The sequence below is a fragment of the Lissotriton vulgaris genome, chromosome 1_1 (assembly GCF_964263255.1).
Source record: "Lissotriton vulgaris chromosome 1_1, aLisVul1.2, whole genome shotgun sequence".
Taxonomy (NCBI): domain Eukaryota; kingdom Metazoa; phylum Chordata; class Amphibia; order Caudata; family Salamandridae; genus Lissotriton; species Lissotriton vulgaris.
This window is the reverse complement of record NC_141685.1, coordinates 1,406,771,904-1,407,060,261: the sequence shown is the minus strand read 5'-3', so window position 1 is coordinate 1,407,060,261 and position 288,358 is coordinate 1,406,771,904. Positions and strand designations below refer to the sequence as shown.

General features: G+C 46.4%; 2 protein-coding genes across 3 annotated transcripts in view; both read right to left on the bottom strand.

Moving 5' to 3' along the window:
• Positions 1–114,747: 114,747 nt before the first annotated feature.
• On the bottom strand, positions 114,748–261,683 carry LOC147750600 (uncharacterized). Of its 2 annotated transcripts, XM_086967146.1 has the most exons (10): positions 261,143–261,683; positions 259,307–259,444; positions 238,867–239,015; positions 225,490–225,627; positions 222,345–222,482; positions 205,100–205,237; positions 188,863–189,000; positions 132,407–132,529; positions 115,396–115,493; positions 114,748–114,845 (listed from the first exon to the last, which is right to left on the bottom strand). In XM_086967146.1, exons 3-9 carry the CDS (start codon positions 238,942–238,944, stop codon positions 115,416–115,418), a joined length of 831 nt encoding a protein of 276 aa, XP_086823272.1. In that variant the 5' UTR covers positions 238,945–239,015; positions 259,307–259,444; positions 261,143–261,683; the 3' UTR covers positions 114,748–114,845; positions 115,396–115,415. The 2 variants fall into 2 exon arrangements, with proteins under 2 accessions (XP_086823272.1, XP_086823278.1); XM_086967152.1 differs by lacking the exons at positions 114,748–114,845; positions 115,396–115,493; positions 132,407–132,529; positions 188,863–189,000 and adding an exon at positions 200,031–200,727.
• Positions 261,684–269,183: 7,500 nt separating this feature from the next.
• LOC147750599 (band 4.1-like protein 2) overlaps positions 269,184–288,358 on the bottom strand; it is a 627,758-nt gene continuing 608,583 nt past the window's right edge. Inside the window, exons 10-11 of the mRNA XM_086929700.1 lie at positions 270,960–271,132; positions 269,184–269,371 (exon numbers count right to left, since the gene is read on the bottom strand). Of these exons, the coding sequence (XP_086785826.1) occupies positions 269,184–269,371; positions 270,960–271,132 (361 nt within the window). The remainder of the gene's footprint in view (positions 269,372–270,959; positions 271,133–288,358) is intronic.

Genomic DNA, 288,358 nt, shown 5'->3' with positions numbered 1-288,358 from the left:
CTTGAGACGCATACCCCGGATGCACCCAGAAGAAGTGTGGGCGGTGGATGGGAAACCCTTAAAGTCTGGGAAGATCACTGAACAAACAGAAGAAGTGTTGTTGGTGATAGACTTACCCGAAGGGGAACACCAGGACAGGTTAACCCTAAACATAATCGAGGCTCCACAATATGAGGTGATTCTGGGCATGCCCTGGCTATCCTACCATAACCCAGATATTGATTGGAAAGAGAAGAAATTGAGGTTTCTTTCACCTGTATGTCAGGAACATATGTCAGCACATCCGGTTACTCAGGCTAGAGAGCTGTCTATTCCTTTTCAGGTGGCTACTGCGGCCGAAAAGGAGGTTTTATTACCTAGTGCATATCAGTCGTTTGCGGATGTATTTAGCGAACAGTTGGCTAATGAACTACCACCCCATCGTTCATACGACTGTTGCATTGATATGGTGGAAGGAGCCCTGATGCCCTCCTGTCGTGTGTATGCTTTATCTGTGCCCGAAACTACTCACCTCAAAGAGTATCTAACTCATTATCAAGCTATAGGTTTCATCCGCCCTTCCAAGTCCCCTGCAGCCTCTCCTTTATTTTTCATAGCGAAAGCTAATGGTGAATTGAGGGCTTGTGTTGATTACAGAATGCTGAACAAAAACACTGTCCGTAACCGGTACCCTCTTCCCCTTATTCCGGTGCTGTTAGATCATGTAAGGAAGGCCTGCATTTACACAAAGTTAGATCTTCGGGGGGCGTATCACCTTGTGAGAATGAGGGAGGGCGATGAATGGAAGACGGCCTTTAAAACATGCTATGGGTTGTTCGAATATACTGTTATGCCATTTGGATTGTGTAACGCCCCGGCCGCTTTCCAATACTTCCTGAATGATGTTTTGAGGGATCTGGTAGACATCAGTGTGGTTGTTTACATTGATGATATCTTGATATATTCTTGTAATGTAGGGATTCCTCACGACCATGTGTCACAGGTCCTACAGAGATTGAGAGAGAACAATCTGTTCTGCAAGCTTAGTAAATGTGAGTTTGGAGTAACCACTGTGGAGTTCCTGGGGGTCATGCTATGTCCAGAGGGGTTGCAAATAGCAGAGAGAAAGGTGCAAGCAGTACAATCCTGGCCCACACCGAAAACAGTGAAAGAAGTCCAATGTTTCCTGGGTTTTGCGAACTATTACAGGAGGTTTATTGATGGCTTTTCGCGCATTGCTGCGCCTCTTTCTCGATTACTAAGAAAAGGGGTGGTGTACGGTTGGTCGCAAGAAGCAGAGCATGCTTTCACTCATCTCAAGAGGGCGTTTGTCACCGCGCCCATTTTGGCTCATCCACAACCTGAATTGCCGTATATTGTGGAGGCTGATGCCTCGGATGAGGCAGTTGGGGCTATTTTGTCTCAGAGACATGTGCAAACAGGTCAACTCCATCCAGTAGCGTACCTCTCCAAAAAACTGAGCCAAGCCGAGAAAAACTACACCATAGCAGAAAAAGAACTACTTGCTATTAAAAAGGCCTTCCAGGAGTGGCGACAGTATTTATGGGGGGCCATACATCCAGTGACTGTGTTCTCGGACCACCGTAATCTGCAATACATGCGAACAGCTAGACATCTGTCGCAGAGACAGATGCGGTGGATGCTGTTTTTTGCGGAGTACAATTTTTTGATAACCTTCCGCCCAGGTGCCGAAAACAGGAAGGCGGATACTCTGTCACGCTTGGGTGATACATTGGAGGTAAAGGCCGATCCTCCAATGGATGCCATCATTGAACCTAGTAAAGTGATCTGTGTTCTTAATGCTGATGTCTTCCTAGAGACAATCAAGGGACAAAAGACCGAGGCTGCCTGGAGGTCATGGAGTAGCAAAGACACCAGACGATCCCTCGTCCGTGGTCTGCCCTTCGTAGAAAACAAACTATTTTTGCCTACCATGGAAAGCAGGAAAAAGGCTTTTGAGTGGTGTCACTCTTCACCAATGTCAGGTCATCAAGGCATAAAGAAATCAGTGCTCTTGGTTCAAAGACAGTTCTGGTGGGATACCTTGTCCAGAGACGTAACACTTTGGGTGGGTCAGTGTGAGGAGTGTGCACGGGCCAAGACATTGCAGAGTCAGAGCAAGGGAAAACTTATGCCATTGCCCACCCCAAAGAAACCATGGCAGAGTATCAGTATGGACTTTATCACAGGGTTGCCTTCTGATCATGGACATACAGCTGTGCTAGTGGTGGTAGACAGCCTCACGAAAATGGGACATTTTATACCATGTAGGAACCTCCCCACGGCTGGTCAAACAGCACAGCTGCTTTTGTCTAATGTCTTCCGTTTCCATTGGATTCCTGAAGTCATCATTTCAGACAGGGGACCTCAGTTCATTGCGAGCTTTTGGAAGTCGTGGTGTTTGGCGTTGAAGATCAAAGCCTCTTTGTCAACCAGTTTCCATCCCCAGACAGATGGTCAGACTGAAAGGCTCAATCAGACATTGAAGAAATATCTACGATGCTATGCTACTGAGGCTCATGATTCCTGGGTGTCCCTGTTGTGGCTAGCTGAATTTGCCTATAATAATGCCTGGCATAGTTCGTTGGGGGTGTCCCCTTTCTATGCTAATTACGGATTCGATGCCCGGGCCTTGCCTATCACCATTCCTGAAGAAGTGGGTAATCAACCTTCGGTGTTGGGTTCGGTCCAACGTTTGCATGCGGTCCAAAAGAAAGTGTCCAAACATTTGGTTCGAGCCAAACAAGAGTACAAGAAATGGGCTGATAAGCATCGAGGTGTGGGTCCTGTTTACCAGGTGGGGGACAGGGTGTGGTTGTCCACCAAAAACATCAGGTTCAAACTCCGTTCGGTGTTCCATCCTAAATATATTGGTCCGTACGTTGTTGTGAAACAGGTGAACCCTGTGGCGTATAAACTGAAACTTCCAGCCTCGCTTCGAATCCACCCGGTTTTTCACTGTAGTTTGTTGAAACCGGCCTTGTCTGCTCGACGGAGGGCTCCTCCTCCAGTGCTGTGCAACGATGGACTGGAGTATGTGGTACGCTGCATAAAAGACTCTAAACGTCGCAGAGGCACATTGTGGTACTTGGTGGCCTGGAAGGGTTACTCGGCTGAGGACGACTCCTGGGAGCCATCTACGAATGTGCATGCTCCTGTTGCTGTTAGGTCATTTCACCGAAGACATCCTGCCAAGCCGGGGCCTAGGAGGCGCTAGGAGGGAGGGCATACTGTCAGGTTCCTGCAGCACCGCGCCTACCCAATCTTTAGGGAACTACATCTACCATGATCCTTGTAGGGAGGAAGTATAAGGGAGGTGTTTCCAGGAAGAGAGTTGCTCGTAATTTTGTGTCCTTTCTTTGTGTTTTCGAGTTCCTGGGAGAAGACGGCGTCTATCGAGCTGCTTCAGAGTTTTGTGAAGTGAGAGCGCTGATCACGATTTCCCGGCATTGAGGTATTGCAACATTGTATCAGCTGGGAGCCCTGTCCGGGCGCTTGCCGGCTTTGCAACATTGTATCAGCTGGGAGCCCTGTCCGGGCGCTTGCCGGCTTTGTAACATTGTATCAGCTGGGAGCCCTGTCCGGGCGCCGGCATTGTAACATTGTATCAGCTGGGAGCCCTGTTCACGGGCGCTTGCCAGCATTGTGAGAATTGCTACTTTGTTTCCTTGGCTAAGGAAAGCACCGTCTTGTGTGTGCCATTTCCAAACCCGGCTCTACTGGGTTTTCTGTTCCCGGAGCTTGGCGGCGGCTGCTGCAAGTTACCGTGGAAGGATCATTTCTTGTCCTGCAATGTCCGGAGTAGAGTGGTATTCCACTACCTACTGCCGGCTAGTTGTTTTTGTTTGATCTGAATCAGATTCTAATAGCGGAGCGTGGTGGTGGTCGCAACCACACACTGCCGTTATATGGTTTAAAAGACTCTTGTTACTACATAAGTGTACACCAACGTATCGCATCTTTTGGGCTTAAAGATATCATATGCGAATTTAAGGGACAGTACTGTGCTTAATGGAGTGACAACGTGGGGGATTATACCACAAACTCTTTTAGAATAAATCCGGATGATAGACTTGTGCATTATCTCAAAGACTAATTTAGAGGAACAAGTCATTTTACCCGGGGGGGGTCTATTACAAAGGTTCTTTCTCCGCATAACACGGTGTGTATTACAAAGGGTACACTGCTGCTAGATCTTACACCTGTGTGTTATATGTTATGATAACCATTGTGTTTCCTTTCAGGAAGTTGAACTGATATCTCATTTAGACTTGTTGGAGGAAAGTGCACAGCCCTGCAAGGTATTCAGAGTTTGAGAGAGTATTACTGAGAGTAGCCTTGATATTTGATTGGTGTTATAAACGTATGCTCTGTCGTTTCAGATCCCTTGTCCCTGCTGACCCCTTCCCGTCCCCGGTCTCTTTTCATTATTTATCCCTCGCCTGATGGTTCGAACCCCCTGTGTACACATTCAGGGTGTTGGTAACATCAGGAGGTGGACCCCTTTGTTCATCAATCGGATTCTGCGGAGCAGGCCCTGACAATATACACATCCGAGCACTACTGATGTGCTATCTAGCGTGCCCCTTACTAATATGTACCGACCCTGATCATCTACCCTCCTTTCCACCTCCAAGAACGGTGTACCATATCTAATCCATATTGTCGCCCCTCTAGAGAAGGCGGAATATGTTGTGGTCAGAATTGTACCCCTCCATTTCTTTCTCATCTTGACAGCCTCCAAGGCAGTGAGGTGGGATTCCTGAAGAAAAGCAATCTGCGCATGGTGGCGTAACAAAAAGGCATGTATTCTGTGTCGCTTCTGAACTGCCCCCAGCCCTCTCACGTTCCAGGTCGTGATTCTATACTTACCCACTGTGTCAGCCATATTCATATGTGCTCCTGTGTTGTAACCTCAGCCGCTCACTGGCTTGAACCCTATATGACCGCCGCCAGGAGACTACCCACCCCACACCCCAAACACAAAAAAGAACCATAACGGCACAGCCTATGAACCATGCTGAGCCCAACAGTTGAACAAATGTCAAAAAGTCTGAGTGTCCAGTGCATTCGCCATCGGGGGGATGGCCGAGCACCATTGCAGTCTCTACCTTCAGCCCATCGGGCTCCGCCAGCTCTACAGCAGCTGTCGTGGGGCAATGTTACCAATGTTTAGAGGGGGACATAAATCTTGAGTCGCCCATACCTTACTTACATCGTAAATGTGATTGTGCCCTTAACATGTATAACAACCGGATACATTCTTAGGTTGCAGGGAGGCCCACTTGCGCAACCTCTACCTCCCTCCCCAGGACCACCATCGGTAACATAACAGCATAAAGGTAAATCAAATGAAAAATACAATACGGTTCATAGGCCTTTCAGCTGCTTCCGGTCAGGTCTTCCCCCCCACAGTTGTCCATCACAGCATCTGCAGTGCGGGGCGTGACATTGGGAAACAGTAGTACACTGTGGTCCGAATCAGAGTGGACCGTACTGTCCTCAGAGTCCGTTAATATCTTCTTGGGGTCCTCTCTGAACGTGCCTGCCACCATCAAAGCATCCAGTTGTTTCTCCTTTTGTTGTGTCTTCGATGGTCCACGTCGCCTTCCGCCTCGTCGCCGTTTGGGGGGCTCCGCCCCATTCCTGTCCTGTGTGCCACTCGAACCTATGGCATCCAGTTCTTGCGAGGGTCCCTGGCTTCCGTCTATGCCCATCACCTTCAGCCATTCCTCAGCATCCGTAGGACTTTTGAAGAAGTGCGTTTTCCTGTCATGTATGATTTTAAACACGCCGGGAACAGCAGTGCGTACTTGAGGTTGGCTGTTTGCAGTTTCTTTTTTACCTCTAGGTAGGAGGAGCGTTGCTTTTGGACCATGTTGGTGTAGTCCGGGTAGAGAGAGATTTTGTGATTGTCGAACTGGATAAGGGACTTCTCTCGTGCCTTTTGCAGCAGAACGTCTCTGTCCCGGTAATTCAAAAGTCGCACTATCAGTGGGCGAGGGGGTCGTCCAGGGCTAGGTCTGCCCGTCGGGATCCTATGCGCTCTCTCCACGCAGAAGTGTGGTAATGGGCCTTCTTCCGCTACATGATCCCGAAACCATTGTTCCATAAAGTCCGCAGCCTGTGGCCCCTCACATCGCTCCGGAAGGCCTATGACGCGAATGTTATTCCGGCGATTACGGCCCTCCGCATCCTCCACCCGGTCCATGAGAGAGGCCACCTGTGTCTGGAGCTGTTGGATGGAGACTGTGTGTTCTGCCACAGTTGGCGTGATCTCGCCGATGGACAGGCCCTGGTCCTTCACTCTGTCCGCCAGTTTACCATGGTCCGCCCTCAGTAGGGATAGGTTAGTCGTCAGGGTGCCCATCTGTTGTTCCAGGACCGCTCTGGAGTCCCTGATTTCCTTCAGGATAATGTCCAGCTTGTCTACCTGAGGACCCTCCACTTGGCTCTCTGCCAAGGGCTGCCGCCGCGTCCCGTCCTTGATGGCTGGTGGCAATGTGGCGTTCGCCGTCAGTCCTCCGGAGCTCTCCGCCATCTTCACCCCCTTACGGACTATTATTGCGACAGTTCTAGTCCCCAGCAAGGGGGCCTGTGGGTCTCCCTGTGTCCGGTCCCCGGGTCAGGCTCTCCCCCAGCAACTCTCCGCCAGATAGGGTACAGGCGGTGGCGCGCAGTCCAAGTGTCAGCAGGGTGGGTGGATTCCACAGGAGGTCCACCGACTTCCCACGCACTCACCGTCGGGGGTTGCCTTGGTGCTGCACGGCTGCAACGCACCTCGTCCTGCGCGCCCTTTGAAAATTTGGGCATGGAGGAATATGGGAGCTCTCCCGGCGTCTCCCTCTGCCAATGCGCAAGTCACAGGAAGATCTGAGTCTCACCGACACGCCGTCCCCGCTCGGGGGGGGGTCCCGCAGGCTGTCCCTAGCGCAGACACGTCTTCAAGGTGGACCCCGGTCTCCTCCGGGCCACGTATAGCACCAGCACACAATCCACGGGAGAGCCCCAGGCAGCCTCCCGGTACCGGGAATTCAAGGAACAGTCCAGTGCCAATGGGGGGGGGGGGGGGGGGGGGTGTGTAACATGAAGAGGGGGCCTCTTCACAGCCAGGGCCGATCTTTCAGTGCCACACAACGGTCACCTCCTGCACCTCGGGATGCCGGTCTCCAGTACTCCACTCGGCCGGTCTCCTCCGCGTAGCCTGCAGCGCAGCCCTTCCTCCAGCAACGTCCGCACCCTCCTCGGCCTCAGCGCCTACTCACCGCCTCCAGTGGGGTCTGCGATGGCCTCCGAGCACGTCCCGGGTCCTCCGGGGCCGCCTGTGCGACCGTGGTTCCGGGCCTCGAGGCACTTCCGGTGGCCTCAGTCGCAAGCCGGGCGACCTCTCTCTTCACTTTGGGCCCCGGCTTCCGATGTCACATCACCGCTGTGGGCCGCACCGCTGATAGCTCAGTGTTGCGGGCCGGCTCCGCGCTCACACGCCGTATTCTAAGGCAGCAGGGTCTAGGATCACACTTCCGATCCTCCAAGTGGTCACCCCAGGGGTCTCCGAGGCTATTGTGTCAGGATTTTGCCCCGATCAGCGCCGGAGCTTTAGCGGCACGCGTCCGAGCTCATGGCCTGCAAGCCACGCCCCCCATTGGGGGATACTTGTACGCATGTCATTTCACTTGAGGCTGAAGCTAATCACTGTCCTCATTGTACTTTCTCACTTATGCCTTCTGAGCCTCTTCCCTTACACATGAGTGAAGTTAAATCCTTTTCCCTCCTACATCTCAACTGCCGATCCCTGCCCAAGCATGCAAGCGAAATCTATCTGCTGCTTGAAGACAGATGTCCTTATGTTCTCTTTCTTACAGAGACCTGGACCAATATGGCTTCTGATCCTGATGTAGTCCAAGCTCTTCCAACTAACTACACCATGGTCAGACAGGATCGAGATTGTGGTGTGGGGAGGGGGAATTGCCATTATATTTAAAACTATTTATAGTTGTAGATCGACTAAATGCCCTCTGTCAGACTGCGAGAGCTTCTCCTTTGCCATTGACTTCTCTCCCACCTGTACTCTCTCTGGAATCCTTCTATATCGCCCTCCAGGGGGACATGCTAATTTTTGTAATGGTCTTCCAGGTTTTGCTGTAAATCTGGCTAGCTCTGCCCCCAATTTTTCAATTCTTGGTGATTTTAACATTCTCCTGGACGATCGAGGCTCCTCCTATTTGCGAGATTTTGTAGCAGGCCTTGAAGCCTTTCAATTCAGACAAATTGTAACTGGTCCCACCCACAAATTTGGTCACTTGCTCTATCCTTTTTTACTAATCTTGACAACATCACTTTTAAGGAGACCATTTTAGTACCTTGGTCAGACCATTCACTACTATCTTTTGTCTGGACCCCCCATGATTTGCCACAACTCTCTACAAAATCTAAAAAACTGGGTCGGACCTGGTCTAAACTTTCAGTGGAGGAATGGGCAATCAATCTTAATAATTCCATCCCCTTATCTTGCCCTAACCCCATTAAGGCCAACGATGATTTCAACAGCTGGCTGGAATCCTCTTTGGATCTTATCCTTCCTAAGAAAGAATTCTGTCATCGAGCTGGGCTCAACAAGAAAGCTTGGTATACTCCTGATCTCAGAATGCTCAAACAATCCTGCAAGCAGTCCGAACGGAAATGGAGGAAGGATTTCTCTGATTCCAGTAGGGCGGACTATAGAGCTGCACTTAGGTTGTACAAAAGCAGAATAAAGGCGGCTCAATCCAGCTACTACCAGGAAAAGATTGGGTCGGCCTCTAACCTTTAAATCCCTTATTACCCCTCCTAGCTCTCTTCCTGACCCAACGAACGCACAAAAGCGCTGTGATGAGATCGCTAATTTTTTTGCCACTAAGGTCTCTAATATTTATTCTCTATTTCCTCAATTGGAGGTTGATATAGAACCATCTCCTCCCCTCCCATATGCCAGGCTGGAGGTTTTCGCCTCCCTCTCTCTATCTGATGCACTGCGTCTCCTAGAAAATCTTAACTCCGGATCTCCGGCCGATGTCGCGCCCCCTTCCACTCTTAAATCTGTCCCTGAGATTGTCTCCCCAGTTATCCAGGATGTAATTAACTCCTCTCTTGCGGCCGGAGTGGTTCCTCCGCTTTGGAAGCAAGCAAGAATCAAAGCACTTTTAAAATAGCCAAATTTAGATCCGGGGGACTGGGCTAGCTATCGCCCAATCTCTTTATTACCAGGCATTAGCAAATTGACCGAAAAACATGTAAACTCTATACTGGCTGCCTATGTTGAGAATAATAATGCTCTACACCCCACTCAGACTGGATTTCGTAGTAAACAGGGCACGGAGACGGCCCTCCTTGCTGTGGTGGAAGAGGCGAAGAAAATTGGGACACCGGAGGCTGCACTGCTATTATTTTGTTAGATCTCAGCGCAGCCTTCTATACAGTAAATCACTGCATCCTGATTCAAAGACTGAGGGATGTGGGAGTGGCGGGGACTGCCCTTAAGTGGTTGCAGTCCTTTCTCACCGATATATCTTTCATGGTCTTTGAGGAGGAAGCTCTTTCACAACAGACCCCCCTACAGTATGGCGTCCCCCAGGGATCTTCTTTAAGCCCCACAATGTTCAACATCTACATGCGGCCCCAGGCAGACATTGTGCTTCCTTGGGGGGTCCAGCTGGCCATGTATGCTGACGATACCCAGTTGGTGGTGTCGCTCAGCCAAAGTGACACGAGTGATAAGAATCTGACCTCGTGTCTGACCAAAGTAGCTTAGTGGATGGATCTGTCCTTCCTTAAATTGAATGGATCCAAGACTGAAGTTATGATACTTGGACATGCAGCTCCCCCTAACTTGGACCCTTGGTGGCCTAATTGTCTCGGCCCACCCCCTTTGCCCAAGAAACAAATTAAGAGTTTGGGTGTATGGTTGGACTCCAATCTGAGTCTCTCTGTACAGTTACGCAAAGTGGCCGCTACCAGCTACGGCCTGATCAGACTGATGAGGAAGATTCTGCCACTCCTTCCCTTTGATGCTAGACGGCTGCTGGTGCAGGCCCTTATTCTGTCACGGCTTGATTATGCCAATGCGGTCTACTTGGGTGCTCCACAGGGGACTATCAATGTCCTACAAGTGGTCCAGAATTGTGCTGCCGACTTCTTATGAATGTCCAGAGGCGCGTTTCAGCTAGGTCTGCACTCTGTCCCCATGGATGCGCCAGTTAATGTGCGCAACAGTGCGCCACAGCTCCGCCACCCATGGTGCGCCGCATTTATAATGCGGCGCACCATGGAGCAAAAATGACACAGATGCATGACGCATCTGTGCCGGAAATGTGGCGCATTGCTGGAGTTGCGTCGCAAGCGCGACGCAGCTCCAGCAAGGCTCGGGGGAGCCCCATCTACACAATGCTGCATCAAGACCTACGCCTGCTTCAAGCAGGCGCAGGGTTTTGACGCAGCATTGGCCTGAAAGTGACTGAGTGAAATCTCATAGATTTCACTCAGCCACTTTCAGGAGGCGTTCCTGCGCAGGAACGCCCCCCCCTGCGCAGGAACGCCTCCTTATGGCGCAGGGCTTTACAACGTGACGCATCTCCTAGATGCGTCACGTTGTAAATAGGGTGCATTGTTTGCGCCGCAGTTGCGTCAAATTGCGGCACAAGGGCATCATAAATCTGCCCCCAAGTTAATTGCCTTTATCCCCATTTGCGTCAGGAAGTAAATGTGCTTTTATACACTGCATGTTCTCTCAGTTACTTCTGTTACATAGTGCTTTACACGGGAGCAGTAGGTATTATCTAGTTTACCTGTCCTTGATGTTACAAACCCGAGAAGAATAAAGGCTTTCTTGGTGATTATGGGTGTCATACTTGTACTCTAGAGGTCCCCACAGAAATCAAGGGAGATCAAGTAACCAACTTATTCGCCACTTTGATCCAAAGCAGTGGGAAAACTAAGTTGTCGGGGTGAGGAGACTGTAAAACAAAACAAGTGCTGGCAGGATTTTCGATCACACAAACAGAGCAGGGGTGGCTTTGGAGGGGAAATGTCTCGTCAGGCAGAAGTCTACAGTAAACAGTAGTGCCTGAGCCCCGAAATATGACTGTATTGCGACGCAGTCAATGCGAGCCTTTCCCTTGTGGACATGCGAATGGTTTCCACGCACATTCCTCCTACTAAAGAACTCCGTTGCTCTGTGTAAATAAATAGAAAAAAAACCGGTGGCTGCACGCTTTTTTTTCTATTTATTTACTTTTGTTACAATCCCGGCACCCGCCCTTTAGCTTTTAACATCTTAAGCTAAAGCGCGGGTGCCACACTTGCTACATAAGTGCACAAACATTAAAAAAAGCAATTATTTTTCTGTTTATTTACTTTTGAAGCAATCGTGGCACCCACGCTTTAGCTTCAGATGTTCAAAGCAGGAGCACCGAGCAGCAATTGTAAAAATAAAACATAAATAAACACAATGAAAGGCATGCAGCCGGGTTTGGTCGACAAATGACAAAAATAAAATGTGGCCGCCATTATTCTTGCCAGACGTACCGCATTAAATAGATAAAAAAAAAATAATAATGCACAGCGGGACAGCGTGTTCTGCACGCAACAGCAGGCACAACAACGCTATTTAAGAAAATAGTGCTTGGAGGCTGTAATTAAAACCTGCAGAGTAACAACATGTTGAACAGGGTGTATCCTCATGGGAGGTTACAAGAAGAGGCAAGGCGGTATCGAGGAGGGACTAATATGCCTGTTGGCAAATGAAAAGCCACCACTTACAAAAGACAGGGACAAGAGCCAATTAAAAAGAGGAGCGGAAAGTGGACGGAGCTTCATGTCCTAACCTGACAACAGCATGTCTCGAAGAGACAGAGCAAACACTGTCTTGGCGGGACCTAAAAAACTACTAAGCATGTTGAGGTAGGGAACACAATTAATTTTATTATTTTTTACTGTTCATGACCACCAGGTGGCCATGAGCGCTGTTTGTACATTGTTCATCCCCATGATCACATCAAAAATCTTGATTACTGCTTGCTAACCGATTTTGAAATCAAAATCTTCTGAAGAGACAATATGGTTGGTATGACCTGTAGTAAAATAAAACAGGATCCTAATAACAACAGAATCGAGAGTCTTAGAGTTCAACAATCAGAACAGGCATTTTGACAGTCTGGGCACAATTTAAGCCTGAATGGCAACTAGCAAGCTTTGTCTAAACAGTCTGAAAACAGAACTTCTTGTGGGGCTCCGTCGAACGAGAGAAACATATGTGATTGTGTTGAATACCAACACAAAAGTGTTATAATAACTTGACTCTAACAAAAGTAAACGAGCATTGCAATGCAATAGGTCTCTCGTTTGTAAAAGTTAAAGCTACTGGCGTTATAAATTATAATTTTTTTTGTTCTTTTTTTTGGTTTATAGTGGAGTGGGTATTTAACAAAAAAAAACTTCCTTGTGCATCAAGTAGTTTTCATGCAAAAATAAAAATTTCAAGATAACTCTAGCTCATCGTAAAGTAGCACGGAGGGTCAATGTGCCTGCTGCACAGAACATGTACCATGCAGATCACCATGGCGGGTGGATGGTTGGCGGTCGGAAAGACTAACTGCCACTCATCTGACAGGCTCCTTGAGCCCGCCGATGCGCCAGAAGGAAATCCAAGCCCTACAATGGTAGCGGCGACTACCTGGCACTGCCATAAAGATTAGTATATCCCTTTCTGCCCGCCTTTTCATGGCAGTTGACTGGCAATGAAAAGGCAGCAGGAAAGTTACTTTGGGGGTCTCCTTTACTAATGTCCCTACGCTGTGGGGTTTGGGGGGCACCTATGGTGCCCCCCTACATATCCCTGCACCATGTGCCTGGCAACACATGGTGCCTGTCACATAGTGCAGGGATATGTAAAGTGTCCCCTTTTTGCATTGCGGCATGTGCTGCATCCAGCAGCACCCGCTGCAATGTAAAAGATAGGCATTGTGACAGCCGTGGTGGCGTTTGCATCCTAATGCCTCTGGCAGGACTGTCGTCAGGCTGTCGAGCGGTCCCGTTTTGATAGGGTGACGGTCGGACGAAAGTCAGACAGCAGTCCTAATCAGCCCGAGAGTGAGTGAAGTATGAGTAGCACTATTATAAAATGAAATGTACGTCAGAGAGAGGCTATGGAGAGATGTGGTGCACTGTTGTAGAGTGGTAGTGAGGGAATTCATGGAAAAGGAGGATATGGGGAGGAGAGCGCCAAAGAAGATTGTAGTGGCTGCCACAAGCTCTCAAGCTGGACCGGACTGGGAGTGTTAGTGCCCCCTCTATCCAAAGTACAGGTCTAGTGGTGCCGCTGAACCCCATCTATTGATCCAGGGCCTGGTGTGGTGCAGTAATGTGTAACATCAGAAAAAAATGACAGAATCAGAAAGCTATGTGATGGGGAGAAGGTAAGTTGCATGAGGGAAAAGAAGAAAAGAGAGATGTGATTAGAAGAACGTGGGGCTATAGTGGAAGAGGTGGGAGGGGAGACAGACAGTGTGGTGTGAGGGGAAAGTGTTCGGATGATTGTTAAATGGGACTAAGGTAAAACTGCAAGATGAGAGGGGCAAAGAGACAGATCAGGAGATGTGACAGAATATAAAGCAGCAGGAGACAACACGAAAAGAAGGCAGAGAGGTGAGAGAATTGAAAGGGGCAGGAGACAGCAAAAACTGAAGGAGGAGAGGTGGCACAGAGAATGTTAAAGTGCAGGATGAGAGGCAAGAAGAAGGGAGAAGGGTGCACAGGTAATCAGGAAACAGAGACTGATGAGTCATTAAGTGACCAGTCCAGACTGAAGTCAGAGGTGACTAGGCTTGAGGGAGAGGTGGCGGTGGGACAGAGGCATGGAGTAGCATAGGTTGTGTAGCTGTACCTTGTGTTACTGAAAGGTATTGAGAGGTTTTTCTTTTGGGGTATTAGGTTAGACACTACGAGGAGGGTCCGGGGGGATTCACTGTCTTGAGCCGCCTGTCCATTATTAGTGTATGAACTGTTAGAGGTACAGGCACTGTCTATATGATAACTTGGAAAGGAATGACCACACCAGGTCACTCCTTCGGTGGTGCTGAAAGTCTGGACTAGATTTGAAGCATTGCAGTGCTTTCCATTTTACAGTCAATAAGTCATTCACACCTAAGTGGCTATTATCTAAAGAAGGTTGGGAGTGGCTAAAATATCGTTTTGCGCAATATTAAACACCTCAATTAATAAATGAATAACAACAAGATGGAGTACTTCACTACATCAGGCACACAAACTGCCATCTCCTCATTCGACTTGTTACAATTAAGTTTCACTGTGTTGCAAAGGGAGGCGGTTTTTGTCTCTGTCCACTAGATGGGGTGATAACACTACAGCATGTCTGAAGATATTGTGCCAGCAGCTGGTTGTTGGCTATCAATTGCTGACAACAGCGTCTATAATATAATCATTGCAGTCATTGTTAGGTACACACATGTATATTGTTAGTGTGCATGAGGTGAGGAACAGTGTGCAAACCTGGATGGACGTGGCCAGTTTTAGCACCTTGAAGAATCAGGCATTAAAACTGAAATGTAACTGACAGCTTTATACCCTTACAAAAGAGTATACAATACAACTTTACCACTCACTATATGTTCTATGTTTCATACACAAGTCATAGGTTTATCACCCAGATAGGGCACAGAATGAGGCATTGGCTTTGCCATGTATATGCGCCAATCCCACGAAACATTAACTTGAGTGATTGACAAAATGAATCCTCTCCACACCCTACTACTCTCCATACACATAAATTGTGTTGTCGAATTCTGAAGTTGCTATTTCCATATTAACCTCTGGCAAACTTATGATACAAAAACACAATGGTCCGATCAGGTAGCCCGAAAAAGAAACGTTAGGCCAAACAAATGAACGTATCCTAATTCAGTTTATCTCTCATCTCTTCTAGCTAGCGGATGGAGGTAAATATTTCTTCTAATGATTGGACAGAGTAAACACAACAATATAATTTTTCATCACACACAAAGAAATACACTTAGATGTATGAATTTCAAATTGTATCGCTCATCAATCTTATAAATACATTATTTACATATGGTGGTTGCTCCCAGAAATATGAGAACGTGCTTAGAAAGAGTGCTCATGAGTGAAATTTGAAAACAGAGAAAAGGGAAAACACTCAGGCTGTATTGTTATATTGGTTAACCCTTCTCACAATTGATTTGCTTAATTTGATCTACCTGTAGCTTTACCCTCATAGGGGAGCTTAATAATGCACTGCGGGGTTGCTGAACTCTGGATCAGATTTTCGTTGGCCAAACCGCCAAAAAGGGCATCTGTGCAGCTCTGGTAAGACAGGTCTGAAACTGCCACATTCGCCTGCTTTTCCTTCCTTGCAAGCAAAATCAATGCTACCTTTTTGAAGATGCCTGGTGTAGTGTCGCGCTCTAGTCGTCGCGGGACAACGCAATGACGTAGAGTGCGGTGGCCATTTTGGAGGCGATTCAGCACCGATAGCCGAGCGGTCCAGACGTGTTCCCGGCGCTCTTTAGTGCAATTAAGTAATAAATAACCTATACCCTCCACAGCGTGTGTACTTCATTTGGGGGGTCCCCTCAACATTACAGTGGCGACGAGGCTGGGACCTGGAAGAAAGAAGACACCAGGACCCACCACAGAAAGAAAAAAAAAAACAAGGAAGACACGTCGAACAGAGACCCGGGGGGGGCAGTGCAAGCAGCAAGAGAGCGTGGCAGAGGACAACACCACTACAGGCAAGTACCCAGAGCAGTAGCACTCTAAGAAAATGGGGCAGGGATACTTCATAGAACAAAGAGGAAGGAAGGCAGCCCCATCCCAAGCAGAGCAGACATAGATCCCGGCGGGGGAGGATTAGGCCAACACAATCAATCAATCAATCATTGCCACTTATAAAGCGCGCTACATACCCGTAGGGTCTCAAGGCGCTGGGGGGGGGGGGGGTGCCGCTACTGCTCGAACAGCCAGGTCTTCAGCTTCTTCCTGAAGGAGAGGTGGTCTTGGGTCAGGCGCAGGTCGGTCGGGAGGGAGTTCCAGGTCTTGGCGGCCAGGTAGGAGAAGGACCTTCCTCCTGTAGTCGCTCTTCGGATGCGGGGGACGGCGGCGAGGGCGTGGTTGGCTGATCGGAGGTGGCGTTTGGGAGCGTAGAAGTTGACTCGGCTGTTGAGGTAGCTCGGGCCTTGGTCGTGTAGGGCTTTGTGTGCGTGGGTGAGGAGGCGGAAGGTGATTCTTTTGTTGACGGGGAGCCAGTGAAGGTCTCTCAGATGTTCGGAGATGTGACTGGTTCGTGGGATATCGAGGATGAGTCTGGCTGAGGCGTTCTGGATCCGCTGGAGTCTCTTCTGGAGCTTGGCGGTGGTAGGCACGCCCAAGCACCATAGAAGCATGCCAAAGAGGGAGAAAACTCAGATAGTGGGACCAACCACTGCAGGGAGAAAGGAGAAAACCAGATAGAAATTGCGCCACACCAGGAGCAACGTCACCCACCAAAGCGCCTACTAGATACCCAGGGCCCTGGCGGAACAAGCACAGCACGGAGAGGAGGGTGCCTTGGAGCCCCAACAGAACCTAACGCACCGCAGAAGTACAAACGCGCCGGGCTTTCCCAGGGGAGAGGGAAGAGGCAGCGCCAGAAAGACGCGCCAAAATGTGTGCGCAGGCGTCTTCACTCACGACTCTAATTCCATTCCTACCCAAACCGGGTGAGCCCTTGATGAAGTGGGAGGATTGGAGAGAATATTTTATGAACTACTTAGAAGCCCTAGAGGATGAAAGCGGAGAAACATTTCCCAGCAAGAGGAGGAAGAGGATATCACTGCACAACTTAGGCCCAGAAGGAATCAAAGTTTTCCAGAATCTGGTCCCCACTCCAGGACAGGCCGTGGACGACGACGTGTTTCAGCACGCGATAGAAGACCTAAACAACCATTATAGACCGGCGGTGTGCACGTCCATAGACAGATACAACTTCCAATAGAGGAAACAAGCGATGGGCGAATCCATATACGACTATGTCGCAGCATTAAAGAAACTAGCAATCACGTGCACATTTGGCGCTTTGCAGGATGAGTTTATCAAAGACCAAATAGTCATGCACACGACAAATACAGCAATTCAAGACAAACTATGGGTGAACGGAGACGCTACCCTGAAGGAAGTCATAGCCATGGTGAAAAAGGCAGAACTTTCCAAAAGATGTGCAGACGCAGCAAAGAGAGAGACCACCAGAAGGCCCATGGTAAATAAGGTAGACAAAGCAGAACCACCACAGAGAGGCAAAACGTCGGCAGCGGAAGGGAAGGCGCAAAACAAATGGACTACACGACCCACACAGCCAAAGAAACCGAACAAAGAGGGCACAAACCCGTGCTACAGGTGCGGAAGCTTGGCCCATGCGGCGTACGACAAATGTTGTCCGGCATTCCGAGCGAAGTTCATGTATTGTGGAATCGTAGGAAAAGTGTGTCGCCGCGCCGATGAAGAGACCAAAAGTGAAATACGTGACGCAAAACCTGGGAGTTGAAGAAGAAGGAGGAGTGGATGAAGAAGACAATGTACTGTGCGTTGAAGGACAAGTGCTGGGCATTGACTGCAGACGCTCCAAGAAACCACAATGTGACATGGTTATAGGAGGTGTACCGGTCAAGATGGTAGCAGATTCGGGTTCCCCGTACACCATCATACAACGGACAGTGTGGAACGAAAGCTTCAAACCTAGCCTGGGATCGCACCTTGAGCCCCCAGACATACGCCCTGTTGCGTATACAGGAGAACCCATTCCAATGGTAGGGTATCGAGTCCTGAAGTTTGAGCTCAAAGATCGCAGAGCAGAGTGCAAACTATATGTAGCAGAGCCCGTCTGTTCTCGGTTGGATAGATCAAGGCGACTTGGGCATACAATTGAACCCAGGAGGGGACATGCAAGTCCTGATGACCAGCACAGAGCATCAACCGAACTTTAAAAAGATGAAAGGCGAATTCCCCACAGTGTTCGGAGGAAAAGTGGGTAAACTAACGAAATTCACGCACAGATTAGATCTCAAGGAGGACGCCACGCCAGTTTCCCACAAAGTAAGGAATATACCTATAGCGGTCAGGGACGCAGTACAACAGGAGTTGCAGAGACTGGAAGACAACGGAATCATCGAACTGATAAACTGCTCAGAATGGCTGGCCCCGTCGGCGGTGGCAATGAAACCCAATGGTAAGGTCCGTCTATGCGTGGACTTACGTGAACTGAACAAGTGCATAATTGTGGAGAAATTTCCGTTACCACGGATAGAAGAAATGCTGGCAAAAACAAAGGGGATAAGATGGTTTTCCACCATTGATCTCACTTCAGCCTACCACCAGAAAGGCCTAGACCACACGAGCCGGAAACTGACATCCTTCATAACACCCTTCGGATGCTACCAGTTCCGCCGGATGCCTTTTGGCCTGGAGTCAGCAGCGGCAGTGTTCCAAAAACTAATGCACAAACTGTTCAGAGACATAGAGGGAGTACAGTACTTCCAAGATGATATCTTGGTGATGGGCAAGGATCAAACCGGCCATGACAAAAAGCTGGCAAAGGTGTTGCAAGTCTTGGAAGGAAATGGCCTGACGGCAGAATGGGAAAAGTGCCGGTTCGGAATTACGTCAGTCACCTACCTAGGTCATGAGATCAGTGAGCAGCGCATTACACCCAAACAAGCTAACGTCAAAGCGATATGTGAGGCACCTGTAACCGAAGAACAAAGAGGAAGTGAAGTCATTCTTAGGGATGGCCGAATACTACAGTAAGTTTACGCAGCATTTTCTCACCAAGACGCACCCCCTGCGGCTGCTCATACGAGACAAAACAACATTTACATGGACAGAAGAGGCGCAAGGAGACTTCCAGAAAATCATGGATGACATCAGCAAAGCAGAGGCTCTTCAAGGATATGATCCACAAGGACAGTCCATATTGACTACTGATGCAAGCGAAAAAGGACTGGGGGGCAGTCCTGATGCAAGAAAGGAAGAATGGAGTGATGGCGACTATCAGTTTTGCGTCCAGGCCCCTATCATCAACAGAACAGAAATTCAGTGTAATAGAAAAAGAGATGCTGGCAGCGGTGTGGGCCATGGGGAAATTCCGCCAATTCATTTGGGGCACGAGTTTCCAGCCTAAGACAGACCATAAGCCCCAGGTCAAGGTGCTCACGTCCTGCGGTCACGCCAGCGCTACACCCTGCATCGCCAAGATGACCCTGAAGCTGTTAGACTACAGATATGATGTGGAGTACATCCCAGGAACCAGGAATAAGGTAGCTGATTATCTCAGCCGAGCCTCAGCGATGGAGGAAGCACAGACGAGGACGAAGTCAGAGTGGCTTTTGCAGAAGACCCGGAAAAAGTGATAAGTGGTCAAGAATGGGAACGTGCCTATGAAAATTATCCAGACATCAAAGACATTAAGGAATTCCTGCTACAAGGATGGCTCGAAAAAAAGCATCTCAGAGCAGAACTCAGGAAATTCTTCGAGGTGCGTGAGGAGTTGTCCATCGGAGATCAGGGGACATTCCTGTTTAGAGGGGATAAAGTTGTCCCTCTAGCGTCGTTAATACCGCACCTGCTAGCTGTATTGCATGAAGGACACCTGGGTAACGTGAAAACGAAGATGAGAACCAAACAGGTGTACTGGTGGCCGGCAATGGACATCCAGATCAAAAAGCATGTAAGGGAATGTGACCAGTGCCAGAGATCGGATAAATCTCAAACCCTACTACGGCCATCACTGGGGAAATTCGACAACCCTGCTAACCCTTGGGAGGAGTTGTCTATAGACATTCTTGGGCCAGTGCTGGATGCACAGGGAACCCCGAAGTATGTGTGCGTTCTCATTGATCGGTATTCAAAGTGGCCAGAAGTAGACATACAGGAGGAGATAGACACGGAGACAGTCCTCAGATTCCTTACGGCCACTTTTCTCAGAGAAGGCATACCCTGCTCCATTCTGAGTGACAATAGGCCCCAATTTACATCGGAAAAGTGGTACAAATACACGGAACGAAATGGAATCAAGATAAAACACACATCCATATACCACCCGGCGGGAAATGGTCTAGCCGAAAGGTTTAATCGTGTCATAATGGTTTCCATACAAGCCGCCATAGCAATGGGGAAAGATTGGGAAAAGGAAGTGCGGAGTATGCTGTGGGCCTACCGAATTACACCCACTGGCGCTGCGTACGGTCAATTCCAAATCCTAAGGGAACGTGACCCTTTCACCAAGGACAATCTGGCATGGAAGGAAAAGACAGTTACGAGTAAATGATCACCAGCAGTGGTTCAGAACAACTACAATAAGAGACGCAATGTGAAGGAGACCTCGCTAGAAAGAGGAGAGTGGGTCAGAGTCATACTTGCCCAGTTGAGAAGGAAAGGGGACGGCATGGCATGCCCATGCAAGTAAAGGAGGTGTACGACAGAGCAGCTTTGCTTAGCGATGGAAATGTCTGGTCACAGGATCGCATGTCCAAATGCAACAAGATATTGCAGTGGGCCAGTGAAGAAAGATCAAAGACACAACAGAGCCAAAGCTCACCCACAGACAGCGAGTTACCGCACGGAGGGGAAGAAGACTCAGGAGTAGAAGGAAGAGAAGCTGAGCTCAAAGAAGGAGACAATCCTATCGCAGGGTAACATCAGGAGAAAACTGGCGAGACTACTGAGAGAGTCCCAAGGGAACTGGAAGGAGAATAGCGAGCCTGGCAGAGAGTAACTCGGAGAGTTTCACCTTCACTCTGGTAAGACATACGCGGGCAGGGAGAACAGTAGTAAGGCCTGCCAAATACAGAGACTATGAACTGGGTGAAGAGAAATAACTGTGACCCGAGAGAGAGACTTTGTGGTTTGTTAAATGTTATGTAAAGGAGGGAGATATGTTGTGTCGCGCTCTAATAGTTGCGGGACAACGCGATGGCGTAGAGCGCGGCGGCCATTTTGGAGGCGATTCAGCGCTGATAGCCGAGCGGTCTGGACGTGTTCCCGGCGCTCTCTTAGTGCAATTAAGTAATAAATAACCTAGACCCTCCACAGCGTATGTGCTTCATTTGGGGGATCCGCCCAACATTACACCTGGCTCCACAACGACAGGCGCCATCTTTACTGTCTAACCTTTCTCGCAATTGATGTTCTTATTTTGATTTACCAGTAGATTTGCCCTCATAGGGAAGCCTATAAGTGCATTGCGGGGTTGCTGGACCCTGGTTCTGATTTTTGTAACCCAATAGTTTCACTGAGCCCTTTTAGCTGCCCTACTGTTTCCTCTAACACTCGCTGGAAAGCAATGGCCCAGAGGCACGCCCCTCTGGTATGAAGGAATACTAAACCATTGCAGGCGCACCAAAGGCAAGCCTGTCTGCACTCATCAGTGCAGAGGGTTGCCCCCCTGCTGGTTTTCCACCCCATCCGGTGCTGAGGACACACTGTTCAAGAAATCAGCTGCTCGCCCCCAATAACAAATGTAAGGCCTTTGTCTGCAAGGATACCGGTGCCTTCTCTGTTCACACCAGTACCTTGTGCTGGAAATGCAGAGCTCAAATAATGGCCCTAAGCATGCTGGTCAGTTTAGAGAGGATAAGCAAGCCCCCACTAACCTCCAATGTTCTATGAAATCAAAGCAACATTTTCCCTGGGTGCTGCTTAACACACGCTGTCTGATAAAACACAAACTAGAATTTGCAGATTTTGTTGACAACTACCAGATAGACATAGCGTTCATCATCGAAACCTGGTCCTAGATCTGGTGCTGGCATTACCTCCCAATTACTCAAACTGGACAGACCTCTCAACCATGGGGGTGGGGATGGGCGGGTCGAGTGGTGCTGGAATAGCCATTATTCATCATAATAACCTTAAGGCATCTCCGAGCCTGCCTCCTCCCCAGATTGCGAGGCTCTCCTTTTTAATACGGAACTCTCAAAGTCTCAATCCTTTAACAGACTGTTATTATATCACCCCCGCAGGTCCTAGAAAAAAGTTTATGGCATCTATTAGGTCCCTACTGGAAGCAAGTCTCTACGCTAAAGATCTCACTGTTCAAGGAGACTTCAACTTCCAACTAGAAGACGCCTCCAATCCAGATATGGAAGCTCTAACATATACAATGGACAGTTTTGGCCTACATCAAGACACCCGTACCTTTTCAAAGTGGCTAAAAGTAGCGACCTTTGTCTTGGTTCCAGAGAAAACCTCCCATCCCCACAGAAACAAGCCCACTGCCCCATGATTCTCGTACAATCTCAGATTTTAAAGACAATGCTGCAGAAGACAAGAAAAAAAAGTGGAGAAAGGAATACAAACAAGAGGAAAATGAAAAATATAAACAATGCCTAAATAAATACAAATCTCTCCCCATCAAAGAAAAGTCACCATACTATTTTCTTATTTTACAGAGTTTTATATAGCGAGAATTTGACCCGAAACGGGTATCAGAATGCCTTACATCGCACCAGTTGCATTATATGAGGACCCATTCATTTTTTATGTTAGGCACAGGGAGATTAAATGATTTGCACAGGATCACAGGATGTTCAGCATCATTTCTGAAACTCGTACCCAGTTCCCCAGATTCTAAGTTGACCGCCCTAGCCATTAGGCCAACTCCTCTCCCCTAAACTCAAAAAATCAACATCGCCAAGAACTCTGCTAAAGAACTTTTTCAAGTAGTATCTGAACTAACCTTTGCCCACTGCAAAAGTGTAAGGACAACAGTCAAGCTTTCGGCAACTCTCTTGACAGCTTCTTCTTAGAGAAAGCAGAAGTCATATATAATAAACATAATCTAACAAAAGCAACAGCCACTGTAGCTAACAATATCGATATCCCATGCGTCACCTAGGCCACATTTAAAGAATTCTCTCCTACTAGTCAAGAAGAGACCATGAAGCAAATTCATTCAGCTAAATCTGAGACCTTGTTAAACCCCTGTCCCCCTGAAGTAATGAGAATAGAGGTGAACACCATTGCTAATCATCTCTCAATCATATTCAGCATTATGTTTAAATTAGGATACTTCCCCAAGCAGTGGAAGACAGCTTTGATACTCGCCTCCCTCTCCCAGCCAAAATATTAGAAAAAGCCATGAACCAACAGCTGGCTCTGTTCATACAGAACTGTCTCTATTCATACAGAACATCAAGCTACTGGATCTGACTCATTTCAGCTTCAGAAGCGGACACAGCACGGAAACTGTGATAATCAAAAAGACAGAAGAGGTGAGGGCACCTCTAGACCAGGGAGGATCTGCAGTGCTCTTTCTACTAGACTTATCTGCGGCCTTCGATACGGTTGACCACACATTGATGGTCAACTGCCTGCAATACATTGGAATAGAAGGACCTTCCCTTGCCCTGCTTAGATCGTTCCGCTCTGATCAACAGCAGCTGGTAGCTTTAGATTGTTACAAAAGGGGGTGGTGATGGACGGAGCATCTGAAGGTTCTGAACAAATTGTAACAAATTGTAATTTCCTAAGTTTGAATTTAGTAGTCAGGCTGAATGAAAAATTGTCTAGCAGACGCGACAAAGAATTTTCAATTCTATTAAGGACACGGAGGCGAGGATTATGCTTCTCTTAACTTTACTGACATACACAGCAGCCAATAAAACTTTAAACTGGCATGACCCCGGAAGGACAACCCCCTCCAACAGTCTGCACCAATCACTGCCAAGTCCAACATATAATTGTCCATATCAACCATACGACCTCCTCTTTCTTTGCAAATTCACCATCAGTCCAACAAGACTGGAGGCCAACGAGGCAACCATCGCATCCAACGTTGAGGAAAGTCACCTTCTGCACAACTGCACACAGTCCCAGATCATAGGCTGTTCATCTCAAGTCTGCTTGTGCTGATCACCTGAAACGAGAATATATGTCGTAATGGCCATTCCCAAACTTGGAAATACAATCAAGCCATAAAATCATTCGGGTGGGTACAATACTTTGCATATTCATACAATAATTCAAGAAAAAGACATTTCTGCAAGCCTAGGTGGGATAATCCTCGCCTCCGTGTCCTTATAAAATTGAAAATTCTTTGTCGCGTCTGCTAGACAATTTTTCCTTCTATGTCAGTCCACGGAGGCTCAGATTATGCAGGTTTAAAGTTTCTTCACCACCACCGAGGCCACATCCACAATAGGTTTATGATAAAACGTCTTAAAGGTGGAGTCAGATGACCAATCTGCCGCAGTCATGATATCCTGAAGCCGAGAACCGGCACCAAAAGATTTAGAGGCCATAGCCCCCCTGACAGAATGAGCTCCAAATTTGGAGGTATCAATACCGGCCAGACTCAACAACCAGGTAACCCACCTGGCCAGAGTCGCACTGGCGACTGGGCGGAAAGGTCTCTGCAATGAGATCAACAATTGACCAAAACCAGTCCTAAATTCTCTAGTACAATCCTCATACACTTTTAGACATTTAACCACACATAATTTACTGTGATGAGGAAATGCAGGATAAGAAATGCATTTTGAATGTGTTTTTGTACGCTTCGAGATCGTAAAAGAAACTCCCGAGGGAGTGAATACTCTACCTGACAACTCCAATGCTCGAATGTCCGACACTCGCCTGCATGAGATCAAGCAGAGCAAAATCGTAAGTTTTGCTGAGAGTTGTTTCCGAGACAGACCCTCATTAGCCATCCAAGCCGTTAAAAAACGCAAGATCACTGAAACGTCCCAAAGCTCAGTATACTTGGGTTGAGGGGGATTCACTATACGGATCCCCCTGACCACCTTACACACCAGGGGATGTTCCCCAACAGGTTTGTCCTCTACATGCGGATGTCCCGCCGAAATAGCTGACCGGAAATTATTCACCGAACTATAAGCCATTCCAGATTGTGCCAATTCTGACAAGAAATTCACTATCACAGTGATATCGGATCCCATCGGATCTCCTTGCCGCTCGTTACACCAACCAACCCATCGTCTCCAAGCTGACTCATAACGCTTGTGGGTAGAAGGTGCCCATGCCTGTGATATGAAAAAGAGAGTGTCCTGTGAAACTCCCAGCACTTGCCAGCGGCACCGAAAGTCTCCATGCCATGAGGGACAACCGATCCTGTAGGACCAACGGGTGGCGAAGACCCACCGGGTCCGTAAGAAGGTCCGGAAACGATGAGATCCGCACCGGCGATGCACAGGTGAGACTCATTGCGACTGGGAACCATGCTTGTGCTTTCCAACACGGGGAGATCAAGATCATCACCGCCTCCTGCCTCCGCACTTGAGCCAGAACCCTCGGGATCATGATAAATGGAGGAAACGCATATAGAATGCCCGTCGTCCATGACTGAAGAAAGGCTTCCGAGCTGATCGCCAAAGGATCCGGACGCCAGCTGTAAAACTGGGGCAACTGCCTGTTGAGCCGGGAGGCAAACAGATCTACCACACACGGACCCCATTTGTGGTCCAATGCCCTGAAAATCCTGGGATGCAACCTCCAATCGCTAGCATCCCTCAAATACCGAGTTCCAATCCGCTGTCACGTTGACAGCCCCCGGTATATACTCCGCCGTCACCGAAATTTGATGGGCCAGGCAATAATGCCAAAAGTCCTTGGCTATCTCCGCCAGGAGACGTGACCTGGTGCCTCCTAGACGATTTATATACCGTACCGCGGACACATTGTCCATGCGTAGGAGAATGCAGCATGAAACTTTCTGAGGAGACAGGGTACGAATCGCAAAGGAACCCACCAGGAGTTCCAGGCAATTGATGTGGAAACTCAGCTTTTCGCGGGACCAACGACCCCCCGTCTCCACCGAGCCGCAACGGGCTTCCCAGCCCCAGCGGCTGGCATCCGACTCTATCACCACCTCCGGGGTGGCCGCGAAAATGGCTCTGCCATTCCACGCATCCATATGCTCTAACCACCAGTTCATCTCCGTACGAGCCTTTGCCGAAAGGGAAACCTGCTGGGCATACGTCAGACCCTTGCGCAAGTGCAACGCCTTCAACCGTTGCAGGGCCCTGTAATGTAAAGGGCCCGGAAAAATCGCCTGGATGGAAGAGGCTAGCAGCCCCACCAGGCGCACCAAGGTCTTCAAGGAGATTGTCGGAGAGACAAGCGCCCTCCTCAATTCCTTCCTGATCGCCACTCTCTTCTTGAGAGGCAAGAGCAACTGAGCGTTCACCGAGTCGATCTGGAACCCCAGGAACTCCATCACCTGAGCCGGTCTCAAGATGGACTTCTGTAAATTCAGCAGGAAGCCCAAGTCTTGAAGGAGTTGAATCGTCCATGACAGATGGAGTGACACTATCTCCGACGACTGTCCTAAAATCAGGATATCGTCGAGTAAATAATGAGGCGTACGCCTCTTTCTCTCAACCTCTGTACAATTTGTTTCATCAACTTGGTGAAACACCATGGGGCGGACGACAGCCCAAAGGGCATGGCGCGAAAACTCGAACCACCGGTTGCACCACTGAAACTGTAGGAACCTCCGATGCGGAGGGAAAATGGGTACCGCCAGATAAGCGTCCTCCAAGTCTAGACGCACCATCCAATCCCGAGCTAACAGGATGTCGCGCAGCAATTGTATACCTTCCATTTTGAAGTGTCAATACACAACACAAGCGTTGAAGTCCCTGAGATTTAAGACAAGACGAAAGCCTTGGTCTTTTTTGGGAACCACGAAGACGGTGCTCACAATGCCGTGGGCGTGTAGAACCGTCTCTACCACTGCCCCTTTTTGGATCAAAGCCAGCACCTCTGCGTCGATGAAACTCTGCTCTGGTAGGGAAAAATTACCGGCCAATATCCCTGCTGAATATTGGAGCAAAAATCTTAGAAAGTTTATTGGCGATTGGATCATACAAACAGGGATAAGTGGACCAGGGTCAAACAGGCTTTATCACTGAAAGAGGATGCAGCAACAAAAATGCAGGAGGCTTTTTAACTTTCAATTGATGCCTAGAAGGCCTTTGACAAAGTTCATTAGCCCATCCATGTGGAGTCACTGGATAGGATCAGAGTTGGCCCAAGATTTAAACTTGGATACATATTGGTTTCATTGACTTAGTGGAAAATGTTAGAATTAACAGGATTTTGTACATCCTTTTGGTGTGAGCGGAGGTTTGAGACAGGGGTGTCTGCTATCTCCACTCATCTTTGCTCTGTACAGGAAGCATGTAGAAGAAAGTATTAAACCTCTGGATAACCGGGAGTGCGTTTGGGGAAACAGCATATAAAATAACACTGTATGCGGACAATGTGCTGGTCATGTTGTTAGATACCCGAGCTACATCTTTGCCCTTCTACGCAAACTAGAAATATTTGGACAGACCACCGAGTTTAATATGAACACCCTAAAATCAGAAATAATGAGCATAAACATTCCAAAAGACATGCAAAATGCCTTACAAGATTATTCCAATTAGCCTGGAAACAACAACATAGCCTCTACCTTGGGATAAAAATATGTCCCACTGTTATGTATTATTTTAGCACCCTATTGTAAGTTTCCCGATTCATGCCCATATATACATGTATAAATCACCATATCCTTATATAGGCATAGAAATCATAACCATATTTAGGCATAGCTCATGCAGTTCAAGTACGTCAGGGCTACTTCCACTAGTTCCGAAAATCCACAACGATTTCTTGGAAAACTCAGCATCAGCAGCTAGGGACTTTCCCTTGCTTGAATATTGATTTGTCCAAGAACTCATGGAGTTTTCAAAGAAATGAGACTCTTTGATGATGTTATTATGTCCAACTGTACGTCAAAGTCAGCACCTTCAAGGTATAAATATGCCCACACTCGTCCAAGCAAACACACGGTGGTTTGGAGCAGTTCGACTATCTACTTACCCGACGCGCCCTGCTACAGCAAGTGCCAAAGGAAGCCGACCCTCCAGCAGACGCACTGAGATAGACGCTGTCTTTTCTCCTGCCGAGAAATCCAGCTCCATTGTTTCCAAGCTACCCTTGCGGGTTGTTGGGAAATCGAGTCCTGAGCCTGATCTTCTTCATTCTAAACTAAGGTACGGAGCTGATTAGACCCGTAGAGAAATCTTGAGCAGATTCTCGGCAAAAGAATAATACATTTATGCTACACTTCACTTACTTCTTCCCTCGTACTAAGCTTAGGTTAGGTACACCGGGGTAGGCGTATTTTAGAAGCACCAGTTGAGTACTTTTAGCCTCTGTTATTTATGTATGTATTTATATATGGTTTAGGAACCATACAATGCTCTTACAGTATTATTTTATTCTACTATTTATATTGTATGCATTATATTTTACAACCAGTTTTACGATTGTAGCAGTTCATTTCTTATGCTTGAGAAAGAAGACTGTTCAAGAAATCCTTTTATTGAAAACGCCCGTCTTTCTACTTTCTCTGCACCTCTAGTGAAAGGAAGCATGCACGATTGACTGAGTAAAATATCTATCTATGTTTCCACGGCTCTGAAGATACATTTTATCTTGGGGAAACAAAGTTGTCATGTTTATGCAGTTGTCAGAGACTAATCCCTTCTTGTGAATTCGAGAAAGTTTCTAGTGACCTCTGAGCTAGTTGGCACACACAATTAAGCCTAGTATATTCAATAGAGACCTAGTCGACCTTAGTCCTACGTCTAATCTATAGGATATATTATTCCAATGCGCAGAGCCTATTGGGAATATAGGAACTACACTACACCATCATAAACAAAACAAAAATTCAAACACTGCACTGATTTACTGGAGAGCCCAAAGAGATCTACAGAGTTGACAGATGGGGGGGTTTGACCTGGTTGGAATGCATTGAGGTTGCCGAGATGCCCTTGTGCCAAATGTTCTGCACATGGCACCAACAGTGCCTTTGCAGGCTCCACCGGGCATTCTAGACAAAATACAACGAAATACAGAGCAATTTAAATGAGATGGAATACACCACGTATTGCGAAAAGACATGCTTTTCAAGCATTACATAAGGGGGCCAGGGGATTTCCTTTCTAATAAAGAAATATACTGCTGCACAATTCTGAAACATAGTAGAGTTGCATCACCTCATCTCAGAGAAATGGGTGTTCTTTATTCATTGAGCTACTGCAGGCATTCATGTATTGAGGATTTCCTGCCTGGATAACAAGTAAAGACCCGGGGAACATTTGCCTCCGTCCTACTGAAAACCACAATTGAAATATGAGAAAGGGTGGCTGCTTCCAGGAGTTTAACGACAATCCCTTCCCCAATGACTCCCATAGTAGGTAACTGAGTTTTCGCCCGCAGTGAAAAGGACAGAATACACAGACTGGCAACATGTCAACTGTAAACAAGTGGGAGACACTCATAATACTGAGTGTATTCAATCCTTTGAAAAACTGAAACAGGATTACAGTCTCCAGGAGAAGGAACATTAGCATTATTTGCAGGTCCGGCATTGGGTCACACTCCCCTCACATGAGATGCGGATAACAAGCCAGTAATACATCACAAAACATGATGACAAGCATTTACTGTGTAATATTATGTGTATTTGTAAAACACCTGATCACCCGCAAGGGTTTCCTTGCGCTGAGAAGGGGTGTGTGCCTAGCCCTGCCTATGATTGGTTGGTTAACTGAAAAGCCAGGTCTTCAGCTTCTAGTGAAATTCAAGAAGAGAGAAGGAGCTTCTAATGGGTGGTAGGTTGTTCCACACTTTAGGAGCCAGGTAAGAGAATGCCCATCCTTCACATCTGTGTATGAGTGGAATGTGTGCTAGTAGAAGTCCTGCAGAGTGGAGAAGTCTGGGTGGCTGGTGAAAGGAGAGGCTACTGTTCAAGTAGGTGGGTCCTGAGGTGTGTAGTGCCTTGAATGTGTGTGTGAGGAGCTTGGATTGAGCTTGTTTACATATCGGGAGCCAGTGTAGTTGCCTGAGGTGTAATGTGATGTGAGTTATGTGTGGGAGGTTGAGTATGAGATTGGCTGACGAGTTCTGTATTAATGACTCGCTGTGCGATTTCAGCATAGAGGGTGCTTCCATAGCCCGATATGGTGGTTGCTGTTTGATTGTTTTCCCCATGGATCTTACTATTTGATCAATACGCAGTAAGCATATACATCTTCCACAGTAACCTTTCTCTGTTGTAAAAGAGTATCTCAGGACTATTATGTATGCACTTTATCTCTTAAATCACACGTTACTTTAAGTAATTCTCCCATTCACATGGGACTAACAATACTCATGTGTTATCTTACCCCTCTACCTTCATATCTCTCTCTCGTAGTCTTTGATCTTATGGTGATGGTATGAGTTATTTACTTTTCTCTATTTTCATTTATGTCTACTACTTATGGAGTAATTAAGAAATACATTCTACTTTAAGTTCTTGAGTGTGGTGAAGGTATGTAGTTGATCACTCTATTTTGTTTATCTTGAAACTCAGTGTATTTTATTTGGTTTTAATCTCACTATGAAGGAAACTTTGTGGCTTTCCTGATGAAGTCGTAGTGTGCGCTAAAACGCTTGTAGAACATCCATCTAACAGCCACTGTCTATCTAGTATCTGTTTGTCCATGTTGTATTGAGCATTGTATCAATTAGAAAATCATCTGTTGTTTGTATTTTTTGTTATTGTATGAATTCTTTGTATTGCTTTAAATTGTACTTTATTAATTGATGTCTTTATATACTAAGATTCTAGTATGTCTAAAATCAATTGTTTGTTTGATACATGTTCAGAAATGTTCATTAAAGATATGAATTGTTAAAAAGATCGTCTTTAGTTTACACTGAGTTTACTATATCATGCGCTTTATTGATATGATTTGTTGATTGTTCATGACCTTCAATTGCCTAGCGATTTATCTTCAATTGTATTATTGCCCTACCCTAGGAATCTCAAGTATTCGCAGGGGGTCCTTGCTATCTACACTGACTAGGACCTGAGTGACAGGTTTTCTGGTGTTGTTTGGGAGCCATTTTACAATCTTCCTCAACATCTTGAAGGTGTGGAAGCAGGATGCAATGATGGCGTCAAATGTGCAATCATGTTCAGTTTGCAGTTTATGATTATTCCAAGGTTTCTGGCGTGGGTTCTACATGTGGGTCCTGAGTTTAGCCAGCAAACTGTTGGAGTTCCATGGTGAGGTGTTCTTGATGAAGATCACTACCTTCTTTCTTTTCGGTGTTGAGTTTTCAACCAGTTAGTGACTTGGGTCGTGCCGGCAGTGGACTTGTTTCTTGTGTTGGGGTTTTTGTCCGAAAGGAAATGCATGAGTTGAATGTCATCTGCGTAGGAGAGGATTTTGATGTCATCAGAGTGAATGAGGTTGGCAACAGGGATTATGTATGCATTGAAGAGGGTGGGACCGGAGGGATCATGTATGTGTTGAAGAGGGTGGGGTCTCAGACATTTACAAACTTCTACGGAAGGCTCTGTGCCAGCTTAAGAATGAGAGGCCAGATATACCAGTACATGGATCTCTGCAACAAGCCGCAATGGTAAAAAGGCACTCATAAAAATGGCGCAAGAGGGTCCATAAATGGTATCCTGTGAGACTGGTGGAATGTTGGAGAAAATATAGAGACAGGGCCAGAGTGATCATGTAAATGCACAAAAATACATTGTTATTGGAAGAGGTCCTTGCTTACATCAATACAATATTTAATGCAGACATTCCCCAATTCTTCACCTACATTTAACGGCCTTCTTATTTAGGCTCTCCTTTCTCCTAAGATCTGTAAGGGGCCTCATTATGACCTTATGCGTAGCCAGTGGCGTCACTAGGGTTGGTGTCACCCAGTGCGGGTAACTCATGGTGTCACCCCCTCACGACTTACCGCATGGACCTCCTCTGTCGGAAATGTACGGCGCTAGGTAGACTTGATGTTCTGTCTGCTGTGAAGTCTGGAGTTGGTTGCATAGGGGTGTTCCCTATGCTATGCCAGCATTGAAAGCAGTTAAGGTCCACGAAGGAAGACCGATTAATGCTCCCGGAAACACACACCTTGAACGAATTTTCTAATTTGACCCCCATTGTACTTACAAATTACGAGACAACAGGTGCTGGAAAGACAGCTAGTCGGCCCTGAGAAAGCCTGCTCGCTATAGGCTACAATCTACCCAACAGGTGAAGGCCGCCTCGAAGTGCTGACGCGAGGCGCAGCCGTCCTGTGAAGTGGGGATATGAGAGTGCGTGAAGGGACAGAAAGGAGGCCATGGCGCATGACCTTACCTGGCTTCAAGTAGGAAGCAGTCGAAAAGAAGGCGCTATGATCTATAATTAAATCTTTTAAATAATGCAACCTCAGCTGATTAGATGCGATAATCCTACTTGAAGAAAACTTAAGAACATATGCTGGCTTCCTTTTTTAATGAAATTGTTGAACTGATATGGGGCTGATAGCAAGATTGAGCTTACAACACAATTTATTTAAATGAAAAAGAACCGCAGACGGCTATAGATTCAGGCGATAGGAGTTGGGGAGGGACAAGTCGAAGGAGGGGGGAGTAAAATGTCAATAGGAAGTGAGGGTTAGACCTGAAAATTCCCTCTTCCCAAGCCAAAGCCTTCAAGCTTCAGTCAGTTCAAGACTGAAGTATCACACAGCCAGAAAGAGTGAGCTCCATACCGATGCAGGTTGGTCCCGCTTCCCGGGAGGACCGTGGCAGCCTTTCGGTACTGCATATTACCGGTGAAGCACCGATGCATCTGTCTGTCTGTCAATCTGTCCGCAATGAAGAGCGCAGCAACAACAGGCATGAGACTGCACAGGGACTTACTGTCAAAATGACTCGTTCATATACACAAAGTATTTACAGATTCAAATGGCGTGGTCTCTGAAGCAGGCTAGCAGGACACATGCAAGACGTTTCATCAGCAACGACATTTGTGAAGCTACTTTGGAATATTGGCAAACCCAGGAACCAAAAGCTTCAAGGCGCTGTCTGGCTGCGACTAATGTTTCTGAAATAAAACAGAAGTTTCTCCTAGTAATACAGCTTCTGTCAGGTCTATCAGACCCTCCAGGTCACCCAGTCCCGGCTAAATCTATACTACTATTATAAAAAGAGAACAGACACCTTTTGGCAAGGTAAACTCGGGAACCACAGCGCCAATCCACACACCCAATACATTGTTGTAATCCTCAGGGTGTGTAGATGGACATAGGCTGCATAATATTAAAAAAAACGTAAATTAAAAAATTAAAGTTTAAAAACAAAGTAGTCCCCTAAAACAAGCGCCGGCCGCGATGTAGCGCTAACCACGACCTACACCTGCGTGATGACGACAGGCGGGGAGGAGCGGTGACGAGCGGCGACATTCGGCGAGGAGTGACGTGCGGCGAGGAGTGGCCTCAGGTAAGGCGAGGCGGGAGGCGGGAGCCGGTCCGGGCAATGTCGGTGCGGGCGGGGGCCTGGGAGTAGGGGCTAAGTCCGGAACGGAGGTAAGGCAGAGGCGGGAGGCGGGAGGCGGGCGGGAGGCAGGCAGGCGGGCAGCGGTATACGCAATGTCGGGGCGGGTGCAGGTAAGCGGGGGCGGGTGCGGGCGGGGGGCCCGGCCGAGACGGGACGGGACTAAGCAAATGCTCAAAATGCAGCCCCCAGCCCCCTTCTGCCCCCGGGCAACGCCGGGGCGGGCTGCTAGTTCTCCATAAAGAAGTGTTAGATCTCTTCAGATTGCACAGGGCTTCAATTCCCTGGCTCTGCTCATCGGATCTCCAGGCGCCCTTGTCAGTCAGGGTACTGTAAGTGGTAAAGTAAAGTTATTTATTATGTTATCGAATCAGAAAATTAAAGAGCCCAAAGTAAGAAATGTGCTCCTGTGTGGGTCCGCTTTGTTTGCCTGGCAATAAAGGTTTCCTACAATCTGCGGCAACAGCAGGTTTCCAGGAATACAAACACCTGGGAATCCTGACAGGATAACAGCAGGAAAACAGTTTGCAGCGCAGTAACTGCAGGACTCCAAGTCAATGGGTTCTTTATCAGTCATGGAACAGAAGAAACTCGACCAGGCCCTGAGGTTAAGACAGAAGAACAAGGAGACAGGGCCTGCAGTAACACAGACGGTGGGCATATTAACAATCCTGGCCTGTTAATTGTGCTTTTTACGAACGATGCACTTATAAACTGAAACTTAGGGCCCTGGAACTGGCTGTATTTTACTGAGGAATACTAATCTCTCTAACATACACACATAAAAGAAAGACTATATGTGCGTCAGTCTCCGAGGATGCGCCGCAGCTGTACAACTTCGATACTTTCACATTTTATGGGCGTCTGAGACAGTGTGTATGCAGCAGCGAGTATAAGATTGTGTGCTTTTTTGGTCGACAACTTTTTTTAGTCGCAAAACTGGCTTTCGAACAGATAAGATAAAACATTCTGTTGAATCATACTATCAACAGCAAGTCTCCCTGACGACACACAGAGCGGTGCTCAGAACACAGTAAATCAAAATGAATAAATCGTATGATAGGCCCCTACCGTAGCGTAGGGGTTCTGCAAATCGCCAACCCAGCAGCACCACCCTGCCGAGACAGACTGTCTCTGCTCAGTCCAAGCACGGTGGTGGTGGTGCGCGTCAGAGGAGAACAGCGCGGAGGCTGGCCCAGGGCCGTCATTGGTAGCACTATAAGATTGACGGCCCTGGGACCCACAAACTGGGTACGCTGCGCATCTCACCATCACCACTATGCTAGTTGGTGGTGCTTGCGTGCACTGGCGCCCCCTCCCCCTTAGCTACGCCACTAGAGCTGGTGCATAAGGGCTTACACTGTCAAAAAAGTCCCCGGGTTTGTGTAGACAAGAGTGTGAGCAACCGGTGGCACTGTAGCGAAGAGCAAGCTGTAATTTGGAACTGGTCCACTGAAAAACTGAAGACTGTGCAAGATATTGAAAAATAGGAAACCATGCACCCTCGAGTAAGGCTGCTATAGAGTTGCCTTGTGAGCGAAGAACATTGCAGTCAAGCATTGCAGATCTCCTGCGAGACACTGGTAGCGAGTGTGAACAGCATGAGGAACAAGCTTGCACAGGGAGCGACAGTAAAGGTGAAAGCAGGCAGAGCAGAGGTGAGGTGAGGCTGCAGTGCAGATTGGTGTCACCCCATGTAGGCCATCACAGCACTGTAGAGGGAATACCAGGCACAGGAATATGGGGCATGGCTTCACAGGCATTGAGAGCTACTTGACAATAAAAATCTCTCAAACACCTTGGAGAAACGAGAAGCCCAATTTGAGGGAAATATGGAGGCAGTGCGCTGATTTTCTATCAACAAAATATGGAGAGCTTACCTCTGAATCCTTCACATTACACACACTCATTCAACCCAATGGAGGGATGGCACGCGGAGCAGGTGTGCCACAAAGCCAAATAGGAGAAACAATGGGATGGAATAATTTAATAAAAAGTGCTAAAGACACCGCACATTGCGGTCAAAGATCAGATGTGGGTAGGGAGAAGTGTGGTGGGGGGACATTGATGGGTTTTTCATTATATTTCAGCCTGTGGATGCAGGTAGGAGTATGTGACAACGTAACTTAAAATTTTCAATATAAAGTTTAAATCACAAAAAGCGAGCTATACCTACTGTTACATCTAAGACAAAGTTGCTAGAAGGTCTATTGCAGATTGTCTTGACAGAGTTGAATATTAAAAAAAAAATTGTTTTATGCCTATTGAACATTTGGGACCCCAATGATCTGGATCGATATGGACTAATATGGGCTACCCTGGCCATGACGGTGGCTAAACGAGACATTGCGCAAAAATGGGGAGTACCAGAATTGCCTACAGCGACTAGGTGGAGTAAAAATATGGACATGCTGATGGTTACAGAAAGAGCGGTGTATGTGCTCAGGGCTTGCCCCTGCAAATGGAACAAGGTATGGTCAGCATGGAATATTTATAGAGGAGAAATTTGTGAACCCTTACTGGAAGAAGATGACTTAGACTCTGAAGGGGAGGATGAGTAGATAGCTGGGTGATGGTTTGCTAAAGTTGCTGGATCAGATACTGTGTCGTTCAAAAAAAGATTTACTGAGCGGGATAACATGGAGCATGAGGGGTGGCTGATGGGTCGGTGTGACCGTGGGAATGACTACCTAATTGTGATGACTCTTTTTAGTTTTATGAATTCATGTTAAGATGGTTAATATAATATACAGTGCACAACGGAAGGCCTTTAGAATGTGCTTTAAGAATTGCTTTATGAATACAGGGTTGCGAAAATACGCATTATTGTTTGGAACAGGCTTGCCACATGTACGATTAAACAGTGGATACTATGATCTTAAGATACATGGGTATACGATTAAGAGATAAAAAATTCAAATGTAACCTTGTACTTGCAACTTATGCCTTGATGTCAATAAAGATTTAAAAAAAAAAAAAATTGTTTTAATATTCCTTTACACATTTCTAAAGTAATAAACAATCAATTATTACATGGATGATTGTGCCTTTTGTATTAAATTGGCAAATATATCCAGCTGCAGGTGCTTGCGCAACTATTGTATAATTATATGAAAAATGCTAATGAAGATGAAATATGTAAGTGTTTGTGTATTTTAAAAAAGGGGGTGCCTGGGTCTTATATTGTCTTTGAGGGGAGGCATACCCCCTACCCAAATTAAAAATACATCGACCCCCTCCAAAAAAATAAAGAAAATGAAGCAGGAATGAGAATGTGAAATGAGCTGAGTCATCACTGCTCCAGCTGGGGAGTGCCCCATAATGTGATGTCATAAACAATGCATGGTGAGGGAGAAAGTTAAAGTAACTTTAGGGCACAAGTTATAGCTACTTGAGATAACTATAACTGGTGAGTGGGGCACCAGAGTGCCTGGCTCCAAGATGTGCACTTTTGTGAGGTTCCCTGTGTCAGGCACCTCATCTGAACATTCATCGGTTGCTGGAGTTGCACCTGCGTGCCTCCATGTGTGGGGCTGCTTGGGGCCAGACCGTCCCTAAATTCAGACTGCCACTGGTAGGAGCTACTGGAGACAGCGTGGAAATTGGAGACGCAGCTTGGCCCAAAATGGCACCCCCATATTGCGACTGATGCGGACCGGGCAGAGGAGATCAAACAATAAATGTGGACCCCCAGTGACTGAGGAAGAGGTGGTGATGTAGAGACTGCGGCACCTGGGGCACTTGCGGTAGGTGACAGTTGTCCCCTGTCGGCACTGCTTTAGATGTGACCATCATGGTGAGGCTGCAGGGGGCATTGCACAGATGGTGCTGTTCCAGAAAACACAAGGATGTGTGGCAGGCAGATTGGAGGCAACAAATGGTCTGCACAAGTCCCTGGTGGCAAGGTTATGCTAGCGGGCAGAGCCGTACCTACCATCGCAACAATCTGGCTCACTTCAGGGAGGCTCTGAGGACCTCCAGAGAGTTTCCCACTGCAGTGGGGTTGCTGCACACTAACCATGGACTTGCACTCACCTCCCTAACAGCAGGGCATAGCAGCTGGTCCATGTGGCAGAGAGAATCTGTTGCATCGTGGGTCCTGCACAAGCTCACTATCTGAAACATACAGCGGGAAGGCGAGGCCTGTCCTTCATGTTGACAGGACGACCCTCCGCACCATGGAGCCAGAGGCTTTCAGAACAGTAATCCCTTGCAGTGACCATTAACGAAGGGCTTACAGCTGCTGGCACTGCTCGCTAGACATAGCGAGCAGCCAATAAGAATGATCTCCATGATCACCTCATGGCAACATAAAGGAGAGGAAAAGAGGAACCCCATAATTATGCAAGAGGTACGCACTAAGACCCTGAGGAATATCCCCAATGGCATTGAGCTGCCAAAGATGGGTAAGGGGGGGGCAAGAAGGCCTAAACTCCCCTTTAAATCACTAAAGCCTGGGAAGGGGCAAGGCACAGAGGAACCAGACATTAAGAAAGTCCTGCTACAAATGCAAGCAAGCCTTACGGTCATGGACAGCAAATTAGATATGCTAACCAACAGAGTGGACCAAATGACTAGTAACCTTAATAAGCATGAGAAATGGCTCACAGCAGCTGTAACTCGTGCTTCCACCCTAGAAGGTGACACTTTCGGACATGGGGACAAACTCCAGAACATGGTCAAAATCTTACACGCCATCAAAGCCAAAAATGAAGACCTTCAGGCCTGATCCATGTGCAGTAACTTGTGAATAGTGGGCCTACTAGAATCTATGAATGTATTTAATATGGCAGAATACGTCAAGCCTCTTCTCAAATCACTGTTTGAGCCAGACAACTACTTCCTTCTCATGACAGTAGAGTGGGCACACTGATCACTTAGGCATAGACCCCTTCCTGGGAGCACTGCCTCACTCAAATATTGCCAGGTTGCTAAATTTCAAAGACATAGACACAGTTCTGCACATAGCACATGACAAACAGACACTAACACACAAAGGTAACTCCATCGCAATATTCCCAGAATTTACGATGGCGGTACAGGAGGCGCAACACAAGAATCTGCTCTTGAAATGTAAAATGCAGCAGCCAGGAATCAAAAATGTCATAGTTTATCCTGCCTGCCTCAAAATCAGATATAGGGATAATCCTTACATGTTCCTTCACCTGCAAAGCCCCTCACAATGGGTGAAACAACACTTCCTCACCAACAAGGCAGAATCAGCTAAGAACAGGAACAGGTCAGACAAGAGCTTAAGCAACATGAAATAAAGAATCTGCCTGGACAGATTGGCTCAACATATAAACTGCATGTATCTCAATATAGACATAAACTACCTTAGGGATGCAGGGGGAAACCAGGGTAGATTCAGAACTGAGGAACACTCACATGCCGACAATGAACTGTTGAACAAAAGATGACATGGAGAGTGTTGCAAAAGATAGCCTGCTGGCAAGACAAACAACAAAGTACAATCTAAATGGAACCAGCCGCCCGCTTTCAGAAAGCAATATCTGGTAGGCACCTCCACTTTAAGAGGTGTTGTTTTGCTGGCACACAGGACTCTCCCATTGGTGACCCCCATAGTGTTTGTTATGTCAACCCCCCCAAGGCTGTTTATATGTTATGTCATATTCACAGGTTAAGCCCATGTAGCGAAGCAGCTTATTCCTTACATTGTCCTAGAAAATAACATTTCAGAAGGTGAACTTTTGCACATATTTGCATGCACAACACTATTGAATTAGTTTCTCTGAAACTACTTTGTTTACACATCCAGCTTTGCACAACATTATCACAATGCCTTGAACATCATGTTCTTTACCTCTTTACGCACTGGGTACAAAAGTTGTTCTATCTTAACACAGCACTAGCTACATATCCGTACCATCACAAAACTAGTGCGCACATCACGAAGGCTGCTTTTTATTATAAATAACTAGCAGCCCGTCCCGACGTTCTCCGGGTATGAAATAGAATGTGTCTAATGTGTGTATTTGGCAATGGCAATTTATTTTAAAATCTCACGGTAGAAAACATTTTTTGTTTCATTAGAATCGGGACGGAGAAGGCCCAGCTGCAGCCCTGGTTGATGTTAGCAGGCACGTGTAATTGGTGTAGTGATCCTCCGCCTGAGCCCGGCTACAGCCCTGGTTGATGTTAGCAGGCGCGTGTAATGTCGTTGAATGAGAGACTTATCAGCCGCAGGTAAATCCGTTTAATGAGAGTGTTGAGTGACAGCGAGTAGGAGAGGCTGCAGTAATTGTCCCTGCAGACACGCTCATTTGCGTGTTCCCCCGCTTGAGGCCCAGATGCAGGCCTGTTTGATGTTAGCAGGCGCGTGTTCCCCCGCTTGAGGCCCAGCGGCAGCCCTGGTTGATGTTATCAGGCGCGTGTAATTTCGTTGAATGAGAGAGTTCAGTAACAGCGCGCAGGAGAGGCTACAGTAACGTTACTTACCACGCCTCCAGCTGAACGTGTTTGTCACGCCCCCAGCACATGGCCACAGCAGACGATCTTCTGATTAATGTACGACCCACATGGCATGAAGGGCGGAACGTAGCACACGCCCCCAGCGTTTCTCTGGCCCCCAGCGTGCCCCTTAATGCGGCTCAATTGTGTTCACGTGGCATGAAGGCCGGACACACGCCTCCAGCGTGTCAAGCCCCCAGCGTGTCACGCTCCCAGCGTGCCCCTTGATGCTGCGCAGCAACGTAATTGGTGTTTGTATGTACGACTCACATGGCATGAAGGGCGGACACATGCCCCCAGCGTTTGTCACGCCCCAGCACACGCCCACAGCCCACGATATGATGGCCATACCACACGCCCCCAGCGTTAGTCACGCCCCCAGCCCACGCCCACAGCACAACGCAGACACACCCACAAGGGTCCTACTTTGCTGGCATGGTTCTTTTAAATTTTAAATGTATATGGTGGCTGCCTGCATAGCCTATGTCCTTCTGCTGCAACTTCTCTTTCCAACGCTGTATTGGGTGTTGTGATTGGTGCTGTGGTTACTGAGATTACCCGCCTCAAAGGTTCGGGCTCTCTCTTTAAAACATTAGTATGTACTACATATGTTTTAATTTACTATATGTGAGTATTGATGTATATAAGTGATTATACGTGAGAGTGCGAGAGATTGGAAGAGTTCCTGTATAAATAAGTATGAGTTTCTATAGATGATTTTTTAAGAGAGTAAGTATATGTACGTTTCAGTAAAAGTACGTGTAGTGGTGTGTGTATAGCTGTATATACAAGTAAATGGATGTTTGATAGTTTATTTGCATGTGTGAGTATGTGTGTGAGTAACTGTATGGATGAGTATCGGTGTGTAACAGGATGTATAGGTGTATAAGTACATATGATGAGTGAGTACATGTATGAGTGACTATATAGGACTGTTGGTGAATGAGTGGAAAGTGTATGTAGATTTTGGAATTACTAAATAGGTTGTTCTAACTGGTATTGGTGTCTCCATTTTTTTGAAAATTCTAGTTTCTATTTTTGAAGGTGTGTATCAAAGGTTATATTACGCTGAGAGGAGGTCTGCCACTCTTTCGGTACACAGACAAAATATCGAGATTTAAATATCGATATACAATTATATCGAAGTTTAAATATCGATGGGACAAAATATCGAAGGTAAGTAATATCGACAGTCTTAATATCGATATTAGTATGATATCAGTAATATCGAAGTTTAGATATCGATGTCAATAATATCGAAATAAATAACTTCGATGTTACTAATATCAATTTTTAAATAAATTTAGTGTATATTATATTGTATTTATTATGTTTTATTATTTATTTTTAATGTAATTTAATTAAATATTGTCTTTTACTACTGTAGCGGGTTGTGGGTTTATAGGGGAATAGGGTGGGAAGTAATTTAATTATGTTAAATTAATTATTAATTAGTAGGAATTATTAATAAATTAATTGAGAATTAATTTTTAATTAATTGAGAATTAATTTATTAATTGATAAATATGTTCTGTAGCGGGTTATGGGTTTATAGGGGAATAGGGTGGGAAGTAATTTAATAATAATTAATTAATTAATATATGTTTGTACATATTTTAATTAATAATTAATTGGTAATTAATTTATATTAATTAGTTAATTAATTACTATAATTTTGTACATATTTCCAATTATTAATTAGTTGGTAATTAATTATTATTAATTAGTTAATTACATTAATTAGAGTAATTTTTTTCTATATAATTTTTTGTTATTCTTAATTAATTAATTGGGAAAAATTATATTAATTAATAAATTAAATTAATTACAGCTAGTGTGCTAATATATTTACTTTATTGTTATTGTTAATTAATAATTAATTGGTAATTAAATAATATTAATTATTTTTGGGTAAAGGAGTATTTTTAGGGTTCAGGGTCAGTTTTCAGTTTTGGGGTAAAGGGGTATTTTTAGGGTTCAGGGTCAGTTTTCAGTTCTTGGGTAAAGGGGTATTTTTAGGGTTCAGGGTCAGTTTTCAGTTCTTGGGTAAAGGGGTATTTTTAGGGTTCAGGGTCAGTTTTCAGTTTTTGGGTAAAGGGGTATTTTTAGGGTTCAGGGTCAGTTTTCAGTTCTTGGGTAAAGGGGTATTTTTAGGGTTCAGGGTCAGTTTTCAGTTCTTGGGTAAAGGGGTATTTTTAGGGTTCAGGGTCAGTTTTGGGTTTTTGGGGTACAGGGATATTTTTAGGGTTCAGGGTCAGTTTTGGGTTTTTGGGGTACAGGAAAATTTTTAGGGTTCAGGGTCAGTTTTGGGTTTTTGGGGTACAGGCGTACAGGGTAAAAATAAAAAAAATATACTTTAAATCAATTAAATGAAATAAAAAAAAATACATTAAATTAATAAGTGTTTTATTTATTTTACATGTATATGTATTAGTTTTAATTTTGTTTTAATATTTTTATTTCATATTTGTAAAATTATATGTATTTTAAAATTATTTTTACATTATTATTAATACATTTAAAAAAAGGATATTTTTAATTTCGATATTTTTGTACTACGATATTTTTTTTCGATATTTTTGTACTTACCTTTATGAAGATATGACTCCGATATTTTTGATGTCGATATTTTTGTGCCGATATTTTTGTATTTCGATATTCTGTCTGTCGATATTATGTCAGACATTCCACTCTTTCACAAGGATGATGTCATCAGTGATGTCATTTGAGATGTCATCAGTGATGTCATGAGTGATGTCACTGACCATGTCATGAGTGATGTAATATGTGACATCATCAGCAGTGCATTGCGGGCGCGCGAGTTATAATTAGCTGAACTAACTATAAAGGGGGAATTTCAATTGTTTTATATGAGTGAAATGTCTAGCTAACTATAACATGTGTGAAACCTATGGTTTTTTCAGTGAATTTCTAAGGTTTTTTAAATGCTAATTCCTAACTATAACGTGGCTGAAACCTATGGTTTTTTCAGTGAATTTCAAAGGTTTTTTAAATGCTAATTCCTAAATATAATGTGGCTGAAACCTATGGTTTTTTCAGTGAACTTCAAAGGTTTTGTAAATGATAATTTTTAAATGTATTCATTGTTTTTTTTATACTAATTTACTACATTGCTTTAAAGTATTTATTTTTAGATATTTTTTTTAAATACATACATATTTTTAATATAAATTGAAAAAAAATGTTTTTAAAAATATTGAAATTGCAATTTTTTTAATTTTTTTAAATTTGTTTAAATGTATATGGTGGCCGTCTGCATAGCATATGTCCTTCTGCTGCAACTGCCCTTTCCAACGCTGTATTGGGTGTTGTGATTGGAGCTGTGATCTACTGAGATTACCCGCCTCAAAAGTTTGGGCTCTCTCTTTATAATATTAGTATGGATATGGATAGGAATCCCAATAGATTGGTAGATGATGCACTTCTGCTGACTCTGAAGGTCCCTGCATGCTGAAAAATTACCATGCTGACATTGTGTTAGGGGTGTCCAACTCGAGGCCAAGATGGGGTCCTTCACTCTCTCCTATCAGGTAATGTGGTTGGATCGTCCCTTGGTGGGGTTCTTGGCTTTACACCCATACACACTCTAGGTACACTCAGACAAGGGTCTGCATTGTAGGAGTAAGTTATATTACTGTATTTTGCATATATACCATACATACCATGGTAGAATTGAATCTGCTGTTTCAGTGCTTGTAATCTCCTTTATTTGCTTCTCTCTCCTAATTATTGTAGCACTTGTATTTTATGCAAGAATAATGTTGGTTCAATAAATATATTGTAAATGTCCCACTGTGTATTCCGTATAATTCTTGGGGAGAAATTAAGCATGAGTGACTGAGTGAAAGATCCTGTACTGTTTCTACGATCCCTGAGTGATCAGGGTTGTCATTATCAGTGGCAGGAAGAAAATATGAGAGGTACCCCTTAACAGAAATCAAGGGAAGTATGGTTAACCAACCAATAAAAAGGAGAGATTCCCTTGAGCAAAAGTACAATTTATAAAGCTTTATGGGCAAAAACAATTACAAGATTCACATATGAGAAAAAAGACCACAATTTTTTGATCATACAGTAATTACAAAAGTAGACAATAAAAACCACTTGACACAGATTTAAAACAATAAAACAATTGACATTCAATGTTTACCACCAAGATCAATACGTGAAGACAGAAAACAGTAAGACATTAAACTTGTACAGTACTAAGCGTATATCCAAGCTCTATTTCTGACACCAATGTTATGTACACAACAATACAGTGTATCCACAATGATATCCGAGTCAAGGATTATACTGGAGAATGCGTCGACGCGTTTCGGTGGTTTCTCACAATTCTATCCACCTTTGTCAAGACTATAAATGATATCTGTCGCAGTTCAGGGGTCAATATAATCTCCCTAAAGGATGGATACACAATGAATTAGAGTGGATACATCATGATTCTAAATTGTTACAATTTTTTAACAAAACTATTTCTACAGTTAAGACGGTAACAATACAGAAATAAGTACAGAGTTAATTACATAAATCAAAACCTTCCTAGTACATTACAATTAATAGCACATTTCTGTTTGCAATTGCATGTTGCACTCTAAAGACAATCCGATATAGCCTATGTACCAAGTACCTTTACAAACAATCCCAATTCATTTTCTAATATGCTACAACACTCATTTCAGATGTATGCACTTCTATGTATCTGGGAGCTGACTAGTCCGCTGATTATCAGTGGCAGCCAGAACTGCTCATTCCCTGGTAGGTTAGGGAGGCTTACAGTGGCACTGTGAGCTAGCTGGCCTAAAGGCCAACATATCCTGTGGGGGGTGTCCGAAACCCGGATAGGCACCAAGCCCTTAGTTTATGTTGTCCAAAAAATGCGCAGATCCTACCGATTAGTAGGAACTACACAACAGATCTTTACTTTGTTTTAGTTTTAAAAGGGAAATTCGATGGCAGATTGGGGTGCCTGGTGGGATAGGGAGGGGGTAGTTGGCTACATTGACATGTGCAATACCGGTGGAGCGACACTCGCCCACAAGCTCACACATACAAGAGTAGATATCTGAGCAAAGAACCAAACAGCTCCCTTCAGCTGGAGTCAGCCTTGGCCAAATAACCTGTAATTCACCATAATAGTGGCTCAATCAGATTCCTGACAGAACATTTGTGGATTTAAATAATCTTGAATGGAACAACTGGTACTAACACATCTAGACAGACATATATGATTGGTATAGCCCTATGACAGGAGACACCTGAATGTGGGTGGGATACCCTGATGCTGCCTTAAATGGAACTGCCACAGGCCACTGGCAAATTATTCCACTTATGCCAGAGGGACTGCGATCCTAGTTAAACAAGGAAACCCCTTTCAGCTCATATACGACTAAAATAGTACACATGGCTAATTTAATATAATACATGAACTCATAGGCTGGAAACACACTACTCTCACCAGCAGATATGGACCCCACTTAGATGACCCAGAACTCCTGAACTATGTACTGATCACGCTCTCCCTTCATACTATTGGTCGGAGACTTTAACCTAGTATTAGACAGCTTGACTGCTCCAATGCGTACACTCGCACACTCATATGGTTACCACCACCCTGACGGGCATTATGGAAGAGCGATACTTAGTAGACATCTGGAGGCACAGGTTCCCTGACATCAGAGAAGTGACATGTCTCCACTGCACAAGGGCATGGACATGTCTGGACTTTATCTTGCCTGGCTATGGGCTTCAATTAGTAAATACCGGACAGAGGTATTTATTACACTTTCTGAAACAGCTGCAGGGACTAATACAATCTCTGAAATTGGCATTGCTGGAATATACTAGGGATGTTCCAGTGACAGTGCAGTGATTTATTTCTGTGGATTTGCAGATAACTAAACAGAGAGCGGCCTGTGTCTGAAGGAGGACTCAAACGGTAAAAAAGTAGATGGAAGACTTGGCCTTTTGTAATGAATGATTGGAACTTTACTATACTGTCCATACCAACACTAAAACCCAAGGACATCTACGGTCCACTAAAGGCCTACCTACTAACAAGGAATACATTTATGAAGTGAAAGGGATAATGAGCAGCTCTACAGTTTTGTTGCTGCTACATAGAGACCTTAGAGGGCTGATGTTTATAGGTTGTGAAGGACCATGAAGCGCACAGTGGACGAGATGTATGTTCATTATGCAGAACACATATCAGATGCATAAATGGGGAGAGGAAGAGGGGGCAATCTGGGGGTTCATGTTTATTCCATCATTTTTGATGGATGTACTTTTATAGCAACGTTGCAAGAATAAAACTGCTAATAAAGCACTTTAACTGCTGAATTTCAGTGGTTTTGTTAGTTTAAAATGTTGTTTCAACTGATATTTTCACCTATGATATCCTTTTACCCTTTGTTTTTTTCAGTGAATTATTTACTTGCTTTCCCTGTCTTGAAGCTACTTTTTAGAATTAATACCTTTAGGAATTCACTTTGCAAAAGTGTCTTCCAAAAGAATGTGGTGAAGGTAATGAAATAAGAAATACATTAACATATTGGGAACAATGCAAGATAAAGGCCAGGGTTGTTCTCTTGTGTCAGTAAAAAATTAAGCATGTAAATTAGGGCAAAATGGGATTTGCAGTTTTCTTCCACTGTTTACTCAAGCTTTAGAAAACTCTGGTACATAAAAGTTAGCAACCTTTGTAAATGCATTCAGAACTCAAGATAAAGAGCTCTCCTGGACAGCTCACAAACCGAGTTCCACAGCAATCACAGCATCAAAGTGGCCCTCATTGCATACCACAGACATCAGCGCCATACTCGACCAAGGTGAGACAGCTGCTCTTGTCTTTCTCAACCTCTCCATGTCATTTAAAACTATCTCACACCATACATTTGTCGCCACACTCAACCACATTGGAATCCAGGGAGCAGCACTCAAGTGGATCACCTATTTCTTCACAGGAAGAATCGAATTATTACACCTCCCACCCTTCATCTCCAACCCCAAGAAAATGATCTGTGGACTCCCACAAGGCTCAACAGCCAGCATGGTCAGACTCCCCAGACTCAACATCAATTCTTACATCAACAAAACACTACTCATCCTCTCCCTTTCTGAAGATCCCACCAACACCAGGAGCAACTTCCACAATTAGATGACCAGAGTCGCAGACTGGATGAGTGAAAACTGTCTGAAACTCAACACTGACAAGATCTTTGAAAACAAGAACTCTCCTTAAGACACCTCCCAGTGACTCTCAGAGCTTGGCCTCACAACAACCTCGACAGAAAGCTCTGAATCATCCATGACTGCAAACCTACCATGACTTCACAAGTCAATGCAGTCACAGCCTCCTGCTTCTTCCTCCTTAGAATGCTACGCGAGATCTTCAAGTGGCTACCCAGGACTCAAGGCGCACAATCACCCAGACCCTCGTTACAGCAGACTGGACTACAGCAACACACTCTATGCAGGAATACTAGCAGACCTCCTCCTAAGACTCCAGACCATCAAGAACTACACTGCCAGACTTTTTCTTGACCTCCCTCGACTTATCCACAACACTCCCCACATAACGTAACTGCACTGGCTCACGGTCCAGAAACCTTGCCAGTTCAAGCTCCTCATACACACTCACACATTCAAGGCTCTGCACAACACAGGACCCTCCTACCTCAATCACCACCTTCACTTCCATCAACCCACCAGACACCTTCGCTCTGCCTCTCTCTCTATCTCGTCCAAGTACTACACATACACAGAAGCAGAGGCTGATCCATCTCTAATCTCATGGCCAACTCCTGGAATGACCTCCCTCCCCACATCAGGATCACCACGTCTCTGCTGGAATTCTGAAAGAAGCTGAAGACCTGGCTCTTCGGCTAGCACTCTAGCCCCTCCACCAACCACTGCTAGACTAGATTTTTATCTACCTACCACCTGGATACCCTCACAGGTGATAAACCACCCTCTACCAATTCACTTACATAAGATAACATAACCTAAACATCTAAAATGGTCACAGTAGACAAGTACAGACCATACTATGGAGAAAGTGAAGTACAGAAAAAAATCACGATGGTGTGCCAGATTTATGCACGTTAATAAACTGCACAGCATGAATGAAACAGTGCACTGCCAATGTGGTGCAAGCTGACTTTTGTCATATAACAAAACTGCATTGTCCTCACAACAGAAAAATATCACTTATATTACCACAGAGATAGGTTGCCACTTTTAGCTGGCTATGATGAAAGAAAAGCCAGTTTAGAAACAGGCCTTTAGTGTAGTGCACATTTGAAGATTACATCTCCCAGCTATGAACATTTTGTTTACTCACTAAGAAACAGGTGACAATAAGGTAAAGGTTTACAATGCTGAAAGCAAAATAAGTAGCCCTCTCAAGTGGGTGCCATGAACAACAGAAACACCATACTGCTTTTCCCAGCTTAGTACCCTACACTAACAACGTAACCCAATTACAACACATTTAAAACTTGTTTAAGTAACAAAAGAGCATTTGGGAGGTACAACTTTGAAATTCCAAATACCACACATTTGCTTTCCTTCGATACCCACTGTGTTTGGTGTTTGACATGCGTGGAAGAAATCAGGAAGAAGACATGGACCCAATTGTAAACTTAGGATAAGTTACAGATCTACACCCAATATGCATTATATATTCCATTCATTCATTCGTGATAACTTTATTTTGGTCAATGACCATAAAAGCACAAGCAAAGTATGTACATACAATAAAATACATAAATAGTTAAGAACCAGCAGTTAAAACATTATTAAACAATCAGTTATCCACGAAAAATAGCCATCATTAAAAATTAGTCACAGTTAATCAAAGTGGACCTTCTGCGCCACATACCGTACAAAAAGCGGGAGACCGAGAACACAATAAGGGGGGATGTATCATATTTTAAAATTCTAACGGCTTGAGCACAATGTTTTAGTCCCAGATTTCTACATAGTGGTACCAGCCAGGCTCTCCGGATTACGCTATAAGCAGGGCAAAAAAACAAAACATGGGCAATGTCTTCTTTGCCATTGTTGCAGACAGGGCAGATTCCCTCCTCTTGACCTGCCCATTTGCAGGTCAGTGTCCCAAGTGGCAGGCAGCCATGCCTTAATTGTGTGTATAATTTTCTTGCAGGGTGAGGTTCTATTTGATCCAGAAATTCCTCCCTGCTGGGCACGAGTTTTACCTGCAAAAACTCAGAAGACAACCTGCCCATACTTGGCGAACGGTGCAGCAGACTTAGGTTGTAGTGCCTCAGAGAGGCCAGCAGCACAGTTCTCCTCAGCACTAGACAACTCTCCGCCGGAGTCTCCCATATTTGGGGCATTCCTATTCGAAAGGCAATAGTTTTAATATGGAGCAACCAGGGTATTTTCTTGCTCTTCAACGACCCCCAGACAGCAGCGAACTCAGCTCTATAATCCGCAAGCTCCGGTACTGTCCAGAGCCTTCTCCAGTACAGGAGGGGTCGGGCCGCTAGTAGTTCAGAGATGGGCTCCACACCTAGGTCAAATCTCAAGGGTATGAGCGGGGTGCTTTGGGGTAGTCCAATCAAATTCCTCATAAAGGCCCGTTCAACCCTGAGAAGGCTTGCTGTACTCGAATGTCCCCAAAGTTCTGCACCATAAGTTACAGCAGGTCTAACTTGAACACTGTAGATTTCAAGCGCTGGGGAGACTGGCTTAAATTGCGTTGTCCGCTGGAACTTACCTATGCCCCCTAAAATCTGTGAGAGCTTTAGGGTATATTTGGATACCTGAGGGCCCCAACCAAAGTCCTCAGTCAAAGTGACCCCCAGGTATACAAAAGTTCTCACCCTTTTGAGCGGGATGCCGTTTAATGTGGGGTTAGGGCGAGTGCGTTTCGGGGGACCGAAGATCATAAATTTCGTTTTCTTTAAATTGATCTTGAGTCCCCGTGAGGCGCAGAATGAAACAAAACCGTCCAGAACTCGCTGGATGCCTGTTGATGTTCGCGACAACAATAGGGTGTCGTCTGCGAACATCAGAGCAGGCACTCGACCTGACGCCAACCAAGGGGCGTCGCTATCCCTGACTCTCTCAAGTTCCCCCACCAGGCCATTTATATAGAGACTAAAGAGCGTGGGAGCCAGGGCGCAGCCCTGGCGTACGCCTCTAGTTACAGGGAAACGTGCAGATAGTTCCCCGTTCTTTCCGCACCTCACCCGGGCATAGTTCCCTGCATGAAACCGCTTCAAGACCTCCAATAGATAGGGAGGAAGGCCAAGATCTTTTAAGACCCTCCATAAACTCTCCCTCGGAACAAGGTCGAAAGCGGCCCGCAGGTCTACAAAGACCAGGTAGAGGCTGCCACCCTCGACACTTACGGTCTTCCAGAAAAGGACCTGCAGCCTAAATAGTTGGTCCGTGGTCGAGATCCCTGATCTAAAGCCGGCCTGGAAGGTAGCCATTACTTCATGCTCCTCCGCCCATCCCAGTATTCTATCCAGGAGTATCCGGCCCATCAGTTTCTGGCTAGTGTCCAAGAGACTGATTGGTCTATAATTTGACGGCTCCAAAGGGCACCCCTTCTTGAAAATGGGGACGATCTCGGCCCCCGCCCAGGTGTCAGGTATCTTTGCCCCCAATAAGACCGCATTAAACAATATGGTTAGGTACGGAACCCAAATCTTTGGCTGAGAACGAAAAAGGTCACCCGGTACCCTATCCAGGCCTGGTGCTTTGTTAGGGAGTTGTCTGGTAATTGCAGTCTCCACCTCCTTTGCTGAAATACTCTCGCCACTTCTCGGGGCCATCCTCACCTCAATGTCCCCATGGTCTATCTGATGTTCCATGCCCAAGGCCCCCCGCAGTCGACACTAGTGCGGGGGGCCTCGGGCAGGAGAGACCCAGGAGGGACCTTCTAACTCCGGCATCCCAGACCCATCTAAATGGTCACTGTAGCTGGACACAGGGCTAGTATAGAGTGCAGAGAAATGCACCTCCCACACTGAGGGGGATATTTGGTAGAAGGGTCCCCCCACCATCATTTGTACCGGAATTTACTAATGCCCAGCATAGTTTGGCATCTTTTGTAACAAGGGCACCTCTAAGTTCCTCCCACCTGGCTTCTTCCCACTCTCTTTTGCCCCTGGTCAGCTCCTTTTTATAGATCAGTCTAGCTGCCCTAATGTTCTCTCTATCTTTTGCCTTGATTGCCGCAAGGAGCTCCTTTTTTGAGTTCCTGCATGCATCATTAAACCAGGGGTGAGTTTTTGGAACATGCTTCTTAATTCTACTTAAGGGGTAGAACACATCCCCTAGTACCTCAACTAGCTGTTTATGCGCATCTATTGCCTGCTGCCAGCCAGGCGAGTTACCCATCTGCGCTATAAAGGGGATAGCGAGTTGGTAGATTTTAGCAAGCTTCGAGGTTGAATCTACAAGGTGGGGCCACTTAACCCTCCTTCTGTTATTAGTCAGCGTGAGGGGAAGTGTCATCGTGGCAGGTATGTGGTCAGGAGTGGTTAGTCCAAATGCCCCTGGTTTGAAAGTTACTACCAGGGCATTGTGATCACTGTCCTCTCTTTGAATGACCTTAAATTCTTTCAGCTTGTCCCAGTTTTTAGCATCCACCATTAGGTAATCAATGATGGTTGTTTTGTTTGCCCGATTAAAGGTTGCCATTGCTGGGCGGTCAGGGTCCAGTCTCCCATTGCACGCCCGCAAGGATGTTGCAAGGGAGAAACATTTTATTTGGAGCACAAGAGGTGTCCATGCCCTGACGGGGGCAATATTTGGGTCTGGGATATGCCATAGTGCATCTACCTCGTCTTGGTCACCCAGTTCTAGACTACCCAGAGGTTCAAATTGGCAGTTAAAATCTCCTCCGAGGATTATTGAGATAGAGGGATCTAGCCCTTGAATGAAATAATTCAGGGTTTTAATTGTAGCTGATTCCTGGCCATTCCTAGATGGCCTTGAGTAGGTGTTTATTATTGCTACTGGCGGTTGGCTTGGGGGTTCTATTAAGACACACTGGATGTCCGGGGAATTTGTTTGAATCTGGGTTGCTTGGATTCCCAGGTGAGTTCCTATCCAAATTGATAGCCCGCCCCACGGGCGCCCTCTACCTGTGGATACTGCCAATATATCAAACGTTGCAAAAGTCGCACTCGAGGTCACTTCTAGTGCCCAGGTCTCTTGCATCAGGCAGATATCAAATGCTGCCATAAAGGTGGCCCACTCGGGAGTAAGCAGTTTGTTTTTTAGCCCGGCTATATTCCAGGAAACCAATTTTAGGCATCCTTCTTCTGAGCTTTCTGTTCCTTCGACTTCCCTAATCCCCCTATTGCTAGTCCTTTTCCTTACTATATTGACAACTTTTGGAGCCTCCCTCAACGTTGGTGTCAGGATATTTTCCTCTAGTGCCCCTAAACTTCTATGTACTACATTTGTGGCTTCTGAGGGTGACATTCCTCCTTGACTGAGTCAATCTACATTTTCCAAAACACTGAACCTATTCCAAAGTGGCTGTATCGGGAGTAGTGGACCGTAGGAAGACATGCCCTCCCTAAATACCCCCCCATTTAAAGTTCTATGTGATGTAGGAAAACCCCTCCTGTTATTGTGTGTTAATCTAGGGCGACATGGTTCCAAGCTTGGAGTGGGGTAAAAATACGAGAGGTGCAGAGGACATATTTGCGTGTCTGAACTATAGTGCGGGGCATTACAAATATACCCTACAGCAGAAGCATCCCTAAAATTCAGAATTATCACGTCACCAGCCACTGTTTTAGGGCTCCTCCCAATCCAACCCACTCTTCTGGCTGACAGGATTTCCCCTGAGACGTTCCCCGGGAGGGGTCTATTTACACTAAGCCACTGGATGCACTTGTTTTTCAGCTCAGTCTCCCTTTCTCTTTTCCCCTCAGTTAACGGAGGAACTCCTGCGAGTGCCACCACATAGGATTGGGCTTCGGGGGGTAAGTTAATTGTTGGTGGCTGTCGAGAAAAGGTTCTTGATGTTTGGCTTTGTTTCGGTGGCGGGCTTGTTTTGTTAATTCCCTTATCTCCCTCTTTTGTCTTTGGCATATCTTTCGCTATGGCATTTGCCAAGTTTCCTGCTGCTTGGCAGACCTGCTTCTGAGTGTTGGTCCTTGGCAGGTGTTGTGATGGATCGTGCGTGGATTTTTGGGGAGTTGGTGTAGCTACGACATTAGCGGTCTGTACTAGGGGGTTTTTGCTTTCCACTACTCTAGTTCTTGGGACACTTTGGGATGGAGTATCAATAACATGGGGTGCAGAGTTTCTCACTTGTTTGGCTGCCTCAATTTTCCCTCCCCCCTTTGTATAAGTGGCAGCAATGAGTTTATCAAGTTTTGAAACCAGAGGCTTGAGTTGGGCAACAATAGTCCGCTCCAAGGATGCTTGTAGATCGGCAACCATGTTTGTGACCCAGCATGGTATTCCTAGCGTTGGGCCAGTAGTACTGCTAGTTGGTGTCACAAGGTCATGGGTTGCCAATTTATTATTACCCAATTTATTTAGGATATTTCCTTTCTTTTTCCTCGTGCATGGTTTGCGTACTGCTGTCCTTTTCTCCGGGGAAGGGGAAGACAGGGTGATTGGATGCTCCTGCACGTCTATAGAAGTCTCAACGGGCTTCTGACTGCAGGGCAAGTCTACATATGGTGGCGCCAAAAATGAGCTAGTGTCCAAGACATCAGTCGTGGTAGCTGAGATGTCTCTTCCCGGGTTTTGCATACCTAGTGTTGGGGTTATCGATAGCCTCCTCTCGGTGTTCTCAATAGCATTAACCACAACACCGATAGTCTGTTGCAGCATCTTATCGATAGCCGTCAAAGTTGGTAGGGGTTGTGGTTCGGCTGCCAACTGCTTGGTGTGAGATCGTGTTGCGGGGGTTATGGTTTTATTTCCCCGTTTATTCATTTTGGAAGAGGGATGTTTTGAGGTCAATAGCTGGTAGAATATATCTAACAGTCAGATGCCCCACCTCAGGGGCTCTCACAACGTTGCTAGTGTGCTATATACATCTAAGAACGGGGCGGTAGTCTTCTCTCCCTTTTCTGCACCTACGGGCGCGCTTGCCGGTGGGCGTGTCACCGCCGAGCCTCCTGGGGGCTGTAGTCGCATGGTGGACAGAGCGGCGCTCAGGGAGACTACAGCGGGAAACCAGCGAGAGCCCCCAAATGTCCGCCTTTTCGCTAGAAGCCCCCGCTTGTCAGGAGGCTTCTCTCCCTTTTCTGCGCCTCCGGGCGCACTTGCCGGTGGGCGTGTCACCGCCGAGCCTCCTGGGGGCTCTAGTCTCCTGCCGCGTGGTGGACAGAGCGGCGCTCAGGGAGACTACAGCGGGAAACCAGCGAGAGCCCCCAAATGTCCGCCTTTTCGCTAGAAGCCCCCGCTTGTCAGGAGGCTTCTCTCCCTTTTCTGCACCTCCGCCTCGCTTGCCGGTGGGCGTGTCACCACCGAGCCTCCTGGGGGCTGTAGTCTCCTGCCACGTGGTAGACAGAGCGGCGCTCAGGGAGACTACAGCGGGAAACCAGCGAGAGCCCCCAAATGTCCGCCTTTTCGCTAGAAGCCACCGCTTGTCAGGAGGCTTCTCTCCCTTTTCTGCGCCTCCGGGCGCGCTTGCCGGTGGGCGTGTCACTGCCGAGCCTCCTGGGGGCTGTAGTCTCCTGCCGCCTGGTGGACAGAGCGGTGCTCAGGGAGACTACAGCGGAAAACCAGCGAGAGCCCCCAAATGTCCGCCTTTTCGCTAGAAGCCCCCGTAACGAAATGAAGAGTGTATGACTGGGCCAGCAGCCAGTCTAAAACCGTGTCCGTGTGAACACAACTCCTAGCCAGCATAGGGATACACTCGCGCGCGTTCGTGCACAACTGCACACTTGCAAGCACTATCACACAAAGCGGTATTTGCAATGGAGGCTGGAGCGGCAGCGGGAATAATCCGCGGGTGATCTGTGAGTAGCGGTCAGCACCAGCCGCAGTTCGCAGTTGACAACCACAGCCGTACCAACAATCCACTCCTCTCCCCGCTCTGACATGTTGAACGGAGCCGAGGAGCCGTCCCCTTGCTTCCCTCCACTCGCTTGCACTCCCCGGCACGCTGACCGGGACCGGGACCTGGGGTGGTGTCAGCAACTTACTGCTTCTGTGGTGCGTCGCACATTAGTGAAGCTGAGATGGTCTTTCCTTGTGCCTCGCTAACACAAACCTTTAAAGAGATAGTATATCTGTAGACATAAGATATCGACATTTATATATGAAAGCAACAAGCTAAACCAACAAAACGTCTGAGTTGGAAGATATGTTAGTGAAAGATGCATTAGCACTAGCAGCATGTGTTTGGATAGTGTGAAGTAGGCACTATCCTCAAACATATTTAATTAATCTTTCATCAGGTTTCACTTATCTTGCAAAATCATATCATTGATATGACTCTCACTGTTCTTATAGATATGGCTACTAGGTCTATTATCAACTGGAGGATGGCCGGTACTACTGCACTATACTTGGACATTACTAATAAGCAATTGAGCACTAAGCAGAAAGTCTAAAGCACTGGTGTTTGTCATGCTACTTAGTTTTTTTTTGTTTGAAAATCTTTATTTCGGTTGTGAAACCATAAAAGACAGTAATTCATGTCAACAATAAAAAATGAATTTGGAAAATGAGAATGGTTAAAAAGAATAAAATACATTAATAAAAAGAGAAACATCTTTCAGGATTTATCAATGACCACAGCTATTAAAATACATTTCATTGAAGTTTTAAAAATTGCAGACGAGCCCACCACATTGCAGCAAGAAATCGTGAGGTAGCAAATACTATATGCATGCTAGTATCATGTTTTAAAAGCCTATACACATCTGTACAATGAGTTGCACCAAGATTCTTACATAATTGCCGAAGCTCTCTTCTTCTAATCTTGGACTAGCCTTGGCAAACAAAAAAAAAAGTATTTCTGTTTCCTCGGCTAGACCGCAGGTGGGGCAGGCCAAGGGAGCATCCTTAGACCATTTATAGACAAATGAATGCAGGGGGAGACAGCTGTCTCGAAACTGCAAATAGAGTTTCCTAGCTATGGTTGGATGTATAAAATCCAAGCACGGCTCTAGTTGGTAGATGGCTTTTATATGCATGAACTGGCGGGTCACAGAGCCGATATTGGGGTCTTCTGTAATGTTATCAAGTTTCGACCTCCAGTACCTTGTGGATAAATATGTACGTGTAACCCTGGTATGGGCAGTTAAAGGACTCACCCATAGCTCGGAACAGCCCATCTCATTTAGGCTTTTCTTGAAGTACATAAGCCAGGTAGGCTGAGTACCTCTTGCAATTCGGCTCTATACTCCGCCAGCTCGTTTATTGCCCACAGACGACGCCAATACAGGAGCGGACGCCTTGCAATTTCTTGTGCAATAGGTCTCACCCCCAGATCCATGTCAGGGGCAGCAGAGAGGAGCTTCGCGGAAGCCCTGTCAATGGCCTCAGAAAGTTCTTTTCCGTTTGGGTAATTGGCTCAAGATTCGAATGCCCCCAGAGTTCAGCCCCATAGAGAGCTGAGCTTCTTGCCTGTGTCTTATAGATCTCTATAACCGGACTCAGGGGTTTATGATAAGACTTTCTAGAATGTTTAGCCAGACCCCTAGCTATCTGAATTAATTTCAGATTAGATCTGACCACCTGCGGTTTCCAAGTTATGTTCTCATTTAGAGGTAGTCAAATTATGGTACCCTTTCTAGAGGTACACCGTTCATACAAGGATTGGAGCGAACATTCTTACAGGGGTTAAAAAACATGAATTTTGTTTTTTGTATGTTGATTTCTAAACCCCTATCCCTACAGAATTCGCAGAAGGCATCCAAAATGTTTTGAAAACCCATGGGGGATTTTGAGAGGAGCAAGATGTCGTCTACGAACATCATTGCTGGTACTCTCTTGCTTGCTAGCTTAGGGGCATCAATATTCTGACATTTGTTTATGGCATCCATTAAGCCATTAATTAAGATGCAAAACAGTGTGGGAGCTAACACACATCCTTGCCTCACTTCCCTATCAACCGGTATACGATTAGTGTGTTCCCCATTCTTACCAAATCTAATTTGGGCAAAGGTGCCATAATGTAATTTCCTAAGTAGGGATAAAAGATAACACAGTAGTCCTACCTTATTGAGCACCTTCCATAGAGCCTCTTTGGGAACCAGGTCGAAGGCACTTTTAAGGTCAACGAAGACCAGATACAGGCTACCGCACCCCATCGTTACCACCTTCCAATAGAGGAGCTACAGCCTGGAAATCTGGTCTATCGTTTACATTTTGGCCCTGAACCCCGCCTGTAGGGGGGAAAGGATGTTATTATCCTCCATCCATAGTGTAGGCAGTCCAAAATGATCCTGGCAAACACCTTTTGAGAGATGTCGATCAGACTGATCGGTCTATAGTTGATTGGGAGGAGAAGTGAACCCTTTTTAAATATAGGTATCACCTCTGCACACAACCAAGTCTCGGGAGATCCATCCCTTCCAGAATGGCATTAAAAACTACCCATAAATAAGGGCCCCAAATCTTGGGTTCCGCCCGGTACAGGTCGCCAGAAACATTATCAAGGCCAGCTGCTTTCCCTGGCACTATTTTTCTAGGGATTTATACACTTTCTTCAGGGTGATCTTTGGGGAGTCTGGATCTATTTCTAAAAGAGCTAAAATGTCCTGCCCCTGGCCAATACATTCGTCGGGACATTGAGCATATAGGAGTTTGTAATCGGCTTCCCATTTTTCTGCGGCTATATTGGGCTCAACAGTATCCTGTCCTCTTGCAGTTCATGAGCTCACTATATTCCAGAAAGATTTTAGGTCTTTATTTCCCAGAGCCTGTTTAAGATTTGCCCACTGTTCCTCTCCCCAGGAGATTTTGGCAGCGTTAATGGAGTTTTTATATTCAAGCCTTGTCATTCTTATAGTGGGTCTGCACTTCCATTTTATGACCTCTATCAGGGCACTTTTCGTTTGCCTACAATTGGAATCAAACCAAGATTGGTGTGATTTGTGGGCACCGATCCTACGACTTTCTTTCCAAAAGACGTCTTTCAGTCTCAGGAAAGTTTGGCGGTTAATTTCAGCTACCTTGCTCACATGGGGTACCAAGTTATTGTAGTTCACATACTCTAACATAGCCTCAAGGTCTGGAATGAACTCCCTATATAGTGTAGCCATTTTTTCCTGGGAATTCTCTACCCATGACCACTTCACTCTCCTCCTGTTATTACTGAGGAGGAGAAGCCCATCGTCTTGATCACTATGATCCGGGCTATGATCGGCCCGAGGGGAGATTGCAAAACTTACCATCAGCGCATTATGGTCACTGTCCTCGCGTGGTATGATTCTAAAGTCAGAGGCTAACGACCATATTCTAGTTTCCAGTAATATATAATCTAGGATTGAGGAATGGCCCAACCTATTGTAGGTAAAACTACCTGGGAAGTCCAAGGGAAACCGCCTGTTACAAGCTCTCAGTGAATATCTGAGAGTTAGAGCTTTGATTTGAAGAGCTAAGGGGGACCATGCCCTGATCCGAGGGATATTCGGCTCAGGAATAGCCCATATCGCATCCTCTTCTACACTGTCCGAATCATCAAATTCCAGTAGGGGCTGAAATTGACGGTTCAGATTGCCTCCCAGAATTATCGCAGCATCCACAGGAATATCCGAGAGGAGGTCTTCTAAGTGTGCCAGTACAGGGGACTCCTTGCCCGTCTTGACTGGCCTAGAGTAAATATTAATTAAGAAAAGTTTAAAATTATTAGGAAAGGATAATATTAGGCAAAGGATATCTGGACTATGTGAATCCACTTGCCTAACGTCGCAGTTCAGATGGCATACCACCCAAGTCCTTAGTCCACCTGAAGGCCTACACCTAGTTCCAGCAATGGCAGGGATATAGAATGTTGCGAAGCCTCTACGAACGGGGTGGTCTGTAGCCCATGTTTCCTGAAATAAGCATATATCACAGGAATCTACAAAAACTCCCCATTAGGGATAGTGTAATTTATTTTTAATACCGGCCACATTCCAGGATAGCAACTTGGTTCTAAGGAAGGTGGATCGTTTATCGGCTGGAACCTTCATAGCTAATTACCTCATTGGTGGAACTACAATATCATTTACAGAATTTTGAGTAAAAGGAGGATCAAGGTGGACTGCGTTTTCTACAAAGCTTTAGGCTGAATTTAACAGGCTTGTAGTAATCAGCTCAAATGTAGGTGGGATCTTGCGCGCTACTCTTCCACTATCAATGACGGTCTTCAATTTTCCCGCTGCCCTCTCTGTGTTGGCTTCATGCGTTGCTAACCCAGCGTTACTACACGCGGACCATGGGATCAAAAGTCAGTCCACCTCCTCCAAACTATCAAATCTGTTAAAGAGGGGTAAGTTGAATGGTTGGGGCCGTTGCATGCCTTCCACCTGGCCCCTCCCTGGCCGATATGAAGGCTGCTCTCTAGTGCCGTAACGTGACCCGACCCCTGGTCCACAAGCTAAACCATGATAATAGAAATAAGTGTGGGGAAGAAGTTTGATGGTAGAGCCCCAGTTACTCAGATACACAATTTGTTGTACCAAATAGGAGTTCCTGAAGTTAACAACTACACAGTCCCTACTAATATCTTTAGCCCGGTTGCCAATCCACTTCACCCTCTAGGTTCATCAAAATGTCAGCTGCATTAGGAAAAGAGAACTGGTATTGTCTAGCGAGCAAATGGAGACATTTATTTTTAAGTTCCAAATGAGTTTCTGTTTTATCTTCACCCAATGAAGGCACACCAGCAAGAACTAGTACAAATGGTAAACTTTCAGGGGGCAGGTTAATGGAAGGTAGCTCTTGGCCTCGGTGACCTTGAGGTGTGGGGGCAGATCCCAGAGCTACAGGGGTCTCCTTCCGGCCAACAGGACCATCTACTTTGGCCCCTGTAGTGCGAGCTGTTGTGTTGCTAACGGCTGCTGTCCCCATATCTGCAATATGGGCTATGGAACTTTCCCCTCTACTTTTCTCAGCAGATTTATTTCTCAGACTAGTACACAAAGCTGGAACCATAGTTCTCCCATGTATATTGTCTGGGGGTGGTGGATTTGATTGTATCGAGTCTATGCAGGAGCAGATCTTAGTCATACTGTCTAGACAGGCATGGATTAGGGCAAATTCTTCTTTTAAGAGCCCGCTGATTTGATTAAATAATGAGTTAGAAAATTAGGCATTTCATGCAGGAGGCGACAGATCCATTTGAATTGGTGGTTCCCAGGCATTCTGGTCAGCTCCTACCGACATGGCGGTTCCGTTGTTAATTTTCCTCTTTTTGCCCCCCACATTCTTAGGTTGAGGAGGGTGGTTGGCCAAACTAGAATTAGCGGGAGTTTTGGTGCGCCCTCTATTTCTGGTGGTTGCCTTACAAGTAGTTTCTATGGTTGGAACGGGCGACTTGGACGGAGAGACCTGACTTTGTATACTGTCACCCCTTTCAAGGGGAAGGGAGAGGTTAGATGCTGACAAGACCAAAGGTAGGTCTGGAGTTATAGACAGTCGGCGCTCAGTCTGTTGAATTTCTGTGGCCATCACTTCAATCGCCCTTTGTAACATCCGGTCGATTGATGTCTGAGGAAGAAGTGGAGGGGTGGGACAAGGGGGGGGGGGCATGGCATAAAGCTTTTACAGTTTGTTTACCCATGCTCAACTCTATGATGGCCGCTACATTTGTGGGGGCTTTCTTGATGCTGAGAATAACAACAAGCCCAGGGGGACAACTTAAATTAGCAGAGTAGATAGGGCACTTACAGTTGTGCGGAAGTTCACTCCTGCTTCTTCACTGCCTGGCCCCTGTTCAAAGTCCCTCAGCTCCTGTTACTTTCCTCTGGGCGCAATTTACAAGCCAAGGGAGATGGCCCAGCCTCCTCCGGCCACTGACGGGCAAGGACAGGCCCGCCCGCGCGTGTCCCGCGCTGCGAGAGGGCCGGTCCGGTTATGAGGGCCTATGGCGCCCTCCGGATGCGTCAAGAGCCCTGCACCTCGCAGGGCCCTCTGGGAAGTGTGGGCGAGCCGTTCCCCTCGCGGCTGCTCTGGCGACTCTAGCAACGTGTCAATGGCGTGGCAAGGGCTCTCCGTGGGGTGTGTGCACTGATATTTATTTATTTATTTATTTTCAGAGTTTTGTATAGCGCGAACTGGATCCTTGCAGATATTAGAGCGCTTTACATACATAAGAGAGGAGAGTGCAATACAAAGAACATAGTATAAATGAGCGGCAAACATAGAGTAGAACTTAAAAGCAGTGTGCACATGGGGCGTTATCAGATATCAGAGCGCTATATATACATAAGAGAGAGGAATGCAATACAAAGAACATAGTATAAATGAGCGGCAAACTTAGAGTAGAACATAAAAAGGAATATGTGCATGGAACGTACAGCGACAGGTAGACCAGAGTTTGAGAGGTCATGTACAGCCTTGAGAGATAAGGGGGAGGCAAATAGGCAACCAATACAAGGGTAATTGACGTTCAAGTGAATTGGGCCATAAGGATAGCTTTGACTTCCTTTTTGAAGGAGGCAGTGGATGAGATGAGTCTCGTTTCTGGCGGGAGGGCATTCCAGATCCTGGGGCCATCCCTGAGAAGGAGCGCTTGTATGTTTTTTTCTTGCGGAATCTTTGTGGTTTCAAAAGGAGAGTTTCTGTGCTTCTTGTGGATCTTGAGCATCCTGAGAGTGTCAGTTTCTGAGCAATGTAGCTGGGCATGCTGTGATGTAAGGCTGTGTGCGTAATGCATGCTATTTTCAGGTGTATTCTGGCTTCGAGCGGTAGCCACTTCAGAGATTTTAAGTCCAGAGAGATGTGTGAGCGTTTTTTGGATCCAGTTATGAGCCTTGCTGCAGCGATGATGGAAGCTCTTAAAGGAGCGGTTGTTGAAAGAGGGAGGCCACAAAGGGCAGTGCTGCCATAGTCGATCCGAGGTATGACTAATGCTTAAACTGCAGTTCTGAAGTCTTTGGCTGGGAGGAAGGGTTTCAACTTTCTCAAGATATTTATTTGGTAGTTAGCACCCCTGGTTGCATTGCTAATATGACATTGCATATTGAGGTTGAAGTCGAGGGTGAAACCTAGAGTTTTAGCTGATTCTACAATGATAGGTTGGACATTGAATGCAGTGAGGTGTTTCAGCCAGTCCTGAGCGATGAGGATTTTGGAGGGAGGTGCAATCAGGAGGAATTCTGTTTTTAGAGCATTGAGTTTGAGATGGTTCTCTGCCAGCCATGTTTGTGTGTCCTTGAGTGTTGAATTGAGAAGTTTGAGGTCTTCAGGGGATTGTAGTTTGAGGTAAAGTTGGGTGTCGTCCGCATACATGTGGAATTGAACATTCGACGCCTGAAGCAGTGTGGTGAGTGGCTCCATGACTAGGTTGAACAGGGTCGGTGACAAGGAGGAGCCTTGCGGAACACCTAGTGTAACTGGGACAGGCTTAGACATGTTGTTATTAGTTTTGAACTTCTGCGTCTGGTTATGCAGGAAGGATGTGAACCATTTGAGTACTGTCCCAGAGATACCCATTTTGAGGTTCAACAGATCGAGTAGGTTCTCGTGTTTGACTGTATCGAATGCAGATGACAGGTCGAGTAGAATGAGGAGGCAGGTGCCGTTTTGGTCTAGAATTTGTAGTGCGTCGTCAATTATGTGAGTCATGGCTGACAGTGCTGTGACCTGCCCGGAAGCCGGATTGGTGCTGGTTAAGGAGGTCAAAGTGACTGATGTGTTTAGTCAGTTGTAGGTGAACACATTTTTCTAATAGTTTTGCTAGGGTAGGGATATTGGAGATGGGGCGATAGTTGTTTAGGTCGGAAGGGTCAGCTGTGGGTTTCTTAAGAATGGGTGATACTTGTCCCACTTTGAGGGAGTCTGGTATAGATCCTTGAAGAAGAGAGCTATTAACGATTTTTGTCCAGAATGGTATGAGCCATGGGCTGAGGTCCTTTACGGCATTTGCAGGTAGAGGATCCGAGAGGTGGTTGGAGGGCTTCAGGGTACTGAGGATCTTGCCAATAGATTCTTCCGTGTATGTCTCAAAGGATGCCCAGGTAGCGTTGTTTTTTAGTTTGATGGGTGTTTTACTGCTGGGGTTGGAATAAAGGTTTAGGTCCATGATGAGATCTTTCTTAATGTTGAATGTTTTGAGATTGAAGAATGATGAGAATTCTTCACATGATGGGGGAGTGCTGGTTGGGCTGAGCGCTCGCTGTGGTTCATCTTTGGATTGAGATTTGATTAGCTCAAATAGCTTTTTTGGTCGATTTATTGCTTGGTTTAGTTGATGGCTAAAAAAGTCAGCTTTCGTTTGTTTAATTTTCCTGAAGTAAGCATTTCTTTTTTTCCTCAGAGTCTTGAGGTGCATAGCTGATGGGGTGGATTTCCAGTTGCGTTCAGCTAGTCTCATGTCTCGTCTGTCTTTGTTGAGCAGATCGTCAAAACAAGGCTTTGAGCTTTTGGAGGAGACTCTCTTTAGCTGGAGGGGGGCAACTTCGTCGATTATCGTAGTCATTGAGTTGAGGTAGTGCTCAGTGAGAGCCTGGACGCCGTCGTTGCCAATGGGAGGTATGAGTAAGTTGTAAGTGGAGGAGGGTGAGGAGATGGGATTGAGATTCCTCAGGTCTCTTTTCCATATTTTTGGTTTGGTTGATTGTGCTGGTTGTAGTTTCACCACTTCATTGATGAAGAATGTGATAATGTGGTGGTCTGACCAGTCACAGGGTTGGGTTGAGTCAAGCTGGGTGGCATTATCTTTGGAGATAATGAGGTCAAGGATAGAGCCTTTGTCATGAGTGGGGCTGTTGCAGATTTGGGTTAGGTCTAAGGTGTTGAGGAAGGTTTTGAGGCTGTTAACTACGGAATCGTTGTGATCATTCCAATGAAGGTTGAAGTCACCAAGGAATAGTTGTGTGTTTTGTTGACCCAAATTAGTAGTGATCATGTCCATGAGATGTTCAGTGAAGGTGAAGTTGTCCCCAGGTGGGTGGTAGATAATATGTAGCCAGCATACAGAGTTGCCCTCGCTGTTGACGTCGAGCATACGTGTTCACATGAGGAGAATGTAGGGGAGATGGCTCTGGTTACTGAAAGGCTATTGCGATAGATACATGCTATCCCACCTCCTGTCTTGACAGGCCTGTCTAATCTGATGATGTGATAGTTAGGGGGAACTAGGATGTCGATGATGGGGGAAGATAATTCAGTTAGCCAGGTTTCGGTGAGTATGGAAAGGTCTAGGTCATGTGCGATAATGAGGTCGGCCATGTCAGATGCGTGTCTGGAGGCAGATCTGCAGTTAAGTAGAGTGCATTTGAGCCGTGGGCTAATGAGGGAGGTTGAGGGGTCTCGAGTGAGTGTGATTGTTTTCAGATTGTTAGGGATGGTGCCTCTGGTGTTTTGCGTGGGTGGCCGGTGCGGGTCGGAGAGGATGGTGGGGATGGTAAGGTGAGTGGTGAGTGGTGCACTATTATGAGGGGGGGTATGTGAGGGTTGGTGAGGAAGAAAAGGGTGGGAAAATGCGAGGTGGCTATGTGGGTGGTGGGAGGGGGTTCGTAGGAGTGTAGTAGAACCTGTATGTCATGTTGTGAGAGTGGATTGGTGCATCTGTGAGGTCGGTTGGGAGAAAAGGGGACAGGGATAGAGGTCCAGTGGGGTGGGTTGGGTTTGAGGAGGCGTGTGCGATGGCGGGGGAGCTTGCGGGATGTTACGGTACTCAGAGGGACGGGGAGTCTAAGTTGACGAGAGAACAATAATTTGACGGTTTGAAGCTCGTCTTTGATTTGTTGAAGGGTTGACACGATTTGATCAAGTAGGTAGTTAGGAGCAGTAGTGGTGGGGGTGGGTGGAGGAGAGTTGGAGCAGTTTGATGTGTGGGTGGAAAGGGTGTGGGTGGGGGGATAAAGAGTTGAATGAGAGTTAGATGTGGGGGTGGGTGTAGGAGGAGAAGGAGATGGAGTGGGGGTTTCCCTGGTGGGAAAATGGGTGATGGTCGTGGTGGGGAGAGATGGGGGTGATGAGGTAGGGGAGGGCAGAGAAGGGGAAAGGATGACTAGGGGTAGTTTAGGAGGGGGGAGCTTTGGGTGGTGGGGGAGGGCTGGGAGGAGGCGAGGGGTGAGCAAGGTGTGGATGGGGTGCGTGTCCTGATGTGAGGGGAGGAGAGGGGCTAAGGTGGGAGGGGAGGAGACGGGAGGTGAAGACGGAGGGGGTGAGAGGTGAGGGAGGGGGTGCGTTGGTGTAGGAGGAAGCGGGGTGTGGGGCGTGTGGGTGGTGATAGATAGGAAGGGGCTAGGGCTGGGAGGAGGCAACGGGTGAGCAAGGTGTGGATGGGGTGTGTTTCCTGATGTGAGGGGAGGAGAGGGGCTGATGTGGGAGAGGAGGCGGGGAGGTGAAGACGGAGGGGGTGAAAGGTGAGGGAAGGGGTGCGTTGGTGATGCGAGGGGAGGAGGTGAGTTAGGTGTAGGAGGAAGCGGGGTGTGGGGCGTGTGGGTGGTGATAGATAGGAAGGGACTAGATGCAAGAGGTGGGGGGTGGTAATGGAAGGGGGGGTGATCGGACAGAGGAGGTGTGTATTGTAGGGTGAGCTCGCAGGCTTATGGTTAGCGTTCGGCTGTGTGCAGCCAAGGGTAAGGGGGGACGGGGGAGGGAGGGTGGGGATTAGAGTTGGTGGCGGTGTGCAAGGAGTCAGTGGCGGTGTGCGAGGAGGAGGGCAGCTGGGGGATGAGGGGAGGCGGGGTGGAGAAGGGGCAAGGGGGTGTGTGCTATATGTAGGTGGAGGAGGGTGAAGAAAGGGTGGAGGCTTGAGGCGGAGTGAGGCGGGGAGGGGGTAGAGATGGGGGGTTGATAGTATGAGGAGAGGGGGTGGTAGGGAGGGGGTGGTTAGATGTAGAGAGGGTATGTGTGTTGTGGGGGGCGGTAGAGTTGTTGAGGGTAGCATGCAGCACATTGACTACCCTGTCTTTAATAGTAGGAAAGAAGGTATCGAATAGATTAAGGCTATGATCTGTGGACTGGGTGAGGATAGTGCCATTGTTGTAAATGGTGATGGTTGCTGTCGCTTGGAACGATTGTGATGGGGTAATGGATAAAATAAGACCACGTGCGGACTTCCTTGTGGAAGAGACCGTGAGGAGGGTAAGGAAGGCCTTCCTCCATTGCGCTCCTCGTTTGGTGTAGAAGATGATGTCGGTGGTCATGTGTCCAGTACGGGGTGAGAAATAGGGATCTGCAAAGGGGGTTTCTGGGTGGGTTTTCAGAAGGTTGTGTTTGAAGGTTTTGGCAGATTTTTTCGAGAGTTTAGGGGGAAAGTTGATTATGTATGTGTGGGTGCCGGAGAGTTCCATGGTGGGGAGTAAGGTGTAGGTAAGGTGGATTTCAGGGGAGGGGAAGCAGAGTAGATGAGGGAAAGCAGCTGGAGAGATTGATCTGAGATTGCCTGTAGCAAGGAATGTGGTGGAGAGTGTAAGAGAGGGGTCTGTGGAGAGCTGTCCTTGGGATAAGCAGTATAGGTTAGAGAGGGGCAGTATTCACAGGAGTGAGGGTAGATGCTAAGTGGTAGGTAAACAAAAGAGAGGATGCCAACCGAGAGGATAGTCTAGGAGTAGCCAGAGACTAGTCCAAGATGGCCGACGGTTTGGAGAGGAGAAGGAGGTGACAATATAGTCCTATGTCAGTTACAGTGACAGGTCCTATTTCCGTTGTTATGAGTAGGGAGAGGGTAGGGGGAGTGTGGTCCTATGTCTGTTTTAGTGGAGGGTCCTCTTTCTGTTGTGATGGAGTGGTGGGTTAAGAAGGGGGCTGTGATCGAGCAGAGGCTAGGGGTAGCTGTTGTTTAGGAGCAATAAAGGTTGTTTTATGACTCGGCCATTTTGGGTCGCGGACAAGGGGGGAAAGAAACAAGGCAATTCAGAATAAATAAACTAGGGTGGGCGAAGTAAGCTAATTGTACAGATTTTGTAGAGGTTATGATGCTGGTATAGTTATGGGGACGTTTTGGAAAGCGTCTTAATGTTGCTCTCTGAGGCTTACTTGATTAGTTGGCGTCCTCAATAGACCAGCGAGGGTCCGTTGAACCCGCAAATAGTGCAATCTCTTTGTCAGCTTCCAGTTCGATGCGGCGGAGCGGTCTCGCCGATAGGTGGGATGAGGAGATCCGAACGCTGCCCTGCAGAGTTAGTGGAGCCGGGTTTCGGGCATTAGATGAGCTGCTCTGAGAGACGATGCCCTGTGACGTTTGTGGAGCCTGGCCTGGAGCGGCTAACAGCATCGATCTGTCTCTGTATGCTGTGGGACGCTGCACAGTGAGGTAAGCGATGTCGAGCCCGGGATGTAATTAGGGGCACTCTGTATGTTGCAGCTCCCTTCCTGGTTGGGGGGAGAAACGTGGTGAGCGGGTCCGAGTCGCAAGTACGGTGATGGCGGCGATCTGTGGGGCAGCCGCATCCCTATGTGGAGTCCCTTGAGAGAATCCAAGCTTCAGTCTAGTCCGATAAAGTCCTTGAGCACGACATCTCGTATCGGCTGGTGGCGGAAAGCGATGCAGGCCACAGGCGCAGCCTGCGGTGGGCGTCTTGGAGGAAGATTGCGTGCAAGGAGAGGTAGTTCCAGTCCAATGGCAATATCCACGGGTGATGACCGATGCAGTGTGCTCTGACTAATCCATTCACTCGAGAGTATTCGTCGTTGCAGAGTTCCGTTTCGTGGTGGTGTCACAATTACGGTGATGGCGGCGAACTGTGGTGCAGCCGCTTCTCCATGTAGAGTCCCCTGAGAATCTTAGCTTCAGTTCAGTCTGATATAGTTCTTGGGCACGATATCTCGTATGGGCTGGTGGTGGTAATCGGTGTGGGCATCAAGACGCAGCTTGTGATGGGTGTCGTGGAGGAAGTTTGCGTGCAAGGAGGGGTAGTTCCTGTCCAATGGCGGTATCCACGGGTGATGGTCGATGCAGTGTGCTATAGCTAATCCAGTTACACGCAAGTATTCGTCGTTGCAGCGTTCCGTTTCGTGGTGGTTCTTCATAGGTGGAGACTGTCGCTAAAACGGAGATAAAGACCAAAAGGTGATCCCCAGCGCAGGAGCTCGTCATGGTGCAGCCATCTTGACTTCGTGCCTCTATTCATGTAGACGTTGGGCGTTTCCCTCACGGCAAGTTCTCTTTGTTGAGCATCCTGCGCTGCAGGAGGGCCAGGTCGGTTGTGAGGGCCTCTGGCGCCCTCCGGATGCGTCACGAGCCCTGCGCCTCGCATGGCCCTGGGAAGTGTAGGCGAGCCGAGCCGTTCCCCTCACGGCTGCTCTGGCGACTCTGGCAACGTGTCAATGGCGTGGCAAGGGCTCTCCGTGGGGTGTGTGCACTGATAGACGTTGGCCGTTCCCCTCATAGCAAGTTCTCTCTCCGATTGTTAAGCGTGTTAACTATACGACAAAGACCTTGCATCAAAAGCATGTACAACCTAGGATGGCTTCTGTCATGGCAACAATAAAATTCTAACTTTGTACCTGTCAATGTTGCCACTTTCTAGCCTGTGGTTTTTGCAGGACAAACTTATGGTCTTCTTTGGTATGATGACCTTACAATCCCAAGATAAACTACAGTGCCAGAAAATAACTTTTTATATAAAATCTATGCAAGGCTGTAGACTGGCTTCAGTGTGCTTTGAGTTATGAAATTCACACCCCTTGGAAAGAGATACTACAAATTAAATGCCCACATTTAAAGCTAAACTCAAGTCCTACCTATTAAAGAACCTATTTAACCCCTTGCCTGCTTATGACGGAACCGCTCCGTCATCAGCTGCGGTTGCGCTGTGCTGATGACGGAGCGGTTCCGTCATGGCCCGCCCGGCGCTCCTGCGCGGCGCAAATTCCGCACCTGCGCTGAGCGTTCCATTGAGCGGGCGGGGCCATGACGGAACCGCTCCGTCATGAGCACAGCGCAACCGACGCTGGTGACGGAGCGGTTCCGTCACCAGCATGCGGCCGCCCCGCCCCCTTAGCACTGCGGCGGAATAGCCGCCGCAGTGAAGGGGTTAAGACAAGCAATGTGAGCACACTGTAAAGACAAATGTGATTGAATAGCTGTGCTTCATAAAATGTCTAATATTTCAATTTCACTTCTGTTCTTCATCCACCCCGTCACCTGCTTCAGAAACTTTCAAAATGGCACTTTGTAGTGAAACTGTGATATATCTACAAAAACATATTTGTTACACATTTCAGGACCGCAAAATGTTTATGCACTGCACTACTAACTCAAATTCAAGTGAAGCACTATGACCCAGCAGATGGTTGAGTGAGAAAGGGAGCTTTTTGTATAGCACACACACACTAAAGAGTATCAATTCTTGGGACTCTCAAATTAGGCAAATATAGAAACGTACGTACAGAATAATAAAATTACCGGGTCAGGATCACATGATCTGATTTTGACTTGTAGGAATACACTGATGTATGCCATTGTGTTCTATTTCTGTAAAAAGTTTGGCTCATCTGACTTTTATCTCTATGTTTGATTGAATGAGTTGAGTAGTGTGGGCTTATTGATCTACACTGATAACTTGAGCAAAATAACTTCCAAAATGTTCTCTACTGTTTGAGTTCATTAAGTTGCATTGACTATATGGCCAAATACTTACTTAGAAGGTTATCTTACTGACCTATGCAATCAACTACCATACTATTACATTTGATCTCTAATGTATAATTTCTCATCTTTTGAAGATTAACATTAAAACCAGGGTGCCACTTCATTAGAAAGATGGCATACTGCTGACTGAGTATGTTTATCTTCCCACTAAAGTTAATTACAAACAGATGTACTGTGCATGATCAGAATGTGTATTAGGAAGGGCTTATTAGCAGATCTTAAATGATTTTGTGCCCATCTGTACCAAGTCAGGACTGGATTTCCCAGTTTTACTATTTTCACAAAACCTTTCACTTAGGGAGTTACTGTTAAATTCATTGAATTATCCCACCTAGATGTGCTAATCCTTGCCTTAAAGGTGGTCATTTGAGTTTTTATCATGTTCTGCAGCATATGTTTCATTTATGTCATGATATCACACTGCTCTGTACATGATTTCTACTCTATTAGAAAGCAGTACCATATTCCAATGAAAAAATAATTGAAACATTGGCCACTTGGTAGAAGCTGATTGAGATTTCATTGTATGGAGTATGAATCAATGACATAATAGAGTTCCACTCCAATCTCTTTTGTAAGAAGTGGAAGCATTCAAGATGAAAATAAACACACAGTTGGGTCTTGCATATTGTAACTTTAAATTGATTACCTACAGGGGGCTATTCTCAAGAACGTGTGATAATTATCGCAAAATTAGCTTAACGCAACTCTTCACATCGCAGTCCATTGCGGTAAAATAATGCAGTGTTAACATTGTATTCCCAACACGGCGGTACCATGCAATAGTCTCACTATAACGAGTCAAATGACCGCGTTAAAATTAACGCGACGCAGCTAAAATGCGAAACAAGTAGCAATGAGGCCAACCGCGATACAAAAATCAGCGAAAACCAGCAACAGGCCTGCAATTCCCACACCTCATGCAGGAAAATGCACCAGAAAAGCAGAACAAAATAAAAAGGGAGACAAAAATAAACCTGCATAGCACCATGGATGCACCCGGACCGAGTGCAGAGGTCATGGTGAAACCCACAAGCCCCACAGACCACCAGCAAGGAACCTCAGGGTCGGGGAAGGCCAAGGAGAAGAGGAAGAGGAAGACGGGGTACAGTCCACATAAAAACCGGATCATCGTCACGGAGGTGACCAAACACTACCAACAACTGTTCATCACCCCCGCTGTGTCATTGGCAACACAAATGGAACTATGGCATTCCATCGTGAACAACATGAATGCAGTCGGAGGGTTGAGGAGGTCAATGGAGGAGGTCAAGAAGCGCTGGCATGATGTGAAAAGCCAAACCAAGCAGAAACCAGCTGCTAACAGGAAGGCAGCAACAGCGACTGGAGGTGGGAGTCCTGCGCCACAGGAGGAGCTGGAGGAAATGGTGGCAACTGTCTTCAGTGTGAAGACGGTGCAAGGATTTGGGAGTCCAGACACAGCTCGATATGACATGACACAACATCAACAGGGTGAATAACGACCAGGGACTGGGGGGACGGGGGGACGGGGGGAGATGGGCACAATGGCACACATGCACAATGATATGTAGCACACTGCACACCCACAATTACCCTGGATCATGTCCTTGATCCCCGTGGCACACTGCAGCACACATACAAACACCAAGTAGGCCCCCGTCCACCATGTGCAGAAAGGGGTCCCACCCCCACACATCACCAATCTCACAACCAACACATGCACAATTGCGAAACCCAGAAAAGATGCGTATTTGTGAGCCACAATGACAATGCAACTGACACTACATGACGATCTGCATGGCTGCAGTAAAATCATCATTCAGCATGAGATTGTGCACGCCACAACAATGAAGTGGCTGAGTGTGGACCACATCCGGAAAGGAGCTGGTCACACTCTGACACATCCACATGCACAAACAAACCCTGACGTCAACAATACATCTGCAGACAAACAATGCACAAGAGTACAATAACTGTCCAAGGGGCACAAATGACCCAAGTCGCCAACATCTCAGCACCGTTAAAGCACAAAAGTCAAAGGCACACCGCATCAAAGGGATAAGGGGCAGTAAAATCACAGCTGCAGGGGCGACTCCCCAACAATGCAGCACATGCACATAGCAATAACAGCACATTCACATTGAGGACAATGTGGTACAAAATGCAACACTTACACTGCAGAACAGAGGACACAACTGGGTCCGCTTGTGCGTAGAAACTGGACAATCACATTTGACATAGCAGGAAACTGTGAGATTAAAATGTACGTGTACAACCTCTCATCCGTCATGTAGTCCAGAAGTCCACTGTCCCACATCAAATCGTCAGCTCCTCCCAAACAGTCACAATGTACATAGTCATACAGTCTGTATGTAAAGATGAATAATGTGCCCACATACATGTCACACAATGTCAAAATGCATATCCCATTCACATTGCAGAGTGACAAACAACACCTCCAGCAGAGCAGACCAGACAATTCATCAGTGATGCTGAAGAGGACCTCCACAACTTCGACACCGACGCCCTACAACAGCTCATGGACATCTTAGGCAACCCACCTCCAGGAGCAGAGCAGCCCAGCTGCATCGAGGAGACCCCACCACCTGCACAGACCACATAGCAGGAAGCACCCACCACCACGGCTGGCCACCTGCACCTCACCGAAGCACACATCGCATTCCAAGGCCAGGTGTTAGACTGCCAGCAGGTGGTGGCCGAACAGGTGCGGGCGGGGTTCGACCTCATGCAAGCCGAACTAGATCACATACGTCGGTGTCTAAGTCCCATCAGGAACCACTTACACTCCCCTGCGGAGACCCACACTGCGACAGAGACACATGCATTTGCACATATCCAGTACTGAACCACACCCAGAGCCCGGGGATAATCATTCACACCCCCCCGCTGGACTTGCGTACGGCAGCCCGGTCCACTCCTCTTACGTATTGAGTGGGGGAACAACAAAGCTACATGTCCAAGGTCTTACCCGCTGCCTCGGCTGACATGGTTGCATCTGCTGTATGTTATGTTACTTGTTATGTTACTTAGTTTTTTGAGCGCACAGCTGCCTCAGCGAAGGGGCGTCCCGGCGCTATAACTGAAGAGGCAACATAACTAACAGAATAAAGGAGGTCACAGCACAATGTAATGTTGTAGGGCCCGGGGTCCTCATGCATACATTATGACCACACTGACACAATCAGATAGTTTGTGGAACTGACTATGGGCACGTGCGCCCGGCACCTTTATTGGCAGGGTCACATGTACAGGGACGCCTGTGCTGTGTGTGGGGTGTGCGTAAACCAGCCCTCATGGAGTGGTTGGTGGTGACAACAACTTGAACAGTGATCACTATTAAAGCGGAAACAGAAAACACCAGAATTACAGAAACAACTGTGAAGCATCATGGTGGTAGCTGGAGCAAGTACAGAGGTCACCCAATATGCAATCAGAAGTGTCCGTGAGTTGCAGTGCACTGAGGTTGGGGCACCAGAGCTTAGCGTGCTCATATGAATAAATTGTCTAGGATTGTGACTCTTCGGGATATTCCTGCTGTAGCTGCAGTGGGATATGTTACACCTGCGTCATCTTCCTCATCATTGTTCCAGGTCTCCCACACTGCCTGAGGTGACATTGCTGCTTATGCTGTCAACAGCACAAAATTTCATCAGAAATGGTCCATGAGTTGTGGTGCACTGAGTTAGTGGCACCTGAAGAGCTAAGCAGGGTATCAAGCAGAGGATGGCATCCACGACAGGTGTGAGCAACTCTTATAGTCTGGCAGTAAGACTCTTTCGACTCTGGCAGTTGTTGGTTGGAGGTGGTCCTGGTGGTGGAGGCATGTGCATCCTGCAGTGATGCGACGTCCGGGCAAGCCAGGACTCGATTTGATGTGTGAGCCCTGTGGACAGCAGTTGAGGCCAGAGGCAGCAGACAGCGCAGGTCCACAGACACATGGCGTTGTTGACCCCAAGGCCATCGACCCAGAGGCCATCCAATATTCTATCAGACAGGGTCCATGACTTGAGCTGCACAGAGTTAGTGGCCCCGGATGCACAGCGACCGGCACAGGCACACTGCCACGGGACGGTGATTTGCGGTGCACTGAGGTAGGGCCACACGAGCTGAGCGGGTCCTCGTCGATGTCGAAGGTGAATGTCGTGGAGAGTTGCGGGGGACAGTGGAAGGTGTCCTTCCAGGGCATGAAGCAGAGGGCAGAAACAGGCAGAAAAAGGCAAATGGAGGAGTGGAATGCTGCAGCCTCACTTTTTACCACAAAGTCAGTATCACTTACATGATGATGAAGACAACCCCCGGGACATAGACTCAGATGCCACCAAAGTTCAACCAGAGAGTGTCCATGAATGTCGGAGCACAGACTTAGTGGCACTGGAGCTGAAAGAGGATGCAGTCTGCGATGAGGCCTGTACAATGATATAAACTCTGCCATGAATAAATCAAGACTCAGTTCCAAATGTGTGACCTACTAGGCTGCAGTGTAGGCCGGAGGCAGCGCTCAGCAGGGGCAACAGCCACGTGTCCTTGGCTTGCGAAACACAGAATTAGTGGCACCAGAGCAGTTTTGGTAGTGTTTGATCACCTTCGTAACGATGGTCCTTTTTCCCCCCAGACTGAACCGCATCTTCCTCTTACTCCTCTCCTTGCGTACAATGAAATGTACTCTGCCATTGAGAAATCAAGACTCAGTATCAAATGTGTGACCTACTTGGCCGCAGTATAGGTCAGAGGCAGCGGTCAGCAAGGGACCACAGACCAGTGTGGTTGGAATGCTATGCACAGAGTTGGTGGTACCACATTGAAGGGAGTATAGTTATATAAATGAGGTCATTGACATATGAACTCGGCCATAATGATATCATGACTCAGTTCCAAATGTGTGACCTACTAGACCGCAGTGTAGGCCGGAGGCTGCCAAGGTCGCGGGCCTCGGGCGTGGAGCTTGCACCGGCACGTGGTGGGCCCTCTTTGACACACGCCAGTGTCGGAAGGTAAGCAGTGAGGCCTGGGTGCCAGGGCGGCCAAGGTGGGTCTGAAGACCAGCGGCCTGGGGTGCAGCAGGCACACTGGACTGCACCGCCGCTCAAGGAGTCGGCTTCGTGATGGGGTGAGAGGTGCCGCCCTGGCAGACATGTTGGTCATTCTGGTGATGTCTGTGGTCTGCATAATGCAGTCTGTCCAGCACATCCACGCCACACTTGGCATTGTGTTTCATTCTCATTCATGGGTCACTTGCCTCCTTCGCACATGCCTAGTCCCCACCTCTCCCCACAATCTGCTATTGTGTGGCTGAGGGGCCATGCCGTTGATGGCTTATGTTCATGGCTAGCCCAGGTTACCACAGTAAGTTGCGCTGTCGTGTCTGGTAGGTGGGCATGTTGTTTGGCATGTTGTATGTGAGTTTGTAAGATGTGCATCCCCAGAGTTGTGAGTTGCATGATTGTCGAGTTGAAGTGTGTGGTGTGTTCATTTGGTTCTTGCCAACGAGCAGTGCATTTCCATTGGTGCCATCCTGGAAGCGCTGGTTGATGATGGACTGTCTGAAGATGTAGGAATCATGCACACTACCTGGGTAGTTGGTGACGACATTGGTGAAGAGTCCCCAGTGGTTCACTATTGCCTGCACATTGATGGAAGGCGTCTGCTTTCTGTTGCGGTAATTGTGTGCAGTGTTGGCAGGGGGAACAAGTAGAACATGTGTGCAGTCAATTGCCCCCAACACGTGCGGGAAGTCAGCTATGGCGTAGATGCTTTGCTTGGTCTCCAGCTGTTTCTGAGCAGTGTGGGGGAAGTGAAGGTGCTCGGGTACCAGGATGATGACGGCATCCAGAACAGTTGTGATGAACTTTGATAGGGCTGGCTGTGAGACTCCTCTGACTCTGGCGGTTGTTGGTTGGAAGGTACCAGAGACCGACAAATGCAGCTCGGCCAGCAGCTTTGTCTGAGGTGGGATGTTGGTATTCCGCTGTGTTGGTACCGTCAGCCTGTGGGCAATGATGGTCAGGATGCGGAGGATGGTTGTCCTTTTGAGCCTGTAGTGGCAATGTCATCCTCTGGTGTTAAGTCTGTGAGACTGGTGCATTTCTTGAAGGTCCACTGTCTTGGTCTGCGCTGCCTCTATGGTAGTCCACGGGGGGAGATCCAGGGGGGGGGGGGTTAGCGAGCATGGGGGTGGTGGCGGTGGGTGTTGTGGTCCTCTTGGGTGTCCGAGCTGCATGATCAGTAGCTCCATGGCATCTGTTGTTCTTCTGGTGTGGCTTTGGGCTTGGCTCCATTTTATGGTGCAGGTTGTAGTCCAACTTTACATGAGGTAAGAGCAGGTGTTAAATCCCTGCTGCTAGCAAGCCTTATGGCCTGTTTTGTGATCTTATCGCCGATCTGGCTGGTCGTTGCGGAGTGTTGTTTTCACTGCTTTTTGAAAGGGGAACGCCTACTCTGCATCTCATTAACGTTAGTTGCCGGGGTAATCTGTGGCAATGTTTTTTGCGGCTGCTATCACAGGCACACTGGTGATGTTGGCTGTTAGCACCAACTTGTGAATGGGGTGTTAAATTATCACCACTTTGACTGCGATAAAGTGCTGATAACTCGGCGATAAGTCCTTGAGAATATGCTCCTCAATGTTTAATACAGCTTAGTAGTGTCATTAAAGCTGTTTTTAAGATATTCCAGTTTTGGCTGATTAGAGAATTGCGGCACAAAGAAAATCAAGGGTTGGGCTACAATCATGCAATTTGGCCTGTGGTGTAGCTTAGTCAGTGAGGTTTGTGGTGGGTGAATCTCAAATGTCACAAGTAAAAACAAGTTGTATGCCAATGGAGTAAACTTTACTCTGTCTGTGTGAAACTTCCTGTAATGGCCCAATCAACTGCCATCGGTATACCCTGAAGGTGAGAAACAATACAAAAAAAGAAAAACTACTCATACTATGGGAGAAAAATGGCGTGGGGGTAGTTTTATTATTTTTGGAAAACAAACTCCCACTTTGGGAGTTTGCCATTGTAAAATGAATAACTCTGGAAAAGTTTGACAGCCAGTTTGGTGGGACTGAAAATTGTACTTTCTCTACACTGGCAGGAACCGCCATCATGGCGTTTCCTGTCAGTGCATAGAGATGTCCTCCGGGCGGGAGGACATCTCTGAATTTGACTGGTAGAGTTTGTCACCCTGTCTGCTTTTACTCCACCTGCTAAATCCTAAATCAGGCCCTTTGTCTAAAGTGGCACAGTGTATGGAAAACAACAGTTTGAATTTGTACACTGAGTAATTGCACATGGTTAAGGCTATTTGCAAGCAATCGTCCCATCAGACTTTTCAGTGTCTGATTACATGTAGTATGCCTAGAAAACTGAGGCCGCTGTAGGTTTCCAAGCATACTACTGCTAATCTTAGTGGTTTATAAAAAGTAGTGATTTGCATCCATTCAAGGAGAACTTCTATGTGTGCAGATTTGTTACTTTTCTGGTAAGTCGGTCATTATGGGACATATTTACAAGAAGTGGCATAATGCAGCACAGCAAGCAAAGATGCTGTACTGCATCACCTGAAGAGAGCAGAACAGTGCTATCTCTTCAAAATAATGCTGCAGTTCTGTTTTTTCCATCTGCTGGAGCACTTAGGGCTGCCATTGCACTAACCCAAGCACCCTTAACCCCATGGTGCAGCTGTGTTTGCTCTATGGCCAGGATAGTTCTTTGTTCAGAAAACTATCCTTGGAGGCTTTTTCCTCTTGATTGTGTGCTGCTGTAGGCAACACAAATGGCAAGAGACATTAACAAGGAGAAATAGGAAAATGCTACTTACCAGTATGCATCTGTTCTTGGCATGTAGAGCTGCAGATTCACACACTATGCATAGATCGCCATCTGGTGTTGGGCCTGGATGTTTGCACTTTGTTGTTGTCTTGGAAAAGTCTTTGGAAGTCACAAGATAGGTGACTCCTCCTTTGGACCATAGTGCGCATGGGCATCAGCTCCATCTTCAGATTGCTTTTTTGCCAGTCAGGGAAATGATGGAGTTTTGTGAGAAACAGAAAAGATGCCCATGTATGCTGTATCTAAATAAGATAATACTGGAACAGATAAAGATAGCTGGTGGGCGTGTGGGAGTGTGTAAATCTGCAGCTCTACATGCCAAGAACAGATGCATACTGGTAAGTAGCATTTTTCATTAGACACATATGAGCTGCAGATCACACACTCTGCATAGATTGAATAGCAGTACTCCACCTTAGTGGCGACCACCAGTATCTGTTGCAGTTGTTTGAAATAGTGTTTTGAGTACAGCCTGGCCCACACTAGCGTGTTGCTTTGCTTGCACATCTACACAATAGTGTTTTGTGAATGTGTGCGGTGTAGACCATGTAGCTGCTTTGGAGAGGTCATCTAAGGGAATGTTCCCTAAGAAAGCCATTGAAGCCCCTATTTTTCTGGTAGAGTGGGCTTTAGGGGGAATAGATAATGTACGTTTTGCTTTCTGATAGCAAATTTGTATGCATTTGACAATCCACCTTGCAATTCCAGATTTTGACATGGGGTTGCCTTTATGTGGTGGTGAGAATGATACTAAAAGTTGTTGTGTTTTGCGAAAAGGTTTTGTTCTGTCAATATAATAAAGGAGTGCTCTTTTTACCTCTAGCATATAAAGAGCTCTTTCTGCGACTGTGGTTGCGAGAAAAATATTGGCAACTCTACAGACTGAATGAGATGAAAGGGAGAAATAACTTGAGGAAGGAATATTGGATTTGTTCTGAGAACCACTTTGTTATGATGCAGTTGTAAAAAAGGTTCTTGAATAGTAAGTGCCTGTAGCTCACTGACTCTTCTAAGGGAAGTATTGGCCGAAAGGAAAGCGACTTTCCATGTGAGAAATTGCAATTCGCATTTGTGCAGAGGTTCGAATGGAAGACCCATTAGAACTGTGAGAACAATATTTAAGCTCCACACAGGTGAGAGTGGTACTCTGGGTGACCCTGCTGTTTCTGAACCAGCCGTGAGGGGAACGGCCAAAGAATACTTACTTTTGCGGGAGCCAGCGGGAGCTAGTGGGAGCCTGCCGCAACTCGCTGCCAACACCGCCGCAACCCCCAGCGAGGCCGTGAGGAGAGGAACCCGACCAGGACCACAGTTCCCAGAGTGCTCTGCAGGACGCAGAGCCAGTGATGCTGCTAGAGGGCGCCGGAGACCCTCAAAATCTGCCCGGCACTCACGCGGCGCGGGACGCGCGCAGGTGTGCCCGGGCGAAGCTTGGGCCATGGGCGGGTCCATCCGCGCCCGTCGAAGCCAGGAGAAGGCAGGGCTGGCCCCCCCCTTTTCACCTCACAATTGGCACCCACACGGACCTGGTCAGTGACTGTTATTTGTTGAAGTTTTGTTTTGTACTCCATTTCCTTTTTTTGGGTAATCAGGTCTTGGGACAAAAAGTTAATAATGAGTAAGACCATCCAAAAGGGGGTCTTTGGGACACTTGATGCTTTTCTTCTGAGAGCTGAATCTGTTCTTATAAAGGAGATTGAGCTTACCCAAAGAAGATTGTCTCTTGATCCCCGTAGAGTATCAGCTGGGGCTCCCTTAGTATGTCCCCAAGAGGGGGTGGGTGTATCTGTTGATGTACCACAGCAATTATCCCCTGGGTTTTCTCTTTCATCGTTATCTGTTCCTTCAACTCCAGATAGAGTTCTTACCCCCACTATTCCATCTCCCGATATGATGCTAAGACGTCAGCAGCGCCAAACACAGACAAAGAAGGGAGAGGGTCGAGTTTCACCTCCATCTAAGAAAAGGAAGGCATTTAGGCTCCCCTCCTCTTTGCACCAGGTCAGCAAAGTGGCCAAAACTAAAGGGCCCTCCCGTGGTAAGAAAGGCTGTGCTCAAGAGGCTGTCACACCTAAGATTCCCAGTCCCTTATCTATTTCCCCGACTAGTTTTAATCAGACACCATGTGATATGGAGGATAGGCTTATAGCCAAGTTTGAAGAAAAACTACAGGCAATGCTCGAACCGTTGGCATTAAAATTGGTAGATATTAGCCAAAGATTAACTAATATTGAGTACCAATTACTTTTGCCAAAAGGCAACACTACAAGTTGCCTTACTGCTTCGAATGAAGTTTTGGTTTCTGTAACCACTGTTCCCGTTAGTGCACCTGTTAGTGATAAGGATATGGCTGGGATTAATGTTGTAGAACCCCCGCCCCACCAAATGGGCAACACATCAGCCCCTGACGCAATAGCAACACGTAGGAGAAAAGTACCCGGGAGCAGCATTAATAGTATTGCCCCACAGGGAGGTATGAACAGCCATCATTGTAATGAATTTCTCAATCTACCCCCAGAGTCAATGCCCTATACTATTGTACTTACTAACGTACACCATTTACAATCTGGTGTTGAGGAAAATTGGGTTTCTCTGAGGAACAAGGCCCTCCATTTAATAAATTCCAAAGCAAGGCTGGGTGGTCTTTTATTCGGGGGCTTCAAAATGGCACGCAGAATCGCGTGGATTGGTAAATCAAGGAAAACAAGCAGAGGCGACTCTGTGATGGTCAATTTTGGGTACCCCCACCTACTCAAAACAATCCTTGATATAGCTGGATCAAGGTATTTGAGTGGGGAAGGTATAAACATCTTACCTCTAGGGTTCTTTCACCATGACATACGGTTGTTGAAAAAGTCTAAGGCAGACTGTAACTTTGTAACACATGCTCAGGGGATGTAAGCGTACTCTGTCCCAACCTTTAATAGATTTGAATCATTTCACAACTTGGAGGATATTGACTGACTGGGTCCTGTGATCCCACCTAGCAAAGCCTCCTTACGATGGGTTCAGGAAGGTAGGGGCAGTCGAGTGTTTTACACAAGTAGTAGGGCTAACCAAGTGCCTCACACAAGTAGTTTGGGTACCCCGGCAATACCGGGGGTGAGTTTTAACGATAAGGTTCAACCTTGTACCACCATTGATAATGCTCTACCCACTCTTATGTCAAACTGTGAGCCAGGCCCACTAAAAAGTGTACCGTTGGAGTCTTACGCAGTTCTTAAAATAGCTTCTTGGAATATTGCGGGGCTTGTAAGCAAACTCGCCTCCACTCAATGGATTTCAGTCATTGAGGAACAGGATATCATAATCTTTCAAGAAACCTGGGCAGTGGATCAGGTTTTCTGTGAGGGTTATATTAATTTTTCAAAACCAGCGGTACAGGGTGAAAGGGGCAGACCGAAGGGGGGCTTGACAATTTGGGTCAGGCAGCTCCATTCTTGCAAATTAAAGGAGATTGTCATTGACTCACGGGACATTCTCATTGTTAAGTTATCACATGGCAATTCTCTGGACATTGTACTCATTAATGTTTACTGTAGGGGCCAGCAAGGCGGGAAGGCGTCTGACACAGTAGACCTTCTAGATCTTTTTTTAACACATCACATAGACAATGGTAACATCATAATTGCAGAGGATTTTAACTACGCTTATGCACCACTTGATTGTGAGGATATGAATTTTAGCTTCGAGGAGAATGACCAGTGGTCAATTCCACCCCTGGAACTTCCACCCATAAAAAAGTGGACCAGAGCAGCACTCCAATTAAAAGCTTTCTGCCTGGAACATGGGTTAAGAGCAGCAAATGGTCGCACGAAGTCTGACAAATAAGGGATGCCAACATTTAGCAATGGACATCGTTCTAGTCGCATAGACTATTGTATTATAAATAAGGAACTGTGGCCAGAATTGTTAGATATGATGGTGGTAGCCCGGCCTGAGAGTGACCATAACCCACTCTTAGCTTCCATGCGGGCTATTGTCTCTAATTTTATAGAAGGATGGCCAAATTGTCTAGATTTTGTAGAAGGCCATTTAACCAATGATACCAGACGCCTTAAATGGTGCAAGGTCACTCTTGACCCTGAGAAGCTGCAAGTTATGAGCAACTTAGTTACTTAGTAGCAAATACTATTGTTACCCTTCAGACAGAGGCTGAATTAGGGGTAATCAGGGATAGAGCAGCCCAGACACATGAGCATCTTTTTAATCAACTGAAAAGTTTCTTTATTATAAAAAACAAAAAAGGCCTACTATCATCCACTACCAAGCCGGCAACATGGTATAATTCCAATTGTCGCTCAGCCTATAAATCCTGGCAGCTGCAATCAGGAGCAAGGAACAGGCCTCTATAAGAGAGGAGAGGCAGGCTTATAAGGTAGCAAAATCCAAAGCAAAACAAGACTGGGACGAGGCTCACTGGGCTGAACTTCTCCACGCATGCTCTAGAAGGGACATGATGAGATGTTGGCACCTGGTGAAATTGGGGAGTGGGGATCCTAGTAAAGTTCCCACTAACCATTTGGAACCCGATCAGTGGGTCCGCCACTTCAAAGCCAATTTGCTAACGATCTAGTAGCTCAGGACACCTTTGTCATGCCATCGCCCTCTCCTTCCCTCAGCATCACCAATCGGAAGTAGAATCAGCCCTTCTTCAGGTTCCAAAAGCTAGGGCTGCAGGTCTTGACTGCATTCCTGCAGACCTTTTTGTACAAGACCTGGCATCCTGGGCAACGTATATCCAACTTTTAATGAATACCATTGATGAAGGAGCAGCGATTCACCATTCCTGGGCAGGTGCAGTTATCCTTCCTATTTTTAAAAAGGGGGATTCCTCCCTACAAGGAAACTATAGGCCTATGAGCCTGATTGATTGCATTCAGAAGGTTGTGGTAAGAGTGGTAAGAGTGGTTTTAGGTAGAATGCAGGTATGGATGGACGATTGTCACATCCTTTCAGACTTAAAAGCAGGTTTCCGACGATGTATCTGTGCAGTGGACCAGGTGTTAAGGTTCATCCTCATTTATTGGCGTACTGTTACTTTGGGGAGAGGCTCTATCTAATCAGCTTTCGTGGACCTCAGGTCTGCATTTGACCTAGTTCCGCGTTCCAAGCTGTGGCACAGTCTTTTAAAGTTGGGTATGCCACTGGAAATCTTGGCTTTTGTTGTCAAATTGTACACAGACAACTTCGCCCAGGTTAGGTGGGATAAGCAGGTCACACCACTGACACATTTTTGGTCGAAAAGGGGGTAACGCAGGGGTGCGTCCTCGCACCCACCCTATTTTCCATCTACATAAACGGGGTACTGAAATACTTTGAAAACTGGCCTACCGATGCCCCCAGCCTAGGTGGTAAAAAGATCCCACTCCTAATGTCCGCCGATGACACTCTTATCCTTTCCAAAACAAGACAGGGACTTCAACGTGCCCTGTCAAGATTTGAAGAGTTCTGTGTAGATCATGACTTGGCTGTCAATGTTGACAAAACAAAGTTTATGGTCCTTCAGAACTCCAATAAACACATCAGTGAAGTTAGGATGCAGGAAGGTGCTTTGGAGCAAACTGAGATTTTTTCATATCTAGGAGTAACCTTAGACAAAAAGATGAGCTGGAAGCCTCAAACTGATTGTCTCACAGGGTTCAGAAGCAGGGTGGGCACAGTCGAGCAGTGCTTGAATCTGAAATTAGTGATCGACAAGTATAACCTTGCCCGATCCTCCCCGATTTACCTCACATTCATGGATCTTTTATCCGCATTCGACTTAGTCAATAGGGCTAAATTATGGCCCATTCTTTTGAATTATGGATTGGATGAAACCCTTGTGAATTTTTTGGCTTATCTCCACACCGACCTCAAAGCACAAGTTCGAATAGGGAAGGGTGGGGAAGTCTCCAGCGCAATTAAAGTAGGAAGAGGGGTTAGACAGGGGTGCGTTTTAGCACCCCTGATTTTTATTATTTATATTAATGGACTAAGCAATTGTCTCAAACAGTTGACAGCAGATGTTCCGATGATCAAGGGGCAACCACTACCGGTCCTCCTATATGCTGACGATGCGGTCCTAATGGGCCGCACGCCAAACGCATTACGTCTACTTGTTAAAATCTTTGTACAATATATGGAGGACCTAGACTTGCGCATGAATTTAAAAAAATCCTTTATTATGCCATGTGGCCCTGGGAAACGGAAGTTTAAAACCATACATGTGGGGACCGACAAGTTAGACTCTGTGAGTATGTTCCCATATTTGGGGATGGTTTTTGCTGCGAGCGGCTCGTGGAGTGGGCATTTGGCCCACGCCACGGGCAAGCTCTCAAAAACCATTAATTCCATCCTGAGCTTGCCTCGCCCGAAGAAAATAGATGCCACTATGGCTATTTTAAAGATTTTTAAACTACAGTGCGTACCAGTAGTCACATATGGGGCAGAAGTTTGGGGCCTGGGAAAGTCCCCCAGTATTCAGAGAGAAGAAAATCGCTTCTGTAGAAAAGTCTTGGGTGCCCCAATTTCATCATCTGAATTTATTTGTCATCAGGAATTAAATCTGCCCTATACATGTCATTTTATTAGGTTTAGATCAGCTCTATTCTGGCTTAGAATCTGGAAAAATAGCTCTGCGGCCCTAACTCAGGATATTATTAACGACTGTCTGAGCTGTGATAAAGGATTAGCAATCCCTTGGCTTGCGGGAGTCTTTAAATCCCTGCTCGCTGTGGGCAGGGAAGATCTTTTTTCTGATCCATCTAGAATAGTCCCTAAACATAAAAGTGAGATAAAACAAGCATTATACGCACTTTACAATTCGGAAAGAATGGGAATTGAACTACTCAATCCATCAGTTGTGACCTATATGGGTAACAAATTGAACAGGCAACCGCCCCCACTATATCTTACCCTGCCCATGACCAAATGGGAAAGATCGTTGTTGTTTCGCCTAAGGGCTGGCACGGTACATTTTTTACCATGTTTCCCATTGGGTCTTTATCAGTCATCGCATCTCAAACCTTGCCCTTGTGATAGAATGAGTACACAAAATGATCTGCATTTTCTATTCTTCTGTAAATTTTATATAAAATATATCAAATGGTTTTTATTATCATATTTTAGAAAACGAAGACCCCTTTCTTTAGGGGAATCATATATAATGCTGCTATCTTTGGACACTGATGAATTGGTCTTCCGCACAAGCACTTTTTTGAAATTGACAATTCGCGCCAGGAAAACGATGGAAACCCCATGCAATTTGACATATGATAGCTGTATAATTTAAATTTTTTTTTATTGTAATTTGTTTTACAAAGAGTTTATGGGTCGATTGTAATGTATTGTGTGCTTTTATGAATTTTATGACATTCGAATAAAGGTCTTTTGAACTTTTGAACTTTTGACTGTCTCACAGTAAGACATGCCCAACTCTCAGGTGTGCAGCTTAGGGAGCATAGTCGCTCCTTCACCAAAACCGTAGCTCCAGTATTGCAGATCTATAACTCCAAAATTAGTGCCTCAATCCTGTATGGCTCAGAGTTGTGGGAGCATGTGAATCTGGATTCTTTGGTGGTGGCACAAAACAAATTTGTACGATCATTAACGGGCTTGCGGCAATCAACCCCCCTTATTCCTCTTTATATGCATTTGGGGTGCCACTCCATCCGGGATGTAGCCCGCTATAGATTAGTATCATACTGGAGGAGACTCTGGGTGACTCCCGAACTAGCCAACTACGCATCAGCTGTGTTAGAAATTCGGGACATGGACATGAACAATAAAATTGAGTGGTTTAGGAGTGTCAAAAACATTCTCTGTGAGTTGGGTTTGAATCGGTTGTAGACTTCCCCTGAGGAAAGTCTCTTTCCCAGCAAATCAGAGTTAAAGGCAGCATATTGGCATTTGATCTACTCCCGACAATTTGCAACTTCCAGCAGTCTTACCCTGTCTAGCACCTTCCTACAAATTAAATTTGAACCCAATTATGAACAGTATTGGGATCTAATCACCTCAACTCGCGATAGAAAACTTTTCCACCAGTTTAGAGTGGGAACATTACCCACCAAGGATTTCACTTCTAAGTGGTCTAATTTGTATGCTAATCATAGCAACTGTCCTTTCTGCCCGGACAGGGTTGAAACTGTGGCCCACATATTATTTGCTTGTCCAGCCTATCATAATCCGAGGAGATGCTGGCTGAAACCCGTGTGTTTATCTAAGGGGACCAGAGCCTACAGTGAGGCATACAGACTATTTAAAACTGGAGTGGATTTGTGATTGCTTTAGCCAAGTTCTTGGGCTGAGTGTGGGTGATTTGTTGGTCTACAGGGAGGTATAGGTAAACTTCCTTCCCTTTTAATAACCATTTAACATTTTTGTATATGAATTTTAATGTATGATTGATGCTCCTTTATAAGGAAACTATCCTCCGGGCCGTCATATGGGTGTGTTTTACAGTTGTACTAAATTATTTATTGTTTTAATAATGTGTATTATATGACAAAGTCACAATCATGTGCATCGAGATAGTGTAATGATTACTGATCAATTTAGTCCCTGTGTTTGTACTGTGATGACTTTTGTGATTTTTAAAAAATTGAAATAAAGTTTATAAATTGAAATGGTACTCTGGGTGGAGTTATTCTTTTGAGTCCTTCCATAAAGGCGTTGATGGCTGGGACTCTGAATACTGACAAATGTTGTCTGTTTTGTAAGTAGGCTGCTATAGCAGCAAGGTGTAACCTAATAGATGTGTATGCTAGATTAGACCTTTGGAGATGTAGCAGGTAACCTATGATGTGATGGATTGACACATCTAAGGGATTGATGTTGTTATTGTTGCAGTATATGACAAATCTTCTCCACTTGACTGCATAGCAAGCTCTAGCGGTGGGGCGTCTACCTTCTCTGATAACATTCATACAGTCAGGGGGAAGGTTAAGGTGGCCAAACTCTAAGATCTCAGGAGCCAGATTGCTAGGTTGAGCTGTGCTGGGTGTCTGATCTCTCCATGGTTCTGGGTTAAGAGGCATGGGGAGAGGTGTAGTTTTGGTGCGGGACTATAGACAGTCCCAGTAATGTGGTGTACCAAGGATGTCTGGCCCTTGTTGGAGCAACTAGGATGAGATTCAGTGAGTGTTGCTGCAGTTTGCTCACCACCAGTGGAATGAGTGGGAGAAGCGGAAAAGCATACACACATTTGCCTGACCAACTCATTCATAGTGCATTGCTTTTGGACAATGGCTGTGGATATCTGGCAGCGAAGTTTGGGCATGTGGCGTTTTCGTGTGTGGCGAAGAGATCTATCTCTGGTTGCTCCCCCCCCCCCCCCCCCCGCCCCAAACTGGAAAAATGGTTGAAGAACTTGTGGATGAAGTTCCCATTTGTGAATCTGTTGCGTCTGACGACTTAGCAGACCTACTATGTTGTTCTGGACTCCTGGAACATGTTGGGCTAAGAGAAAAATGTTTTGAGGAATAGCCCATCTTCATATGCTTTGTGCTAGTTAAGAGAGCTGTATGGAGTGTGTACCGCCTTGATTTTGTATGTAGTACATTGCTGTCATACTGTCGTTGCGGACTAGGACAGCTTTGCCTAATATTTGTTTCTGGAATTCCTTTAATGCTAGGAAAATGTCTAGTAATTCCAGGTGATTTATGTGGAACAACTTTTGTTGAGGTGTCCACATTCCTATATAGTGTGATGTAATAGATGAGCTCCCCAGCTGGAGAGCGATGCGTCTGCTGTTAGCACTATCTGGGGAACCGGCTCAATGAACGGCTGCCCTTTTGAAAGGTTTTTGGTGTTCCACCACTGCAGAGAGCGATGGGTGTAGTCATCCACCAACACCAAATCTGTTAGCTGACCTTGAGCTGGGTTCCACTGTTGTGCTAAACATTCCTGTAGGTGACGCATCTGGAGTCTTGTGTGAGGTACTATGAATATGCAAGAGGCCATCATCCCTATCAACTGCATGAACACTCGAGCTGGAAGAGAGTGTTGCGGCTGGAATTTTGTTATGAGGGTTTGCATGCTTGCTCTCCTGGGTGGACTGGGATATGCTAATGCTTTTGAGGTGTGTATTGTGGCACCAAGGCACTGTTGTATGTGGGACTGTAGTAGGTGAGACTTTGCGTGGTTTATGGTAAACCCTAAGTCGTGAAGTAGTTGAATGGTGGCTGAAGTTTGTTATACACACTGGTTGTATGATTTGGCTTTTATGAGCCAGTCATCTAAGTATGGAAAGACGTGAATTTGTTGTCTTCTTAGATGAGCTGCAACTACTGCTAGACATTTGGTGAAGACCCTGGGTGCTGTGGTGACTCCGAATGGGAGTACCTTGAACTGGTAATGCTGACAGTCCACTGAGATATTTCCTGTGAGAGGTGTGAATAGGAAAATGAAAGTAGGCATCCTTGAGATCTAGAGTGGCAAGGAAGTCTCCTTGTGAGAGCAGTGGAAGGACCTGTTGGAAGTGTGACCATGTGAAAATGGTCTGATTGTATGTACAGGTTTAGAGGTCTGAGATCCAAGATGGGTCTGAGAGAACCGTTCTTCTTCGGAATGAGGAAGTAGAGGGACTAAACCCCTGTGTTTTGCTGATGCAGGAATACTGGTTCTATTGCATGTTTTTGTAGGAGGAAAATTACCTCTTTCCTTAACAGGGATAAGATAAGTGTTCTAGAGACATTGGGCGCTGTCTGGGCGGTATGTTTGGGGGGGTAGCGGTGAGTTCTAGACAATAGCCTGATTGAATGATTTGTCCTACCGACTTATCTGCAGTAATGTTGTTTCAGACAGGTAGGAATTGCGTTAATGTTCCCCCGACTGGAGTGGAATGGTTCGGGGGAAGTGGAGGGAAGTCATTGGGTAGGGTTGGAGGTGGCACGAGCATTGTTGGTTTTGCCTCAACCCTTGTTATTATTGCCTCTGTAGCCTCCTCTTTGATAACCTCTGGTAAATGGGGTTTGGGTGGGAGTTTTGTAAGATGTGGAGGGGTTGTCAGAGGAATAACTTCTGGAGGTACCCTTGTAAGAGGAGCGTCGCAAAGAGCGTCTGGGAGCGGATATATGATGTTACAACGCGTACTTTTAGCACGCATACCATTACAACGGATTTTTTACAACGCAGGTCATTTTACAACGGATACCATTACAACGCAATACACTACAACGGACATACAATTACAACGCATACCATTACAACGTAAGTATATAATATTAATATATATTTAAAATAATTTTTTTTGTAATATTTAATTTAATTATTCATTATTTAATTATTAAATAATTATATTAATGAAATTAATTTTAATTTTAGTATTTGTAAATATATATTAAAAATACCCCTGAACCCCAAAACCCAAACCCAGCCCTAAAATCTAAAAATACCCCAAAACCCCAAAACCCATACCCGGCCCAAAAACCTAAAAATACCCCTGTACCCCAAAACCCATACCCAGCCCAAAAACCTAAAAATACCCCTGTACCCCAAAACCCATACCCAGCCCTAAAACCTAAAAATACCCCTGTACCCCAAAACACAAACCCAGCCCTAAAACCTAAAAATACCCCTGTACCCCAAAACCCATACCCAGCCCTAAAACCTAAAAATACCCCTGTACCCCAAAACACATACCCAGCCCTAAAACCTAAAAATACCCCTGTACCCCAAAACACATACCCAGCCCTTTAAAAAAAAAAGATAAACTTACCTATAATAATACTTACGTTGTAATAGTATGTGCGTTGTAATAGTATGTGCGTTGTAGTGTATTGCGTTGTAAAGGTATGCGTTGTAAAATGACTTGCGTTGTAAATGTATGCGTGGTAATGGTATGCGTGGTAAAAAATCCGTGGTAACAGTTACATATCCTGGGAGCTTGCGATTGCAAAGCTCCCATTGATTTAGCTGTGTCGGTATCTTTTTTCATCTTTTTTAGAGATGAATCTACAGCAGGGCCAAAAAGGTGTTGCTCATCCAATGGTTGATTAAGTATTGAAGTTTGCTTGAAATGCGTAGCCATGCATGTCTACGTAGAAGGACTCTTGTGTTAATGGCTTGGGAGGAATGGTCTTGTATTTGTCAGGAAGATGTTGCAATAGGGTCTCTAGTTCATCGTAGTGTGCCCTGTCATATCTAGCCAGCAAAGCCTGTGTGTTGGCCTATCAGGGACTGTCTGGGACTATGTGGGGAACACAGTCAGTGACTTGGGCAAGGACTGGGAACTGGGTAGAAAAACTAACACAGAAAGAGGAGTAGAGCGCAGCCCAGTATCATACAAGAAGTCAGAGGAGAAAAGAGATCCAAATGGGAAGCCTGCAAGAAGGAACAAGATGGCTAAGACTCAGAAAGGAAGGGCACTCATGAGGCAATTTAGCATTCAGAAAAACTACACCAGGACGAATTTGCAAGACATATATATGAAACAACATCTATACTAATATAATAAAGAGAGAGCCCAAACCTTTGAGGCGGGTACTCTCAGGAACCACAGCACCAATCACAACACCCAATACAGCGTTGGAAAGGGCAGTTGCAGCAGAAGGACATAGACTATGCAGACGCCCACCATATACATTTAAAAGGTAAAAGAACTGTGCCAGCAAAGTAGTCCCTTGTGGGCGTGTCTGCGTTGTGCTGTGGGCGTGTGCTGGGGGCGTGACAAACGCTGGGGGCGTGTGGTACGTTCCGCCCTTCATGCCATGTCTCATATCGTGTGCTGGGGCCGTGTGCGTGTGCGGGGCGCGGGATTACGGAAAAAAAGCAAGTGTTGTGCCCAATATTTCATTGTTTTTTCTTCCCAGGTTCTGTACATTCCAGCTCCGGGTGTCCACCCTGCTCCCTTTAAATACCCCTGCACCCCATAATCATAACCCACCCATACTCCTTAAAATACCCCAACACCCTTAAACACTAACCCATCTTAACCCTATAAATATACCCTGTACCCCAAAACCCAAACCTATCCCTAAACCCTAAAACTACCCCTGTACCCCAAAACCCAAACCTAGCCCTGAACCCTATAAATACCCCTGTATCTCAAAACCCAAACCTACCCCTGAACCCTAAAAATACCCCTGTACCCCAAAACCCAAACCAAGCCCTGAACCCTAAAAATACTCCTGTACCCCAAAACCCAAACCTACCCCTGAACCCTAAAATAGCCCTGGACCCCAAAATCCAAACCTAGCCCGGAACCCTTAAAATACCCCTGTACCCCAAAACCCGAACCTACTCCTGAACCCTAAAAATACCCCTGTACCCCAAAACCCAAACCTAGCCCTGAACCATAAAAATAACCCTGTGCCCCAAAACCCAAACCTAGCCCTGAACCCTAAAATACCCCAGTACCCCAAAACCCAAACCTAGCCCTGAACCCTAAAAATACCCCTGTACCCCAAAACCAAAACCTAGCCTGAACCCTTAAAATACCCCTGTACCCCAAAACCAAAACCTACCCCTGAACCCCAAAAATAACCATATACCCCAAAACCCAAACCTAGCCCTGAACCCTAAAAATACCCCTGTACCCCAAAACCCATACCTATGCCTAAACCCTAAAACTACCCCTGTACCCCATAACCCAAACCTATATCTGAACCCTTAAAATACCCAAACACCCCAAAACATATACCTCAGTACCCCAAAACATATACCCATACTTACAATATCCAAACATTAAAAAAAACATGCTTTTATCATTCATGCATTTACAATGAATTTCGTTGTAAATGTATGCGTGGTAAAAGCATATAAAATGTAATGCCATGTGTTATAATGGCATTGCGGAGTCATGGTACTTTCGTAATGAAAGTATGCGGAGTGATGGTATGCGGAAAGAAAGTTGCGGAATAATGGGTGTTTACCCTCCCCCGGTAAGTACATTGGTGGCACGGCGGCCCACATCTCCAGCAACATACTCATATTTTTTCACCACCGATTTGAAAAATGCACAGATCTCTCTCATCTCACCGACATACACTTTTAGACACACCTCCCGGCACAAGTTCTAGAATTGCGAACTTTAGAGCTGGGGAGCTACGTTCGAATCTCGGCATCAGCTCAACATCCTGTGATTCCAGGCAAATCGCTTTGTCTCCCCGTGCCTACCACAAATGAATGTGTTCTTCTGTAATGTAAATTGTGCTCATGCCATGTTGTCGAGCTCGCGCTATATAATAAAATAAAGTAGGGAAACTTGAGTTCACACACTACTGAACGCGCACTCTTAAGTGCATCAGCAGTGCACTGTGAATCGGAGCGTTTCCCAGGCCTGTCACAGATAAGAAATGCTATCAAAACGAAATCCTACAAAACAATATCCTACTGGCCGGCAGCAATTCATACCTGGACAACGTCGGGACGGGCTGCTAGTTACCAATAAAGGGGAGGGTGGGGTAAAGCACCCAGGAGCTCTACATGGTAAGACTGAATCCCAGTAAGTTTCTCACCCACAATCGCTGTTACAGATACTGACTGCAAATACCCACATGTGGGATATGCATGCAAAGGCAGGGTCTGTGGAGCCTATGGTGATATTATAAATGTAACTCAAAGACAATACTCACAGTGAACAAGAAACACCACCTAGGTAGTCAGCTGAGCCCATGGATCCTGGTGATCAAACAGGAACACACAAGGCAGTAACAGCAAGAGGGTAGAACTAAACACAAGCACAATAGACAAGGAGCTAGCAAGGAGGAGTGCTTAACAGGAAAGGTAGGAAATCACAGGCCACACTTGGTAGAAAACAGGTAACAAATATACAAGGCAACATAAGCAAGGCAGCAGAATAGAAAGACCGAAAACCAGTGTCATATGGTTACTGCGTTTCTATATATTGTTTCAAGTTAGCATGAGTTTATTAAATGTTTAAACACCATATTTTGCTTCGGCTTCAGTTTGCACACGACACCTAATTGTTATTGTAGCTTTCAACCTAGATGAAAGATGTGATTTATTTGAGAATAATATGTTATTGCTCTGATATCAGTCGTGCTTGGTACACTTGGTACAACTGTCTGCACACTGAGAACTGCACCCTCTAAGAATAACCTAACACAAGGTTGCTGAAGGCCTGATCCTCGCACCACATTAGACATAACACAAATAATGTTGCTGCCAACATTGGGCTCTACGCGGGTTTAAGATAGAGTTACAGGGAATGAATCAACACACTTGATGCTTCGCATGCAGAGAGCTGGTAGCTGTTGATGTGATCTGCTCCTACTGACCATTAGAGGTATGGGCCCGCCCTGCTAAAAACCCAAATGAGACCTTCTTAGATATAATATAGTATGCTAAATAGGGTGCGCGAAATATAGGTGATACAGAATTTCTATAGATTTTGCATTATATTATGCTATCACCGTTCGCTTATTATGGACTAGTGACTATGCTGATAACTCTGATTTTTATAATATGTATGTTGATATTATATAAGATACTACGTTTGAGAACATTGCATTGAAAAATAAACATTTCAAACTTGCACATGTGTTCTTTGACTCCCCGTTTTGGTTTGTACTGATTATATAACGAAAGAGTGTTCATGTGTTCCACGATACCTGAGGTACCCTAAGTTCATGTTCTGGATTGTCTAAGTCATTGGGAAGTTATCACTACCAATGAGACACTGTAGCTAGCTTGGTAAGGGGATTTCTAAAACTAAGGTGAGTTTTGGGTCACCCTAACTCACCCAGGTTCTAGATCTCTGTGCACAGTTCTGTGGGAGAACGGAAACCCTGCTACATGGCGCCCAACGTTGTTGGCCTTATATCATGACACTTGAGTAGTATATCATTCAAACCTTAACACCTTCATTCCCGTTTCCGGAAAACGGCGGTGTCGGAAAAACCTACCTATTTTTGAAATAGGTCTATTCAGGCTTGAATTTATCTAAAACGGTTTCTTTGAATTACTACCCAGTTGTGCTACAAAGTAATCTTTGTTTTTTTCACTTTCCTGTGCTGACATGGCACAAGCCGTGGACATCCCGCAGCATAGTCGCATTGCGGTGCGTGACCACTTGTGGCTTTTAATGTCCCTGTGGAAGGCTTGGCTGTGGTTCTGGTGGTGAGTGCGGAACATGCTTACCCGTACAAACTGTTTTATTTGTGGGTGACATTTCCGGCAGTGAACGCTAATTCTGGAGTGTTCCATTCTTACACTGCTACAGCTGTACCGGTTGCGTATGCTCCGTACAGGGCACTGGAAGTTCCTATTGATGCTTGGCAGCATGGAGTTTGGTTTGGTGGCGCCCTACCACACGCTTTAACCGCTCCGAGGTTGGGTCCTTTGTCCATTCCGGGCACTAATTGGCCGTCTTTGGCTGGATTCACTCCTCACCCTAATTGCGCCACGTGTAGTGTGGCTGATCTGCGGCAACTTCATGAAGTCGCAGTGTCGGTGATTAGAGCGCTTGTTCATTACACTAGCCGTAATGTTCAGGACGCGGCCCCTAGGGGTGCGCAGCTTCGTGCAGAACAGGCTGGTTTGAAAATCAATCCCGTCATGGTAAATTCCGTGATGGGCAAAAAGCCCCAGGACAAGGATGATTTTCCTTTCTGGCTTGCGGAGAAATTCGGCCAGCTGAAAGCTGTGTTTTGAAACTGATTATACTGTCACCACTTACTCTGTGGGGAAACTGTGTCAGAATTGGTTACAACATTCCACATTAGCTGCAGTTAAACTACATCTGTCTCAGTTAACTGAGAATGTGGATTTAAATGATTTTATAAAAGGCCCGGCTAAGGGTAGATCTAAACGGTGGATTTATGCTGTTTACAATGAAATTTGGAAAGTGTCTCAAATTGAGGCTGCAAAGCGCCTAAGGGCAATTGACCAAGCAAATTTGGAAAAAGTACTTGCAGTGGTCGATAACAGTATTAACACGCTTTCTTCCCGAATTTACACATTAAACAATATTGTTTCTTCTGTTGTTGCAATTGTGCATGATGAAGTGTCCGTATTATATCATGGTCAAAATGAATTGCGTTCTGTTATGCAGTTTGCATGGACCCTACAGACTCTGAAGGCTGGTCGAGTGCCTTGGAGTTATATGAACGTCTCATCACTATTTGCCCCATTTAATTTGACTAACAAGCAGCGCATGCTTTCCATGCGAGATGCATCATTTTCTATGTTACACATTGAGAAGTTAGAATCTTTGCCCTTCTCTGTGGCTGAGGCGGCTGCTGCTACATGGCTTATCCATGGTATTATTACTTTACCATTTGCTCTGTATAAATTTACAAATTGTATGAGCTATATTGCTATAGGGCGATATGAACCACTGGGAAGTGCTTTCCTACATGAGACATGGTCTTTACCATATACATACAGATGTCTGAAAGAAGGAAAGGAAGTGAATCTGAATGGTGAAGAATGCACACAGTCGCCTGACCGTTCACTGATATGCAGGCACATCCAATTGCATGGTTCTTGTAATCAGGACAGGCCAAATTTAGCCTGTGTTTTAAAAGGCACACCGGTTCCTGCAATAGTTCCCACATTCACTTTATTGTCTAACGGTAGTTATTTACTTTTGAACAACGAAATGTGTTGTGGGTTAATGGTCGGTATCGCCTATGTGGTTACTGTATCAGAACGTGTGGTGTGTTGCAAGAACGTGTTATATCCACCCACGCATGGGAATTCAGATGTTTCCATTTGGCTGCGAGTCCCAACCTTGAGAACGGAGTTCAATGGTTTGAGCCGAATAAGAGCCCTATTGTCTCAAAAAGAAGTGGCCCTGAGCTCGGCCCGTGAAACTCATGTCCTTCACATAGCTAACACACGCACAGAGGTGCAGGCGCTTTTAAATACTGATTTGCCGTTTCATTTCTGCGAGCTGGTTCATCAAATCTTTAATGCCTCCTCTACGTCTGGTCTCGCACATTTTTTTAAATTGGTTAGCAGTGGTCTCGTGACTACGTTTGAAAAAGTATTTGGTATTATCCCTGCGTTTTTTCATTCTATATTCGCAAGTTTGTTTGGCGAATTCCCTGTTTTGCTGGCTTTGGCTGCAGGCGTTCTGGTGATATTTTGCTTTATAAAACATGGATGCCCATCCTGCGCAAGAAAACGCTCAGCCCCTACTGATGCTGTTTCGCAACCGGATGCTTGATTACTATGGCACCTTACCGCTTGCGACTTTAAGCACGGCTTTTGGATTATCGTTTAGATTTTCCTATTTCACATGTGTCCAGCCTGTGTTTCATTGCCTGAGCTGTGATTTCGACTGGGCCATTGATTTGTGTCTCTGCTTACCGACTTCTCCTGACGTCGATTTTGATCAGCTGATGAGCCCCGTAGTTGCTCATGAGTTGGTTTGTTCTGGCGAAAGGGTTATGGCCGTGGCAGCGATGCATGGACTAATGGGTCAGTGGGACATATCCGCAGCGGCGCATGACTTTCTGGCACATAGCGTTCTCGAGAACCCACTGAGTTGTCCTCTGATGTTGCTAGAGGATTCGGTGCTGGAGGAGCACGTATGTTCCTTCCCATTACTTAATTGGATGGCTGAACTCTTTTCGGATGATGACAGTGATTTCATGTTGGAAGCTGTGGCTACCTATTTTGCATATTCTATCCACCCATGAGTGGCTTTGGAGACTTTTCACTATTATGGCACGTGACTTTTTAGTAATTCTGAATGGTGCCTTTTCTATTACGAACATTGGACTTTTATATGTTCTGGGCCTATGATTTTATAAATGGCCTCAAGTTCAAGTTTTTTTATATTTTTGTGTGGCCACTATAGGCATTCATACATATTTTGTATTATTGATTTTTATATACATTTACATACATTTAGCTTGGCTCAATATTGTTGAACTCTGCTTTCATGTTTTACCTTTCTTATAGTATTGGCTTAAATTTTTCCTTTTTGACCGTACTCGGATCATTGGGGGGGTGTCATATGGTTACTGCGTTTCTATATATTGTGTTAAGTTAGCATGAGTTTATTAAATGATTAAACACCATATTTTGCTTCGGCTTCAGTTTGCACACGACACCTAATTGTTATTGTAGCTTTCAACCTAGACGAAAGATGTGATTTATTTGAGAATAATATGTTATTGCTCTGATATCAGTCGTGCTTGGTACACTTGGTACAACTGTCTGCACACTGAGAACTGCACCCTCTAAGAATAACCTAACACAAGGTTGCTGAAGGCCTGATCCTCGCACAACATTAGACATAACACAAATAATGTTGCTGCCAACATTGGGCTCTACGCGGGTTTAAGATAGAGTTACAGGGAATGAATCAACACACTTGATGCTTCGCATGCAGAGAGCTGGTAGCTGTTGATGTGATCTGCTCCTACTGACCATTAGAGGTATGGGCCCGCCCTGCTAAAAACCCAAATGAGACCTTCTTAGATATAATATAGTATGCTAAATAGGGTGCGCGAAATATAGGTGATACAGAATTTCTATAGATTTTGCATTATATTATGCTATCACCATTCGCTTATTATGGACTAGTGACTATGCTGATAACTCTGATTTTTATAATATGTATGTTGATATTATAAAAGATACTGCGTTTGAGAACATTGCATTGAAAAATAAACATTTCAAACTTGCACGTGTGTTGTTTGACTCCCCGTTTTGGTTTGTACTGATTATATAACGAAAGAGTGTTCATGTGTTCCACGATACCTGAGGTACCCTAAGTTCATGTTCTGGATTGTCTAAGTCATTGGGAAGTTATCACTACCAATGAGACACTGTAGCTAGCTTGGTAAGGGGATTTCTAAAACTAAGGTGAGTTTTGGGTCACCGTAACTCACCCAGGTTCTAGATCTCTGTGCACAGTTCTGTGGGAGAACGGAAACCCTGCTACACCAGAACTGGAACAAAGGAAATGGGAATAAAGACAGGGACTGGAAAGGGATATACAGACGGGAAGGCTACAAGGGTATACTAGAATAGTGCAGGTTAAGGAATCAAGAAAACAAAGTAGCATAGAAGGCAGCGCTGGGGCAGAAACAAGAATTGAGCTAAAGCTCAGGAGTCTAGGTAGCCCTGCAGGCAGTGCTAGTACAGGAATAGGGAATTACTAAGGCTTTAGGAGTCAAGGTAGCACTGCAGGCAGTGCTAGTTCAGGGAATTAGCTACAGCTCAGGAAACAAGGAGTCAAGATAGCACTGCAAGCAATGCAAATCAGGAAAAAGTAGCCGAAGCCCAGGAACAGGAACAAAGAATAACTATAGCTCGGGAACTCAGAAAACAAGAGCACTGCAGGCAGTGCTAATTCAGGTTCAAGTAATAGCTATAGCTCAGGAACTCAGGAAACAAGGTAGCACTGCAAGCAGTGCTAATTCAGGAGAAGGGAAACTGCTGCAGTTCAGAAACAAGGAATACTAAGGCTCAGGGGTCAAGGTAGCACCGCAGGCAGTGCTAGTTGAGGAGGAGGGAAACTGCTGCAGTTCAGGAACAAGAAATGCTAAGACTCAGGAGCAGGAACTAGATTTGAGCTAAAGCTCAAGAGTCAAGGTAGCACTGCAGGCAGTGCTTTTTCAGGGACAAGGAAAACTGCAGCAGGTCAGGAACAAGTCATAACTAAAGCTCAGAAAATACTGGAAACAAATATAGCAAAAGCTCAGGGAGCACTGGAAACAAGGATCGGTCTCACTGGTAAACAGCTACAATGACCAACACTGGACTGAAGGGAGCTGGGGCTTAAAAGAGCTCTCAGTAATCACATGCATCAGGTGTGAGTAGGCTAGCAGCAGCCAGCCACAGGTGAGCTGAATTCTTCCACCCATCTTTGGCCTGCAGGGGCAGAGACAAAGCAGTGAGCAGGGAATTCTGGGTAATGGAATTTCAGGCATGAGTAGGCTGGCTTCAAGTATAAGCAGACTGGCTTTCACAAACCCCAGCATGGATTGGGAATGGGTGTCAATTCTCAAAAGTGTCCAAATGGCTGGAAGTCAGGATATGCATGCAGGGGAGGGTTTGGAAGCTTATTAGAAGACTTGAAAGTCCCACTATGCAACCCATGGTGGTGGGTACGAGAGCACAGGGAGCGAATCATGACATGGCGATTCGCCATATGTTGGCAACTTGTGACACTGCGCGTTTACCAGAGGCATCCAAGAGTTTTGATTCTTTGTCTGGACGTGGAGCATCCCCTGACGTTTGTGAATTGGCCCTTTTTCTGGCATTGGGGACTACTAAGGAATCCAATGGTATCTGTCCCTTGATGTAAACAGAGTCTGTAGGGGCAGATTTGTATTTCTTTTCTATCCTGGGGTTAAAAACCCTAGCCCTAACAGGATCTTTAAACACCTCAGGTGCATGTTTAGTTACCCCTTTTAATAAGGGGAGAACGAAAGTGGATCTTTGTGTCGTATCAAATGTGTCCATTAAGAAATTCTCCTCCACAAGGTCTGTGTGTAAATCAACCCCGCGGTATTGTGCAGCTCTATGAAAGAGTTGGTTGAAACCCATGGTGTCCTCTGGAGGGGAAGGCCTAGAGGGATTTATGTCCTCTTGTGGTACATTAGGGACATCTGGTGTGTTATAATCATCCCATGGGTCTGGGGTGTAAGGTGGACTGGAATCCCCTAGTGGTTCATTGCCTGCACCATCCCCCTCTTCATCAGAGGTGTCATCATCATCCGGTGGTGGAGAAGGTGGGGTGGAGATGGGGAGTGGTGTGGAGGGGGAGGTAGAGGAGGAGGTGGAGAAGGTATTCTGAGAGAGAGATGTTGCAATGTCTCTCTTCTTTTGTGGAGATGGAGCCGGTAAAGGCGTGTCCATTGTTCTCTTTTTGGAACTAAGAATAAGTTGACCTGTCTTTGGGTCTTTTAGAAGAGTTTTTTTGCTTTGGATCCGGTTAAAAAAGCTCTTCTGATTGAGGTTAGTCTTTGGGCACCGATTTTTCGGTTCCAAAGGCTTGCGAGGATCCGGTTCCGGAGCGGCCTTATGCTCTTTTGGCTTGGAAGCTTGAGTTGTTCTAGCTGGTATAGGAGCTTGTGGAACAGATTGCTTTTTAGGTTCTGAGGATTTTTTCGGCTCCGAAGTCTGAGAGGTAGCCATCTTGGTAAGTGGCTTTTTGCCCAATTCCAATGATTGTTTGCTTGGTGCCGATGACTTTGTGCTCGGTTCCGATGACTTTTTGCTAGGTTCTGATGTTTTTGGAGCGGAGGGGCCCGTGTCAGAAGCTTTTGGTGTTGAGTGTGTCGACATGGAGGCAGTGGTCGGCATGTAAGAGGACGACATTTCTTTTTTTCGGTGCCAGAGTTTGCCTTTCGGCACTGGTGGCAGGCTGACTCGGTCCAGAGTGGCCTGTGGGCTTATTTATGGACTTTTTAGCCGGGCCCGAAGTCGGGGCATGAGAAGTCTTTTGTCGGTGTGCACCTGGGTGTGAAGGTGTCACCGAAGCCTTTTTCGGGGTTGGGGGGAATGGGTCTGGGTCAAGATCACTACTTACGACCCGCTTCCCTGGAGTGATGTCCTCGATGTCGGAGTCCTGGGTCTCGGAGGCGCAGAGAAGGCCTTCTTCAACTCGATCCTGCTATGGTACATGGACGCCCTCTTGGAAGATGTGGTCTGGAATGGATGTCGCGATCGAGCCTAGGTTCTTTGAGCTCGATGATCCCAATTAGTTTTCTTGGAGCGGAAGGAGGCACAAGCTGGTGTTGCGGGGATTCTGCTCATACACAGAACTGTGCACAGAGACCCAGGACCTCAGTGAATTGTGGTGTACCAAAATAATCACCTCAGTACCTAGAACCCCTAACCGACTACCATCAGTGTCTCATTAGCTCTCCATCCTATAGCAAAGTTACCAAGCATTAGACAACCCAGAACATGCGACTTAGGTTACTCTCAGGAATAGTAAGAATCAAGAACACTCTTTCGTTTTTATTCTTATACCAGTCCACAACGTGAGTAATTAGAGACACGGAAAAGTTTAAAATGTTTATTTTAGCCCGGCTGGTGTCTGCTGGAGGGACGGAGAGTGCGCTCCCTGAACTATCCCTTAAAGATGTCATGGACGCCATTGCAGGAATGCGTACCTCCATGGAACAACGCACTGAAGCCATCACGGTGGAGATGACCCTGATCAGAGCGAATCTCGCCAAAACCCACGAAAAAGTCAAACAGTTGGAGATAATTACTCAGAGTCTGGTTGATGACGTCTCGCAGTTACAGTCCGAGGTCCAGGCGCTACACACCTTCAAGAAGTTTGCGGAAAGTAAGCTGGACGAATATGAGGGGCACTCACGGAGAAAAACGTCTGCATAGTAGGTGTTCCGGAAAAATCAGAGGGACAAACGCAGGACCTCTTTGTTGAGGCCCTGGTGATCAACCATCTTCAGCCAAGGGGACTTTCCAAGTTCCTTGTGGTGGAGCGTGCTCATCAAGTCCCGGGAGGTCGGCCAAAACCGGGGGCACCTCCTTGACCCATCTTAGCAAGACTTTTGAATTTCAGAGACCGAGATGTGATATTGCAGCATGCTAGGAACTCACCGCCACTTAAGCTCGAGAACTCAAGGGTTACGTTCCTTCCGGATTTCACCCCAGCCATCCAGAGACAGCAAAGACCTTTTTTGGCTGTTAAAAAAACTTTGAGAGACAAAGGGCTGAAGTATTCTATGCTTTTTCCAGTCAACCTTAGGATAGAGGCAAATGGGAAGACCTGGTGTTTTGATCGTTCAGAGGTGGCAGCGGACTGGCTGGAGTGCTTGAGGGTTGACAGGGAGCACTCCCCACACTGAAGATGGTGACCAACAACATGGGTGCTTTGTTGGTTTGAGAGTAGCTTACTTTTATGATGGGGACTACACAAGCTTTTGAGGTGCAACCACATGCCTGGTAGGAGATATCTCACTGCTGACTTGAGCATATCTATGACGCTAACAGTATATCCTTTCCTGGTGCCCGGGGGCGGTCTCCTCTATTGTGACTGATGTGCTGTATTCTCTGTACTTTGGGGGAGGGGAGGGCGGGTGGGTGGGGTCCCTAATCCCCGCATTTACTTTGTGTTACTAGTTTTGGGGAGCGACAGGCACTCTGAAAAGTTTGTTGATAGGTTGGTTCTTGCCCGAGATGCAGGGAGGCAGGGAGGGGGGTGTTGGGACAGGGTTTAGGGGGTTGGGGTTGTTTTTTATTGTTCTATCGGCTTTAACAATGTGCATGGCTTTGAATATGAGCTCATCTTCATCTGTGATTGTGAGATTCAACACCACTTTAGCACTTCAACATGGAGTCACACTGGACAAAAGTTTCACTTTGCTTAGTTGGAACGTTAATGGGCTAGGGGATAAGGTAAAGGGCACTGTGGTTCTGCAATATATCAAACGGCACTCCCTGGAGGTGGTTCTCCTTCAGGAAACACACCTAGTGGGGAATATGTGCAAATCCCTGAATAGATACAAGCTCTTAGTCCATGCATGCTTTACTAGTAGGTCTCGAGGGGTCTCGAGGGGTAGGAATCATGGCAAAAGTCTCCTTTCCCTTCTCACCCCAATCTACGCAGACCGATGCATGTAGGAGATATATCGCATTCACTGTACAGTGCGAGGGGAGGGCAATGACCCTGGTATCGGTATACGCACCTCCGGAACTGCAAGCACAAACATTCACAGATCTGGGCACACTGCTCTTTTCTTTGCCAGAGGGCATTCTCCTGGTGGGAGGCGACTTCAATGCTGTGCTGTCCGGGGAGCTGGATCGACGGCCCCCACCTGCTATGGGACCCTCAAATAGTTGGCTTCCTGACTTCACTGAGACATTCGAAATGTCTGATGTTTGGAGTGCATTCCACCCTGGGGACAAGCAATACACGTTTCTCTCGGGAGCCCATCACAGCTCTTCCCGCATTGACTACTTACTCTTACCGGCCGCTCAATTACTCCACCTATGAGAGGTCCGCCATTTGGCGAGGGGCATATCTGACCATTCGCCGGTGTGGACCAGGATAGTCCTTGGAGATCACCGAATTGATGTGGTTGCACCGATCAGCCCATGGTATCTCCGTAACCCGTCGGTTCGCAGTTCCTGCAGAAAGCGATTGATTGCTACCTTTGTGAGAACTTTGGTTTGGTGGACTCCTCTCAGACACTCTGGGAGGCATTCAAATCAGTTGTTCGAGGGGCTGCTCTCTCTTTGGTGGCTGGGGTCCGAAGGGAAAACTCTAAGGAGCTTGAAGAGGTTGCGAGAGACATAGCGTGTCTAGAGGTGGAAGTGGGGGGAGGATGTCCCAGATGCAGAGCACGTTTTGTGATTAAAAACAGATGAATATAAGGCCCTTGCCACAGAACGTGCTAAGACCTAGGGAAAGGAGAGAGATGGTAGAGAGTACCAATGGGGAGCCAAAGGAGTGAAACTTATCGCCTGGCTGGATAAAAAGGAGCGAGCTAACCGCCTTGTTCCTGAACTTACAACCGATTTGGGAGCGAGGGTTACGGTCATAGCCGCCGAATTTGCAGCACATTATACTGCTGAATATAAATCAAGGTCATCTTTCGATGAGGCAGATTCGGCTGACCTCCTCAAACATATTGGCCTCCCGTCCATCTCGAAAGATGATCGGAGCTACTTGGACAGTGAGGTGACCAATGATGAAATTGCGCAAGCAATCAGGCTCTCAAGCCGGGTAAGGCGATGGGAACTAATGGGTTACCAATTGAGCTTTACAAAATGTGCCCTGACAAGTTGGCCCCACATCTGTGCGTCATGTTTGAGGATAGCAGAGAGACAGGAGAGCTGCCACCAGACCAAATGCTGGCATCAATCGTAGTCATCTCGAAAGAGGGAAAACCAAGGGACAGGTTCACATCTTACCGACCCAATTCCTTGATTAACGCTGAACCTAAAATACTAGCTAAACTCCTAGCCACCCGTCTTACACGAGTGCTTGGTTCCCTTGTACAACCAGATCAATCAGGCTTTATGCCCCATCAAAACATTACTCTAAATCTGAGGCGGGTGCATGGAGTGACAGAGAGGACTGGAACAATACAGGAGGATGCAGTCATTCTATCTCTAGATGCTTCTATGGCCTTTGACAACATAGAGTGGCCCTACCTGTTTGCAGTACTCTCGAAATTCGGATTTGGCCCTGTTATGTTATGTTATGTTATATGCAGTTTTGTAGCTCGCTCAATTACTACCAGAGTATCCTGGCGCGGATAAATGCAAAGGGCCATAACAAAAGAAAAGAACAGCCTAAAAAGCAAGTTTAAACAGATAAGTTTTCAGAGCTTTTTTAAAGTAAGCAAAATTCGAATTAGACTGAAGGGTCAAAGGAAGAGAATTCCAAGCAATCGCCGCCCTCAATTCATCTCATGGGCCAGGCTCCTTTACTCTGCTCCCCTCGCGCAGGTGGTGGTCAATAACAAACGGTCGGGATCCTTCGTTCTCTGTCGGGGCACTAGACAGGGGTGCCCGTTATCGCCCCTGCTTTTTGCCCTGTCTCTGGAACCTCTGGCCTCCTGGATTTGACGGGATTTGTCTATTCGACGTTTGCGCTGGTCGGCGGAGTGGGAAGATCGGATCTCCCTCTAACCAGACGATATTCTGCTCTACCTTACTTCCCCTGAAAAATCACTCAGATGTGTCTTGGATATCTTCACATCCTTCTGCAGATTCTCAGGCTACTCCATCAACTGGGGAAAATCTCTCTATATTTTATCTGGTAAAACCCCGTGTTTTCCCAGAGATTGTCCAATACAGGTGGTATCTGAGGGCTTCAAATTTTTAGGGATTTTTGTCACAGCTGATGCCCGGCTGCAATATGAAAAAAAAAAAAGTTTATTCTAACAACGTGCTTCAGTTTTATCTTGGTTAAGTTTCAGATAGTTAGCCATTTTTGGACTTCTATTAGGGTGACATTGAGTATTTGTATGTCCGCTATGGAGGAGGTTTTGAGGTAGATCTGGGTGTCGTCGGGGTAGAGATGGAAGGGAATGTTGGCTTTTTTGAGGATGATAGTGAGTGGCTCCATGTAAATGTTGAACAGTGCGGGTGAGAGAACTGAGCCTTGAGGAACGCCTCTGGTTATGGGGTGTAGGTCGGACGTGAAGTTTCGGATTTTTATTCTTTGAGAGCGTTTTTTAGGAAGGAGGTGAACCATTGTAAGACCACCCCTTCTGCTCCCACCCTTTCTCGGAGTACTTTTATGAGTAGATTGTGGTCGACCGTATCAAAAGTCGCCGACAGGTCTAGGAGTATAAGTAGACAACATCGGTCCGAGTCCAGTGATTTGTGGATGTCGTCAATGACATTCACGATGGTAGTCTCGGTGCTGCATCCTTTTCTAAAGCCCGATTGGTGAGGGTCCAGGAGATCATTGTTGTCTATGTGATGGGAAAGTTGTCAGAGAACACATTTTTCTAGTAGTTTTGCCAGGAATGGGAGATTGGAGACCGGTCTGAAATTGTTGAGCTTGTTCGGGTCAGCGCCTGCTTTTTTCAGTAACGGGGTTACCTGACCGATTTTGAGGCAGTCAGGTATGTTTCCTGTTTCCAGGGAACTATATATGATCTCTGACCAGCGTGCCGCTAGAGAGAGTTTGAGATTTTTAGCCAGTTGTGCGGGGAGAGGGTCCTCAATGTGTGATGAAGGCTTGGACCCGATGGTAATTCCATAATTTCAGTTTCAGTGACGGGTTCTAATATTTTCCAGTTATTTGTGGAATGCCTGAGTGGGTTCATGGCATCTATGTCGAGTAGCGGGTCTTCGTTGGGAGGACTGAGGTGATACTTGAGTGACAGCTCAATCTTTGATATTTTTATATTGAAGAAATTGGCAAATTTGTTACAAAGGTCTTTGGAGGCCGGAATTGTGGAAGATGATGGTTTGGATGTTAGTTGTCTGATGATGTTGAAGAGATCTTTTGATCGATTTTTAGCATTGTTGAGTGCACCGCAGAAGAAGGTGAATTTTTCATTTATGGTGTGCTTTTTATAGCTTCTACGTTCCTTTTTGAGTTGTTCTAGGTGTGTAGTCGAAGGTTTACTACGCCAAAGTCGTTCTGTAGCTCTTAGTTGTCTTCTTTCCAGGTTTAGGTCAGTGTTGAACCACGATCTTAATGGGATGGTCTTGGTTCTATTCCATTTCAGGGGAGCTATTTGGTCTAGCATGTCGGTCAGAGCCGCATTGTATTGTGAGGTGAGTTCTGTTGTGGACCAGTCGCCTGCGGTGGAGGAGGGTAGTGTACTTAGCCTTTCATCTAGCACCTCGAGGGGGATCTGTCTCAGGTTTCTCGTCCAGTGGAAATACTTGTTTGTGCTGGGTGATCGATGTGACTTTTAATTGATATGAAAGAGAATGAGATGGTGGTCTGACCAGTCCACAGGGAGGGTACAGTCTATGATGATTGCATCTTCGTGAGCTATGATGGCATTGAGAATTGAGCCTTTGTTGTGTGTTTGTTCGGAAAAGCGTTCGGTCAAATTGTTATTGTGGAGATGCTCATTTAAGGATTGTATCAGAGGGTTGTTTACCTCATTCTAGTGGAGGTTTAGGTCTCCTAAAATTATGTAGTTCGCATCTGATAGTGAGCAGTGTTAGATCAGGTCTGCAAGGTGTTCACCAAATGCTGGAGTGTTGCCGGGTATACAACTGTTACAACGCATTTTTTACAACGTAATACCATTACAACGCATCTTTTACAACGCAAATACTGTTACAATTCATACTTTTATAACAAACTGTTACAACGCTAGTACTTTTACAACGCAGGTACTTTTACAACGCATTTTTTAATAATATGTTTGGATTAAATTGAACTAATTTATATTTATTATAAAAGAGTATTTAATTATTTTATTTAAAAGGTACTATAGTATTAATATTTTTATTATACATTTGTATTATTAATTTAATAATGTATTAAATAGAGTATTAATTTGGGTACTATAGAACTATTTTATATATATTATTCTATTTTATTTTTATTTGAATAATAGTGATTTTATTTAATAAAATTAAAAGGGAAATATAGTAATAATTTAAATTTAATAAATAGCAATTTTTTTATAAAAAATTATTAAATAATAATAATTAATTTATATTTATTATAAATGAGTATTTATTTATTTAATTTAAAGGGTACTTTAGTATTAATTTTTTTTTATTACTTTTATATTATTAAATTTAGAATTAAAAAAGAGTATTTAATTATTTTATTTAGAAGGGTACTATAGTATTAATTTTTAATTAATTAGTATTACTTTTTTTGATTATACATTTGTAGTATTAATTTAATAATTTATTAAATAGAGTATTAATTTGGTTTCTATAAAACTTAATTATTAATTTAATAATTTATTAAATAGAGTATTAATTTGGTTTCTATAAAACTAATTTATATATATTATTCTATTTTATTTTTATTTGAATAATAGTGAATTTACTTAATAACATTTAAAGGGAAATATAGTAATAATTTAAATTTGATAAAAAGTAATTTATTAAAAAAAATATTAAATAAGAATATTAATTAGGGTACTATAGAACTAATTTATATTTATTATAAATGAGTTTTTATTTATTTAATTAAAAGGGTACTTTAGTATTAATTTTTATTTTTTTTATTACTTTTATATTATTAAATTTATTTTATTGAGTATTAATATGTTAACAAAATTTTTTTTAAAAATATATCTCTAAATTATTTTTATTTAATACTTGAGTATTAGTTAAAATTAATGTAAAATTATACACAATTTAAATTATTTAATTATTATATTAATGGATTGAAAATTTATCTAAATTGTTTATTTTTGAAAATTAAATAAAATAATTGAAATAATATTTAGATTAATATATGAATTTTTAGTACATAATTAGCTTGGGATGATTTTTATGTAAAATATACTTTAAAAAAAGTATATTTTATCTATATTAATTAAGGTTCCCACGGTTTCACATTGTTTTCTATGGATAAATTTGTCCTTTATTTATTTCCATGGTTTCTTGTTATGTGTATAGCGGTCCGGATTTACATTAAACGAAAGAACAGGTTTGAATTGGAAAATAAGGGTAATGAAAGAAGAAAACAGGTAAGTAATGAAAGTAGTTAATTTACAAGAATAATGTATATTTTAAGATATAATGTTTATCAAAATAAAAACAAGAAACAAGTGATTAAATAAGTTTAGTTTTAAATTTATTAGTGACAAATATATTGAAAACAACATCGATTTTTTTTATAAATCAATGCATATTTTTGTACATTTTATAATATAAAGAAATAATATATATAAAAAATAACTTTATTACAATATATGTAATATATATAAATGTACAGTAGTCCTTTCTTTATCGTTGCAGCACTTTTTGACGTCATGACGTTTACGTGAGCGTCAGCGGCCTTTTGTGGAGTATCAGAGCAGGAAGCAGCTGGAAGCTGATCTACGTCCAGGTAGGAAACAACTTAAACCTTCTTTTATTAAAATATTGTTAAAAAGATTAACATTTATTGTAAGGAAAGGATAAGTTGAGGTTGCTCGAATAGTAAACAATGTAAAATATGAAGACATGTCGCTACCCGTATTTCTAGAATATGCCTGTGTTGGGTCTCAGGGTGGGGGAAGATCGGAAACTTAAATTTTGGAAGAAATAGTTGTATTTAATGGAGAATAAGTGATTTAGGGCCAGATGTAGGTAGGCGTTTACCGGGTGGTAACGGCCGAATTCGGCCGTTACCGACCGGTAAGAGCAATTTGACATGTAGGTCCCTGTATTTTACAGACTCAGTAAATTTACCGATAGGTAAATTTACCGAGTATGTAAAATACCGAGTCGGTATCATTACGGATTCCGGTAAATTGGTATGTAGGTGGGACTCTTCTGAGTCCCACAAGCAGTACAAAATCGGTATTTTACCATCAAATACTACTTGATGGTAAAATACCGTTTCTGGTGTGCATGCACACCTATGCCATATGACAGGCAGACCTGCCCTTAGGGCAGGTATGCCTGCCACATGGCACCCGAGCCTCTTTTGGGGGTGCCAGAGGGTGTCAAAGTGACACCCCCTGCACCCTTGTGACAGTCGGTATTTTCCGATGTGGTAAATACCGACCGGTAAATGCCCAATCAATCCTATGGGCTTCAAAGCCCATAGGAATGAATGGGCATTAACTGGTCGGTATTTCCCGCATCGGAAAATACCGACTGTTTCCGATTCGGTAATTGCACATCTGCATTTACCTACATCTCGGTACTTTTATTTTCCGACCTCTGAAATACCGAGTCGGTATGACTCGGTATTTAAGAGGTCGGAAAATAAAATGTACCTACATCTGGCCCTTAGAGTTTATGTTTTATAAATTCGAAATCGTTTGGAAAGCAATGTATTATAATGCATTTTTGATCTAATCTAAAGTTTTGCAAAAAGAAGTTTGAGAAAGTTAGTTTCACTTAATTGTTGATAAAACATAAATCGATAGTAAACTTTGATATTTCTAATGTTGTTTTCTTGATTTGTGGAAATGGAATATGATTTTTAGTTTTGAAGTGTTGTCTAATGCGGATAAAAGAGATTATGAAAGGCCGAATTGTTTTTTTTACTCATTTTTTAATAATATGGTGAAGCTTATATTTATGGATTATTTTTGAGTGATAAAATTTTGTAAAAAAAAAACCAATTTTCCTACTTTCTTGTTCGGATGATTATTTAGAGTTGTAAATTAATTGCAAAAAAAGGTTGTACTTGATATTTTTTATTGTAATAATATCAAGAAGTATAAAATGTAATCATTAGATTTGATCTTGTATATTTGTGTATGTTTTTAAAAAAATGTGAATTTATTTTGGTAAAATAAATATTGGATGTGTGGTTATAACAAATTAGAAAAAGATGTTCACTTGTTTTAATTAAACCAAAAAATATAAATAAAATATTTTTTTCAGACTTTTCAAGTTTAGAAACATTTTTGATTTGTAAAAAAATATAGAGCTTTTGTTCAAGCAGATAGTAGATTTTTGGGAACTATGTTTTGAGAAAATATTGCAAATAATTTGCCAATATCGGTAATATCATTAAAATATCAAGTTACTGCTTTAAGAAATAGTTTTATCAACAATTGTAAGGGGTAGACTGAAAAGAAGAAAAGTTTAATCAAAAATGCATTTACAAATTTTGCAAGATAATGTTGAAAAGTTTAGCTATAAATCAAAAAATATTGTTGGCTAATCTTTACAAATTATAGAAAAAAATTATTTTGAAAACCAAAAATTTTTTTTTCATTTTAAGGGGATGATTTTTTAAAAATGTAAATAAATTTTTTTATTAAAAAAATAATAAAAATATAAGATAGGTGACCCAACATATAATTTAGAATTTTTTTACAAAAAAATGTTTATTTTGCCAATTAAAATTAGAGAGGGAGTAAATTTAGAGCAAAGCAGGAAAGTAATGTGTATATGTATTTAAAAATATAGGATGTTAGCAAGATTTTCTAGGTAATCTAGAGCCACACACAACGAAAACTGTTGTATAAGTCCCAATAGTCGTTCTGACATTTCCTTAGTTCTTTGAGTAATCCGTGAGTTTAGACTACCTGTGAGAGTTTGTGAGATTCTCATTTCTTGAAAACCTTGCTCCTTCTTCAAAGTTTCAAGAAATGAGTAGAAATTCGGGTGGGGTTTTCCAATTACATGATTGAAGGAGTTATGCCATCCCTCAATGGCATTATTTGTTTTAGCCTCTCCCTGTAGGCAACTCGAATAACAGTTCCACCACTCCACATGGAAACGTGGCTTCCTCCTGCGACCCGATCTGCCTAGGTGTCCAATCCATGTGTCTTCCATATAATTTAGAATTGGTGCCAATTTATCTTCATTTGTTAAATAATATTCAGATTCTGTAATGGCAGTGTAGTACTCGTCTACACTTTCGGGAGGGACAAAACAAAGAGCTGTTAGTTTTTTTAATTCGACTTGAAGTTTGCTGTCTGTTGAGTATTCTGTAACCAAGGGTGTTTTTTGTAATTTACGCCAGAATGCCTGGGAAAAATGGGAAAAACACCCCTGAATTTGGGTATCCGTGTACATTTTGTTGATGACATTGATCATGCTCAATTCAAAATCCATTATTATTTTCCTAGGGCTTTGGTTAGTTTTAGATTTAATCACAGTTAAAAATTCTGTGTAAGTTGCAGAAGTCTTATCAGGCAGCAAACTATACACTAGGGGAATTACACTATTGTTAATTTTTGCGTGTATAGTATAAAGTTGGCTGAATGGATGGGGGGTGCTTTTAAACGTCCCATCCATCATCCAAATTTCACTACTTTCTAACTTTAAAAGGTTGCGGGGAGTACTAAAAATTAAGATACGCTTTTGAGGGTTTTCATTATCATGCAGAAGGAAAGGTTCATTAGCAAAAGAAATAGTAAGTTCTTGTGGAATAATTATATCAGAAAAGGTATGTGGAGTATTAGTTTGAGTATTACTTGCCTGCTTTTGACGTTGTATAATTCTACGCAAATTATGAATGGTAGGCATATTACTAGCTACATGGGTAGGGACATGCTGAGCAACCTCTCTCAAAATGGATCCTGTGGAATTATTGGAGGTGCTTGCAATTGCTTTCATCTCATTGACTGTTTCTCTTACATCAACTTCCATTGCAGAGGCAGAGTGGTTATGGTCGGTTGTTCCTACAATAATGTCATCGACCGTAACCGCTCTGCCGCTGCAACGGGTTGTAAAGTATTGCACGCATCTCCAATGATTCCTTGGAAAACGTATCCTTTCCTTACAATAAATGTAACCGGCATGATTAAGGAGTCGGTTTCCTTTCCTGGAGTTGATGTATTTAGCGGTAGGATGTATAGACATTTCCTGAAAAGAAAAATAATTGATATTAAAATTTTTGGCAACATTTAATAATTTTATTTTCTGCATAAATAACAAATATGTTGTGTTTAGTATATGATATTTGTGTTGGATTACTGCACAATATACACCTACAATTGCTGGTATCTTTAGTACTGAACCACTATCAAGGATTAAAAATTGTGTTTTATACTTTTACATTTTCAGGTTTTTCCCTACTGTATTAGTACTTTTTTTACTGAAACAATTACTTGGTATATTACTTTAATTCTCTAGACTATCCAGCATTTTGCTAACTGTAGGAGATAGCATGAGTTAAAATAGTAATTTATTTCTCTACACTATCCAGCACTTTCCCTACTGCAGCACTTACTTGGAGCTGGAATAGTAAATTATACCTCTATACTATCCAGCACTTTCCCTACTGCAGCACTTACCCGGAGTTGGAATAGTAATTTATACCTCTATACTATCCAGCACTTTCCCTACTGCAGCACTTACTTGGAGTTGGAATAGTAATTTATACCTCTATATTATCCAGCACTTTCCCTACTGCAGCACTTACCCGGAGTTGGAATAGTAAATTAAACCTCTATTCTATCCAGTACTCTCCCTACTGCAGCACTTACCCGGAGTTGGAATAGTAATTTATACCTCTATACTATCCAGCACTTTCCCTACTGCAGCACTTACCCGGAGTTGGAATAGTAATTTATACCTCTATACTATCCAGCACTTTCCCTACTGCAGCGCTTACCCGGAGTTGGAATAGTAATTTATACCTCTATACTATCCAGCACTTTCCCTACTACAGCACTTACCTGGAGTTGGAATAGTAATTTATACCTCTATACTATCCAGTACTTTCCCTACTGCAGCAATTACCTAGAGTTGGAATAGTAATTTATATCTCTATACTATCCAGCACTTTCCCTACTGCAGCACTTATCTGGAGTTCGAATAGTAATTTATACCTGTAGGCTATCCAGCACTTTCCCTACTGCAGCACTTACCCGGAGTTGGAATAGTAATTTAAACCTCTATACTATCCAGCACTTTCCCTACTGCAGCAATTACCCGGAGTTGGAATAGTAATTTAAACCTCTATACTATCCAGCACTTTTTCTACTGCAGCACTTATCCAGAATTTGAATAGTATTTTATACGTATAGATTCTCCAGCATTTTCCCAACTGTAGCACTTAATTGTGCATTTTTTGTATAGCTACACTTATTTTTAGTTACTTTTAAAAATTAAAAAATTGAATTTCATGGACTATTGTTATGTGTATCAATTGTTATGACTTTTACTTACTTATGAGATTGGCGCTTTTATCACTGGAAAGGTGTAATTGATGTGGATGTTTCCTTTGGTTGTTGTTTTTCTGGATATTGATTTTGGTGGGTAGTACTCTGGAAATAATATATGGAAAAAAATATGTTATTTATGCTTTTTGAAGAATGAGAGACTATTTAAAAGTACAATGTTTACATGATTTTCAATTTTTTATTCATTTTATTGATGTGCACAGATAAGAGTTAGATAATATTTCAATGATGTTGGAATTGTAATTTATACCTCTTTTCTATACAACAGTTTCCCTACTGTAGCACTTACTTGGAGTTGGAATAGTAAATTATACCTCTATACTATCCAGCACTTTCCCTACTGCAGCACTTACCCGGAGTTGGAATAGTAATTTATACCTCTATACTATCCAGCACTTTCCCTACTGCAGCACTTACCCGGAGTTGGAATAGTAATTTATACCTCTATACTATCCAGCACTTTCCCTACTGCAGCACTTACCCGGAGTTGGAATAGTAATTTATACCTCTATACTATCCAGCACTTTCCCTACTACAGCACTTACCTGGAGTTGCAATAGTAATTTATACCTCTATACTATCCAGCACTTTCCCTACTGCAGCAATTATCTGGAGTTGGAATAGTAATTTATATCTCTATACTATCCAGCACTTTCCCTACTGCAGCACTTATCTGGAGTTCGATTAGTAATTTATACCTGTATGCTATCCAGCACTTTCCCTACTGCAGTACTTACCTGAAGTTGGAATAGTAATTTAAACCTCTATACTATCCAGCACTTTCCCTACTGCAGCACTTACTCGGAGTTGAAATAGTAATTTAAACCTCTATACTATCCAGCACTTTTTCTACTGCAGCACTTATCCGGAATTTGAATAGTAATTTATATGTATAGATTCTCCAGCATTTTCCCTACTGTAGCACTTAATTGTGCATTTTTTGTATAGCTACACTTATTTTTAGTTACTTTTAAAAATTAAATATTTGCATTTCATGGACTATTGTTATCTGTATCAATTGTTATGACTTTTACTTACTTATGAGATTGGCGCTTTTTTCACTGGAAAGGTGTAATTGATGTGGATGTTTCCTTTGGTTGTTGTTTTTCTGGATATTGATTTTGGTGGGTAGTATTCTGGAAATAATATATGGAAAGAAATATGTTATTTATGCTTTTTGAAGAATGAGATACTATTTAAAAGCACAATGTTTACATGTTTTTCAATTTATTATTCATTTCATTGATGTGCACTGATAGAGTTAGATAATATTTCAATGATGTTGGAATTGTAATTTATACCTCTATTCTATACAACAGTTTCCCTACTGCAGCACTTAATTGGAGTTGGAATAGTAAATTATACCTCTATACTATCCAGCACTTTCCCGGAGTTGGAATAGTAATTTATACCTCTATACTATCCAGCACTTTCCCTACTGCAGCACTTACTTGGAGTTGGAATAGTAATTTATACCTCTATACTATCCAGCACTTTCCCTACTGCAGCACTTACCTGGAGTTTGGATAGTAAATTAAACCTCTATACTATCTTGCAGTTTCCCTATTGCAGCACTTACCCGGAGTTGGAATAGTCATTTATACCTCTATTTTGTCCATCACTTTTCCTACTGCAGCACTTACCCGGAGTTGGAATAGTAAATTAAACCTCTATACTATCCAGCACTTTCCCTACTGCAGCACTTACCCGGAGTTGGAATAGTAATTTATACCTCTATACTATCCAGCACTTTCCCTACTGCAGCACTTACTTGGAGTTGGAACAGTAATTTATACCTCTATACTATCCAGCACTTTCCCTACTGCAGCACTTACCCGGAGTTGGAATAGTAATTTATACCTCTATACTATCCAGCACTTTCCCTACTGCAGCATTTACCTGGAGTTGGGATAGTAATTTAAACCTCTATACTATCTAGCACTTTCTCTACTGTAGCACTTATCCGGAATTTGAATAGTAATTTATACGTATAGATTCTCCAGCATTTTCCCAACTGTAGCACTTAATTCTACATTTTTTTGTATAGCTACACTTATTTTTAGTTACTTTTAAACATTTTAAATTTGCACTCATGGACTATTGTTATGTGTATCAATTGTTATGAATTTTACTTAATTATGAGATTGGAGCTTTTATCACTGGAAAGATGTAATTAATGTGGATGTTTCCTTTGGTTGTTGTTTTTCTGCATATTGATTTTGGTGGGTAGTACTCTGGAAATAATATATGGAATAAAATATGTTATTTATGCTTTTTGAAGAATGAGAGACTATTTAAAAGCACAATGTTTATATGTTTTTCAATTTATTATGGATTTCATTAATGTGCATTGATAGAGTTTGATAATATTTTTGACATTTTTATAATTAACCTGAACGTTCTGTTTTGTTGCGGCTCAATGATGTTGGAATAGTAATTTATACCTCTATACTATCCAGCACTTTCCCTACTGCAGCACTTACCCGGAGTTGGAATAGTATTTTATACCTTTATAATATCCAGCACTTTCCCTACTGCACCACTTACCCGGAGTTGGAATAGTAATTTAAACCTCTATACTATCCAGCACTTTTTCTACTGCAGCACTTATCCGAAATTTGAATAGTAATTTATATGTATAGATTCTCCAGCATTTTCCCTACTGCAGCACTTAATTGTGCATTTTTTGTATAGCTACACTTATTTTTAGTTACTTTTAAAAATTAAAAATTTGCATTTCATGGACTATTGTTATCTGTTTCAATTGTTATGACTTTTACTTACTTATGAGATTAGCGCTTTTTTCACTGGAAAGGTGTAATTGATGTGGATGTTTCCTTTGGTTGTTGTTTTTCTGGATATTGATTTTGGTGGGTAGTATTCTGGAAATAATATATGGAAGGAAATATGTTATTTATGCTTTTTGAAGAATGAGATACTATTTAAAAGCACAATGTTTACATGTTTTTCAATTTATTATTCATGTCATTGATGTGCACTGATAGAGTTAGATAATATTTCAATGATGTTGGAATTGTAATTTATGCCTCTATTCTATACAACAGTTTCCCTACTGCAGCACTTAATTGGAGTTGGAATAGTAAATTATACCTCTATACTATCCAGCACTTTTCCTACTGCAGCATTTACCTGGAGTTGGAATAGTAATTTATACCTCTATACTATCCAGCACTTTCCCTACTGCAGCACTTACTTGGAGTTGGAATAGTAATTTATACCTCTATACTATCCAGCACTTTCCCTACTGCAGCACTTACCTGGAGTTTGGATAGTAAATTAAACCTCTATACTATCTTGCAGTTTCCCTACTGCAGCACTTACCCGGAGTTGGAATAGTCATTTATACCTCTATTTTGTCCATCACTTTTCCTACTGCAGCACTTACCCGGAGTTGGAATAGTAAATTAAACCTCTATACTATCCAGCACTTTCCCTACTGCAGCACTTACCCAGAGTTGGAATAGTAATTTATACCTCTATACTATCCAGCACTTTCCCTACTGCAGCACTTACTTGGAGTTGGAACAGTAATTTATACCTCTATACTATCCAGCACTTTCCCTACTGCAGCACTTACCCGGAGTTGGAATAGTAATTTATACCTCTATACTATCCAGCACTTTCCCTACTGCAGCATTTACCTGGAGTTGGGATAGTAATTTAAACCTCTATACTATCCAGCACTTTCTCTACTGTAGCACTTATCCGGAATTCGAATAGTAATTTATACGTATAGATTCTCCAGCATTTTCCCAACTGTAGCACTTAATTCTGCATTTTTTGTATAGCTACACTTATTTTTAGTTACTTTTAAAAATTTTAAATTTGCACTCATTTTTTTTTTTTTTAATATATTTTTATTGCAGGAATCAGTAAATCGTTACATTATCGACCAGCATTATATAACAAGCAAGATCAATGAGACACAACCCTCTGTCCTCCCGCCGTAAGTCTCTTACACAGCCATTCAGCCCACACCCTGGGGTCGGGCGGCGAAATTCAATGGGGGCTCAGAAGGATGTCGAGGCTGGTCCGGATGATCCACTGTCCGTCATCTGCTTTTCCAAACAAGCCTATAAACCCAGAAAGAAAAACCCCACCCTCAAAAAATGCTACTAACCAAAGGAAACCCTACCCAACCCCGCCATCAGCGCACGGTAACAACCTCAACAGGATCTACTAATTTAAATTTGCACTCATGGACTATTGTTATGTGTATCAATTGTTATGACTTTTACTTACTTATGAGATTGGAGCTTTTATCACTGGAAAGATGTAATTAATGTGGATGTTTCCTTTGGTTGTTGTTTTTCTGGATATTGATTTTGGTGGGTAGTACTCTGGAAATAATATATGGAAAAAAATATATTATTTATGCTTTTTGAAGAATGAGAGACTATTTAAAAGCACAATATTTATATGTTTTTCAATTTATTATGGATTTCATTAATGTGCATTGATAGAGTTTGATAATATTTTTGACATTTTTATAATTAACCTGAACGTTCTGTTTTGTTGCAGCTCAATGATGTTGGAATAGTAATTTATACCTCTATACTATCCAGCACTTTCTCTACTGCAGCACTTACCCGGAGTTGAAATAGTAATTTATACCTTTATAATATCCAGCACTTTCCCTACTGCACCACTTACCCGGAGTTAGAATAGTAATTTATACCTCTATACTATCCAGCACTTTCCCTACTGCAGCACTTAACCGGAGTTGGAATAGTATTTTATACCTCTATACTATCCAGCACTTTCCCTACTGCAACACTTACCCGGAGTTAGAATAATAATTTATACCTCTATACTATCCAGCACTTTTCCTACTGCAGCACTTACCCGGAGTTGGAATAGTAATTTAAACCTCTAGACTCTCCTGTACTTTAACCTCTGCAGCATTTACCTGGAGTTGAAATAGTAATTTATACCTCTAGACTATCCAGCACTTTCCCCCTGCAGCACTTACTAGGAGATTGACTAGTAATTTATACTTCTAGACTATCCAGTACTTTCCTTACTTCAGCACTTACCCGGAGTTAGAATAGTAATTTAAACCTCTAGACGTTACATTTTCATTATTATGTATTTTTTCGAAATTACCTTTTGATACGAAGCTTGGATGTTTGATTTTTCTTTAAATGGATGAATTTTCTTTTCTGTGTTTAAACCTCGGTTTTCGTATCTAAAACATATAAAAAATATAATATTATTTCTTCTGTTTCTAGTTTACATGTTTTTTAATCTAATTGCTCTATTTCCTCTTCCTTAAAATAATTGTATTTACCTTTTTCTAAAGAAGTCGGGTCACTTTATTCTGTCAGTTATGAAGTGGTATTTTTTTTAGGAGTGATTTTTCTGTCAAAATAATTAAGAACATGTATTTATTAAGTGACTTATTTCGTATACTTCATTTTAAAGTAGTTGTTAAAATTGTGAATAAGTACCTTTTTTTATTATTGAAAAGTACTGTTGGTAGTGTCGAATAGAATATTTTCCGTGGTCACACGTTTTCCTCGACCAAGAAGTGATTTCTTTGACTAATAAATTAAACACATTTTAACCTTATGTTAACCCAAACAAATGTTATTGCGTTATTTTTTTCAAGTTAAGAAAAATAGTTGCATTTAGAAATAAATAGTTTGCGTTTTTTCATAATATGGGTTTCTTTCACGTATATCTGATTCATAATATTCAGGAATATATTTAAAATATAAGTTACATTTTTAAATATTAATTATAATAATTATTAACATTTTTCGAAATTCCGTAGAAATAAACTTTGTTCTTTGTTTTATCGTTTACTATTAATGTTACTCACTTGTTAATCGTTTAATTATTTTGCACTGTTGGTAAAACGGATCTCAAAAGGTGAATAGGTCAGAGGTTCAGATTTGACGTCTGCTCTCTCGGGTAGTTGAGGATCAACTGGTTCTAAAATGGTGTCTGGCTCGTATTTATAAGTTTCGCTTACTGACTCTATTTTATTTTTAAAAATATGCGTTAGAAGTGTTTTTTTTTCTTTGATTGATTTCTCTGTAAACGTTTATTTTAAAAATTAACTCAAAGTTATTTCGTTTGCGTTTATTCTGCCGTTTTGGCATCCATTTTGGATAATGTGTTGTGGTATTAAATCATAAAAATAATAGTAGGACTAATCTATGCAATACTGTCTCAAAATGGCGTCTACTTATCATACCATATCTGGTCGAATTTGTTTTGTGTTAAATATCCTGAAAATAATTGTGTTTAAGTATTTTATTTTTTTTCCATTTTGAAATGTAGTGTGGTAAAATTAGATGATTTTTAGCAGACAGAGTATTAATTTAAATACCCGAGTATTAATTTTCATACTCGAGTGTTATTTTTTTTTTTAAACTTAGTTTTCTTTATAATATGGTAGTTTCTTTCATCATTATTTAATACACTTCCCCACCCAAAACCCCTATTTTCCCTGCATCCCGTGCCAGGTTTTATTGTACAAAAAAAATATATAGAATTATATTTTTTGCGTTGTAATGGTATACGATGTTATTTGTTGCGTTGTAATGGTATTTTTAGTATTAAAATACTATTTTGCGTTGTTATAGTACTCGTTGTTAAAACATGCGTTGTAATAGTATTTGCGTTGTAAAAAATGCGTTGTAATGGTATGCGTTGTAATAGTACGCGTTGTAACGTCATATATCCGTGTTGCCGGGTAGGTGGTAGAGGAGCTGACAGTAAAGCAATTTGTTGTCTGCGGTCTTGATGGTGAAGGTTAGGTATTTCACTGTATTGTATTTGAAAGAGTCAGTTTCTGTTATGGAGATTTTCTTTTTATGAATGATAGCGGTCCCCCCACCTTGCTGGTTTTTTCTGTCCTTGTTTATGATTGAGAATCCCGGCCGTACTAGCATATCGAAGATGGGGGGTGATGATTTGTTTATCCAAGTCTCTGTGATGAAGGTGATGTCAATGTCGTGTGTTAGGATGGTTTCTGCGAGTTGGTTGCATGTTTGTTCGCAGATCTGCCGTTAATGAGCATGCAGTTAGTCGCCCTCTCGTTGTTGTGTTGTTCCCTTGGGGGATCCATAGAAATATTGGCGAGGTACGCTGGCGGTCTCACTGTTCTCGGTGCGCTAAGTTCTCTACCAAGTCCAGTGATTGCTTGGATCCTAGCCATCGGAATGTTAGTGAGGTGAGCTGAAGTCCTAGCCATGGGAATGCTAGTGAGGTGAGCTGAAGGTCTCACTGTTCATGGTGCGGCATATTCTCTGCCAAATCCAGTTATTACTTGTATCACAGAAAAGGGGGCACCAGGTGGAGCAGCTTCACAGGATTCAACGAGATTCCTCGCCTCTTAGCTGGACATTGTGGCGCTCGTCCTTTTGGGTCTATGAGTATGGATTCCAAGGGGTGTAGTCTTCCATCTGAGACGTTTCGCCGTGTGGTGGTCTGTGTGTTTGTTGGTAGTATCTCTGTGTGTAGGGGTGGGCATTGGGTGGTGGAGGTGGGTCATGAAGATAGGATTTTATTAATACCCTGTATGACTATTTCTACCGAAATTCCAGTCGTGCCAATCTTTGGGCTGAACTCATGGAGGTGGGAGTGGGGCGGTTTGGACTCTGTGTGTTCTGAGTCTGGTCATCTCTGGATGGGTGGTGCTTGGTTGGGTTCAGGGATGGGTTGCAACTGCCTCCAAGAGGAAGTCATTGTTCTTATCAGAAAACATTTCAGCCATCCAATTCAGTAATGGAAAGGAACATACATGTTCTTCAATAGCCGGAACCTCTAGCACTATAAGAGGGCAACTTGGGTGTTCTTCGATATAACTGTGTGCCAGGAAGTCATGTGCCGCTGCACATATATTCCAATTCCCTGGGACTCCATGCGCCGCTGCACAGGCCATAATCACGATGCCAGAACATTCCAACTCATGAGCAACTAAGGGACTCATCAGTTGATCATAATCCGGGTTAGGAGACACCGTATTGCAGATACACAAATCCAGAGCCCATTCGAAACAGCAATCCAGGCAATGGAAAACAGGCTGCACACATGTAAAGTACGAAAACCAGAAAGATAATCCATGCACCACACTCAAGGTAGCCAGTGGCAGCGTTCCATAGTATTCAAGCATCCGGTTGCGAAGCTGAAGCAGCTGGGGCAGGTTGTCTAGTGACACATATAGTGCAGCCATTTCTGAGCAAGCAAATTAACAGCAGTACACCGGCAGCCAAGGCGAGAATTAACGGTAAACCACCGAAGAGGCTGGAAAAAATAGAATGAAAAAATGTCGGTATCACACCAAATATAGTTTGGAATGAGGTAACAAGGCCAGAACTTACTACTTTAAAATGTGCGCCATGCCTTGGTCGACGAGGCAGTGAATATAGTGTGAATCGAAGCATCGAAATGCAGGGGGAGATCAGTATTTAAAAGGGCATGCACTTCAGTGCGTGCGTTTGCAACGTGAAGGACAAATGTTTCACGGGAAGAAGTAAGGGCAACTTCTTTTTGTGACAATAGAGCCCTTATTCGACTCATCTTGTTGAACTCTGCTTTCAAGGTCGGAATGGAAGGCCAGATGGAAACTTTGAGCTTCCCATGTGGTGGCGGTAAAAGCACATTCTTACAGCAGACTAAACGTTGGAAGACGGTTACAATGTACGGAATCCCTGCTAGCATACTGCAGCAACCTACATTATTTAAAAGCAAATAGCTACCGTTAGCAAGCAATGTGAAAGTTGGTGTTATTGCTGGGACTGGATTACCCTTTAAAATGCATGCTAAATTTGGGGCGTTCGAGTTGCAGGAGCCATGCAATTGTATGTTCTTGCAAACCAGTAAATGGTCAGGTGTACAAGTGCACTCTTCTCCTTTCAAATAAACCTCTTTACCCTCCCTCAGGCACCTATAGGTAAATGGCAGAGACCACACTTCATGGCGATAGGCACTACCCAATGGTTCATATCTGCCTATGGCATAGTGCTTCATGCATGAACTGAATTCGAAAAGGGGAAAAGGCAACATGATTAACCCATGAATGAGCCAAACAGCTGAATAAAATTTGGCAACAGAAAAAGGTAAAGGTTCCAACTTTTCAATATGCAAAAGTGAATACGCAGCATCCTTCATAGACATAAATTGTTGTTTTTCAGTCAAAATAAACAGTAAAAATAGAGAGGAAGTTTTCATGTAGTCCCATGGAACTTTACCAGCTCTTAAAGTTTGCAAAGTCCAGGCAAACTGCATAATGGAACGTAATTGATTTTGACCATTGTACAAAACAGACACTTCATCTTGACAATATCAACAACAGATGAAATAATATTATCTAATGTGTAAATTCGGGAAGAAAGTGTATTAATGCTATTATGAACAACTGCAAGCACTTTTTCTAAATTGGCCTGATCAATAGCGCTTAATCTAGAAGCAGGTTCAATGTGAGACAGTTTCCAAACTTCATTATAAATAGCATATATGAACTGCCTCCCACCGCGCCCTTAACAAAGTCATTCAAATCAGCATTGTCAGTCAGTTTGGACAAATGACGTTTAACTGACGCTTAAGTGGAATGTTTGAGCCAGTTCTGACATAATTTGCCTACTGAATAGGTAGTGAAAGAATGGTCGCTTTCAAAACGGGGAGCTATTCAAACTTCTGTGTAGCCAGGGCCCGGACCCAGAAAACGATGTTGGCATGAATCTGAACTTTTTTGCCATTTTAACCAACCTTGGTGATCTAAGCTGGAAACATTAAAGAGGAATTTAGTATCAGGGATTGCAATTCATCAATGGACCTATTGGTGTGATTGTACCATGTAGGGTATTCTCCCAAGTCAGGAAAAGAAGGAGCATTTAATTTTTTAGACGTAGCCAATCCAAGCAAGTGATTTGAGAAATAGTCGAATTCAAAAACAACATATGGTTCGGGATGAGACTTGCACGATGCAAAGCCTCAGTGCCTTGCCAGCTTTTAGAACCCCTAAGAGATTTAAGATCTATGGTATCTTTCCACAGCTCATAGCCCCCTATAGCCAATTGATCGATAAAGGACTTTGAATACAGTAATTAAGTGTAGGTGAGTCTAACTTTGGAAGAGAACTTAGCAGTCATCTTAAAATAAAATGCATCAGGATTGGATTGATTAAAATCAGTAAAATAAGTAAACTTTTTAAAAAGAGTTTTTGAGCTGCCTTCAAAGGGAGCTGAATTGTGTGTAATTAACCACTTTTCTAAACGTGTTTGCTTTATGAAGAACGTGATTGCCATAATGGTGGTAGCAGAATAAGTCTGTATAATTGGCTGAGTCCAAGTACAAATCTTCAGCAACAAAAGCAGCATAATATTTCAAATCAGAAAAGAGAGCCTCTAGGGCTTGGACACCCCAATCATCAGAGCTTATGTTTTGTTTCACAACATCCCCCATTGAAACACGAAGTACATTGGGAACATTTATACCCTCTGTAGGACGTGGATTTGAAATTTTAAATCATCCCACACAATCCCATCTAAGACAGGCCAAACTGTGATATTTACAAAAGTCTGGTCTCTCTTCATGATGTGAGACGAGGAGTGGGGTGCCAAAGATCCATCAATTAGCCTAATTGAAGTCCTTTCTTTAACATTATGTCCATTTACTAGACGAAAAAACTAACTATAAATCCAATTACCATGAATAAAAAAATTGAAAAAAGCACCAGCCAAATGTAAGTCCAAGGGGGACTCAAAAAATATCTTTAAACCAAACAGCACAAATAGAGACTTTTTATGGGGACTTTGATGAAGTAGAGTCAGTGTCAAATGAAAAGCGGGACTGGTTTACTGCACTTGTTTGCACATCAGGCAACGACAAATCTGTGGGGTAAGTATACTCAGTATCATCAAGGGGATCACCAGCAGGTGGATTCAATAAAGATTTGTAACTGTATGCATCTCGATAGAAATATCAGGCCTGTTGGTAATTGCCGGAGCCAAAACAGAATTTCTCAGCATTGCTGGACAAGAGACCGCTGGTGTCATACTAAGAAGAATCGGCCACTCGTAGTTTGATATTGTCAATGGAGATGTACATGTTATCCTTGCCACCAGGAAGTGGAGGTAAAATGACTGTTCTTGTGCCCTGCACTCCAAGCACAGGTACTGGTGCATGATATGAGGGGTTGAACTCCTTCTTGTTCTCCACCTTCTCACGGACCAGGTCACAGACTCTGGGTAGCCAGCTAACTACCAGAATCTGAAGTGTAGCATCAGTTGTGGAGGGCAAATGGTCCTTTGCAAGATTGTCACAAGTCTTTTGTAGGTAATGTAATACAGGAGAATGATCATCTACGTCAAAGGGTGTGGCAGAGACCGCCATGTCTAGGCCCTCAAGGTCCGGGACAAACATTTTGATGCCAAAGAGCATTTTGTATGGGATCCGCCCACCCAGAGACCTTCTAGGGAGATTATTAAGTGCACGTTGAACGCTATAGAGATGGGCCAGCCAATTCCTGCCAGTACCCAAAACCCCAGCTGTCAAGGATTGCTTTAAGTCACGGTTCATTCGCTCCACAGGTCTGAATGGAGAGGAAAATTTGACTTGGACCCCCAATGAACCCATGGCATCCTTGTACGCCTTAGAGGCGAACGCTGGACCCTGGTCCGAATGAAGGGTGCCACATGCAAAAACTCCCACAAAACACGCAAATCCCTGATGACAGTTCGGCATCAGCACTTCGTTGTGGCCAGAGCCAATTAAAGCGTGTGCACGAATCCACTGCAACTATGATGTACTTATAAGCAGTATCTGCGGAGAAAGGACCGCAGTGATCTATAAAAACACACCCAAGTGGTTTATTAGATATGTATAACTGTGTTCGGGGCAGGTGCGCAGCAGTTGAAGGTTTTATCTGCTGGCAAATGTCACAATGAAGAACATAATCACGCGTTTGTTTGTACAATGCGCCACCAGTAACGCTGCTGTAAGAGAGATACAGTCGCTGAAACTCCGGCAATCGCCGAGGCCATGCCCTTATGAACTGCTGTTATCAAGGTTTGCCTGCGGTCCGCATTGGGAGTCAATCTATCACCACCATCGTTAATTTTCACATAGGGAACTTTATCAGGACTTAAATGATAAAAGTATTTAGAAGGGAAACCTCCTTTCTCTGTTGCAGCAATGGCTGCCAAGATGTCATCATCAATCTTACTTTTGGAACGTGTAACTGCTGCTACTACATATGTCGCCACTGCTGTCTTGGCTGCTTCATCAGCAAGACTGTTAATACCAACAGCGTGTACCCCCACGCGTTCGTGACCAAGAGTATGAATTAAAAACACAAGTGGCAGCCGTTCTTTAAGCTCCGCCACTCTAACCCATAGCATTTTGTGTTTGATTGTGCTACCTTTTGAATCACGATGGTCATTCTGAGTCTAAAAGAATAAATTGTCATTGTAAGACTGAACACAGTAGTAAGAGTCACTTACAACTAGAGTAGTCACACAAGGGTCAGCGTACTCCAGTGCAAGCACCAAAGCACGTTGCTCTGCCAATTGGGTGGTACAGTCCCCTAATGTTTGTGCATGTACAACATCGAACTTGAACTCTCCATTCACCATAGTACCCACCACTAATGCGCAGACCTCTGAATAAGCATGTTTTGACCCCGTCGCTGGTTGCCCCAAACCGTCAGTGTAAATGATACAATGGAAATCCTCCAGCGGTCACAAGGACAAAGGAGCCGGATGAACAAATTCATACTGCAAGTACTCCTGAGTTTGCAAAGAGGAATCAAAGATAAACGTGACATCCGGAGATGTCAAGGATGTGGCCCATTGTATCCAACATGGATGCAAAGCTTTTGGATTTGGTACACTGGCTTTCGTCACTGCCTCCAGGGCAGGATACGGTGTAACAACCACCATGTGTTTCCTCTGCGACAGCGCTCTTTCCTTTAGAATCGCCATCTGAACTGCAGTCAAAACTTTTTCCACCGTGGAAAAACGCACTTCAGCCGAAGTGTATAACTGCGCCACCCTCATTATAAGTCAGGTACGTGAAACCCACCGTCCCAGACACAATTCTTATTATCAGGTTGGTGTGGTTGTCACAAGTCAGTAAGAACTTTGATTCAAGAAGATCAGCCTGCAAAGATTGCAAGATAGCTGAATGTTAAGGCAGCCAGCAAGATTTGGTACAAGCAGGTTGTATCAAGGCATAAAGCGGCTTGATACGCTGGGAACAATCGGGAATGTAAATACGCCTGCAGTTTAAAAACCCAGCAAAGATTGTAGCTTTTTCAGAGTTGTAGGAGCGCGCAACTGAGCACATTTCTCCAGGAAGTGAGTTGCTAAACCTCGGCCTTCATTGTTGAGTTCACAGCCCAGGAACAACACTGTATACTCTGCAATGTGTGATTTAGCAAAGTTAAATTTGTAACCGAAGTCTGCCAACATACAAATGATACGGTCAACGCAACACAGATGCGGCCATAATTCATCGTCTGTGAGATCAATATCATCAACATACGAGCACGCATCATGGTCGAGTCTCTCTAAAAGAGAGACAATGCGGGAGGCAAAGACACCTGGACTGTTTTTATAGCCCATGGCTGATCTTCTGAACTGTTTTTGTTTGCCGCCACAGGTGAACGCTGTCCATTGACTACTATGTGAGGACAGGTTATGGCTAAAAAAGCCATTGGATATGTCAAGTGTGGTCTTAAACCATTTACACACGAGACTATTCACAAGGGCAGAACTGTGTGTATTCTGTACCGCGCAAGTCTGACAATGAGAGTTTAAATGCAGGTAATCCAAAACCAAATGATACAAGCTATCAGGCTTGCTCACAGGAAAAAGAGGATAATTCATCGATGGCACACATGTTTCAATTACACCTTGATATTACAATTGTTCAAGGATTTCTGCAACGGGAGCTTTCACTTCACGCCGCATGGGATATTGGGGTTGAGGCTGTGGCATAGACCGCAATGGCATCTCATGTCTGGGCGAAAGTTTGTCCCATCCACATTGAGTACGGTACAAAGCCGGTGGCCTTAGCCCACTCTTCTGCAAAATTCAGCGCCTGCTCCTTTGGCACAGTGTGTGCGAAACTAGGGAGGATCACCTCCTCCCCTCTTGGAGCGGCCAGAACGAAGGGCAGGGGACAATCAGACTCTGCTAACAAAATGTCATATGTAGAGGTCAGTTTTTCCCAAAAAATCCCTTTTATTGTACGTTGTATGTCACCTTCAACTAAAAGGGCTACCTCAAATAGTCTGTCAGGGGGAGCCACTCTAGTATCAGCTGTTTCTACAGTGATGAACGTGCCAGTGTCAGTTGTTGTTGTCGCCTTCAGATACGGACGCAGTGCTTGCCGCACTACAGTAATTTCCGCCGCGCTAGCAGCGTTAGCACCCATGTCAGGTTCGGAAGCTGTGTTCTCACTATCTGTGTCATACCTTGCTGTTAAAGCAGCAACTTTCTTCTTCTGGAAACTGGGGGCATTGACGTTGAAAGTCATCCTGCTTGCTTTTACCTTCCATCTGGCGGGGCGGCTCACGACCTTGTGGGGCACCCTGACCTCTGCCGCGTTCTCCTCCACCGGTTTACGAGACCGATGTTTCCTACAAAGAACAGGGAGAACATTGATCAGGAACCTGGAAATGATCAGGTGACTTAAAACTAGTGTGGTTGCGCAAATCATATGTGCGCTCAGTAGACACAGGTATCGGCGAGGTAGGATGCGACCCTTGTTTCTGTTGCTGCTTCCCCTGTTTTTTATTGTTCCAATTCTTCTTAGAAAAAGGGGGACGGTCATCTTTAGTAGACTTCGCCGTCTGAGTTTGTGCTTGAGCTGTTATGTTAGCAAAAGGCTTAACACCCAAACTATTGCAGCTACTGGTCTTATACGCCTGCGCAATGATTTTCGGTAACTGACGGGGTTTATCAGCATCAGGGACATCACGTAAAGCATTAGACACCTGGAAATTCACTGCATCCCCCTTGACATTAGAAAGAACCAGATCGGAAACTACGTCCAACACTCCAACGAGTCTCATTCCCAATTCAACAGCCGCCTCCGGACCGTGTTGATTCAGAACACGCTTGATCACGGAGGGTAGGACAGACATAGACGGGGCCGAAGCACTTAGCGTAGACTGCCCCAAGTACTTTACCCCATGTATCACAATTTGTTACCTCCGGTACTAAGTCTTTCTGCAAATTAATGGTCAGAATCCTGTGTTTTTCAACAGGAGTCATGTTAGGAAATACTGCTTCCAGTTGGTCAAATTTCTCAGCAAGCCAAAAAGGCATATCGTCTTTATCCTGGGGTCGCTTGCCCATAACCCAATTAACCATGACGGGATTAATCTTCATCCCGGCTGGACCAACTGGTTGCGCCGCAGCCCCAGGTGGCCCCACCAGGACGTTGCAGGAAACCTATTGCACTAAAGCCCGATGCACCCCAACTAAGGAGGCGTAGAGTATACGTAACTCAGCTATAGTGACTGTCAGATAACACAGATGAGGTGTAAACTCAGCCAAAACTGGCCAAGTGGTCCTGGAATTGGCAAAGGACCTAACCGAACCGCCGCCACAGAGTGGGGAAGGGCGCCATTAAACCAAACTCGATGCTGCTAAGCAGAAATCGGAATCTCCTGTGTCCCAAATGGCGTATACTCCATGGGCACGGCAGTGTGAGTGTAAATATGAAACATATTGCTAGCTGCATTTACTGAAGGAAAGGTAACCCATGAGTATAAAAGCTCAAAGCACTCACTACAAAAAGAACCGCCAGACCTTCCAAGCGGATGCCAAACATCTGCAAATGATTGCGGACGGCCACCCTGCCATGCGGTGGGATGTCAACATCAGCCATAAGGACACAGAATTGAAAACACAAGTAAATGAACCGTAGCACAAACGGGTTGTAATTCAAACTACAAACCTTTTTAATATATCTATCTTAAATAAACCTATACTTAAACCATATAGGTAGGTTAATCCGTCACCACCGTCAACCGGAAACAGTAGTAAGGGTGTCATGGACTGTTATAAGCACTACTCGAGATCTCAAATATAAGACCACATCGTTAGGTGCGCCATGTTGCGGGGATTCTGCTCATACACAGAACTGTGCACACCTAAGTGAATTGTGGTGTACCAAAAAACTCACCTCAGTACCTAGAACCCCTAACCAACTAGCATCAGTGTCTCATTAGCTTGCTCCTGAACTGACTTGGAAGTGACGGGCTGCAGCAAATTAATTTCAGTTGTTGAGAGCTGACTGCGATAGACTCAACGTTGTAACTACAAACGGCAGAATAATACGATAGGAGATTTTCACCAATTTTTTTAGATATCTTATCTGCCCAATTCCTTTTCTATACATCTATGAAGTCAGGCGAATAAGGACTTCAAACAGGTTATTCTACTAAGAGAGATACAATCATTTTGATTTATGCTGTGTCGCACATTACCACCATATTCAGAATTTTCGTGCTTGAGGGTCTCCCAAGATATGATTTTTTATGTCCTGAGGATGGTCTCGGAAACGCAAGAATAGAGACCGAAACGTCGACGATTGCTTTTTCTACCGGATAATAAATTAGATTGTAAATAGGTAGAAAAGCTTTTGCAATTGTTGTATAGAGAATTTTTATAGATCAATTTATTTGTATGTTCTCTTACAACGTTGTTTATCTATCATGTACCCTTGTAACAAATATTAAATCCGAATACTCTTTCATATACACCCTTTCTCTTGCTCTCTTTTGTCTCAAAAAGATCACTGTTCAGTGACAAACAGAAATTAACTTAAAAAGACATTTGTCACAGTTGTTGTGCATTAACGGCATCAAATATATCAGGTCGTACAATTGTAGATATTTAAAATAATATTCGAAACATTAAGACAATTAAAACCCTTGAAGGTTCAATTACCATAACATGGACTGTTATAAGAACTACTCGAGATCTCAAATATAAGACCACATCGTTAGGTGCGCCATGTTGCGGGGATTCTGCTCATACACAGAACTGTGCACACCTAAGTGAATTGTGGTGTACCAAAAAACTCACCTCAGTACCTAGAACCCCTAACCAACTAGCATCAGTGTCTCATTAGCTCGCCGTCCAATAGCAAAGTTACCAATGATTAGACAACCCAGAACATGCGACTTAGGTTACTCTCAGGAATTGTGGGAATCAAGCACACTCTTTCGTTTTAATTCCCATACCAGTCCACAACGTGAATAATTAGAGACATGGAAAAGTTTAAAATGTTTATTTTAACGACGTGCTCTAAGATGCAGTATTTTTGCTAACATAAGCAGGCATATGATTAAAAATAATACGATCAGGATTGTTACAATTCCATAAAACACAGAGGGAGAAATCATATTATAATGATAGTGGAAACATGTCCTATATTGCCTTGTGTACCAACCTCCTCTGCTAAGAACTAGGTTTTATGATAATAGAAGGTCTCTTAGGCTTGAATGGGGAAGGAACCCCATACCTCCAAGACCAGCAGAAGTGAATCACATCAGGATCAGCATAGTTCTCTTTCCCTGGAAAAGGATTTTCTCCAAGTGCCCTAATCATGCAGGCAGTGCAATAATAAAGGCGCTAGAATTTCAGTTAGCTGCAGCTGTGTGCATATTGTGTCTAGAGCGTGGGCCGAGCAGCCCGAATAACAGCTAACAATGTTATGGTAACCTTGGAGGCTTCTGCACTCACTGTACAGACTAAGGTCACGATGTAAGTCTAGGGATGTTGAAAACAAGCCACTCTCATGTGACGAAATTCACGCAGTCTAAGTTACAACAACAGTTATACGCAGTGTTGTGTGCAAAAGCTGCAAAAAGGTAAAATGGCGTTTAAACTTCTAATAAGCCTATGCTGACATAGCAATGTGTGCAGGCAGGGGCCTGCCTTCACTACACTGGACAGTCTCTGGCTCGTGCTCCGGTGAAAGGCGGATGTTACACACCTCATGAAGATCTGTGTGTGTGGAAACTTGGATCCACATTGAGGACACTTCTTAAATGGAGTCCTTTCCATGAGCCATATATCTTGGCCTAGGTAGACCCGAAGGCCTTCGTCAATGACCGGAATCAAAGTCTTCGGCTTGTAGAGATGAGCGTTGACTAGGGATCGCGATCGAAAACAATACCGGAGAATAGGGTGGTGAATTGCGTCGAAAGTTGGATTGGTAACAGCACCGAACTGGTGCGCTATAAACACAACCGAGCCAAATGGTGGAAAAAAACTATCTGAAGATGGAGCTGATGCCCATGCGCACTATGGTCCAAAGGAGGAGTCGCCAACTTGTGACTTCCAAAGACTTTTCACAGACAACAACAAAGTGCAAACATCCGGGCCCAATACCAGATGGCGACCTATGCACAGTGTGTGATCTGCAGCTCATATGCCTCAAACAAAATATTCCTCCGCTTTATGCTAGTCTCAGGAAGGCGCAAAACTGTGGCACAACCTAAAAATGGGTTTGTGGCAAAATCCATGGGTGAATGCATGGGAACACCGATACATCACTCACGAACACTTTCCTGATGCAAAGTAATGCAAGGCAGTACAATGCAATGTGTTGTACTTCTTTTACTTTTTTTTTTACAAAACCACGCAATCCTATATGTATGTGCTTTATAAATACTAAAAAGGATTTTGTGTCAGGCTGCATCACAAATAACTCCAACACATCTTAGTAAATCTGGCTCTAAATATAATTAAGTTCCTGACCCAAAAAATACAAGTTAAGTCCTTTTGGTGAAATCAGTATGACATGAAAAACCAACACAAACATAGCAGACCCGACTCAAGGCCCCCAGACCTGACTACCAAGACCAGAATGCATTTAGTTGGGGGTGCCACACCCCAAATACCCCCATGAAGCTACACCCCTAAATGTGATTATGTGGGTTAAGCCTGCACCCGACTCGCAGGACAACAATCTACAATTCTGGAGATTAGTCCATGAATGTAAGTGGAGCAAAGAAGGTGGAGGGAAACATTTCAAGTAATCTCGAATGAGGAAATTAATATAGGTGTTCAACACTGCATTATTTTAGGTCTTCTTACAGATAGATTTAGCTGTCTACAAAACACCATAGCATCAAATCTTCAAAGATGCACAAGTTCAGAGAGAAAGAGTTATCCATATTCCGGTTTTTAGCACCCCCCACCATGCCCCTCCCCCGCCCCGCCTTTCTGCCCCACCGCAACTCCCTCCACAGGCCGCGGCTGGTAGAGACATAAGTCCTAAACTTTGTAATCATGCTGCAAGTTTCCATGGAGGTGTAACAAGGTTGAAGTTCAGGTTGGACTATTTCTATTGTGAAGAGTCTAAAATGTATTTGCAAATAGTCCTGTCTTAGGATGAATTAAAAAACAGAAGTTATGCATTCGGCACATTATATACTTGAGTAGAGGGTGTCCAAGGAAATGGGAATCAATTTAGGGGAACTGGGAGGGTTACAGAGGACTATAGGGAGGAACAGTGGGAATAAGCGAAGACTGTTACCACAGTATGTTGAAACTGGTGAAAAGATGAATGGAAAATATAATGTATGGTATAAGATATGCTGAAATTGTTTCTTGATGTATTGTTGGCTGAGCACAATGCAATAAAATTAAGTTTAAAGAAAATAAAAGTTATGCACTCAGGTTAATTGTCTGGTGCTCAGAATAACTGAAGTATTTCCATATAAAACTTTATGCAGAGTCTCTTTAAGTACCCCGTGTACCAGCACCAAACAAAACATGAAGGACCCCAAAGTTACCTGCGATGATTCATAAGGGGTTGTTTCAGTTTCAGTCTGGATTAAAGGAACTTCTTTGGTGCAGATTTCTTCTTTCTGTGAAGTATTGGAAATAGTGACCATCTCGGTTTTCACCACTGGAGGCTGGGTAAAAATGCAGAAAAAAGTTATTGCCCAATACAATGAATGTGACAAAGCCATTTGTTGGGTAATGTCTTCCCTTCCTTTAAAACAGTAGGCAGAAAATAAGTAGTAAAGACACTTCTAGCACCAAACAAAATTTCACGGAGAAGAAAACAAAGCAAAGGAAATGTATTCCAAATTCACATTATTTCCCGAACTGACTACAACACCCCTCCCCCTTCTCTAAAACAAAGCCTAACCTTGATTCTCTTATGGGTAAGTTATCAACTTCCGCAGCAGAAATGAAATGCTGCAGCTCTTAAGTCAACAAGAGAAATGTGGTTTTGAAAAGTCAAAAATTTTATAAGGGCTGCTGACATTTCACTGCACTCACAGCATCACTGCTCTAGGTCAGGTGTTCAACAGTAAAAGGCGGGGGGGGGGGGGGCACTGGCACAGCCGGAGCTGCATTTAGATGTGTCTCCAAAAGAAAGCTGTACTGGATAATAGAAGGTGTGCAAAGTAGAGTGCACACATGTGTATGTGCAATTCCTTAAATAATGCCAACAGGTATATTGCTAGTTGTAAAATTGTTACATTTACAAGGACACAGCACCATTGTAAAAACGTAAAGCAATACTGATTTTAGGATGTTGTAAACCATTTTTTGTAAACCCTTTCTATTGCACATTCTTTGCGTTAATTAATTAAATCAATTGTGTCACATCACTTATGAATGTAATACACTAAGTAAATAAAACGGTGAATGACAGACAAGAAAGGAAGACATGCAGACTGTTTTTAACATTTGGAAAATATGAACAACAAACACAGAGTGAAACAAAAAAAGAAGCATATAAAGACTTCGAGAGAGGGATGACAAAACAAAGTGCGAGCACCAAAAGCCATAATACAGAAATGAGGTGTGGTTCTGGCACAAGTGTTTGCGCTTTTGATTTTCCAAATCTAGGGATGGAGACAAAACCATGAGTGAAGCAGGTACAGTTTACTTGCTCATCATTGGTTTCCATGAAAGAAAAGATCCATATTTTGTGATCACACAAACACATACTGAGTGTCACGATTCAGGCCCGTATAGAGTGACTACAGGTCCCAGAATGCTTGTTCTAGTCATTTTTCGCTCTTTACTCTATCCGCCCGTTTTCTATATTATCCTCCTGAGTGCCTTCCGCGGTGCTTGTCACCTGTGGATAGCCGTACCTTTTGGATTCGGTCTTTCAGGAAGTTTGTGCACGTTGTAGTGTGTTGAGTCTTCGCGGACGGCAGCTGGAGAGATTCTATCCAGGCTGTTCCCTTTGGGCGTTTCCTTTGTCAGGACACAGCGGAGTCAGCTGTGCTGGGAGCCGCGTTGACAGTGAGAGCCGCCGAGGACCCGCGCTGTGAGCGGGTGATACACGCAGTGCTGGGAGCCGCGCTGACAGTGAGAGCTGCCGAGGAGCAGCGCTGTGAGCGGGTGAGACACGCTGTGCTGGGAGCCGCGTTGACAGTGAGAGCCGCCGAGGAGCCGCGCTGTGAGCGGGTGAGACATGCAGTGCTGGGAGCCGCGCTGACAGTGAGAGCCGCCGAGGAGCCGCGCTGTGAGCGGGTGAGACACGCTGTACTGGGAGCCTGGACAACGGTACTCAGAGCTTGCGGCCCTAGATATATATTCTCCCTCTAACTTTGTTCATCAGTACTGAAGCCTAGCGGTTTGCTAGCTAGAGAAGAGTGTTCTGTAACTCTTCCTGTTGTTTTGCAAGACTTGGTATATGGAGGTGTTTTTTGGCATTGGTACACTGCCGAACATTTTGTTTTCCGGAGAGCCGTTGAGAGGCTCGGATTAGTACTCTTTTATATTATTATTTTTGAGTCAGGAACTAACGGATATCTAGAAGGAACATTGGCCTTATTCTTTGAGCTACAAGTCTATTGACATACTGTGGATTACTTGAGAAGCTACTTGTTTCTCTCTGGATATAGGGGTCTTGGGCAGATCCCTGTCTTCTTTTCTTTTACTTTATTTTTTCTATTTTGCCTTCTTTTTTCAGTACGAGTGTGGAAGCCTTATTGTGTAAGTGTATGTCCTCTTATAACATACATAGAAGGGTAGAGTGTTATAGTACAAAGGGTAACTTTCCTGCTCTTGTGTCTCCGTGCAGGTACCTACCTACAACCTCTACGTTTGGCATTTCTCCTGTTGTCAAGTCCTGTAGATGGTTTCTGGCTGCCACTTCTTTTTGTTTTATTTATCTATTTTTTCCCCTTCTCTGGGTGGGGTCCTCATAGGCGAGTGTTGGTCTTACACTCGCCTGTGGTACCGTATCTAGGGTGGAGTGAATCTAGCTTCTGCATCGCTCCTGCTGTACCGGATTCCAAGGTTAGTCAGTCTGGATGTTCATGACACTGAGGAAATTAGAGTTCAGCGAAAGGTTTGTGAGTGTACAGAAGTATAATGGCGCACAACAGGTAGTGGTTGGGTCAAAAGAGATGGTGGTTATGGTTGGTGCAACTTGGTCAGAGAAAACCCTAAACTCTGAAAACCAAAGGTGGAGAGACTCCTCCCTTGTAGTAAAATGTAAGCAAGGTCCAGTGCACACAACGAGTGTGTGTGATATGATTAATCACAGACAAATGACAAGGATGGAGTCGCACAAGCGGCTGATAGCCAGAAACCGGTCCTAGGATGCTTGATTTCAGTCCAGGAAAGACATGGCTTGGCAGTTCGGGCTGGACTGTTCCCATGAGGCACAGGGTCAAGGCTGATTTGCATATGGCTATGTCTGAACTGGGGTGGTGTGGAGTGCAAAAAAACGATGGATTTAGGCCCAGATCTCTGTACTGGGGTGAATGTATGACATTGTTCTGCATTCTGTCCATCAACTGTTGTTTTGCATTTGTCACCCTGAGGGGGATGGGTATGCTCAGACATGAGTCCCATGTTCTCCACACCACTGGAGTCAAGCTATCCTGGCTGAAGATGGCTGATAGCCAGAAACCGGTCCTAGGATGCTTGATTCCGGTCCAGGAAAGACATGGCTTGGCAGTTCGGGCAGGACTGTTCCCATGAGGCACAGGGTCAAGGCTGATTTGCATATGGCCATGTCTGAACTGGGGTGGTGTGGAGTGTAAAAAAACAATGGATTTAGGCCCAGATCTCTGTACTGGGGTGAATGTATGACATTGTTCTGCATTCTGTCCATCTGCTGTTTTTTTTGCTTAGGAGAGGACGTCATGTCAGCGATCTGCTTGTCTCCTAAAAAACGTGCAAGCGTTGCATTGCTTTCTATTGCAACGCATGCACGTTTGGAGATTTCCGTGCGGGAGCCAGCGGCACCATATGCTCACGCTCGCTCCCGTGAGGGAAACACTGGGGAGGCGGCAGGGCGCACAGGGCCATCTGTCTGGTGTCAGGTTTCCTTGCTGCCCGCTGCTTCAATTAATTTCCTGAAGGGCTTGCACATTCCAATGCCGCTTTTTGGTGCTTGACCGCGCTGGTTTTTACAGAGACATTGGTCTCCTTTTATGAGTACAAACACCACGAGGCAGCTATAGTCATGGAAAGAAGGAATTCTTAGCGAATGTACATGTACTGGACGAACACGGACACATTTAAATCTACTATACAGTTTAAACGTACACATGTTGCTCACGCTCGCTCCCACAAGGGAAATGCTTGGGAGTCTGCAGGGCGGACAGGGCATCTGTCTGGTGTCAGATTTCCTTGCCGCCTGCTGCTTTATTTAATTTCCTGAAGGGCTTGCACATTCCAATGCCACTTTTCAGTGCCCGACCACAATGGTTTTTACAGGGACATTGGTCTTTTTCTACGAGTACAAACACCACGAGGCAGCTATAATCATGGAAAGAAGGAATTCTTAGCGAATGTACATGTACTAGACCATGGGCACTCATAGTACGGCCCGCGGGCCAGGGGCGGCCCGGCAAGCCTTCCCTGGCGGCCCGCGGACCTTGCAGACATCCTACCAATGTATTTTTTTTTCTTTTAAAGATTGTCTGCTGCAGCGCGACTCTGAGAGTCTCTACTGCTCTATGGAGGCCAGGGTCGGGCGATTCTCACTTAGCCAGAGTGGAGCTGCAGGGGCCTAAGACGAGGTGGAATACAGCAAAGCCCCATTAGCATGCAAATGGCCTTTAACGACCTGTGAAATGCTTGGGTGCGGCTGTGTGTGTCTGGAAGCTGTCTCACCCGGGGCTGACACACAGGCAGGGTGAGATGACAGAGGGTGACAGAGGGAGGTCGAGGGACAGAGATAGAGGGAGGGATGGAAAGAGAGGGAGACAGGGAGAGAGGGAAAGGGAGGAAAGAGGGAAAGGGAGGGAGAGGGACACAGAGAAAGGGAGACAGAGAAAGGGAGACAGAGGGAGGGCGGCGACAGAGGAGGACGATGGAGAGAGTGAGGGTGACGGAGGGAGTGAGGGTGACGGTGACGGAGGGAGTGAGGGTGACAGAGGGAGTAAGGGTGACGGAGGGAGTGAGGGTAACAGAGGGAGTGAGGGCGACGGAGGGAGTGAGGGCGACAGAGGGAGTGAGGGTGACGGAGGGAGTGAGGGCGACAGAGGGAGTAAGGGTGACAGAGGGAGTAAGGGTGACGGAGGGAGTGAGTGTAACAGAGGGAGTGGGGGCGACGGAGGGAGTGAGGGCGACAGAGGGAGTGAGGGCGACGGAGGGAGTGAGGGCGACAGAGGGAGTGAGGGCGACGGAGGGAGTGAGGGCGACAGAGGGAGTAAGGGCGACGGAGGGAGTTTGGGCGAGGGAGTGTGGGCGAGGGAATGTGGGCGAGGGAATGAGGGCGGGGGAGTGAGGGCGGGAGTGAGAGGGGGAGGGAGTGGGAGGGAGTGAGAGAGAGAGAGAGACAGACAGAGGGAGACAGAGGGAGGGAGGGAGAGAGGGAGGGACAGAGGGAGAGAGGGAGGGAGTGAGGGAGAGAGGGAGTGAGAGAGATAGGGAGTGAGAGAGACAGACAGGGAGGGAGAGAGCGAGGGAGGGAGGGATGGAGGGAGAGAGCGAGAGAGGGAGGGAGGGAGAGAGAGCGAGAGATGGATCGAGGGATGGAGAGAAAGAGGGAATGTAAATGTAAATGTAAATGTACAGGAATTTATATAGCGCAAATCACCGAGCGGTTTCTAAGCGCTTGCTTAGGGAACCCGTCCTGGTATTCCCCTGTGAGATAACCCCGGCAGGGTGTCCGCAAGGTGAAAGCCAGGCATCCCGCCGCGAGGGGCCGTTGTGGAGATTAAGCAAGCTATTGCCCAGAGTCGCAGAGTGTGAACCCGTGAATCGAGTAGGCACCGGAGCGAGAATTGTCGAGTCCATGGACATTTTAGGACTCAAGACCCCGCCGAGCCGGGAATTGAACCCTGCCCCCGGGCTGACCTCTGCTTCCAGGTCTGCCTCCTCTAACCAGTGAGCCACACTTCACCACACGAGCGAGGGAGGGAGAGCGAAGGAGGGAGAGAGAGGGAGCGAGAGAGGGATGGAGGGAGACAGAGCTAGAGAGGGAGGGAGATAGATGTGTGTATGCCTGGTGTGGCGGCGCAGTCGAAGAAGGCATCCGCTGCAGGGACCTGTGATCAACCTCATGGTCATAGGTTTTTTTGTTGATCTAGCCCCGCCCCCCTCCCCCACTGACCCCGCCCCCACCGATGCAGCCCTCGGAAACAAACCACACTGTAAATTTGGCCCTCGAGAGAAAGTTTGTGAGTACCCATGTACTAGATGAACACGGACACATTTAAATCTACTATACAGTTTAAACGTACACATGTTGCTTTATTGCTTTTAATGTAGATCGCTGCGGGCTGGAGGTTGCAATCAGGCAGCCGCTTTTTGAACGCCTTAGCCCCGTGGTTCCCAAACTGTGCGCCGTGGCACCCCGGTGCGCCGTTATGCGTTGCCAGGGGCGCTGCGGCACGATGTGGGAAATTACAGTGGCAGTGCTAGACATTTAGAAATGACACCTGCATAATCGTTATAACTCCGCCACTTTAAGGAAACAGGAATATAAAGAAAGGGTAGTCTGATCTGTAAGCAAAATGCAGAGTGGAGCTGCAGGGGCTCTTTGAAGGGGTGAAACAACAGCAAGGCCTCATTAACATGCAAATGGTCTTTAAAAGACCTGTGAAGTGCTCGAGTGCGACTGCTTGTGTGCCCAGGAGGGCTTATCCACAGGCTGTCACACACAACTAGGGGAGGGAACTGGGGGGGGGGGGGGGGGCTGAAGCCCTTTGAGTTCAGTGGGTGTTGCGCGCCTGAGTCTGAGGGCACAAAGAGAACAGGCATGGAGATAATGGATAGAGGGCACGAAGGGAGCAGACATTGAGGAAAGGGGTAGTCTCAGGGCACGAAGGAAGCAGGCATGGAGGAAAGGGGCATTCTCAGGGCACGAAGGGAGAAGGTATGGAGGGAAGGGGCAGTCTCAGGGCACGAAGGGAGAAGGCATGGAGTAAAGGAGCAATCTCAGGGCACGAAAGGAGCAGGCATGGAGGAAAGGGGCATTCTCAGGGCACGAAGGGAGAAGGTATGGAGGGAAGGGGCAGTCTCAGGGCACGAAGGGAGAAGGCATGGAGTAAAGGAGCAATCTCAGGGCACGAAAGGAGCAGGCATGGAGGAAAGGGGCAGTCTCACAGCACGAAGGGAGCATGCATGGAGGAAAGGGGCAGTCTCAGGGCATGAAGGGAGCAGGCATGGAAGAAAGGGGCAGTCTCAGGGCACGAAGCGAGCAGGCATGGAGGAAAGGGGCAGTCTCAGGGCACGAAGGGAGAAGGCATGGAGGGAAGGGGCACTCTCAGGGCACGAAGGGAGAAGGTATGGTGCAAAGGGGCAGTCTCACAGCACGAAGGGAGCATGCATGGAGGAAAGGGGCAGTCTCAGGCAGTCTCAGGGCATGAAGGGAGAAGGCATGGAGGAAAGGGGCAGTCTCAAGGCATGAAGGGAGCAGGCATGGAGGAAAGTGGCAGTCTCAGGGCACAAAGCGAGAAGGCATGGAGGGAAGGGGCAGTCTCAGGGCACGAAGGGAGAAGGCATGGAGGAAAGGGACAGTCTCAGGCAGTCTCAGGGCACGAAGGGAGACGGCATGGAGGAAAGGGGCAGTCTCAGGGCACAAAGGAAGCAGGCATGGAGGAAAGGGACAGTCTCAGACAGTCTCAGGGCACAAAGGGAGAAGGCATGGAGGAAAGGGGTAGTCTCAGGGCACGAACTGAACAGGCATGGAGGAAAGGGGCAGTCTCAGGGCACGAAGGGAGCAGGCATGGAGGAATGGGGCAGTCTCAGGGCATGAAGGGAGAAGGCATAGAGGGAAGGGGCAGTCTCAGGGCACGAAGGCAGCAGGCATGGATAGAAGGGGGAGTCAGAAGGCACGTATGGGGATGGCATGAACAGAAGTGGTAGTCGGAGGTCACGAAGAAAGGAGGCATGCACAGAAAGGGCAGTCTGAGGGCACGGGGGCAGGCATGGACAGAGGGGGCAGTCAGAGTGCAACAGGAAGTACACCAGAGGTCAGGCTTACATCCCCACCCACCGGTCCACCGGTAAAAAAAATGGGGGGGGGGGAGCCATGGCCAACTGCCAATTAGGTCAAGGGAGCCACGGGTCAAAAAAGTTTGGGAACCACTGCCTTGCTGCAGTCAGGGTCTCAGATCAGTGACACCTCACCTGATGCGCCTTGATTCTCAAAGGTATTTCTTCACAGCACTGCCCATTCCCCCCGCGTCTGCAGTGTAAACTGACTTCCGCGATTTGGGCACACTGGCCTCTTGACATGCTAATGAAGGAATCAAGCATGCGGAGGTAACAGGAGTTGTCCAAGATCACGCAGTGAGAATCAGGGTCCAGTTCTCCGGCCAAGACTTTAGTCACTGGCCCACGTGCTCTCCTCCCCCTGCTTTTGTAGGGAGGTGCACTACATGCCAAATGGCCAGGCTGATGACAGCGCCCAGCCCTGTCACCTTGGGCAAATTTTACACACAGGGCAAATGCCAGCCCATGGCATGACGTGACAGCCAGGCTGTAGGCAGGTAGTGCAGAAAGCACCCAAACACCCCAGGGTGACAAATATCGTGCATGAGACAAAAAAAAGCAATAAAACAAATTGGGCGATCTTCAGACGTAATGCCATCCAATGAGCGAGTAGCTCGCCTTGTATAGCACCAAACGTCAGAGCAGTCCGTGTCAAGCCGCTTTTGCAGCTCTCCATTCCTTCATTCTTTGCTTGAGGGTGGCCATGGGAGCCCGAGTGCTGGCCTTGAAGAGCAGAGCGGCTTTCATCAACGTGACATGGGGTCATGGGTTGTAACTCTCTGCATACCTGTGCTAGCCGTCATCATAATCACTAAAGTTGATGATGAGGATGACAATCATATTATACATAGCGCATGCCACAGACTTTCATCTGTTGGCGCTAATATCACCCTACTCGATGGACATAAGATGTCGACCTCAAAATCATGAAATGCTGTGTCAGCCCTTTTGGGGTGATAGTACGCCTTGCACACAGAGAGGGCTCCTATTGCACACGAGCTGAGGTTTCTATTCCCTGACCCAATTGTTCTCACTTTATCCAAGTTTCAGTGATGAGAACACTAACCCACTGAGCTACCTTCTATTGACATGAGTTTGCAACCTGCCGCTCTTTTAGAAAGTCCTGCGGCCTCAGAAAACATAACACAATGTCTTCGATAATTTTGGGGTACTTACCCTCTACCTGTTGTGAAGTATAACTTCTGTTTGTTTTTCAGCCTTTCCGATTTTGAAACCAGAAGAAACAGAAGCCCATGGCGTCAACACCATTTGTCGAAGATCAAACGGTTGATCAAGAGGAAACCAGGGGTCAGGATTAGCAGCCAAGCCTGCTGCCACCCAGCTGTAGACCAGAGAACCTGACACAGTCTCATTTTTAGGTTTTGCCTAGCCAATGCGTACGAAGTACGCATGCGCTAGGAAAAATCTTATGTTTTGCAGTGGGGAACAGGGACTCGCCCCCTCCTCCCATTGGCTAGCTCCATAATTTTGCAGTGGGGAACAGGGACTCGCCCCCTCCTCCCATTGGCTAGCTCCATAAATGGAGGCTAGCCATTGGGAGACGGCTCTGTCCGTCAATCCCAGACCAGATTCGGGGGCGTTCCCGAGAATTTTTCCCTTTTGGTGACGTCAGCCGAAAGCCTGTTCTCGGGAACGCCCCCGAATCTGGTCCGGCATTGACGGCACCCGTGGTCTCCTCTTCGCCTCTCCTCCCCCGTTCGCCGTGTTGCCTCTTGTAGCGTTTGCAACCAGCGTCTCATTGCAGGCACTTTTGACTTCTCTCCCCACAGGCACTTTTCGCTTCGTTCTCTGCAGGCACTTTGAACTTTCCCATCTGCACTGTGACCCCTACCCCTGCAGACGGCAGTGCCCACCGATGCCTGTAGGCCCGGTGACGCAGGCCTGCCCGCCCCCCCACACGCCGCGGCTACTCACATCGTAGGCTTGGCCGGCACGGCGGGGGTCTTGGTGCTCATGCTCCCCACGTTCAGCCGCGAGGCCCGCAGGAAGTTGAGCTCTCCGTAGGTGATGTCGGTGTCCAGCTTGCAGGTGCGGAGCTCGCTCTTCTCACGCCACTCCATGGAGGCCCTGCGCACAGTGCCAGCCTCTGGCCGCTCCTCTGATGCCCTCCCTCGAGGCGCGGGGCTCCAGGCCCCTCTGCGCCCGGCCTGCCCTGCGCCCCCACCCGCCCGGAGCGGTTTGACACTTAGTTTGGGACATGATGGTCCCCGCACTGAGCGCTTTTGTCTTCTCGCTGTTGTCCAAACATCCCAAGGTTAGGCCGCTTCCTCCGGCTGCCTGCTTCAGTGGTTACTTTCTGTCACTTTACCTCCCCCTCTTTCTCTTCTGTCCTTGTCTGCATGTTACTTCTTTCTCCCTCTTTTCTGTTTTTAATGCTTATTTTCTCCTTCTCTTACTTTCTTTTCCCACCCTCCATGCTTGCTTCTCTTTCATGGTCTTAATTTGCTTTCTTCCTTTCTTATTCCTCACGTTCCATATGCTCCTGAAAGTTTCTTTTAATATTTCCCCCTCCCGCCTTTCTCCCCTTAAGTTACATTTTCTTTGATTGTTGTTTGCCTCTCCTCGTCGGTGCTGGAAATGGGAAAAATGATGCTCCGGGAACTGACAACTTTGTGGTCTGAAAAGGGGTGGACTCACAGAGGCCCCCAGTCAGGAGGGACTGCAGTGTCAGGCGCAGCAGGGAGTCTGTGGACACCCGCCTATCTGAGAGTGCAGGTGCACTATTTGTACACTCTGACCCTTAGTAAACCGACAGCAAGCTAAAAAGCCAGGGACTTAAATCACAAACCGCAGAGATATCTGTGCACCCATCGATCACCGGGAATAAAACTAGTACAATAGCTTAGGGGGCTAATGCACCTGCTGGAGATTAATCAGTGCAATAATTAATTAAAACCAACGCAACATCCGTATATAAGCATGTTTCATATATTTAAAACCTTGGCTAATTTTTCACGCATCACCATGCAGTGGCAGGCCATATCAGTACTAAAAATAAAATTCGGTAGTCAAGCTGCTACACAAGAGAGGTACATTACTATAAGCCCACTGTAGTTTTATTAAAAAGTGCATTATGTCCTTTTTCATTAAAACAGTTATTATATTAAAAGCAAAGCAATCAGTTCACATTTCTGACACGGACCCGCCTGGATTTGAACCTATGACGATTAGGTCGAACACAGGCCCATGCAGTGGACGCATTAGTTCACTGAGCCACCAGACCCAGATAATCATTGAATGTGTATGCTTAGGTCAGCTTTCTGATGATGGTAGACGTTTGAGAATGCTGCTCTCTCATTATTGAGTATTTCTGATTATAGCAGATTTTTGATATTTCAGGATTCTAATTGTGCTGTGTTTATTGTGCATTTCTCGAGCATATTTACTGTTGCGCGATGACTTTTTAAAATGTCACTAAGTAAACTGGAGTATTTATGCAATCCACTGCCTAATTGTCAACTGAGGAACATGGAGTACGGTCACAGTCGTACCATCTCTGCTTGACCACATTAAGTAACCTACAAATACCTTGATGTCACTCTACCTCCATTTTCTCTTTTGCATTTAGTATGAGCCTTTATTGGTCATTATGTCAAGGATTTATCGTTTTCATTGTACTACAGTAAGAAGACATTTTTAAGGTTATGTCAGAATCCAGACAATATGATTTTTACTTGTCGCACATGGGTTTTTCTACGATATTGATTTCCTTAAATTACACATATTTTTGGATATATTTTATTGTGAAAGCACAAAATCGACAATTTTACTTGCATTTTGTTGAATCTGTGACTCGAATGGGAAATGTATTCTTCACGATTGAGTTTTACATTTACAGTGTGGGTTTCTTGGAACATCTATTAATTGCCTCGATAAGTAATGGCTGCTCAAACTATGTGTTAATTTCTGCACAGGTAAACAAAATAGCTTTGAGGGGCTGGTAGAATGGAATAGATGAAAGGGGCTGGTAGAATGGAATAAGGGCGTTCCCTGACACTTCTCTCACTCATTTTTGTTCTCATTCACTCTGAAGCATATACATTCATTCAAGGAGAGGACTAATTGCCAGAATTCCTAGTGCACAGATAGCTTCAGTTTGTAACACAGGACCTGCAGTTCCACTTTTTATACATGGGTTGTGGACCAGGGTCAACGGACTCGATAATTCTCGCCTCGGTGCCTACTCTAACCAGGGATCACACTCGGAAACTCTGGGCATTAAGCTTGCCTCATCTCTACAACGGCCCCCCACAGACGCCGGGGATGCCTGGTTTCACCTTGGAGATACCCAGAAAGGGACCATCTCACAGGGAAAGCCAGGACGAGTTCCCCAGCGGTCTTCAGCGCCAGGATACTCCATGGAGTCACAGTGCGCTTTACAAGTACACCCACATTAACATTAACATGCATGTACACCATGTAGGTGCACCCTGGACTCCACTTTTCCTTAATATGATACTAATTTGTGGTAAGGGAAAATAGTGTTCTAGATAGCAGGGGCATTATAACTGGCCCCTCTAGAATGAGAGTCGGTGAAAGTAGGGATTCAGAAACAACTGGGGTGATGATACGATCTCAAGTGTGACTCTCAGATCGTGGTTGCTAGTTTCTGACACTATCTTGCTGTCTAACTTCTTATACATAATTGTGTTTTGATGCAATGAGGATTAATCTACTCTACCCATTTCGAATTAATCCTCTGCTAGATGTGTGGCCTCTGACTCTCCTCTCTGTGGTCTGTGAGCTGCAGGTCGCAAATACAGTGCTAGACCAGGTGTGACTCTCTTCAGCTGATATTCGTGGCAGATGATTCCCAGACTAGAGTTGGTTTCAAATTTTCCATTGCCTGGTTGGTACATTCTGTCATCTGCTGTGGATAGGAGAATAGTTTAACAATATTTTTCTCAGTTTGGAGATGGGAAATAGTTACAAAATGGCTGAAGCATGTGTGTTTTTCTTTTTGTTTTACCTAGTACAATGCGGGGAGACTGAATTATGGCATGCGTTTTTGCTGGTCATACCCACCCCTGACCCTCGTTGTTGTCCATTTTAGCCTCCTCATAGCTCTGATCAGCAAGTCATTATCCCAATCTTTGGGGCATAATATGGCTATTCCTGCGTTGTATATAGAGAGAGCGGGGTACCTTACCCAGCCTTTCTGTTCTGTATCCATACTTTGTGTGTAAGATTTCCTTCGCTCTGAAGCCAATATAATTCTTAACAGAATACTACAACGATGTGCTATAAAAGGACAGTAAAAATTGGCTTTGGGTCATCTTCTGGGAAAATGGCTGTCACCTACTTGCATGGCAAACCCTGGTCTTGCAGTACAAACTAATACTGGGCTGTCTGTTCTGGGATGGCAAGTCTCACAATTTCGAAAAATAAAGCTTTAACATTTACAATGCCAATAGCTCCAACATTGTCAAAGGCAAAACCATTGCATTGTAAATGCTTGTTATCTTATTCATGCGGCTGGGAGGGGGGGTTGGGGTGGCGTGGTTTGGGAGGAGGTGTGTGTGAGTGTGTGTGTCTGTGTGTGTGTGTGGGGGGGGTGGTGACACGAGTAACACCAGGCTGACCCACAGTTCCAGTTTTTCTTTGACTTGATAACATTTCTAAAGTCTCTATGAAGCGAATTACATTGTTTTGTTTGGGGCGCGGCTCGAGCGGATATGCGGACAGGGCGCAAAGACGATTTTAGTGAACTTGCAGCAATAATGCATTAAATAGTCAGAACAAAAGCAGTGGCGGACACAGCACTCAAAATACCAACCACAGCTAGATATTAATAAATGCCAGTAAGCCAGAGGGAAGTGATATCAGCTTCTAGTCACAGTGCATGAAAACCCTGACCCCCTACAAAATGCTTTACACAAACTTCAAACCACACAATAGCACTTCAAATACCATCTGCTGCTATTATTACCAATCCAAAAGTATTTAATTGACGTTGGAAGGCTGAATGCCTCAATTGACCCAGACAAAACCCACACCAGTGACTTGCAAGTTACTCTAGGATATCTATAGCAAGTGCTCAACCCACTGAGCTATCTCAGGCTTTGCAGAAGCTGGTCTCTGCGTATGGGAGGAAGTGATGGGGCTATTTCCTTCCGCACAAGAACATCTCACCAAGATCACCAAGATCACCAAGATCACAGGCGAGCTTTGAATTAATGGCTGTTTGCTTTTCTTTTGGAAAATGGTACAGGGACGCAGCGAACTGCGGCCCTGCGTGTGCACACCTCACACACCCAGCATAGGTACTCCCGGCCTCCGAAGCCCCACTCCCGCCTATCGCTGCCCATCAATATCTATCCCTGTCCCAATCTACCTCTTTCACCCTACCAGTGTCTGGTACCCTCGCCATCCCACGGTCTCTCTCCCCCGCTCATCCCTGCACATCTGTATCTATCCCTGTCCCAATCTACCCCCTCATCCTACCAGCGATTGACACTCGCAGCCTCCCATGATCTGTCTCTGCCTTTCACTATCATACACTCCACCCAATACCACTCAGTGCCACATAGATATATGTTACATAATTACACTGCGCTCAACGCAACATACACTCCAAATACCACTCAGTGCCACATAATTATATGCTACATAATTACACTACACTCAATGCAACATACACTCCAAATACCACTCAGTGCCACATAATTACACACCACATAATTACACTCTACTGAATGCAACACACACTCCAGACAATACCACTCAGTGCCACATAATTATATGCTACATAATTACACTGCACTCAATGCAACATACACTCCAAACAATACCACTCAGTGCCACATAATTACACACCACACAATTACACTCTACTGAATACAACATACACTCCTCATAATACCACTCAGTGCCACATAATTACACACCACATAATTACACTCTACTCAATGCAACATAAATACACTCCACATAATACCACACAGTGCCACATAATTATATGCTACAAATTTACACTGCACTTAGGTCAACAAACACTCCAAATAATACCACTCAGCCACATAATTACACACCACACAATTACACTCTACTGAATACAACATACCCTCCCCATAATACCACTAAGTGCCACATAATTATATGCTATATAATGACACCGCACTCGATGCAACATACACTCCAAATACCACTCAGTGCCACATAATTACACACCACATAATTACACTCTACTGAATGCAACACACACTCCACACAATACCACGCAGTGCCACATAATTATATGCTACATAATTACACTGCACTCAATGCAACATACACTCCAAATACCACTCGGTGCCACATAATTACACGCCACATAATTAAACTCTACTCAATTCAACATAAATACACGCCACATATTACCACTCAGTGCCATGTAATTACACGCCACATACTTACACTCTACTCAATGCAACATAAATGCACTCCACATATTACAGCACAGTGCCACATAATTATATGCTACATAATTACACTGTATTCAATGCAACATACACTCCAAATAATACCACTCAGTGCCACATAATTACACGCCACACAATTACACTCTACTGAATACAACATGCACTCCCAATAATATCACTCAGTGCCACATAATTACATGCCACATAATTATACTCTACTCAATGCAACATAAATACACTCCACATAATACCACTCAGTGCCATATAATTACACGCCTCATACTTACACTCTACTCAATGCAACATAAATACATTCCACATAATAACTCACAGTGCCACATACTTATATGCCACATAATTACTCTGCACTCAATGTAAGATACACTCCAAGTACCACTCAGAGCCACATAATTACACTCTAATGAATGCAACATACACTCCACACAATACCACTCAGTGCCACATAATTATATGCTACCTAATTACACTGCACTCAATGCAACATACACTCCAAATACCACTCAGTGCCACATAACTACACACCACATAATTAAACGTCACATAATTATACTCTACTGAATGCAACATACACTCCACATGATACCACTTAGTGACACAGAATTATTTGCTACATAATTACACTGCACTCAACGCAACATACACTCCAAATACCACTCAGTGCCACATAATTACAGGCCACATAATTACACTCTACTGAATACAACATACACTCCCAATATTACCACTCAGTGCCACATAATTAAACGCCACATAATAACACTCTTCTCAATGCAACGTAAATACACTCCACATCATACCACTCAGTGCCATATAATTACACTCCTCATACTTACACTCTACTCAATGCAATATAAATACACTCCGCATAATACCACACAGTGCCACATACTTATATGCTACATAATTACACTGCACTCAATGCAACAGACACTCCAAGTGCCACTCAGTGCCATATATTACACACCACATAATTACACTCTACTGAATGCAACATACACTCCACACAATACCACTCAGTGCCACATAATTATATGTTACATAATTACACTGCACTCAATGAAACATACACTCCAAATACCACTCTGTGACACATAATTACACACCACATAATTACACTCTAACGAATGCAACATACACTCCACACAATACCACTCAGTGCCACATAATGATATGCTACATAATTACACTGCACTCAATGCAACATACACTCCAAATACCACTCAGTGCCCCATAATTACACTCTACTGAATGCAACATACACTCCACACAATACCACTCAGTGCCACATAATTATATGCTACATAATTGCACTGTACTCAATGCAACACATACTCCAAATACCACTCAGTGCCCCATAATTACACTCTACTGAATGCAACATACACTCCACACAATACCACTCAGTGCCACATAATTATATGCTACACAATTACACTGCACTTAATGCAAAACGCACTCCACACCATGACACAATTTCACCAAGCATAATTTCACAGAACACCATAGTTCCATGCCACACAATTCAACTCCACACATTTCCAATTCAGACTGCAAAATTACACACCAAACAACATATTTCAACTCCTAAACTCCACAATCCACAACGCACCTCCAATCCACACCATATAGTGTCACCACCTGAGCACCAAACATTATTCACCACCACCACTTTGCATCAGGGCACCACCTAAGCATCATGTCAGTCTGCCCTTGGAATCTGGCATCTGTTGATTCTCCCCTAGTGTCTGTCCGCTGCTCGTGTTCTAATTAAATTACTGTTTTCAAACATCCACTCCCCCGTTATTTATGTACCGCTCCCCCATAACAAAAAAATTATAACAAACAAGCCTGAGAACAGGCAGGAAGTAGTTGCCAGCCGTGCAAGCACAAAAAAAGTAGAAGACAATTTTTATGTTAAAATCTTTTTTTTAATCGGGTTTTTAAGTTGTGTATGATGTTGTCTTGGTTTGTATAAAGGTAACAAAAATGCTTAACACTTTTTATTATAAGTTTTCGACATAATGCACACCAGCCACAATGCTCTACAACACAGTCAAAAGTTCTGACTAAACACATAAGGTCCCAAAGGCGAGACCTATTGGCTATGCCAATGCTTTTTTATACTGGTGAGAGCACGGCAGCTTCCTGAACAAATAAGGTTTTATAAAAAGCATTACATAACAAACAAAAAAAGAAGCAATGAGAAAGCCTAAAGGCTCACAACAGATACTACACTTACTGACTTTGGAAATGCTTGGTTTTAAAGGAACACTGAGGCTGCACCAAGGAGCAAATGGAAGCTGGCTGATGATTAATGGTGCAACTATAAAGGTGTTACTGTTTGACACCCTCCTCACTCTCAACTTACAGCAAGTGTCACACTGGGATCACAATCAGACTAGAGCAACCCCAATAAAAGTGGCCCACATACTGGATAGTCCCTTTCGTGGATCACCATTTGGTTAGTCTCATTGGAATCAGATTTAAACCAATGTTTAGTAAATTAGGCATTTAAAATCTTATAGAGCCGGTAACATTGGTGAAAACTAATAGTACTGCATTTTGGCCAGGCAGGCAAGATGAAATACAATTTTCCAGGAGGGCGAGGAGAAATAAATAGGCTTAAGGGCCACACCATCTGATCTGGCTAGGGTTGCCAGCTTGCTGTTTTTTTTACTGGCACGACCACTATTTTATTGTCCTGGCATGAAAATTAAGAAATCACCCACAGCCAGTATTTTTTCCACTGATCAGAATGTACTCTAAACTGTAAATGTAAGGTGAACGCACTTTAAACGGTGCTCTAAATCTACCTTAATGATTTGTGACATAGTTAAACTGAACAAAGTCAGAAAAGCCATGTTTAAAAGGAATAGGGGCGTTTTTCAATAAAGAGTTATTTTTACGTTTCACGCCCCGGCCTTTGCAGAGTCTTAAAACATGAACAAATAAGTATGTATTTTTTTTAACTTTTATAAAGCATGATCTTGGACCAAAGGCATTGGAGCACTTTACATGAGCACCAGCTACATTATGAAAAATCATGCTCATTAGGTCTCGCCTGGCGAATGCAGCCCGAAGCGCTGTTGTCGCCAGCGAGAAGGATTGTTACGGAGTTGACTCTCATGCGAGACAAGAGATGGGCACGCGCAAGAGACGGACTGCAAATGTGGACGCGCACGTGAACAAGAGATGTTCATGTGGCTCAGCTCGCTCCCTCTCTCCCCCTCCCTCCCTGTCTACGCATCGCGTGCTTTCACTCCCTCCCCACTCTCCCCCCGTCGGCTCCACGGAGAAAGCTTGTTGTTACATGTAGTCCATCACAACATGCTTAGTGCCAAGTGTCCGCCTGTGAACTTAGCCAACGTTGCAAACAGCATCACTTTGCATTTTGGGGTTTACAGTTGCATTTCGCTCGTTAGCCGTGTCCCCAAAAATACCTACCATGCTTAGTACTGTTGGTTAAATGAGGAGTGCCTGATTGTGTCACGCATTAAAAAGGGACCTACCGCCTCCTAGTTAAGAATACAGATTACTTGTCGCAGCACTGGCAGTGTCCTTCTAGAGCAGCTATTTAAGTCACAACATTCATGCAAGGGACGGGTGCACTGCGCAATAATAGTGCAGCTTTGTTTTAGATAGTGCGTCATGCTGCTGTTTCTGTGCGCTATAAATTACAAGTGTCACAATTATTCATTTCTGTTCTTACGCCACCTCATCACTGCATGGCGTGTTTAATGGGTGTAGTTCCATGTGTAGAGTATTTTCGACTGCCTTTTCCTTCGGTGAAAGTACCTTAGTTCTTGGTACTCCACAGAATCAATCTGTGTGGTCTGCGGCAATGGTGGCACTAACCAGGGCTCCCTAACCTGCAACTCCTGCACACGCAGTGGGTCCTGCGGGACGCCTCTGCAGCCAGTGGCAGAGCGAGGATGCTATGGTCCTTTATGCAAGCAAATACAACGGGCACCCACCCACTGTTTAAATAGTGCAGCACAGATATATATGGGTGCAGAGGGCCCTTCTGATCTCTCATCCCGGTGCAACTGTACTTGCTGCGCTATCAATAGCTACACCTCTGCCTTCACTTATGGCTGACAGCTGTCGAGCTGCGATACAGGAGGCAGGAGCAGTACTGACACATAAAGCTGCAGTAACTTTACTTGTAGCATTACCGTCTTACGCCGTATTTTCTAATGTATACATTTTCCTAGCGTGCCAGTAGCTGAGTTAGAACTGTATAATTCGGGGTCCTTCATATACACAGTGCTTCTTACCTCCTTGAACAATGTTTGCACCGCTGTGTAATTTGTTGTAATTCATGGCACAGGGTTGGTCCTCCCCTTTTTCGTGCCAATAGTTGTACATTACATAATGCAGTCCCTATTTACATAACTGCAAAACCACGTGTTCCGTTGGAGGATTTGGCTTTAGTCAGCTGCCTGCTCTGAAAATAGGAGTCCTCTTATTTATTGTGTATCTGTGGTGTCTGAGCCTATACCGCCCCTTTCACCCCAAAAGTAGCTTCTGTACCGTGTTGCCCCTCGATTGTATATTCTTTTGTAAACAAAGCTGTGTTTTAGGATACATGTGTCATAGAGGCCACAGGAGACTGTTTATACAATATTGTTGATACGCTGGTATGCAGCATTTAAGCAATGCAGCATAGCCAGTGGTAGAAGTGGGGGGAAAAAGTAGGGGAACTATGGGCGAGATTTACCCGTGGATTGGGTCAGTGGGCGGAGTCAGAGGTGTGGTAGAGCTAAATATCCCAATTTTTAGCTCTCGCCTGGCATGCGCTGACCTCGCCATGCAAGGGCATTTTGTAATCAATACGGTTTTAGAAGGGGATTTGGAGCCCCACCCCTCTTTTCCATTGGTTTGCGTCAGCGTTTATGTTAAACGCTGGTGCGTGATTTGCAATTGGGCTTCTTTGTTCCCGCAAGCTATCTCTTCACTACACAGATGGTCCGCATTCCCAGTTCTCCACTTCATTATTTCAGTTTAAGGAGCTGCATACGGTGCATCGCTCCTATCCAACATTTTTTTTTATTGTTTCCCACCCTCCTGTTCTTTTTTTGCCCCTAATGCAAGCCGCTTCTAAATGGAAGGTTCGGCACGTGCTGCCAGTGCACTAACTGCGCTGGTGCACAAAAGGCATTCCAACGAGTGTTTTAATGTCCGCTTGGTTACAGAAGATAGGTGTCACTGTAGCGCTTCAGCGAGTACACTGTGCATAGGTTGTGCAAAAATGGTGATAATGTGGCTTTGCGAGCACAGTTGCCGCCTTTGGAACTGCTGAACTCGGTTCTAGTCTTGGCTTGGGCGTAACGTTCTGTGATTCTGGGGAAATCATTTCATCTCCCTTTGTTAAAAAAGAATGTGCAATTAAAAACTGCTGCAGCTTATTCCGTCAGTGCGGCGAGGTAATGGAACAGAGCGATGGTAAGTCCGCAACCATGAAGGAGACCAACATGTCCATGGGTATGTTCAGTCTATAGAATTTGACTTGTCTTCAAAAGTTTACGGCCTCAAGTTGACTGTGAAAGAATGGCCCTGCGCAAGGGCTCAAGACGCTGTGAGCTCTAAAAGTCCTCATGGAGTGTACCAGTTTTTCTGCTCGCCTTGTCATGATATATTGGATCCTTTGTGTGTCTCGTGGCAGCAGGAACTGCCCTGGGTATGTTCCCACTATAAATAGATGGCACAAGGTGCCGGGTGGGCTGCATCCTGTGCGGGTACCATATTTCGGGGTGTGTGGTGGGATCTTAAACCACAGCAAGCCAAACGCTATAACTAGTACATTCCAACCATTCATTTTAACATGGAGTGTGCACAAATTAAAATCAGGGTTTTGGTTAACAAGGTTTCCGCATGTTACTAAATGAGGTAGTGAAGCAAGCATGTTTGGGATAAAATCTGTTTTCACCCACTTTAGTGAATTAAACGGTAAATTATGTAGTTCCGAATAGGGACTTCAATACTGAATATTAACATTTTTATAGCATCATTCTAGCTGGATCCGGTATTCAAGAGCACTACTAAGGGCATTTGCTTGAAAGAGAGAGTTTGAATAGGCGTCATTTTTAAGAACAAAACTATTTCTTAGCGGAGAGCAGTGCTCCTTAGATGTATGTTCTTGTAGAAATATTAATTACCATGTACACTCCAAACTATTTGTTCATCCTCTTCACTTCCCCTTTTAAGGGAAAGTCTGGTGAGAAAAGTAGAACCCAGTGCTCACATACAGTTTTCAAATACTTTTGGGTGCGTTTGCACTCTATACATTTTTTTAAAATGCCCACCATAAGCTGTTGTCTATAAGCAGAACTTATTTCTAAAGAGCATTTGCAATGCAATAGGTCTCGCAATTAGGCGAGTTTGAGCTATTTGCATTCTAAACGGCAATGCCTTTTTGTTTTTGATTTGCTTTTTAAAACATAAATAAAAGGCATTGTCATTTACAATGTCAATAGCTTAAACTTGCGTAAATGCGAGACCTATTGCATTGCAAATGCTTGTTTGTAATCTAGTCCTTGAGAGATTAAATGATTTGCGCACATTGACAGATGTTGAGTCGACGCCCGGACTCGAACCTTGTTCCCTCATTCCAAAGCCAGCAGCTCTGACCTTAAAGCCACATCCTCTTTTTTTGCTCTGGGAAAGGTGGCTGCACAGTGAGGCATATACACCCACCACCCTCCTCCACCAAGGCCCATGGGACACTGGATCCGAGGTGACAACATATGGTCCCCAACAGGCTGCTTCTCTGCCTCAACTTTTCCCCACCAACCATAGCCTCTGGCGATGGCCTGAAAGGGAAGAAATCAAGAAAGGAACACGGCTGCTGCTGCTCCAGGGTGGTTGAGGTGAAGATGGCTCAATGACCAGGAAATCACCTGTATACCCCCCGACCCCCCCAGGTCCCTGCATTCTCCCTCACTGCCCTGCCAACCATGGCCTCAATATGATGGTCGGGAAGAGGTCACGGAATATACTGCTTCGGGGGGGGGGGGGGCGGCCACACGGCAGGCTATGGTGAGAATGGCCCAACGGACAGAGCAACACCTTGTCTGGGTGGGGGGAGGGGGTGGCTAAGGTGAAGATGGCCCAATGACCACATCACCTGCCCCTCCCTGGGGGAAGCTGCTCTACTGTTCCCATTCCCCCGTCTCAATTTGACAGAACAGCAGGGGAGAGAACTCAGCCTCTGGGTTTCTGCACCAGTGCCATGAGGGCCAAGCTGAAGTCTGCTATGGCCAGAACAATACTGAGCTAGCAGCACCGCTGCAAGTCCCTGCCTCGAGAGCCCGCCTACCCATGATGATTGCCCCACATTGCAGTGGCTTGGCTGGGCTGGGTAAGACAGTAAGGCTCTGTCGGTTAGTTGACAGAGGCGCGAAAGAAAACAAGTATTTGCAATGCAATAGGTCTCGCATTAAGAAAGTTTGAGCTATTGGCCTTGTAAATGACAATTTTTTTATTTATGTGTTGGTTTTGAAAATAGTGAAATTAATAGCTTTGTCATTTACAATGCCAATACTTTTATCTTTTGGTTGTGTGAGGGTGAGTGAGAGGGTGTGTGAGGATGAGGGGTTAGGTGAGGGGGTGTGAGGGTGAGGGGGTGGGTGAGGGGGTGTGAGGGTGAGGGGGTGGGTGAGGGGGTGTGAGGGTGAGAGGGTGAGAGGGTGTGTGAGAGGTTGAGGAGGTGTGTGAGGGTGAGTGAGGGTGAGGAGGTATGTGAGGGTGAGTGAGGGTGAGGAGGTGTGTGAGGGTGAGGGGTGAGGGGGTGTGAGGGTGAGGGGGTGTGAGGGTGAGGGGGTGAGGGGGTGTGAGGGGATGTGGGGATGTGAGGGTGAAGGGGTGGGTGAGAGGGTGGGTGAGTGAGGGTGAGGGTGTGTGAGGGTGAGGGTGAAAGGGTGGGTGAGCGTGGGTGAGAGGGTGAGGGGGTGGGAGGGAGGGGGATAGATAGATAGATAGGAGGGCTATCGATATAGATGGAGGGCGATAGATAGAGTGAGGGCGATAGAGTGGTAGAGTGAGCACGGTAGAGTGGTAGAGTGAGCGTGGTAGAGTGAGCGCGGTAGAGTGGTAGAGTGAGGGCAGTAGAGTGAGGGTGGGGGGTGTGTGAGGGTGAGTGAGGGTGAGGGGGTGTGAGGGTGAGGGGATGTGAGGGAGGGTGAGGGGGTGTGAGGGGATGTGGGGATGTGGGGGTGAGGGGGTGTGTGAGGGTGAAGGGGTGGATGAGAGGGTGTGTGAGGGTGAGTGAGGGTAAGGGTGTGTGAGGCTGAAAGGGTGGGTGAGCGTGGGTGAGAGGGTGAGGGGGTGTGAGGGAGTGTGAGGGTGAGGGGGTGTGAGGGGATGTGAGGGTGAGGGGGTGTGAGGATGAGGGGGTGTGAGGGTGAGGGGGTTTAAGAGTGAGGGGGTGTGAGGGTGAGGAGGTGTCTGGGGGTGAGGGTGTGTGAGGGGGGGTGAGGGGATGTGGGGGTGAGGGGGTGTGTGAGGGTGAAGGGGTGGGTGTGAGGGTGTGTGAGGGTGAGATAGAAAAAATCCGAGCGGTAGATACCATGCGTAGCAAATGGTGAATGTAGCGAGTATTATCTACGATATGGGGAACAACCGTGAGTTCTAGGCAACCTGCTCTGAAAGCTGTCACTCGTAAGGGATGTCTCAAAAAGTGAAATCTGAACAGACACTCCGTATTGAAAGATTAGCTGTGCGGCATGGAAAAGCGGTGCCTGCAGTAATGTGTAAATAAACATAATATTCTAAAAACAACGGTAAAAGTGTGACCACTGATTACATGGGTGTGGCATCCGGGGCAGTAGGAAAGGCTTTAGTGCATTGTCATCCTGATACAGTTGGTGGATGCATCAGAAAGAATGGGCAAATGGCATAACAATGTGAAGTCTAAACTAGGAGACCACGGCGCTGATGGTCCCCCCCTTTCGTCATTTTCAGCGGCTATGGAAGACCTCGGTGCTCTGCCTGTTCATCCTGCTAAGGTTTCCCACGTGTTACTATCTTTCGGGGTCCCCAGGGCGGCTGTGGAAGAGGTGTGCTGGCACGTGCACGTCGCATCAGTCCTGGTAGGGGCGGGCAAGTTAGAGCAGCAGGGAGGCGCCGGGCAGATAAATGGCAGCAGAAGCGCTCACCAGGACGCTTGCAATACGGAAGGCTACCAAATTGCCTATTCTCCGGGGGAGTGCGCTAAATGACATTAAATACCTTAACATACTTATTGCCTCAATAGAAGAAGCAGCTGCAAAACACATTTTACCCCTTTCTATGAGAAAAGTGCCACTTGTTACTCTCCTTAAACCAAGAAAACCACCTGCCAGTTATGACTCCTATTGACTGCTTTCAGTAACTAAATACTCGAAAAATGTATTTAAAAAAGAAAAGGTTGATGACCTTCCCCTCAGACCTGGTCCTGCCAAACCAAGCGGGGTTCATCCTGGGATGCTCCACAGTGCATAATCTACATACTCTATTTGCTCCGATACACCAGGTCAACCTAAGTACATATGCAGCGGATGTTTTCCAAGAGGTTTTCAAAGAATTGGATTTGCTTGAGTGGAAATAACTCTATGCCATATTACAACGCTTTGAGGTGTCATGCTCCTTTACAGACAGGAGTTCCACATACTACTCCTGTGGCTCAGAATTAATGATCTTATTTTAGACCAATAAACATTTCTAGAGGCACAAGACAGGCATGTCCCCTGTCCCCTATACTTTTTGGGTTAGTATTAGAGCCACTAACTTCAAAACGACAGCAACAACATTCAACCATCACCCTTAGACACACATCACATACTCTAATCTCACTTTAAAGAGATGGCATGATACTTTCAGTGAGAGAGCCTCAAACTAGATCAATCAGGTATCACAGTTAACTCATACAGGGTCTTTCAGCACCAGATTTCCCCATTATGTGGTGAGAGAGTGCAGTGAAATAATTGGGCATACGAATTAGCCTAGAAAAAAATGCCACAATTATGGATAACTATGGGGTCACCATATCCAAGCTGGAAGACAACATTGACAGATGGGCCAAGCTCCCATTATCCATGGCACAGTGCACTAGACTGATGAAGATGGTAGTACTACCAAAATTACTATATTAATTTATTAATACCTTGATCCTATTCACCAGGTCAATCTTTCAAGCCATGAGGTCACTAATGATTAAATTAGAAGGGCCTGAAAGCAATACAATCTTAAATGTGAAATATTAACACTGCCAACCCATCAGGGTGGGTTCATGGTGCCTGAACTGGAATTATATTAGTTATGCGCACAGAAATATTTCACGTATTATTTGAAACACTGCACTTATCGGTTGAAAAAAGCAACGCATATTAAGCTCCTCTACAGATGATAATTTGTCAACAAGAGTGTCTGCCAGTTAACTTAGACAGGCATAATGGTACGCAAAGTACCTCTCTGAGACAAGTTAAAAACTAAGGACGATCGATCTAATCTATACTCCCCAGAACCAGCGCTGACATGCTACCCTTGTCCTCCACTAATCAGCGATGGTAAAGTAGAGCTAAAGCTAATGAGATTCAACAATGCCAAATGGGATCATCTGTATAAGGCAGGCACGTTTATAGAACCAACCAAAAACATGAGTAGCAATACCCATACAGCGCTAAATTTAATTTTATATTATTGACTCCCAGTTACCCGTAAAGAGCTTAGTCCCACTTTTCCTCAGGAACCGCTCAGCTTCAAACCTCTAGACGGTTGATATCTGCTAAAACACCCAAATATTTAAGAGCTTTCCTGCACAGCTCTCTCCAAGAAGAGGCTCAAATCCACTTCAATTCCAGAGACAAATGGAACACCAAATTGCAGCCCTTAATATCTGAGGAGAAATGGAAATATAACTGCTCACAGACTGGCGTTCCTTCGCCAAATAGTAAGATATATATAGTTGACTTTCGTTACCTTCACAGAGTGTATCAGACTCCTCTGAGTTCATGGAAATGTGGTCTTGGGAACAACTTTTTTTTTTAACTTTATTTTCAGTTTTGTAAAATACAAACATAGATTTGTTGTGATAGTGATTAACGTGATGTGAATTCCGAAATGCGTTCTGAAAAATCAATTAAGTCGTTAAAAAAAACTCTTCTGCATGACTGTAAATTTGGAACTTATCCTTGGGTAGTGGCTGCTAGAAATAAAATTCAGCGACTATGCAGAAATGTAGGCTGTCAGCCTTAGAGTCTGACAGAAGCTACTAATTTACTATTTATTCATTGATTTATTTTGAGTTTTTGAACAGCACTCAAACCACAATTTGTGTTCTCAGAGCACTGGGAAAGTGGGGCGAAACACTGGAAACATAGCATTGAAATGACATGTAAAAGATTCAAGTACAACATATCAAAGAGTAAATCCAGCAGTGGGAGAAATAATATTGGCTCAGAAGATATAAAAGCCTTTAAGATGCTGATTGAGCAATTAACAAGCGGTAGTAAGCGCCTGACTCGCTGTAAATGACTGAGGCGTAACGTTCCGAAGGGAAGTGTCCTGTACCTGAAGTGATCTGCCCAGGAATCTATTTAGCTTAAGGAAGAAAATGGTCAAACAGGCTTGTAGGGTAGGATCCCAAATGCATGGATGGATGATTAGGTACAAAATGTTTCACATGTTATCAGACGCAGAGTCGTACAAAGATCACAGCATTTTTATTTGAGACGAGAAGCCTATGTAGTGATCTTAATGCAGGAGTAGTGTGGTAGTTACACTTCAGGCGCACAGATGAGGTTTGCTGTGTAATTTTGAATTATTTGCAGTTTGTTGTTCAGATGTTCTCGGAGGCCAGTAAAGATGCTGTAGCACAAGAAAGCTACAAAGCTTCAGAGTGGCAGCAACATCCAAGATTAAACTCCAGGTATGCTGTGCTGTGCGGCCAATCACACAAGCACAGTTTTTGCACCGTTGGAGGAGGGACGCGTGCAATAAGGGCTCTGGTGGTGAAGGGATTCTGAAACAACAGCTCTCAACGTTTTCTCACAATGCAAAACCCTGTGCTATACTATTTAACACAGCCCTATTCCCCCCACTAGCCGAACAAAGTGTAACTGGTTGTTTTCCACACCAAAAGATGCATGAGACCATGCCAATAAAAACATTTAGAAGCGGAAAAGAGCCTGCCAGGGTTAGAGGATGCTTTGGTGCATGTGTGTTTGCATGTACATGCCTAAGAAAGAGAGTGAGTGCCTAATGCTCCGTTTCCCTGGCTGAACTCACTGGTGGACAATGGATGCCTGTTATCTGTGGGCACCTTTAGCATCTTGCATTCGCACCTCACAGAGGCAACATTTGTCAAGAAGTGCCTTCACCACAGTCATGATTGTGAAATATTTAGGATATTCTTGGAATAATGTGGTAACCCTTGGGATAATACTAGTCCATGTTTAATGCTTATAGACGATGGCAAACTGCAGGATCCCATGTGTAATGGAGCTCATCTCTGGTATAATGGTGGCTCTTGTATAAACATGGGGATTATTTTTGGCCTATTGTGAACATTTCTTGTCATGATGGTACATATCCAAGGGGTCATGTTGGTTAACTTTGGGGCACTATTGGCATAATGGAACCAGTCTGCATAACTAAGGCCAAGGTATATTTTAGTCAGCCTTGATATGAGGTGGTTCTTCCTGGCATGATACTGGCCCTGGCAAAACAATGCCTACCTACCCAGAGACGTACACTGCATGCATCTCTCTGGCACTGAGACCATCACTGGCATACTGGTGACCCTAGCAATCGGAACCATGTAGTGGGGATCCCTGGCACAATGGAAATCCTGACCTAATTGTGCATCTTTTTGCCATACTGTTGGGACCACTGGCATCATTACTTCCACACCTAGCAAAATGTGGGACATCCCTGGAATGATAGCGCTATGTTTGGAATAGGGTGAGCTTGAAAGGCCTGATTCTGTCAAAAACCTCACATTATGCTGTTCATACTTGGTATTATAGAGCACATCTCTAGTAAACTGGAGGAAATAACAATATGGTGGTAACTCTTGGGATACTGGGTCCACACCCTTGGCATGGGGATGTGTAGTTCTGTAGATTGAGGGTCTATGGTTCGGTGTTCTGAACCCATTCAATAAAGGTCGTCGGAAATAGACGATTTTAATGTCAGCGGACCGCAAATCACGAATGCGGTATGCATGAGTGTTTTCGCATTCATCGATCAATGAGAACACTACGCATTTAGGGTTTTCGTTTGAACCTTCGGGTTCCATTTTGTGAACGGCAGCCATTTTGTGTGGTTGCCCTCACATAGGCCGATGATTACGGCCAAACGAGTCCTTGGGACACGTACACCTTAGCTGACTCCTGAATGACCTGGCCAAACTGACTTTGTTGCCCGAGGCTGACCTCGCTGAGCTAGTTCCTTGTTAGCAGCTGGTCAGATAAAGATCAAAGAGCAGGACGTGCCGAAGTTTATGGTACACTGCATCCACCCCTCTATCTTGCTTCCAATCTGTTTCTGCTCTTTGCTTTATGACATAATCATTGGTTTGGGTTGAGATTTTATGATGGGGTTTGTCCGGCCTGATCGAACAGGATTTTGGAATGTGCTTGGTCATTTTTGGTGGGCTGGACAAATGAAAAATGGGATTGTCATCATTCGATGTGTTTGAAATGTCACATGCTCATTGGTCAGTTCGTATGTAATCAATGCTAGCCTGGAATGTTGCCTGAAGCACAAATTTTGGCATAAAAGACCATGCTCCGCTCAATGAAAGTGTGCAGTCTCTAGCGAACCACCCGTGTTGTGCTTCGTAGACTTCTGTTCCTGTTTGCAGCCAATAAATTTGATCTTTGACGTCATCTAGAAGTGCCCCCTGTCTCTGTGCTCTAAGACAGGTGAACTCAAAGACATCGGGCGTTTTCCCCTGGCGCCGCTGGGTTCTAAAAACCCGGTTCTTCAGTTGGCGCCCCACGTGGGGCTCGACTTCAGCGGTACCGGTCCAAGCCCGAAGATCGTGAGGAGCTTCGTGTGAAAATTCTGGAGGAAGGCCTGCCACGTCATCGACCCCTGTATGTCGTCTGTGGTCCAAAAGTCTTTGCTGCGAGGTTCCCCGCTTTCCGACGGCTACGAAGGACTGCTGACCTGACTGTCGCCCTGTCTTGGAGACATTAGACAATTTGTAAAGCGAGACGATTGACGGGCCTTCTGGTGAGGCCATCGATATTTCAGTTAAGTATGAGTGGAGCGTCTCCTAGTCCTTAGTTTGTTTTGGCATCCCTTTGTGGATCGCTTTGATTTGGTACCTGCAGGCCCCAAAGCCGAGGGACTTGTGTATTCACGAGACTATCGTTTTAGATTTTCCCTTGAAGTTTGAAGCTCGATTAGTGAGCGAGGATGCCTAGTCGTAGCAAATTTAGTACATGGTTTTGTTTCGGCTGTAAAAGGGATTCCCGGTTGGAGGATTCGTGTCCGGTTCGTCCGATTGGAACTCCTACATATGATCTTTACGTGAAGCATGGTGTGGGTCCCATTGGTTATAATGACATCTGGGTAAAATACACGAAGAAAGACGGTGTCCTACAGTGGCCCCGTTATGGTAGCTTTGAAAGTGAAATTCTAGATAATCTTGAAGTGAAACTGTTCAAGAAGAAAGCCCGGCCGGCAATGTTTGACTCTTTCCGCATATGGCGCAAAGAAGCCAAACAGAAAGAAATAAAAATAGCGAAGAAGAATAAAGGAGAGCAAGGATTGTCAATGGTGCAAGCTGCTAAAGCGTTTAGGGATAATGAGGAGGAACAAGAGAGCGAACAGATGCTTAGGGTTAGGAAATTAGCGGTAGATAAGTGCTACCCAGTTTTACTGCTTAAAGAGCAGGAAGAAAAGAAAGAACTTGCGAAAGATTCTTTAATGTCGCATTTATTGAGTTCGCCACCCCCTTATGCACAGAATGCTACGGCCCCACTGCCACCGCCTGTAGTTGTGCACCACCCGGTTGCTTTGCCACCTGCACTTCCTCCACAGCCAGCTCTTCCGTTGGCTCCTATTCCTTTGGCGCAGCCTCCACAGGGGCCGCCATCTTTGCCTCTTTCTTCGTCTACTACTCCTACGCCTGTCTATCATACTCCTTCTGTTTCGACTTTGGATTCTTCTACTATCGTTCCATCTTCTCTTATTCTTTCACCTTCTTCTTCTACAAGACAGAGAATGACCGCTGCAGTTTCTGGTTTCTTTTCTCCTTTGTTGGAACAGTTGGGTATGTCTCCTGTTACGGAGCGCAGACAATCACGTAGTCAGTTACCTGATACAGAAGAACGTGCAACTTTGGATCATTTGGCACATAGATGGATCACGTATGCTTCTCAGTATGATTTAGAGGGCGTTTTAGATGTTTTCCTTCAGTGGGAAGCACCGAAGCAACGATATGTCTTTGAGAGGATGTGTGTGTTCCTCCATGAACAATGGGTTGAAGAAGTAGGTAAAGCTCCTAATGAGTTGTATCGTATACGTTCTGAATTTGCGAAAGGGACCGTTGTGGGTCCTCATGATGTTGGGAGGGTGGTTGCGACTTTATTGTCGTTTCGTAGCGATTCTCCGTCTCAGCGACTGTTTGAACATGATTCGTCGGTTACGGGAGCGGCGCGTCAATATCCGATGCGTGAGGTTCCCCCAGTTTGGAGACATGCTGATCCTTATGCTGTTCCACCTGTTCTCGCACATTTTCAGCGTGTTTGGGTACATGTTCCTTGGAAGCGTGTTGAAGTGTTAGCTATTAAGCAGTCTTTGCCTGATCCACGTAAAAATCCGGCGGGATACTACAAAGAGCTGACACAGACTGTGGGTTTGTGTATCATGAATATGGCAGATATAGATGTGGAAAATTAGACAAATTGATGTACATAAGCAGCGTTCATTTGCCCTTTCCCACTCCTCTCCCTGTAAGCACCATGAATACCGTAAAATATTAACCGCATCACTCCGCCAGTAAAAAGCCCGTGCCCATATGTACATGACAGCCATTTTAGGCACCCTGGCCTTTTGCCCGCTCATTAGAATCACCGGCTTCCCTCCTGCGCGTATTTTGAACACCCCCCCCCCTTCTCACATGCATAGACCATAAAACCCTCTCCCTCTGCGCGACCCTGCTCTGAAAAGCAACCTCCTGCTTGACCCACGAAACCCCTCATTTCCTCTTGAAGAAGTATCCTTCGCCTCAGCTGACATAACCCTCCCCAGCTGTACCTGACTGCCCCCGCTCTCTCATGCACGGGTCATAAGATCTCTCTCTCGCTGTGCAACTCAGTCCTTGGGAGTCACGGCCGCGCCTGCTGACCAACACCGCCTTTCCTTTCATGAATGACCCCTCTGTTGGTTAATCCTCCCTCCATGATTGACTGTCCACACAGGTCCGAGGTCATCGCCTAAGCCAGGAGATACTGTTTACTGCCCCTTATTGTATGGAGTCACTCCTCTTCAAAGGACCCACTATTGATCCTGGCCACCCCACCCCCTGGGCTACGATCAGGCGCACACATCCTAAAAATTGGCGGAACACTCAGCTGCGTGATTACCCTCCCCCCTTATCAGCAGGTCAAGGGTCTTTATTGTGAACATATGTGGGGTAGGATTGACACGAGGATTATGGGGATGTCTTTTCCTTGTTTCACAGTGTCGTGATTGTAATGCCAAGTGTTTTGTAAGGTATAAAAGACGATGTCTCAGCTCACTTGTTAGAGCACCTCCCGAAAGACACTGTGTTTCGTGTCCGAAATGACAGGCTCTCCTCATGAGAAATAAAACTCTGTTCTTGTGATTCCTACTTCCAGCGCCCGTCTCTTTATTTGGTAAATAATCAGAATGGGAACTAAGAGGCGACTTGCGCCAGCAGCCCGGGCATCGATAGTGATATGGGCTCACTTTCCACAATTGGCGTCCCAACGCGGGGCCCATCAGTGACATAAGGTCCAGTAAGAGAGATCCAGACGATGAGGTGAATATCTAAATGATCGGAGTATACCTGCCTTGAGAGGGCCCTCGTCCGGCTGCCGATTGAATGAACTTCACCGATTCTGAACGGACCTCTCTCGAGTGACCTACTGTCCTGACTGGAATCCCACAGGAATGCTGCATAGAGTAAGAGAACGACCGGGCGCTGGAAGGGGAAGACGAAGAACTGTCCGCATGGTCCGGTCCGGGTAAGATTAAGTAGGGTGTTTTTACGCCTGATTGGTAGGGTGGTTTTATCCACCTGATTGATTGATTGATTGTATTGGAATCGGTATTTGAATACTGATATTGTTGTTATTGGTTCATTTAGCTTTGGATGCTACTTGAAATATTGGTTCTCTTCTCGAGAACGAGACATTCTCTGTTTGCAAACAGCAGTGAATAGGAACGTTCGTCCCTCTTTGCAGATAGAGAAGGGTAGGTTATGCCCCTTTATGATTTCGTCAGGCCTACCTTTCTCCCCACTGATTGTTTGAAATCGATTAATAATCGATTGTTGCTCTTTGAGATCTTCCCTGTCTACAAACAGAGATGAATAGAAATATTCTGTCTTCCTTTACAGATAGCGAAGGGCAGGTAATGCAGACGTTTGTCCCCGTTGTAATCCGTCATGCCTGTTTTTCTCCCCACTGATTGATTGATTGACTGGACATTGTTGTTCCAGGAATTGTTTGCTTGAGGTATTTTCTGTTTGCAAACAACGTGGAATAGAAATATTCTGTCTAGTCTTTGCAAGTAGTAAAGGGAGGTTATGCCCCTTTATGATTCGTCAGTCCTACCCACTCCCCACTGATTGACTATTATTTGGGGGTAGCTCACCTGGTCCGCCCAGGAGGCTACCCTAATGGAGGGACACATGCTCCCCACTCATTGACCACTTATTGGAGGTAGCCCATCTGGTCCGTCCAGGAGGCTACTCTAGTAATTGGAGGTACATCATCTGGTCCGTCCAGGATGATACCCTAATGAAGGAACATGTGTTCCCCTTGATTGATAATCTAGTTCCATCCCGGACCATTTATTGGAGGTAACTCATCTGATCCGTCCAGAAGTACCCCTAATGAAAAGGACGCATAAAAATATGAAGTGATCACCGTACCCTGTTAACAGAAACTTTAGCTCGAAACACGCTAAGGAAAAGAAGGAAAAATAAAAAGAAATCGGGCTAAGTCAGTAAACCCCTGATGAGCTTTCGACTTCACTAAAAATAAGAAACATTAGAAACAGTTCGTAATAAGAAATATAAAATGGCGAAAAGTCTGACAGCAAGACAGCCACGAGGTAGCTAGGTTCCGCTGCCTACTCCTGCTCCAAACATGTCTGCCTCATTGCCCACCACGCCCAAATAACGGTCACATGAAATAGATACAAAGCAATAGGTACCTACCCCCATTCCGGAAGCTCCCGAAGTGCAACAGGTCCGCGGTTACGCCCAACCGGAAGGCAAGGCCTCGATGCATGCAGGGCTCGGCTGGCCGCAGTCGGAAGGGGAGGCTGTGGGGCGGACGGCCCGAAAATCGTAATGGTCTCTCCTTTTCCCCTCTTCTGCTGCCCTGCAGGCCACGGGGGGGGGATGTCTTGCCGCAGCCACCGACCCCCGCCCCCTCTCTTGCCTGATCCGACTCTCATCGAAGGCCGAAGCCAAGGCAAGGACGGCGCCGCTTCTTTGCGCAATCATGGCTGCAACTGCACTCGGCCCGGGACAATTGCAGGTAGTCCCGCCACATGTCGACGCCTGAGAGTGACAGGTAGTCCGACCACACGGCCACCCCTGGATAGTTGCATGTATGCCCGCCACATGTCAAAGGGGGGGATGTCTTGCCTCAGCCACCGACCCCCCCCCATCTTCATTGCCTGGCATGGCTGTACCGAAGCGCTGGAGCCGGAGAACGGCGCGGGGTCGCTGGAAGGGGGAGGCGGCGCGAACGAGCCTCCCCCACCTCCCTCCAGGTGGAGGCTTCCAGCGACACCCCAACGCTCCTGCTTAAAGAGGGTCCATATGAAAAAGCGGTCCTTTGCCCGGGACGGGCACACATCCTGTACCTTCTCTCCTCAACTTTGAAGATTCTATGAGAGCCGGGGGGCCCCGACCCCTCCACATGGGCGCCCCCGTCCCCCTCGCCGGGAACCGCGACATCGGCGCACTCCTGCCGTCGCCGACCTCAATCTTGAAATGACTAAAATCCTGCAAAGATACAGACTTGTTCAGTTCCGGTGGGATGCCAGTATGACCCGGTAGGAGAGATCGTTGCTTCCCTCCCCACTTTTTGACTGATGGCTCGTATCGCCAGTCTGTTGCCCTATTATGAAAAACTTTTTGAACTACCAACAGAAGGTTCTGGTCCTATTACGAGTCAGTAGAGACGATCGGACTATACTGGGACCTGCCTGACCTCGCCCAAAATGGCGCCGATCCAAAATGAAATTTTCAGCTCCTTGTTGTATCCTGATTGCTCAAGCCTTAATGTTCTGAGATATGTATGTAGTTGTCTGATCAGTGAAGTGATATAAGTTGGATATTGATTATGTGTTAGGAAAAACGAAGTGATATAGGATGGATATTGATTATGTGTCGAGACAATGAACTGGTATAGGGTGGGTACTAATTATGTGTTGGAAAGCAATGAATTTATACGAAATAGAGTACTGGTGGAATATTTGGACGATGAATTAATGCTAAGTTTTAAACTCACCAAGGTCATTGAAAATTTAACGTTTTTGACATTTATAATGCCTGCTCCCAATGAATTTCGATACGATTTCATTGCACTTGCCGCACTATTTATTATAAAATTAAAGGTTTTTGAAAAGGCAAAGTACAGCTGTAGTGATCGCATTAATGGGTCTCAAATGTGTTTCTACTGTCTCCGATATGAGCAAAATGCAAGCAGCTTTATGAAGGTCGAAGGTTAAGAAGACCAATACTTAGGCTGTTGCATTGTATGCCACAGGCAGCAGAAAAAAAAGTGTTTTAGACGCCCTTAAAAGACACCACAGAAATACCACCTGACCGCCACCCTTGCACGCAACCTAAAGGGGTCACGACCAAGTGACTCATGTAGATACGCAGAACACCAATGATTATCTATCTGACACTACTGGTCCCTCTGGGCTTAAACGCCGAGATCGTAGAGAAATGCACTACGTGGAGATAGGTCGAGTATGTGGTAGGTAAAAACATTTTCGGACTACTGCATGCTGATGTGGTTTGAATGCTGCCCCCACCCCCTTCTTTCTCCTCCCTTCTGCAGGTCGCGTCGGAACACTGGCTGAAGTATGAAAGAGCGATGATCGAACGACCGACGAAAAGGGAGGAAGGGGATCTGAGCATAGTACTTATGTTGATGAGTCTTTAAAAGTCGTAGACTTAGACATGACTGTTCCTCCTTAGAACGTAGCGACTGGGAGGATGGACTGACATAGAAACTTGACGGATACTGTATGACGAAAATTGATTCGAAATAGCACGTTAGATAATGTAACTAGACGTTTGACTAGATAGGGAAAGGACAAAGAAAAGTGATGGGGTAAGGGTTACCAAAGCACCACCCGTCTGGAAAGTTAGAAATGTTGCTGATGTTCAAAATGTACCGCCTCCTTCTCACACTCTTATAGATATAACCAAGCTGTCCGACTGTTCTCCCGATCAATACCTGCCGTTGCCTCAGCCTGGAGAACTTCCCACCAAAGGAAGAAACTGAAAAATGGTTTAAGATCCAACCATGGGTAAATGGCCCGACCAGGTTAATTTCTGATCGGCTGACCGAGGTGTAAGTATTGGCAATTGAGAACGCTCGCAGAAATAACAAGCGAGAGGGAAAAGGAGGGAAAGGTAAAAAGAGCTAAGCACGTAGGTAAATAGGATAGTAAAGATACGCAGGATGTAAAAAATAGATCTTGTTGGCCAATAATCGTTTCCTGTTTGTCGTGAATGTCTTATATATGTAATACATGTACTGTCTTCCTTCGTCTGAGTTTGTGTGTGTATACTGTAGGGGTTTATGTCTTCCCTCTGTTTGCGTCTCTCCGTTACCTGACCCCTGCTGTTCTGTGTTGTGAGCGCACTAAATGACCTATTTTCGTACACGTCTCTCTCCCCCCCCCCCCTTTTTTATCTATCTGTCTCTATCTCTATAGCTCTCTCTCTCTCTCTCTCTCTCCATGTCATACGTGTACCGAATGGCTCGTTTAGATTGCGGACGACTCTCACTCTCTACGAGAGTCCCCCTGTTCCATCTTCCTTTTTATGGTAAAATTGTGCCATGTTGGCACCAGTCTGATTGGATACTTATTGAACGCGAAGGTGTTCAGCGAAATTGACCGAAACCAAAATGATTGTAACTTGCCATATTACTACCTCTCCTTTCTGCAAAATGAATGAACTCGAATTGGCTGAGAAGGAAAGGACAGGCAAGACGACTAAGGTCCCCCAATCTGGCCTTTTATAGGGGAACTATATGTCAATGGCACCTTATTTTTTTAGTTCATCAGAAACGAACGTCAACGTCTAGATTGACCCCCAATGCCCAGATTGCCCCACCCTCTTTGCACCCAAGCGCGAATGCCCGAAGCATCCCCGCCCCACTTGATTGACCCCAGCTGCTGTCCCCGATATAAATATGATGACCATGAGTAACTGTCGTCCATCGAGAAAAACCTGTTTTACCCTGACTCTCGATGATAGCGCCCCCGCCCTGTTTGAAAAGGTTAGCCAGCCTTGAAGGGAAATGTTAGACTGTTAAAGGCTTGGGTTTGAAAGGCAAGTCTCCACTGGAGGTTCCGAAATGTTGAATTTGATGAAATACGCAGTTGATGGGAGTCTTATTTCTCTCCGTTTGTGTTATAAATAGACGATGAATAAACTTGGCATGAACTCAGCAGGAGTGCCGACATATGCACTGCTTGGTAATAGACTTCTGACTGTGACCGATGAGCGTATCTCCCAAGTGCGTAGGATTGAGGGAAGAATTCACATGCATAAATGTCTTCTCCTGCCAGTTCTCTAAAGCTTGTTTTGTACCTATTCAAAGATTTACGATCACCGGAGGAGGAGGGTCGGACGTGACGTACAGCCTGGCTGCAGATCTTGAGACACATGCGACCTCGACCAAAGGTGGAGCTGCAGAGCAACAAGATGCGAGACGAGACAGCAATCTCAAACGTGGAAAATGAAAAATGACGGGCTGCCCTGAAGTCCTTCGTCTGCTAACCCACGTGTGCCTGAAGTCTCCGTCCCCCTTTTTGGGCCCGATTGATGGGCCTGCCTGCTCGTTATCCTTTGCTCCCTTGGTCCCATTGGTGTGTCCCAGGAAATATGACCCCACTCCGCTCTCTCTCCTATCGACTATCTGAACCACACACCCTCTTTTCCATGTGACTTCTTGCCAAAAGGAAAATCAGCATTCAGGTGGGAATAGGGGGTTCCAACGAAACTATAGGTGCCGAGCATGAGGCACCACTAAAAGGATTGGTTAGGGAACAGGACTGTGGTCTAACGGCAGAGGACTGACCGCACCCTGCAACGCGTAAGGATAGATTCGAGCTGGACCTATAGCTCCACCGCCAGTGCTCAACAGCGCCAACTAAAGGACATGGACTAGAGCCTACCAGTGATGGCTCACTGCTAAAAAGACACTGTGACGAAGAGATCTTGTGTATTGAACTGAATTCCGCCCTCAACTACTTGGTCAGAATGTTAATTGGTCACATACTTTGAGAAAGTCAGAGGTATTTATGCTATGTAGTGCGTTCGAAATGTACAAATGCAATTTCCTATGTGCTGCATTCTGCCAATCCCATCAACTGTCCATGATTACATGCCAAATGTTAGTATTGACAAATGCTAGTTCTTCAACGACGCCTGTTTATATGTACCACAATTAATTAGAAAAATGAACTCTGTTATGTAAAAAGGGGCGACTGTGGAAAATTAGACAAATTGATGTACATAAGCAGCGTTCATTTGCCCTTTCCCACTCCTCTCCCTGTAAGCACCATGAATACCGTAAAATATTAACTGCATCACTCCGCCAGTAAAAAGCCCGTGCCCATATGTACATGACAGCCATTTTAGGCACCCTGGCCTTTTGCCCGCTCATTAGAATCACCGGCTTCCCTCCTGCGATTATTTTGAACACCCCCCCCCCCTTCTCACATGCATAGACCATAAAACCCTCTCCCTCTGCGCGACCCTGCTCTGAAAAGCAACCTCCTGCTTGACCCACGAAACCCCCCATTTCCTCTTGAAGAAGTATCCTTCGCCTCAGCTGACATAACCCTCCCCAGCTGTACCTGACTGCCCCCGCTCTCTCATGCACGGGTCATAAGATCTCTCTCTCTCTGTGCAACTCAGTCCTTGGGAGTCACGGCCGCGCCTGCTGACCAACACCGCCTTTCCTTTCATGAATGACCCCTCTGTTGGTAAATCCTCCCTCCATGATTGACTGTCCACACAGGTCCGAGGTCATCGCCTAAGCCAGGAGATACTGTTTACTGCCCCTTATTGTATGGAGTCACTCCTCTTCAAAGGACCCACTATTGATCCTGGCCACCCCAACCCCTGGGCTACGATCAGGCGCACACATCCTAAAAATTGGCGGAACACTCAGCTGCGTGATTACCCTCCCCCCTTATCAGCAGGTCAAGGGTCTTTATTGTGAACATATGTGGGGTAGGATTGACACGAGGATTATGGGGATGTCTTTTCCTTGTTTCACAGTGTCGTGATTGTAATGCCAAGTGTTTTGTAAGGTATAAAAGACGATGTCTCAGCTCACTTGTTAGAGCACCTCCCGAAAGACACTGTGTTTCGTGTCCGAAATGACAGGCTCTCCTCATGAGAAATAAAACTCTGTTCTTGTGATTCCTACTTCCAGCGCCCGTCTCTTTATTTGGTAAATAATCAGAATGGGAACTAAGAGGCGACTTGCGCCAGCAGCCCGGGCATCGATAGTGATATGGGCTCACTTTCCACAATGTGATATGGGCTCACTTTCCACATAGACATGTTGTTTGGGAACGTTGTTCCACAACCTATTTGGGGTAAGATTCGTCACGCAGATCATGCACAAGAATTAGGAGACACATGGGCACATCTTAGAGATGCTGATAATAGACAGGTAGGGGGCGCTAAGCCCGAGGATTTAATTACTGAACTCCCTGGAAGAATTATTACCTATATGAAGACTTTGATGCCCGAGGTGCGTGTCAATCGGGACAAGTTGTCTGCGTGTAAGCAGAAGAAAGATGAAACAGTGTCTGATTTTTTCACACGGTTTGAGGAGACATTTGTTGATCATAGTGGCCAGGATATGGCTACTGAGGGTGGTCAGAGATTGTTAGTCGCCAAATTCGTACATAATTTACTTCCCGAGTTATGCAATAAGCTGAAGGATTCAGAGAGTGCTTGGGCTGTTTCCTCGTCAGCACAGATTTTAGCTACAGCCCAGTACTATGAAAATAGGCATAAAGATGATGTAGAGAAAGCGGATAAGAAAACTAAGGAATTGAAGACTAAAGTTCTTCTACAACAAGCTTATCCACCTCGTACTAATAATCAACGCGATTATCAGCAGAATCAGCAATATTCGAGAAACTCGCAAAGGAACGAGTCTTCTCAACAACGTTTTCAGTATGGGCCTAATCAGTGTGCATATTGCAAAGAAGAGGGCCATTTCAAGAGTAGTTGTCCGGTTTTGTTACAGCGCACGAATGGTGCTTCTGGTGTGAGAGGCCGAAGTGTTCAACAAGCGTTTAGAGGTAGAGGTCGCGGACAGAATATGCGTTCTTTGCCTCCACAGACCTCAATGAATAGTTTTGATCAGCAGCAGGGTTCATCTGGTAAGATAGCACAGTACTATGCAGACGATTACTATGTTGAGGGTGAGGAAGTGGATGGTAATAATTGCTAGGACAGCCATGGACAAAGAGAGGGAGTTGTTTCAGTTCCAGTAGATCAGAGTGGACCATATGTTGAAGTGGTTGCATTGGTGTGTCAGAGCCTTTTCTGTTAGATACTGGTGCTGCGAAGAGTTCTATTATGCACTCTAAACTCTCTGGCGCACCTTTGTCTGGCTTGAAGAATGTTTCGGTAGGCTTTTCTGGCGCCCCGGTTACGAACCCGATTTCTACTCCATTGTCTCTTTCTGTTGGCCCTTGTGAATTCTAAGCACCCCTCATTTTGACTACAGGTTGTGGTGAGAACTTGTTAGGATTGGATTTGTTGAAGAGATTGTATGCGACGTTATATTGTTCTCCGTCAGGAGTACACCTTACATTGGGTAAGAGAGTGATCTCTCTGATGTATTTGTCTAAGGATCAACTTCCATCTGAATTGTCTTCTCTCCCTGATTCTTTGTGGGCTACTGGTCCTAATGACGTTGGTCTCCTGGAGATTCCGCCATATGTTGTGACGTTGAAAACAAATGCTAGGTTACCGCGCATCCCGCAATATCGCATTTCTAGTGATGGCGAAAGGGCACTTAAGGCGATCATCTATGATTTGATAGAGAAAGATGTGATTGAGGAAACAAGAGGTAATGTGTGCAATAGTCCAGTTTTGCCTGTTCTGAAGAGGACTGAATCTTCACAGCCTCCTGTGTATAGATTTGTGATCGATCTTCGTGAAGTGAACAAGATAGTTGTTCCCCAATTTCCCGTTGTACCTGATATTACTGCTTTGTTTACTTTGATCCCGGCTACAGCCACTTGGTTTTCGGTAATTGACTTGAAGAATGCTTTCTTCAGCATCCCGATTGCTGTGGAGAGTAGGGATATCTTTGGATTCTCTTTAGGAGGACAAAGTTTCCGCTTTAAGCGCGCTCCCCAAGGTTATTGCGAGAGTCCATCGATCTATAGTCAGGCTTTGAAGACACAAATTGATTTACTGGTTTTACCAGACGGTGCAGTTCTTATCCAGTACGTCGATGACTTATTAGTTGCTGCTGACCGTGAAGAGATTTGTAGAAAGGCTACTTTGTCGCTGTTGTGCCACTTGTCCGATTTTCATCACAAGATTTCTCTATCAAAATTGCAATATTGTCGACAAGAAGTTACCTATTTAGGTCACCTTTTATTGAAGGAGGGAAGGAAACTGACCCCAGAAAGAATTCCAGCTATTCTTAAAATGAGTGTACCTACGACACAGAGAGAAGTGCGTGCTTTCTTGGGTATTACGTCATATTGTAGACAGTGGATTCCAAATTTTTCGCTTCTTGCGAAACCTTTGTTAGCTCTTACTGTTAAAGATACTCCAAATCCTATTCCTTGGACTGACGAATGTCAGAAGAGTTTTTCAGAATTACGCGATGCATTGTGTTCGGCTCCGGTGTTGGGTACTCCCGACTACAGTAAACCCTTCACACTATGTCCACGAGAGAGAGGGATGTGCATTGCCGGTTTTGACACAACAGTTCGGCGATAGGCAACGTCCATGTGCGTATTTCTCGTCGACTTTGGATCCGGTAGCTAGAGTGTTGCCGAGTTGTTTAAGAGCTACAGCAGCAGCGGCTGTTTCGATTCGACAGTCTGCTGGTTTGGTGATGGACAATAAGCTGATTGTGATGGTTCCACATGCAGTGGATACCTTGTTGAATCGTACCAAGACACAGCACTTAACTAGTGCTCGGTTGTCGGGTTACGAATTGACCTTGTTAGCAAGTCATATACATATAAAAAGATGCAACACGGTGAACCCAGCCACGTTGTTGCCGATTTTAGTTGAGACAGATAATGACGAACAGCATGATTGTTTCCTTAGAACTGAGGAAGAAACGAAAGGGAGGATTGACTGCTCCAGTCAGATAGACTTATGACTCTTCAGAATAGAGTTGCTCTTGATGTCATACTAGCAGACCGAGGTGGAGTATGTAAACTGATTCAATCGAGCTGCTGTGTTTTCATTCCAGACAATACTCCGTTAGTTTTTCAAGCCATTTCCAAACTACATAAGATCTCCGATTCTGTCCATATAGACAAAGGAGATTCGTCATTGATGGGATGGTTCTGGGGATTGATATCCACTTGGGGATGGAAAGTTCTGATGGTCATTGGGATGATCTTAGCTATCCTTTTCCTGTTCTGTCTCTGTGTACAGTGTGCTCCGGCTATATGGGGCCTTTGTGCTACTTCGTGTACAAGGAGACCTGTCCAGAGAGAGTTACGAAGTACTAGGATGATGCTACAGCAACATATCGATGATCTGATGATGATAGACCTAGATTCAGATTAACATGGGTTTGGGTCTGTTGCCTATGTAAGGGCAAAAGGAGGGGCTGTAGTTCCGTAGATTGAGGGTCAATGGTTCCGTGTTCCGAACCCGTTCAATAAAGGTCGTCGGAAATAGACTATTTTTATGTCAGCGGACCGCAAATCACGAATACGGAATGTACGAGTGTTTTCGCATTCATCGATCAATGAGAACAGTACGTATTTCGTTTGAACCTTCGGGTTCCATGTTGTGAACGGCAGCCATTTTGTGTGGTTGCCCTCGATGATTAGGGCCAAACGAGTCCTTGGGACACGTACACCTTAGCTGACTCCTGAATGACCTGGCCAAACTGACTTCGTTGCCCGAGGCTGACCTCGCTGAGCTAGTTCCTTGTTAGCAGCTGGTCAGATAAAGATCAAAGAGCAGGACGTGCCAACGTTTATGGTACACTGCATCCACCCCTCTATCTTGCTTCCAATCTGTTTCTGCTCTTTGCTTTACGACATAATCATTGGTTTGGGTTAAGATTTTATGATGGGGTTTGTCCGGCCTGATCGAACAGGATTTTGGAATGTGCTTGGTCATTTTTGGTGGGCTGGACAAATGAAAAATGGGATTGTCATCATTCGATGTGTTTGAAATGTCACATGCTCATTGGTCAGTTCGTATGTAATCAATGCTAGCCTGGAATGTTGCCTGAAGCACACATTTTGGCATAAAAGACCATGCTCCGCTCAATGAAAGTGTTGCGTCTCTAACGAACCACCCGTGTTGTGCTTCGTAGACTTCTGTTCCTGGTTGCAGCCAATAAATTTGATCTTTGACGTCATCTAGAAGTGTCCCGTGTCTCTGTGCTCTAAGACAGGTGAACTCGAAGACATCGGGCGTTTTCCCCTGGCGCCGCTGGGTTCTAAAAACCCGGTTCTTCAGATGCCCATCCTCAAAATAATGTTGGCCATTCTAGAATATCGCAATCATTTCTGGAATAATGGAGCCCATCTCCACACAATAGTGGCCCTGGCATGATAACTGTTATTATTTGTGTATTGTAAGCATTATTGACCTGATGGCCCCCACCTCACGAATAAAGCTGGCCATACATGGAATCACGGAGCGCATCTCTGGTGTAACGGAAACCATGGCACAATGGTGGAACTTTCAGGCATATTGTAGGTAATCTAGTTTGTGTACATTCTAATTCTAGCCATCCAAGAAACACTGTAGGAATTGGCTCCACAATACCAGGCATAACAGTGGATCTGCACACTTGTGCACCATTCCGGGGATACAACATCTATCCTTGATAGAATCATGGTTATCCCTGGCATAATGGTGGAAATTCCTGTATTATGACAAACATTCCCTACATCTGATGGTGATGCATGGGCAAGAGTGCATCTAAGGCAGAATGTGTTCACATGTGGCTTAAGTGCAGGCAGCTACCGGATGAAAATGTAAACCAGCCCTTCGTAAATGAAATAGTATTTTTTCGTGAAAATTAAAGCGTTTGTTTGGGAGAAATGAGCTTACTTACCCATAATGAAATATTTATTTTTGGAGAGCAAAATGTGGGTGTTTCCTGAAAAAAGCCAGCTGATGTTTAGAAAAAATAGATTTTTGAAATAGATATAAACAGATTTGAATGTTTATTCATGACGAATCTGGGATACTTACAGCTGATGTTGCTTCCTTGGTGCTAAATGGGACCTTCTGCTATGGGTGTTCTTTATTGATTTCACATAGCCCACTTTCACTACCGTTGTTATAGAGGAGTTAATCGTTATATGTTCAATGATAATTTTCATTTGTTAAAATATATGAAATAGGTTTTTACTAAAATTATTGTGAGATAAAATCACTGTAAAAGCTATTATTCTGTCATTTTTGTTTATGTGAACTGTGCTTTGTACCGCCAAGTTACACTATTTATTCACATAAATTTGTATAGAAAAAGTATACACCCTCCTGTTTTGTTTTGCTCATTTTGATTCAATTCTTTGAGATTTTTGCAATTAATTTAAATAATTTATTTAGTTGAGGCCGCAGATTTGGGCTCTCATGATTCTGTGTTAAAAATTCAAACTGAATTGCATTTAAAAAAAATCCCTTGTAGGCACGGTTACCTGACACTTTAAATAAATAAATCCAGTATTTGTAAAGCGCACAGCTACCCGTAGGCGTCCCAGCGGGAAGATTACGCGAGCTATTGCCCAGAGTCACATGGTGCTGGGCTGACCTGCCGCTGGTGCCGGGGAATCGAACTGTGAGCACCAGAGTCCGGCGTCAGTCGCCCTGGCTGCTAGTTTCACCCAAGCCTCCAAGGGTATATTGGGTTGCCCAATATTTTGACTAGTCCTCACTATTAAGAGCATTTTTTTAAAATTCTTTATGAACATAGCTCAATAATCCACATTTTCCCTAAATACTTGCAGTAGTTTACAGTGAGGTTTATACATCTGCAACAGTAGAAAAGCATTTTTATTTTTTGACTGCACATCAACCTTCTCTGCATCTAGGCCGATATTAGGTTAGCATCATGCCCTGCTCTATTATGGGGTCTAAACCATAGATGTGGGGGGCATGGCCAAGATGGCGGCGAGCAGCAGACATCTTGCGAGCTCTGCCAAATAGAGCTGAGAAATAGCGGTTCCAGCGGTTGACTCGGGCTGTTGGTGGCCTGTGGAAGAGGCGGCAGAGGTACAGACAGGAAGGGTTGCCTGGCGGGGTTGGAGGCGCCCGCCCAGCTAACAGATACACTGCGCGATCAAAGCGGCCTCCTGAGTGGCAGTCCCTGTCTCCCACGTGTGTCGGAGTCCCTGGAGAAGTGGCAACAGAGGCCCAGACAAGCAGCAGTGTGAGGTGTGGCCACGGAAACACCGGGCATCTGCTGGCGGGTGGCTGGAGTTGTGGCAAATCCAGAGCGAGCGGAGGAGCAGCGTTGGAGGCGGGTCCTCGGGGGTCGACTGGGCCTCCCTGTCTACCTGAAGCCTTGCTGAAATATACCCCCTGGGCGGGTGGCAATTGCAGTGACCCCCTACGAGCGGCAGAGAGCAGTGAGGCAGCGGGATAGTAGGCAGGCATTGGTAGGAGGTCGGAACTGCAGTGTCCGAGAGGAGGTTTTATGCGGGTTGCGAGGCCCTGGTGGTAGACCGGGCCAGCCCCAGCTACAGAAAGACTGCTTTGGTGTACTCCTTGGGCCTGCGAGGGAAGTGAGGATTTGGGGGCATCCCCCAGAGAGTGGAGGGCGGCCTGGAGTAACCACCCAGACGACTTGCAGGGCTTGCAAGATGGCCCTGAAGAAGGCCCACACTACTACCTAGGCCGCAAATGGCTGTGGTGACCCCGGACTGTTGGCAGAAGGCAGGAAGAGGTCTTGAGTGAGGAGCCAGCATAGAGGGAGAGGGCCCGCCCCAATCACAGGGGGACCGCCCAGGTGTATTCCCTGGACCACGCAAAGAAGTTGTGGACTCCAGGGCGCCCCCAGGAGAGGAGTGCGGTCTGGGACAGCCACCCATACAACTGGCTGTGTGCTGCAGCATGGCCCTGGAGAAGGCCCACATTACTAACTAGGCAGCAAACGTCTGGGGTGACTCTAGACAGTGTCACAAGAGGCAGGAAGAGATTGTAAGCCAGCAGAGCGAAACCAGGGCCCAGGACATGGATCACGTGAATCCAAACAGCAGTGTGTGCTGATGTGCAAAGCACCTCAGTGCCCGGTATACCTGCAACAGCTGTTTTGGGACCTGGAGTTTGGCCACTGCGTCTGGTTACCATATCTTCCATAAAATGATGTCAACTGCTCCAGAAAGGAGACAAACATTATGGACCTTCTACAGAAGCTGGGGGTCAAGAGAGCGGATGGATATGCTGCATATTTGACCCCCACAAACTCGGGAGGGAGACATAGACCTGCCGAACAGGAGAAGTAGGAACCAGTCACCCGCCAATTCCTAGAGCACCTATTCAACACACTGAGAGAGGACTTTGCGGGGCTGAGACAGGAGGTCTCAACTGACCTAAAACAGGTCAGAGCTGACATCAGCGAACTGGGCGATCATGTGGATGTACTGGAGAAGTCCGAGGAAGGCAGGGAAGTAGAGCTCAGCATCCATACATGGGAGGTGTAGTAGTTGCAAGACTGCAATGAGGACTTAAACCCGTGATTAGAAGACTTGGAAAGCAGGTCACTGCGCTCCAATATCCGCATCAAAGAAGTTCCACTTTGTGCAGTTGCCAGAAAACTGAAGGACTTTGTGGTCTGGCTGTTTCACCATGTTGCCCAGGCATTGGGCGATGGGGTAATTGTCCTTGATCCCCGCATCGGGTGGGCAGGCCGGCGTCGAACCCAGCCCATCCACAAAACATACCCACATTCCTCCACTCCGATAGGCAAAAGGAAATCATCATAGCTGCTACTCGTGACAAGGCGAGTATCTAATTTGAAGGCCTACAAGTGGGCATATACCATGACCTCTCCCCCACACACTCCAAAGACACAGAGCCCTGCTACCAGTCACCACCTTCCTACGGGAGCAAGAAGTCCAATACAAATGGAGGCATCCCTTCACATTGCTCTTTGTCTGGAACCAAGAAACGCATGCAGTGAGATCCTGGAAAGAAGCACACGCGGTGCTGGGAATCAACTGAGAGGCCGGAGGGACAAAGGATCGACCACCAGGAGACACAGTGTCGAGAAGGAGACACCGTGCAGGGAAGGATTCAAGCTCACAACTCTCATAAATGGAAAGTCAAAAGGAGCGAGGCGCCCTCATTAAACAGCTGCAAGACAGAGATGGCAGGGGAGAGCACTTGAAGGAATGACTAGGCCCTCGAAGGTGAATGGTCAGACTGCCTGTACCTGCTGGTCACCTGCGGACACCACAAAGACACATGTGATTGGCCACCAAAGGTGGAGCCCGCCCTATACCAAATGTACTTGAACATGGCAGCACACTGCCGTCTGCCATATGGACCCTTGCACCACGGTGCTACATTTGCCCACCTGTGGGCAGGTCTCTCATTTTTTATCTTTCCCTTGCCCACTTACCTTACTCATTTCTTATTCTTCTTCTGTATCTTACGCTTCTTCGACACATTCCTCTCCCAACTAGAGATTGAGAGTTTAAGGGAGTCTTGTGACGTGACAAGATACGTGAACACTACCCGCTTCGCTACAATCCTGTGGGGGACATAAGGGGATCCCTGGCCGCATAATGCAATTGGCCCGGCTTGAAGATTTACACAGTGTACTAGGAGATGCGGCTGGGCAGGCGGGGGGGGGGGGCAATATAAGCAGGGGGCCGTTGCTGACATGTGTGGGAACTACCCCTTCTTCATGGGATTGCCTGGGTGGGGACATCATCTAGGCTGGAATGGGTCCACAGCTTTCCTCACCCATCGGAGGCAGGTGGCTGCTTCCATTAGGGGGACAACAGGAAGAAATAGTCACTCGCTGTTAGAGAGAGGGGGGCCCCCCTATGGCACATTCACTACCGGGGTACACCAATGGCTCCTCTTAGCATCTTGATATTGAGCCTCAATGCCCAAGGCCTTAATTCACCAGTCAAGCGGCGCACACTCCTGACTCAACTTAGGGACCCTCGCTGCAATATATTTTCCTACTGGAAACTCACCTAAAATGTGCGGACTGGAAACGGTTCCAGTCAAAATGGTTCGATCACCAATTTTTCTCTTCTATGTCAGGGAAGAAAGCAGGGGTAGCAATCCTATTTGCAATGCAATTTCCTAGCAAGAAACTGAACACACAGGTAGAAATACCCAGGAGGTTGCTGGCATTGAGGGTGGCAATTGGGGGACACACCTATACACTGGCATCTATATATGGCCCAAATGACTGCCAGGAGACTTTTCTCTGGGAGGCACTGAGTTCGATCCTGGAACCCCAGATGAGAACCTTATAGCAGGGGGTGACTACAACATAGTACAAGACTCTGCACTAGACAGATCCATGCAGAGGTTGGGTCACTCGGGGGTACTTTTGGTTTCAATGAAACAGTGATTGGCAGAGGTAAGGTTGGTGGACGACTGGCGACAGCACAGCCCTATCACCTGGCCATACATGTTCTTTTCAGCGGCACACCAGACCTACGCCTATTTGGCTTTCTTTCTGACAACCCTGAGTGTTACCGTAGGGATACTAAATGTAAATGTAAATGTAATGTAAATGTAAATGTAAATGTAAATGTAAATGTGTAAATGTGCTGGACTTGTAAAGCGCACAGCTGCCCGTAAGCGTCCCGGCGCTTGCTTAGGGAACCCGTCCTGGTATTCCCCTGTGTGAAACCACGGCAGGTTGTCCACAAGGTGAAAGCCAGGCATCCCGCCGCGAGGGGCCGTAGTGGAGATTAAGCAAGCTATTGCCCAGAGTTGCAGAGTGTGACCCCGTGAGTTGAGTAGGCACCAGAGCGAGAATTGTCGAGTCCGTGGAATTTTGAGCCCGAGACCCGCCGAGGCTAGACACTGCCAAAGGCATGGCATCCCTCTCAGATCCTTCCCCTATCACTTGGCAGTTGGAGGGAGACCATCATAGACAGAGGGTGTGGAGACTTAATCACTAACTGCGTACGTATGACGCAAATATCAAGGAGGTGCAAAGGGCCAAGCAAACTTTTTTGGACACTAACAATGTCCTTCTTATCCCTGCTCACTGGCTGTGGGATACTCTGAAAGCCGCATCAGGGGTCAATATCCGGCAATAGCGGCTAAGCTGAACCAGGATAGGACGGATAAACGGGAACAAGTGGAGGGTCAGGTCAAAGAATTTGAAACAGTACATTGCTGCACAGGAGCCATCCAAATCCGCCCCCAACTTACGAACGCCCGCAAAAAATTGAAACCGTTGGACCTTCACCGGGCCAAATACTCACTCTTATGCACTAAACAGCGTTATAATGAAGGGGGAGTAAGGCCGGGAAACTTCTGGCACATCAAATTCGAACCTACATACATAAGAGCCGAATCGCAGAGATTGAGATCTTCTGCAGAGAGAAAATACACGCAGACGATCTCATAGCTCTCGAATTTAAGGAATTGTATTCTGCTCTCTATATCGCTGATCCTCTGGATGAGGGAGCAGCAGCAACATATGTGTCCCAGGCACCAGTAGCCTTAGTCCCGGCTGTGGAGGTGGATAAAATGGATGCAGACGTTTAACCGGATGAAGTGCTACGCGTGATTCAGGGACTCGCGTCGGGTAAGGCGCCCGGGGAAGATGGGTTTTCCTCCGAATTTTATCAAATGTTCACAGCCATTCTGGCTCCACTGCTTATACAACTCTTCAAATCATTCAGCGATAAGGGATTCATTGCTCCCTCCATGCGCATCGCAATAGTTGTGGTCCTGCCTAAGCGGGGCAAGGACCTGAGGAAATGCGCCTCATATCGCCCCATCTCTCTGTTGAATGTTGACCTGAAAATTTTCACTAGAATATTAGCAGCTCGTTTTGGCACCCTACATGCAGGGGCTGGTGGATCAAGACCAGTCCAGATTCATACCGGAAAGCAGTTGTAGCAATGGAACCAGCTGACTGTGTCACCTTCTCAACAAAACCCAACGCTCCCAGAAGTCAGCTCTGCTTCTATCAGAGGACGCCGAGAAGACCTCTGAGCGGGTCCAGTGGCCTTATTTGCGACTGACCATGGCAAGGTTTGGCATGGGGGTACGTTTTTTGTGGTGGGTAAACTGCACCAGAGGCAAAAATTAGCTTGAATGGGCTACGCTCTTGATTCTTTAATATCTTGAGAGGTACCCAACAGGGGTGCCCCTTCTCACTCTAGTTATTCGCTCTATATATGGAGCCCTCTGCAGACCGTATCTGCCAACATGGCGCAATCATGTGGATTCATATGGGGGATAGGGAACATAAAATCTCTCTCTATGCCGACAATGTCATGCTCTTTATCACTCAGCCAATCACCTCCCTGCCTCCCTTCAGGCAGGAGTTCAAAGGATTCAGTATAGTCTCTGGCTTTAAGATTAATATACAAAAGACGCAAGCTCCTAGCCTGACTATTTCCCGCACAGAATTAGAGCACTTAAAGGCAGAGTTCTCTTTTGCGTGGGCTACAGCAGGTATTCTATATCTGGATTTACAGATATTTTCTATCGTTGAGCGTACGGCGCGCGAGAATTATGGTGAACTATTGTCCAATATCCGGACAGAGCTTCAAAACTGGGGATGGGTCACTCTGTCCTGGCTGGGCAAGCTGGCCGCAATAAAGATGATGCTACTCCCCCGCATACTGTACATAATGCAGACCCTGCAGCTACACCACCCACACCCCCAGATTCTGACCAAATTGCAACACTTGTTGGTGGACTTTATCTGGGGTGGAAAGAAGGCCCAAATTGCATGCCCCCAAACATACCTGAAACTGGCGGACAGTGGGCTGCACACTTAGAGCGCTACTATCAAGCAGCTCAGCTTCGGTACATGATAGAATGGTTTAAACAAATGTTGGAAAAGCACTGGTGATTCATTGACCGCACAATAGTGGGAATGCATATGTGAAGAGTGCCCTGGTTCCCTGGACGGCACCGCTCAGTCGGGGTTTACATTTCAGCGGTTCTGAGAGCCATAATTAATGTATGGGGTAGGGTTCAGGTAGACCATGGTCTATCTTCTCCTACGTCCCCCCTGGCCCCCTTGATAGGCCATCCAGAATTTCCCCCCGCTCAGACGGCGCAGGATTACTTGAAATGGCAGGAATCCAACTGTAAAAGTGTGGGTGATATCTTCGACGTAGAGGGGATAATGGACTTTTCCCAATAAGCTGCTAACTATGGCCTATCTAAAACAGCGTACTGGCAGTACTTGGCCTTAAGACACTGAGTCACACAACCACAAATCTGCACACACGCATGCCGTTCCTTAACAAAATTTAGAATGGAAAAGTTAACACAAGCTTAGCACACCGGTTCCCTACCTTCGATAAAACCTTGGGATCCACCTTAAAGTTCATGTCAACTGAATTTAATGAGCTTACATGTCCAAAGTATCTCTGAGTACTTGGACTCACTAGGGACCTCTCAGAAGACCGATAGACAAGACACATGGTGGTAGTTTTGATTGCAGGAAAGACATGCACCACTCCCCCAATACTAAACTAGAATTGGCTTCTTGACACTCCATCGTCCTTACTCTCTCTATTCTACAGCTAGAACCCTCTTACTCCTCCCTATATTTTCCTAAAATGTTTTACTCACTTGCCATTGGATGTAGGTGGCAGCTATTGTTCTGAAAAATTGAATAAAAAGATTTAAACCATTGTGGGGACTCGGGTGGTTTACCAAACAAATCCACAGACAACGGTGTTATAGGGAGGGCTGGTTTTATTGCTTTATACAGTTTTCTCCTTTGAACAGGGACTCGGTAATACGGAAGGGGACTGGCAGCGTCCTCCGTAACCTCTCGTACTAATCCCCGCCTTCTCAACTCCCGATGTCTTCTGGGAGGTGTAGTCCGGGCTTCCGCCGTCGTTGCACGCGGGCCGGTAGATGTCAGCAGAGAAACAGAAAAAGAAAACGGAGACCAATATCAATGGGCTGTCCGAAACAACTAAGACAGGGTGGGGGTTGTGAGGGAACACACGTGCACTCTATAAACCCCGCTATTCGTGAGGTGAAGTGAGGGGAACAGTGGGGATTACGTGCACAGTCCGGGTCAAGGTGGCTTGTCCTGCTTACATCCTGCCCAACCCAGGAAACGAGACCGTACCTGTCCTAGCCACACTTCCCGGGAAGCGTGGCCGGGCGATGCGCCTTCACGTTGGCCTCCTGGCGTGTCGCTGCAGTCTCTCCCCTCCTCCGATCTTTCTCCGGTACTCTTGGCTCCTGGGTCCGCCTGGTCTCTCCCCTTCACTCTCCGCTCCTCGGTCTCTCTCCACTCGGCTCCGTCCTCGCTCCTCCTCCAGTCCTCTCCGTCCTCGCTCCTTCTCCACTCCTCTCCGTCCTCGATCTTCCTCCAGTCCTCTCCGTCCTCGCTCCTTCTCCACTCCGCTCCGCTCCGTCCTCGCTCCTTCTCCGCTCCGCTCCGTCCTCGATCTCCTCACGCCACTCTCCTCCACCTCCGGGTGTAACACACACCTGTGCAGGTTCAGGGCCGGGTTTTACCGATCTGTAGAGGGCGGGTCCCAGGTCCGGGTCCGCCCACTTAGAGCAACATGGGTCCTCAGAATCCGGCATGGGATGGCGTCTGACCACGTCCTCGGTCTTCCAGGAGTCCGTGTGCTGTGTAAAGAGAGGGGACACATGAATAGGCAAACCAGGAGGGCCCGAGTCCGGGTCCCCCTCGTCACAACCATGAACCATAGATGTGATACTTTTAAGTTTAGCACTTTGGCTTAATGCATATTTGTTACTTAGTATGTATACATATGAGCAGACCTTTATTTAATATTTTCACAGTACGAATTGCGTTGTTCTTTTACCCAGGAAAGCAACAACAACAATTACAATCCACATTTGTAAAGCGCGAACAATCACCCCTAAGGGTCTCCAGGCGCTGAGGGCCGTCAGGAAGATTAAGCAAGCAATTGCCCAGAGTCACATGGTGCTGGGCTATTCTGCCGCCGGTGCCGGGGATCGAAACATGATCCCCAGATTCCAGTGTCAGTCGCCCTGGCTGTGGCGCCACACCTGCAGCAGTAAGCTTTAGGATGACCTTAGGTCCATTATTCTCTCTTTGTAAATATCCAGAACTTATTTTGTAAGAGTGCTGGATCGTGGCCCATGTATCACCCTAATTACATTAAAAGAAAACTGATAACCACCATAACATAATGCTAAAGGAAAACATAGGGAAGAACTAAAGAAAACCGATTGAGCACTCAAAAAAGACGATAAATGCACTAAGCTCAAAGAGTTAGCAGCAAGAGAAACAAGCATTTACAATGCAACGGTCTCGCCTTTGCAAACGTTAGAGCTATTGGCATTGTAAATGGCAACATTGTTATTTATGTGTTGGTTTTGAAAACAGATAAATAAATGGCATTATCATTTACAATGCCAATAGCTTCATCTCTCGCAAATGCGAGACCTATTGCATTTTCACCCCAACACACACACAGAGCCACACACACACACACACACAGAGCCACACACACACACACACACAGTCACACACACACACACAGAGCCACACACACACACACAGCCACACACACACAGCTACACACACACACAGCCACATACAGAGCCAAACACACATACAAAGCCACACACACACATATACAGAGCCCCACGCACATACAGAGCCACACACACTCAGAGCCACACACAAACAGAGCCACACACACACAGAGCCACACACACACAGAGCCACACACACACAGAGCCACATGCACAAACACAGCCACACACATAGCCACACACACACAAACAGCCACACACACACACACACAGCCACACACACACACACACACAGCCACACACACGCACTCACAGCCACACACACCTGGGAGGGGAGACATCCTTAACTATACAGCTCATAACCAAGGTACTAAATACACGCATGCTTTATAAACAATAACTGTGCAATTCTGAGTGCACCCATATAGCTTTAGAATACAATATACGACGAACTATGTAAAATAAGACCCTTCTAACTGTAGAAAAATGAAAACATGACACTTGTACAGCATCAAGTACATAAGCTTCACATGATAAATAAATGCACAGGATTAGCACACACTTTGTAAATAAGTGAAATCTCATTATAATCTATAACCTTTATTTCATCAGATGTGCAATGTGTTAGACGTCTGCAGTACCAAAACTATAGCGAATGTACATTATTCTATGATTAATGAGTGTTCATCAAGTATTGCACAAATGTATTTTCTCAGTACCGAATGTACCTAGCCGAATACATGTACATTGGCTTACACATTGTAATTTTGCAGGAAAAAGTACAAACAAACTGCATTTTTTACATTACTATACAGTAGAAAGTATGTGCACATAAATGAGCACACCGGAACTAACTGTAAAGAGCTGAGTAGACACACAACACTTTGTGATGCGCACCAGAGATGCTTAAAACAGATTATACATATCTACACATAATCGTAGCACACTCATTAAAGCAAGCACATCACTAGTTGTACCCCATTGCATACATGCAGAGCGTTTACCGAATGCAACTCCTCGTTTCAGTATAAATGTATTTGATTTAATATCACTACCCCTCCTTGCGTGGTATAACAATACCTCCCTGCCCGACCACCGTAAGCATACCCTTCCAATGTACCTGCTGCAGCCTTCTGTATCCGTGCACTGCCCACCCCCTTTACCTTTGCAGTCACTGCAGACATGCTGCCTTCTCTTCACCCTCAGCAGCCGATGCCCGTAGGGCATGTCCCTGGTGAGGAGCTTTGAGTTCGCACCTCCGGGACTCTTTCCCCTGTTCCTGTATGCGGGGAGCAGAGGGTGAGCTTTCGGGGTCCCCCTCGGTCTCCAGCAGAGCTTGAGAGTGGGGACTGAGAACAGCAACAAACCCGACCAGAAACTAAGGGGGAGGAGGCAGAAAGCATATGCGATGCATTGAAGAGCTGCGGGGCATAGTGGAACGTGCGCCGACCAGGAAGTGAGGGGGAGGAGGCGGAACGCGTAGCCGCCGCAATGCATTGAAGAGCTGCGGGGCATAGTGGAACGTGCGCCGGCTCTCGGACTGGAATCGGAGAGCAGAGAGTAGAGAAGAGGGGGTCCAGAGGAGGAGGACGCAGAGACTCCTTACCTCTCGCCGACAGTGGGAAGCAGATAAATGGCAGGCCAGGACCTGAATACATGCGGTAGGATGAGAATACCATGATTGCTGCCACGGCTAATATAATTAAGAACAAGCGCTCGCCATCTCTAAGCCCCGTCCTTTTCAGACTGGGGGGCGTGTTTTTCTTTCTCCCCTCTTCTCCATTGGCTGGAATGTAAACAACAGGCGTGTTTTAGACTTGTTGTTTACATTCCAGCCAATAGAAAGAGGAGAGAAAGAAACGAAAAAAACACGCCACTCAATCCGAAAAGGACAGGGCTTACAGCGAGAGAATAACGACACTGAGCCCTCTTCTCCAATGGATGGCCGCCGTTTAGGAAGCCAGCCAATGGAGAAGAGGGGCGGGGTTTACCCTCGCTACTAAGAGACATAAAATCTCGCCAGCGAGACTGCGCATGTGAGCAGCCTACGCTAGCCGAGACCTAAAAAGCCTCCAAAACGGAGCCTAAAACAAATTTAGAAAAAGATGTAATTAAATATAATAATATTAAACCTGATATAAAGTAGAAATGAGGCAATAGTGTATAGAAATCCTCTGATATGTAGTAAAATTGGAATCGAAGATAATGCCCTGGGCAGGAAGTCAATAGATCTTTTCTTATCTCTTTTGGTCTTGATAAAGTTCAAACAGGTCACTGGCCCAGATCTAGGGTTTGGCTGATGAATCATTCCATCACAAATGTGAAAGATTACATGTCTGCCTTAACACAAGTGCATCGTATCCTACTGCATTTCTAATACAGCGGACTGTATATCGGTCACGTTATGATGAACCAACCCTTCCGCCAAGCACTCATTCAGGCCAACATTCTTCTAGGATTGTTGCTGAGAAGATACATATGACTCTTCTAACGTGCATATAAATGTATTGGGCAGACAATGATGAAGAATGGTTACATCCTGTTATCAACCCGTCATACCAAAGCCAAACCTCATGATTAGCCAATTGCGCTTAAAGAGCTTTTGCACAAATCATTCAATGCGCTAACTAATAAACCGAGATTTGGGTCAGGTGATATTGTTAACCGAATGCACTAGTTTACAAGATATTAAAATACACCAGTAATAAATGAAACTCAAGTTTGAAACAATATACAGCTGTTAAAGACAAAGCAGTTTCGAAAACATTTGTTTTCAGTTAGTTAGTTTTAACAATCACAATAGGTAATCATTTTAATACCTTGGTCAGTTTTAGTTAACACACTATTAATGGGATTTCAGTATTAAAAAAAAGATTGTTAGAAAAACAATAACATACTTCCACCACACCCCTCTTTACTCCAACATTCAAATATTAGGATGCTAAGATATTTTGTAATCTATCAATACTTTTACACAGTGCCTGTTGAAAGCTGGGTGTTGACATACCCCTGGTGCTTGAACAAACAGCGGTGCAATGCGACGTTTTACCCATTCGAGTGGGCGTTGCTCACGTGAAGACTTCATGAAACTGCGCTTCAGTCCACTAGTGCTAGCCTGATGTTCATCCTGTGTCTTATCCAGATCCTAGCGATGGTCAACATAAGAAAAAAGAAGGACACATCTTCACAACAAATAACACTTCTTTCATTAAAAAGCAAACAAAATCAGCAATGCAAGAAGCCATGCTTCGTCTCGCTGCTAGCCAGGAAATAGGAGCAATGTCAAAATTAAAGCTCACCCAAATACCTAGTTTGTTTTTTTTAAAGAAAAACGTGAATAATCAATATCCTCCCCCTATTCCACCATTTTATTATATACCTTAGAAACTTTGATCTATTCTTAACATTTAAATCAGGAACAAAGAACACCTCCCCCACCCCCACTGTAAATAGAGTCGCGCAGTCCTACAGAAAGCTCACAATGAAACAGGCAAGTTAAGTGAAACCTCTTATGCTCTTATTGTACCTATACTCCAGTTTGTGAAATCGCTCATAAGCATCAACATTGTAAAAAGAGGCATGAGGGACTGGCAGAGGTAGGGTTGGTGGACGGCTGTCGACAGCACAACCCTATCACCCGGCCCTACATGTTCTTTTCAGCGGCACACCAGACCTACGCCCATTTGGATTTCTTTCTGACAACCCGCGTGTTACCGTAGGGATACTAGACACCGCCAAAGGCATGGCATCCCTCTCATATCCTTCCCCTATCACTCTCACTTGGCAGTTGGAGGGAGACCATCATAGACAGAGGGTGTGGAGGCTTAATCACAAACTGCTTAGGTATGCAAAGGGCCATGCAAACTTTTTGGGACACTAACAATGTCCTTCTTACCCCTGCTCACTGGCTGTGGGATACTCTGAAAGCGGTCTTCAGGGGTCAATTCCTGGCAATAGCGTCTAAGCAGAACCAGGATAGGAAGGAGAAACGGGAACAATTGGAGGTGTAGTGTAGTTCCTATATTCCCAATAGGCTCTGTGCACTGGAATAGTATATCCTGTAGTTTAGACGTAGGACTGAAGTCGACTAGGTCTCTACTGAATATACTAGACTTAATTGTGTGTGTGCCAGCTAGCTCAGAGGTCACTAGAAACTTTCCGGAATGAGATTAGTTTCTGACAACCGCTTAAAACATGACAACTTTGTTTCCCAAGAATAAGAAATATATCTCTAGAGGTGCGGAAACAATAGATAGCTATTTCACCTAGTCAATTGTGCATGCTTCGTTTCACCAGAAGTGCAGAGAAATAGAGAGACGGGCGTTTTCAATAAAATATATTTATTGAACAGTCTTCTTTCTCAAGCATAAGAAATGAACTGCTGCAATCGTAATACTTGCGGTAAAGTACAAAGCGTACAGTATGAAGAGTATTATAAAATAATATTGTAAAAGCATGATATGGTTTCTAAGCCATAAAATACCTAAAATGCATAAAATACATACAGTGATAAATAATGACTAAAAGTACTCAACTGGTGCTTCTAAAATACGCCTACCCCGGTGTACCTAACCTAGGTCTAGTACAAGGGAAGAAGTAAGGAAGGTGTAGCCTAGTTTTAGTATTTTTTGCCAAGAATCTAATCCAAGAATTCTCTTAGGGTTTAATCAGCTCCGTACCTTGGTTTTAGAATGTAGGAGGTCTGGTATCTCTCTCTCAGGACTCGATTTCCCAGCAACCCGCAAGAGTAGCCTGGAAACAGCGGAGCTGGATTTCTCGGCTGGAGAAAGTACAGCGTCTCTCAGTGCGTCAGCTGGAGGGTCGGCTTCCTTCGGCACTTGCTGCAGTAGGGCACGTCGGGCAAGTAGATAGTTGAACTGCTCGAAACCACCGAGTGTTTGTTAGGACAAGTGTGGGCATATTTATACCTTGAAGGTGCCGAGTTTGACGTAAGATTGGACATAATAACGTAATTAAAGACTTAATTCTCTGAAAACTCCATGAGTTCTTGGATAAATTAAATTTCATGCAGGGGGAAGTCCCTGACTGCTGAATGCAGGTTTTCCCAAGAAATCGTTGTAGAATTTCGGAACTAGTGGAAGTAGCCAAGCCGTATTAGGACTACTTGAGCTATGTCTTAATATGGTTATGATTTTTATGCCTATATAAGGATACAATATTTTATACCTATATAAGGGCATGAAGGGGGAATGGCTTGGGTGCCGAAGAGAATGGCGGCGTGAGCTCAGAGCTCCGCGCCCGATCCCCGCAATCATCCTGAGAACAGGCGCGACGACACCAGCGGAGGCCCTAGTTTGCAGACCGGAGGCAGCGAGAATCTGAGCCGGAGGGCAGCGGGGCGCCCCGCCCGGAACGGGGCCGAGAGAAGATCTGAGCTCCGCGCCACTGGGGAGCGTCCAGCGGCTGCCGCCTGAAGATCTGAGGGGCGGAGGGCCCGCCATTGAAGAAGTTGGTGGGGGCGCGAGCGGGAAGCAATCACCACCGGAAGCACAGTGCTCACCCAGTCGGGGGTAGAGATACTCCATAGTGCTTCCGAATTGATTCGACCTAGGCCCCCGGGGAAGGCAGAAGAGGGGCTGAGAATATCCTTGGCTGACCCGGGAGGATCGGAGGGTCCGACGGTGTGGCAGTTACCGCCAAGTGGGAAGAAGGACTACGGCAGCTAACTACTGGGGACCCCGCATACGGAGAGAACCAGTCAGCTGGGTCTGGGGGACGGGTGGCACCGGACGAGCCCTGCAGTGCGGTTAAGGGGGAAAGAGATACCTCTGTGAGATCTGGCCGCGACTGGGAAGCCCTTACCCGCGCTCCGGGGCACTGGAGAATACGGTGGGACCAAGAGGGACCGGCATCGGCGTATTCACCACGTTGAGGATAGAGCGGAGAATCTGGGCGAGGCCCAGTACCCAGTGCGACGACCAGGAATAGGGGAGGCCTCGGCTCGGATCATGGACGGCTGAAAGGCCCTGGGACAGCTCAAATAGCAGCTGGGGAGCAGCCCTCCCCGGTGAGACGGCCCCCGCTGGAGCGAAGGTCCTGACCGCGGATAGGTCAGAAGCTACATCCTGAGACCTGCCCTCTGTTGCTGACAAACGCAGTGGCAGACCCTCGAGCAGTAGCGAGTACAGTGATCAAGCCCAGTGCAGTTATACGGAGAGAGTGGGGGCCGGAGGGGGCTTCCCGAGGCTGAGGCGACCACAAACGGGCGGAGGAGGTGGTTTATTGGTGGTGGTAGGCCGTGGGCTCCAGCTTGGTGACAAGATCAAGTCCGAAATTCCCGGTGGCCGGTCAGAGGGGGCACTGGCAGCCCGAGGTGGACTGCTGCCGCGATATCGCGAACGGAAGGTGGCCATTGAGCCTTTCCGGTAGCTGATCGGAGACTTCCGGATACTGTGGCGAGAAGTAGTCTGGCATCATGGTGAAAAACAAGGGGAGAATGGAGGGAGCTGCGACCTCTGATGCTTCAGAGGGAGGCCCTACGGGGCCTTCGGAGCTGCAGCAACTTCAGGACCGCATACTGGAGGCTATTGCGGCAACGAGAGACACTCTGCAGCAAGACATTGCGCAGGTGGTGTCGGGACTGGGTCTCCTGAGAGTTGACCACGACAAACTCAAAGACAGAGTCAAAGGGACCGAGGACACTTTAGGTGAATTAGCCCCAGCCCACAAAAATATGGAGGTGAGGCTCACGGACGCGTTGGGTAGGATACAAATGCTGGAGAGGAGGGCCGAAGATGCGGAAAATAGGAGTCGACGCAGTAATGTCCGAATAGTGGGCGTTCCCGAGAAAACAGAAGGGGAAGATATGGTCGAGTTTCTGGACAATTGGCTTAGGACCACAGTGGCGCCGGAAGGCTTGTCGCCATTCTTCACACTGGAACGAGCTCATCGGGTCCCGGCTAGGCCCCCAAAGCCTGGCCTGCCCCCGAGGCCAATCGTAGCCAAATTGCTGCACTATAAAGACAGGGACCTTCTGCTCCAGAGAGCCCGCAATGTAGGGCCATTTCAGATTGCGAACAGTAAAGTGACACTGTTTCCTGATTACACTTTTGAGACGCAGAGACTACGAGCCTCCTTTTTATCTCTCAAACACGAACTGTGCACTGAGGGCATTCGGTACTCACTGCTCTTTCCAGCTAAGCTCAGATTGGTAATAGATGACAAAACACACTTCTTCACCACATCGGCGGATGCTTGGGCTTGGTAGGAAACATACAAGGCGGGCACGGACGGTGCCAGAGTCCTAGAGGAGAGGGAGCGAGCAAAGACGCAGATACAGAAATCACAGAGGCTGCGTTGGCGAAGACAAGGCTCGCGGAGATCATCAATATCTTAGACGGAGATGGAACGGCAGGCGGCGCTGCAGGCAGTGGAATCACTATCGAGATCAGGTGACTCCCCCTCAAGACAAGGCTCGCACTCGGAGGACATAGTCACGGGATCGGAGACGGAGCATTCAGAAACGCACAGCACCAGGGGCCCGCAGGTGACACCACAAACGTCAGAAGAGATCCTGAATAACTGATACGGAGGGACTGAGCAGAGGGCACTCATGCAGAAAGGAGAATTTAAGAACTGTAAGGTACTGCGGACGGGGGTTGCTGACCGGGATATCAGACCGCTGCTACTGGGGGGTGCGGGGGAGGGCTTGCGTAGCTGCCTTTAGGCCTAAGCCACAACCCGATTGTCCTTAAGGCACTCACGGTTACGACTGTGAACTAGTTGGGGAGTTGTGTGAACTGACTAAGTTTGGATGGGTACTGATAGTTCGATATTGGGGCCTATTCTTGGGGGGGTGGGTAAGGGAAATGTTGGGGTTGCTTTAATTTTCTGGCAAGGGAAGGCTCCGGGACACGAGGGAATCACAATGCCAACCAGTTTGAAGGCTAGTTGGGGGGACACCACCACTCATGATGCAACTGAAGAGTGGAAACTGCTGCGATGTGAGCTATGGGACAATGGCTAATGCACACACATTGCGATGTATAACCTGGAATGTGCGGGGGTTGCACACAATGGCAAGAAGGCACAAGGTACACGCTTATCTGGTCCGCAGGGGGGTGCACATAGCGCTATTACAAGAGACACACCTTACCAAACCAGAGCGGGTAGCACTGCAAAGGAGATGGAGGGGTCAGATTTTCAACACCACTTACTCAGCATTCGCTAGAGGGGCTCTGATATGGGTAAGGGCAGGTACCCCGTTTCAGGCGACCAGGCACATAATAGACCCTGAGAGTAGATACGTGGCAGCGGAGGGCAGACTGCGGGGCAGGGACATAGTACTGTGTAGTATATATGCGCCGAACACTGACCAGATGGCCTTCTTCACGAGACTGTCGGGGACACTGGCACACTTCTTAGCGGGTCCGGTCCTGATTGGGGGAGATTTTAATTCAGTAGCGGACACAATACTAGACAGATCCCATCCACCACTGGGAGACTCCCCGGTACATCGCCTCACGAAGGGAAGATTAGATTGGCAAGAGAGATGGGGTTTGACGGATGCTTGGCGCACACATCACCTGGCTGAGCGAGACTACTCGTACCTCGAGCCTCCATGACCTCCATGTCCGGATTGATGCAATTTTGTGCTCTCGGACTGTAATGCAGACGGTGACACAGACCGAGTACCTCACCAGAACAATTTCAGACCACAACCCCTTGCTGATTAATTTAGACTGGGTAATGGAGGTGTCGCGTGTCCCGACTTGGAGGTTGCGGCCTGAGACACTAGATGATCCATTGTTTCACGTGACGCTAGAGGAGGGCATAACCCAGTACTTCGGGGAAAACGAGGGGTCCACGGATTCCAGAGCGATGGAATGGAACGCCTTTAAGGTGGTAATTAGAGGTCAGTCCATTGGGAAACATGTAGGCGTACGGAAGGTATTATTAGAGGATCTGCAGAAGGTGGATTCTAAGTTGAGAAAAGCAGAGAAAGCACGACCGGGCCACCCGAGCTCCAAGAGGAGGTCAGCTCAGATAAAGAGGCAGTGGCGGTAGAAGTGGAGCGCCTCCGCAGCTTCGATCATAGAGCATACACACTCAGGGCGCATGTTGAGGGGGACAAAGCGGGGACTTTGCTTGCATGGCTAGCCAACCCCACTAAACGTAGCTCCCCGATATTGGCTGTTGAGGGAGAAGGGGGTCACATGAAGTACTCCCAAACGGCGATACTAGACAGCTTTCAGGGATATTACGAGAACCTCTATAGGAGCGCGCTGGTGGGGCAGGGGGACAACATTCAGGCTTTCCTTGCAGACCTACACTTGCCGAAACTAGATCAGGAACAAGCGGATGGCTTAGGAAGGGACATAGAATTAGGGGAGATCAGAGGGGCGGTTAAACAGATGGCTCGCAACAAAACGCCGGGTCTGGATGGGTTGCCCATTGAATTCTACAGCAAATACCTGGATTTGCTAGCGCCGCGGCTACAAACAATATATAATAAGGCCAGGACGACTGGCCACCTGCCCCAATCTATGCGCGAGGCACTGGTGGTACCTCTACTGAAACCTGGGAGGGAAGGCGAAAGCCCGGCCTCTTATAGGCCGTTATCCATGCTAACCACGGACTATACAATATTAAGTGCCATTCTGACAGCGAGGCTCCTACAGCACATGCCCGACCTGGTCCACACAGACCAATCGGGTTTTATCCCTGCACGCAACACGACGGTAAATATAAGGAGACTTACAAGATTAGTCGAAAGTCCCACACGATAGCCCAGACACCCCTGGTCCTGTCGATAGACATAGAGAAGGCGTTTGATAGTCTGGAGTGGGAGTACTTATACGGAGCCATGGAACGCTTTGGCTTGGGAGATGGCTTCATCAAGTGGACGAGAGTCCTGTATGCGGAAGCGGTGGCTAGAGTGAGGATAGGACCCCTCGTTTCACACCAAAATCCGGTGGAACGAGGTACCTGTTAGGGCTGCTCCCTATCCTCCCTACTGTTCGCCTTGGCGATTGAGCCCCTCACGGCTGAGGCCAGGACGGGTAAACACTTTCAGGGCATAGATGGCAGAGGGGGCCAACAATTCATCTCCTTATACGCGGATGACCTTTTATTATTCCTAGAAGACGGCTCACAGGCACTGAAGGGAGCGGAGAGGTTGCTAGAGCGATTTGGTGACCTCTCGGGCTGAAAGTCAACTGGTCCAAAACTTGCTTGTTTCCTCTGAGGCGGGGCGTGATGCGGCCCGACCACCGACCCGAGATTAGATGGGAGCCCACCTGTCTGAAGTATTTAGGAGTCTACATATACCACACAGCGGCAGACCTGCTGGATGGTAATGTGGACCGCTGTATACGATGGGGGACGGGCATATGCAGAGTGGCGCTGGCGTCGCTTCTCCGCCCGAAAGATGAGGGCGGACTGGAGGTCCAAGATTTTGCGCTCTACTATTTAGCTGCTCAAGTGCAGATCCTTACGCAGGAGATAGCGTGAGTATACCGAGGTCCAGAGAATGGGAGAGGCGGGGGCACACCACGCCATGTTCTGGCCTATATCACTTTGCAGCAAAGGATCGCCCTTCGGGATTTGACACTCGAGGAACAGACAATGAACAGGAGATTGGTCACAGTTGCTGAGCTGGGAAGACGCAGGAATACAAGTGGTGGGCGACCTCTACGAGGACGGGGCACTTATCCAATATCAGGAGAAATTTGGGTTGCCAAGAGGGGGGTACTTACTTCATGCTGCAGTGACTAGGGCTATACAATCGCACTGGAAGGGGGACTTGTAGAACCACAGATGACCATGGCCAGTCAGTACATCATGACGGCAGCTGGAACCTACAAGGCGGTAACATGCTTGTACTCCAGAATGCTCAGAGAAAACCTGCCACCACTGACGGTGCTGAAGGAAAAATGGGAAACGGACCTTGCCAGGGAGATTCCCGAGACGACTTGGGCCCAGCTAGTGAGACGAGCTAAGAATAGCACGAGAAATGCGCGCTTTCAACAGATCCACTTTTACGTGCTGCATAGGGCTTACATGACCCCAGGCAAAATCAGGAAGTATTTTGGAGCGGCCGACGCGGCATGTCCAAGATGCGCTTTGGAAGGGGCGGAGCTGGAACATATGCTATGGTCCTGCCCTGACCTCCGGGAATACTGGCGGGCGGTAGGCGACACTTTAAACGAAGTGACGGACAGAACATTGCAGTATGATGTAGCGATATGCCTGCTACACTGGTTTCCACACACGCCTAAAAATAAAACCACAAGCAAATTTATAGACATGGGCCTGATCATAGCTAAAAGAGAAATCACACGACACTGGAAGGTGAGAGTGGGCCCCACACACAGGAGATGGGTCAATGAGTTCTTGAAGTGGGCCGCGTGTGACAGTACGCATCGCTACCAGACGGCTCGCCGTAAACTAGACGATAGAGCATTGGAGACGGCGGCGGCTTGGGAGGCATTGGTCCAAGGCTTGCGAGATAGCACACTACAGGAGGATGAGGGTGACCTGGACAGGAACGAGAACGGCTCCCGCAACACACCGGGGACATCACACATCTAAGCAGACACGGACTCCTGATTGAACCCAAAGATGAGATAGTGGCGAGAACTTCTGAGTAGGTGGTGGACAACGGGAACAAGTGGAGGGTCAGGTCAAAGAATTTGAAACAGTACATTGCTGCACAGGAGCCATCCAAATCCGCCCCCAACTTACGAACGCCCGCAAAAAATTGAAAGCGTTGGACCTTCACCGGCCAAATACTCACTCTTATGCACTAAACAGCGTTATAATGAAGGGGGAGTAAGGCCGGGAAACTTCTGGCACATCAAATTCGAACCTACATACATAAGAGCCGAATCGCAGAGATTGAGATCTTCTGCAGAGAGAAAATACACGCAGACGATCTCATAGCTCTCGAATTTGAGGAATTGTATTCTGCTCTCTATATCGCTGATCCTCTGGATGAGGAAGCAGCAGCAACATATGTGTCCCAGGCACCAGTAGCCTTAGTCCCGGCTGTGGAGGTGGATAAAATGGATGCAGACGTTTAACCGGATGAAGTGCTACGCGTGATTCAGGGACTCGCGTCGGGTAAGGCGCCCGTGGAAGATGGGTTTTCCTCCGAATTTTATCAAATGTTCACAGCCATTTTGGCTCCACTGCTTATACAACTCTTCAAATCATTAAGCGATAAGGGATTCATTGCTCCCTCCATGCGCATCGCAACAGTTGTGGTCCTGCCTAAGCGGGGCAAGGACCTGAGGAAATGCGCCTCATATCGCCCCATCTCTCTGTTGAATGTTGACCTGAAAATTTTCACTAGAATATTAGCAGCTCGTTTTGGCACCCTACATGCAGGGGCTGGGGGATCAAGACCAGTCCAGATTCATACCGGAAAGCAGTTGTAGCGATGGAACCAGCTGACTGTGTCACCTTCTCAACAAAACCCAGCGCTCCCAGAAGTCAGCTCTGCTTCTATCAGAGGACGCCGAGAAGACCTCTGAGTGGGTCCAGTGGCCTTATTTGCGACTGACCATGGCAAGGTTTGGCATGGGGGTACGTTTTTTGTGGTGGGTAAACTGCACCAGAGGCAAAAATTAGCCTGAATGGGCTACGCTCTTGATTCTTTAATATTTTGAGAGGTACCCAACAGGGGTGCCCCTTCTCACTCTAGTTATTCGCTCTATATATGGAGCCCTCTGCAGAGCGTATCTGCCAACATGGCGCAATCATGGGGATTCATATGGGGGATAGAGAACATAAAATCTCTCTCTATGCCGACAATGTCATGCTCTTTATCACTCAGCGAATCACCTCCCTGCCTCCCTTCAGGCAGGAGTTCAAAGGATTCAGGCTAGTCTCTGGCTTTAGGATTAATATACAAAAGACGCAAGCTCCTAGCCTGACTATTTCCCACACAGAATTAGAGCACTTAAAGGCAGAGTTCTCTTTTGTGTGGGCTACAGCAGGTATTCTATATCTGGATTTACAGATATTTTCTATCGTTGAGCGTACGGCGCGCGAGAACTATGGTGCACTATTGTCCAATATCCGGACAGAGCTTCAAAACTGGGGATGGGTCACTCTGTCCTGGCTGGGCAAGCTGGCCGCAATAAAGATGATGCTACTCCCCCGCATACTGTACATAATGCAGACCCTGCAGCTACACCACCCACACCCCCAGATTCTGACCAAATTGCAACACTTGTTGGTGGACTTTATCTGGGGTGGAAAGAAGGCCCAAATTGCGTGCCCCCAAACATACCTTAAACAGACGGACAGTGGGCTGCACACTTAGAGCGCTACTATCAAGCAGCTCAGCTTCAGTACATGATAGAATGGTTTAAACAAATGTTGGAAAAGCACTGGTGATTCATTGACCGCACAATAGTGGGAATGCATATGTGAAGAGTGCCCTGGTTCCCTGGACAGCACCGCTCAGTCGGGGTTTACATTTCAGCGGTTCTGAGAGCCATGATTAATGTATGGGGTAGGGTTCAGGTACACCATGGTCTATCTTCTCCTACGTCCCCCTTGGCCCCCTTGATAGGCCATCCAGAATTTCCCCCCGCTCAGACGGCGCCGGATTACTTGAAATGGCAGGAATCCAACTGTAAAAGTGTGGGTGATATCTTCGACGTAGAGGGGATAATGGACTTTTCCCAATAAGCTGCTAACTATGGCCTATCTAAAACAGCGTACTGGCAGTACTTGGCCTTAAGACACTGAGTCACACAACCACAAATCTGCACACACGCATGCCGTTCCTTAACCAAATATAGAATGGAAAAGATAACACAAGCTTAGCACACCGGTTCCCTCCTTCGATAAAACCTTGGGATCCACCTTAAAGTTCATGTCAACTGAATTTAATGAGCTTACATGTCCAAAGTATCTCTGAGTACTTGGACTCACTAGGGACCTCTCACAAGACCGATAGACACGACACATGCACCACTCCCCCAATACTAAACTAGAATTGGCTTCTTGACACTCCACCGTCCTTACTCTCTCTATTCTACAGCTAGAACCCTCTTATTCCTCCCTATATTTTCCTAAAATGTTTTACTCACTTGCCATTGGATGTAGGTGGCAGCTATTGTTCTGAAAAATTGAATAAAAAGATTTAAACCATTGTGGGGACTCGGGTGGTTTACCAAACAAATCCACAGACAACGGTGTTATAGGTAGGGCTGGTTTTATTGCTTTATACAGTTTTCTCTTTTGAACAGGGACTCGGTATACGGAAGGGGACTGGCAGCATCCTCCGTAACCTCTCGTACTAATCCCCGCCTTCTCAACTCCCGATGTCTTCTGGGAGGTGTAGTCCGGGCTTCCGCCGTCGTTGCACGCGGGCCGGTAGATGTCAGCAGAGAAACAGAAAAAGAAAACGGAGACCAATATCAATGGGCTGTCCGAAACAACTAAGACAGGGTGGGGGTTGTGAGGGAACACACGTGCACTCTATAAACCCCGCTAATCGTGAGGTGAAGTGAGGGGAACAGTGGGGATTACGTGCACAGTCCGGGTCAAGGTGGCTTGTCCCGCTTACATCCTGCCCAACCCAGGAAACGAGACCGTACCTGTCCTAGCCACACTTCCCGGGAAGCGTGGCTGGGCGATGCGCCTTCACGTTGGCCTCCAAGCGTGTCGCTGCAGTCTCTCCCCTCCTCCGATCTTTCTCCGGTACTCTTGGCTCCTGGTACTCTCCTCTACCTCCGGGTGTAACACACACCTGTGCAGGTTCAGGGCCGGGTTTTACCGATCTGTAGAGGGCGGGTCCCAGGTCCGGGTCCGCCCACTTAGAGCAACATGGGTCCTCAGAATCCGGCATGGGATGGCGTCTGACCACGTCCTCGGTCTTCCAGGAGTCCGTGTGCTGTGTAGAGAGAGGGGACACATGAATAGGCAAACCAGGAGGGCACGAGTCCGGGTCCCCCTCGTCACAACCATGAACCATAGATGTGCTACTTTTAAGTTTAGCACTTTGGCTTAATGAATATTTGTTACTTAGTATGTATACATATGAGCAGACCTTTATTTAATATTTTCACAGTACGAATTGCGTTGTTCTTTTACCCAGGAAAGCAACAACAACAATTACAATCCACATTTGTAAAGCGCAAACAATCACCCGTAAGGGTCTCCAGGTGCTGAGGGCCGTCAGGAAGATTAAGCAAGCAATTGCCCAGAGTCACATGGTGCTGGGCTATTCTGCCGCCGGTGCCGGGGTTCGAACCATGATCCCCAGATTCCAGCGTCAGTCGCCCTGGCTGTGGCGCCACACCTGCAGCAGTAAGCTTTAGGATGACCTTAGGTCCATTATTCTCTCTTTGTAAATATCCAGAACTTATTTTGTAAGAGTGCTGGATCGTGGCCCATGTATCACCCTAATTACATTAAAAGAAAACTGATAACCCCCATAACATAATGCTAAAGGAAATCATAGGGAAGAACTAAAGAAAACCGATTGAGCACTCAAAAAAGACGATAAATGCACTAAGCTCAAAGAGTTAGCAGCAAGAGAAACAAGCATTTACAATGCAACGGTCTCGCCTTTGCAAACGTTAGAGCTATTGGCATTGTAAATGGCAACATTGTTATTTATGTGTTGGTTTTGAAAACAGATAAATAAATGGCATTATCATTTACAATGCCAATAGCTTCATCTCTCGCAAATGCGAGACCTATTGCATTTTCACCCCAACACACACACAGAGCCACACACACACACACAGAGACACACACACAGAGACACACACACAGAGCCACACACACACACACAGAGTCACACACACACAGAGTCACACACACACAGCCACACACACACACAGCCACACACACACACAGCCACACACACACACAGCCACATACAGAGCCACACACACATACAAAGCCACACACACACATATACAGAGCCCCACACACACTCAGAGCCACACACAAACAGAGCCACACACACACAGAGAGCCACACACACACAAACAGAGCCACACACACACAGAGAGCCACACACACACAAACAGAGCCACACACACACAGAGAGCCACACACACACAAACAGAGCCACACACACACACACAGAGCCACACACACACAAACAGAGCCCACACACACAGAGAGCCACACACACACACAGAGTCACACACACACAGAGTCACACACACACACACACACACACACAGTCACACACACACACACAGCCACACACACACACACAGCCACACACACAGCCACATACAGAGCCACACACACATACAAAGCCACACACACACATATACAGAGCCCCACGCACACACAGAGCCACACACACAGAGCCACACACACACAGAGCCACACACGCAGAGAGCCACACACACACACAGAGCCACACACACACACAGAGCCACACACACACACAGAGCCACACACACACACAGAGCCACACACACACACAGAGCCACACACACACAGAGCCACATGCACAAACACAGCCACACACATAGCCAGCCACACACATAGCCACACACACACACAGCCACACACACACACACACAGCCACACACACACACACACAGCCACACACACCTGGGAGGGGAGACATCCTTAACTATACAGCTCATAACCAAGGTACTAAATACACGCATGCTTTATAAACAATAACTGTGCAATTCTGAGTGCACCCATATAGCTTTAGAATACAATATACGACGAACTATGTAAAATAAGACCCTTCTAACTGTAGAAAAATGAAAACGTGACACCTGTACAGCATCAAGTACATAAGCTTCACATGATAAATAAATGCACAGGATTAGCACACACTGTGTAAATAAGTGAAATCACATTATAATCTATAACCTTTATTTCATCAGATGTGCAATGTGTTAGACGTCTGCAGTACCAAAACTATAGCGAATGTACATTATTCTATGATTAATGAGTGTTCATCAAGTATTGCACAAATGTATTTTCTCAGTACCGAATGTACCTAGCCGAATACATGTACATTGGCTTACACATTGTAATTTTGCAGGAAAAAGTACAAACAAACTGCATTTTTTACATTACTATACAGTACAAAGGATGTGCACATAAATGAGCACACCGGAACTAACTGTAAAGAGCTGAGTAGACACACAACACTGTGATGCGCACCAGAGATGCTTAAAACAGATTATACATTTCTACACATAATCGTAGCACACTCATTAAAGCAAGCACATCACTAGTTGTACCCCATTGCATACATGCAGAGCGTTTACCGAATGCAACTCCTCGTTCCAGTATAAATGTATTTGATTTAATATCACTACCCCTCCTTGCGTGGTATAACAATACCTCCCTGCCCGACCACCGTAAGCATACCCTTCCAATGTACCTGCTGCAGCCTTCTGTATCCATGCACTGCCCACCCCCTTTACCTTTGCAGTCACTGCAGACATGCTGCCTTCTCTTCACCCTCAGCAGCCGATGCCCGTAGGGCATGTCCCCGGTGAGGAGCTTTGAGTTGGCACCTCCGGGACTCTTTCCCCTGTTCCTGTATGCGGGGAGCAGAGGGTGAGCTTTCGGGGTCCCCCTCGGTCTCCAGCAGAGCTTGAGAGTGGGGACTGAGAACAGCAACAAACCCGACCAGAAACTAAGGGGGAGGAGGCAGAAAGCGTATGCGATGCATTGAAGAGCTGCGGGGCATAGTGGAACGTGCGCCGACCCGACCAGGAAGTGAGGGGGAGGAGGCGGAACGCGTAGCCGCCGCAATGCATTGAAGAGCTGCGGGCATAGTGGAACGTGCGCCGGCTCTCGGACTGGAATCGGAGAGCAGGGAGTAGAGAAGAGGGGGTCCAGAGGAAGAGGACGCAGAGACTCCTTACCTCTCGCCGACAGTGGGAAGCAGATAAATGGCAGGCCGGGACCTGAATACATGCGGTAGGATGAGAATACCATGATTGCTGCCACGGCTAATATAATTAAGAACAAGCTCTCGCCATCTCTAAGCCCCGTCCTTTTCAGACTGGGGGGCGTGTTTTTCTTTCTCCCCTCTTCTCCATTGGCTGGAATGTAAACAACAGGCGTGTTTTAGACTTGTTGTTTACATTCCAGCCAATAGAAAGAGGAGAGAAAGAAACTAAAAAAACACGCCACCCAATCCGAAAAGGACAGGGCTTACAGCGAGAGAATGACGACACTGAGCCCTCTTCTCCAATGGCTGGCCGCCGTTTAGGGAGCCAGCCAATGGAGAAGAGGGGCGGGGTTTACCCTCGCTACTAAGAGACATAAAATCTCGCCAGCGAGACTGCGCATGTGAGCAGCCTACGCTAGCCGAGACCTAAAAAGCCTCCAAAACGGAGCCTAAAACAAATTTAGGAAAAGATGTAATTAAATATAATAATATTAAACCTGATATAAAGTAGAAATGAGGCAATAGTGTATAGAAATCCTCTGATATGTAGTAAAATTGGAATCGAAGATAATGCCCTGGGCAGGAAGTCAATAGATCTTTTCTTATCTCTTTTGGTCTTGATAAAGTTCAAACAGGTCACTGGCCCAGATCTATAGTTTGGCAGATGAATCATTCCATCACAAATGTTAAAGATTACACGTCTGCCTTAACACAAGTGCATCGTATCCTACTGCATTTCTAATAAAGCGGACTGTATATCGGTCACGTTATGATGAACCAACCCTTCCGCCAAGCAGTCATTCAGGCCAACATTCTTCTAGGATTGTTGCTGAGAAGATACATATGACTCTTCTAACGTGCATATAAATGTATTGGGCAGACAATGATGAAGAATGGTTACATCCTGTTATCAACCCGTCATACCAAAGCCAAACTTCATGATTAGCCAATTGCGCTTGAAGAGCTTTTGCACAAATCATTCAATGCGCTAACTAATAAACCGAGATTTGGGTCAGGTGATATTGTTAACCGAATGCACTAGTTTACAAGATATTAAAATACACCAGTAATAGCTGAAACTCAAGTTTGAAACAATATACAGCTGTTAAAGACAAAGCAGTTTCGAAAACATTTGTTTTCAGTTAGTTAGTTTTAACAATCACAATAGGTAATCATTTTAATACCTTGGTCAGTTTTAGTTAACACACTATTAATGGGATTTCAGTATTAAAAAAAAGATTGTTAGAAAAACAATAACATACTTCCACCACACCCCTCTTTACTCCAACATTCAAATATTAGGATGCTAAGATATTTTGTAATCTATCAATACTTTTACACAGTGCCTGTTGAAAGCTGGGTGTTGACATACCCCTGGTGCTTGAACAAACAGCGGTGCAATGCGACGTTTTACCCATTCGAGTGGGCGTTGCTCACGTGAAGACTTCATGAAACTGCGCTTCAGTCCACTAGTGCTAGCCTGATGTTCATCCTGTGTCTTATCCAGATCCTAGCGATGGTCAACATAAGAAAACAGAAGGACAAATCTTCACAACAAATAACACTTCTTTCATTAAAAAGCAAACAAAATCAGCAATGCAAGAAGCCATGCTTCTTCTCGCTGCTAGCCTGGAAATAGGAGCAATGTCAAAATTAAAGCTCACCCAAATACCTAGTTTGTTTTTTTAAAGAAAAACATGAATAATCAATATCCTCCCCCTATCCCACCATTTTATTATATATCTTAGAAACTTTGATCTATTCTTAACATTTAAATCAGGAACAAAGAACCCCTCCCCCACCCCCACTGTAAATAGAGCCGCGCAGTCCTACAGAAAGCTCACAATGAAACAGGCAAGTTAAGTGAAACCTCTTATGCTCTTATTGTACCTATACTCCAGTTCGTGAGATCGCTCATAAGCATCAACATTGTCAAAAGAGGCATGAGGGACTGTCAGAGGTAGGGTTGGTGGACGGCTGTCGACAGCACAACCCTATCACCCGGCCCTACATGTTCTTTTCAGCGGCACACCAGACCTACGCCCATTTGGATTTCTTTCTGACAACCCGCGTGTTACCGTAGGGATACTAGACACCGCCAAAGGCATGGCATCCCTCTCATATCCTTCCCCTATCACTCTCACTTGGCAGTTGGAGGGAGACCATCATAGACGGAGGGTGTGGAGGCTTAATCACAAACTGCTTACGTATGCAAAGGGCCATGCAAACTTTTTGGGACACTAACAATGTCCTTCTTACCCCTGCTCACTGGCTGTGGGATACTCTGAAAGCGGTCATCAGGGGTCAATTCCTGGCAATAAGCTGAACCAGGATAGGAAGGAGAAACAGGAACAATTGGAGGTGTAGTGTAGTTCCTATATTCCCAATAGGCTCTGTGCACTGGAATAGTATATCCTGTAGTTTAGACGTAGGACTGAAGTCGACTAGGTCTCTACTGAATATACTAGACTTAATTGTGTGTGTGCCAGCTAGCTCAGAGGTCACTAGAAACTTTCCGGAATGAGATTAGTTTCTGACAACCGCTTAAAACATGACAACTTTGTTTCCCAAGAATAAGAAATATATCTCTAGAGGTGCGGAAACAATAGATAGCTATTTCACCTAGTCAATTGTGCATGCTTCGTTTCACCAGAAGTGCAGAGAAATAGAGAGACGGGCGTTTTCAATAAAATATATTTATTGAACAGTCTTCTTTCTCAAGCATAAGAAATGAACTGCTGCAATCGTAATACTTGCGGTTTAAGTACAAAGCGTACAGTACGAAGAGTATTATAAAATAATATTGTAAAAGCATGATATGGTTTCTAAGCCATAAAATACCTAAAATGCATAAAATACATACAGTGATAAATAATGACTAAAAGTACTCAACTGGTGCTTCTAAAATACGCCTACCCCGGTGTACCTAACCTAGGTCTAGTACAAGGGAAGAAGTAAGGAAGGTGTAGCCTAGTTTTAGTATTTTTTGCCAAGAATCTAATCCAAGAATTCTCTTAGGGTCTAATCAGCTCCGTACCTTGGTTTTAGAATGTAGGAGGTCTGGTATCTCTCTCTCAGGACTCGATTTCCCAGCAACCCGCAAGAGTAGCCTGGAAACAGCGGAGCTGGATTTCTCGGCTGGAGAAAGTACAGCGTCTCTCAGTGCGTCAGCTGGAGGGTCGGCTTCCTTCGGCACTTGCTGCAGCAGGGCACGTCGGGCAAGTAAATAGTTGAACTGCTCGAAACCACCGTGTGTTTGTTAGGACAAGTGTGGGCATATTTATACCTTGAAGGTGCCGAGTTTGACGTAAGATTGGACATAATAACGTCATTAAAGACTTAATTCTCTGAAAACTCCATGAGTTCTTGGATCAATTAAATTTCATGCAGGTGGAAGTCCCTGACTGCTGAATGCGGGTTTTCCCAAGAAATCGTTGTAGAATTTCGGAACTAGTGGAAGTAGCCAAGCCGTATAAGGACTACTTGAGCTATGTCTTAATATGGTTATGATTTTTATGCCTATGTAAGGATACGATATTTTATACCTATATAAGGGCATGAAGGGGGAATGGCTTGGGTGCCGAAGAGAATGGCGGCGTGAGCTCAGAGATCCGCGCCCGATCCCCGGAATCATCCTGAGAACAGGCGCGACGACACCCGCGGAGGCCCTAGTTTGCAGACCGGAGGCAGCGAGAATCTGAGCCGGAGGGCAGCGGGGCGCCCGGCCCGGAACGGGGCCGAGAGAAGATCTGAGCTCCGCGCCACTGGGGAGCGTCCAGCGGCTGCCGCCTGAAGATCTGAGGGGCGGAGGGCCCGCCCGCCATTGAAGAAGTTGGTGGGGGCGCGAGCGGGAAGCACAGTGCTCACCCAGTCGGGGGTAGAGATACTCCATAGTGCTTCCGAACTGATGCGACCTAGGCCCCCGGGGAAGGCAGAAGAGGGGCTGAGAATATCCTTGGCTGACCCGGGAGGATCGGAGGGTCCGACGGTGTGGCAGTTACCGCCGAGTGGGAAGAAGGACTACGGCAGCTAACTACTGGGGATCCCGCATACGGAGAGAACCGGTCAGCGGGGTCTGGGGGACGGGTGGCACCGGACGAGCCCTGCAGTGCGGTTAAGGGGGAAAGAGATACCTCTGTGAGATCTGACCGCGACTGGGAAGCCCTTACCCACGCTCCGGGGCACTGGAGAATACGGTGGGACCAAGAGGGACCGGCATCGGCGTATTCACCACGTTGAGGATAGAGCGGAGAATCTGGGCGAGGCCCAGTACCCAGTGCGACGACCAGGAATAGGGGAGGCCTCGGCTCGGATCATGGACGGCTGAAAGGCCCTGGGACAGCTCAAATAGCGGCTGGGGAGCAGCCCTCCCCGGTGAGACGGCCCCAGCTGGAGCGAAGGTCCTGACCGCGGATAGGTCAGAAGCTACATCCCGAGACCTGCCCTCTGTTGCTGACAAACGCAGTGGCAGACCCTCGAGCAGTAGTGAGTACAGTGATCAAGCCCAGTGCAGTTATACGGAGAGAGTGGGGGCCGGAGGGGGCTTCCTGAGGCTGAGGCGACCACAAACGGGCGGAGGAGGTGGTCTATTGGTGGAGGGAGGCCGTGGGCTCCAGCTTGGTGACAAGATCAAGTCCGAAATTCCCGGTGGCCGGTCGGAGGGGGCACTGGCAGCCCGAGGTGGACTGCTGCCGCGATATCGCGAACGGAAGGTGGCCATTGAGCCTTTCCAGTAGCTGATCGGAGACTTACGGATACTGTGGCGAGAAGTAGCCTGGCATCATGGTGAAAAACAAGGGGAGAACGGAGGGAGCTGCGACCTCTGATGCTTCAGAGGGAGGCCCTACGGGGCCTTCGGACCTGCAGCAACTTCAGGACCGCATACTGGAGGCTATTGCGGCAACGAGAGACACTCTGCAGCAAGACATTGCGCAGGTGGTGTCGGGACTGGGTCTCCTGAGAGTTGACAGCGACAAACTCAAAGACAGAGTCAAAGGGACCGAGGACACTTTAGGTGAATTAGCCCCAGCCCACAAAAATATGGAGGTGAGGCTCACGGACGCGTTGGGTAGGATACAAATACTGGAGAGGAGGGCCGAAGATGCCGAAAATAGGAGTCGACGCAGTAATGTCCGAATAGTGGGCCTTCCCGAGAAAACAGAAGGGGAAGATATGGTCGAGTTTCTGGACAATTGGCTTAGGATTACGGTGGCGCCGGAAGGCTTGTCGCCATTCTTCACACTGGAACGAGCTCATCGGGTCCCGGCTAGGCCCCCAAAGCCTGGCCTGCCCCCGAGGCCAATCGTAGCCAAATTGCTGCACTATAAAGACAGGGACCTTCTGCTCCAGAGAGCCCGCGATGTAGGGCCATTTCAGATTGGGAACAGTAAAGTGACACTGTTTCCTGATTACACTTTTGAGACGCAGAGACTACGAGCTTCCTTTTTATCTCTCAAACGCGAACTGTGCACTGAGGGCATTCGGTACTCACTGCTCTTTCCAGCTAAGCTCAGATTGGTAATAGATGACAAAACACACTTCTTCACCACATCGGCGGATGCTTGGGCTTGGTGGGAGACATACAAGGCGGGCACGGACGGTGCCAGAGTCCGAGAGGAGAGGGAGCGAGCAAAGACGCAGATACGGAAATCACAGAGGCTGCGTTGGCGAAGACAAGGCTCGAGGAGATCATCGATATCTTAGACGGAGATGGAACGGCAGGCGGCGCTGCAGGCAGTGGAATCGCTATCGAGATCAGGTGACTCCCCCTCAAGACAAGGCTCGCACTCGGAGGACATAGTCACTGGATCGGAGACGGAGCATTCAGAAACGCACAGCACCAGGGGCCCGCAGGTGACACCACAAACGTCAGAAGAGATCCTGAATAACTGATACGGAGGGACTGAGCAGAGGGCACTCATGCAGAAAGGAGAATGTAAGAACTGTAAGGTACTGCGGACGGGGGTTGCTGACCGGGATATCAGACCGCTGCTACTGGGGGGTGAGAGGGAGGGCTTGCGTAGCTGCCTTTAGGCCTAAGCCACAACCCGATTGCCCTTAAGGCACTCACGGTTACGACTGTGAACTAGTTGGGGAGTTGTGTGAATTGACTAAGTTTGGATGGGTACTGATAGTTGGATATTGGGGCCTATTCTGGGGGGGTGGGTAAGGGAAATGTTGGGGTTGCTTTAATTTTCTGGCAAGGGAAGGCTCCGGGACACGAGGGAATCACAATGCCAGCCAGTTCGAAGGCTAGTTGGGGGGACACCACCACTCATGATGCAACTGAAGAGCGGAAACTGCTGCGATGTGAACTATGGGACAATGGCTAATGCACACACATTGCGATGTATAACCTGGAATGTGCGGGGGTTGCACACAATGGCAAGAAGGCACAAGGTACACGCTTATCTGGTCCGCAGGGGGGTGCACATAGCGCTATTACAAGAGGCACACCGTACCAAACCTGAGCGGGTAGCACTGCAAAGGAGATGGAGGTGTCAGATTTTCAACACCACTTACTCAGCATTCGCTAGAGGGGCTCTGATATGGGTAAGGGCAGGTACCCCGTTTCAGGCGACCAGGCACATAATAGACCCTGAGGGTAGATACGTGGCAGTGGAGGGCAGACTGCGGGGCAGGGACATAGTACTGTGTAGTATATATGCGCCGAACACTGACCAGATGGCCTTCTTCACGAGACTGTCGGGGACAATGGCACACTTCTTAGCGGGTCCGGTCCTGATTGGGGGAGATTTTAATTCAGTAGCCGACACAATACTAGACAGATCCCACACACCACTGGGAGACTCCCCCGTACATCGCCTCACGAAGGGTAGATTAGATTGGCAAGAGAGATGGGGTTTGACGGATGCTTGGCGCACACATCACCTGGGTGAGCGAGACTACTCGTACTTCTGGAGCCTCCATGACCTCCATGTCCGGATTGATGCAATTTTGTGCTCTCGGACTGTAATGCAGACGGTGACACAGACCGAGTACCTCACCAGAACAATTTCAGACCACAACCCCTTGCTGATTAATTTAGACTGGGTAATGGAGGTGTCGCGTGTCCCGACTTGGAGGTTGCGGCCTGAGACACTAGATGATCCATTGTTTCACGTGACGCTAGAGGAGGGCATAACCCAGTACTTCGCGGAAAACGAGGGGTCCACGGATTCCAGAGCGATGGAATGGAACGCCTTTAAGGTGGTAATTAGAGGTCAGTGCATTGGGAAACATGTAGGCGTACGGAAGGTATTATTAGAGGATCTGCAGAAGGTGGATTCTAAGCTGAGAAAAGCCGAGAAAGCACGACCGGGCCACCCGAGCTCCAAGAGAAGGTCAGCTTAGATAAAGAGGCAGTGGCGGTAGAAGTGGAGCGCCTCCGCAGCTTCGATCATAGAGCATACACACTCAGGGCGCATGTTGAGGGGGACAAAGCGGGGACTTTGCTTGCATGGCTAGCCAGCCCCACTAAACGTAGCTCCCCGATATTGGCTGTTGAGGGAGAAGGGGTCACATGAAGTACTCCCAAACAGCGATACTAGACAGCTTTCAGGGATATTACGAGAACCTCTATAGGAGCGCGCTGGTGGGGCAGGGGGACAACATTCAGGCTTTCCTTGCAGACCTACACTTGCCGAAACTAGATCAGGAACAAGCGGATGGCTTAGGAAGGGACATATAATTAGGGGAGATCAGAGGGGCGGTTAAACAGATGGCTAGCAACAAAACGCCGAGTCTGGATGGGTTGCCCATTGAATTCTACAGCAAATACCTGGATTTGCTAGCGCCGCGGCTACAAACAATATATAATGAGGCCAGGACGACTGGCCACCTGCCCCAATCTATGCGCGAGGCACTGGTGGTACCTCTACTGAAACCTGGGAGGGAAGGCGAAATCCCGGCCTCTTATAGGCCGTTATCCATGCTAACCACGGACTATAAAATATTAAGTGCCATTCTGGCAGCGAGGCTCCTACAGCACATGCCCGACCTGGTCCACACAGACCAATCGGGTTTTATCCCTGCACGCAACACGATGGTAAATATAAGGAGACTTACAAGATTAGTCGAAAGTCCACACACGGAAGCCCAGACACCCTGGTCCTGTCGATAGACATAGAGAAGGCGTTTGATAGTCTGGAGTGGGAGTACTTATACGGAGCCATGGAACGCTTTGGCTTGGGAGATGGCTTCATGAAGTGGACGAGAGTCCTGTATGCGGAAGCGGTGGCTAGAGTGAGGATAGGACCCCTCGTTTCACACCAATATCTGGTGGAACGAGGTACTAGACAGGGCTGCTCCCTATCCTCCCTACTGTTCGCCTTGGCGATTGAGCCCCTCACGGCTGAGGCCAGGACGGGTAAACACTTTCAGGGCATAGATGGCAGAGGGGGCCAACAATTCATCTCCTTATACGCGGATGACCTTTTATTATTTCTAGAAGACGGCTCACAGGCACTGAAGGGAGCGGAGAGGTTGCTAGAGCGATTTGGTGACCTCTCGGGCTGAAAGTCAACTGGTCCAAAACTTGCTTGTTTCCTCTGAGGCGGGGCGCGATGCGGCCCAACCACCGACCCGAGATTAGACGGGAGCCCACCTGTCTGAAGTATTTAGGAGTCTACATATACCACACAGCGGCAGACCTGCTGGATGGTAATGTGGACAGCTGTATGCGAGCACTGAAAGGTTGTATGGCCTTTTGGGCCACGCTCCCACTGTCAGTCACTGGGCGCATCTCTTTATTGAAAATGATCGCCCTGCCGCGACTCCTGTATTACTTTCGCACCCTCCCTGTCTGGATACCTAGATCCTTCTTTGGCCGACTGAAATCTCAGATGACCTCCTTCATATGGGGGACGGGCATATGCAGAGTGGCGCTGGCGTCGCTTCTCCGCCCGAAAGATGAGGGCGGACTGGAGGTCCCAGATTTTTAACTCTACTATTTAGCTGCTCAATTGCAGATCCTTACGCAGGAGATAGCGAGAGTATACCGAGGTCTAGAGAATGGGAGAGGCGGGGGCACACCACGCCATGTTCTGGCCTATATCACTTTGCAGCAAAGGATCGCCCTTCGGGATTTGACACTCGAGGAACAGACGAGGAACAGGAGATTGGTCACAGTTGCTGAGCTGGGAAGACGCAGGAATACAAGTGGTGGGCGACCTCTACGAGGACGGGGCACTTATCCAATATCAGGAGTTGCAGGAGAAATTTGGGTTGCCAAGAGGGGGGTACTTACTTCATGCTGCAGTGACTAGGGCTATACAATCGCACTGGAAGGGGGGACTTGTAGAACCACAGACGACCATGGCCAGTCAGTACACCATGACGGCAGCTGGAACCTACAAGGCGGTAACATGCTTGTACTCCAGAATGCTCCGAGAAAACCTGCCACCAGTGACGGTGCTGAAGGAAAAATGGGATACGGACCTTGCCAGGGAGATTCCCGAGACGACTTGGGCCCAGCTAGTGAGACGAGCTAAGAATAGCACGAGAAATGCGCGCTTTCAACAGATCCACTTTTACGTGCTGCATAGGGCTTACATGACCCCGGGCAAAATCAGGAAGTATTTTGGAGTGGCCGACGCGGCATGTCCAAGATGCGCTTTGGAAGGGGCGGAGCTGGAACATATGCTATGGTCCTGCCCTGACCTCCGGGAATACTGGCGGGCGGTAGGCGACACTTTAAACGAAGTGACGGACAGAACATTGCAGTATGATGTAGCGATATGCCTGCTACACTGGTTTCCACACACGCCAAAAAATAAAACCACAAGCAAATTTATAGACATGGGCCTGATCATAGCTAAAAGAGAAATCACACGACACTGGAAGGTGAGAGTGGGCCCCACACACAGGAGATGGGTCAATGAGTTCTTGAAGTGGGCCGCGTGTGACAGTACGCATCGCTACCAGACGGCTCGCCGTAAACTAGACGATAGAGCATTGGAGACGGCGGCGGCTTGGGAGGCATTGGTCCAAGGCTTGCGAGATAGCACACTACAGGAACATGAGGGTGACATGGACAGGAACGAGAACGGCTCCCGCAACACACCGGGGACATCATACATCTAAGCAGACACTGACTCCTGATTGAACCCAAAGATGAGATAGTGGCGAGAACTTCTGAGTAGGTGGTGGACACTGGGGAGGGGGGTGGGGAGGGGATGTTGGGAACAGTTAAATGAATATAGAACAATTTAATAGAGGGGAGAAGGAGAAAAGCAGACATGCACATTTCCGAATGGGAGGATTACACCTGATACACCTTGCCAGGCCTCGAGTATTCTTCTATTTGTCGCCGCCTGACCTCCAGGGTGTGGGCCTACAGGCTGTGTGCAGATATGATTGTAGAAGGAAGAATGGAGGAGCTAAGGTGTAATATACATGTGACAATATTTATGCACTAACTGTCTGCAATAAAAATTATTTCAAACAAAAAAAATAAGGGCATGAATCGGAAAAATTACACTAGGGTCCTAAAACGCTATACAACACTATCACCCGGCCCTACATGTCCTTCAGCGGCACACCAGACCTACGCCCATTTGGATTTCTTTCTGACAACCTGCGTGTTACCGTAGGGATACTAGACACCGCCAAAAGCATGGTATCCCTCTCAGATCCTTCCCCTATCACTCTCACTTGGCAGTTGGCGGGAGACCATCATAGACAGAGGGTGTGGAGACTTAATCACAAACTGCTTACGTATGACGCAAATATCAAGGAGGTGCAAAGCGCAATGCAAACATTTTGGGTCACTAACAATGTCCTTTTTACCCCTGCTCACTGACTGCGGGATACTCTGAAAGCGGTCATCAGGGGTCGATTCCTGGCAATAGCGGCTAAGCTGAACCAGGATAGGAAGGATAAACAGGAACAATTGGAGGGTCAGGTCAAAGAATTTGAAACGGTACATCGCTGCACAGGCGCCATCCAAATCCGCCCCCCAACTTACAAATGCCCGCAAAAAATTGAAAGCGGTGGACCTCGACCGGACCAAATACTCACTCTTATGCACTAAACAGCGTTATAATGAAGGGGGAGTAAGGCCGGGAATCTTCTGGCACATCAAATTCGAACCTACATACATAAGAGCCGTATTGCAGAGATTGAGTTCTCCTGCAGAGAGAAAATACACGCAGACGATCTCATAGCTCTCGAATTTGAGGAATTGTATTCTGCTCTCTATACCGTTGATCCGCTGGATGAGGAAGCAGCAGCAGCATATGTGTCCCAGGCATCAGTAGCCTTACTCCCGGCCGTGTAGATGGATAAAATGGATGCAGACGTTTAACCGGATGAAGTGCTACGCGTCATTCAGGGACCTACATCAGATAAGGCGCCCGGGGAATATGGGGTTTCCTCCGAATTTTATAAAATGGTCACACCCACTTTGGCCCCACTGCTTACACAACTCTTCAAATCACTCAGCGATAAGGGATTCATTGCTCCCTCCATGCGCATGGCCACAGTTGTGGTCCTGCCTAAGCGGGACAAGGACCTGAGGAAATGCGCCTCATATCGCCCCATCTCTCTGTTGAATGTTGACCTGAAAATTTTCACTAGCATATTAGCAGCTCGTTTGGCACCCTACATGCAGGGGCTGGTGGATCAGGACCAATCCAGATTCATACCGGAACGCAGTTGTAGCGATGGAACCAGCCGACTGTGTCATCTTCTCGACAAAACCCAGTGCTCCCAGAAGCCGGCTCTGCTTCTATCAGAGGACGCCGAGAAGACCTCTGATCGGGTCCAGTGGCCTTATTTGCGACTGACCATGGCAAGGTTTGGCTTGGGGGTACGTTTTGTGTGATCGGTAGAAAGCACCAGAGGCAAAAATTAGCTTGAATGGGCTATGCACTCGACCCTTTAATATCTTGAGAAGCACCCAACAGGGGTGCCCCTTGTCACTCTTGTTATTCGCTCTATATATGGAGCCCTTTGCAGACCGTATCTGCCTACATGGCGCAATCATGGGGATTCATAGGGGGGACAGGGAACATAACATCTCTCTCTATGCCGACGATGTCATGCTCTTTATCACTCAGTCAATCACATCCCTGCCTCCCCTCAGGCAGGAGTTCGAAGAACTCAGGCTAGTCTCTGGCTTTAAGATTAATATACAAAAGACGCAAGCTCCTAGCCTGACTATTCCCCACGCAGAATTAGAGCACTTAAAGGCAGAGTTCTCTTTTGGGTGGGCTACAGCAGGTATTCCATATCTGGATTTAAAGATATTTTCTATCGTTGAGCGTATGGCGAGCGAGAATTATGGTGCACTATAGTCCAATATCTGGACAGACCTTCAACACTGGAGATGGGTCACCCTGTCCTGGCTGGGCAAACTCGCTGCTATAAAGATAATGCTACTCCCCCGCATACTGTACGTAATGCAGACCCTGCAGCTACACCACCCCGCACCCCACAGATTCTGACCAAATTGCAACACTTGTTGTTGGACTTTATCTGGGGTGGAAAGAAGGCCCGAATTCCGTGCCCCCAAACGTACCTGAAACAGGCAGACGGGGGGCTCCACACTTAGAGTGCTACTATCAAGCAGCTCAACTTCGGTACATGATAGAATGGTTTAAACAAATGTTGGAAAAGCATTGGTGATTCATTGACTGCACAATAGTGGGAATGCATATGTGAAAAGTGCCCTGGTTCCCTAGACGGCACTGCTCGGTCTGGGTTTACATTTCAACAGTTCTGCGAGCCATGATTAATGTATGGGGTAGGGTTCAGGTACATCATGGTCTATCTTCTCCTATGTCCCCCCTGGCTCCCTTGATAGGCCATCCAGAATTTCCCCCCGCCCAGACGTGGCAGGATTACTTGAAATGGCAGGAATCCAACTGTAAAAGGGTGGGTGATATCTTCAACGTAGAGGGGATAATGGACTTTTCCCAATTAGCTGCAAACTATGGCCTATCTAAAACAGTGTACTGGCAGTACTTGGCCTTAAGACACTGAGTCACAAAACCACAAATCTGCGCACGCGCAAGCCGTCTCTTAACAAAATTTAGAATGGAAAAGATAACACAAGCTTAGCACGCCGGCTACCTACCTTCGATAAAACCTTGGGATCGACCTTAAAGTTCTTGTCAACTGAATTTAATGAGCTTACATGTCCAAAGTATCTCTGAGTACTTGGACTCACTCGAGTGCCTCTCACAAGACCGCTAGACACGACACATGGTGGTAGTTTTGATTGCAGGAAAGACATGCACCCCTCCCCCAATACTAAACTAGAATTGGCTTCTTGACACTCCATCATCCTTACTCTCTCTATTCTACAGCTAGAACCCTCTTGCTCCTCCCTATATTTTCCTAAAATGTTTTACTCACTTGCCATTGGATCTACGTGGCGGCTATTGTTCTGAAAAATTGAATAAAAAGATTTAAACTATGGACCATAGATGTGCTACTTTTAAGTTTAACACTTTGGCTTAATGCATATTTGTTACTTAATATGCATACATATGAGCAGACCTTTATTTAATATTTTGACTGTACGAATTGCGTTGTTCTATTAACCAGGAAACCAGTAAGCTTTAGGATTACCTTAGGAAACAACTGTTCTCTCTTTGTAAATATCCGGAACTTATTCTGTAAGAGTGCTGGCTCGTGGCCCATGTATCACCCTAATTACATTAAAATAAAACTAATAACCCCCATAACATAATGCTAAAGGAAAACATAGGCAAGAACTCAAGAAAACCGATTGAGCACTCAAAAAATACGATAAATGCAACAAACTCAAAGAGTTAGCAGCAAGAGAAAAAAGCCTCCAGAATGGAGCCTCAAACAAATTTAGAAAAAGATGTAATTAAATATAATACAATTAAACCAGACCAAATATAAAGTAGAAATGAGGCAATAGTGTATAGAAATCCTCTGATATGTAGTAAAATTGGAATCGAAGATAATGCCCTAGGCAGGAAGTCAATAGATCTTTTCTTATCTCTTTGGTCTTGATAAAGTTCAAACAGGTCACTGGCCCAGATCTAGAGTTTGGCAGATGAATCATTCCATCACAAATGTGAAAGATTACACGTCTGCCTTAACACAAGTGCATCGTATCCTACTGCACTTCTAACACGGTGGACTGTACATCGGTCACGTTATGATGAACCAACCCTTCCGCCAAGCACTCATTCAGGCCAACATTCTTCTAGGATTGTTGCTGAGAAGATACATATGACTCTTCTAACGTGCATATCAATATATGGGGCAGACAATGATGAGGAATGGTTACATCCTGTTATCAACCCGTCATACCAAAGCCAAACTTCATGATTAGCCAATTGCGCTTAAAGAGCTTTTGCACAAATCATTCAATGCGCTAACTAATAAACCGAGATTTGGGTCAGAGGTTATCGGGCTCGTTGGCCCACTTTCTCACAGGACCCCTCCTGCTCGGCGGTGATTTCAATTCGGTAGTGGATGTGGACACCGATCGCTCGCATCCGCCCCTCCCTGACTCTCCGGTCCGCCGTGTGGCTAAAGGGCGTAGGGACTGGCAGATACGGTGGGGTCTGACGGATATTTGGAGAGCGCAACACCCCGACGCTAGAGATTACTCCTATTTTTCGGGCCTACACGAGTTGCACGTTAGGTTGGACGGGTTTCTTGGCTCGACTGAACTGGTTTCAGCGGCGAACCGTTCCGAATACTTGACTAGGACCATCTCGGACCATAACCCCCTTCTGCTGGCCCTTCGCTGGTTTCCGGGGGCGCCGGCGGTGCCCTCCTGGAAGTTACGTCCTGAGATCCTAGAGGACACTGTGTTCAAAGCGGAATTAGGGGATAAGATCGAGGAGTATTTCGCGTCCAACAGGGGCACTGCGAGCTCGAGAGCGCTGGAGTGGGACGCTTTTAAGGTGGTGGTGAGGGGTTATTGCATCACCAAGAAGGTAGGTATGAGGCGGGTTATCCTCGATGACTTAGACGTGGCTGATCGGAGGCTTCGTGAGTTGGAACTCCGCCGCCCCGGGCACCCTGAACTTCAGGGACGCACGGCAGAGGCGAAGGAGGCGGTGGCGGCGGAGGTCGAGCGGCTGCGCTGCTTCGACTACAAGGCCTATACGGTGCGGTCCCTCGCAGAGGGGGATAGATCGAGCGCATTGCTGGCATGGCTGGCTAACCCTACGCGCCAGGCCTCCCTGACGACGTCCATGCGCATGGCGGACGGGACCATGGTGCACACTCAACCGGAGATCCTAGGATGCTACCGGCACTACTACGATCAGCTATATCGCAGTCGTGCTGCCAAAGACCCTGACCTTCTCGAGGACTATCTGAGGCCCCTGGAGCTCCCAACGGTGGAGCCTGACATGGCGAAAGCCCTGGGGTCCGATATTGAACTTGGGGAGATCCGTAGCGCCATTAAAAAGATGGCGCGGAACAAGACCCCGGGTCTGGACGGTCTTCCGGTGGAATTTTACGCGGCCTATGCCGACCTCCTGGCTCCGAGACTGGTGATCGTATACAGAGAGGCGAAGAGGCTTGGCCGACTCCCCGGCTCGATGCGCGAGGCCCTGGTGGTTCCCCTCCTCAAGCCGGGACGGGACTCGGCCGATCCGGCGTCCTACCGTCCCTTATCGATGCTGACGGTCGATTATAAGATTCTGAGCAGCATCTTGGCCTCGAGACTGCTGGGCCACATGAGCTCCCTGGTGCATGAAGACCAGGCTGGGTTCATCCCCAAGCGCAACACGACAATGAACATCCGTAGGTTGTTCCGCTTGCTGGGTGAACCGCTTGTGGATGCTCCGTGCCCGGTGGTCCTATCGGTAGATTTAGAGAAGGCATTTGATAGCCTGGAATGGGACTACCTGCACGCTGTGTTGCGGCGGTTCGGCCTCGGCGAGGGTTTCATCAGATGGACCGCGGTATTGTATACCTCCGTATCGGCCAGGGTTCGAGCGGGTCCGTTAATTTCCTCTCAGTACCCGGTGGAAAGAGGCACGAGACAGGGCTGCTCGTTATCCCCACTTCTCTTCGCGCTGGCGGTGGAGCCTCTGGCACTGCTACTCCGATCGGGGGCTCATTACAATGGCTTCTGGACACCTTCGGGCCCGCACCACATTTCGCTATATGCCGACGACCTGTTGCTCTTCCTTGAGGACCCAGTTGTAGCCCTACGTGGAGCCGCGACGGCGCTCACGGCGTTTGGGGAGGTCTCGGGCCTCCGGGTGAATTGGGCTAAGACATGCCTTTTCCCGGTTCGCAGAGGCACCCCTAGCCCGGCCCTCAATGGAGAGATTAGATGGGAACCTGACTGCTTTAGGTACCTGGGAGTGTATGTCTATCATGAGCCATCTGACCTCCTGGATGGAAACATTACCAGATGCAGTCGAGCGCTGCGGGGTAATATGGACTTCTGGGCTACGCTACCGCTTTCGATGGCAGGGCGGGTCGCTCTCCTCAAAATGGTGGCTCTCCCCCGGTTGCTGTATTATTTCCGGGCGCTACCGGTTTGGGTCCCGCCGGCCACATTTAGGCTCCTACGGTCAATGATAGTCGGATTCCTTTGGGGCTCGGGCCGCCGAAGAGTGGCCCTCAAAACCCTGATGAGGCCGAAGGCCGAGGGTGGGCTCGCGGTGCCGGACTTTGAGAAATACTATCTGGCGGCGCAGCTCCAGACCCTCACCCAGGAGATTGCCAGGGAATTCCGGGGCCCGGAGGACAGGAGAGGTGTGGGGATGGCCAGGCATGTTCTCTCCTTCATAGCCCTACGCCAACGTTTGGCCTTGCAAGACCTGACGCTGGAGGAGAAGACCATTCGCCTGTGTTGGAACCGAGCCCACGCCCGGGGCCAATTGCGAATACCGTATGCCCCTGAAATACCTTTAGGGATGTTGACGGCCTTGCCCCATGGCGGTGATTGGTCACGGTTGGCGGACTGGGAGGACGCGGGACTGCAGTTGGTAGGGGATCTTTATGAGGCTGGGGTGCTCTTGCCCTTTCAGGAGCTCATTGACCGCTTCGAGATTCCCCGCGGAGACTTCTTATTGCATTCGGCCCTGGTCCGAGCAATCCAGGCGCACTGGAAAGGCGGACAGGAGGAGCCTCCTACGTCTCCGGTGTGCCAATACGTCATGATGTCTGCGGGCACGGTGAAGGCGGTCACATGCCTCTACGGTAGACTGATCAATGAAGGGCTGACCCCCCTTACGACATTGAGAACCCGTTGGGAGACAGACATTGGCAAGGAGATCCCGGAAACGACCTGGTCTCACCTCGTGCGGCGGGCTTGGAAGGGGACGCGCCACGCCCGTTTCCAGTTGGTCCACTATTATGTACTCCATCGGGCATACCTGACCCCGGCGAAAATCCAACAGTACTTCGCCACGAGCTCGGCAACCTGCCCCAGATGCCCGGCGCCGGAGGCAGACCTCCTCCATATGTTGTGGGCCTGCCCGGGTTTATCCTCCTACTGGGTGGAAGTGGGGAAGACCCTGACGGAGGTGACGGGGAGACCCCTATCGGTCGATGCTGCGGTGGGACTCTTGCATTGGTTTCCACATACCCCTAAAAACAAAATTTCCAGTAAATTTATTGATTTGGGGCTTCTCTTGGCTAAGCGAGAGGTGACCAGGAACTGGAAGGCACGAGCTGGTCCGTCTGGGAGCAGGTGGCACGGCGAACTCTTGAAGTGGGCGGCGGGAGAAAGCACGTTGCGATACCAACTGGCTGGGAGACAGCATAACGAAAAGGCACAGGAGGCAGCGCTAGAATGGGAGACACTAGTGCAGGCCCTCAGGGACTATTGCGCCCCCAGCGACTCTGATAGCGAGATTGCAGCGCGCCCCGAGTCCCGATAGGCGATTGCGATTTCTATCTCTGATGCTCTCCTCTTGGGTCCTTTCATGAATCCTACTGCGGTTGCTACCATACACTGATGGCGGGGTTGGGTTGGGGAGGGATTATTTTGGAGTTTAGTGTTTTGTGGGAGGGATTTTCTTTTGGGTTTTATGGGCTTGTTTCGAAAAGCAGATGACGGACAGGGGATCATCCGGACCAGCATTGTTTTCCTGCTGAGCCCCCACTGGATTTGGACGCCTGACCTTTGGGTTGTGGGCTGAATGTTTACGTATGACAACATGCTGCGGGGGGCGGGTGGGATGCAGCTCATTGATTTCTTGGTTTTATAATGCTGGTCGTATATGTAACATTTTGCTGATTCCTGCAATAAAAATATATTTCAAAAAAAATAAATAAATAAATAAACCGAGATTTGGGTCAGGTGATATTGTTAACCGAATGCACTAGTTTACAAGATATTAAAATACACCAGTAATAGCTGAAACTCAAGTTTGAAACAATATGCAGCTGTTAAAGACAAAGCAGTTTCGAAAACATTCTTTTCAGTTAGTTAGTTTTAACAATCACAATAGGTAATCATTTTAATACCTTGGTCAGTTTTAGTTAACACACTATTAATGGGATTTCAGTATTAAAAAAAAGATTGTTAGAAAAACAATAACATACTTCCACCACACCCCTCTTTACTCCAACATTCAAATATTAGGATGCTAAGATATTTTGTAATCTATCAATACTTTTACACAGTGCCTGTTGAAAGCTGGGTGTTGACATACCCCTGGTGCTTGAACAAACAGCGGTGCTTTGCGACGTTTTACCCATTCGAGTGGGCGTTGCTCACGTGAAGACTTCATGAAACTGCGCTGCAGTCCACTAGTGCTGGCCTGCTGGTCATCCTGTGTCTTATCCAGATCCTAGCGATGGTCAACATAAGAAAACAGAAGGACAAATCTTCACAACAAATAACACTTCTTTCATTAAAAAGCAAACAAAATCAGCAATGCAAGAAGCCATGCTTTGTCTCGCTGCTAGCCAGGAAATAGGAGCAATGTCGAAATTAAAGCTCACCCAAATACCTAGTTTGTTTTTTTAAAGAAAAACGTGAATAATCAATATCCTCTCCCTATCCCACCATTTTATTATATATCTTAGAAACTTTGATCTATTCTTAACATTTAAATCAGGAACAAAGAACCCCTCCCCCACCCCGACTGTAAATAGAGCCGCGCAGTCCTACAGAAAGCTCACAATGAAACAGGCAAGTTAAGTGAAACCTCTTATGCTCTTATTGTACCTATACTCCAGTTCGTGAGATCGCTCATAAGCATCAACATTGTAAAAAGAGGCATGAGGGACTGTCAGAGGTAGGGTTGGTGGACGGCTGTCGACAGCACAACCCTATCACCCGGCCCTACATGTTCTTTTCAGCGGCACACCAGACCTACGCCCATTTGGATTTCTTTCTGACAACCCGCGTGTTACCGTAGGGATACTAGACACCGCCAAAGGCATGGCATCCCTCTCATATCCTTCCCCTATCACTCTCACTTGGCAGTTGGAGGGAGACCATCATAGACGGAGGGTGTGGAGGCTTAATCACAAACTGCTTACGCATGCAAAGGGCCATGCAAACTTTTTGGGACACTAACAATGTCCTTCTTACCCCTGCTCACTGGCTGTGGAATACTCTGAAAGCGGTCATCAGGGGTCAATTCCTGGCAATAGCGGCTAAGCTGAACCAGGATAGGAAGGAGAAACGGGAACAATTGGAGGTGTAGTGTAGTTCCTATATTCCCAATAGGCTCTGTGCATTGGAATAGTATATCCTGTACTTTAGATGTAGGACTGAAGTCGACTAGGTCTCTACTGAATATACTAGATTTAATTGTGTGTGTGCCAGCTAGCTCAGAGTTCACTAGAAACTTTCCGGAATGAGATTAGTTTCTGACAACCGCTTAAAACATGACAACTTTGTTTCCCAAGAATAAGAAATATATCTCCAGAGGTGCGGAAACAATAGATAGCTATTTCACCTAGTCAATTGTGCATGCTTCGTTTCACCAGAAGTGCAGAGAAATAGAGAGACGGGCGTTTTCAATAAAATATATTTATTGAACAGTCTTCTTTCTCAAGCATAAGAAATGAACTGCTGCAATCGTAATACTCGCGGTAAAGTACAAAGCGTACAGTACGAAGAGTATTATAAAATAATATTGTAAAAGCATGATATGGTTTCTAAGCCATAAAATACCTAAAATGCATAAAATACATACAGTGATAAATAATGACTAAAAGTACTCAACTGGTGCTTCTAAAATACACCTACCCCGGTGTACCTAACCTAGGTCTAGTACAAGGGAAGAAGTAAGGAAGGTGTAGCCTAGTTTTAGTATTTTTTGCCAAGAATCTAATCCAAGAATTCTCTTAGGGTCTAATCAGCTCCGTACCTTGGTTTTAGAATGTAGGAGGTCTGGTATCTCTCTCTCAGGACTCGATTTCCCAACAACCCGCAAGAGTAGCCTGGAAACAGCGGAGCTGGATTTCTCGGCTGGAGAAAGTACAGCGTCTCTCAGTGCGTCAGCTGGAGGGTCGGCTTCCTTCGGCACTTGCTGCAGCAGGGCACGTCGGGCAAGTAGATAGTTGAACTGCTCGAAACCACCGTGTGTTTGTTAGGACAAGTGTGGGCATATTTATACCTTGAAGGTGCCGAGTTTGACGTAAGATTGGACATAATAACGTCATTAAAGACTTAATTCTCTGAAAACTCCATGAGTTCTTGGATAAATTAAATTTCATGCAGGGGGAAGTCCCTGACTGCTGAATGCGGGTTTTCCCAAGAAATCGTTGCAGAATTTCGGAACTAGTGGAAGTAGCCAAGCCGTATTAGGACTACTTGAGCTATGTCTTAATATGGTTATGATTTTTATGCCTATATAAGGATACGATATTTTATACCTATATAAGGGCATGAAGGGGGAATGGCTTGGTGCCGAAGAGAATGGCGGCGTGAGCTCAGAGCTCCGCGCCCGATCCCCGCAATCATCCTGAGAACAGGCGCGACGACACCCGCGGAGGCGCTAGTTTGCAGACCGGAGGCAGCGAGAATCTGAGCCGGAGGGCAGCGGGGCGCCCGGCCCGGAACGGGGGCGAGAGAAGATCTGAGCTCCACGCCACTGGGGAGCGTCCAGCGGCTGCCGCCTGAAGATCTGAGAGGCGGAGGGCCCGCCCGCCATTGAAGAAGTTGGTGGGGGTGCAAGCGGGAAGCGATCAACACCGGAAGCACAGTGCTCACCCAGTCGGGGTAGAGATACTCCATAGTGCTTCCGAATTGATGAGACCTAGGCCCCCGGGGAAGGCAGAAGAGGGGCTGAGAATATCCTTGGCTGACCCGGGAGGATCGGAGAGTCCGACGGCGTGGCAGTTACCGCCGAGTGGGAAGAAGGACTACGGCAGCTAACTACTGGGGACCCCGCATACGGAGAGAACCGGTCAGCGGGGTCTGGGGGACGGGTGGCACCGGACGAGCCCTGCAGTGCGGTTAAGGGGGAAAGAGATACCTCTGTGAGATCCGACCGCGACTGGGAAGCCCTTGCCCGCGCTCCGGGGCACTAGAGAATACGGTGAGACCAAGAGGGACCGGCGTCGGCGTATTCACCACGTTGAGGATAGAGCGGAGAAACATTCTTTTCAGTTAGTTAGTTTTAACAATCACAATAGGTAATCATTTTAATACCTTGGTCAGTTTTAGTTAACACACTATTAATGGGATTTCAGTATTAAAAAAAAGATTGTTAGAAAAACAATAACATACTTCCACCACACCCGTCTTTACTCCAACATTCAAATATTAGGATGCTAAGATATTTTGTAATCTATCAATACTTTTACACAGTGCCTGTTGAAAGCTGGGTGTTGACATACCCCTGGTGCTTGAACAAACAGCGGTGCTTTGCGACGTTTTACCCATTCGAGTGGGCGTTGCTCACGTGAAGACTTCATGAAACTGCGCTGCAGTCCACTAGTGCTGGCCTGCTGGTCATCCTGTGTCTTATCCAGATCCTAGCGATGGTCAACATAAGAAAACAGAAGGACAAATCTTCACAACAAATAACACTTCTTTCATTAAAAAGCAAACAAAATCAGCAATGCAAGAAGCCATGCTTTGTCTCGCTGCTAGCCAGGAAATAGGAGCAATGTCGAAATTAAAGCTCACCCAAATACCTAGTTTGTTTTTTTAAAGAAAAACGTGAATAATCAATATCCTCCCCCTATCCCACCATTTTATTATATATCTTAGAAACTTTGATCTATTCTTAACATTTAAATCAGGAACAAAGAACCCCTCCCCCACCCCGACTGTAAATAGAGCCGCGCAGTCCTACAGAAAGCTCACAATGAAACAGGCAAGTTAAGTGAAACCTCTTATGCTCTTATTGTACCTATACTCCAGTTCGTGAGATCGCTCATAAGCATCAACATTGTAAAAAGAGGCATAAGGGACTGTCAGAGGTAGGGTTGGTGGACGGCTGTCGACAGCACAACCCTATCACCCGGCCCTACATGTTCTTTTCAGCGGCACACCAGACCTACGCCCATTTGGATTTCTTTCTGACAACCCGCGTGTTACCGTAGGGATACTAGACACCGCCAAAGGCATGGCATCCCTCTCATATCCTTCCCCTATCACTCTCACTTGGCAGTTGGAGGGAGACCATCATAGACGGAGGGTGTGGAGGCTTAATCACAAACTGCTTACGCATGCAAAGGGCCATGCAAACTTTTTGGGACACTAACAATGTCCTTCTTACCCCTGCTCACTGGCTGTGGGATACTCTGAAAGCGGTCATCAGGGGTCAATTCCTGGCAATAGCGGCTAAGCTGAACCAGGATAGGAAGGAGAAACGGGAACAATTGGAGGTGTAGTGTAGTTCCTATATTCCCAATAGGCTCTGTGCATTGGAATAGTATATCCTGTACTTTAGACGTAGGACTGAAGTCGACTAGGTCTCTACTGAATATACTAGATTTAATTGTGTGTGTGCCAGCTAGCTCAGAGGTCACTAGAAACTTTCCGGAATGAGATTAGTTTCTGACAACCGCTTAAAACATGACAACTTTGTTTCCCAAGAATAAGAAATATATCTCTAGAGGTGCGGAAACAATAGATAGCTATTTCACCTAGTCAATTGTGCATGCTTCGTTTCACCAGAAGTGCAGAGAAATAGAGAGACTGGCGTTTTCAATAAAATATATTTATTGAACAGTCTTCTTTCTCAAGCATAAGAAATGAACTGCTGCAATCGTAATACTCGCGGTAAAGTACAAAGCGTACAGTACGAAGAGTATTATAAAATAATATTGTAAAAGCATGATATGGTTTCTAAGCCATAAAATACCTAAAATGCATAAAATACATACAGTGATGAATAATGACTAAAAGTACTCAACTGGTGCTTTTAAAATACACCTACCCCGGTGTACCTAACCTAGGTCTAGTACAAGGGAAGAAGTAAGGAAGGTGTAGCCTAGTTTTAGTATTTTTTGCCAAGAATCTAATCCAAGAATTCTCTTAGGGTCTAATCAGCTCCGTACCTTGGTTTTAGAATGTAGGAGGTCTGGTATCTCTCTCTCAGGACTCGATTTCCCAACAACCCGCAAGAGTAGCCTGGAAACAGCGGAGCTGGATTTCTCGGCTGGAGAAAGTACAGCGTCTCTCAGTGCGTCAGCTGGAGGGTCGGCTTCCTTCGGCACTTGCTGCAGCAGGGCACGTCGGGCAAGTAGATAGTTGAACTGCTCGAAACCACCGTGTGTTTGTTAGGACAAGTGTGGGCATATTTATACCTTGAAGGTGCCGAGTTTGACGTAAGATTGGACATAATAACGTCATTAAAGACTTAATTCTCTGAAAACTCCATGAGTTCTTGGATAAATTAAATTTCATGCAGGGGGAAGTCCCCGACTGCTGAATGCGGGTTTTCCCAAGAAATCGTTGCAGAATTTCGGAACTAGTGGAAGTAGCCAAGCCGTATTAGGACTACTTGAGCTATGTCTTAATATGGTTATGATTTTTATGCCTATATAAGGATACGATATTTTATACCTATATAAGGGCATGAAGGGGGAATGGCTTGGTGCCGAAGAGAATGGCGGCGTGAGCTCAGACCTCCGCGCCCGATCCCCGCAATCATCCTGAGAACAGGCGCGACGACACCCGCGGAGGCGTTAGTTTGCAGACCGGAGGCAGCGAGAATCTGAGCCGGAGGGCAGCGGGGCGCCCAGCCCGGAACGGGGGCGAGAGAAGATCTGAGCTCCACGCCACTGGGGAGCGTCCAGCGGCTGCCGCCTGAAGATCTGAGAGGCGGAGGGCCCGCCCGCCATTGAATAAGTTGGTGGGGGTGCGAGCGGGAAGCGATCAACACCGGAAGCACAGTGCTCACCCAGTCGGGGAAGAGATACTCCATAGTGCTTCCGAATTGATGCGACCTAGGCCCCCGGGGAAGGCAGAAGAGGGGCTGAGAATATCCTTGGCTGACCCGGGAGGATCGGAGGGTCCGACGGCGTGGCAGTTACCGCCGAGTGGGAAGAAGGACTACGGCAGCTAACTACTGGGGACCCCGCATACGGAGAGAACCGGTCAGCGGGGTCTGGGGAACGGGTGGCACCGGACGAGCCCTGCAGTGCGGTTAAGGGGGAAAGAGATACCTCTGTGAGATCCGATCGCGACTGGGAAGCCCTTGCCCGCGCTCCGGGGCACTGGAGAATACGGTGAGACCAAGAGGGACCGGCGTCGGCGTATTCACCACGTTGAGGATAGAGCGGAGAATCTGGGGGAGGCCCAGTACCCAGTGCGACGACCAGGAATAGGGGAGGCTTCGGCTCGGATCATGGACGGCTGAAAGGCCCTGGGACAGCTCAAATAGCGGCTGGGGAGCAGCCCTCCCCGGTGAGACGGCCCCAGCTGGAGCGAAGGTCCTGACCGCGGATAGGTCAGAAGCTACATCCTGAGACCTGCCCTCTGTTGCTGACAAACGCAGTGGCAGACCCTCAAGCAGTAGTGAGTACAGTGATCAAGCCCAGTGCAGTTATACGGAGAGAGTGGGGGCCGGAGGGGGCTTCCCGAGGCTGAGGCGACCACAAACGGGCGGAGGAGGTGGTCTATTGGTGGAGGGAGGCCGTGGGCTCCAGCTTGGTGACAAGATCAAGTCCGAAATTCCCGGTGGCCGGTCGGAAGGGGCACTGGCAGCCCGAGGTGGACTGCTGCCGCGATATCGCGAACGGAAGGTGGCCATTGAGCCTTTCCAGTAGCTAATCGGAGACTTACGGATACTGTGGAGAGAAGTAGCCTGGCATCATGGTGAAAAACAAGGGGAGAACGGAGGGAGCTGCGACCTCTGATGCTTCAGAGGGAGGCCCTACAGGGCCTTCGGACCTGCAGCAACTTCAGGACCGCATACTGGAGGCTATTGCGGCAACGAGAGACACTCTGCAGCAAGACATTGCGCAGGTGGTGTCAGGACTGGGTCTCCTGAGAGTTGACCACGACAAACTCAAAGACAGAGTCAAAGGGACCGAGGACACTTTAGGTGAATTAGCCCCAGCCCACAAAAATATGGAGGTGAGGCTCACGGACGCGTTGGGTAGGATACAAATACTGGAGAGGAGTGCCGAAGATGCCGAAAATAGGAGTCGACGCAGTAATGTCCGAATAGTGGGCCTTCCCGAGAAAACAGAAGGGGAAGATATGGTCGAGTTTCTGGACAATTGGCTTAGGACCACGGTGGCGCTGGAAGGCTTGTCGCCATTCTTCACACTGGAACGAGCTCTTCGGGTCCCGGCTAGGTCCCCAAAGCCTGGCCTGCCCCAGAGGCCAATCGTAGCCAAATTCCTGCACTATAAAGACAGGGACCTTCTGCTCCAGAGAGCCCGCGATGTAGGGCCATTTCAGATTGCGAACAGTAAAGTGACACTGTTTCCTGATTACACTTTTGAGACGCAGAGACTACGAGCCTCCTTTTTATCTCTCAAACGCGAACTGTGCACTGAGGGCATTCGGTACTCACTGCTCTTTCCAGCTAAGCTCAGATTGGTAATAGATGACAAAACACACTTCTTCACCACATCGGCAGATGCTTGGGCTTGGTGGGAGACATACAAGGCGGGCACGGACGGTGCCAGAGTCCGAGAGGAGAGGGAGCGAGCAAAGACGCAGATACGGAAATCACAGAGGCTGCGTTGGCGAAGACAAGGCTCGCGGAGATCATCGATATCTTAGACAGAGATGGAACGGCAGGCGGCGCTGCAGGCAGTGGAATCGCTATCGAGTCAGGTGACTCCCCCTCAAGACAAGGCTCGCACTCGGAGGACCTAGTCACGGGATCGGAGACGGAGCATTCAGAAACGCACAGCACCAGGGGCCCGCAGGTGACACCACAAACGTCAGAAGAGATCCAGAATAACTGATACGGAGGGACTGAGCAGAGGGCACTCATGCAGAAAGGAGAATTTTAGAACTGTAAGGTACTGCGGACAGGGGTTGCTGACCGGGATATCAGACCGCTGCTACTGGGGGGTGCGGGGGAGGGCTTGCGTAGCGGCCTAAGGCCTAAGCCACAACCCGATTGCCCTTAAGGCACTCACGGTTACGACTGTGAACTAGTTGGGGAGTTGTGTGAATTGACTAAGTTTGGATGGGTACTGATAGTTCGATATTGGGGCCTATTCTGGGGGGGTGTGTAAGGGAAATGTTGGGGTTGCTTTAATTTTCTGGCAGGGGAAGGCTCCGGGACACGAGGGAATCACAATGCCAGCCAGTTCGAAGGCTAGTTGGGGGGACACCACCACTTATGATGCAACTGAAGAGCGGAAACTCCTGCGATGTGAACTATGGGACAATGGCTAATGCACACACATTGCGATGTATAACCTGGAATGTGCGGGGTTGCACACAATGGCAAGAAGGCACAAGGTACACGCTTATCTGGTCCGCAGGGGGGTGCACATAGCGCTATTACAAGAGACACACCTTACCAAACCAGAGCGGGTAGCACTGCAAAGGAGATGGAGGGGTCAGATTTTCAACACCACTTACTCAGCATTCGCTAGAGGGGCTCTGATATGGGTATGGGCAGGTACCCCGTTTCAGGCGACCAGGCACATAATAGACCCTGAGGGTAGATACGGGGCAGTGGAGGGCAGACTGCGGGGCAGGGACATAGTACTGTGTAGTATATATGCGCCGAACACTGACCAGATGGCCTTCTTCACGAGACTGTCGGGGACACTGGCACACTTCTTAGCGGGTCCGGTCCTGATTGGGGGAGATTTTAATTCAGTAGCGGACACAATACTAGACAGATCCCACCCACCACTGGGAGACTCCCCCGTACATCGCCTTTCGAAGGGTAGATTAGATTGGCAAGAGAGATGGGGTTTGACGGATGCTTGGCGCACACATCACCTGGCTGAGCGAGACTACTCGTACTTCTCGAGCCTCCATGACCTCTATGTCCGGATTGATGCAATTTTGTGCTCTCGGACTGTAATGCAGACGGTGACACAGACCGAGTACCTCACCAGAACAATTTCAGACCACAACCCCTTGCTGATTAATTTAGACTTTAGGTAATGGAGGTGTCGCGTGTCCCGACTTGGAGGTTACGGCCTGAGACACTAGATGATCCATTGTTTCACGTGACGCTAGAGGAGGGCATAACCCAGTACTTCGCGGGAAACGAGGGGTCCACGGATTCCAGAGCGATGGTATGGAACGCCTTTAAGGTGGTAATTAGAGGTCAGTGCATTGGGAAACATGTAGGCGTACGGAAGGTATTATTAGAGGATCTGCAGAAAGTGGATTCTAAGCTGAGAAAAGCCGAGAAAGCACGACCGGGCCACCCGAGCTCCAAGAGGAGGTCAGCTTAGATAAAGAGGCAGTGGCGGTAGAAGTGGAGCGCCTCCGCAGCTTCGATCATAGAGCATACACACTCAGGGCGCATGTTGAGGGGGACAAAGCGGGGACTTTGCTTGCATGGCTAGCCAGCCCCACTAAACGTAGCTCCCCGATATTGGCTGTTGAGGGAGAAGGGGGTCACATGAAGTACTCCCAAACGGCGATACTAGACAGCTTTCAGGGATATTACGAGAACCTCTACAGGAGCGCGCTGGTGGGGCAGGGGGACAACATTCAGGCTTTCCTTGCAGACCTACACTAGCCGAAACTAGATCAGGAATAAGCGGATGGCTTAGGAAGGGACATAGAATTAGGGGAGATCAGAGGGGCGGTTAAACGGATGGCTTGCAACAAAACGCCGGGTCTGGATGGGTTGCCCATTGAATTCTACAGCAAATACCTAGATTTGCTGGCGCCGCGGCTACAAACAATATATAATGAGGCCAGGACGACTGGCCACCTGCCCCAATCTATGGGGGAGGCACTGGTGGTACCTCTACTGAAACCTGGGAGGGAAGGCGAAAGCCAGGCCTCTTATAGGCCGTTATCCATGCTAACCACGGACTATAAAATATTAACTGCCATTCTGGCAGCGAGGCTCCTACAGCACATGCCCGACCTGGTCCACACAGACCAATCGGGTTTTATCCCTGCGCGCAACACAACGGTAAATATAAGGAGACTTACAAGATTAGTCGAAAGTCCACACACGGAAGCCCAGACACCCCATGTCCTGTCGATAGACATAGAGAAGGCGTTTGATAGTCTGGAGTGGGAGTACTTATACGGAGCCATGGAACGCTTTGGCTTGGGAGATGGCTTCATCAAGTGGACGAGAGTCCTGTATGCGGAAGCGGTGGCTAGAGTGAGGATAGGACCCCTCGTTTCACACCAATATCCGGTGGAACGAGGTACCAGACAGGGCTGCTCCCTATCCCCCCTACTGTTCGCCTTGGCGATTGAGCCCCACACGGCTGAGGCCAGGACGGGTAAACACTTTCAGGGCATAGATGGCAGAGGGGGCCAACAATTCATCTCCTTATACGCGGATGACCTTTTATTATTCCTAGAAGACGGCTCACAGGCACTGAAGGGAGCGGAGAGGTTGCTAGAGGGATTTGGTGACCTCTCGGGGCTGAAAGTCAACTGGTCCAAAACTTGCTTGTTTCCTCTGAGGCGGGACGCGATGCGGCCCGACCACCGACCCGAGATTAGACGGGAGCCCACCTGTCTGAAGTATTTAGGAGTTTACATATACCACACAGCGGCAGACCTGCTGGATGGTAATGTGGACCGCTGTATGCGAGCACTGAAAGGTTGTATGGCCTTTTGGGCCACGCTCCCACTGTCAGTCACTGGGTGCATCTCTTTATTGAAAATGATCGCCCTGCCGCGGCTCCTGTATTACTTTCGCACCCTCCCTGTCTGGATACCTAGATCCTTCTTTGGCCGACTGAAATCTCAAATGACCTCCTTCATATGGGGGACGGGCATATGCAGAGTGGCGCTGGCGACGCTTCTCCGCCCGAAAGATGAGGGCGGACTGGAGGTCCCAGATTTTGAGCTCTACTATTTAGCTGCTCAATTGCAGATCTTTACGCAGGAGATAGCGAGAGTATACCGAGGTCCAGAGAATGGGAGAGGCGGGGGCACACCACGCCATGTTCTGGCCTATATCACTTTGCAGCAAAGGATCGCCCTTCGGGATTTGACACTCGAGGAACAGACGAGGAACAGGAGATTGGTCACAGTTTCTGAGCTGGGAAGACGCAGGAATACAAGTGGTGGGAGACCTCTACGAGGACGGGGCACTTATCCAATATCAGGAGTTGCAGGAGAAATTTGGGTTGCCAAGAGGGGGGTACTTACTGCATGCTGCAGTGACTAGGGCTATACAATCGCACTGGAAGGGGGGACTTGTAGAACCACAGACGACCATGGCCAGTCAGTACACCATGACGGCAGCTGGAACCTACAAGGCGGTAACATGCTTGTACTCCAGAATGCTCCAAGAAAACCTGCCACCACTGACGGTGCTGAAGGAAAAATGGGAAACGGACCTTGCCAGGGAGATTCCCGAGACGACTTGGGCCCAGCTAGTGAGACGAGCTAAGAATAGCACGAGAAATGCGCGCTTTCAACAGATCCACTTTTACGTGCTGCATAGGGCTTACATGACCCCGGGCAAAATCAGGAAGTATTTTGGAACGGCCAACGCGGCATGTCCAAGATGCGCTTTGGAAGGGGCGGAGCTGGAAAATATGCTATGGTCCTGCCCTGACCTCCGGGAATACTGGCGGGCGGTAGGCGACACTTTAAACGAAGTGACGGACAGAACATTGCAGTATGATGTAGCGATATGCCTGCTACACTGGTTTCCACACACGCCTAAAAATAAAACCACAAGCAAATTTATAGACATGGGCCTGATCATAGCTAAAAGAGAAATCACACGACACTGGAAGGCGAGAGTGGGCCCCACACACAGGAGATGGGTCAATGAGTTCTTGAAGAGGGCCCCGTGTGACAGTACGCATCACTACCAGACGGCTCGCCGTAAACTAGACGATAGAGCATTGGAGACGGCGGCGGCTTGGGAGGCATTGGTCCAAGGCTTGCGAGATAGCACACTACAGGAGGATGAGGGTGACCTGGACAGGAACGAAAACGGCTCCCGCAACACACCGGGGACATCACACATCTAAGCAGACACTGACTCCTGATTGAACCCAAAGATGAGATAGTGGCGAGAACTTCTGAGTAGGTGGTGGACACTGGGGAGGGGGGGTGGGGAGGGGATGTTGGGAACAGTTAAATAAATATAGGATGATTTAATAGAGGGGAGAAGGAGAAAAGCAGACATGCACAGTTCCGAATGGGAGGATTACACCTGATACACCTTGCCAGGCCTCGAGTTTTCTTCTATTTGTCGCCGCCCGACCTCCAGGGTGTGGGCCTACAGGCTGTGTGCAGATATGATTGGAGAAGGAAGAATGGAGGAGCTAAGGTGTAATATACATGTGACAATATTTATGCACTAACTGTCTGCAATTCAAATTATTAAAAAAAAAAAAATAAGGGCATGAATCGGAAAAATTACACTAGGGTCCTAAAACGCTATACAACACTATCACCCGGCCCTACATGTTCTTTTCAGCGGCACATCAGACCTACGCCCATTTGGATTTCTTTCTGACAACCTGCGTGTTACCGTAGGGATACTAGACACCGCCAAAAGCATGGTATCCCTCTCAGATCCTTCCCCTATCACTCTCACTTGGCAGTTGGCGGGAGACCATCATAGACAGAGGGTGTGGAGACTTAATCACAAACTGCTTACTTATGACGCAAATATCAAGGAGGTGCAAAGGGCAATGCAAACTTTTTGGGACACTAACAATGTCCTTTTTACCCCTGCTCACTGACTGCGGGATACTCTGAAAGCGGTCATCAGGGGTCGATTCCTGGCAATAGCGGCTAAGCTGAACCAGGATAGGAAGGATAAACAGGAACAATTGGAGGGTCAGGTCAAAGAATTTGAAACGGTACATCGCTGCACAGGCGCCATCCAAATCCGCCCCCCAACTTACAAATGCCCGCAAAAAATTGAAACCGTTGGACCTCGACCGGACCAAATACTCACTCTTATGCACTAAACAGCGTTATAATGAAGGGGGAGTAAGGCCGGGAAACTTCTGGCACATCCAATTCGAACCTACATACATAAGAGCCGTATTGCAGAGATTGAGTTCTCCTGCAGAGAGAAAATACACGCAGACTGCTCTCGAATTTGAGGAATTGTATTCTGCTCTCTATACCGTTGATCCTCTGGATGAGGAAGCAGCAGCAGCATATGTGTCCCAGGCATCAGTAGCCTTACTCCCGGCCGTGTAGATGGATAAAATGGATGCAGACATTTAACCGGATGAAGTGCTACGCGTGATTCAGGGACCTGCGTCGGATAAGGCGCCCGGGGAATATGGGTTTTCCTCCGAATTTTATAAAATGTTCACACCCACTTTGGCCCCACTGCTTACACAACTCTTCAAATCACTCAGCGATAAGGGATTCATTGCTCCCTCCATGCGCATGGCCACAGTTGTGGTCCTGCCTAAGCGGGACAAGGACCTGAGGAAATGCGCCTCATATCGCCCCATCTCTCTTTTGAATGTTGACCTGAAAATTTTCACTAGCATATTAGCAGCTCGTTTGGCACCCTACATGCAGGGGCTGGTGGATCAGGACCAGTCCAGATTCATACCGGAACGCAGTTGTAGCGCTGGAACCAGCCGACTGTGTCATCTTCTCGACAAAACCCAGTGCTCCCAGAAGCCGGCTCTGCTTCTATCAGAGGACGCCGAGAAGACCTCTGATCGGGTCCAGTGGCCTTATTTGCGACTGACCATGGCAAGGTTTGGCTTGGGGGTACGTTTTTTGTGGTCGGTAGAAAGCACCAGAGGCAAAAATTAGCTTGAATGGGCTATGCACTCGACCCTTTAATATCTTGAGAAGCACCCAACAGGGGTGCCCCTTGTCACTCTTGTTATTCGCTCTATATATGGAGCCCTTTGCAGACCGTATCTGCCTACATGGCGCAATCATGGGGATTCATATGGGGGACAGGGAACATAACATCTCTCTCTATGCCGACGATGTCATGCTCTTTATCACTCAGTCAATCACATCCCTGCCTCCCCTCAGGCAGGAGTTCGAAGAACTCAGGCTAGTCTCTGGCTTTAAGATTAATATACAAAAGACGCAAGCTCCTAGCCTGACTATTCCCCACGCAGAATTAGAGCACTTAAAGGCAGAGTTCTCTTTTGGGTGGGCTACAGCAGGTATTCTATATCTGGGTTTACAGATATTTTCTATCGTTGAGCGTATGGCGCGCGAGAATTATGGTGCACTATTGTCCAATATCCGGACAGACCTTCAACACTGGAGATGGGTCACCCTGTCCTGGCTGGGCAAACTCGCTGCTATAAAGATGATGCTACTCCCCGCATACTGTACGTAATGCAGACCCTGCAGCTACACCACCCCGCACCCCACAGATTCTGACCAAATTGCAACACTTGTTGGTGGACTTTATCTGGGGTGGAAAGAAGGCCCGAATTCCGTGCCCCCAAACGTACCTGAAACAGGCAGACGGGGGGCTCCACACTTAGAGCGCTACTATCAAGCAGCTCAACTTCGGTACATGATAGAATGGTTTAAACAAATGTTGGAAAAGCATTGGTGATTCATTGACTGCACAATAGTGGGAATGCATATGTGAAAAGTGACCTGGTTCCCTAGACGGCACTGCTCGGTCTGGGTTTACATTTCAACGGTTCTGCGAGCCATGATTAATGTATGGGGTAGGGTTCAGGTACACCATAGTCTATCTTCTCCTATGTCCCCCCTGGTTCCCTTGATAGGCCATCCAGAATTTCCCCCCGCCCAGACGTGGCAGGATTACTTGAAATGGCAGGAATCCAACTGTAAAAGGGTGGGTGATATCTTCAACGTAGAGGGGATAATGGACTTTTCCCAATTAGCTGCTAACTATGGCCTTTCAAAAACAGTGTACTGGCAGTACTTAGCCTTAAGACACTGAGTCACACAACCACAATTCTGCGCACGCGCAAGCCGTCCCTTAACAAAATTTAGAATGGAAAAGATAACACAAGCTTAGCAAGCCGGCTACCTACCTTCGATAAAACCTTGGGATCGACCTTAAAGTTCTTGTCAACTGAATTTAATGAGCTTACATGTCCAAAGTATCTCTGAGTACTTGGACTCACTCGAGTGCCTCTCACAAGACCGCTGGACACGACACATGGTGGTAGTTTTGATTGCAGGAAAGACATGCACCACTCCCCCAATACTAAACTAGAATTGGCTTCTTGACACTCCATCGTCCTTACCCTCGCTATTCTACAGCTAGAACCCTCTTGCTCCTCCCTATATTTTCCTAAAATGTTTTACTCACTTGCCATTGGATGTAGGTGGCGGCTATTGTTCTGAAAAATTGAATAAAAAGATTTAAACTATGAACCATAGATGTGCTACTTTTAAGTTTAACACTTTGGCTTAATGCATATTTGTTACTTAATATGCATACATATGAGCAGACCTTTATTTAATATTTTGACTGTACGAATTGCGTTGTTCTTTTAACCAGGAAACCAGTAAGCTTTAGGATTACCTTAGGAAACAACTGTTCTCTCTTTGTAAATATCCGGAACTTATTCTGTAAGAGTGCTGGCTCCTGGCCCATGTATCACCCTAATTACATTAAAGGAAAACTGATAACCCCCATAACATAATGCTAAAGGAAAACATAGGCAAGAACTCAAGAAAACCGATTGAGCACTCAAAAAAGACGATAAATGCACCAAACTCAAAGAGTTAGCAGCAAGAGAAAAAAGCCTCCAGAATGAAGCCTAAAAAAATTTAGAAAAAGATGTAATTAAATATAATAATATTAAACCTGATATAAAGTAGAAATGAGGCAATAGTGTATAGAAATCCTCTGATATGTAGTAAAATTGGAATCGAAGATAATGCCCTGGGCAGGAAGTCAATAGATCTTTTCTTATCTCTTTTGGTCTTGATAAAGTTCAAACAGGTCACTGGCCCAGATCTAGAGTTTGGCAGATGAATCATTCCATCACAAATGTGAAAGATTACATGTCTGCCTTAACACAAGTGCATCGAATCCTACTGCACTTCTAACACGGTGGACTGTACATCGGTCACGTTATGATGAACCAACCCTTCCGCCAAGCACTCATTCAGGCCAACATTCTTCTATGATTGTTGCTGAGAAGATACATATGACTCTTCTAACGTGCATATAAATGTATTGGGCAGACAATGATGAGGAATGGTTACATCCTGTTATCAACCCGTCATACCAAAGCCAAACCTCATGATTAGCCAATTGCGCTTAAAGAGCTTTTGCACAAATCATTCAATGCGCTAACTAATAAACCGAGATTTGGGTCAGGTGATATTGTTAACCGAATGCACTAGTTTACAAGATATTAAAATACACCAGTAATAGCTGAAACTCAAGTTTGAAACAATATACAGCTGTTAAAGACAAAGCAGTTTCGAAAACATTCTTTTCAGTTAGTTAGTTTTAACAATCAGAATAGGTAATCATTTTAATACCTTGGTCAGTTTTAGTTAACACACTATTAATGGGATTTCAGTATTAAAAAAAAGATTGTTAGAAAAACAATAACATACTTCCACCACACCCCTCTTTACTCCAACATTCAAATATTAGGATGCTAAGATATTTTGTAATCTATCAATACTTTTACACAGTGCCTGTTGAAAGCTGGGTGTTGACATACCCCTGGTGCTTGAACAAACAGCGGTGCAATGCGACGTTTTACCCATTCGAGTGGGCGTTGCTCACGTGAAGACTTCATGAAACTGCGCTTCAGTCCACTAGTGCTAGCCTGATGGTCATCCTGTGTCTTATCCAGATCCTAGAGATGGTCTACATAAGAAAACAGAAGGACAAATCTTCACAACAAATAACACTTCTTTCATTAAAAAGCAAACAAAATCAGCAATGCAAGAAGCCATGCTTTGTCTCGCTGCTAGCCAGGAAATAGGAGCAATGTCGAAATTAAAGCTCACCCAAATACCTAGTTTGTTTTTTTAAAGAAAAACGTGAATAATCAATATCCTCCCCCTATTCCACCATTTTATTATATATCTTAGAAACTTTGATCTATTCTTAACATTTAAATCAGGAACAAAGAACCCCTCCCCCACCCCCACTGTAAATAGAGCCGCGCAATCCTACAGAAAGCTCACAATGAAACAGGCAAGTTAAGTGAAACCTCTTATGCTCTTATTGTACCTATACTCCAGTTCGTGAGATCGCTCATAAGCATCAACATTGTAAAAAGAGGCATGAGGGACTGGCATAGGTAGGGTTGGTGGACGGCTGTCGACAGCACAACCCTATCCCCGGCCCTACATGTTCTTTTCAGCAGCACACCAGACCTACGCCCATTTGGATTTCTTTCTGACAACCCGCGTGTTACCGTAGGGATACTAGACACCGCCAAAGGCATGGCATCCCTCTCATATCCTTCCCCTATCACTCTCACTTGGCAGTTGAAGGGAGACCATCATAGACGGAGGGTGTGGAGGCTTAATCACAAACTGCTTACGTATGCAAAGGGCCATGCAAACTTTTTGGGACACTAACAATGTCCTTCTTACCCCTGCTCACTGGCTGTGGGATACTCTGAAAGCGGTCATCAGGGGTCAATTCCTGGCAATAGCGGCTAAGCTGAACCAGGATAGGAAGGAGAAACGGGAACAATTGGAGGTGTAGTGTAGTTCCTATATTCCCAATAGGCTCTGTGCATTGGAATAGTATATCCTGTAGTTTAGACTTAGGACTGAAGTCGACTAGGTCTCTACTGAATATACTAGACTTAATTGTGTGTGTGCAGCTAGCTCAGAGGTCACTAGAAACTTTCCGGAATGAGATTAGTTTCTGACAACCGCTTAAAACATGACAACTTTGTTTCCCAAGAATAAGAAATATATCTCTAGAGGTGCGGAAACAATAGATAGCTATTTCACCTAGCCAATTGTGCATGCTTCGTTTCACCAAAAGTGCAGAGAAATAGAGAGAGACGGGCGTTTTCAATAAAATATATTTATTGAACAGTCTTCTTTCTCCAGCATAAGAAATGAACTGCTGCATTGTAATACTTGCAGTAAAGTACAAAGCGTACAGTACGAAGAGTATTATAAAATAATATTGTAAAAGCATGATATGGTTTCTAAGCCATAAAATACCTAAAATGCATAAAATACATACAGTGATAAATAATGACTAAAAGTACTCAACTGGTGCTTCTAAAATACGCCTACCCCTGTGTACCTAACCTAGGTCTAGTACAAGGGAAGAAGTAAGGAAGGTGTAGCCTAGTTTTAGTATTTTTTGCCAAGAATCTAATCCAAGAATTCTCTTAGGGTTTAATCAGCTCCGTACCTTGGTTTTAGAATGTAGGAGGTCTGGTATCTCTCTCTCAGGACTCGATTTCCCAGCAACCCGCAAGAGTAGCCTGGAAACAGCGGAGCTGGATTTCTCGGCTGGAGAAAGTACAGCGTCTCTCAGTGCGTCAGCTGGAGGGTCGGCTTCCTTCGGCACTTGCTGCAGCGGGGCACGTCGGGCAATAGTTGAACTGCTCGAAACCACCGTGTGTTTGTTAGGACAAGTGGGGGCATATTTATACCTTGAAGGTGCCGAGTTTGACAGAAGATTGGACATAATAACGTCATTAAAGACTTAATTCTCTGAAAACTCCATGACTTCTTGGATAAATTAAATTTCATGCAGGGGGAAGTCCCTGACTGCTGAATGCGGGTTTTCCCAAGAAACCGTTGTAGAATTTCGGAACTAGTGGAAGTAGCCAAGCCGTATTAGGACTACTTGAGCTATGTCTTAATATGGTTATGATTTTTATGCCTATATAAGGATACGATATTTTATACCTATATAAGGGCATGAAGGGGGAATGGCTTGGGTGCCGAAGAGAATGGCGGCGTGAGCTCAGAGCTCCGCGCCCGATCCCCGCAATCATCCTGAGAACAGGCGCGACGACACCCGCGGAGGCCCTAGTTTGCAGACCGGAGGCAGCGAAAATCTGAGCCGGAGGGCAGCGGGGCGCCCGGCCCGGAACGGGGCCGAGAGAAGATCTGAGCTCCGCGCCACTGGGGAGGGTCCAGCGGCTGCAGCCTGAAGATCTGAGGGGAGGAGGGCCCGCCCGCCATTGAAGAAGTTGGTGGGGGCGCGAGCGGGAAGCGATCACCACCGGAAGCACAGTGCTCACCCAGTCGGGGGTAGAGATACTCCATAGTGCCTCCGAATTGATGCGACCTAGGCCCCCGGGGAAGGCAGAAGAGGGGCTGAGAATATCCTTGGCTGACCCGGGAGGATCGGAGGGTCCGACGGCGTGGCAGTTACCGCCGAGTGGGAAGAAGGACTACGGCAGCTAACTACTGGGGACCCCGCATACGGAGAGAACCGGTCAGCGGGGTCTGGGGGACGGGTGGCACCGGACGAGCCCTGCAGTGCGGTTAAGGGGGAAAGAGATACCTCTGTGAGATCCGACCGCGACTGGGAAGCCCTTGCCCGCGCTCCGGGGCACTGGAGAATACGTTGGGGCCAAGAGGGACCGGCATCGGAGTATTCACCACGTTGAGGATAGAGCAGAGAATCTGGGCGAGGCCCAGTACCCAGTGCGACGACCAGGAATAGGGGAGGCCGCGGCTCGGATCATGGACGGCTGAAAGGCCCTGGGACAGCTCAAATAGCGGCTGGGGAGCAGCCCTCCCCGGTGAGACGGCCCCAGCTGGAGCGAAGGTCCTGACCGCGGATAGGTCGGAAGCTACATCCTGAGACCTGCCCTCTGTTGCTGACAAACGCAGTGGCAGACCCTCGAGCAGTAGTGAGTACAGTGATCAAGCCCAGTGCAGTTATACGGAGAGAGTGGGGGCCGGAGGGGGCTTCCCGAGGCTGAGGCGACCACAAACGGGTGGAGGAGGTGGTCTATTGGTGGAGGGAGGCCGTGGGCTCCAGCTTGGTGACAAGATCAAGTCCGAAATTCCCGGTGGCCGGTCGGAGGGGGCACTGGCAGCCCGAGGTGGACTGCTGCCGCGATATCGCGAACGGAAGGTGGCCATTGAACCTTTCCGGTAGCTGATCGGAGACTTACGGATACTGTGGCGAGAAGTAGCCTGGCATCATGGTGAAAAACAAGGGGAGAACGGAGGGAGCTGCGACCTCTGATGCTTCAGAGGGAGGCCCTACGGGGCCTTCGGACCTGCAGCAACTTCAGGACCGCATACTGAAGGCTATTGCGGCAACGAGAGACGCTCTGCAGCAAGACATTGCGCAGGTGGTGTCGGGACTGGGTCTCCTGAGAGTTGACCACGACAAACTCAAAGACAGAGTCAAAGGGACGAGGACACTTTAGGGGAATTAGCCCCAGCCCACAAAAATATGGAGGTGAGGCTCACGGACGCGTTGGGTAGGATACAAATACTGGAGAGGAGGGCCGAAGATGCCGAAAATAGGAGTCGACGCAGTAATGTCCGAATAGTGGGCCTTCCCGAGAAAACAGAAGGGGAAGATATGGTCGAGTTTCTGGACAATTGGCTTAGGACCACGGTGGCGCCGGAAGGCTTGTCGCCATTCTTCACACTGGAACGAGCTCCAAAGCCTGGCCTGCCCCCGAGGCCAATCGTAGCCAAATTGCTGCACTATAAAGACAGGGACCTTCTGCTCCAGAGAGCCCGCGATGTAGGGCCATTTCAGATTGCGAACAGTAAAGTGACACTGTTTCCTGATTACACTTTTGAGACGCAGAGACTACGAGCCTTCTTTTTATCTCTGAAACGCGAACAGTGCACTGAGGGCATTCGGTACTCACTGCTCTTTCCAGCTAAGCTCAGATTGGTAATAGATGACAAAACACACTTCTTCACCACATCGGCGGATGCTTGGGCTTGGTGGGAGACATACAAGGCGGGCACGGACGGTGCCAGAGTCCGAGAGGAGAGGGAGCGAGCAAAGACGCAGATACGGAAATCACAGAGGCTGCGTTGGCGAAGACAAGGTTCGCGGAGATCATCGATATCTTAGACGGAGATGGAACGGCAGGCGGCGCTGCAGGCAGTGGAATCGCTATCGAGATCAGGTGACTCCCCCTCAAGACAAGGCTCGCACTCGGAGGACCTAGTCACGGGATCGGAGATGGAGCATTCAGAAACGCACAGCACCAGGGGCCCGCAGGTGACACCACAAACGTCAGAAGAGGTCCTGAATAACTGATACGGAGGGACTGAGCAGAGGGCACTCATGCAGAAAGGAGAATTTAAGAACTGTAAGGTACTGCGGACGGGGGTTGCTGACCGGGATATCAGACCGCTGCTACTGGGAGGTGCGGGGGAGGGCTTGTGTAGCTGCCTTTAGGCCTAAGCCACAACCCGTTTGCCCTTAAGGCACTCACGGTTACGACTGTGAACTAGTTGGGGAGTTGTGTGAATTGACTAAGGTTGGATGGGTACTGATAGTTCGATATTGGGGCCTATTCTGGGGGGGGGGGGGGTATGGGAAATGTTGGGGTTGCTTTAATTTTCTGGCAAGGGAAGGCTCCGGGACACAAGGGAATCACAATGCCAGCCAGTTGGAAGGCTAGTTGGGGGGACACCACCACTCATGATGCAACTGAAGAGCGGAAACTGCTGCGATGTGAACTATGGGACAATGGCTAATGCACACACATTGCGATGTATAACCTGGAATGTGCGGGGGTTGCACACAATGGCAAGAAGGCACAAGGTACACGCTTATCTGGTCCGCAGGGGGGTGCACATAGTGCTATTACAAGAGACACACCTTACCAAACCAGAGCAGGTAGCACTGCAAAGGAGATTGAGGGGTCAGATTTTCAACACCACTTACTCAGCATTCGCTAGAGGGGCTCTGATATGGGTAAGGGCAGGTACCCAGTTTCAGGCGACCAGGCACATAATAGACCCTGAGGGTAGATACGTGGCAGTGGAGGGCAGACTGTGGGGCAGGGACATAGTACTGTGTAGTATATATGCGCCGAACACTGACCAGATGGCCTTCTTCACAAGACTGTCGGGGACACTGGCACACTTCTTAGCGGGTCCGGTCCTGATTGGGGGAGATTTTAATTCAGTAGCGGACACAATACTAGACAGATCCCACCCACCACTGGGAGACTCCCCCGTACATCGCCTCACGAAGGGTAGATTAGATTGGCAAGAGAGATGGGGTTTGACGGATGATTGGCGCACACATCACCTGGCTAAGCGAGACTACTCGTACTTCTCGAGCCTCCATGACCTCCATGTCCGGATTGATGCAATTTTGTGCTCTCGGACTGTAATGCAGACGGTGACACAGACCGAGTACCTCACCAGAACAATTTCAGACCACAACCCCTTGCTGATTAATGTAGACTGGGTAATGGAGGTGTCGCGTGTCCCGACTTGGAGGTTGCGGCCTGAGACACTAGATGATCCATTGTTTCACGTGACGCTAGAGGAGGACATAACCCAGTACTTCGTGGAAAACGAGGGGTCCACGGATTCCAGAGCGATGGAATGGAACACCTTTAAGGTGGTAATTAGAGGTCAGTGCATTGGGAAACATGTAGGCGTACGGAAGGTATTATTAGAGGATCTGCAGAAGGTGGATTCTAAGCTGAGAAAAGCCGGGAAAGCACGACCGGGCCACCCCGAGCTCCAAGAGGAGGTCAGCTTAGATAAAAAGGCAGTGGCGGTAGAAGTGGAGCGCCTCCGCAGCTTCGATCATAGAGCACACACACTCAGGGCGCATGTTGAGGGGGACAAAGCGGGGACTTTGCTTGCATGGCTAGCCAACCCCACTAAACGTAGCTCCCCGATAATGGCTGTCGAGGGAGAAGGGGGTCACATGAAGTATTCCCACACGGCGATACTAGACAGCTTTCAGTGATATTACGAGAACCTCTATAGGAGCGCGCTGGTGGGGCAGGGGGACAACATTCAGGCTTTCCTTGCAGACCTACACTTGCCGAAACTAGATCAGGAACAAGCGGATGGCTTAGGAAGGGACATAGAATTAGGGGAGATCAGAGAGGCGGTTAAACGGATGGCTCGCAACAAAACGCCGGGTCTGGATGGGTTGCCCATTGAATTCTACAGCAAATACCTGGATTTGCTAGCGCCGCGGCTACAAACAATATATAATGAGGCCAGGACGACTGGCCACCTGCCCCAATCTATGCGCGAGGCACTGGTGGTACCTCTACTGAAACCTGGGAGGGAAGGTGAAAGCCCGGCCTCTTATAGGCCGTTATCCATGCTAACCACGGACTATAAAATATTAAGTGCCATTCTGGCAGCGAGGCTCCTACAGCACATGCCCGACCTGGTCCACACAGACCAATCGGGTTTTATCCCTGCGCGCAACACGACAGTAAATATAAGGAGACTTACAAGATTAGTCGAAAGTCCACACACGGAAGCCCAGACACCCCTGGTCCTGTCGATAGACATAGAGAAGGCGTTTGATAGTCTGGAGTGGGAGTACTTATACGGAGCCATGGAACGCTTTGGCTTGGGAGATGGCTTCATCAAGTGGACGAGAGTCCTGTATGCGGAAGCGGTGGCTAGAGTGAGGATAGGACCCCTCGTTTCACACCAATATCCGGTGGAACGAGGTACCAGACAGGGCTGCTCCCTATCCCCCCTACTGTTCGCCTTGGCGATTGAGCCCCACACGGCTGAGGCCAGGACGGGTAAACACTTTCAGGGCATAGATGGCAGAGGGGGCCAACAATTCATCTCCTTATACGCGGATGACCTTTTATTATTCCTAGAATACGGCTCACAGGCACTGAAGGGAGCGGAGAGGTTGCTAGAGCGATTTGGTGACCTCTCGGGGCTGAAAGTCAACTGGTCCAAAACTTGCTGGTTTCCTCTGAGGCGGGGCGCGATGCGGCCCGACCACCGACCCGAGATTAGACGGGAGCCCACCTGTCTGAAGTATTTAGGAGTCTACATATACCACACAGCGGCAGACCTGCTGGATGGTAATGTGGGCCGCTGTATGCGAGCACTGAAAGGTTGTATGGCCTTTTGGGCCACGCTCCCACTGTCAGTCACTGGGCGCATCTCTTTATTGAAAATGACCGCCCTGCCGCGGCTCCTGTATTACTTTCGCACCCTCCCTGTCTGGATACCTAGATCCTTCTTTGGCCGACTGAAATCTCAGATGACCTCCTTCATATGGGGGACAAGCATATGCAGAGTGGCGCTGGCGACGCTTCTCCGCCCGAAAGATGAGGGCGGACTGGAGGTCCCAGATTTTGAGCTCTACTATTTAGCTGCTCAATTGCAGATCTTTACGCAGGAGATAGCGAGAGTATACCGAGGTTCAGAGAATGGGAGAGGCGGGGGCACACCACGCCATGTTCTGGCCTATATCACTTTGCAGCAAAGGATCGCCCTTCAGGATTTGACACTCGAGGAACAGACGAGGAACAGGAGATTGGTCACAGTTGCTGAGCTGGGAAGACGCAGGAATACAAGTGGTGGGCGACCTCTACGAGGACGGGGCACTTATCCAATATCAGGAGTTGCAGGAGAAATTTGGGTTGCCAAGAGGGGGGTACTTACTGCATGCTGCAGTGACTAGGGCTATACAATCGCACTGAAGGGGGGACTTGTAGAACCACAGACGACCATGGCCAGTCAGTACACCATGACGGCAGCTGGAACCTACAAGGCTGTAACATGCATGTACTCCAGAATGCTCCGAGAAAACCTGCCACCACTGACGGTGCTGAAGGAAAAATGGGAAACGGACCTTGCCAGGGAGATTCCCGAGACGACTTGGGCCCAGCTAGTGAGACGAGCTAAGAATAGCACGAGAAATGCGCGCTTTCAACAGATCCACTTTTACGTGCTGCATAGGGCTTACATGACCCCGGGCAAAATCAGAAGTATTTTGGAGCGGCCGACGCGGCATGTCCAAGATGCGCTTTGGAAGGGGCGGAGCTGGAACATTAATGCTATGGTCCTGCCCTGACCGGGAATACTGGCGGGCGGTAGGCGACACTTTAATCGAAGTGACGGACAGAATATTGCAGTATGATGTAGCGATATGCCTGCTACACTGGTTTCCACACACGCCTAAAAATAAAACCACAAGCAAATTTATAGACATGGGCCTGATCATAGCTAAAAGAGAAATCACAAGACACTGGAAGGAGAGAGTGGGCCCCACACACAGGATATGGGTCAATGAGTTCTTGAAGTGGGCCGCGTGTGACAGTACGCATCGCTACCAGATGGCTCGCCGTAAACTAGACGATAGAGCATTGGAGACGGCGGCGGCTTGGGAGGCATTGGTCCAAGGCTTGCGAGATAGCACACTACAGGAGGATGAGGGTGACCTGGACAGGAACGAGAATGGCTCCCGCAACACACCGGGGACATCACACATCTAAGCAGACACTGACTCCTGATTAAACCCAAAGATGAGATAGTGGCGAGAACTTCTGAGTAGGTGGTGGACACTGGGGAGGGGGGTGGGGAGGGGATGTTGGGAACAGTTAAATAAATATAGGACGATTTAATAGAGGGGAGAAGGAGAAAAGCAGACATGCACATTTCCGAATGGGAGGATTACACCTGATACACCTTGCCAGGGCTCGAGTATTCTTCTATTTGTCGCCGCCCGACCTCCAGGGTGCGGGCCTACAGGCTGTGTGCAGATATGATTGGAGAAGGAAGAATGGAGGTGCTAAGGTGTAAAATACATGTGACAATATGTATGCACTAACTGTCTGCAATAAAAATTATTTTCAACAAAAAAAATAAGGGCATGAATCGGAAAAATTACACTAGGGTCCTAAAACGCTATACAACACTATCACCCGGCCCTACATGTTCTTTTCAGCGGCACACCAGACCTACGCCCATTTGGATTTCTTTCTGACAACCTGCGTGTTACCGTAGGGATACTAGACACCGCCAAAAGCATGGTATATCTCTCAGATCCTTCCCCTATCACTCTCACTTGGCAGTTGGCGGGAGACCATCATAGACAGAGGGTGTGGAGACTTAATCACAAACTGCTTACGTATGACGCAAATATCAAGGAGGTGCAAAGGGCAATGCAAACTTTTTGGGACACTAACAATGTCCTTTTTACCCCTGCTCACTGACTGCGGGATACTCTGAAAGCGGTCATCAGGGGTCGATTCCTGGCAATAGCGGCTTAGCTGAACCAGGATAGGAAGGATAAACAGGAACAATTGGAGGGTCAGGTCAACGAATTTGAAATGGTACATCGCTGCACAGGCGCCATCCAAATCCGCCCCCCAACTTACAAATGCCCGCAAAAAATTGAAAGCGTTGGACCTCGACCGGACCAAATACTCACTCTTATGCACTAAACAGCGGTATAATGAAGGGGGAGTAAGGCCGGGAAACTTCTGGCACATCAAATTCGAACCTACATACATAAGAGCCGTATTGCAGAGATTGAGTTCTCCTGCAGAGAGAAAATACACGCAGATGTTCTTTGTCAAAAAAATAGATGGCATTTACATGAAGATCTTAGCCACTAAATCCACCTCGAACACTATGAGCACTGCTGATAGCTTGGTCCAGTCTCATTTTAGTTCAATAGGAAATACGACCAGTAAGCTTGAAGTCTTCCCACCAATATCTCTGGAGGAGATAACCACTCTTATCACTCAAACAAAGAGTGGGTGCCCTTCGGATATTATACCAGCACGGGTTATGGCTCTTCTTAGTGATGAGCTGGGTGCAGGTATTCAGCAGGTACTTAACCTTTCTCTGAGCACTGGGGAAGTTCCCCTAGGCTGGAAGCAAGCTTTGGTCAGACCCCTACGTAAAAATAATTCCATTCCCTGGACCGATCTGACAAACCTGAGACCCATCTCCCTCCTCCCTTTTCTAGGGAAGCTCGCCGAGAAGTTTGTAAATCGGCACTTATCTAAATATGTAGAAAGTGCGGGGGGACTTGATCCTTCACAATCGGGGTTCAGACCCAGGCACAGTACTGAGACCGCCTTGCTGTCCGTCGCTGATGATCTCCATATGCTACAGGATAAGGGTTATTCCGTTATCCTGGTGCTTTTAGATCTGTCAGCGGCGTTTGACACTGTGTCACATGATATCATGACCTCCAGACTCATTAACATCGGTCTGGGAGGCAAGGCGCTGGCCTGGCTAAGGAGCTTTTTCATCAAGCGTACTCAGAGAGTCATACTGGGCCATTACCAGTCAGAGGAGGTGGAGATCTCTAAGGGGGTGCCGCAGGGCTCCTGCTTGAGCCCAACGCTTTTTAACATCTATGTGGCACCCCTAGCCAACATCATGAGATCCCACGGGTTCATCCCTGTATCGTATGCAGACGATACTCAACTCCTCTTCCCCTTCAAAATCATGACTCCTGAGGTGCGTAACTCCTTTGCCCAGGGGATGAAAGAGGTGGCTCATTGGATGGCAGCAAACTTCCTTCAGTGTAACGTCTCAAAGACTGAAGTGATGCTTTTTGGAGAAGCCAAACGACTGTGGGCTCCTGACTGGTGGCCTCAAGACCTAGGTCCAGTCCCTGTGCCCAAAGGGGTGGTAAAAGATCTAGGAGTCAAACTGGATCAGGAGCTCGCCCTTAAACATCATACTAATCAAGTGGTAGGCTCCTGTTTCCATGTTATTGGTCTTCTCCGAAGGGTTTTCCCCCTGTTACCTGATTCCACCAGGAAAACTCTAGTTCAGTCGCTTGTGTTGAGCAGACTGGACTATTGTAACGGTTTGCTGTTAGCCGCCAATGAGGGCATCATTAACAAACTCCAAGTCGTGCAGAACACGGCAGCACGCTTGGTTTTGAATGTCCCAGCACGTACACCCTCGAAACCATTGCTGAATCAACTGCATTGGCTCACTGTGAAACAGAGGGTGCTGTTTAAAACGTGCTGCATCATCCATACATGTCTCACTGGTAAAGGTCCTGACTATCTAACTAAAAAATTTGTCCCTTACACCCCCTCGAGAACTCTGAGATCTGGCAATCAAGAGCTGTTATGTGTCCCCAGGTTCTGTAAGACCAGACAAGGAGGAAGGGCTCTGTCCGTAGCAGGACCAAAGCTTTGGAACGATCTTCCTTACGACATTAGAATCTGTAAGGAACATTTTCCTTTTAGGAAAAAATTAAAAACTTTTTTGTTCAACTACTAGTTCCATTTAGGCATTACTTAACCTAGTTAGAGTCGGCCTTGGTCTCAGATGCTGCTAAAAAGGCGCGGAGATACTCCTCAGGGAGTCGATTCCCCGCGCGTTATAAGTATGCAAATAAAATAAAATAAATAAATAAATAAAATAAATAGCTCTCGAATTTGAGGAACTGTATTCTGCTCTCTATTCCGTTGATCCTCTGGATGAGGAAGCAGCAGCAGCATATGTGTCCCAGGCATCAGTAGCCTTACTCCCGGCCGTGTAGATGGATAAAATGGATGCAGACGTTTAACCGGATGAAGTGCTACGCGTGATTCAGGGACCTGCGTCAGATAAGGCGCCCGGGGAATATGGGTTTTCCTCCGAATTTTATAAAATGTTCACACCCACTTTAGCCCCACTGCTTACACAACTCTTCAAATCACTCAGCGATAAGGGATTCATTGCTCCCTCCGTGCGCATGGCCACAGTTGTGGTCCTGCCTAAGCGGGACAAGGACCTGAGGAAATGCGCCTCATATCGCCCCATCTCTCTGTTGAATGTTGACCTGAACATTTTCACTACCATATTAGCAGCTCGTTTGGCACCCTACATGCAGGGGCTGGTGGATCAGGACCAGTCCAGATTCATACCGGAACGCAGTTGTAGCGATGGAACCAGCCGACTGTGTCATCTTCTCGACAAAACCCAGTGCTCCCAGAAGCCGGCTCTGCTTCTATCAGAGGACGCCGAGAAGACCTCTGATCGGGTCCAGTGGCCTTATTTGCGACTGTATTCTAAAAGACGTGAAAACGTCCCCACTAGAAATGGACAAATCAAAGATGTCCAATTGCGAGGAGTAATTACTCAGTTGGGATTAATTATCCGAAAAACAGCAAGCCCTCAATTAGGCGGCAAAGGTACAAGGTATACCATAAATTTCTAATACGAGGCTAAGAGTTAAACTAGACACCCCCTGTACATTGTATTCACAGTTCTTGTTGTGGTATGACACTAGGTTAAAACATGAAAATTTGAAATTAAAAACCTTTTTAAGAAAACCATACATGAATTCAAAGAAGAGAGATGTTTTCCACACTTTGCGTTTTGTAAAAAAACTCTGTTGCACTTTATTATATTACACTAGTTTCTCATTATCACAATAATTTTAAAAACACATGTTATACATTTTATTATAAAAAAAGGATTAAAAAATAAAGAATCAAACAGTTGACGCGGCGTTTCGGTATTTTTTGATAGTAGACCTTCTTCAGGACTGATTCTAAATGAATTTAAAAACACAGAGTTACCATTCTTTTTTTGGTACAAATATAATATACATCTCTCTTCTATCTACAGTGTAGCATCTTCTCTCACATCACATTTCATACTATGTTTTTGTCTTTTGTTGTTGTGTCATTTGGTCTGTCCTACTACAACATACTACTATACATTATGTGTCTACTTCTTCTAGTATCTATTACACATGATATTAATTAAACCTATATGTCTCTCTGCCCCCACATTCCTACACTTGTTACAAAACTAATAAGGTTTACCTTTCCCTTGGACTTCTTGTCCACTGCTGTTAACCACTTATCTGGCTATTCTGCGAGCCTGTGTGTTCGCAGGTTGCAACTTGTAATGTGTAAGGATCTTATTTTATACCTTATTTATAGTAGATGTTGTATCTCCAGTTGAAAATAAAACTCTCTTCCCATGTATGTACTATGGGCTTCGGAATGATGGACCGGTCAAGGCTTATTCACGTTGCGATGTCACTATATCGGATAAATATTTGTTGGTATAGTTGCTTATTTACAATTCTATGCACTCTTTTACGTACTATCTTCAGTATTTATAATCTGATCGAAATACCTTATTAGTTGAAGTGATATTTTCAATAGTTCATTGGGTTGTCGGGTTTATTTGTTCATTCTTCTACCCATCACATTTCTTTCTGTTGTGTGGGGCAAAATATATAAAAAATAGTTTGCGCTGCTTTCAATTCGCTTAGTGTTTGATGTATTTTATAATAATCTATTAATATACCTGTTTGTGTCGCATGGATTTGCAGTATATTTAACCACCAGGAGGAGCCACCGTTTTTATGATTTTCTGGCTGCCGTCTCTTTCCCTGTTTAATTGGGGTGTCGGATATGGTTGCCAAAACTGGTCCGTTTTAAATTCGGTCCGTTCTGTATTATTGGTAAAAGAAAGAAAAAACGAGTGTTTGGTTTTTCTTGTGGTTGTTAGTCTTCCACATAGCGATATTAATTATCCCCTTATTTTTTCAAAAAACGGAGTTTCAAAGGGTTAGAATATAACCTCCCCACCCTCTCTTTACCTCGCTATTGGAGGGAAACGGCCCTAGGCCAGAAATTACATCGCCGCGCTGCTCTTGGTACTATGGCCGACCTCAATTGACATTTCGCTTACCCTTAATCTTTCTGTCGGCCTCCCTGCTCCTTTTTATCCTGGTAGTTAGTCCGTGTGTCCAGTCATCGGATTATCTTGAACTGGAAGGAAACACTGACTATCCGGTTGTTTGCGTTTTTAAGCTAGCCCCTCTCTGATTGGCTCCTCGTGATCTGGTCATTCATTGGTTAAGATGTGACCAATCACTTGCATGTTCCTATGGTGATAGAACGCGTTTCTCTATATTTCCGCGATGTTTTCCCATTCGTTCTTTCGCTACCAACTCTTGTTTGTTATTGGTGCTTACTGCCACGCGTTGTCATGGAGATCTAAATAGCCATTGCAACATTAGTGTACGGAAACGAGTACATAAACGGGGCCACCATAATTATTTGTTGTTTATAGTGTTCCGAATTCCGCATATTTATTGTGCTTTGTGGTTATTTAAATCCTTATTGCTTAGGACCACTACCAAACGGGAAAAGACATAGAATAATTCAGTCGCCACCTATTCAGTAATGGTGTCTCACTCTCCCGTGTTGTCATGGAGATTCAAATAGCCATTTCAACATTGGTTAACGAGGACGAATACATGACGAGGCCCCGAATTTATTATTATTTGTAGTGTGCCACAATTCGCATTTTTATTTCTAGTTACTGGTTATTTAAATCTTCTTTAACTCTATTGTTACTAGGACCCACCATTGAACCGGTAACGGCTTACACCAATCCACTGGTCCTAATCCTCATGCTATAAACTATATGTTAGGAATGCCATTGCATTTGTTGGGCTTCAATTTGGTATTTCCGGCTAAGTGGATGTCTATCAAAACTATAAAATATAAATTGTAAATGGGTCGCTAGCTTGTCATTCGTGGAATGAATCAGTTTATTCATCTCCAATTCATGATGATTACCCATGCCTGTAACACTCTGTTCTTGTTTCATCTTTGAGTGTCTTTGGTCGTGGGTGTTTCTAGACTCTAGGTCGGATGTGCTTCATCTGATAATTTTTTCCCAATCCTCTCTAGAGTTTAGGCCACACCTCACACTATTCAGAGTAGACATATAATATTGCTCCCTACGTTTCCTTTTGTTGTCCTGATTACCACCTCTTATGCTACCTGTTATTTTCTCCAGACCACACCACTTTAGGTCATTAATCGTATGATTGGCTGCCCTCCAATGTTCAGTAAGGGGTGCACCTACTTTGTTTGTTCTTAAGGCTGATCGGTGTTCATTAAGGCGAAGCCTAAATTCCCTGGATGTTTCACCTACATAGGATTTTTTACAGGGGCATTGAATGAGGTAAATTGCATTCTTTGTTCTGCAATTCATGAAATTCTTAATACTTATGGTTCTCTCGTTGACTGTAATTTTATCGCCTTTGATTATACTGGCACAATTGGCACATCCCATGCATGGGTGGGTCCCTGTTGGTAAGGGGTTGCCGTCAATAGTTGTCTGGAGGTTCTTTGGGGTCTCTCCGTATGTATGTACTAAGGAATTTCTTATTGTTCTATTCCTCCTAAATGAGAACATAGGTTTTGGAATTGGGACTAAGGTTTTGTCAGAGATAAGGATCCAATTTCTATTAATAATATTTTTTACTTTATAACTTACTTGAGAAAAATTAGTTACGAACATGATTGGCTGGGAACTATTCTGATTATGGCGTTCTGGATTGAAGATACGCTCTCTGTTGAAATATTTGGCCCGTTTATAGGCATGTTTTATCATCCTTTTCGGGTATCCCCTTTCTACAAATTTAGTTTTTAGATTGGAGGCATGTATTTCATAGTCCTGGATTGACGTACAATTTCTTCTAAGTCGAAGAAATTGCCCGAAAGGGATATTATTTTTCTGTGAGGCCGGATGGTTACTCTCATAGTGTAGCATGCTGTTCCTATCAGATGGTTTGGTGTACAGTTCTACTGATAGACAGCCATCTGTGTGCTTAATGGTAATATCTAAAAATTCTACTGAATGTTTACTTGTGTGTGATGTGAATTTCAAATTCACATCACCCAGGTTAAGCCAGAGTAGAAAATCATTCAAAGTCTCAACTCCGCCTGTCCATATGAAGAAAATATCGTCTATATAACGACCCCATTCCGAGATGTTTTCATGAAATGGGGCCGCTATATTGTAGATGTGTCTATCATCGAATCTGGACACATACAAACATGCCAGGCTGGGGGCACATGTGGCCCACATACTGGTCCCCTTGATCTGTCTATAGAAGTTGTCATTGTACAGAAAAATATTATTTTTGAGGATCACCGTAATACAGTCTATGAGGAAGGTCTGATGGTCAGTAAGTTCTAAGTCATTCCCTCTCAGAATCTCCTACATGATCTCAATGGTGTTGTCCTGGGGAATGTTGGTATATAGTGCTTCAATATCCAGAGTCACTAATACCTGTGTCTCTGGATCGAAGCTTAAACCCTCTATTTTATTAATCATAAATGTAGTGTCCTTCACGTATGCTTTTTGTTGTTGTACTAATGGCTGTAAAAAAACTTCCACGTACTTACTTAATGGTTCAGTTAGGGACCGAATGCACGACACTATAGGCCTCATAGGGGGGTCAGAGATATCTTTATGCACTTTTGGCAAACCATATAGTGCTGGAATTAGGGGTTCTGTATTTCGCATGAAATCAAGTTCCTCGTCACATATGATGTCCTCATCCTTTGCTAATCTTAACATTCTTTCTATGTTGTTCTTCAGGGTGTGCCACTCTTCCCTACTAGATTTTTTATAATGTTCAGTGTTGTTCAAGAGTTTTAGCATTCTGTTGTTATAGTCTTGGCTATCCATTAAAACTACACTACCGCCCTTGTCTGCTGGCTTTAATATTAGAGTATTATCATGTTCCAGGAGTTCTAATGCTTTTTTCTCTTCTTTTGTCAAGTTGAAGGGTGTCCAGTGTTTTTGTTTTAAAAGGTTATCCACACTTTTGTCCACAGATCTTTCAAAGGCTTCTACATCCTTGTGTACCATATTTAAAGAGGGAGTCCATGTTGATTTGTTCTTTAAACCTGATTTATTTTGTCTCTGGTGTTTCTCTTTCCCATCAAAGAAAATTTGAAGCCTAACTTTTCTAAAGAAATTTTGCAAATCTCTCTCTAGAGCATATCGATCTACTGGAGAGCTGATCGCGTACCCTAACCCCTTTTCAAAGAGTTTAATTTCTATTGGGTTTAATTGGTGGCTTGAAAGGTTAATAACTGCTGCTTTTTGGGTTCTAGTTAATCCCACTGTTTCTGGCTCCTGGTACGAGGACGTTGAGGGTTTTGGGCTTGTGCATACTGTGTCTGATGGTTGTAATTGTTTCGACCTCTCCCTCTCCCTCGGGGTGGGCTGAACATCTGATTGCGTTTGTCTAAAAAAGCAAAACCCTCTTTTGATGTTGTTTGATGTTGTTTATTAGTCTCCCCACTTCTATGTTGTTGTTTATCATTTGCTAATTCTCCCTCTGAATCTGTGCTACTATATGAGGAGTCAAAAAACCTCACTCTTCTCTTAGATTGATTTCTGGGTTGGTTTTGCCACTGTCTACGGGGTTGGAAGTGTTCCTTTGGGCGTTCATAAAAATAAGAACTTATTTGCGACTGACCATGGCAAGGTTTGGCTTGGGGGTACATTTTTTGTGGTCGGTAGAAAGCACCAGAGGCAAAAATTAGCTTGAATGGGCTATGCACTCGACCCTTTAATATCTTGAGAAGCACCCAACAGGGGTGCCCCTTGTCACTCTTGTTATTCGCTCTATATATGGAGCCCTTTGCAGACCGTATCTGCCTACATGGCGCAATCATGGGGATTCATATGGGGGACAGGGAACATAACATCTCTCTGTATGCCGACGATGTCATGCTCTTTATCACTCAGTCAATCACATCCCTGCCTCCCCTCAGGCAGGAGTTCGAAGAACTCAGGCTAGTCTCTGGCTTTAAGATTAATATACAAAAGACGCAAGCTCCTAGCCTGACTATTCCCCACGCAGAATTAGAGCACTTAAAGGCAGAGTTCTCTTTTGGGTGGGCTACAGCAGGTATTCTATATCTGGGTTTACAGATATTTTCTATCGTTGAGCGTATGGCGCGCGAGAATTATGGTGCACTATTTTCCAATATCCGGACAGACCTTCAACACTGGAGATGGGTCACCCTGTCCTGGCTGAGCAAACTCGCTGCTATAAAGATGACGCTACTCCCCCGCATACTGTACGTAATGCAGACCCTGCAGCTACACCACCCCGCACCTCACAGATTCTGACCAAATTGCAACACTTGTTGGTGGACTTTATCTGGGGTGGAAAGAAGGCCCGAATTGCGTGCCCCCAAACATACCTGAAACAGGCGGACAGTGGGCTGCACACTTAGAGCGCTACTATCAAGCAGCTCAGCTTCGGTACATGATAGAATGGTTTAAACAAATGTTGGAAAAGCACTGGTGATTCATTGACCGCACAATAGTGGGAATGCATATGTGAAAAGTACCCTGGTTCCCTAGACGGCACTGCTCTGTCTGGGTTTACATTTCAACGGTTCTGCGAGCCATGATTAATGTATGGGGTAGGGTTCAGGTACACCATGGTCTATCTTCTCCTATGTCCCCCCTGGCTCCCTTGATAGGCCATCCAGAATTTCCCCCCGCCCAGATGTGGCAGGATTACTTGAAATGGCAGGAATCCAACTGTAAAAGGGTGGGTGATATCTTCAACGTAGAGGGGATAATGGACTTTTCCCAATTAGCTGCTAACTATGGCCTATCTAAAACAGTGTACTGGCAGTACTTGGCTTTAAGACACTGAGTCACACAACCACAAATCTGCGCACGCGCAAGCCGTCCCTTAGCAAAATTTAGAATGGAAAAGATAACACAAGCTTAGCACGCCGGCTACCTACCTTCGATAAAACCTTGGGATCCACCTTAAAGTTCATGTCAACTGAATTTAATGAGCTTACATGGCCAAAGTATCTCTGAGGACTTGGACTCACTAGAGAACTCTCACAAGACCGCTAGACACGACACATGGTGGTAGTTTTGATTGCAGGAAAGACATGCACCACTCCCCCAATACTAAACTAGAATTGGCTTCTTGACACTCCATCGTCCTTACTCTCTCTATTCTACAGATAGAACTCTCTTACTCCTCCCTATATTTTTCTAAAATGTTTTACTCACTTGCCATTGGATGTAGGTGGCGGCTATTGTTCTGAAAAATTGAATACAAAGATTTAAACTATGAACCATGGATGTGCTACTTTTAAGTTTAACACTTTGGCCTAATGCATATTTGTTACTTAATATGCATACATATGAGCAGACCTTTATTTAATATTTTGACTGTACGCATTGCGTTGTTCTTTTGACCAGGAAACCAGTAAGCTTTAGGATTACCTTAGGAAACAACTGTTCTCTCTTTGTAAATATCCGGAACTTATTCTGTAAGAGTGCTGGCTCGGGGCCCATGTATCACCCTAATTACATTAAAATAAAACTGATAACACCCATAACATAATGCTAAAGGAAAACATAGGCAAGAACTCAAGAAAACCGATTGAGCACTCAAAAAATACGATAAATGCACCAAACTCAAAGAGTTAGCAGCAAGAGACAAAAGCCTCCAGAATGGAGCCTAAAACAAATTTAGAAAAAGATGTCATTAAATATAATACAATTAAACCACACCAAATATAAAGTAGAAATGAGGCAATAGTGTATAGAAATCCTCTGATATGTAGTAAAATTGGAATCGAAGATAATGCCCTGGGCAGGAAGTCAATAGATCTTTTCTTATCTCTTTTGGTCTTGATAAAGTTCAAACAGGTCACTGGCCCAGATCTAGAGTTTGGCAGATGGATCTTTCCATCACAAATGTGAAAGATTTCCCTCTGCATTAACACAAGTGCATCGTATCCTACTGCATTTCTAATACAGCGGACTGTATATCGGTCACGTTATGATGAACCAACCCTTCCGCCAAGCACTCATTCAGGCCAACATTCTTCTAGGATTGTTGCTGAGAAGATACATATGACTCTTCTAACGTGCATATCAATATATGGGGCAGACAATGATGAGGAATGGTTACATCCTGTTATCAACCCGTCATACCAAAGCCAAACCTCATGATTAGCCAATTGCGCTTAAAGAGCTTTTGCACAAATCATTCAATGCGCTAACTAATAAACCGAGATTTGGGTCAGGTGATATTGTTAACCGAATGCACTAGTTTACAAGATATTAAAATACACCAGTAATAGCTGAAACTCAAGTTTGAAACAATATACAGCTGTTAAAGACAAAGCAGTTTCGAAAACATTCTTTTCAGTTAGTTAGTTTTAACAATCACAATAGGTAATCATTTTAATACCTTGGTCAGTTTTAGTTAACACACTATTAATGGGATTTCAGTTTTAAAAAAAATGGATTGTTAGAAAAACAATAACATACTTCCACCACACCCCTCTTTACTCCAACATTCAAATATTAGGATGCTTAAGATATTTTGTAATCTATAAACACTTTCACACAGTGCATGTTGAAAGCTGGGTGTTGACATACCCCTGGTGCTTGAACAAACAGTGGTGCAATGCGACGTTTTACCCATTCGAGTGGGCGTTGCTCACGTGAAGGCTTCATGAAACTGCGCTGCAGTCCACTAGTGCTGGCCTGCTGGTCATCCTGTGTCTTATCCAGATCCTAGCGATGGTCAACGTAAGAAAACAGAAGGACAAATCTTCACAACAAATAACACTTCTTTCATTAAAAAGCAAACAAAATCAGCAATGCAAGAAGCCATGCTTTGTCTCGCTGCTTACCAGGAAATAGGGGCAATGTCAAAATTAAAGCTCACCCAAATACCTCGGTTTTTTTTTAAAGAAAAACGTGAATAATCAATATCCTCCCCCTATCCCACCATTTTATTATATATCTTAGAAACTTTGATCTATTCTTAACATTTAAATCAGGAACAAAGAACCCCTCCCCCACCCCCACTGTAAATAGAGCCGCGCAGTCCCACAGAAAGCTCACAATGAAACAGGCAAGTTAAGTGAAACCTCTTATGCTCTTATTGTACCTATAATCCTGTTCGTGAGATCGCCCATAAGTAGGCTTTCCTGTTTTCAGTTTCTATTTTTGGTAAATTCTGGTGGGGTTTTTTCAGTGTTTTCAATATCTTAAAAAACAGTTGTTATCAGTGGTTACACATTTTCGCCCCACTAAAAACAACTGAAAAATTGTTTTTCCGGAGTTTATGGAACGTTTTGCTTTTATTATTGCTTGCTTTCTGCACTGAAAGAACATGGTATATAGACAATGTACTTATAGTGTATATGAGGTCCAAATAGATTTTTGCAAATTAATCTTATTGTAGTACACCACACAATACTTCTTCAGTGAGTCTTTGGGTCATGTGTGCTCGCTCATTCCTTCCCATGTAAACTTCTGTGAAAAGCACATTGGGCTGAGAACCATCAGCTAAGGGACACAGTTGGGATGACTCTTTCTTTGATGCCACATAAGCACGAAATAATAAATATTTGCGTTTTAGTTCCTGTGCATTAGAAACCAGTGCATCAGAATGGACTAAAAAGTCAATAGCATCCCTCATTAACTCTTAAGATTGTAAAGATGCTTTCAGCATACCATCTAACAAGCGGCAAGGATCTACTACAGGGAATCATTTCAGCTCTGGTATCAATTTTGACAGCACAAAAACAAACCAATTATTAGAAGGGTCAGAGGGGAGGTTTAACCACCCCAACTAGATACATACCCCAATATACAACATTCTTAGCACCAATAGTATCTAGAGGTCAATTGTAAAGCTCAACTGTGGACACAAACCCCAACAGAATACAAATAAAGAAGTGGAAACCCAAAACAATATGCCATATAGTTAAGACTCAAACAGTGGGCAATTGTTCCCATCAGTAACCATTCGGTACCACCCTTTTTAACATAATTTGGGTTCTCCTTGCCCAGGAGACAAGACAACACAACATAGCCTACTGGAGTTTTTTAGGGCTATGTGTAGTGTTTAAATAAATGTGTTAGCAGGAAGGATGGTGTGTTCGAAAATATGGGCCTATTTGTGGTTACTGAATAAGCAGTGCGAAAAGTGAATTAAACAATAAATGTGAGTGCCGAATAAAATTGGATCAGTTGAGTAGATTGTTAATTTTAATGATATCTCTCAAATGTCCAAATTTAAAAATATAGTGAAAATACAGATTTAACATAATATCTGTATGCAGTATTGGTTGACATGTTTCAGCATTTGAGATGGAATAGTTCCAATGCTTTCTTCAGGACCTGTTGGAAACTACTGCTTATAAAGTGAAATTCAAAAACAAAATCACCTGTAATTTTCAGGTTTCATGATCAACCGCATACCATTAGTAGTGGTGATGGCGCTTCACCCCACCTGGCTGCAGCTCAGGTTAGTAGGAGCACCGCTCTTTCCGTCTGTGTCTCCGCACACTCATCTGTGCTGTCTGGGGAGGCCTCCTGTTGTATTCTGCAGAGCGCACATACAAAGAGAGAAAAGCCGCCAGGGATAGTTTCTGTACAGAAAGTGTATCCCTTCCTGCACAAAGAAGTATCCTGACCATAACAAAGACATCCTCATACCATGGCGCAAGACAGCCCTGAGTGTACCAGTGCATGGAGAGAGCAGAATTGTGTGCAAGGTTGAGTAAATCCATGTGCAAGTGGCAGCAGTTATGTGACAAGTTCACACACCTCTTCCTCAGCATTGTCTTTCAGGTCAGTGTCAATAAAGGCGCTCACTGAAGTCACCTTAGGCTCCAGATGGCACAGGGACAGAGCGAGAGGAAGGGAAAGGATCAGGGAGAAAGGGAGGGACCTGTAGAATCCTGCGAGACACGTTCTAGTGTACCGCAGGAAGTTGTCATGCCAGCCGCTCCCTCGGGGGCTGGGCATACTGCACCCCAACACCCATCCATCACGGGTGTCATGAGGGACGTGACCAGGCCCGGACTGGCTGTTGCGGGCACCGGGCAATCCCCCGGTGGGCCGCACGGGTGGGGGCCGGTTTGGGACCACTGGGGCCTGGGGCCGTTTTTGTTACAGGGCCGTTTTGCTGCAAAAACGGCCCTGTAACAAAATCGGCCGAAAACCGGCCCTGGCAGAGAGCGCGGCCGTCCCCCCTCCCCCGCGAGGTGGGGAGGGGGGCCGGCCGAGCACTTTGCCAAGGCCGGTTTTGTTTCCCAGTCCGGTCCTGGACGTGACCTCGCTAATAAAAGGGCCAGGGTGCACGTGCTCGAGGCCAGTTACAGTCAAGTACTACCCTGTGTCTGCGTCAGCTATTTGCCGCCATGTGGGCCTGAGGCCCAACACTACACTGGCGACGAGGCGGGTAGCCAACCACGCACACCTGCCGCTCAGTGCTCTGTCCTCCCTCGCAAGGAGGACACCCGTGACTGCTGGGAAGGTCGGGCTCCACCTCGCCACGCGGCCCTCTGCCCGTAAGGAGGTGACACGGCGCCTGGCTATCGTCCACCCACAGCAGTTCTGGCAAGATAAGTGAGTGGACGAACACCCCGCAGCGGCCTCCTGCACACCGGTGAAAGCGTGAGTCTCCCCACCATGCTTACTGTATGGCCGCCGCCGCACTCAGGCAATCGCCGCCGCAATTAAAGGGCCCACGACCATCTCCGTGCAGCGACCCTGCTACCCCGGAACAAAGCACAGTTCCGCCAACTGCGCACCCCACGTCTGCTGCACAAGGGATGCGCTGCGGCGAACCCAGCTCCGCATGCCACGCCACACACTGCACCGCCCGTCGTTGCCCAGCACGGCGGGACTCACCAGAACAGAGAATACTGCCCCCATTGGTGCCGCCTGAGGGGGAGAAGTAGGTCCTGCGCTGCTGGAGCTGTGAGGCCCGAAGACTCCGAGACAGAGGCGAGAGCACGCAGCCCTGCCACCTCTCGCCGACGGCAGATCCATCTGCCACAACCTCCGCCGGGGAAACAGGAAGAGCGTCAGCGGGACGATGCGTGACTTCAACAAGGCCGCAAAAGAGACTGCCAGTGGAGCGGCCTCCATTTCGGACAAGCAAAGTACAGGCCGACCCTAATCCCTGCACCAAGAAGCTTCCGCAGCGACTTCAGCGGCAGCGAGGGGGAGCGAGAGTATCCACGATACTCAGGAGCAATGGACATACCCCTAGCAATCTGTTTGCAATGCCGGCACAGTCAGGAGCAGCCCGCCATACTGTGGAGGAATGTGTGAAGTAGCGCAAACACCAACCGGGATTGAGACATTCGGCCTCCCAGCACTGCTTGCCCTCTCCCGCACTGCCAGCTCGGATTGAGTGCCATTTCAGTAAGGAGAACCTTGCCTTGGCCTCCGAGGTGCCTGCAGCGTCATCAGGATAACACGAGCAGCAACGCACCTGCCACAATAAGCTGTAAGGACTAACTGCAAAAGTCACTGTTTCTGCGCAGATATTCCCTGAACCCACAACACACGGGGCAAACCCATGAGGAACACCAGCAGCGCTGCATCAGCATGAGCTCCCTGACCCAGGGGGAAGAGGAACGGCCACCGTGAGGAGCCTGCAGCACTGACCAGTTTGCCACCCCGCACCCTGGCCAGCAACCCCTACCTCTCCCCGTGGCAAACCGAGAACAGGATCAGCGGTGCCACCAAACAAACGCATCCTCCACCTACCTTCACTGAAGACTCACAGCACACATCGCAGGCAGGAGCTGCACAGCCCGTACCAAGACCAGAGCAACTGGAGTGCTGCACTGCCACGCAAGGGCAACCCGTGGTACTGCAGCTACACCACCCTAATGCATTGTGAAGGAACTCCTGCAGTGACAGAATGGGGAACTTCGTCATGCCAGGAAGGTCCCGGACCCCTCTTTACAGCAATGCTGACATGAATGGGCCCCACCCCCAGTGGTAAGGCTAATTTGAAAGGAATGTCTAAGCCCACACAAGTGTAAGGAGCAGCCACGTCACCATAGCACCAAGCGAACCACTTAGTGTTCCCAGCTCCACACTGTAGTCACCGACAGTCAGTCACTGAACAGAGCCCTGCACCAGCTCCTCCAGCACGCAAAGCCCACTAGGGCAAGCCACCACAACGGACGCAGCGCCACCTGGTGCCCCCACCCCCAGGCGCAATCCCCTGAAGGACAGAAATACCGCCTGGCCAGAGCAGCCAGCCAGCTGTAACCCGCAACAGTCAACCCAAGCAGCACCATGGATCAAAGGACAGACTCTGACACCACCACCACGTGGAAGATGGCCTGCTCACACCCAGTGATTGTGATGGACCGCACCGGGCACGGCAAGACGCGCCCCCAGAAAAGAATGCTCATAGAGTGGCCCTCTGCACTCTGCATGTGAGGACAGCCAGGATGCCGGTGAAGACAGCAAATGATCCCAAGCTGCGCCCACACAAACCAGCATCATACAGGCAAGAGCACCGCCTGCCACCTCTGCAAAGTACGGGGAGAGACTGACAAACCCCTGCAAGGAACTGCAAGAAACTCAAAAAGCAACGCCAAAGACAACCCCACTAGAAAGAGTGGACAACCAGCCAATACAGCAATATCTCAAGGGAACTACCCCAGCGACAGCGCAAGAAAAGACTGGTGCAGAAAAGCACCACCCGTGGCCACTCAACGCCACCACCGACAGCACTGACATTGCATCATCTGCTCCTCCCAGTGTACAGGCACCCCACAGGCCAGGAAAGCAACCAAGAAGAAAACTGAGCACGCAAAGAGCACGCAAAGCCAGAGGCGCGCAGAAAGTCGCGCCAGGGAACCTGACTGCACAGACAGAACCCAGGAGGCCTCTCCACAAAGAAGCACTGCTGAACGCAGGTAGGAGAACACCCACTTCTCCACCGCCCCAGCGAAGCCCTGCTGTAGGCCGAAGACCACCCACAGTGTCATCCCTCACACTGCCTCAAGACGGAGTTGGCCCTGACCCAAGATTGGTAAGAGCGGAGTCGCACACCGCACGTGGCAGGCCGCCACAGCACCATGCGCTCCACCGAACAGCGACACTCGACCGGACGTCACGTCGCCCGGCAGGCAAGGAGCACGTCACCAAGTGACTAGTCCAGACAAGCACGCCGGAGCGAAGGTAGAAGCCGGCGCCATGACAGTGCCGCCTCGAGGTGCAAGCACAAGCCCTCGAAGAAAAGAAGAAGAGTGACAGCCCTGTCACCCCGAAGACCAGAGGAACATAGGTGGGCTGAACAAGTCAAAGAAGGGAGAAGACCGAGGACTCACGGCCAGCCAAGAGCACACCCTGACACACCAGACAGCCACCAAGGCGGACCGACGTCCCTGGATACAGCCTCATGGGGAAACGAATGTAAGCCGCAGCAAGCGCCAACCGCGTCTCATCCTAACGCTTCCCCAGGAGACCGTCCGTCCCGAGAGTCGGTAGTCTAAGTCAAGCGGCATCCCTGCTCCTGTCCGCAGATGCCAAGGGTGAAGATCAGCACAGAGTGTCTGTCCTCACACTGCCTCCAGATGGAGTCGGCAGTGGCCCCAAACCAGGCAAAAATGGATCCCCACACTCTACGTGTCAAGCCGCGAAAGACACTCCTGCTCAGCAAGGCGAAGACACAAGGCTGCCAAGTCCCTCCGGACATCCAACACTCCCAGCAAGTCGCCACCACCTGTCATCCCGAATCACCACATGACTGGCAACCACCATCACGCCGGCCATCAGCACTTGCGTCAAACAACACCAGTCCCAGAAGATCGGAGGACTGGAGACCTGCACCGTCGCCACAAAAGCCGGCAAAAGAAACCAAAGGCCACCTGTGAACCTGGCCTACCCCGAAACCGTGGCAGCGAAGGCAAGTCTTGGCTAAGACTCATCCACATGTAAGAGTTGTGCGTGCGACTAAGTAGCGGCTCTTAGCGGTCCTGCAGCTGCCCCCAGACGGCACACAAGCACCCCTCAGTGCAGCCCTCCTACAGTCCCGCAGCAACCCCAACAACGGGCCTCCCCAGGTGGGAGAGCAAGAAGAGACTCTGCCTCACCAACAGGTTTCCGGTCACAGCCCAGCCGTTCAACAAGGACAGCCAGCCCAGCCACACCTCTGTAAACTATCTCGAGGGACTCCATCCATCTTTATGACGCAACTGTTAGAACCCACCATGGGCCATCACAGACATCAGCAAATTGGAAACCAGGCAAGGCAGCAAGACATGCCACCGTCAATGAACTGCCGGTATGCAGCGGGCGTCTCCAGGCCAGCGGTCGTGTCCTGAGACCCTCAGGTTAAACTACGGGTGCCCGCCAAGAAGGTTCTGCTGCAAGCCAAGTCACCAATCCAGGTCTGCTGTCGTCCTGCCACCTGACTCTAGAGACTGATGGACCCTGTGGTATCCAGTTAACTATTTTTTTTTAACCCCACAGGTTGGACTAACACGTTGTTTGTTCCTCAATAAAGTTGGGGAGGAATGTAGTATCCTGCGAGACACGTTCTAGTGTCCCGCAGGAAGTTGTCATGCCAGCCACTCCCTCGAGGGCTGGGCACACTGCACCCCCACACCCATCCATCACGGGTGTCATGAGTGACGTGACCCCGCTAATAAAAGGGCCCTGGTGCACGTGCTCGAGGCCAGTTACAGTCCAGTACTACCCTGTGTCTGCATCAGCTATTTGCCGTCATGTGGGCCTGAGGCCCAACACTACAGGACCGTGAAGCAGGGAGGAGAAGCGCGAAGATGAGAAGGAAGGATGGAACGAACGAGGGGGAGGTAAACGGAACATAATGCTGGAGGAAGAAAAGACACACAAACCTCTGGGAGACTAGGGAAACTAATGGAGCCATCATCAGCAAGAAGTAATGGGAACTCGGCAGGAAAACACTTGCAGAAACGGAATAAAAAGAAGCGATAACTGGCATCACTGCAGTTAAACTTAACGCGCTTCTTTCCATGCCCTTCAGAGATGAGATTTGGACACGAGTGGCGTAGGACTGCGAGCGGGTGTGCTACAGGACTGCAAGCAGATGTTTTATAGGACTGCGAGCGGGTGTGCTACAGGACTGCAAGCGGATGTGTTATAGGACTGCGAGCGGGTGTGTTATAGGACTGCGAGCGGGTGTGTTATAGGACTACGAGCGGGTGTGCTACAGGACTGCAAGCGGATGTGTTATAGGACTGCGAGCGGGTGTGTTATAGGACTGCGAGTGGGTGTGTTATAGGACTGCGAGCGGGTGTGCTACAGGACTGCAAGCGGATGTGTTATAGGACTGCGAGCGGGTGTGTTATAGGACTGCGAGCGGGTGTGTTATAGGACTGCGAGCGGGTGTGTTATAGGACTGCGAGCGGGTGTGTTATAGGACTGCGAGCGGGTGTGCTACAGGACTGCAAGCGGATGTGTTATAGGACTGCGAGCGGGTGTGTTAAAGGACTGCGAGCGGGTGTGCTACAGGACTGCGAGCGGATGTGTTATAGGACTGTGAGCGGGTGTGTTATAGGACTGCGAGCGGGTGTGCTACAGGACTGCAAGCGGATGTGTTATAGGACTGCGAGCGGGTGTGTTATAGGACTGCGAGCGGGTGTGTTATAGGACTGCGAGCGGGTGTGTTATAGGACTGCGAGCGGATGTGTTATAGGACTGCGAGCGGATGTGTTATAGGACTGCGAGCGGGTGTGTTATAGGACTGGGAGCGGGTGTGCTACAGGACTGCGAGCGGATGTGTTATAGGACTGCGAGCGGGTGTGTTATAGGACTGCGAGCGGGTGTGCTACAGGACTGCAAGCGGATGTGTTATAGGACTGCGAGCGGGTGTGTTATAGGACTGCGAGCGGGTGTGCTACAGGACTGCACGTGGATGTGTTATTAAAGGCAGCTCGTCGACTGCCACAGGAGCAATTGTTTCATTTGCCTCTTTCCCTTTGCAAAGGAACTCTACGCTGCCTGAGCCAGCTTGCTTCAGCTCCTCGAAGGGGTCTTCCTCAGAAATGTCAGAGAGCATGGCTATCTTTGGGATGGGCGGCAGGTTTCCTGTGCCACAAGGAACACGAAGCATGGGGGGTGGTTGGGAAGATAGACAAGTGGGGTGCTCAAGCAAGTCCTGCCACAGGTGGAGATGAAAACAGAACGAAAAAGAATGCACATATTTAAAAAGGGGTGAAAATGTATGAGTGGAAGGTAAAAAAAAAGAAAGGAGATTGTTAATGCAAACTGGTACACAAAGCTGGGATAGCACTACCAATGATGTCAAACTACCCAACACATTCATACTGATTATTTTCTCGAAGGGGCCACTGCAAGGCATGCTGCGTTTACAGTCAGACACTAGATATGCTCATTGTTGGGATATTGAGAGAAATCTGGCACTTAATAGGCATGGTGATAAAAAAAAGATGGCAGCAGATTCAACACCAACATCTTGCATGCAGAAGGGAAGCATGCACATCACCTTGAAAGCACCCGTTTCCACTCACAACCAAAGGCGAGATTGTGACTGGTATCAGTGGTGTAGGAAACAATAGGGTGTCCATATGTCTACATGTCAGCAATCTATTAATACAGGCCCTTTGGGGGCAGAAATGTCAAGGTCCTTCGAGATGAGTCGGTTGCTTTCAATTTGTCATGCAGACAGCAATGCTGTGTTGCTACAACTAATATATATTATTTTAAATTTTGAAAGCACAATCTATTGAGAATTTTAACAAAAATAACTTCGCTTTTGGAACAATCAAAATGTGAATTCTGAACAAACTGGATATTTCTGTTGCACTATTTACTCTACATTGCAGGAAGCATCAGGAAAAAAGAGTGGCAAAACACGGTTCACTGACAAAGTGCACACACGGACACAATAGAGACAATGCTCAAGAGATTTGGGAAAACCGAATCCCAACTAGGAATTGCCACTTGCATTAGAATTTCACTGTTATTGAATAGAAGCATTTTGGAATAATACTTCTCTTTTTTTCTACCCTATAACTGTTTCATTCTGGAGAAAACGTCAGCAGAGTAGGGGTCGTCGAAGCAACATGGCTCATGAAGGCGAGTGGCAGCCCACGACTGAAAGCCATGATCAGGTGTAATTCAAAGAGGAGGCACCACACAGTATCACTGTCGGTGCTGTGTGTCATAAGACATCAGCAATTCAACCCATGTGCTAACATCACCTCCAGCGAAAAACTGAGCAAGACTTCAAAAACATCTTCATGGCCAAGTTATTTTGGCGCTTTTGAGTCTGTATATTTTTCCAAACATTTAGAAAGCAGCAAGAAGCTGACTAATGGCAAAATACAAAACACATTGTTTTAAAGAATTTTTATGAAATGGACAGACGGCACAAACATGCGATAGCATGCACGTGCTCCACTGCATACCCAAGAGAAAAATACCTTTAGTCACTTCACATGCGGTTCATGGCAAAAAACATGGATTCAGATCTGTCTCATTCTAAGGCAGTCCTGCGCAAACAGCAAAACATCTCAGCTAGCCTTACCCCTGCTTGCCACCAGGAGGTTCCTGTGGCTGTTCCACCTTCAGCACCACCAATGCGAGGGAAATCTTCATGCACAGCTTTGCTAGAGGTAGCCACCTCGCTTATCAGGCTCTGGTCAGTGATGGCACCCATTGCAGCTGATGGGGAGACAACACACATTGACTTCAGCAGGCTCAGTACATACACTGTATGAAACACAGGGCGCGCATGTTGTGGTAACCCTCTGCTCAGATTATCTGAGAGCCATGTTATTGATGATTTTTTCCCCCTTTGCACAGAATATAATCGCTATAAAAGTCAGATTATGTATTTATATATTTTTTTTATATTACATTCTTTTAGGTATTCGCCCCTGAAGAAGGGAACAGGGCTTCCCGAAATGCATCGGGCGACACTTCTTCAGTACTTTGATGTCATTGTGTTATGAAAATAATTATTTTTTCAAAGACAGTTATGTATATAATCATATAAATATATGTATGATCTTCACAAGACTCATTATCAGAAATAACATACACAGATGTTGGGTTTGTGTTGGATTATGATAATATTATGCAGAAACATAGTATTGCTTTGCTTGAAAATCCATGTTGAATAATAAATTCACTGAATGTAAGAGAAGTTGACAGACTATTCATTTTTTAGAGTAGGAAAATATTACTTAAGTTGTTGAGAATTTAAATTCTCTAGGAACAGTGCATCCTGCATGTAGGCTTCGCTTACATTTTCTTATGTTATTCATGAATATGCACACATATGCAGATAAGATACACTGTGTGTATGCGCTGGGCAAATTTACTGCACATGCACATAATTACAAACAGCATATAACGGGTAAGTGTGCAATGGTCCTACTAGAACCCATTAGGCCTGACTGGTTTTTAAAAGCCCATATATGGCACGCCACTTTTAGACTAACCAGTGATCACATGACGCACTGTTGCGTCCTAGAAGGGAAACATCCTTTACAACGAAAGTTTTACCACGCAGTGCCTTTACGACGCAACTATTACAACGCATGTCATTACAACGCATTGTACTGGGGGGCGCTCTAGGATAGGGAATGGATTTAATTTACTATCCAACACCTTCCCTACTATCCATGGGGACTGGAGTTGGAATAGTAAATTAAACTATTCACTATCCAGCACCCCTAAGCGCTATGCGTTGTAACAGCATGCGTTGTACAAACTGAGTTGTAGCAGCATGCATGGTAAAAGCATGCGTTGTACAAACTGAGTTGTAGCAGCATGCGTGGTAAAAGCATGCGTTGTAATGTCATACATCCGTCCTAGAAGTTTACTGAAGGCAAAAAATAGCACATACAAAACCCAAAGTGCACCACATGCTACAGGTACATTGTCGATGTTCAGTTGCATGCACACGTGCCCCAGGCTCCACCTTCTGTTGAATTCATTTGAGCACACTACGCTCCAAACTCTATTAACAAATACAACATTCTCTGAATAGAAATGTCTTCACCCCTATCCATACACCATGCCACATAATTCCATGACACCACTAAACAAGTCCACTCCACACAATCCCAGCACTAACAATTCCAATCCAATCCAACCCACATAACGCTCTTCCACACCACATACTACATCCACTCCACCCCCGAGCTAAAATACATCGGCAAAAAACATTGTCATTTACAACACCAATAACTAGCTCTCACAAATACTAGACCCATTAGCAGTGCCAATGCTCGTTATTACTTACCTCCATCGAGGCTCCTGGAGACATGAATGCTAGAGGTGCGCTCAAAATAGGGGGCCAGCCTGGCTATCCTGGTACTCTCCCATTCCGCCTCTGCCTGAGTGCGGCCTCTGAAGCGGAACTTGGAACCCAAAGTTAGGAACTTGGCTCTCGGAGGTTTATCAGGTGACTTGAGCCTGTGGCAATGACAGACACCAGCCAAGAGGTAAAAATGTGGTAATATAAGGAAACAGAACATTAATAAGAGTATCAGTAACAGGTTACGTCCTATTGACATCCTCCAACTTGGTAAAGCACCTTTAGAAGAGTAATTCATTTTCCACCCTCGCTCATAATAACTTGATTAAAGCTTTCATTAAAGTCAAATAAAATGTTGTGATACTTCGATCAGAATCAGGTGTCTCTTCCAATCTCTGCTTGCCCGAAAACCGTAGAAAACATGCAGTGACAGTCAACGGGACTGCACACTCGAGTCGAGTGCCTTTCATTTGGTAAAATGCTGGATTCTAAATTTCGTAAAGTTGTTCCTCCTTAAAGGTACGTGTTTTCTGGATGCCTTCCATGTAAACCTTTTTTCTATTTACACGGCAAGGTCATAAACAAATGACCCTTCCAGCGACTATGACTCGAAAATAACCCAGCCGATTAGCCATAGAGAACAGTGTCCCATACTAGAGCAAAGAAAGTTTCCATAAGAGGTCACATGTTTTTACATAAATACCTTTAAAATTGCAAAATGTTCACAAACTGTAATAATTAATCAAAATAACGGTTGATTGTGTTTAGGCCCGAGTAACTACCAGTGGCTGAGATTAATTCAGGCATTCCATCCATCACTTTTTTATATACTTTAGTGGGTCACTTTTGTGTATACTTTAGTTGATCATTAACAGGCATCCATCCTATAGCATACAAATTCGATTTTTAGACCACCAAGGTAACCGAACACATTTAAATTGTGATTAACCTGTTCTACATGACAAATATGTTATCAAATTATACCCACTCATGTGCATTATATGCAATATTTGAAATAGAACTAAGAGCAGATTGAATGACTGCTGTTATTTGGAGAACACATGATGCCGGGGAGGTGTTCTACTGAAACATTTCAGCAAAACTTCTGCTTTCCAATCAGTATATGTACAATTCAGAAAAAGCCAGAAGGGTGTGTAAAAAGATTTTTGAGGAGTTGCAAGTTATCATTAGGAGTGCATGGGCTGCTTGCTTACATATACATTTATTTTTCTCCCTGGGCACGGTATGTAGAGCAGGGAAACAAAACCTTATCAAGGGTCTCAATAAACCTCCATCGTTTTTGGGCTTCTAAAATCTTTGATCTTATTAGTCTATCACAATGTCGTTACTGGCTCACTGTGCCCACTAACTGATCATATAAGCTCCTGATTTTTTTATTATCCCATCGCCAAACAATGTTTATCAACTCAATTTTAAGGTAGGCATCTAGTAGCAATGAGGGCTGAATATTTCAAGCAAAAAGATCAGGTAACAATGGGAAAAGGTAGCAAGAACTATGTTGTAATGTACATGTCTTGTACATCCTCCCTGTGTTTTCCACCTGCTGTCCTGCTTGGCCCTTGATGATGTAATTGGAATGTTGGGTGGGTTGTTGAGTAAGCAGATGTCAGTTGGCTTGAGAAGATTTTGTACTTAGATGTCGAATCGTTGTGTTATTTGGCTCTTTGTTTCTTAATTTTCTTAACACTCTCTTTGTGCTTTTACATCTTTGCACTTTTACTTTCTTGTGATTTGTTTTGCATGTTTGCTTATGTTACATTTGTTGATTTTGATAAAAGGGGGATGTGTTGTAATGTACATGTCTTGTACATCCTCCCTGTGATTTCCCCCTGCTGTCCTGCTTGGCCCTTGATGATGTAATTGGAATGTTGGGTGGGTTGTTGAGTAAGCAGATGTCAGTTGGCTTGAAGGGCTGAGCAGTGGAACTGCTCCTGGTGGGGTCTCTTGATTATCTCTAATAAAGTTATGATCCTAAATACAACTGGAGACCATGGATCTTTCTTCATTGTAACAAACTACCTTCAAATTCAGTCGAATAATAAAAGTACAAATGGGAAACCGAGGAATAATTTTGATGCAAGAAACCCAAATGTAAGACAAAAAGCCAATCTTTAAAAAAACACTAGGCATGTTCACAATCTCTATGGCTATGAGTCCACAAAAAAAAGAATATTGAAAAAAACAAAGAAGGTAAAATTGCTGCATACATTTTGTCTACGAAGCAATGATATATTTGTAATAACTAGACATATATTTGATATAGACAGTGTAATTAAAATATAGCATTTTTAATATTTAGAGCAAAACTTAAGCATTTGCAATTCAGGAAAATTGAACCTACTGCATTTCTTACTGTTAAAGAGCCAAATTATAAAACAAGTCTGTCCTTCATGCAATACAAGTGTACTGATGCTGGACAATCCTGATGATTTGTGAACACATCGGAAAACACCGTATTAATGTAGAACAGTGCCATCCCTTAAATGATAGATTTTTAAATGTTGCCTTTAGATTCAGATGATTTTAAAATTGCAGCCCCTAATCAACTGAATACTCAAACAACACTTAATGGCTTCCTATAAATGGTCATGTTGGTAGTAGGGTCTAATTTAGGAATTATTGCATAGTGGTGTCACATACATTGCTTCTGAGTGGCCAATAAATAGAAAATTTGAGCTAAGGGATTTAGTACTGCGAGCAAAAATATAATTGAATTAACAAGCCTGTGGACATATTAGAGTAGACCCAGCTACTACAATTTAGAAGTGATCACAGCAACTGTAAACATTAATCTCATGCCATCATGACCAGTACCCCAGTTCGCTGATTGATAAGATCACAATCTATGGTGACTCTGCACACCCACAGCCAGGACACAATCAGAATGCAAAAAATAGAGAGATCAAAGCAGCAAGCACCTACAATCTGCACCCAGAATCCAGAATGCACATTTGAACAAATATTTCTACAAATGCGTACATACACCTTGCTCAGGCTCAAAATTACTTGATTTAAGAGAGGATTATAGAGCCCATGGCCGTGGGCAACAGGAGTAGATTGATGTGGGGGGTTTAGGCATTAGGCAAAAGATCGAACAACAGACTTTGACAATCATCCTAGCACCCTACCCCCGACTGCATCGAAGAGAATAACCAAGTCTTTTTGTGCCCTTCCTAAACTTCAACAAAGATAAACCAAAGAAAGGCAAGGTGTTCCAAAGTTTTGCTGCAACAATAGAGGAGTCACAGCCATCTATCCATTCTTGCTGTCCTTGAGGCTGTGCCATTTCACGGATCTGAGAGTCTTACCAGAGACTTGCCAGTTAAAAGTTGGCTCAGATTTGCACATGCTGCAATAAGATGACTAAAGTCAATCCAGTTTTCAGACGCTGGTTTTACAGCACCGTTGTCGAACAGACCTATTGCTTACAATAAGTAGAGTAGGCTTTGGGTCCGCCCCTTTCAACAACTAGCTTTCTTCCACCAGACTCTTCCAGCCACTCCCTTAAGAGTTTGTCAATTACAATATGGCTCAGCCCAGTGGAGTAGACATCTGTCCCAGGATGCTATTGGCCAGTTGAGTACGTCATTCCATCTCCATTACAGGGCTTGCATTTAACTGCAAGGAGGAGTACTTTACAAATACACCCCTCTCTCTCCATTCCTGCTGGCTCCCTACTTTGTGTCTCCTAACATTTTTGCTTTAGAACATTAACCCCTTACTTATTCGCTTTACCAAATGCTTGTCGTTTATAGAAACTAATGAATGGACTTAAGAAAGTTAGAGATGTGGTCTCATTTATCCTGTCACAGCAGGTGTTGAGCTATGGCACTCTGAACCCTAAGGAAGAAGTACTTAGTTTGTTGTTTAGCAGAAATAAAATAAATTGCATGGGCAGAGATGGAAAATGCGACATTGCATGAAGTGATGGGAGTTTTGTCAGAAATGTAAAGCAAGCAGTTAAAATATCTCTCTCCCACCAGCAGGCAAAATGGGCATAACCAGAGCAGAACATTTGTTTTTCAATGTGCCTAGGTCTCCGAATTGCCACACAGGGTCAAACTAGACTCTCACCATTTCAACCAGATATTAAACCATACTGGAAAGAATAGCTCTCCTCTCTGAGGGCAATGTTACACTGGTTTGAATAATCAAATATACTGGAATCAAACACATAATTATCTGAAACAAGTTCTTTCACCATATCAAACATATTAGAGATGGGACTAAAAACATTAGCTGGTTCTCTCTCTGTCTGACATTAATAAGGCGAGACTGAGTTGCGGTAATGAACAAAGTTTGCTCTCCAACAATAAACAAACAAGCACTGGTAAATGCATTAGGTTTCGCCTATGAGATTAATAATACGTTTTTTGTGTGGCAAGCAAACGAGGCAATGAAAAGCAAGAGCCTTTTAAAATGTATATTAAATACAATTGATTTCACAAGCACAGCGCAAGGGCTACGCAGGTGAAACCCAAAATTAGTGAAGACCTACCATGCAACGGTACAGGAATCCATAAAAAGATAAGACTATGTCTGCCAAGAAAACCAATCACCTTGGCATTCTATGATGTTATTGTGTGCCCTGACAAGCAGACTTGTCATAATTTTGCAGCACATTTGTTTTTCTTAATTTACATGATGGATCTTTTGGTGGTTCAGATTATGGTTTGGTTCTTGGGGCCATGCCGGACCATTGACTCATCTTCTCATATGAATTGGTGGCTTGCTGACCTCTGGGTGAGTGCAACTTGTGGACCTTGCTGTTGTCACAGCTATGACAAACAAGACAGAAAAGAGTAAGACACTAGTGAGAACACCTAGATTTTTAGCTGAATTGGCTGGTGGGAGGTGCCTCAAACTCACTTGCCCACAAATCAGGAGACCACACTCATGAGAGATTACCAATACCCCCTTCATTTTGTCTACATTCAGTTTAAGGCAGTTATGCCTCATCCTTAGTGTCACAGCTGATATGCACTTCCAGAAGTTTGTTTTTGTAGTTTTAAAGTTGTTGGAGACAGACACCAAAATATAGTGTTAAGAAACCATACTAAATCCAAAGGATCATACAAGGGATGCCAGAGGGTATGACTAAGTGTTTTATGATGTGGGGATTAATGATCAGCTCTCAGGAGCACGACATCGCAAGAAAAAAAAATGGATTGATAAGGTTGCAAGGAAACTGTACCCTATCTGAAAGAAATTAAGGTATCATAACAATGCTTTCTTTCACATGCCAAAATCCAGAAGTCTGAATAATAAGACATTGTATGATACCATGCCGAATGTCACCAATAAATAAAAGGACCTAGGTTGCCCTGCCATCTAGGTCCAGAATCATTCTCAAGTCCTCAGTCACAGCAATGTAACACATATTCTGTGCTATTTTCTGGTCTAGACCCTGAAGGTTAAGGATCGAAAAGAGTTGTCTTCCATGTATCCTGACAGTTGAGAATTAAACAGTTTTTTCAATAATCTTGATGGAAACATGGTAAAATTGGCCTACACATAATCAGCACGTTTCACTGTCTGAAACTGGGTTACTTTATTACACTTAAAAAGTACTAACTCTAGATTGGTTGAAAATAGAGATATGCTGTTTACACTAAAATGAATAGCCATTTAAAATCCTTTTTTACGGTGAAGTTAGATTTTAAGTTACATTTCTGAAAATGACCCCTTTAGAGGGTTGGCATTTTCTTCTCCCAACCATGTGTGCCTTCTGCCAGTGTCACATGACTGTGAATGGCTCTGCTGTTGGGGTTTCTGTATTCCTTCCAGACAGTGACACAAAGGGAAGTTAGGTGCAGAAAGTATGGGTCTTCCTGATCGGATGACTGGGAAGGGCCTTCACTCAGCCCCATTTACACTTTAAAGAGCTTTTCCTCCTGCTCAAAGGAACATGACTCCAGACTTGCCCTGCCTTTTGCCATTCGCAGAAGTTTGGAGCCTTGACAGTGGAGGGAGAACAACTTTTCAGAACCAGATGTGGGGTAGGAGAGGGAGTGCCCTCACACAAGGGCTGGCACAAGGTATAAATATTGGACCAGCAGAGTCACTCTTTATAATCCTCCTGTACCTGGAGGCAGTTATTGCGGAGCTCAGCGAGATATTAAACTATGAGCTACCAATGGACCCGGCATTGGCGCTGCTGGGCTACTCCAAGGCACTACCGGTGGCGTACAGGAGACTGACAGACATGGGCTTGCTTCTGGCGAGACGCACGATAGCGCAGTGCTGGATGAGGGGACCGACGCCGACCAAATTACAATGGGCCAGAGACATGGTATATTGCAGCACTCAAACGGAACACTACATTGAACTCCTTCCCCCTACTAGCCACCCAAAAAACTTTTGGAGTTTATATAACGCCTTTAGACACACAAGAGACGACACTGCTGACATGCCACGGGAGGCCACAGAGGGAGCGCAGCGGCACCACACCCCGGAGCGGGACACACAGGACATGGGGTAGAGGGGAACGGCGGGGGGAGCGCCTGGACTGGGAGGCTGTTGGGCGGCTGATAGCGGGTCGACCACGTTAGGACGCGACAAACGGGGGGACGAACACTGGACACTGCCCTGGGGGGACACAGGAGCGAGCTTTGATCCCCCGGGCTTGCACTCGGGACGAGAACACCACGACACGGCGCGGCCCTCCCCTGGGGCCCTGTACAACATTATAGACAGTGAACTAGAAGCGCAGTTGGGGGGGGGAGTTTTGGGGTTCACTTGGTTGGTAAGAGGGAGGGGGGGACAGTTCTTCCTTAGATAAGGGGGGGGAAAACAAAAGGAAAAAACACACCTTCATTTTCTTTGGTTGAGCGTCCTGACTCGTGCAGATCCGGTTGCTCCCCTCTGTTCTCCTGCTGGGTATCGTAGCGCTTCTCCCACGCTGCTTGTAATATCTGCATTCTTCAGCTGAATCTACCATAGCGCCGCATTGTGCATTTGACTCGCTCTGTCCTCAGCGCTGCTTTGCTGCTTTGGGATTGCTGCTCTGTGTTTGCTCTGTGCCTAATTTCATAGCGCCGCCTGTCATTCTCATTGTGCTGTGCTCATAGCGCTACTCTATGTTAGCCATTTCTCTTCTAAAATAGATATTTTGATCATTGCACCCCACTGCTCGCCCCAACCTCTCCCTGCGTTAAGTGTTTGTTGTTGTTGCAGCCATTTGCTTCCCTGTGACGTCCTAGCCCGTCCCTCCAATCACGCTCCTGCCTCCCAGCTGAGCTTGCCTCCCACAGATAGATTAGACCGACCCCTCCCCCCGAGAGCTGTGACCGTCCTGACTCGTGCAGATCCGGTTGCTCCCCTCTGTTCTCCTGCTGGGTATCGTAGCGCTTCTCCCACGCTGCTTGTAATATCTGCATTCTTCAGCTGAATCTACCATAGCGCCGCATTGTGCATTTGACTCGCTCTGTCCTCAGCGCTGCTTTGCTGCTTTGGGATTGCTGCTCTGTGTTTGCTCTGTGCCTAATTTCATAGCGCCGCCTGTCATTCTCATTGTGCTGTGCTCATAGCGCTACTCTATGTTAGCCATTTCTCTTCTAAAATAGATATTTTGATCATTGCACCCCACTGCTCGCCCCAACCTCTCCCTGCGTTAAGTGTTTGTTGTTGTTGCAGCCATTTGCTTCCCTGTGACGTCCTAGCCCGTCCCTCCAATCACGCTCCCGCCTCCCGGCTGAGCCTGCCTCGCCTCTCCCCTTCGACTATCCACTTATGACAGTGGCTTTTGCGCGCAGCGTCCACGCGCAGCGACCGCGCCCCATTCGCGCCGAAGGTGCGCCAAAGGTAAGCCCGTCTACGCCGGTCCGCGCCTGGACCGCGCCCAGCGCCAGAGCCCCTGGTCCTCGTAATGTCCATCCCTCCCGCACTACTTACGATGCCACCACCCTCCTAGCCCTTAACCCCGGCCGATCCCCCAACTGCGCCCAAGCCGCCCCTGGACACACCCATGGACCCTTTTCCTGCATCTCCTGCAAGTTCGACGGCACCAAGAACAACTCCTCATCTAAGAACACACAACAGATACCCGACCCCAACCACCTACAATGCATCCTGCTCAACACCCGCTCGGTCCACAGGCACGCCATTGACCTCTGGAACCTACTAGACACCATCTCTCCGGACGTCGCCTTCCTAACAGAAACATGGATGAATGCCTCTTCAGCCCCAGACATCACCATTGCCATCCCGGAAGGCTATAAGATCATTCGCAAGGATCGTACCGGCCACACAGGAGGAGGCATCGCTATCGTCCATAAGAAATCCATCCGCATCTCAACCAGCTCAGACGTCAATCTCGCCAACTCTGAACACCTTCACTTCCAGATCCACATCGACCCCAAGACCACACTCAGAGGCACCCTCCTTTACAGGCCACCAGGACCCCGCGCACAATTCAGTGAAGACATCACGGACTTCATCACTCCACACGCGCTCCCCTCCGAGGACTACATCCTTTTGGGAGACCTCAACTTTCACCTTGAAAAGAACAACAACTGCAACACCACCACCCTTTTGGACAACCTCGCAAACCTCGGACTTAAACAACTTGTCACCACCCCCACCCACATCGCAGGTCACACACTCGACCCTATCTTCACCTCCAGCAAGCATATTTCCTTCAGCCACACCACAGCTCTCCTTTGGACTGACCACAGCTGCGTTCACTTCACCTACAACAAGCCCACATCCAACAACCACCCCCAACCCACTCTGCAAAGAAACTGGAACAAAATCACCATCGACCAGATCTCCTCTTCGCTTCTTCAAAAGCCCCCCGCCCACTCCTCAAACCCAGACCAAGCAGCCACCAACCTCACCCAATGGTTATCCAACAGCGCCGACATCCTAGCACCACTGAAAAAACGACAAATCAAACTAAGCAGCAAGAAGGCCTCCTGGTTCAACGATGATCTTAAGAAATCCAAGAAACTCTGTCGCTCCCTCGAGAAGGCCTGGAAAAAAGACCCAACCACCAGCACCAAGGACGCCTTCAAAAACGCCACCCGCATACACCACCAACTAATCCGAAATGCCAAGAAAGCAGCCTTCAAGGACCGTCTAGATAACAACGCCCACAACAGCAAGGAATTATTCAATATCGTCAAGGAATTTACCAACCCCTCAGCCAACTCCAACGACATCACCCCCTCTCAAGCCCTCTGCGACTCCCTAGCCTCATTCTTCCACAACAAAATTGCAGACATCCGCAACAGCTTCGACAACCAATCCGAAGACCAACCCTCCCAATCCCCTGCAGGACCCCCACCCCCCCTGAACATCCTCAATGACTGGATGCCAATCTCCACTGAGGACACCATCCGTCTAATGAACTCTATCCACTCAGGATCCCCCACTGACCCTTGCCCTCACCACATCTTTAACAAAGCAGACTCCATTATTGCACCGCACCTCCGAGACGTCATCAACTGCTCCCTCAAATCCGCAACCTTCCCGGAAAGCTGGAAACATGCCGAACTCAGCGCCCTCCTGAAGAAACCCACAGCTGACCTCACCGAACTCAAAAACTATCGCCCTATCTCACTCCTTCCATTCCCGGCCAAAGTCATCAAGAAAGCTGTCAACAACCAGCTCGCCGCATTCCTCGAAACCAACAAATCCCTCGACTCCTCACAGTCCGGCTTCCGAGCCAAGCACAGCACCGAAACCGCCCTCATCGCAGCAACAGACGACATTCGAACTCTACTGGACAATGGAGACACAGTCGCCCTCATCCTCCTCGACCTCTCCGCAGCCTTCGACACAGTCTGCCATAGCACCCTTCTACAACGCCTCAAAAACATCGGAATCCAAGGAAAAGCACTGGAATGGATCACCTCGTTCCTCTCCGGAAGAACCCAGAGAGTCCGCCTTCCACCATTCAAGTCAGAGGCCACTGAAGTCATCTGCGGCGTACCTCAAGGGTCCTCACTCAGTCCCACCCTCTTCAACGTCTACATGAGCCCCCTCGCGGCCATCGCACGCCAACATAACCTCAACATCATCTCCTACGCCGACGACACTCAACTGATCCTATCACTCACCAGAGGCCCTAACACGGCCAAAACCAACCTACACGAAGGAATGAAAGAAGTAGCCGAATGGATGAAGCACAGCCGTCTGAAACTGAACTCAGACAAAACAGAAGTCCTCATCTTAGGTACCTCCCCCTCCGCCTGGGACGACTCTTGGTGGCCAGAGGCCCTTGGAAAAGCACCCATCCCGACGGACCACGCACGGAACCTGGGCGTCATCCTGGATTCCTCACTTTCGATGAACAGACAAGTCAACGCCGTTTCTTCATCTTGTTTCAACATTCTTCGCATGCTCAAAAAAACATTTCGCTGGATCCCTACCGAAACTAGAAAAACAGTCACCCACGCTCTGGTCACGAGCCGACTGGACTACGGAAACACCCTCTACGCCGGCACCACCGCAAAACTCCAGAAAAAACTACAACGCATCCAGAACGCCTCAGCCAGGCTCATATTAGACATCCCGCGTAAAGAACACATCTCTGATCACCTGAAAAACCTCCACTGGCTCCCCGTCAATAAGAGGATCACTTTCCGGCTCCTAACCCACGCACACAAAGCACTCTACGAAATCGGACCCGAATGCCTCAACACACGACTATCCTTCTACACCCCCTCCCGCCAGCTACGATCCTCCAACCAAGCCCTTGCCACTGTACCTCGCATCAACAAAACCACCATGGGAGGTAGATCCTTCTCCTACCTAGCAGCTAAAACTTGGAATTCACTTCCCACTCACCTTCGCCTTACTCAGAACCACCTAGCATTCAGAAAGCAACTCAAAACGTGGATATTCGACAAGTAACTCCCCACCCTTCTACAAGCGCCTTGAGACCCTCTGGGTATGTAGCGCGCTATATAAATCTTTTTGACTTGACTTGACTTGACAGCGAGACTGCTGCGAGTGTGGAGATCTGACCATTGCATAGTACATTACCATGGGGACAAGTGTTTGGAGCAGTCGCCAAAGACTTTCATTGGCACTAATGCGCCGCCGTACCCCAGGGTTGATGGCACAGGGCTGTGTAAGATTGGATTCGCAACCAAAGTCCATGTTTGCATTCTAGCGCTGCCGGCCCGGATGGGTTGTAGGCACACAGCCGTGTATGTATCTGCTTCACTTAATAAAGGTGTTAATAAAAAAAAAATTAAAAATCCTCCTGTACCTGTGGAAGTTACAAAAGGACTACCCTGCTGCCAGAGGACTGCCTTGATGTCCAAGAAGGAAGATGGGACCTGCTTGCCTTCATCTTAGACTAATCATAGGAACTTCAATGGCCAGTTGACTGACGTCCTGTGTGAGCCACAAGGAAACAACAAGTTTCAGAGGCTTCCTTACAACTGCCTAGCTGACCTGCTGCAACTGGACCTGACTTGACCTGCAAATAGAGCTGCGTGAGCCCTATGGGCCTCTCCTGGAGTGATCTGACAATTATGTTTTACACACTGTCGTCCTGCATATTTGTTTTTGCAATCATTGCCAACACTAGACATTTGTTGCGTATTGTCAGCATTCCTATGGGCTGGTTTTTATACTAGGAAAAATATTTTATTAGTCACTGCCTAGAACACGGTAAAAAGGATATTCAATCAATTGACAGGTAGTATGAGCCACGGGAGCAAGAGCGATTGGAAACTAATGAAAAACTGCTCACTACTGTACTTTAATAACTGTAAGAATATCTTTTAAAGAAATGTTCAATGAAAAATTTGGCAGTAATAGGTTTTAATATTTGAGTGTAAGTTTATATTGCTTTTTAATATATATAGCTGTATTTTTAACAGATGTAATGGAATTAGTTTTTTGGTCCAACTGCTTTTATGGATGTTTTTTCATGATTCTGAAAAAAACTTTACATGACATGATATGATATGAGTGAGCCCCTGATCCCCAAGAGGTACATTACCAGGACCTGGACCCTTGGGTGCCACCAGTGCTCATGGGCGTCTGCAGGGGGCGGCAAGAGGAGGCACTTGCCCCCCTGGATCGCCAGTGCATCCGGTGTAAGCCCAGTCTGGGCCAACCCTAGTCCATCATGCTTTTGAAATGGTGCCGTTGGGTGGGAAGGGTGCAAGGGGGTGGCCGAGAAGGGTGCAAGGCAGAGGAGAGAAGGGTTCAAGGCAGAGAGGAGAAGGGTGCAAGGCAGAGAGGAGAAGGGTGCAACATAGAGAAGGGTGCAAGGCGGATTGGAGAAGGGTGCAAGGCAAAGGCAAAGGATTCAACATAGAGAAGGGTGCAAGGCAGTGGGCGAGAAGGGTGCAAGGCAGAGGGGAGAAGGGTGCAAGGCGGAGGGGGAGAAGGGTGCAAGGCAGAGGGGAGAAGGGTGCATGGCAGAGGGAGAAGGGTGCAAGGTAGAGAAGGGTGCAAGGCGGAGGGAAGAAGGGTGCAAGGCGGAGGGGAGAAGGGTGCAAGGCAGAGGGGAGAAGGGTGCAAGGTAGAGAAGGGTGCAAGGTGGAGGGGGAGAAGGGTGCAAGGCAGAGGGGAAAAGGGTGCAAGGCAGAAGGGAGAGGGGTGCAAGGCGGAAGGGGAGAAGGGTGCAAGGCAGAGGGGAGAAGGGTGCAAGGCAGAGAGGAGAAGGGTGCAAGGCAGAGGGGAGAAGGGTGGAAGGCAAAGGGGAGAAGAGTGCAAGGCAGAGGGGAGTAGGGTGCAAGGCAGAGGGGAGAGGGGTGCAAGGTGGAAGGGGAGAAGGGTGCAAGGCAGAGGGGAGAAGGGTGCAAGGCAGAGGGAAGAAGGGTGCAAGGCAGGGGGGAGAAGGGTGCAAGGCAGAGGGGAGAATGGTGCAAGGCAGAGGGGAGACGGGTGCAAGGGGGAAGGGGGAGAAGGGTGCAAGGCAGAGAGGAGAAGGGTGCAAGGCAAAGGGGAGAAGGGTGCAAGGCAGAGGGGAGAAGGGTGCAAGGCAGAGGGGAGACGGGTGCAAGGGGGAGGGGGAGAAGGGTGCAAGGCAACGAGGAGAAGGGTGCAAGGCAGAGGGGAGAAGGGTGCAAGGCAGAGGGGAGAAGGGTGCAAGGCAGAGGGGAGAAGGGTGCAAGGCAGGGGAGAATGGTGCAAGACAGAGGGGGGTATGGTGCAAGGCAGAGGGGAGAATGGTGCAAGGTAGAAAAGGGTGCAAGGCGGAGGTGGAGAAGGGTACAAGGGGGAGGGGAGAAGGGTGCAAGGGGGAGGGTGAGAAGGGTGCAAGGCAGAGGGGAGAAGGGTGCAAGGGGGATGGTGATGAAGTTAAAAATGTGCCCCCCCTGGAAACATTTCTGCAGACGCCCATGAGAGTGCTCCTCCTAAAGAAAAGGTTAAAATCCTTTAGTTTGAGCTCTTATGACCGTGAATAGACCAATTTGCACCAAGACTCTGGTACCCATGACAATCACTAACGTGAAGTTCCAGCGCCACCAGCAACCACACTTGTAGCTACAAAAACAGCCTGTGACGACCTCAACACAAAGCTACTGTAACGACGATCCACAATATCTGATTGGCTCATCAATTTTAAGCGACGACTGTCCACAATGCCTGGACTGAACTTCATGCTACAACAATGAACTCCCACGATACTCAACCTCCTTCTCACGTCCTGCACCAGGCAAACGGAACCCTTCACACCAGACTTAGAAGGTAACTTTTCAGAGGGACTAATTTAGTCCCTGTATGTGGCCCGTGCTCCACTGCAGCTGCACTGAACTGGTGACTTTCGCCCGGTGTAGAGTGAACATATGACAACAAGTGGCGTTTTCTGCTTTACAGATGCTATTTTTCACTAGAGGCTTTAAAACGGAATATTTCCGGTTCTACTGCTTGGATTTTGTCATTCTGGTATCATATTATTTATTAAAATGTACTCTATATTTCTAAATTGGTTTGGAATTTTTCTCCTGCTTGTTTTCACTTTATTATTGTTTGTATGCTGCATAAATACTACACACTTCCTCTAAGTTAAGCCTGACTGCTTTTGTTCCAAGCTACCAGAGGGTTAAGCACGGGTTAATTTGGTTACTTTTGAGGTCCGCCCTGACAAAGATTATGGTTGGTGCCTGCATGGGTCTTCAACTCTCCCTCGAGAAATAACCCAATTTTATACAGAAACGGTACCAAGAAATTGGTCTAGAAACAATATAGTCATATCTACAGAGAGTTTCTTCACTAGACTTTTTTCAGACCAGTGGAATTTCTGCTAGTTCTAGGGATAGTTGCACATGTATATGATTGCCAGATAAATGAGTTCAACGATTGTTTTAAGAATGTTAAGAATGTACGGCGGACAAGGAGGACAAGGAACAAAAGATGATCCAGATTTTATGTGAAGGAGTAGATGAGAAAAAAAGGATTCCAGAAGGGCACTGAATTGACGGACTGTAGACCCAGATGTGGAAGAAACATCGGCATTAATCAGAGTTTCTAAAATTACAGGCTGAGAATGATGACAATTTAATGATATGTTTTCTTTTTTTTCTTTAAAGAATTTAGTAAATTTTCACACAGGCTCTGGGAATAGACACTGAAAGACTGTATACCTCAAGGTATTTTTTTTTTATTATGCATAGTTAATTAAAACCAGTGCAAACATTTTACAAAAGAAGATTAAAATATCATAAGAAAAATTAATTCATTAAAACGTCATTAAAAGAACATGCAGTAAAAGCCCGATCTAATGTCCAGATGCAATACTTTTGAGGCAGAAGAGCATGTATCATTGAGTTCTGGTTAGCGTCTATATGTTTCCTATGTAATGTTTTTTGACAGTTTCTGCTCAATTATCACAAGGAACTTTACATACCTGCAGTTCAGTTTCGTGTTTGCAGGGTTTAGGCAAGCCAGCACCGCTTGCCTTCTAGTACGAGATCCTATCTGCTTAAGCTGGTCCTTTAAGAGCTGTTGGCGTGCTGGCCGAAGCTCTTGGCAGAGGCAAGTCATATGAAGTATATGGCCCTTCTCTGTGTTGCAAAAGGTGCAGGCATCGTGGCCATTGCTCCTGAGCCATGGTGGAAAATGCTCTCTAATGGGCAAAACCCCTACTCTGTATTTCAAAAACTTCCGTTTTATTATCTTGGAATAACCCTGACTTAAGTATGATTGTGGTGTCAGGGATTTATATGAGTTTATGATCATCCATGCATGATTTCTTTTAGCAAATGACTCTTTGTTCTCTAGTAGTGAAAGAGTTTTAACAGTTTTCCAAACCAGTTTTTTTAACGCATTGTGGCCGAGTTGCATATCCCAGATCGCTGATAGTTTAGTAGCCCCCAAGGCTGTCTTCAGATAAGATCTTGCCTGAGATACGTCCCTGCTTTGAATGTCTTGCCATAGCAGCACATTTAAAGTGTTAGTAGTGGCAGAACGAAGTTTGTGGCAGCAGATAATATAAGCACCCTGTCTTGCAAGAGCTTGTTTTTGTAATCCAAATTCCAGCCTGAGTTGGGCGGGCGATGTATAGGACGGGAGCGAAAACTTTGTTCGGTAAGCTTTTATCTGGATTGAGTCCAGATTCTTGGAGTCTCTCCCACGTAGAGCCTCACTGCCGTAGCAGATGGAAGGTTTTAACTTAGCCTGGATGATTTTCAGATACGGAGTCAGAATTGGTCCCATTAGTTGGTTAGCTATGCTTTTTAATGTGGCGGCAATGCAAGATCCTCTCCTTTTTGCTTCCAGCTTTTGCTGTGAGAATGAACCGTCTTGGTCAAAGATGACTCACAAGTATTTGTAGTCCGAAGCTGACTCAATGTTTTGGCCGCCCAGTGTCCAAGTCTTCTGAAGCTTTTTATGTATGTTTATCGACATAGTGCGAGTTTTGCTCAAATTTATTTTTAGATTGTTTTCCGTGGCATACCTATGCATTTGATTTAATAGTTGCTTGAGGCCGATGTAGGTATGGCTCAGTAGCACGACATCATCTGCGTACAAAAGGTTACTCAGGGATTTCCCTCCCAGCCTCGGGAATGGGAATTGCATGTGTTTAATATGCCTGGTAGATCCGCCATATACAAATTAAACAATGTTGGAGCAAGCACGCACCCTTGCTTGAGGCCTTTGGTGGTACGGACTTTAGATGACAGATGTGTGCCGCCTCCTAGCTTCACCTGCACCCAGGTATCAGAATGGAGAAGCTTCAGCATACTTAAAGTGGAATGCGGTATTCCCCATTGTGCCAGTTTCCTCCAGAGCCTGTCTCTCTCAATGTTGTCAAATGCAGCACTGAAATCAATGTAGCACATGTGCAGTGGCAATTTTCTTGTTTTTGCTGCATCAATCATTAGTGAGATAGCCAGAATGTTTGTAGTTGTTCCAGTATTTTTCCGGAAGCCGGTCTGGTTCAATGGTATAATCTCATTAGAGTCCGCCCATGATACAATCTCCTCTAAGATAGTACCCGCAAAATATTTTGCCTCATTGTCAAGGAGGGCTACTAGACGATAGTTGTTTGGATCCATTTTGTCCCCTTTTTTATATATGGGGACAATCGTCGATCCTCTCCAGGATTCTGGGATTTTATTTAGGAGTCTAACTTCCCAGAATAGCAGTTGCGTAATAGTAGCCCATTCTATGCTCTTTTCCTCAAAAAGAGCTGGCGGTATGCCATTAGGACCTGGTGCGCCTTCTTTCCTGCCCTTGCGAATCTGTTTTGTTATTAGTGTTATTTGCTGAGTGGCTGATGCAACCATGGTGTTTTCGGGTAGGCCTTGCTCCTTCTTAATCAGGGACTCTGACGAGGGCATTGTGTGGTCGGGCTCTATTTTGTTGGATTCTTGTGCTCCTGCCTGTTCCAGGTGGTTGTTGAAGTGGCTGGAGAGATAGTTAATCCATGACTGTTCCATAATGTGCGAGCCTGGTTCTTTGTATTGTGGACGCAGAATCCTGTTCACCGATTGCCAAAAACGTGCGCTATTACTGCTTTTGGTATCATATAGCAGTTTTGCCCATGTTTCGGTTTCAGCCTCTTGTTTTATGTTCCATTTTGTGCGTTTGAGTTCCGCTCTTTGTTTCCTCAGCTCTATCCAAAGATTTGCATTCTCGGTGGATGATCTTAACTTCCGTAAGGTTGAGTTAATTAGCTTTTTGTGTAGCCTTAGTTGTACTCTCTGTTCTCTTTTTAAGTTGGTTTTCATGCCCTCATTATGAAAGTTGCTTTTTTGGGCGGGCTTGGTTGCCAGATCTTGTAGCAGAGATTCAGTGTATAGCTCCCAATATTGGATATGCCCGGCCGCATTTGATTGCAGTGTGTTTTGTAGTTGGAGGGCAGTTTCGGCCAGAGTTGTTAGATTGGTTAACGTGCATTTAAGTCTTTTTTGATTAATGGAATAAATCGCCCCTATCGTTTTGTCTGG

Coding starts and splice junctions, on each gene's coding strand:
- LOC147750600 (XM_086967146.1), bottom strand. CDS start 238,944: ATGAAGTCTTCACGTGAGCAACGCCCACTCGAATGGGTAAAACGTCGC. Junction 189,001..205,099: donor TGTTTGTTCAAGCACCAGGG/GTATGTCAACAC, acceptor GACCATCGCTAG/GATCTGGATAAGACACAGGA. Junction 132,530..188,862: donor TGTTTGTTCAAGCACCAGGG/GTATGTCAACAC, acceptor ATTTTTACCCAG/CCTCCAGTGGTGAAAACCGA.